The 251,687-nt window shown below is 44.7% G+C and overlaps 1 protein-coding gene across 2 annotated transcripts; it reads right to left on the bottom strand.

Moving 5' to 3' along the window:
- Window positions 1-54,532: 54,532 nt before the first annotated feature.
- On the bottom strand, window positions 54,533-231,626 carry cdh7a (cadherin 7a). 2 transcript variants are annotated; one of them, XM_052022763.1, is made up of 12 exons: window positions 231,478-231,626; window positions 202,113-202,511; window positions 171,069-171,363; window positions 164,981-165,100; window positions 152,339-152,506; window positions 128,565-128,752; window positions 109,039-109,292; window positions 104,028-104,164; window positions 92,529-92,650; window positions 83,928-84,045; window positions 79,492-79,743; window positions 72,933-74,167 (listed from the first exon to the last, which is right to left on the bottom strand). In XM_052022763.1, exons 2-12 carry the CDS (start codon window positions 202,329-202,331, stop codon window positions 73,674-73,676), a joined length of 2,367 nt encoding a protein of 788 aa, XP_051878723.1. In that variant the 5' UTR covers window positions 202,332-202,511; window positions 231,478-231,626; the 3' UTR covers window positions 72,933-73,673. The 2 variants fall into 2 exon arrangements, with proteins under 2 accessions (XP_051878725.1, XP_051878723.1); XM_052022765.1 differs by lacking the exons at window positions 72,933-74,167; window positions 79,492-79,743 and adding an exon at window positions 54,533-54,659.
- Window positions 231,627-251,687: the final 20,061 nt, after the last annotated feature.

Genomic DNA, 251,687 nt, shown 5'->3' on the forward strand with positions numbered 1-251,687 from the left:
TCAATATTAGTAAAGTTAAAATCCCACTCTACCTGTCTCTCACTCACTCAGTCGATCTCACGTGTTTCTTGCTCAATTCATTCATTTAACAAAGAATAGACCATTTAACAAGTGCCAGATGGTCATTAGCATCCAGTGATATATTTAAAACAAAAAAAAATGCTCGAGAGTTAATGACCAAATTACAGAGTCCAGTCACAGCAGAAGCCATTTTCACTAATGGGTGCAAAGTGGAATTATGACCCATGGTGTTTACAGCTGTCTCAAAACCCTGCTCCAGATGTTTAGAGTTGTGTGACCAATTCTCGCTTGCTTGTTTAACAATTTAAGTTTTTCATTATACGAGTAATGCTTGAAATAAACATTCTTCTAAATGGAATGTAGTACTTTGATTACAAACTGTTAAGGAAATGGTGCGTGTATCTTCTCAAACAGGAATATATTTATCTTTATAAGATTGTAGCGTCACAATGTGGATCACTTCAGAAGCTTCATTGTTGATCACTAGGAACTGCTGAAAAACCAAAGGGTGTCCTTCCACAGGCTGTGGAGGTCGGTGGAGCCAAATCATCTCAGTGGGGCAATGGCATCTGGTTATGTTGCTGGACTCAAGGCCAGGACTATTGAACAGGCAATCCACTTCCTTAAGAAAGCAGGCAACATAATGAAAGACCTCTCATTCTCTTTTATCGATGCACCATAGAAAGCATCCGATCCGGATGCATCACGGCTTGGTATGGTAACTGCTCTGTCCAAGATTGCAATAAATTGCAGAGAGTTGTGAACACAGTCCAGTCTATCATGAAAACGAGCCTCCCCTCCATGCACTTTGTCTACACTTCCCATTGCCTCAGGAGAGCTGCCGACTTAATCTAAGACCTTTCCCGCCTCCGTCATTGTCTCTTCTCGCCCGTCCCATTGGCAAGAAGATAGAAAAGCCTGAAAGCACGTACCACCAGGCTCAAGGACAGCTTCTATCCCACCGTTATAAGACACTTGAACAGACCTCTTGCATGATAAAGATGAGCGTTTGATCTCTCAGACAATCTCAGCAGGGCTCTTGCACCTTGTTGTCTGCCTGCACTGCACTTTCTCTGTAACTGTAACACTGCATTTTGCATTCTGTTATTGTTTTTCCTTTTGTACTACCTCGATGTACTTGTGTATGGAAAGGTCTGTCTGGATGGCACGCACACAAAGCTTTCACTGCATCCCGGTACACGTGACAATAATAAACCACCAGTTCCATGTGGTCAGTGTGTCAGTGTGAGTGTGTGTGTGTGTGTGTGTGTGTGTGTTTCAGTGTGATTGTGTGTGTCAGTGTTAGTGTGTGTTGGTGAGTGTGTGTGTATGTGTGTGTGTGTTTCAGTGTGATTGTGTGTGTGTGTCAGTGTCAGTGTGTGTGTCTGTGTTGGTGAGTGTGTGTGTCAGTGTCAGTGTGTGTGTGTGTTGGTGAGTGTGTGTGTCAGTGTTCATGTGTGTTGGTGAGTCTGTGTGTGTCTGAGTGTGTGTGTCAGTGTGATTATGTGTGTCAGTGTTTGTGTGTGTGTCAGTGAGTGTGTGTGTGCGTTTCAGTGTGTGTCTGTGAGTGTGTGTGTGTTAGTGTGAGTGTGTATGTCAGTGTGAAAGTGTGTGTGTGTATGTTTGTGTGTGTGTGTGTTTGTGTCAGTGTGTGTGTGTGTGTGTGTGTGTGTGTGTGTGTGTGTGTGTGTTTGTGTGTGTGTGTGTGGTTATTATGCATGATTCCAGCCTATTTTGAATTACACCACAGCAACTGGGGAATGAAGATCTAATTGATTCAGTAAGTCTGAAATGTAAAACCACCAACAGGGACCATGAAATTTGTGGATTTCTATAAAAACTCCTCAGGCTCCTCAGTGTCCTTCAGAGAGGAATTCAGCTGTGTTTCCCAAGCTGGACCAGACATGTCCCCACCCCAGCAATGTGATTGGCACAACTGAAATGACATGGAGTTAACCAAATTTGAGAGCAATTTGCGATGAGCAGTAAATGCTGGTCTAGCTTATGACGAAATGTCTGAATAAATAACTGCAAAAAGAGGGTGGTTGGAATCTGGAACACACCGCCTTGAAGTGGCAGAGGAGACAGAGACCCTCACAACCTTTAAGTATCTAACCAAGCACTTGAATCACCAGGCAGAAAAGGCTATGGACTACGTCCTGGTGAATGGAATCAGTATGGATGGGTAATTGATGGTCAGTATACACACGGTGAGGTGAAGGGGCTGTTTCTGCGCTCTACGACTTTATAACATGACGATGTGTGATGTGAAATGTCTCTTTTGCTCCCTCTGGAAATGTCTGACATATATACAATGTATAGAGCAATGACTCTCCCTCACAGCCATCAATGGGGATTATCGAGGCGGAAATGAGGACAAGGGCGAAATGCTAAATCCGTAAATGGACTGGACATATTTCCACAGGCAAGGGTAGTGAGAAGCAGTACGTTTGGCCGTGTTACATCCATCAGTAATGATGGTACAATTCCTTTTAATATCAGGCAACCACATTTAATCCTTGCGTAATTTCTTGCGCTATAAAACTTTATTGTGCTATAATTATGTGCCTGTGGAAGACATGAACCCCCTTAGTCAGGCTGGGCGTCATTGCTCATTCCTATGCAGACCATGAGTTAGTCTTATGGGCCAAAAAGAATTAGTCAGTGGACATTCATGCATGCTTAAATCAACAACAACAGTAACCCTAGACAGCCTGTCATTTCTGTCTCCTTGGCGGTGGGGACTTCCTGAAGAATTATATCACAAACGACACTGTAGTGGCGAGTTCTGCTGCAGTATGTAAAAGGGTTGTAGCTGTCAGTCAGTCTGCAGTGTGTCACCTGTGACCTGAGTGGTCACACTCTCTCCCCAGCTCCGTCTTCAAATTCCCTCATTCATAATCCCACGCAGAGTTAATGCACTCAGTGGAGTATGGAGGGAGGGCTAGCTTCTATGAGGTCAGATTCAGATTAGTTTGTTGTCACGGTAGTGTAGCAGTGAGCATAACGCTATTACAGAGTCAGCGACCCGGGTTCAATTCCCGCTGCTGTCTGTAAGGAGTTTGTACTTTCTCCCTGTGTCTGCGTGGGTTTCCTCAGGGTGCTCCCGTTTCCTCCCACATTCCACAGACGTACGGGTTAGGAAGTTGTGGGCATGCTATGTTGGCGCCGGAAGCGTGGCGACACTTGTGGGCTGCCCCCAGAACACTCTACGCAAAAGATGCATTTCACTGTGTGTTTCGATGTACATGTGACTAATAAAGAAATCTTATCATATACACCAGGGTGCAATAAAATTCCTTGCTCGTGTGAAGCTCACAGAGCAAACTGTATATATTGGGTACGCGGAACGCACTGCCAGCAGGGGTGGTGGAGGCAGATACATTTGGGACATTTAAGAGACAGGCACGTGAATGACAGAAAAATGGAGGGCTATGTGGGAGAGAAGGGTAAGATAGATCTGAGAGCAGGGTGAAGTGTCGCCACAACATCGTGGGCCAAAGAGCCTGCACTGCTGCAATGTTCTATGTTCTCTGGTAATAATAAATATAACAATAAATACAGCGATGAGCACAAAAAACAAAATCGTGCAAAATTATGGAGCTTCCGGCAACCCCCGTCCCCTCTGTCTTCCCCTTAGCCCCACCCCTCCCCCGGCTTTTGTCTTCCCTTATTCCTGTGGCCCCCTCACCCCTTCTCTTTCCCCTCCCCCACCCTCACTGTTATGGATTAGGTTACTGTTGGTGAATGTCCCTTTAAGACATAGTACAGTAGTGTGTGCGTGTGTGTGTGTGTGTGTGTGTGTGTGTGTGTGTGTGTGTGTGTGTGTGTGTGTGTGTGTGTGTGGGGCGTGATGACGACAACAACAGGAGATAAGGACGTAATGACGTTTTTGGAGGGGAAAGAGAGAGAAAGAGAGAGAGAGAGAGAGAGAGAAGCCTGCTGGTCTCTGTATTGATGGATGAAAAACAGTAACCGTGTCTGTCACTACAATCCACGTATGGAGTTTTGGAATAATCCAGTGGACTCCACTTTGCTGTTAACCTGTAGAAGGAAACAGGTATTTGTGTGGATGGCCACGTCTCGGATGCCTTTCAGGGTGGCATATACTTCAGAACAAAGGAACGGAGATCATCAGTGATTGAGGTGTCGTATGGGTTCCATCGTGGAACATTTGGATTTTGTAAATACTCTCTATTTTCTTTCTACATTTCTCCTTCAGTCAACGGTGGTCTTGCAGAAGCCTTTGCTCACGTTTCACCTTACGGCTTGCTGACCTGAACTTTGAGAACTATTCCTGGAGTTTGGGAATTTGCCACACACACACTTCGAGTTTAGTTTTGGGGTTAATGTTTAAGATCTAACATTCTTACTTCTAACATTCTAACATTTTTACTTTTATTTTTCTTATTATCGTAAGTAGTTATTAATAAAATAGTTTTTAACACTTATACATGACTCGGTGTGTTTCTTTTGTTGCTGGTACATCACGACCCGTCCATCACCTCCTTCTCATTCCCCACCTCCTTCCCTTTATTCCACGGTTCACTGCCCTCTCCAACCGGATTCCTCCTTCTTCAGCCCTTTGCCTCTTCCACCTATCACTTTCCAGCTTCTCACATCACTCCCTTTCACCCCCACCCCACCCACCTACCTTCCCCCTCTCACCTGGACTCACCTATCACCTGGCAGCTCATGCTCCTCCTCCTCACCCCCCCCAGCTTTTTATTCTGCCCTCTTCCTTTCAAGTCCTGATGAAGGGTCTCAGCCCGAAATGTCGATTGTTTATTTCCCTCCATAGATGCTGCCTGACCTGCTGAGTTCCTCCAGCATCTCAGTGCACTCAGTGTATGGAGCATAGGAGAGAGAGCGACCTGATTGGTGCAGAGACCTACCTTCCCTATATAAGAGAGGCAGAGTCTAGCGAAGCGGTCGTCGTCAGAGTGGTAAGACTTTGGCTCAACAGGCTTTGGCGAGAACAGGTAAGAGGCAAGATTTATAGAGCAGGGGTAAGTTACTAGTTTATTTATTGCTAGTGTATTTATTTTAGTAGCATTGGACAGTGCCATAACAGTATGCATCTGGGATTGGTGTTATGTTTGGAGTGCCAGATGTGGGGACCCTGGGAGACTACCAGCCTCCCCGAGGACTGCATCTGCGCAAAGTGCATTGAGATGTGACTCCTCAGGGATCGTGTTAGGGACCTGGAGCTGCAGCTCGATGACCCTCGGCTGATTAGGGAGAGTGAGGAGGAGATAGACAGAAGCTATAAAGAATTTGTAGAGAATACCTCTGTGGCGGTCCCTCTCAAGAATCAGTATCTCATTTTAGATTCTGCGGGAGAGGATGACCTGACAGAGGAAGACCATGGCAAATGGGACTTTGGCACCGGGCCTGGTGCTGTGGTCCAGCGGGTAAGGAGAAATGCAGTGGTCATTGGGGATTCTGTAGTGAGGGGAACAGATAAGAGATTCTGCAAACCCAACAATAATACCCGGATGGTGTGTTGCCTCCCTGGTGCCAGGGTACGGAATGTCTTGGACCGGGAGAGGGTGATCAGCCAGAAGTCTTGGTACATGTAGGTACCAATGACATAGGTAGAACAAGAGAGGAGGTCCTGAAGGAAGATTACAAGGAGCTAGGAAGAAGGTTGAGAAGCAGGACCTCCAGAGTAGTAATCTCACGATTACTACCTGTGCCATGTGCTAATGGAGGTAAGAATAAGCAAGATCAGGCAGATGAATGCGTGGCTGAGTGACTGATGCAGGGGGCAGGGCTTCAAATTCTTGGATCATTGGGATCTTTTTTGGGAGAGATATGACCTATTCACAAAGGATGGGTTACACCTGAACTCCAAGGGGTCCAATATCCTGGCGGGAATGTTTAATATAGCTGTTGGGGGGGGGGGGTGGTTAAACTAATTTGGCAGGGAGAAGGAAACCAGGATGTTAGGATAGAGGAAGAGGTATATAGAAACAAGTCCAAGACAGTGTGCAGTGAAGATGGTAAGAAGGACAGGCAGGTGAAAAGACAGGATAATTTGCTGAACAATAGAAATACAGCAAAATCGGCAGCAGATACTGGTCTAAATGTACTATATTTAAACGCAAGTAGCATTCAAAATAAAGTAGATGACCTAGTGGCACAGCTACAGATTAATAAATATGACATTGTGGCAATCACTGAGTCATGGCTTTATGACTGATGTGATTGGGAACTGAATGTCCAGGGGGTACACAGTATATAGGAAGGATAGGCAGGTAGGCAGAGGGGGTGGTGTGGCCCTGATGATTAGTACTGATATAAAATCAATAGAAAGAAGGGACATAGGGTCAGAAGCAGTGGAATCCTTATGGGTGGAGCTAAGAAATGGCAAGGGTAAAAGGACAATAAGAGCAGTTATATATAGGCCCCCTAACAGCAGCCGGGATGTGGACTATAAGTTACAGCTAGAAATAGAAAAAGCGTGTCAGAGAGACAACGTCAAGATAATTATAGGGGATTTTAACATGAAAGTGGATTGGGAAAGCCAGGAAGTCAGTGGATCTCAGGTGAGCGAGTTTGTGGAAGGTCTACGGGATGGATTTTTGGAGCAACTTGTTGATGAGCCCACCAGGGGATCGGCTGTTTTGGATTGGGTGCTGTGTAACAAACCGGAGGTGATTAGGGAACTAAAGGTAAAGGAACCATGAGGAACTAGCGATTACAATATGATTGAGTTCAGTTTCAAATTTGAAAAGGAGAAGCTGATATCAGATGTGTCGATATTTCAGTGGAACAAGGGAAATTACAGTGGCATGAAAGAGGAACTGGACCAAATTGATTGGAAAAGTAAGCTAGTTGGAAGGACGGCAGAGCAGAAATGGATGGAATTCGTACAAGAAATAAGGAAAAGCAGGAGAGATATATTCCGAGAAAAAAGGTTATGAATGGAAAAATGGCACAAATGTGGATAATGAGAGAGGTGAAGGCTAAAATAGAAGCAAAAGGGAGGACATACAAGGTAGCAAAAATTAGTGGGAAAACAGAAGACTGGGAAACTTTTAAAAACTTACAGAAAGAAACTGAGAAGGTCATTAGGAAAGAAAAGATGAATTATGAAAGGAGGTTGACATTCAAAAGGATACTAAGAGTTTTTTAAAATAGATGAAGAGTAAAAGAGAGACACGGGTTGATATAGGACGAATTGAAAACGGTGTGGGAGAGATTATAATGGATAACAGAGAGATAGCAGAGGAACTAAATGAGTATTTTGCATTGGTCTTCACTGTGGAGGACATCAGCAATATACCAGATCATCAGGGGTCTCAGGGGATAGAACTGAGTTCAGTCAAGATTACTAGAGAGAAGGTGCTCAGGAAGCTAAATGGACTAAAGACTAATAAGTCTCCCGGACTGGATGAAGTGCACCCTTGGGTTCTGAAGAGGGTGGCTTTAGAGATTGAGGAGGCATTGGTGATAATTTTCCAGGTATCAATAGACTTCGGCATGGTTCCGGAGGACTGGAGAGTCGCAAATGTAGTTCCACTGTATAAGAAAGGTGGGAGGCAGCATAAAGGAAATTATAGACCTATTAGTCTGACGTCGGTGGTTGGAAAGTTATTGGAATCGATCCTCAAGGATAAGGTTATGGAATACCTGGAGGTGCATGACAAGATAGGCCCAAGCCAGCATGGTTTCATGAAGGGAATATCCTGCCTGACCAACCTATTGGAGTTTTTTGAGGAAATCTCAGGTCGGGTGGATAATGGAGAGGCTGTGGATGTTGTGCATTTAGACTTTCAAAAGGCCTTCGACAAGGTGCCGCACAAGAGGCTGATTAATAAGATGAGAGCTCATGGAATTACAAGTAGGTTATTAGAATGGGTGGAGCATTGGCTGGTTGGCAGAAAGCAAAAGGTGGGAATAAAGGGATCCTGTTCTGTTTGGCTACCGGTTACCAGTGGTGTTCCGCAGGGGTTGGTGTTGGGGCTGCTTCTTTTTACATTGTGCATCAATGATTTGGATTATGGAGTTAATGGTTTTGTGGCTAAGTTTGCAGACGACACCAAGATAGGTGGAGGAGTAGGGAGTATTGAAGAAGAAGGAAGGTTGCGGAGAGACTTAGATAGTTTAGGAGAATGGGTAAAGAAATGGCAGATGAGATTCCATGTTGAGAAATATGCCGTTGTACACTTTGGAAACAGAAATAAACAGGTAGATTATTATCTAGATGAGGAGAAAATTCAAAGTACAGAGGGACTTGGGGGTCCTCATGCAGGATACCCTAAAGGTTAACCACTAGGTCGGATCGGCGGTAAAAAAAAGCGAATGCTATGTTGGCATTCATTTCAAGAGGTATAACGTACAAAAGTAAGGAAGTGTTGATGAGGCTCTATGGGGCACTGGTGAGGCCTCATTTGGAGAACTGTGTGCAGTTTTGGGCCCCTTATCTTAGGAAGGATGTGCTGATGTTGGAGAGGGTTCAGAAAAGATTTACGAGGATGATTCCTGGAATGAAAGGGCCTACATATTATGAATGTTTGTCAGCAATTGGACTGTACTCACTGGAGTACAGAAGAATGAGAGGGAACCTCATAGAAACATTTAGAATGTTGAAAAAACTGGACAGAGTAGATGTGGCTAAGCTATTTTCTTTGGTGGGTGAGTCCAGGACTAGAGGGCACAGTCTTAGAATTAAAAGGTACCGGTTTAAAACAGAAATGAGGAGAAATTTCTTTAGCCAGAGGGTAGTGAATTTATGGAATTCTTTGCCACGTACAGCTGTGGAGGCCCAGTCATTGGGGGTGTTTAAGGAGGAGATTGATAGGTATCTAATTAGTCAAGGTATAAAGGGATATGGGGATAAGGCCAGAAATTGGGGCTAGATAGGAATAGTTTTAGTTTAGCTCATGGAGTGGGCTCGATGGGCCAAATGGCCTGCTTCTGACCCTTTGTCTTGTGATCTTGTGATCTTGTATGTCGGACAATCTGAGGTAGTACAAAACAAAATGCCAAAGTGACAATAACCAAGAGAGGTTGAGTTAAGAGTCCAAGGATGAGGCAGCACCACCAGGAAGGGGATGTGAAAGAGGTGATTGGTTCAGAGGTCTGATATCAATGGGGAAGAAGTTGTTCTTGAGTCTTGTCATCCAGGCCTTCTAAGTCCTGTATCTTCTCCCAGAAGGTTGAAGAGAGAAAAGGGAATGGCCCAGGGTGTCTGGCATCCTTGATGATACTATTAGCCTTCCTGAAGCAACGCACGGTGAAGATGGACTGAATGGACAGAGTTGATAAGCCTGTGATGGACTGGGCTGTGTTTACCGCTCGCTGCAGGTTCCATTGGCCTGGAGTAGAACAGCTGCCATACCAGGCTGAGATGCAACCCAATGGGATACTTTCTACAGTGCATCTATAGAAGTTTGAGAAAATCCTCGTGGACAAGCCGAATCTTCTCAGACGCTTGAGAAAGTACAAACGCTGATGCGTTTCCTTGATCACTGGATCAGTTCTGGAGGGACCAGGTGAGGTTGTTGGAGATATGGAGGCCGAGGAACTGAAGCTTTCAACCCTTTCAGACACATCATTAAACCCAGAGCCTCATTTGCTCTCTCAGGTAGATAATGTGAGCCCTTGCAACAGACACTGTTTTCCCCGATGTCTTACCAACATTAATCCCCCTAAACTACAGCTATTTTCTTGATCATCATAATGTTGCTTGCCTAATTGAGTGCAGCTTCAACAATATTCATGAAGATCGACACCATCTGGGATAAAGCATCCACTACCCACCACCTCAAACATCCATTCCCTCCACCGTGTAGCATCCTCAATATGTACTGTAGTTACTCGCCCAGGATGTTCCAGCATCACCTCCTGAACTGGTGACCTCCACCACCCAGAAGGACAAAGGCAGCAGGGAAAGGGGAACACCACCACCTGAAGGTCCCATGACTTGGAAAAGCTTCACCCTTCCTTCGTTATCGCTGGGTCCATATCCTCAATCAGTGAGGATTGGTAACAACATCTCCTCCTCACTGACCATCAACACAGGTGCACCTCAAGGCTGCGTGCTTAGCCACCACCCCCCCCCCCCCCCCCCACCGTTCTACTCTCTATGCACACATGACTGTGTGGCTAAGCACAGTTCCAATGCCATATACAAATTCACTGACGACACCACTGTTGACTGGACAATCACAGGTGGTGGTGAGTCAGCTTACCGGAGTGAGATAGGACACCTGGTTGAGTGACGCTGCAACAACAACCTTTCATTCAATGTCAGTAGAAAGAAAGAGCTGATTGTTGGCTTCAGGAAGGGGAAGGAGGGTGAACCTGCTCCAGTCTACATTGGGGGATAGGCGACGGAGAGAGTCAGCAGCTTTAAATTCCTGGGCGTCCTGGGCCCAGCACTTAGATGCAATCACAGGGAAGGTTCATCGGTGTCTTTACTTTCTTAGTAGGTTAAGGAAGTTCAGCTTGTCACCGAACACTCTAGCAAACTTCTACAGATATGCTGTTGAAAGTATCCTTATTGGCTGCGTCATGGTCTGATATGGCAATTCGAAAGCAAAGGAACGTAAGAAGCTGCAGAGAGTAGTGGATTCAGCCCAACACATCACGGACACATCCCTTCCACCCATCGGTAGTATCTACAGGAGGTGCTGCCTCGAGAAGGCAACATCCATCATCAAAGATCCCCACCATCCGGGCCATGCCATCTTCTCACAGCTACCATCGGGCAGGAGGTACAGAAACCTGAAGTCCCAAACCACCAGGTTCAAGAACAGCTACTTCCCTTCAACCATTCGGTTCTTGAACCAACCAGCACAACCCTAATCACTGTAGTTTCGCAACACTATGACCACTTTGATCACTTTGCACTAAAATGGACTTTGTTTCTTTTGTTCTAATTGTGTTCTTTCTTGTAAAAATTGTGTATAATTTATGTTTAATTTATGTTCTTCTTGTGAATGCTCATTACATGATGCTATGTGCCTGTGATGCTGCTGCAAGTAAGATTTTCAGTGCACCTGTGCATACATGTACTTGTGCATATGACAATATACACAACTTTGATTGATTGATTGACATATCTGAGAACGCCTTCCCCAACAGCAGGGTTGGAGAACATTAAGCACACAGAATGTAGAGGCTGCTGAAGTCACCTCACCACACCAGGGCTGAAATGGAGGGCAGTACAACCAGATGAGCCATCGTGCTTCACAAGCGATGACCATGGACTCCTGCAAACAACTGTGGAGAAGCAGTTTTGCCCTTTATTGCTTGACTGCTTAGTCTTTCAAGGTTTAAGTTAATGAAACTGAGATTGTAAAAACTCCATCTATCTGAATCAACTTAATTATTTGAGCTCTTTCTCATATTACCTTTTGTTGCAGGGAAATTATTGAGCTTTGCACAAAATCTGTGTTCGATAACTGTGGAAGTGTCTTTTCTTTTTGAATCTTTTTATTAGTTTTCAAATTAATACAGATTAATATATAACATCAATGTTTGTCTATGCAACACAAAGAGATCAGGAGAACAATCATGGCATAGATAATCATAAAGAACAAGAAGATATAAAAAAACTGTAGATCCAACAATCTCTTAGTAAATGAATATAATGTAAAGGAAAGGAAAGAAAAAGATTTAATATATAAATTGAAAAAAAGAATAGAGAAAAAAAAACAAATCAATAAGAAAAATTATAAACAATATAGACTAAACTAAACAGAAAATTTTCCAAAAAAAACAAACAAAAAAAAAGAAAACAAAAGACTGGACTAAAATTTCTCAGTAGAAACAGAGCAATATTATGTCGTCACCATGGAAATGTCTGAGAGTGGCTTTGGAAAAAGCTTATAAACAGATGAGCTGATACCCAATGATTTTCCACTTATACAAAGTACTTGACAGGAGGCCAGTTCTGAGACTATATCCTTTGGCCGCACTTCCCAACTATGCTCGCTGAGCAGATGACAATGGAATAGTTTGATCAACCACACCACTGACGCTGAGGGTAACCCCGGTCAATCATTCTCTATTCATATATAGAAAATGTGGGTGCTGCAGCTAGTAGACCTGCTACCTCAAAGCTCCGGTGACCCAAGTTCAAATCCTGACCTCGGGCGCTGTCTGTGTGGAGTTTGCACGTTCTCCCCGTGATTGCGTGGGTTTCCTCCAGGTGCTCCAGTTTCCTCCCACATCCCAGTGTGGTTAGCATCAATAATGGTAGGTGGAGTGGCCACTGTAAATTCCCTAGTGTGTCGGTGAGTGGTAGAATCTGGGGTGAGTTGATGGGAATGTGGGAAAATAAAAGAAAGGGATTAATGCTGGATTAGTGTCAGTGGGTGGTCGATTGACAGCGCAGACTCAGTGGACTCTGTCTCTATGCTGTATGACTTTTTAACTCAATGATGCTAAAAAGTTAAGCAGTCAGTTGTTGTCCACATGCATGGTGTGACCATTTGTCTCCTTGCTAGGCAGAAGAAACTGCAGATGCTGGAATAGAACATAGAACATAGAACATAGAACATTACAGCACAGTACAGGCCCTTCGGCCCACAATGTTGTGCTGACATTTTATCCTGCTCCAATACTGATCTAACCCTTTCCTCCCACATAGCCCCCCATTTCTCTATCATTCATGTGTCTATCTAAGAGTCTCTTAAATGTCCCTATTGTATCTGCCTCCACGACCTCTGCCGGCAGTGCGTTCCACACACCCACCACTCTCTGTGTAAAAAAACTTACCTCGGACATCCACCTCATACCTTCCTCCAATCACCTTAAAGTTATGTCCCCTCGTGTTAGCCATTGTCGCACTGGGAAAAAGTCTCTGACTGTCCACTCGATCTGTGCCTCTCGACACCTTGGATGACAAGATGCTGTTTGACCTGCTGAGTTCCTCCAGCAGCTTCTTTATTTTGGTCGATCGTCAGCACAAACTCAATGGGCCGAAAGGCCTGATTCCATGCTGCGTGGTTCTATGGTTCTATGGTTCTATGGAATCCATGGCAAATTACAAAGGAAAATTTGCAGTAAATGGGATACACTAAGAGAAGAAGGTTTCCAAGCTGTTCTCCCAATCCCCTGTGGACTTTTAGCAGCAGCCAGGCCACAGTTGAAAGAATGGAAAAACAAGATATAAGATATAGAACCAGCAATGAAGAAGACTGGGGCTTCATTCCTCAGAGTGTAGAAGACTGAGAGGTGACCTTATAGAGGTGTAAGAAATCAAGAGGGGCATCGATAGGGGGAATGGACACAGGCTTTTTCCCAGGGAAGGGGAACTGCAAAACTAGAGGGCATAGGTTTAAGGTGAGAGGGGAAAGATTTAAGAGGGACCTGAGGGGAAACTTCTTCACACAGAGGGTGGTGCGTAAATGGAATGAGCTGCCAGAGGAAGTGGTTGAGGCAGGTACAATAACGACATTTAAAAGACATTTGGGCAGATACATGGGTAGGAAAGGTTTCGAGGGATATGGGCCAAACCCAGAGAAATAGGGCTAGCTTAGATGGGCATCTTGGTCGTCATGGATGAGTTGGGCCGAAAGGCCTGTTTCTGTGCTCTATTACTCTATGACTCTATGACACATGAACAGGCCCTTCTTACAATATGACCAGACAGTAAGAAATTTCCCTTTATCCCCGCTGAAAAAGTTTGACACTACAGCCCAAAGTATGCTTATTTGTCAGGGTAATTCTATTGTGTTTAAGGCCCAAGTCTTTAGGCTAGACCTTAAAAACAACAAGATGCTGGAGGAACTCAGCAGTTCAGGCAGCATCCGTGGAGAAAGACAGATGGAAACTGACCTAAACTCCCTGCTGACTTCCTCCAGCATCTTGTTGTTTTTTCATCTGGATCCCAGCATCTGCTGTACTTTATTTCTCTTTCTTCAGGCTAGACCTTGCCTGATTAAAACACTCAATGGGCTTTGTGTTTTTGACATGGGGTAGAGAGGAGTGGAGATTTATATTCATCATTGAGTGTTGTGTGAAATAGGTGATAATGCCTGAGTTGTCCAAACTTGCTGCAACCCCCACGCTCTCTCTGGCCCATAGAAGGGTCTGTTGGGGAGGTATAAAAGAGGCGACTGATCTGGTACCTCAGATAATCAGTTTAATCTCCTGGATCTCTGTGTCAGATCTTCCTTTTGTTTTCCACTCATTTTCTCGCACGTCTTTAGATATTTCACAGCTCTATCACCCGACAGTGAGCAGCAGTTTAATTTGAATGCATTTTAATGAGGGAAATTTAGCCATTGCCTTTCCACTTCTGACAGACACTTATCTGTTTCAAGAATCTGATTTGTTTTCACATAATATTGCACCAGGGCTGTCAATGGTCCAACATGCACATATGTGACATTCATTGTAATTAGGATTGCGGATAGCTATTCCCGCAATGGGTGGCAATGCGGGTGGTGAGACTATTTTAACCTTATGCACCCAAGTGAAAGGGTGCTTGGAGACAATTGTGAATGGATACATGTGCCAGTGTGTGGAGGACTAATTTACAAGGCTATCGGGAAATCCTAGGCTGTGGAACTAAACTCGTCTCTTTCAAAGAGTTGGCACAGATGCAATGGATCAAGGGGGCTCAGATTCGGAATCAGAATCAGATTTATTATCACTGATATAGATTACATGAAATTTGTTGTTATTGAAGCAGCAGTACAGTGCAAAGACATAAAATTTGCTATAAATTACAAAAATAAATAAATAATGAGGTAGTGTTTATGGGTTCATGGACCGTTCAGAAATCTGATGGCAGAGGGGAAGAAGCTGTTCCTGAAACGTTGAGTGTGGGTCTTCCGGCTCCTGTACCTCCTCTCCGATGGTAGTAACGAGAAGAGGGCATGTCCCGGATGGTGAGGGTCCTTAGTGATGGATGCCACCTTCTTGAGGCACCGCCTCTTGAAGACGGTGGGGAGGGTTGTGCCCGTGATGGAGCTGGCTGAATCTACAATCCTCTGCAGCCTCTTGCGATCCTGTGCATTGGAGCCTCCACACCAGGCGGTGATGCAACCAGTCAGAATGCTCTCCACCGTACATCTATAGAAATCTGTAAGACCCTTTGCTGACATACCAAATCTCCTCAAACTCCTAACAAAGTAGAGCCACTGGCTTACCTTCTTCGTGATCGCATCAATATCTTCCTATATCACAAGATTCTATGTTCTGGGCACAATAATATAAGATGTGGAACCTACTCTGAGGCAAATGTATCCCAAAGTGTTCCTTGAAGTATCATCAAAATTGATGCTTAAGGAGATTTTAGGTCAGATGAGCAAAGAGTTGGGAGTTTCTTAAAGATAAATACTAAAACAATGGAAAGGTTTGAAGAAGGAATTCCAGAGCTCTGAGCTCTGGCAGTTAAAAATATGACTGCCATTGATGATTAAGTTCACGATCGGAGCTGGAGGAAAGAAGAAACCTTAGTGTGTTGGGGATGGAGAAGATTGCAGTGATAGAGAGGGAGCACTTTACCACAACTTCATTATCCAAAAGTATGCAAGACTCTGGGACCTGATCGCTGAGCTGCAATGGGTTCTGTAGAGTGGGAGCTCACCAAGACTAAGCTTCTTATTGGGCTGGGTTTGGGGCTCAAGCCCTCTGATACCGGTTGCCAATCTCTCCCTTTTGTTCTGAGCTTGCTGCAATCCTGTTGTCTCAGAAAAGCAGCCAACATAATCAGAGACCTCTCTCCTCCCATCTCCCATCAGGCAGAAGATACAAAAGCTTGAAAAATCGTACCACCAGGCTCAAGGACAGCTTCAATCCCACTGTTATAAGACCCTTGAATGGACCTCTTTTACAATAAAGATGAATTCCTGATCTCACAACCGTGTGTGCGTGGGTTTCCTCCAGGTGCTCCGGTTTCCTCCCACATTCCAAAGACATACGGGTTAGGAAGTTGTGGGCATGCTATGTTGGCACCAGAAGCGTGGTGACACTTGCCGGCTGCCCCCAGAACGCTGCACAAAAAGACGCATTTCACTATGTGTTTCGATGTACATGTGACTAATAAAGACGTCTTAAGTCTTACCTCATCATAGCCCTTGCACTTTATCTGTCTGCCTGCACTGCACTTTCTCTGTAACTGTAACCATAACACTATGTTCACTATGTTATTCATTCTGTTATTGTTTTGCTTTTTGTGCTACCTTGATGTACTGATGTTTGGAATGATCTGTCTGGATGCCACAGAAACTTTTCGCTGTATCTTGGTACATGTGACAATAATAAACCAATTACCAATTAAAAAGAGATTTGGTGAAGGAGAGAAAGAGATTACTCGCCACTGTATCTCTAGAGACTAAGGAAACCAAAGGATGTTAAGAGAGAAACAAAGGACGGCAGATGCTGGAATCTGGATGAAAAACATGATGATGCTGGAGGAACTCAGCAGGCCAGGCAGCATCCACGGAGAAAGGCAGGCGGTCAATGTTTTGGGTCAGGACCCTTCTTTAGAACTGAAGATAGGAAAAGGGGAAGCCCAATATATAGGAGGGAATATTAAAGGAAGTGCAGGTGAATCTCTGTCTCACCAGAAAGGACTGTTTGGGTCCCTGGACGGAGGTGATGGAGGTGGTGTAGGGGCAGGTGTTGCACCTATGGCGGGGGCAGTGGGAAGTTCCCAGGGTGGGAATGGGATGGGTTCGGGGGGAGGAGTGAATTAGGGAGTCGTGGAGAGTGCAGTCCCTGTGAAAGGCAGAAAAAGGTTGGTGGGATGAAATGTGAGGACAAGGAGGCCCCTATCCCTCATCTATATTGGGCTTCCCCTTTCCTATCTTCAGTCTTGAAGAAGGGTCCTGACCCGAAATGTTGACCGCCTGCTTTTCTCCACGGATGCTGCCTGGCCTGCTGAGTTCCTCGAGCATCATTATGTTTTTTATCAAAGGATGTTAAGGTTTAACAAGTCTTAGCTTAATGATTACCCTACTTCTGCAAACTGTGCTATGCAATAACATTAGGAAACTGAGGACGCTGAAGACGTTAGAAGAGTATAAGGTAGAGTTTTCTTTTAATTTAATTGTTTTTCCAGAAATGTGCATCACCACCAAGGCCAGCATTTATTGCCCATTCCTAATTGTCCTTAGAAGCTGGTGGTGAGCTGCCTTCTCAAACTGCTGCAGTCTTTCTGGTAAAGGTGTTCCGACAGGGCTGGTGAGTAGGGATTTTGAGGAATTAGATCCAGTGATGATGAAGGATGGGTGATTGATTTCCAAGTCAGGATGGTGTGCGACTTGGAGGGGAACCCGCAGGTGGTGGTGTTGCCACGTACCTGCTGTCTCAGTTCTTGGTGGTAGAGGTGGCAGGTTTGGAAGCTGCTGTCAGAGTAGCCTAAACCAGTACCTGCAATGCACTTAATAGAGGGAAGAGAGAAAAACACAGAGAAAAAGAGAAAGAAGGAGACAGAAAAGAAAGCAAGTGAGATAGAATGAGAGAAAGAAAAAGAAGAAAGATCCCATAAATGGCACTGAGGTTCTAGCTGGATTAACTGTTGCTCAATTTATTGTGTAGGACACTCCAGATATAGGTGAGGTGTTGCACTTTGAAGGTTCAAATGTAAGGGGAAAGTACACAGTAAATGGCAGGATTCTTAACAGAACTGATGTCCAGAGGGATCTTGGGGTACAAGTCCATAGCTCCCTGAAAGTGGAAACACCGGTAGATAGGGTGGTAAAGAAGGCATACAGCATGCTTGCCTTCATCGGTCAGGGTGTTGAGTATAAAAGTAGGGAAGTCACATTACAGTTGTATGAAACTTTGGTTAGGTCGCACTTGGAGTATTATGAGCAGTTCTGGTCGTCCCATTACAGGAAAGATGTGGAAGCTTTGGAGAGGAGGCAGAAGAGGTTCACCAGGATGTTGCCTGGATTAGAAGGTATTAGCTATAAGGAGAGGTTGGACAAACTTGGTTTGTTTTCTCTTGAGTGTCAGAGGCTGAGAAGTATATAAAATTATGAGAGGCAGAGATAGGGTAAATAGAGTCTTTTTCCCAGGGTAAAAATGTCATATGTCACTGGATGACATAACTTTAAGGTGAGAGGGAGATTATTTCAAGAAAATTTATGAGGCAAGTTTTTTCACACAGAGAGTGTTAGGTGCCTAGGCACTGCCAAGGGGACATGGTGGAAGCAGATACGATAGCAACATTTAAGAGGCATTTAGACAGGCATGTGGACAACTAGGGAATGGAGGAATATAAACCATGTGCAGGCAGATGGGATTAGTTTGGATTGGTAACATGTTCAGTACAGACATGGTGGGCCGAAGGGCCTGTTCCTGTGCTGTATTGTCCTGTGTTCTACAGCTTCAGCCACTAGTTTCCAGGTGCGCTGCAGCGGTTAGTACCATCCGATTTTTACCTCGGATCTCTGGGCACCCAGGAGAGTCGGGGCCTCTGTACCTTTGTGGTGCTGACGGCTGGAAAACGGTAGAGTCCAAGGACGAGAAACATTTTTTTAAACTGATTCAATCGTGGGCCTTGGACGTGCTGGCCCCTTCCTAATTACCGTTAAAACGCTGGTGGTGAAAAGCCTCACTGAAGCACAGAACTGCTGGGCTGGGACTTCCAGGATTTACAGCCAGCAGCTCCCATCTGAATGTCAGATGGAGCCTGAATTTTTTCTTGTCTTTCACCAGTCACAAAGTGTTTTACAGCTAATAAAGTACTTTGGAAGTGCAGTCATTGTTGTAACGTAGCAGCCAGCAGCCAAAAACACACCAACAAAAAGCAACATGATAATCCGCAGATAATTAATTAAATGTTTCTCCTTCCATACTTCTAGCTTCATCCATTGCAGATTTGCAGCTGCTACACAATAAACAGTCAACTGGAAAAGAGCTACTACATTGGTGGCACGGTTCCGCAGCTAAGAGAGCCACTGCCTCACAGCTCCAATGACCCAGGTTCAATCCTGACCTCTTGTGTTGCCTGTGTGGATTTTGCACCTTCTCCCTGTGACCACATGGGTTTCCTCCGGGTGCTCTGGTTTCCTCCCATATCCCAAAGACATGCGGGTTGGCAGGTTAATTGGCCATTGTGAATTATACTTAGTCATAGAGTCATACAGCATGGAAACAGGCCCTTTGGCCCAACTGGTCCATACCGACCAAGAGTCCCATCTAAGCTAGTCCCATGTGTCCATGTTTAACCAATATCCCTCTAAACCTTCCCAAGTGTCTTTTAAATGTTGTTAACGTACACGCCTCAACCACTCTGGCAGCTCATTCTATACACTGACCAGCCTCTGTGTGATAAAGTTGCCCCTTAGGTTCCTATTACAACATTTCCCTCTCACCTTAAACCTATACCCTCTAGTTCTTGATTTCTACGACCCTGGGAAAAAGACTGTGCACATTCACTCTATCTATGCTTCTCATGATTTTATACACCTCTACAATATCACCTCTCATTTCTCCTAAGCTCCAATAAATAAAGTACCAGCCTGCTCAACCTCTCTCCATAACTCAGTCCCTCGAGTCCTGGCAACATCCTTGTAAATCTTTTCTGCACCCTTTCTAGTTTAATGGCATTTTCCTATAGCAGGGTGACCAAAACTGAGCACAATTTTGCAAATGCAGCCTCATCAATGTTTTGTACAACTGAAACATACCCTCCCAAATTCTTTACTCATTGCCCTGACTGATGAAGGTCAGCGTGCCAAATGCCTTCTTCACCACCCTGTCTACTTGTGACTCCACTTTCAGGAAACCATGTACTTGTACTCCTCGATCCCTCTGTTCTACACTGCCCAGGACCCTACTGTTCACTGTGAATGTCCTACCCTCATTTGTCTTCCCAAAATGAAACACCTCGAATTCAACTCCATTTGCCATTCCTCAGCCCATTTACCAAGATCCATCTGCAATTCCTGATAGCCACCTTCACAATCTATGACACCCCCTATTTTAGTGTCACCTACAATCTAGGTGATAGAATCTGGGGAGAATTGATGAGAATGTGGGGAGAGTAAGTTATGGAGAAAATTATCAGGGCATGGGATAGTTCTTATTGGACTGAAATGGCCTTCTTCTGTGTCATACGTCAAGAAACAGCAAGTCAAAGTAAAACTTAGTACTTAATCCTTCAACTGTTAAAAATTTGCATCAGTTGTGATTGGTCACTGCAGATCTTTATCCATGTATCAGAAAAGAAATTCCGAGAGGGATTGTCAGCATGGAGGCGGTTTCCTAAGGTCGGGCTATCCAGAGCTCAAGGCCCACTCAGGATAAGGGGACATAGATAAATGAATGAGTGAAGCAGAGAATTCTTCACTCAGAGAACTGTAAGTCCTTGGAATTCTCCACAATAGAGGGTAGTTCCTGAGCAGAAAACAAGATTGATTTTAGAATACTAAAGGATTCCCAGGATTTGGGCATTGTGCAGGAAAGACAATCAGATACGGGACTGAACAACAGAGCAGGTTGATGGGCCGAATGGCCTGTCCCAGCTAATATTTCTTAGGATTGCATGTTTTGGAAATGTATCACTGAGTTTGTTTGACGGCCATGAACATGGGAACAAACTTGTTTTCTCACACCAGCTTTTCACATCACTCCAATCTGCCCAACAATCTTTCCAAACAGTATTATTCTGAGTGGAGACGATGCAAAACTGAACACAGGGGAAGTTCTGATAGAGAAACAGAGGAACAGGCAATAAAATAGTTGGTCAGGCAATTTATTTTGGGACAGTAGCAAACTAGAATAGCATTCAAAATGTCCCATAATGTTGTTCTTCTTCCCAGGCAGTCCCTCAGTTCTGAGGATGACTGGTTTCCACTCCAGTGCTGAGGAACAGGAGGTGCCTGTGCATGAATTCTTCTAACACAGGATGACCATCACAGACCAGCTCCAAGGGGTGTTAAAAGGAATGCTCAATGGGTGTTGGAAAAGATGGCAAGACGATTGGAAACCAAACTCTGCTGCTGTACAGACTTAGGACACACATGCAGACAAACAAACACACACACACACACACACACACACACACACACACACACACACACACACACACACAAACACACAGACAGACACACACACACATGCATAATGACCACACACACTCATACAGACATACTGACCACACATAATTGGTATTGGTTTATTATTGTCACATGTACTAAGATACAGTGAAAAGCTTCTGTCTGCATCCCCCCCAGACAGGTCAATCCCTACATGAGTACATTGAGGTAGTACAAAAGAAAAAAAAAGCAAAATGCAGAATATAGTGTTACAGTTATAGAGAAAGTGCAGTGCAGGCAAACAAATAAAGTGCAAGGGCCATGATGAGGTAGATTGAGAAATCAGGAGTTCTCAATCGTACAAGAGGTCCATTCAAGAGTCATATAACAGCAGGATAGAAGCTGTCCTTGAGCTTGGTGGTATGTGTTCTCAAGCTTTTGTATCTTTTACCCAATGGGAGGGGGGAGAAGAGAGAATGTTGGGTTGGAGGGATCCTTAGTTATGTCGGCTGCTTTCCTGAGGCAGTAGGAAGTGTAGACGGAGTCGATGGAAGGGAGGCTGGTTTGTGTGATGTACTGGGCTGTGTCCACAACTCTCTGCAATTACTTGCAGTCTTGGACAGAGCAGTTGCTGTACCAAGCCATGATGCATCTGGATAGGATGCTTTCCAAGGGGCATCTGTAAAAATTGGTGACTGTCATCAGGGACATGTCGAATCTACACACAAACACACTCACTCACATACATACACACACGTGCACACACATGCTCGTGTGCATGCACACATACATTCTAACAAATACACAGTATGCGCACATGCACACACACACACACACACACACACACACACACACACACACACACACACACACACACATTGTCTCACACACATGCACACACACCCACATGGATCAGGTTGACTCCCTCCACCCAATCCCTTTCCTCCTTCATTCCCCAGTCCCTCAGTCTCCCTCCCTCTCACCTCCCTTCCCCTTCATTCACCTCCTTCCCTCGAAGCTCCTTCCCTCCATATCCCTCTAAGTTCCCCTCCCCCCCGCCCCCACCCTTCTACTCTCCAGCCGCTGGCCACTCGCCCTCTTCAAGGCCACTCCCTGATTACTGATCGCCCTCCTGTAACCCCGGTCCCAGCAGCTGCCCAGAGCTCACGGATCACCGACATCTCCCAGGCAACCCCAGCAGAACCTTTGGTCCATCCGGGAGATAGAACAGAGGACATACAGCACAGGAACAGGCTCTTCGGCCCATGATGTTTCTGTCGACTACGATGTCAATTTAAATTTATCCCATCTTCCTGCATATGGTCTATATCCATCTATTCCCTGCCTGTGAATGTGTCTGTCTAAGTGCCTCTCAAATATTGCTGTTGCATCTGTTCCCACCACCTCCCCTGGTAGCATGTTCCAGGCACCAAACACTCCCTGTGTAAAAAGACTTCCCTCATAATCTCCCTTAACTTTCCCCCTCTCACCTTAAAGCTATGCCTTCCAGTGACTATCTACCCTACCTATGCCTCTCATGAGTTTATAAACTTCTATCAGGTTGCCTCTCAGCCTCCGACCCTCCAGAGAAAACAACCCAAGGTTGTACAACCTCTCCTTATAGCTAATACTCTCTAATGCAGGTAACATCCTGGTGAACCTCTTCTGCACCCTCTCCAAAGCCTCCACATCCTTCCTGTAATGTGGTGACCAGAACTGCTCACAATACTCCAACCAAAGTGTTATATAGCTGCAACATGAGTTGCCAACATTTACACACTATATTCTGCATTCTGTTTTCTATCTTGATGTACTTATGTATGACATAATCTGCCTGGATGCATGCAAACAAAAGGATAATCAAAGACCCCACCCACCCGGGTCATTCTCTCTTCTCCCCTCTCTCATCAGGCAGAAGATACAGGAGCCTGAGGGCACGTACCACCAGGCTCAAGAACAGCTTCTATCCCACTGTGATAAGACTATTGAATGGTTCCCTTATACGATGAGATGGACTTTTGACCTCACAATCTACCTAATTGTGACCTTGCACCTTATTGTCTACCTGCACTGCTCTTCCCTGTAGCTGTGACACTTTACTCTGTTATTGTTTTTTACCTGTACTACCTCAATGCACTGTGTAATGAATTGATCTGTATGAACGGAATGCAAGACAAGTTTTTCACTGTATCTCAGTACAAGTGACAATAATAAACCAGTACCAATACCAGTACCTCGGTACATGTAACAATAAACTAATTTATCAATTTAATTTACTCGAGAGATGTCAGGAGGTTGCAGTCTCCTGGCACAATTTATCATCCAGTGGAAGGAGGATTCACCCACCTCAATGCATCTGTAAAACCCCACCTTACATTTTTCAATTTGATCATGTGGTCAAGATCAGGAATTGAATTTGAATTAATGGCCTTCTAACTCCACAGTGAGGAGCTGACCAATTCAGCACAGCTAACTCCAATGGACGAATTTTCTGATTAATTTCTACCTTTGTAATATGTGTCAGGAGTGCATCTGAGCATTGATTTCCCAAGGGGCAGATCTGCAAAAGAATGATGCTAATATAAAGCTTTTGGAGAACTTGTGGTTCTGCCATTATGTTTTTTTCTATCGAGTAAAGTAGGTTCTCCAGAGTTTCCAACAGGATTCATTCCCAGTGTCTGGTTCTGTCACATGTGGAAGCATCTTCTCACCATCCACTGGTTCAACATTGTTTGAAGTCTGGAGGACATCCGACAGGTCAGCTCTCAGTCCTTGATCTTCAGGAGAGAGGAATCCTTTGTTCCTGATGGTGCCTGGGCATCTCTGCTCTCTGCTCTGCTTCTCCCTGGGAGTTTCTGCTGGCAATCAGCTCATCCAGAAACTCTCAGCATGCTTCACAACTTTTCAGCCCCTACATTGTGGGGAATGGAAAGCGGTAAGCGACATTCCATTACTGTGTGGAAAATAAATGTCAACAAAATCCACATCGCACAAACAAATAAATAATCTTTTTTTAAAGTCAAATATGATCCATGACGTTCACATTTAGGAGTGTACTTTTAGAGCAATCAATACTTGGGGAAAGTTTTTTATACTGAAACACAGTGTAAATCCCTCCCTAAATCTATATGCATCGTTATCTCTCTTTCCTGCTTTAAGACAAACACATTTTCAATGAAGTTCAAATAAGTCTCTTTTATTATTTCACCTCTCCTGCCCTCACTCTTTCTCAGTCCTTCTCTTCAGATCCTTCCTCCCCTTGCATTACTTCCTCTGTGTTTGGACCGTTGATCTCTAATGAAGTGTCATTGACCTGAAGCTATCAGTAGTAGAGGACCTTCTATAGTCCTCTTTTGTAAATAATTCCAGAAGTTCGTTGTTGTAATTGTAATTGGTTATTATTGTCACATGTACCAAGATACATTGAAAAGCTTTTGCTTGCGTGCCATGCCATCCAGAGAGATCATTCCATGCATAAGTAGACCAAGGCAGTATAACTCTCAGGGTGAAGACATTTCATCTTATCATTGTCATGAATGGCCAATCCCTTATCTTGAAGCTGTGACTTCTGGAGAAGCATCAGCTAAAAATCTACCCCATCAACCGCACAAGAACTCTGTACATTTCAGAGAAGTCACATTCTTCTAAACCAAAAAAGTGTAGGGTCAGGATACTTAATCTCTCCTCATGCAACAAACTCACAACCACATCTGAAGCTATGACCTGCTTAGATTATCTCAGATTTCCAAGATTTGCAAAATTTTATTCTTGGCACAATAAAAACAATTTTTTTTCTCAGAATCAGAATCAGATTTATTATCGCTGATATGCCATGAAATTTGTTGGTTTGCAGCAGCAGTAAAGTGAAAGACATAAAAATTACTAAGTGACCAAAAAATAATAAATAAAATAGTGCAAAAGAGGAATAACAAGGTAGTGTTCACGGGTTCATGAGCTGTTCGGAAATCTGATGGTGGAGGGGAAGAAACTGTTCCCGAAATGTTGAGTGTGAGTCTACAGGCTCCTGTACTTCCTCCCTGATGGTAGTAACGTGAGGAGGGCATGTCTTGGGCAGTAAGTGTCCTTAATGATGGATGCCGCCTTCTTGAGGCACCACCTCTTGAAGATGTCCTCGATGGTCTTTGTCTAAATCCAATGTTTTATTCTTTGTGTTATCTTTAATCAATGTACTGATCCACTCTTTGTATAGTTCTGGACCTAGGTCTGCATTGTTGTTCGGAACCCTACTGTTTATTATATGTTGAAGGCAACTTATCACTCTTAGTGGTAGTGATCCAGAGTCCTGAGTAGGGAGACATTTTCCTGTAGTCGGTGTTTCTAAGACGCTGACAGGACCATCAGCTGAAGACGTTACTCACTTCTCGCACAGCTAGTCCTGTTGAAATCAAACTGAATGACAGGGTGTTTGTAATTTAGCCACACACACCGACACACACATGCACACTCACGCACACACGTACATGTGCTCAAACATACACACACATGCGCGTGCACACACACACGCACACACACGTGCGCGTGCGCACACACTCACTCACACACACACACACACACACACACACACACACACACACACAGAGAATACTGAGCTCTACAAGCAACCACTAAAAGTTCACTCTAAAGCAGTTTAGTCTTGCTTTCTTCAGTCACTTGTGTCTCCCTCTGAACCTTTCCTATCCGTGTACCTGTCTAAGTGTCTTTTAAATGTTGCAATTGTAGCTGCCACTTCCCCTGCCAGCTCGTTCCATATTGGAATTGGTTTAGTATTATCACATGTACCGAGGTACAGTGAAAAACTTGTCTTGCATACCGTTCATACAGATCAATTCATTACACAGGGCATTGAGGTAGTACAAGGTAAAAGAATACAGAATGCAGAATAAAGCCTAACAGCTACAGAGAAAGTGCAGTGCAGGTAGACAATAAGGTGCAAGGTCATAACGAGGTTAATTGTGAGGTCAAGAGTCCATCTGGTCATACTAGGGAACTGTTCAATAGTCTTACAACCACCACCCTCCATGTGAAAGAAGGTGCCCCTTATGTCCCCATTAAATCTTTCCTCTCTATTTATCTACCTCCTCTTTAAATTCTCCGAATGATCTATCCATGATTTATCTGATCTTGCACTCCTTCAGTTTATATTGCCTGTCCTGATGCTGAATTTCAACCTGAAACATCAACAATTCCTTTCCTCCTACAGATGCTACTCAACTCACTGAGTTCTTCCAGCAGATTGTTTGTTGCTCCAGATTCCAGCATCTTGTGTCTGCAGTTTAGACTGCCTGTCCCCATCCTTCTGAACACTTTGCATTTTTCTGCAATAAATTTCATCTGCCATTCCACTGGCCTGTCAATATCCTCTTGAAGTCTATAACGAGCATCCTCATAGTTCAAGTTCATAGCTGTCATAGGCATACAAACACAGGGTATAAATGCCATGAAGATTAGCTCTTTGCAGCAGCAGCACAGTGCATTGCAAGATGAGGACAGCCATAAATTAATGTAAACTTAAATTAGCATAAATTAACTTACACATGTGCAAAATAAATGACAAAATACACAGAACGAAGCTGGTGCAAGACTGAAAGACAGATAGAGAAAATATAGCCTGAGGTAATGTTATGGTTTTTCAGGTCGGTTCAAGAACCTGATGGCAGTGGGGAAGAAGCTGTCGTTGAACCTTGAGGTGTGAGTTTTCAGGCTCCAGTACCTCCTGCCTGATGGTAGCATCAAGAAGAGGGCGTGGCCCAGATGGTGGGGGTCCTTAATGATGGATGCTGCTCCCCTGTTCGTTCTGCTTCCAAATTTTATGTCCTATGCCAGACTATTTGCCAGGGACTTTTGCCTCCGAGAATGAATAGTAATCATTTAAATCATCTTCACAGCCAAGGCATTTGTGGCAGAGTGGATTACCCTGTAGAACCAGACTGAATTCCATCCCACTGAAATTATTCAATTGAAATTAGTCCCTGTGCCTAAGGCTTGTGAGTGCAAATTAGGTTTGAAACAAAAGTTGAAATATTGCTAATTGGAAGTAAATGTTCTGTGAAATGATGCCTCTTGTAGTTTTAGATTTCAACAGCGCCTCTGCACACAAATATGCAAAAGTTTGATGGATCAGTTTTCCTTTAATGATGCAGACTGTGTGCCCTGTACAAGAACACCACAGTTCTTTACGAAGTACAGCTGTGCGTGTTGTTCAATAAATCTACAGGCTTTGACTCTCTCTATCAATATATCCTTCTATTCCTTTCTGTGCTCCTCCCTCACAGATTGCTGCCATCATTGGCAAGACCAGGCTTCATTGCCCACCTCTAATGGCCCCTTGACTTGTAAGGTTGCTTCAGAGGCAATCATTTTGCCAGAGTTCTGGACTCATGTAAACAGCCGACTAGGTCGGGAGGTTGATTTCCTTCCATAAAGTTTTGGCCATTTGATGTTTCATTGTCAATGTACTGACAATAGTTCGTAATTCACAAAATTTAAATTCTGCGGATGGTGTGTTGAGGTGTGAATTACTGAGGTGATGGAGGTGATGACTAGTTTAGACAAAGAGGAGTACCCCTGATGGTACCAGGAGGGGACTCTGTCTATACCTATCACTGCCTCAGTGAAGCAGCCAGCATACTCAAAGACCCCACCCACCCAGCTCATTCTGTCTTCTCCTTTCTCCCATCAGGCAGAAGATACAGGAGCCTGAGGGCACGTACCATCAGGCTCAAGGACAGCTTCTATCCTGCTGCTGTAAGATTATTGAATGGTTCCCTTAAATGATGAGATGGACTCTTGACCTCACAATCTACTTTGTTTGACCTTGCACCTTATTGTCTACCTGCACTGCACTTCCTCTGTAGCTGTGACACTTTACTCTGTATTCTGTTATTGTTTTTACCCTGTACTACCTCAATGCACTGTGTAATGAATTGATCTGTACAAACAGAATGCAGGACAAGTTTTTCACTGTACCTCAGTACAATTGACAATGATAAACCAATTCCAATTCCTTAAGTGTCAATCCAATTTCCCCTTAAAAGCACTGATTGCCTCCATTTCCACCCCTTTGTTGGTGACTATTACTTTTCTTCCTCACGTCCTTCTTATCTTATCGTTCTAGGAGACCATTCAATAGTCTTACAACAGCGGGGTAGAAGCTGTCCTTGAGCCTGGTAGTATGTGCTTTCAGGCTTTTGTATCTTTTGCCCGATGGGAGAGGGGAGAAGAGAGAATATCTGGGGTGGGTGGGGTCTTTGATTATGCTGGCTGATTTACCGAGGCAGCAAGAGGTATAGACAGAGTCCATGGAGGGGAGGCTGGTTAAGGAAAATAAACTTGTAGGGCTAGCAGGATATAGGGGCAGAAATGGCCTGTGGATTCCTCTGCAGAGAGCGAGCATGGACTGAATGGGCTGACTAGCATCCTTCTGTGCCATTGGTTCACTCTTGGGCAGCACAGTGGTGCAGCTAGTAGATCCACTGCCTCACAGCTCCAGAGACCCACGAGGTACCCTATAGAACTAGGGACTCCAGTGACCTTGATTTCTAGTACTCTCTGTGTGGAGTTTACACACCCTCCCTGTGACCAAGTGAGTTTCCCTGGGTGCTCCACTTTCCTCCCACATCCCAAAGACATGCGGGTCAGTGAATCGACTGGCCACTGCAAATTGCCCCAGTGTGCAGGTGAGCGGTAGAACTTGGAGGGAGCAGATGGAAATGTGGGAAGGCTGCGACTAGTAAGTGGGTGCTTGAGGTGGGCACAGACTCAGTGGGCTGAAGGGCCTTTTTCCAAGCTGCATGAATATGAGATCACTGATCGTGGCTTCTGGTTTACTAGCCCAGTAACAAAACCACAGTACTACCATATATCCCAGTTACTCATGTGACACAAGTTCTCACCAGGCTCTGGGTTTTCTCCTGAATTCCTCTTGGAGTTGTTGGTGATTATCTTGGAGTCATAGAGCCACAGAGTGAAACAGCAGGGAAGCAGGTCCTTCAGCCCAACCTGCCCATGCTGACCAAGTCACATACCTGAACCAGTCCTATTTGCCTCCATTTGGCCCATCGCCCTCCAAACCTTTCCTATTTGTACCTGCAAATGTCTTTTAAACATTGCAATTGTTTTATTTTAATGACTTCCAGTTTTGGACATTCCATTCTATTAAACTATTCCATATGGGCAGGCACAGTAGTGTAGCGGTTAGTGTAATGTTATTACAATGCCAGCGACCCTGGTTCAATTCCGGCTGCTGCCTATAAGGGGTTTGTGTGTGGGTTTCCTCTGGGTGCTCCGGTTTCCTCCCACATTCCAAAGATTTGCAGGTTAGGAAGTTGTGGGCATGCTATGTTGGTGCCGGAAGTGTGGCGATACTTGTGGGCCGCCCCCAGAAAATTCTACACAGAAGATGCATTTCACTGTGTGTTTCAACTTATGCATGACTAATAAAGATATATTATCTTAATTGTTGAGGGCTCTGTCACATTACCCTATACCCTTCTCTTTCCTTGAGGAAGGAGCTCTAACTAGTTTAGTCCTTCCCAATAGTCTTAAGCTCCTATTTCTGATATTATCCTGTGAAACTAGAGAAACAAAGGGCTGCAGATGCTGCTTTTCTCCAGGGATGCTGCCTGGCCTGCTGAGTTCCTCCAGCATCATTCTGTTTTTCATCATTATCCTGTGAAAACTTGTTGAATTTTTTTCCACAGTTTCCCCATAAGTGTGGTCTAGCTAGACTTTCACGTTTCCTTACAATGCAGATGGAGACTATTTCATCCCATCAGGCCTATTCCAGCTCCTACAGCAATCCCATTCTCCTACTGCTTTCTTCTGTAACCTATTCCCCCAATGTTTCCATCAGTTCTCCACAGATTCTGCCACTCACCTACGCACTTACAGTGGTCAATCAATCTACCAACCAGCACGTCATTGGGATATGGGAGGAAACCGGAGCACCCGGGGAAGCCCACACAGTCACAGTCACTGTGTAGGCAAGCTCCACACAGACAGCATCGGAAGTCAGGATTGAACCTGGATCACAGGAGCTGTGAGGCACCGGCTCTACGAACTGCACCAATGTGCAATCCGCACAGACGTAATATAACTTTGCTAGTTTTTAGGTCTTTGGTGACATTCCACATGTCAGGATAAGCAAGTAGGAGCAGGTTTAAGATAAGATAAGATATCTTTATTAGTCACATGTACATTGAAATGCATCTTTTGAGCAGAGTGTTCTGGGGGCAGCCTGCAAGTGTCACCACGCTTCCGGCGCCAACATAGCATGCCCACAACTTCCTAACCTGTACATCTTTTTGGAATGTGGGAGGAAACGGAGCTCCCAGAGGAAACCCACGCAGACACGGGGAAAACGTACAAACTCCTTACAGACAGTGGCCGGAATTGAACCCAGGTCGCTGGTGCTGTAATAGCGTCACGCTAACTGCTACACTACCGTGCCTGCCATGAGGGGCACAGATAAGGTGGATTGTCTCAGCCTTTTACCCAGGGTAGTGGATCTAAAAGTAGAGGGCACAGAGTTAAGGTGAGAGAGGAACAATTTAAAGGAGATCTAGTCTTTCACACAGAAGGTGGTGGGTGTATGGAACTAGCTGCCAGAGGAAGTGATAGAGGTGAGTACAAGTACAGCATTTAGAAGGCATTTGGACAGTTACATGGATAGGAAACTTTTGGAGGGATATGGGTCAAATGGGATTAGCCTAGAAAGACACTTTGGCTGGCATGGATGAGTTGGGCTGAAGGGCCTGTTGAACTGGGCTACGACTCTCTGAGTACTGGAAGAAAACTGACCCCTTTCCCAAGGGGAAGATGAGGAGATTTGTGAGGACGTTGCTCAATGTTGAGACTGTCCAGGTTGGAGTTTCTTCCTGCGGAAAAAGTGAGGCAGAAGTGAGAGTTACTTAGGGTGACTGAAGTTATGAGAAGCTTAACAGGGAGAACGGGAATGAACGGTTTCCCTCAGCTGAGAGAAAAACAATTAGGGAAGTAGATTTAAGTTAGTCTGGTAGAAAGATAAAGCAGAGCTGAAGAAGATTGTTTTCACTGTGGCATGGGGCTTGAAACTCATTGGAGACACAAGAGACTGCAGCTGCTGGAATCTGTAGCAACAAACAATCTGCTGGAGGAACTCAGCGAGTTGAGAAGCATCTGTGGGGGGAAAGGGATTGTCAATGTTTTGGGTCGAAACCCCATATCAGGACTCATGGAGGGCTTTGACCCGAAGCGTCAACAATTCCTTTCCACCCACAGATGCTTCTCAACCCGCTGAGTTCCTCCAGCAGATTGTTTGTTGCATGAAACTCTCTGCCTGAAATGGTGGTGAATCAAAATCCCTCATCACCTTCCAAATGTACCTGGTTGATCACCTGAAGGACCATCATCTTCGCAAGAAGAGAAAATGGGAGCAGGAGTAGGCAGCTTGTCCCCTCAAACCTGTCACACCATGCCAGATGATCATGGCTGTCTACCCCCACAGGCCTCAACTTCTCTTCTAAGCCAGTTTGCATTGCCCTCGTTTCCTCAATCTTTCAAAAATGTTTCTATTCCCTCTTTAAATACTACCTTAACCTGGCTTCCACAACCCTCCAGTCCAGAGAATTCCAGAGATTTGCAACCCACTTCAAGAAGATGCAGGGTAAAATACTGAGAAGAGGATTAACGTTTTTGTCCAACGCAGATAAAATGGACTGAATGGCCTCCAGGTATGCCATAGGTACCTGTGACTCTATGACCCTGGGCAGGACTGTCAAATATTTCTGAAATATACATGGTGGCATGAAGAGGGAAGGATAGTTAGAAATGCAGTAGCAAGAAGAGGTATAAATAGGACAGATGGAATTTACCCCAGATGTTTGGGCTATGAAGTCTTTTTGGGTTAGTTCAATCTACCTAAGTGGCTGACTTTGTTGTCCTTGTCTCTCCCACTAGCATAAAACTCTTCTCTATCAGTCCCATTCAAAATCCTAAAAACAATTATATCATCTCTCAACCTAATAAATTCTGTGGAATAGCAGCCCAGTGTATGTAATCTCTCCTCATAATCTAATCCAATATTCTCCTTCAACCTTGGTTGATAAATGTTCACTGCTCAATCCAATATCTTGCCTCATCTGTTTAAACCAATCCTTTACAAACAACTGCAAAACAATGTTAGGCAATGATTAGGTACTTTCCAACATTATTATCATTATTTAGTGCCTGCAGTTTAAGATATTTCGATTTAAGGATCATTTTATCACATTTGGCAGCAAAAGGTTAAAATTTATACTTGTATAAAACAAAGCTTGGCTATGTTAAGCTTATAGATTTGTTCATTAATCAAAGCAACCACAAGTTTCCTGCTGCAGTCTTGATTAACTCTTTCTAGACCAGTCTATTATGTTCTTCATTATCCATGTTAGAGAGCACGCATGCATTTATCATGGGATCAAACATACAGCACAGAAATGGGCCCTTATGGCCCAGCTCTCCATGCCCTCCGTGATGCCTATCTATGCTAATCCTATTTGCCCACATTAGGCCCATACCTCTCCATGCTTTTCCTTTTGAAATACCTGTCCAAGTGTCTTTTAAACTTGCAATTATATCTATTTGTGCCACCTTCTCTGGCAGCTCATACCAGAAGACCACCGCCTTCTGTGTGAAAAACGTACTTCTTAGATCTTTAAATTTCTCCCCTCTCACCTTAAACCTGTGCCCTCTAATTCTACACTCCCTTGACCTGGGGAAAATACTCCATCTATCATTACGCTCCTTATAATTTTATAAACCTCTATGATGTCATCCCTCAGCATCCTGTGAGAATAAACCCATCCTCTCCGACCTCTCCTTATCACTACAGCCTCCTATTCCAGGCAACATCCTGGTGAATCTCTTCTGCGCACTTTCTAGTACTACCACATCCTTTCTGCAGTGCGGCAACAAGAACTGTAAGAAACTTACCAAAATGCAATTTAACCAATAGGCCTTTTTGATGCTGTATAGGAACCTGGACTTGTTGCAGGAGCGTTATCAAACAACATTTAACGAGAGAGCTGAGTAAAATCTCCATTAGAAATCCTAATGGAGGAGAGAGAGGAAGAGAAGGAAATCCAGGATTTAAGGTCTTGAGAGCTGAAGGCGCAGCTTCCAATGGCAGACACAACAAAATGAGGAAAGATCGAGAGAGCTGAATTGCAGGAGGCTGAGCGATAGGATGAGGAGGAGACAAGGGAGGGGTTAATAAGCAGGATGTGCATTAGAAAATCAGGGTGTTCCAGATGGATGCATTGAGTAGAGATTACAAAGGTGAGAGGTGATGTCATTGAACCATAAAAAAAGTCTTATGGGGCTTGACAGGTGTCCTTGGTGAGGTCCAGAGAACGAGAAGGTCACAGTCTCAAAGTAATGGATCGACTAGTCAGCATTGAGATAAGAAGAAATTTCATGGGATGGTGAATCTTTGCAACTATCCAAGAGGGCTCTGGATGTTCAGTCACCTGAGTATATACATGACAGGGACCATTAGATACGAAGAGATTCATAGGATGTAGGTTGGTCCAAAAAATGGTGTTGCTGAGGTAAAAGATGAGTCATGACCAAATTGAAAAGCAGTGCAGCAAGAGGGGCTAAATGGCCAACTCGATCACCCATTTCTTATAGTCTTATATTTACCACTAATTATTTTCAGTTTTATTTCATTGCAGGATTTACAAAGGGATCTTTATCAGCTGGGTAAGTGGGCTGAGGATTGGCAAATGGAGTTTAATTCAGATGTAGTGTAGAGGGAGTAGAGTAGAGTAGAGTAGAGTAGAGGGCTGAGGACGCAGCCTTGTGGGGCACCGGTGTTGAGAATAATCGTGCCGGAGGTATTGCTGCCTATCCTCACTGATTACGGTCTGTTTGTTAGAAAATCAAGGATCCAGTTACAGAGGAAGGTGTTGAGTCCTAGGTCTCGGAGTTTTGTGATTCATATTTAACAGTAGATTCCTGGGGAGTGCTGCAGAATGGAGGGACCTAGAGTACAAGTACATAGTTCCCTAAAAGTGAAGCTGTAGGTCGGCAGAGTGGTGAAGAAGGCTTTTGGCATGCTGGCCTTCATCAGTCAGGGCACTGAGTACAGAAATTGGGATGTTATGTTGCAGTTGTACAAGACATTGGTGAGGACACATTTGGAATAATGTGTTCAGTTTTGGTCACCATGTTTTAGGAAAGATGCCATTAAGCTGGAAAGGGTACAGAGGAGATTTACAATGATGTTGCCGGGACTCGAGGGACTAAGTTATGGAGAGAGATTGAGCAGGTTGGGACTTTTTTCATTAGAGTGTAGGAGACTGAGGGTTGATCTTATAGAGGTGTATAAAATTATGAGGGGCATAGACAGGGTCAATGTGCACAGTCTTTTTCCCAGGGTTGGGGAATCGAGAACTAGAAGGCATAGGTTTAAAGTGAGAGGGGAGAAATTTAGTGGGAACCTGAGGGGAAACATTTTCACCCAGAGGGTGGTCAGTATATGGAAAGAGCTGCCAGAGGAAGTGGTTAAGGCAGGTACATTAACAATATTTACTTGGACAGGTACATGGATAGGAAAGGTTTAGAGGGATATGGGCAAAATGTTAGCAAATGGGACTAACTTAGATGGGAGTCTTGGTTGGCATTGACCAGTTGGGCCAAAGGGCCTGTTCCATCCTGTATGACCCCGGGGAGAAATCAAAGTCAAATATTCTATAGAAAGTAGAGTAATGCAGATGATGGAAATCTGAAATAAAACTGGAAATATCAAATACATACAAGAGCCATGTTTTCCTGAGGGGCACCTACAACACACAGCTCACATTCCCAATTTCTTTGAGCCTCTGGAAAGCTGATCTCACTGGCCAGGTTCTCTGGGATGAAAATAGTGATCTCGAAACATGCATTGAAGGTAAGACGGGGTAGGTTCAGACCAGACATGAGGGGTACATTTTTTTACTCAGAGAATGGTGGATGACTGGAATGCCTGATAGGGTGGTGGAGCCAAATTCATTGGGGGCTTTTAAGAGGGGCTTGGGTGGGCACATGAATGAGAGGAAAATAGGATATGGGCATTCTGTAGGTAGGAGGGAATAGCTATGTTGGCACAACATTGTGGGCCGAAGGGCCTGTTCTGTGCTGTACTGTTCTATGTTCTATTTTCTATGTAAGTGGCTGCTGGCTAGCCTCAGGTAATTGTCCAGCTGGATGCCACCTTCCCAGAGCCTGGGCAGTGAGCAGCTGGGGCGGGGTTGGAGGTCAGTGGGTGCATGGCAGTGTCCTGGCCCCATTCCTGGACTCTCTCTGGCCCCCACTTCCAACCCACGGCTTCCTCCACTCCCTGCTCCCCTCCTGCCCTCAGTCCCATTCCCTCTCCTACCCCAATTCCCTGCCCCTGTTCTGAGACCCATCCCTGCTTCTCCTCCCATTCCCACTCCTGACCCTGCAGGCACTTTCTTAAACAAAAAGAAACAAGCTGCTGGAGGAACTCAATGGGTCAGGAAGCATCTGTAGAGGGAAGTCGACGTTTCAGGTCGAGACCCTTCATCGTTTTGCTCCAGATTACAGCACCTGCAGTCTCAAGTGTCTGCACTTCCTTAAAGCTGTATGACTGCCTCCAGTAGATCACATTACATGCCCTTGGATTGTGATAGAGGAGACTGTCTTGTACGCTGGGTGTGTTTCCGTTAATACCATTACGTAGCATCAAAACACACATGAACAGGCAGGGACTGGAGGGATGCGGACCATGTGCAGGTGGATGCAGGTAACTAGGTAGTGTAGCGGTTAGCGTAAAGCTATTACAGTGCCAGCGACCCAGGTTCAATTCTGGCCACTGTAGTAAAGAGTTTGTACGTTCCCCCCGTGTTTACGTGGGTTTCCTCCGGGTGCTCTGGTTTCCTCCCACATTCCAAAGACGTATGGCTTAGGAAGTTGTGGGCATGCTATGTTAGCACCCGGAGCGTGGCTAAAACAAGCTCCTAGTATTTTAGCCATGGCTAAAACACTTTCCTAGTATTGACACTCTCCAAACCCATCATAATCTTGTACGCATCAGACCCCCTCTCAACTTTCTGTGCTCAGAGGAGAATAAATTCTCCAGTCTAACATTGGATTTGAAATCCCTCATTCCTGAAAGCATCCAGGAATCTTTCCCACACCATCTCTGGGATCTTTCCATCCTTTCTAGGTGTACCAGTTGGAGATACAGGGAGATAAGGAGGAATTCAGACTGTACATAATCCAGAACATCATTTCCAAGGAGCTTCTCTTGCTCCTTGTCGATATGGTGCTGTAGAATCTTACATTAACCATGAGGGTTTGGAAGGGTTTAAGCAAGTCTTCTGAGGCATTAGAACAATGTGTGCTAGATTCAAGCTTTTAATTGGTCCCTCACATGCACTTTTTAACCAGGTGCAAACCAGCCTCAGAAATGTTAGTGATGGTTTGCTCATTAAATTGGCTTGGCTCTGGGTGGAATTTCAGCAACAAGGGAAAACTATGTAATTACTGTTAATGCTAAAACTCCAAATGAGTCATCCACACATAGAGGGCGGAAATCATACTTTAGCATCTATTTCATGAGATTGGCCTGGATCCTGAATTCAGTCTCTCAGAATATAGTTGGCCAAACAAAATCCAGTGCCTTAACCATGACTAATAAGAGACTTTGATTTTAGTGAGTTTTACCAGCAGATCCGTGCTGAGTACAGAGGAGATTCACAAGGACGTAGGGTATAGAACTTCGAACAGAACAGCACAGGAACAGGCCCTTCGGCCCACAATGTTGTGCCAAACCAATTACATTATTAATAAAATGCCCAACTGAACTAATCCCTTCTGCCTGCACAATGTCCATATACTACCATTTCTCTCACATTCATGTGCCTATCTAAGAGCTTCTTGAATGTCCCTATTGTATCTGCCTCCACCACCACCACAGGCAGCACATTCCTGGCACCCACCACTCTCTGTGTAAAAAACTTGCCCTGCACATCTCCTTTGAACTTTCCCCCTCTGCATGCCCTTTGGTATTAGACACTTCAACCCTGGGGAAAAGACACTGGCTGTCTACTCTATCTATGCCTCTCATAATCTTATAAACCTCTATCACATCTCCCCTCAGCCTCCACTGCTCCAGAGAAAACAACCCAAGTGTGCCCAACCTCTCCTCATAGAACATGCCCTCTAATCCAGGCAGCATCTTGGTGAATCTCTTCTGCACCCTGTCCAAAACCTCGACATCCTTCCTATAATGGGGTGACCAGAACTGAATACAATATTCCAGATGCGGTCTAACTAAAGCTTTATAAAGCTGCAGCATAACTTCCTGGCTCTTGAACTCAGTGTCTCGACTAATGAAGGCAAGCATGCCATATGCTTTCTTTACCAACCTATCAACCTGTGTAGCCACTTTCAGGGAGCTGTGAACTTGGACCCCAAGATCCATGATGGAACATTGCAGTTATGAGGAGAGACAGGATAAGCTGGCTTTGTTTTCCTTGGGGTGGAGGAGGTGGAGGGGGACCTAACTATGCGTGAATGCGTCTGTGTGTGCATGTGTGTGTGTGCGTGTGTGTGTGTGTGTGTGTGTGTGTGTGTGTGTGTGTGTATCTGAGTATATATGTGTGAAGTCCGGTACACAAAGTTATGAGGGGCATAGATAAAACATAGAACATAAAACAGTACAGCACAGAACAGGCCCTTCGGCCCACAATGCAGAACAGGCCCTTCGGCCCACAATGTTGTGCCAACATAGCTAATCCCTCCTACCTACAGGATGCCCATATCCCTCTATTTTCCTCTCATTCATGTACCCATCCATGCCCTTCTTGAAAGCCCCCAGTGAACTTGCCTCCACCACCCTATCAGGCAAGGCATTCCAGGCATCCACCACTCTCTCAGTAAAAAGCGTCCCCCTCATGTCTGTTCTGAATCTACCCGCTCTCACCTTAAATGCATGCCCTCTGGTATTGGATGGCTCAATAATGGGAAAAAGATATTGCTTGTCCACCTTATCTATGCCCCTCATAATTTTATACACTTCCAACAGATCACCTCTCAGCCTCCACCACTCCAGATAGGGTGGATAGTGAGAAACTTCGCCAACAGAGGTGGCTGAAGCTGGAGGGCTTAGGTTTAGGGACTTGGAGAGGACACGAGGAGGAATTTTTTCAACCTGAAGGTGGTTGGAATCTGGAGTGCGTTATCTGAGTGGATGTTCTATGGTTCTACATACATGGATGGGAGAGGTCTGGAGGGTTATGGACTGGGTGCAGGTAAATGGGACTAGCAGAATAAAGTTTCGGCACAGACTAGAAGGGCCGAATGGCCTGTTTTCTGTGCTGTAGTGTTCTATGGTTCTATGGATGGTGGAGGGAGGTACTCTCGCAACAGTTCAGAAGTATCAAAATGACCAGGTGAATCACCAAGGCATAGAAGGCTACAGACCAAGTGCTGGTGAATGGGATTAGTATAATTTGTACTTGATAGTCAGCACGGACAGGATGGGCTGAAGGGCCTGTTTCTGCACTGTGTGACTCTGTGACTCTATAATTAGCAATGAATTTTTGGACCACTGCATTTTATTGTCTTCAAAAAGGCATCAAGGCACAATATAGATACGATATCTTTATTAGTCACATGTACATCGAAACACACAGTGAAATACATTTGCGTAGAGTGTTCTGGGGGCAGCCTGCAAGTGTCGCCACGCTTCTGGCACAACATAGCATGCCCACAACTTCCTAACCTGTACGTCTTTTTGAATGTGGGAGGAAACCGGAGCACCCGGAGGAAACCCACGTAAACATGAGGGGAACGTACAGACTCCTTACAACAGCGGCCAGAATTGAACCCGGGTCACTGACGCTGTAAAGCGTTATGCTAACTGCTACACTACCATGATATACATATATAACTTCAAAAAAGAAGTGGTTTATTTGCAAAACGACACATAATCTATTTACACGTTGAGACTTGAAGACTGATTATTCCAGAATGTCGGTGACAGTTATACACAACTGCAAAACAAGACACCAGGTGACTCTCCAGTCTGGGTCACATCTGAAACACACACATAGGCACAGAGAAGGCAGGAGGTGTGTCCGTAAAGATACACAACATCTGAAGTTGTTGGATGAGCTCTGTACTGTACCTCACTGGACCTGTGCACATGACAATACACTCAACTTGATTTACCAATACTCTCTTCCACTGGACTTCACCTGGAGTCTGGTGGTGGGCGAGGAGTTTGTTGCAATTCCCATGCATTCATGCAAGGTTAGAACCAGTGCAAGGTACATGATATTGAACTAGTGGGTTACAGGACTCTGGGGAAGGAAGTTGCATGTTTAATTATTTGCATTTAATTTAATGGTTTTAATTATTTAAGTTATTGGAGTCAGAGATTCATAAGAAGGTAAAGCTTGGAAACAGGCCCTCCCACACCAACCATCAACCACCCATTTCCACTTACCATGCATTAACTCCATTTTATTCTCCTCACATTCCCATTGACTCCCCCCAGATTCTACCACTCACCTACATAAGCAGGAACAATTTACAGTGGCCAATTAATCGACCAACCTGCATGTCTTTGGGATGTGCGAGGAAACCTGGAGGAAACCCACACATTCACAGAGGGAACGTGGAAACTCCACACAGAGAGCACTCAAAGTCAAGATTGAACCCAGGTCTCTGGAGCTGTGAAGCAGCATCTCTACTTGCAGCACCAGTGTTTGCAGCTGATTGTTTTAATTTGACCATTTTTAATTGTTTAATTATTTTTAATAACTTTTTGAGTAATTCTGAATGTCAGGATCATTTAGGAGCATTAACAGCTTTGACAGCTTTCACAGGTGGCAAAACTAGTTGTGGGTCTTTGTTGGGTGTCAAACTTTTCCAGAGGAGTTCTGTGGGCGGAGCTTGTTCTGGCCCACTCTCGTCCCACAGACATGCTCACATATACACACAGTCACTCACTCACATGCTCACACACGCACACACACACACGCACACACGTACACACACACACACACGCGCACGCACACACATGCACACACACATGCACACACACGCATGCACACGCACACACACATGCACACGCGCGCACGCACACACACACACACACCTGCACACATAGGCAAGTTCACTGGATGCCCTGATGTTTTTCATGCTGGTAAAAGCATTGAAAGTAACAGTGGCGCAGTAAGTACTTGGGGTTGGGAGCTTCAGTACCCGTCACTCAGGGAGATGGTGGCCCAGTCTGAGTCAGGAAGTTAGCAAAACCCAAATTTTGGAAGCTAGTGCAAGTGTCATCACACTTATATTGTGCGTTTTGTGCGACTGAATGGGACCCATTTTTGGGCTTTATTTAGGACATAGAACAGTACAGCACGGGAACAGGCTCTTCGGCCCACGATGTTGTGCCAAACTAATTAAACTAGTAATTAGACGCCTAACTAAACTAATTCCTTCTGCCTACACAATGTCCATATCCCTCCATTTTCTGCATATTCATGTGCCTAAGAACCTCTTAAAAACCTCTATCATATTTGCCTCAACTACCACTCCTGGCAGCACATTCCAAGCACCCACCACTGTCTGTGTAAAAAACTTGTCCCGCACATCTCCTTTGAACTTATCCCCCCTCACCTTAAATTCATCCCGTATAGTATAAGACATATTGACCCTGGGAAAAAGATACCAGCTGTCTACTCAATCTATGTCTCTTATTATCCTATAAGCTTCCATCAGGTCTCCCCTCAGCCTTTGACGCTCCAGAAAAAACAAACCAAGTTTGTCTAACCTCTCCTTATCGTACATGCCCTCTAATCCAGGCAGCATCCTGATAAACCTCTTCTGCACCCTCTCCAAAGCCTCCACATCCTTCCTGTAATGGGGCGACTAGAATTGAATTCAATACTCCAGAGTTTTAGAAAACTGCAACATAACTTCCTGACTCTTGAACTCAGTGCCCCAGCTGATAAAGGACACCATGTCAAATGCCTTCTGTACCAACCTGCGCAGCCACCTTCAGGGAGCTATGGACTTGGACCCCAAGATCTCTCTGTACATCAACACTGTTAAGAGTCCAGCCAATAACTGTGTGCTGTTCCTTTGCATTTGACCTCCCAAAGTGCAACACGTCACACTTGGCCGGTTTACTTTCATTTGATCACGGACTTGCCACATGTTGACCATTTCTCAGGCCTGCTGTTGTCTGGGTTGAATGTTTACCTAAGGCATGTACACCGATCTCAGGTACTGCCCACTGGATGGTGAATCACACTTGTCTCCTTTGTTGTGCTGTAACACAGCTGAAACACCAGAAGTTTCACCTGGCATTTTGTTCGTGATCTCCTGCTGGAAACCATGAACACTGTGTTGACGTAGGGTGGCATGTCTGTGTCCTATCTCACCCTGGGTCAACCGGAAGCCTTCTCCTTTTGTGAGTTCATTTTGTCCTCAGCACAGGTTTGTCACCGAACACCCTTCTCCTTCCCCGTTCTTTATCATTTCCTCACCTCATCACACCTTCCCACACAGGTGTGGCATCCACCTTTGGGGAATGACATGGATCAACAGGTAATTGAAAATCCAAGGCATAGACGATTATGAACCTAATGCAAGCAAATGAGCTTAGTGTAGGCAATGGTCCTGGGTTGAGAGGCCTGTTTCTGCGCTGTATGACTCTATGACTTACAGCTAACCTCTACGATACTCAGCAACACGATTCCTGGCCCATTTTGCCCTGCCTTAGTCTTCTTATTGCAATATTCAATTCACCCTCCATGAGAATGCTTGCCCAAACAGAAGGAGCCAACAGTCTCAGGCAGCCTGGCATTAAATATCCAGCCCATTTTCACTGGTCCCATCATGAGCATAGTTCCAGTCCCAAGCAAGGACGCCTGCGCCTCAGTTGTGCCTTGCCATCTGGTGGCATAGGCACGGAGACAGCAGATGCTCGTAAGGGCTTTAATGTGGCATCTGCATGCTGTTTTAGATCTCCCATTGAGAAGTGTTGACACAGAAGCTGCCTTGTAAACGCTGAATTGGGTCTGGCTCTCAGTTAAAGTTTATTGCCTGTGCGCCTCATCAAACAGCCCAGCGTTAAGGCTGCCTCCCTCACTGTTCTCAGCTGCATATACTTGGTGGTGATGTTGAGTGGGTGTTAGCAGGAATTCCTCTTCGTTTATTATCAGCTGTGTGTTTTGGCTTTAATCCCTGGCTGCAGAGGTAAAGTGACTGGGGGTCGAACTCATCCTGTGTTGCACGTGCTAAGCGCACAATATTATAAAGGTCTGCTTACACAACTCCGTCTCCGGGTTCCATAAGCTTCAGTGCATATACGTCACTGCACTGTGTACTTAGCACACACAACAGGGGGCGATTTCTAAATCCTGATCACCTCACTTGTGTTCACATCCAACAACGAGTAGACTTGCAAATAATGTCTTCTTTAATTCAGCAGAGCTTTTTCTGGTAATAAGAACATTAGGATTAAGAATGGGATAAGAAATAGATAATTAGGAGTAGGGCTTTCAGCACTTAGGACGTGTTTGAACATTCAATAGGATTCCCTGTCTCAATACCATAGTCCCACTCTTTCCCTATACCCCTTGATCCCCTTCATGTCCATCTGCTCCATGGGTATATTTAGTGACTTGGCCTCGGCAGCCTTCTGTGGTAATGAACACCTCACATTCATCGGCCTCTGAGGGAAAAAAAATTCCCTTCATCTCACTGCTAAATCTCTTACCCTGAAACCTGATTCTGTGCCGCTTTGTTCTTGACCATCCAGCCAAGGAAAACATCCTCCTCCATCTAATCTATCTCGTCTGTCAGAATATTTCTGTTGGATCCTCCCTCATGCCTCTAAGCTCCAAAGAGTACAAACTTGGTGACATAATTCCTCCCCATACAGCAGTCCCACTAGTCTTTGAATAACTCTGGTTAACTTATGCTGCACACCCTTATGGCAAGTATATCTTTTCTTGGCAAGGAGACCAAAACTGCTCACCATAAACCAGATGTGGTCTCACCAAGGCCCTGTATACCGGTATCAAGATATTTTCACTGCTATACTCAAAACATTTTGCTACGAAGATCAGCATACCATTTGCCTTCTTAACTTATTGCTTGCTTTCGTGGATTGATGTATAAGAAAACCCAAGTCTCTTTATACAGCAACACTTCCCAATCTATGATATAAATAATATGCCAACTTTCTGTTTCCCTACTAAAGAGAATAACCTCACCTTTATTTACGTTAAGCTGCATCGCACGCAGTCTCTCCTTACTTAACTGATAGCCTTTGTGTTCCTACTTATCACCCTCCTAGCTGTCTCCATCTTCACCCCTCCACACTTCGCTCCGTCTATTTTCTCCCTGCATCCATCATCTACCAGCCTCAGTCTCGCGACTCCATCCCTTCCCCTCTCCCTCCCCTACTTGGCTCCATGTTTCACTCCTCCTCAATCCGCCAATCACCTTCTGGCCCCTGTCTCACCACCGCCCCCCCCCCTTGCTTATACTGGCGATCTCCCCTCTCCACTCCCAGTCCTGATACAGGGTTTCCACCCAGAATGTCGACAATTCCTTTCCCCCCCACAGATGTTGCTCAACCTGCTGAGTTCCTCCAGCAGGTTGTTTGTCGTTCAATCTCTCTGTGTCACCTTGAAGTTTCCTTTCATCTTCAACACCATTCATAATCCAACCCAGTATGGTCTCATCACCATGATTGATATAAATTATAAACGGCTGATGTCCAAGCACTGACGCAAGTAGTACCCCACTAGTCACTGCCTGCCATCTCCAAAGACCCTTTTATCCTGTCTGCCAACCAATTTTCAATTCATGCTAATACATTACCTCCTGTGCTTTAATTTTACACACTGACCTTTTATGTGGGACTTGATCTGATAATATGATTAAGCTAAGGTGCAGAAAGTTCCACAAGGGTGTTGGAAGGCTTGAGTTAAATGGAGAGACTGGATAGGCTGGGATTATTTTCACTGGAGTGTAGGAGGCTGAGGGGTGACCTGATAGAGGTTTATAAAATCATGAGGGGGCAGAGATAGGGTAGGGGAGTGTAAACCTGGAAGGCACAGGTGTAAGATGAGAGGGAAAGATTTAATGGGGACCTGAGGGGCAAGTTTTTCTCATAGACAGTGGTGGGTCTGTGGAACGAGCTGTCAGAGGAGGTGGTAGAGACAGGTATGATTACAATGCTTAAAAGGCTTTTGTACATTTTTATGGCTAGGAAAGATTTACATAGAACATAGAACATTACAGCATAGTCCAGGCCCTTCAGCCCATGATGTTGTGCTGACATTTTATCCTGCTCTAATATCTATCTAACCCTTCCCCCCCCAACATACCCCTCCATTTTTCTATCATTCATGTGGCTATCTAGGAGTCTCTTAAATGTCCCTAATGTATCCACCCCCACAACCTCTGCTGGCAGTGCGTTCCACACACCCACCACACTCTGTGTAAAAAATTTGCCTCTGACATCCCCCTTATACCTTCTTCCAATCACCTTAAAATTCTGTCCCCTCGTGTTAGCCATTGTCGTCCTGGGAAAAAGTCTCTGACTGTCCACTTGATCTGTGCCTCTTATCATCTTGTACACCTCTATCAAGTCACCTCTCATCCTCCTCCTCTCCAAAGAGAAAAGCCCTAGCTCACTCAACCTGTCCTCATAAGACATGCTCTCCAATCCAGGCAGGTGGACAAAAGAGGGGAGGCGGGGTGAGCACAAGTTGGTGACAGGTGGATGCCGGTAAGAGATAGTGATAGGCAGGTGTGGGGAAGGAGGGGAGAGCAGATCCACCGGGGGATGGGTCGAAGGTAAGGAGAGAAAGGAAAAAAAAGGTAGAAGAAAAGTTTTCTTAAAAGGGAAGAAGAGAAGCATGGTGGGGGGGGGGGGGGAAGGGGTAGTTGTGGGGAAGCGGGGTGGGGATTACCTGAAGTGGGAGAATTCAATGTTCATGCTGTTAGGCTGCAAGGTTCCAAGGTTCCTCGGCCTCCTCCTCTGCCAGGAGAATTCCAAGCTCAAACTGGAGGAACAGCGCCTCATTTTCCATCTTGGAACCTTGCAGCCTAACAGCATGAACATTGAATTCTCCCACTTTAAGTAATCCCCACCCCCCTTCCCCACAACCCTGCGCCCCCCCCCCCCCCCACCCCACCATGTTTCTTCTCTTCTTCCCTTTCCTGGCTTCTTTTTTTCTACCTTTTTTTTCCTTTCTCTCCTTACCTTCGACCCATCCCCCAGTGGATCTGCTCTCCCCTCCTCCCCCGCACCTGCCTATCACTATCTCTTACCCGCATCTACCTATCACCCCCCTGTACCCACCCCGCCTCCCCTCTTTTGTCCACCTATCACTGCTCTGCTTTTCCCCCTCTATCGATTGGGCTTCCCCTTTTCCTATCTTCAGTCCTGAAGAAGGGTCCTGACCCGAAACGTTGACCGCCTGCTTTTCTCCATGGATGCTGCCTGGCCTGCTGAGTTCCTCCAGCATCATCATGTTTTCAAACCTATGTCCTCTGGTTTTAGGCTCCTCTACCCTGGGAAAAAGCCTTCGACCATCCCACCTTATCTATGCCCCTCATGATTTTATAATCCTCCATAACGTCACCCCTTAGCCATCTCTGCTCCCTGTATCTTCCTCACAATTTCCTTCCCCACTGTGCTCACCAGCATCAGCAATCCTGATTCAAGGAAACTGGAGCAGAAGGTGGTCACCAGACCCCTCAAGATTTTTGAACAAGGTCACCCCTCCAAGGAACACAGGACCAAGTTTCCTTAAATATACACTTTCTGTTATGTCTTGGTATAGAATACAATCAGCTGAGACCCATGCATCGATCCCCACAGTACCTCACTCAGTACTGTCTGCCTCCCATAACCGTACTGCTTATCCTTGCTCTCTGTCTTGTGTCCTTTATCCAATCCTCCATCCATGCACATACATCTGCCACAAACCAGTGAGTCCTAAAGTTAATCCGCCAGGTGTAACCTCAAAAAACTTCAATAGATGAACTCATGATCTCTCATTCTACCTCATCATGGCCCTTGCAGTTTATCTGTCCACCTGCACTGCACTTTCTCTGTAATTGCAACACTACATTCTGCATTCTGTTCAGCTTTTTACAATGTCAGTGTAATTACGTATGGCATGATCGGTCTGGATGGTACCTAAAACAAAAGCTTTACACTGTAGAAACACAAGAACTCATGATCTCTCAGTCTACCTCATCATGGCCCTAACACTGTCTATCTCTACATGCACTGCACTTTCTCTGTAGCTGTAACATGATATTCTGCATTCTGTTTTTTCTTTCCTGTCGTACTACCTCGATGTACTTATGTATGGAATGATCTGCCTGGATGGCACGTGAGCAAAAGCTTTCCATTGTATCTCAGTATGTGTGACAATAATAAACCAATTACTAATCGGATTTGTGTAACACAATCTCATTTCATGTTGACTCTGCCTCGTATCACAATTTTCTGCATTCTCTGTTACAATAACTCTCATAACAAATTCTATCATTTTCTCCACTAATGTCAAGCTCTTCTTCTTTCCCACAAATGTTACCTTCCAGTCTGTGGAGGCTATTCTCAGTCCCAGGGAATTCAGTAGAATAGAATCAATGCATCAACCAACTTCAGTCATTGCCTCTTTTAAAACTCTGAGATGTAGGCCATCAGGTCCAGGGGAGTTGTCATCTTTTTGTCCCATTAATCTCTCCAGTTCTACTTTCTTACTATTAATATTTTACGTTCCTCCTTTTCACGAGACCCCTAATTCCCTGTATAACATGCAGAGAGATTTTTTTTAAAAAAAGATGTCTTTACTTATTTTTCCTGGGATTTGCACTAGGGCAGGTATCTAGTTCCATCCTTTGAACAAGAGGCTTCTTACTTCTTTTCAGAGGGCAGTGAGCAGTCACCACATGTTCTCTGACACTTCCTGACTCTCCATCACATTCCTGCACAAGGGACACACCTTCACGTATCTATAGAAGCATTAATAATCCATCTTTTTGCCCCTTGCTGGTTTCCATATTCCTTCTATCAATTTCTTGCTCCACCTATGCTGAATTCTAAAACAAATCCTCAAGCTTGCTATTCTTTTTGGCAACATTACAAGCTTCTTTTTTGATCCAATACAAACTTTAACTTCTTTTTGCCACAATTAAATTGTTTTACCTGTGGAGTTTTTTTATTCCAAAAGCGAATATGTGTGAGATGCAAGACCTGAATTATTTCTTCAAGTATTTGCCATTGATTCCCAATCATAGACAGTCATAGAGTCATACAGCATGGAATCAGGCCCTTCAGCCCAACTTATCCATGCCGACCAAGATGCCCATCTCAGTTAGTCCAGTTTGCCCACGATTGGCCGATATCCCTCTAAACCTTTCCTATCCATGTACTTATCCAAATATCTTTAAAATGTTGTTAATGTACCTGCCTCAACTACTTCCTCTGGAAGCTTATTCCGTATACATAGAACATAGAACATTACAACACAGTACAGGCCCTTCAGCCCAAGATGTTGTGCCGACATTTTATCCTGTTCTAATATCTATCTAACCCTTCCCCCCCGACATACCCCTCCATTTTTCTATCATTCATGTGGCTATCTAGGAGTCTCTTAAATGTCCCTAATGTATCTGCTCCCACAACCTCTGCCGGCAGTGCGTTCCACACACCCACCACTCTCTGTGTAAAAAACTTACCTCGGACATCCACCTCATACCTTCCTCCAATCACCTTAAAATTATGTCCCCTCATGTTAGCCATTTTCGCCCTGGGAAAAAGTCTCTGACTGTCCACTTGACCTATGTCTCTTTATCATCTTGTACACCTCTATCAAGTCACCTCTTATCCTCCTTCTCTCCAAAGAGAAAAGCCCTAGCTCACTCAACCTATCCTCAATAAGACATGCTCTCCAATCCAGGCAGCATCCTGGTAAATCTCCTCTGCACCCTCTCTAAAGCTTCCACATCCTTCCTATAATGAAGTGAGCAGAACTGAACACAATACTCCAAGTGTGGTCTAACCAGAGTTCTATGGAGCTGCAACATTACCTCATGGCTCTTGAACTCAATACCCCAAATAATGAAGGCCAACACTCCATATGCCTTCTTAACAACCCTGTCGACCTGCGTGACAACCTTGAGGGATCTATGGACGTGGACCCCAAGATCCCTCTGTTCCTCCACACTGTTAAGGGTCCTGACATTAACCTTGTATTCTTCCTTCAAATTTGATCTTCCAAAATGTATCACTTCAAACTTTTCTGGGTTGAACTCCATCTGCCACTTCTCAGCCCAGCTCTGCATCCTATCAATGTCCTGTTGTAATCAACATCAATCTTTTGCATTATACACAACCCCACCAACCTTTGTGTCATCAGCAAACTTACTAACCCACCCTTCCACATCCTAATCCAAGTCATTTATAAAAATCTCAAAAAGCAGGGGTCCCAGAACAGATCCCTATGGAACACCACTGGTCACCGACCTCCAATCAGAATATGCTCCATCTACCACCACCCTCTGTCTTCTATGGGCGAGCCAATTCTGAATTCACACAGCCAGGTTTCCCTGGATCCCATGCCTCCTGACTTTCTGAATGAGCCTTGCATGAGGAACCTTTTCAAATGCCTTACTAAAATCCAAGTACACAACATCCACTGCTCTACCTTCACCTATGTGCTATGTCACTTCCTTAAAGAATTCAAACACGCTCATGAGGCATGACCTGCCCCTCACAAATCCATACTGACTATCCCTAGTCAGCCTATGCTTCTCTAAATGCCCATAAATCCTGTCTCTAAGAATCTTCACCAGTAATTTGCCCACCACTGAAGTAAGACTCACTGGACTGTAATTCCCAGGGTTATCCCTACTCCCTTTCTTGAACAAAGGAACAACATTTGCCAGCCTCCAATCATCTGGCACTACTCCTCTGTGTGAAAATATTGCCCCTCAAGTTCCTATTAAATCTTTCCCCTCTCACCTTCAACCTATGCCTTTAATTCTTGATTCCCCAGTCTTGGAAAAAAGACTGCATGCAGTCACCCTATCTATGTCCTTCATGATTTTATACACCTCTATAAGCTCATCTCTCAATCTCCTACACTCCAAGGAGTAAAGTTCTAGCCTGCCCAATCTCTCCCTATAATTCAGTCCCTCATATTTAATGGGTGAAAGTTTATCTGCTTGTATGTCTTTTCAAATGGTTTTATTCAGTTCAGGTCAAACCAGAACAACTTCTTCATCACAAAGAGTTAATTTCCAGTGATGAAAGTAGCTGGACAATAAAGATAGAATCAGACGCTATTGGGTTAATCAGCATTTTCTCAAGACTTGTGAATCACTTTGCTAAATTTTGTTCGGGAGAACATACCTTGGCCAGGAACTAATACATTTCCTGTTAATGTGGCAAAAAAAAGATCGATCTCCAAGTTGGATCAGTTTGGCTTTCAGGAAGAATGTGGGCATAGAAATTGGATTGCTCCCAATAGAGTGAGATTAATTTCATGATCTGCCAACTACTATTGCACCAGTTTTCAGCAAGAGCAGTCACCTCTAGGTCTGAACATGTGAGAACAAGATGCATCAGTTGATTCTAAGAGAACCACTCATCCTGTCCACTGTGGCTGCAGTGTGTCTCATCTGCAATTACTCACCTACTTACACCTACTAACAGCAACCCCCCAAACCCACAACCATTGCCACCAAGTGGGTCAAGGGCAGCAAACACAAGAGACTACCAGCACTTGCAGGTTCCCCACCAAGTCTCATACCATACTGACTTGAACTATATCCAACCCTTCATCATCACTGGATCTAAATTGTGGTATTCTCTCCACAGTGAGACTGAGAAGTACCTTCAACAAAAAGACTGCAGTGGTTCAAGAAGGTAGCTCATCACCACCTTCTCAAGGGCAACTAGGAATGACCAATAAAATCTGGTCCTGCTAGCAATACCCTCTTCACACCAATGGAGTCATAGAGTTATACAGCACAGAAACAAGCCCAACTGGTCCATGCCAACTAAGATACAGGCATCTTAGACCTATACTCTACAGAATAAAGTCCTAGCCTGTCCAACCTTTCCCTATAACTCAGTCCCTCAAATCCTGTTGAAATATTGATTGTAAATCTTGCCTGCACTCTTTTCAGTTTAATAACTTCTTTCCTATAGCAGGATGACCAAAACTGAACACAATACTCCAAGTGGGCCACACAGAGACACAAGAGATTCTGCAGATGCTGGAATCTGGAGGAACACACACAAATTACTGGAGGAACTCAGCAGGTCAGGCAGAATCTATGGAGGGAAATAAACAGTCGACATTTCGGGTTGAGACCCTTCATCAGGACTAGAAAGGAAGAGGGAAGAAGCCAGGGTAAGAAGGTTGGGAGAGGGGCACATGCTGGCAAGTGATAGGTGAGTCCAGGTGAGAGGGGGGAGGTAAGAGAGGCCCACCAGCATCCTGTACAACCCCACCACGACACCCCAACTTTTATACTCAGTGCCCTGACTGATGAAGGCCAGCGTGCCAAAGGCCTTTTTCACCACCCTGTCTACCTGTGACTCTGACAATATGTTGGATGGTTTCCACCACAGAATTAGCAACCGGTAGATCAGAGTGATTCCTTTTAAATAGATGCTGTACGCAGAGCTCACATGCTTTGCTTGCTGTGGAAATGCACCTGTTACATCATTTCCACCCTGCTCCAAGCTCATTGGTTGAAATGTTGTTTACAATAGCCACCCTGAACTTTCTTGTGCAATGAACAGGTGGTCTTGAAGTTCTAGCTCATTGGTAGTTTTTCTCTACAGTCCAACCTGTTGATTTTGGTACAACCAACAAATTAGATCGCAGAATTTCAACAGAAATTGCATTCAGTACATATCAAACTTCCATGATCTATGGTGTTGCTTATTGCCTCATGCAGCTGACCCGGCCCACAAAACAGACCACTCTACTTCCTCAGGAGGCTAAAGGAATTCAGCATGTCCCCATTCACCCTCACCAATTTTTATAGATGTATCCTATCCAGATGCCTCATGGCTTGGTGTGGCAACTGCTCTGCCCAAGACCACAAGAAACTGCAGAGAGTTTCAGACACAGCCCAGCACATCACGGAAACCAGCCTCCCCTCCACGGACTCTGTCTATACTTCTCGCTGCCTCAGTAAAGCAGCCAGCATAATCAAAGACCCCACCCACCCCGGACATTCTCTCTTCTCCCCCCTCCATCGGGCAGAAGATACAAACGCCTGAAAGCACGTACCACCAGGCTCAAGGACAGCTTCTGTCCTGTTGTTATAAGACTACTGAACAGTCCCCAAGAACAATAAGATGGACTCTTGACCTCACAATCTACCTTGTCATTGCCTTGCACCTTATTGTCTACCTGCACCGCACTTTCTCTGTAACTGTAACACTTTATTCTGCATTATATTATTGCTTTTCCCTTGTACTACCTCGGCATACTGAAGCGATGAAATGATCTGTATGGATGGCATGCAAAACAAAACCTTTTCACTGTACCTCGGTACATGTGACAATAATAAACCAATTTACTAATTTGTTTTAAATTGAGCCTCTGAGGAAGCTATAACAATTAGGTTAAACCTTCTGTCTCAAGAGGCCTTTGAATGAAATTTGTTTTATTAACTATGGAACTGATGATGGTGTTTACTTACACATGACATTGTGGGATGCTATTCAACCCATGGCAGTTCCCAACCATTCCATTTCCTCAGTTTCTCCATGGTCCTCACATGTCCAACAATTCCCCTTCGATTATATTACCACTTCCCCACGCAAGGGATGCATTACAGTAACCAATTACACAGACGAGGTGACCGTTTCGCAGAGCACCTGCGCTCTGTCCGTAACCGCGATCTACATCTCCCCGTTGCCAGTCACTTCAACTCCCCCTCCCACACTATCACTGATATGACAGTCCTCGGCCTCCTCCACTGCCAGGAGAATTCCAAGCACAAACTGGAGGAACAGCAGCTCATTTTCCATCTTGGAACCTTGCAGCCTAACGGCATGAGCATTGAATTCTCCACTTTAAGTAATCCCCACACCCCCCCCCTCCCCACTCCCACCCCCAACCACGCCTCTTCTCTTCCCATTCCTAGCCTATCTCTCTTTTTTCTATGTTTTCTCCCTTTCTCTCCTTACCTTTGACCCATCCCCCAGGGGATCTGCTCTCCCCTCCTCCCCCGCACCTGTCTATCACTATCTCTTACCTGCATCTACCTATCACCACCCTGTGCCCACCCCGCCTCCCCTCTTTTGTCCACCTATCACTGCTCTGCTTTTCCCTCCTATATATTGGGCTTGCCCTTTTCCTATCTTCAGTCCTGAAGAAGGGTCCTGACCCAAAACGTTGACCACCTGCTTTTCTCCACAGATGCTGCCTGGCCTGCTGAGTTCCTCCAGCATCATCGTGTTTTTCATCTAGATTCCAGCATCTGCAGTCCTTTGCTTCTCTAAACAATTACCCTCCCCACCTGTAGGTCTTTTGGATATGGAGAAAAACCAAAGCATCCGGGGAAATTTTACATGGTCACAGAGTCATTGAGTCATACAGCACGGAAACAGATCCTTCAGCCCAACTAGTCCATGCCAACCAAGATTCCCATCTAAGCTAGTCCCATTTGCCTGCATTTGGCCCATATCCCTCCAAACCTTTCCTATCCATGTACCTGTCCAATACCTTTTGAATGTTGTTAATGTACCTGCCTCAACCTCTGGCAGCTCATTCCTTATATTGACCTCTCTCTGGGTGAAAAAGTTGCTCCTCAGGTTCCTATTAAATCTCTCCTTTCTCACTTTAAATGTAGCGTAGCGGTTAACGTAATGCTATTGCAGCGCCAGTGACCCGGGTTCAATTCCCGCTGCTGTCTGTAAGGAGTTTGTACGTTCTCCCCGTGTCTGCGTGGGTTTCCTCCGGGTGCTCCGGTTTCCTCCCACATTCCAAAGGCTTACGAGTTAGGAAGTTGTGGGCATGTTATGTAGGCGCCGGAAGCGTGACGACATTTGTGGGCTGCCCCCAGAACACTCTATGCAAAAGGTGCATTTAACTGTGTGTTTCGATGTACATGTGACTAATAAAGATATCTCATCTAAACTTATGCCCTCTCGTTTTTGATTCCCCAACCCTGGGAAAAAGACTGTGTGCATTCACCCTATGCCCCTCATGACCTTATACACATCTATAAGATCACCTCTCAGTCTGCTACGCTCCAGTGAAAAAAGTCCCAGCCTGCTCAACCTCTCTCTATAACTCAGTCCCTTGAGTCCTGGTAACATAAATCTCCCCTGAAATCTCCTCGTAAATCACCTTGTAAATCTCCTCTGCACTCTTTCCAACTTAATGACATATTTCCTATCGCAGGGTGACCGAAACTGAACACAATATTCCAAATGTGGCCTCACCAACATCTTGTACAAGGGAAAATATTCAAACTCTACTCAGAAAGTACCAGAGGTCAGGATTGAACCCACATCCCTGGAACTGAGGCAGCAGCGATGGCTGTTGCACCATCATGCCACCCTGTTAGCCAGGCTAACTGGGAAATAACTCAATTTAAAATGGAGAAGTTATTATAAAATTGGGTTATTCATGGATGGTGGGTTGTCCCTTTGATTTAGAATGCTCATTTCTTTGTAATAAGTCTTTGCATTAATCAAACTATGCCATTCTTAACCACATCAAGAAATATTTTTAAAGCAATATTTTTTTCCTGTTTAGTGAGATTCTGCTTTGAAACACTGCTGAATCTCACTGATTTTGCCCAACTTCAGCAAGAGCTTGTGCACGTCATGGCTAATTTGGCGGTGCATTTTTTTGCCAAAATTGACAAGAGGGAGAAAGAAGTAGGAGCAGAAGTAGGCCACTCAGCCCCTCAAGTCTGTTCCATCCTTCATTAAGATCAGGATTGATCCTGTATCAAGTTTACTTTCCTGCCCAATGTAAATGGGGCCAATCATCTCAATGTTACCAGATCATCAGGTAATAGGAGCTTTGTTGTATGCTAAAAGATGAACTGTCTCAATCTATCTCTCTGTGGCCATTGCAGTTTATTTGTCTACCTGCACTGCACTTTCTTTGTAACTGCAACACTATATTCTGCATTTTGTTTATCTTTTTACAATCTCGGTGTAGTTAGGTATGGCATGATCGGTCTGGATGGTACATAAAACAAAAGCTTTACACTGTAGAAACACAAAAAACTGCAGATGCTGGAAAACTGGAATTGGTTTATTGGTATTGGTTTGTTCTTGTCACTTATACCGAGGTACAGTGAAAAACTTGTCTTGCATACTGATTGTACAGGTCAATTCATTACACAATGCAGTTACATTGAGTTAGTACAGAGTGCATTGAAGTAGTACAGGGTAAAAACAATAACAGTACAGAGTAAAGTGTCACAGCTACAGAGGAAGTGCAGTGCAATAAGGTGCAAGGTCACAACAAGGTAGATTGTGAGGTCAGAGTCCATCTCATCGTATAAGGGAACCATTCAATAGTTTTATCACAGTGGGATACAAACTGTTCTTGAGCCTGATGGTACGTGCCCTCAGGCTCCTGTATCTTCTACCTGATGGGAGAGGAGAGAAGAGAGAATGACCCGGGTGAGTGGGGTCTTTGATTATGCTGGCTGCTTCACCTAGACAGCAAGAGATAAAGACAGAGTCCAAGGAGGGGAAGCTGGTGTCCGTGACGCGCTGGGCTGTGTCCACAACTCTCTGCAGTTTCTTGCAGTCCTGGGCAGAGCAGTTGCTGTACCAAGCCGTGCTGCATCCAGATAGGATGCTTTCTATGGTGCATTGATAAAAATTGGTGAGTGTCAAAGGGGACATACCAAAGCTGGAGGAACTCAGCAGATCAGGCAGTATTTATGGAGGGAAATGGACAGTCGACGTTTCGGGTTGAGACCCTTCATTTGGACTGGATAGAAAGAGAGGTGATAGCCAGCATAAAAGGATGGAGGGAAGAGGTGGAGCAAGAGATGGCAGGTGATAGGGGGATCCAGGTGAGGGGGGCTGATGGGCAGGTGAGGGAGGGGGGACAGTGGGAATGATGTCAGAAGCTGGGAGGTGATAGGCGGAGGTGACAACGGCCTGAAGAAGATGGAATGTGATGGGAGAGGGCAGTGGAGCACGGAATAAAGGGAGGGAGGTGGGGAGGGGCGGATGGAGAGGGTAAAGAGATAGGGTGATGGGGGCCAGTTGGATCGCGAGGAGAGAGAAAAGAAAAAAAAAAGGGTGGAAAAAGGGACAAGGGGAGCGGTTACCGGAAGTTTGAGAATTCGATGTTGATGCCGACAGATTGTAGACTATCCAGGCGGAATATGAGGTGCTGTTCCTCTAATTTGCCTTTAGCCTGTGGAGGAGGCCATGGACGGGCATGTTGGTGTGGGAATAGGAAGTAGAATTAAAATGGCTGACCACCAGGAGATTCCAATTGGCAGTATATGTTGGTACGTGGTATTGGTATTGGTTTATTATTGTCACTTGTACCAAGGTACAGCGAAAAACTTGTCTTGCGTACCATTCATACCAATCAATTCATTACACAGTGCTTTGAAGTAGTACAGGGTGAAAACCTGTGATAATAATAAACCAATCCAACCCACTTGTCGAGGAGCTGTTTCCCTGTTTTCAGTGCGTTTCAGCGGGCTATACTTTGTAGCTTTGCAGGTTCTACCTCTATGTTGGCGCACCCTGGGTAGCTGGACATAGTTGGGCGAGAACAGCGAATGTCCGCTGTTAAGGGAAATGGTTGCAGGAGGTCTCTTTGGAGAGATACCCCATCCCAGGTGGGAGAGAGAATGCCTGTAATAAGGTGAAATTCCCTTCCCACATATGCTGCCTGATCTGTGGAGTAATCCAAGCATTTTCTGTTTCTTTTTAGATTCATGCATTTATTCTTTACTTATTTTAATCTTTTTTTATTTCTCTTCTGCTGTTAATGTTTATAAAAAATAGCCAAACATTTAATTTTGTGATTAAACAAGAACAATTGCAAACACTTGCTTCATGCATCCCATTGCAAGTACATAGTTCCCTGAAAGTGGAGTCACAGATTGATAGGGTTTTGAAGACGGTGCTTAGCATGCTGACCTTCATCAGTCAGGGCATTGAGCACAGGAGCTGGGAAGTTACGTTGCAGTTGTACAAGATGTCGGTGAGGTTGCACTTGGAGTATTGTGTTCAGTTTTAGTCACTTTGTTATAGGACAGATGTCATTGAACTGGAAAGCGTGCAAAGAAGGTTTACGAGAATGTTACCAGGACTCGAGGGCTTGAGTTATAGGGAGAGGTTGGGCAGGCTAGGGCTTTATTCCTTGGAGCGTAGGAGACTGAGAGGAGATGTTATAGAGGTGTATAAAATTGTGATTGACATAGATTAGGTGAATGCACACAGTCCTTTTCCAAGGGAAAGAGAACCAAAAACTAGCGGGCATAGGTTGAAGTTGAGAGGGGAAAGATTTAAAAGGGACCTGAGGGGCAACTTCTTCACGCAGAGGGTGGTGCGTGTGTGGAACGAGCTGCCAGAGAAAGTAGTTGAGGCAGGTACAATAATGACATTTAAAAGACACTTGGATAAGGACATAATGGGAAAGGTTTAGAGGGATATGGATCAAACGCAGGCAAAAGGGACTAGCTTGGATGGCATGGATGAGTTGGGCCGAAGGGCTTGTCTCCGTGCTGTATGACTCTAGGACTCCAATCAATGGTTTGTAAATGCTTTTGAATGATTTGCAAACTCCATTTCTATCCTTGCTTCTTCCAAACACTGCCTGGGTCAGATTCTCAGTGGTAGACTACCTGAAGCCGCTGATGCCACACTGCGCCTCACAGTGTGAGGGTAGGCGGTGAGGAGCAGCCCAGCTCAATCCAGACCACCGTCCCCATTTCAGCTTGTTAACTTTTCCTCATAATGAGTGAAAGGGTTCCCCGGAAGGCAAGATTGACATACGATGAAAGATTGAGTCAATTAGGTTTAAACTCAGTAGAGTTTAGAAGAATAAGAGGGGATCTCATAGAAACCTCCAAAATTCCAACAGGACTGAACAGATTAGTTGTGGGAAAAAAGGTGGGGTAATTGCTAATTGGTTTATTATTATCGCATATATACAGTGAAAAGCTTTTGTTTGCTTTCCATCCAGACAGGTCATCCCATATGTAAGTACAAAGAAAAAACTCAAAAACAGAATGCAGAATATAGTGTTACATTTACAGAGCAAGTGCAGTGCAGGTAGACAAATAAAATGCAAGGGCCATGACAAGGTAGATTGAGAGATCAAGAGTTCATCTTTATCATAGAGGAGAACCATTCAAGAGTCTTACAACAGTGGGATAAGAGCTGTCCTTGAGCCTGGTGGTACGTGTTCTCAAGCTTTTGTATCTTCTGCCCAACAGGAGGGGGGAGTAGAGAAAACGAACCAGGGTGGGAGGGATCCTTGATTATGTTGGCTGCTTTCCCAAGGCAGCAGGAAGTGTTGACGGAGTCAGTAGAGGGGAGGTTGGTTTGCGCGATGGACTGGGCTGCGTTCACAACTCTCTGCAATTTCTTGTGGTCTTGGGCAGAGCAGTTGCTGTACCAAGTTGTGATGCATCCACATCGAATACTTTCTATGGTACATCTGTAAAAATTGGTGAGGCTCACTGGGGGCATGCTGAATTTCCTTAGCCATCTGAGGAAATAGAGGGACTAGTGTGCTTTCTTGACCATAGCTGAGCCAGGACAAATAGGGGGATTCTGGGACCAAAAGTCACTGTCTAAGAATAAAGGGTAAGCCATTTAAGACCGTGATGGAGACAAATTTCTTCTGTCAGAGACTGGTGAACCTGTGGAATTCTGTCCCACAGAAAACAGTTGAAGGTAAGTCATTAAAGACATTCATGAAGGAGTTAGATATTATTCTTAAGGCTGGAGGGGTCAAGGAATATAGGGAGAAAGCTGGAAAAGGATACTGAATCTTGATGATCATTGAACAGCAGAACAGGCTTGAAGGGTCAAATGGCCTACTCATCCTCCTATTTCCTATGTTTTCGATGTCATCAAACTGAAACCTTAATCCTGTCTTTCCCCTTTCACAGCTGCTGACTGACCAGCTTCCAGTCCTGATCAGATATAATATCTCCATCTCATGAACCATTTCACAGGCAATTCTTGACGTGTGTGGCCGTTTCCACATCAAGTATTGGACCGTCACTTTAAACAGTCGCTTGCATCTCCTGGAAGATTGTGGTATTGTTATTGGTTTATTATCGTCACTTGTACCGAGGTACAGTGAAAAACTTGTCTTGCATACCGATCGTACAGGTCAATTCATTACGCAGTGCAGTTACATTGGGTTAGCACAGAGTGCATTGTTGTAGTACAAGTAAAAATAGTAACAGCACAGAGTAAAACGTCACAGCTACAGAGAAAGTACAGTGCAATAAGGTGCAAGGTCACAACAAGGTAGATCATGAGGTCAGAGTCCATCTCATCCTATAAGGGAACCGTTCAACAGTCTTATCACAGTGGGATAGAAGCTGTCCTTAAGTCTGGTGGTTCATGCCTTCAGGACCCTGTAACTTCTACCAGATGGAAGAGGAGAGAAGAGAGAATGACCCGGATGGGTGGGATCTTTGATTATGCTGGCTGCTTCACCAAGACAGCGAGAGGTAAAGACAGAGTCCAAGGAGGGGAGGCTGGTGTCCGTGATGCGCTGGGCTGTGTCCACAACTCTCTGCAGTTTCTTGCAGTTCTGGGCAGAGCAGTTGCCGTAACAAGCCGTGATGCATCCAGATAGGATGCTTTCTATGGTGCATCAATAGAAGTTGGTGACAGTCAAAGAGGACATACCGAATTTCTTTAGCCTCCTGAGGAAGTAGAGGCGCTGGTGAGCTTTCTTGGCCGTGGCATCTACGTGATTTGACCAGGACAGGCTGTTGGTGATGTTCACTCCCAGGAACTTGAAGCTGTCAACCCTCAGCACCATTGATGTAGACAGGTGCATGTACACCGCCCCTTTCCTGAAGTCAATGACCAGCTCTTTTGTTTTGTTGACATTGAGGGAAAGGTTGTTGTCACGACACCATGCCACTAAGCTCTCTATCTCCTTCCTGTACTCCAACTCACCGCTGTTTGAGATACGGCCTACAACGGTGGTATCATCCGCAAACTTGTAGATGGAGTTAGAGCAGAATCTGGCCACACCGTCATGGGTGTATAGGGAGTAGAGTAGAGGGCTGAGGACGCAGCCTTGTGGGGCACCAGTGTTGAGGATAATCATGCCGGAGGTATTGCTGCCTATCCTCACTGATTGTGGTCTGTTTGTTAGAAAGTCAAGGATCCAGTTACAGAGGGAGGTGTTGAGTCTTAGGTCTCGGAGTTTGGTGACAAGTTTGCTTGGGATTATTGTATTGAAGGCAAAGCTGGAGTCAATAAACAATCGTCTAATGTAGGTGTCTTTACTGGTGTGGAGGTTTACTCTCCCTGAGTGTCTTGTGGACATACTGTCAGTGTCTTCTATTATTTAAAACCTTCTTTCCCATCCCTCTTGTTGTCTCCTTCTCATTCCTTCAAGCAAAGGAATTTTGTTTTAAATTATGAAACACAATGACCGGCCAGACCTGCTTTATTGGTCTGGTCTTCGATCTTGTACTTGTTTCTAGAGCTCAGCTGCTCAAACAGCTGGATGCGTTGTCCTGCTGAGTCAGAGCTGCCTTAGCTTTCTTTACGACGTAGAATGAGACCATTCAGCCCATTGGGTTCATGCCAGCTCTCAGAGCAATCCCATTTCTCCACTTATTTCCTTCTCTCACATCCTGACTTGTTGCACCATGATCTGGTACTGCAATTCGAACATGCAGGAACGTAAGAAGCTGCGGAGAGTGGTGGACTCTGCCCAACACATCACGGGCACATCCCTCCCCACCATCGGTCGTATCTACAGGAGGTGCTGCCTCAAGAAAGCAACATCCATCATCAAAGATCCCCACCATCCAGGCCATGCCATCTTCTCACAGCTACCATCGGGCAGGAGGTACAGAAGCCTGAAGTCCCACACCACCAGGTTCAAGAACAGCTACTTCCCTTCAACCATTCGGTTCTTGAACCAACCGGCACAACCCTAATCACTGTAGCTTAGTAACACTATGAAATTTGAAGACTTTTCTAATCGTGTTCTTTCTTGTAAAATTTTGTAAAATTTATTTTTAACTTATGAATGTTGCGTCTCTGCCTCTAAAATCATTCAAAGCAGAAGTCCTATTCTGTAATCTGGTACTGATGTGATTTCACATTGACGTAGAAAGCTTGTGCAATTGTATTTGTCTTTGTGTGATAACCATAAGTTATAACTGTGAATGTGTTCACTAATGAAACATTAGTTCCTTTGTACATGGTGAAAGGAGACTGCAGAATTCACAAAGTATCCCAGTTTAACAATTTAGTAAAGTGGGAAAACAAAACATACATTTTTATATCGAGCTTTTTTCTCCATTTAATAGGTGGAGAAGAATTTAATAAAGAGTTATTGCTGCTAGAACTCATTATAACATCAATGTAACTGTATTTTTCTCATTATTTCATCTACTTCAGGTACTCCCCTCCTGGTCTTGTCCCCTCTCCCACTCAGTGAAGCCTTCTAATCAGACTGAACACACAAACTATTTACACTCACGCACATAAAGGAGAAGGCAAAAGGCGCACACCTGTGAAAGAATGGACAATGTTATTTAACATTATCATGGGGTATGCTACCAACAACCACAAAAATAAGGATAGGTATCTTTGTCTTTTAAATATCTTTTTGAATGTAACAGTGGTTTTACAACTGGGATTGAATTTGGCCAGATTTTGGTTTTGCTTGTTCTCTCAATTCTGACTGTGGCTCCATTGTTTCATTCTCTCATCTCTGCCTATTGTTTGACCTCCCTCTAACGTGTACTGTGGTTATATCGCAGACTGCAGTGTGGAGCCTTCTGCAGCAAAGTGTCACGTAAGGGAAAGATCAGAAGCAACCTCACGTTGATGGGCAAGAGTAGCTCTTCATCTGCCAATAGCTCCTGGGAGCTCGAGGCTCTCTTGGCCAGTCATGTTTCTCACTTTCAGTTCATGCAATCATCAACCCGTTTCTATCATTGAATCAGAACCTCATGGAGCCATGGGGTTTGGCATGCACAACTTGTTCATGCCAACCAAGATGCTCATCAAAGCTAGTCCCATTTGCCTGCATTTGGCCCATAGACCTCTAAATCTTTCCCATCCAGGTACCTGATGCAATGCCTCTTAAATGTTGAACATCAAGTGAAATACAGAAGGAACTCAAGTGGGTCAAGCAGCATCTGCAGAGGGTTGAGACTAGTCCAGATAAACGTTGACTGTCCATTTCCCTCCACAGATGCTGCTCAAGCCCCTGAGTTCCTCCAGCATTTTGTTTGTTGCTCCAGATTCCAACAGCTGCAGTCTCTTGTGTCACAAGTCTATTCAATGTTATTGTATCTGGCTGAACCACTTTCTCTGGCAGCTCATGTGACACAGGTGGAGGCTGTTCAACCCCTCGTACCCCTGCTGCTTCTTTGGAAGAGCAACTCAAGTAGTCCTCTCTTTCCCTGTAGCCTGACAAATTCCTTCCTTCAACTAATTCCAGTTCCCTGTAAATTTTGACTATTTATCCAATTTACCTTTGGGGTAACATACTGACATGGATTCAGAATTAGTTAACAGAAAGCAGTGTGTGAATAAATGGGTCTTCTTCAGCTTGACTGAAGGGGGTTTAAGGGGGTAGACGTTGAGATGTTTTCACCAGTGGGACAGTCATGAACAAGGGGACATAGTTACAAGATAAGTTGTCAGTCATTTACAACTGAGGTGCGCAGAAGTTTCTTCTCTCAGAATCACTGAAATTCTCTGTCCCCAAGGTATTGGTATTGGTTTATTGGTGTTGGTATTGGTTTACTATTGTCACTGGTACCAAGGTACAGTAAAAAACTTGTCTTGCATACCGATCGTAAAGGTCAATTCATTACACAGTGCAGTTACATTGAGTTAGTACAAAGTGTATTGACGTAGTACAGGTAAGAACAATAACAGTACAGAGTAAAGTGTCACAGAGTAAAGTGTCACAGCTACAGAAAAGGATGATGGATACTAGACCTTTAGATATATTTAAGTTGGAGATACATAAATATTTGAAAGATTGAGAAATTGAGGGTCGTGGGGAACTGGCACAGAAGAGGAATTGAGGTCAGTATAGATCAGCCATGATCATATTGAATGGAGGGGCAGGTTTGAAGGATCTGCTGACCTACCCCTGCTCCCATTTTCTTGTGTTCTTGTGACTAGTGGAGTTCCATAGGGATTGGGACGTTGGGCCCTAGTTATTCACAATGTTTGTCGATAATTTGACAAGGGGACCAAATATCATATTTCTAAACTTTCCTATGATACAAGGTTACACATGGTAGGCTTCTTCAGAGGGTCAGAGGGCATGGGATCCAGGGAAGCTTGGCCATGTGGATTCAGAATTGACTTGCATGTAGAAAGCAGAGGGTTGTGGTAGAGGGAGTGCATTCAGATTGGAGGGCTGTGACTAGCGGCGTCCCACAAGGATCGGTTCCGGGACCTCCGCTTTTCATAATTTTTATTAATGACTTGGATGAGGGGGTAGAAGAGTGGGTTGGCAAGTTTGCAGACGACACAAAGGTTGGTGGTGTTGTGGATAGTGTAGAGGATTGTCAAAGATTGCAGAGGGATATTGATAGGATGCAGAGCTGGGCTGAGAAGTGGCAGATAGAGTTCAATCTGGAGAAGTGTGAGGTGGTACACTTTGGAAGGACAAACTCCAAGGCAGAGTACAAAGTTAATGGCAGGATTCTTGGTAGTGTGGAGGAGCAGAGGGATCTGGGGACCCATATCCACAGATCCCTGAAAGTTGCCTCACAGGTGGATAGGGTAGTTAATAAAGCTTATGGGATGTTAGCTTTCATAAGTCGAGGGATCAAGTTTAAGAGCCGCGAGGTAATGATGCAACTCTATAAAACTCTGGTTAGACCACACACAGCACTGTGTCCAGTTCTGGTGACCTCATTATAGGAAGGATGTGGAAGTATTGGAAAGGGTGCAGAGGAGATTTACCAGGATGCTGCCTGGTTTAGAGAGTATGCATTATGAAGAGAGACTAAGGGAGCTAGGGTTTTACTCTTTGGAGAGAAGGAGGATGAGAGGAGACATGATAGAGATGTACAAAATACTAAGAGGAATTAATAGAGTGGACAGCCAGCGCCTCCTTCCCAAGGCACCGACGCTCAATACAAGAGGGCATGGCTTTAAAGTAATGGGTGGGAAGTTCAAGGGAGATATCAGAGGAAGGTTTTTAACCCAGAGAGTGGTTGGGGCATGGAATGCGCTGCCTGGGGTGGTGGTGGAGGCAGGTACATTGGTCAAATTCAAGAGATTATTAGATAAGCATATGGAGGAATTTAAAAATAGGGATATGTGGGAGGAAGGGGCTAGATAGTCTTAGGCGAGGTTTAAAGGTCAGCACAACATTGTGGGCTGAAGGGTCTGTATTCTGCTGTATTGTTCTATGTTCTATGTTCTGTGTTCTATGTTCTATTAACTTTTAAAAGACAGCTAGACAGGTACATGGATAGGAAAGTTTTAGAAGGTTATGGGCCAAATGCGAGCAAATGGGACTAGCTTGGCACCTTGGTCGGCATGGGCCAGTTGGGCTGACGAGCCTGTTTCTGTGCTGCCTGACTCTATGGCTATGGCTCTATAAAACTAAATGGGTTTGAGAGTAGGGAGAAAAATACAGAGAGGTCTCAAGGGGAATCGGTTTCTCAGTGGGTGGAAAAATATGAGGTCATCCACTTTGGTGCATAAAGCAGAGAAGCAGAGTGTTTTATTTTAATTAGTGACAGATCGGGAAATATTAACGTTCAAAGAGATCTCGGTGTCCTTGTATACAAGTGGTAATTGTAAAAATTCTGTAAGCACTCAACAGGAAGGATAATTCCCTTGGCTGAGGAAGCTGAAACCAAGGTTCACAGTCTCAGAACAAACGGGAGGCTATTTAGGACTGAGTTGAAGTGAAATTTCTTCACACACAGAGCGGTGAATCTTTGGAATTCAGGGAGTGTGGAGGCTCAGTCCTGGTGTTTACTCACAATAGAGATTGATAGATTACTGGATGTCAAGGGAGTTAAGGGATTTCAGGATCGGGAAGGAAAATGGGACAGAGATAAAAGAAGAGCCATAACCTTGATGAATGGCAGAGCAGGTTCGAAGGGTCAAGAGGACTTCTGTCAAAGTCAAGTTTATTGTCATATGCATAAGTACATGTATGCACAGGTGTAATGAAAAACTAACTTGCAGCAGCATCACAGGCACATAGCATCAGATAAGCAGCATTCATGAGAAAAACATAAACATCTGATAGGAAAACAGAAAATGCTGGAAATGCTCAGAAGGTCAGGCAGCATCTGTGAAAAGGGAAACAGTGTTAGTGTTTCAGGTCAGAGACCCTTCGTCAGAACATTCATCCTCGACCAGAAATGTTAACTCCATTTCTTTGACCACAGATGCTGCCTGACCTGATGAGTAATTCCAGCATTTTCTGTTTTTAAATTGGTGAATTGGTGAATTTGTTTATTATTATCACTGAGGTACAGTGAAAAATTAGTGGGTTACAATGGCATCTACGTGGTTGGACCAGGACAGGCTGTTGACGATGTTCACTCCTGGGAACTTGAAGCTCTCAACCCTCTCAACCTCAGGACTGTTGATGTAAACAGGAGCATGTGCACCACCCCCCTTCCTGAAGTCAATGACCAGCTCTTTTCTTTAACTGACATTGAGGGAAAGGTTGTTGCCATGACAGCATGTCACTAAGCTCTCTATCTCCTTCCTGTACTTTGACGCATTGTTATTTGAAATATAGCCCACTATGGTGGTGTCATCTGCAAATGTCTAAATGGAGTTAGAGCAAAATCTGGCCACACAGTCGTGAGTGTGTAGGGAGTAGAGTAGAGGGCTGAGGACGCAGCCTTGTGGGGCACCACTGTTGAGGATAATCATGCTGGAGGTATTGCTGCCTATCCTCACTGATTGTGGTCTGTTGGTCAGAAAGTCAAGGATCCAGTTGCAGAGGGAGGTGTTGAGTCCTAGGTCTTGGAGTTTGGTGACAAGTTTGCTTGGGATTATTGTATTGAAGGCAGAGCTGTAGTCAATAAACAATAGTCTAACGTACCGTCTTTACTTCATTTTATTTCAGATTTCCAACACCTGCTGTTTTGTTTTTATTGGATCTACTTCCCCCAGGTTTAGATAATAGAGTAGAGTTTAGAGTGGTGTCCCAACAACAACTCGCACTTAACGACAGCAAAACCAAGGAACTGATTGTGGACTTCAGGAAGGGGAAGTCGGGAGAACACACACCAGGCTTCATTGAGGGGTCAGCGGTGGAAAGGGTGAGCAGCTTCAAGTTCCTGGGTGTCAACATCTCAGAGGATCTATCTTGGGCCCAACACATTGATACAATCACAAAGCTAGCAGCTCTACTTCATTAGGAGTTTGAAGAGATTTGGTATGTCACCAAAGACTCTTGCAAATTTCTACAGATGTATGGTGGAGGGCATTCTGACTGGTTGTATCATCACCCGGTATGAAGGCTCCAATGTGCAGGATCGAAAGAGGTTGCAGGTTGTAGACTCAGCCACCTCCATCACAGGAACCCTCTCCACCGTCGAGGACATCTTCAAGAGGATGTGCCTCAAGAAGGCAGCATCCATCATTAAGGACCCTCACAACCCAGGACATACCCTCTTCTTGTTACTACCATCAGGGAGGAGGCACAGGAGCCTGAAGACCCACACTCAATGTGTCAGAAACAGCTTCCTCCCCTCCGCCATCAGATTTCTGAATGGTCCATGAACCCATGAACATGACCTGGTTATTTATTTTTGTAACTTATAGTAATTTTTTACGTCTTTATTTCTCGCATTGTACTGCTGCCGCAAAACAACAAATTTCACGACATATGTCAGTGATAATAAACCTGATTCTGATTCTGATTCTGGATTCAAGATAGTAACAGCCGCCTGCATTAAAAGTCTTTCTCCATTTACTCTTATCAAACCTTTCATGACCTTCGACAATGTTATCAGATCTCACCCTATCCTTCTTTCTTCACAAAGAACAATCCCATCTTTAAGTCTCGTTTCTCTGCCCCCATTCTGGCACCACCAGTACTTCATACTTCTCAAGTTATACAAATGCCAAGAGCACATCTTTTAATTCTGTAATGTAAGCTCTGTATCACCAAGTAAACATCCCTTTCCCAGTTCTGATACATTGACCTGAAACATTAACTCTGTTTTTCTTTCCAAAGATGCTGCCTGACTGGCTCAGTGTTTCCAGCATTTTCTGCTTTCATGCTAAATTAAAGCTTACAGATTTATATTATTTTCTGTCCACATAACAGCCTTAGCTTCCCATCCACCTTCACCCTCCTCTCCCCCCACATCGCTCCATCTGCCTCTTCTTTTTTTCTTTTTTTTTCTTTTACTTACAGCGTGGTAACAGGCCCTTCCGGCCCAACGAGTCCGCGCCGCCCATTTTAAACCCAAATTAACCTACCCGTACGTCTTTGCAATGTGGGAGGAAACCGGAGCACCCGGAGGAAACCCACTCAGACACGGGGAGAACGTACAAACTCCTTACAGACAACGACGGGAATCGAACCCGGGTCGTTGTCTGCCTCCACCTACCATCTACCCCTCCGCCTCCCCCACTTGGTTCCATCTGCCCGTCATCCTTCACTCCTTCCGGGTCCACCAATCACCTTTGGGCCCTGCTTCACCCCTCCCCCTCTCCTCTTTACACCGGCCATCTCCCGTCTCCACTCTCAGTCCTGATGCAGGGTCTCGACCTGAAACGCCAATAATTCCTTTCCTCCGACAGATGTTGTTTGTTGCAGCCCTACCTTCCCGAATATTCCTCCTCTTCCTCTTCCCTTTACCTCATTTTATAATCATTAAATCACGGAATCAAAGGCCCTCTCGTCCCACCTCATCCATGCCAACTGTGATGCCATCTGTGCTAACCCATTTGCCCACATTAGACTCATATCTCTCTTCGCTTTTCCTATCCATTTCATTTTAACTTTCTTCATTTAATTCCTGTAGATCTGTTCTTCATTGGGGTGAAGCTCATTATTGCAAATATTATTACATTGTAAGCACAATTTAAGGCTTGGTTTTGCAATAATTAATATACCAAGCTGCTACCAGTTGACGTCTTTTCTCAGTGCACGGGTCAGGTTGGAAAAAGCTTTGCATTATTAATACACCGCTATTTTGAACACATTTTTGTTTGATAAAGTGGCCATCATTGTTTTGAATAGGTTATAGGTAGAAGATAAATGTTCGCAGAGAGTTTGGCTGGGGACCGCAAAATTTACTGGTGCAGACACTCTTTAAGGACCTCAGCATGCCGACATAAGCTTGACTTCTGGCAGACTCATTTGTTCAAAGTAGCACAGAGAAATGTGAGCTGCATTGCTACTTCTGACCTGAGGGATGGGAGACTCTGGGACAGTCGATTACCGGTGAATGCTGGTGCTTTCTCAATGGATCACAGAGTGAGCCAATGTTGATGCCCACATAGCTTATAATAACAATGCTTATGTCAGATGTGGCTTAGTTGGCAGTGCTCTCTTCTTTGTAGCCCAAGTCTTGAGCACAAGGAGTAAGTAGGCAGAGGTGCTGCCTTTGCATCACACATTAAACCACAGCTCCCTTTGGCGCAGAAGGTGGCATGGTACCATTCTGCAAAAGGTTAGGTGTGATATTGGTTGGCCACGCCATCTTCTCGCAGCTGCCATCGGGCAGGAGGTACAGAAGCCTGAAGTCCCACACCACCAGGTTCAAGAAGAGCTATTTCCCATTTGGTTCTTGAACCAACCGGCACAAACCTAATCGCTATCTCAGTATAGCAACACTATGACCACTTTGACCATTTTGCATGACAATGGACTTCCATTTTTTTGTCCTAATTGTGTTCTTTCTTGTAAAAATTGTGTATATTTAATGTTTAATTTATGTTTTTCTTGTGAATGTTGCTTATTTGATGCTATGTGCCTGCGATGCTGCTGCAAGTAAGTTTTTCATTGCATCTGTGCGCACATGTACTCGTGCACATGACAATAAACTCGACTTTGACTTTGACTCTGACTCAGCCTGCACCTAAAATCAGCTTGTATCTGCAGCTTGTTTGCCAGCCTCTTTTCATTGCAACTGTAAACTGCACTTTGCAACTGTCTGTAAAGTGCTTTGGAGTAAAAAGTACCACATAAAGCAAGCTTTATATTCCATTCTTGTAGATTTGAGGACTGGAGCGAGAGGGAGGGTCTTGAACGAGGGGACATGGTTGTAAGATCAGGGGGCGGTCATTTAAAGCTGAGGTATGTAGGGATTACTTCTTGCAGAGGGTGGTGAATCTCTGGAATTCTCTGCCTTGGAAAGTTGTGGAGGCTCAATCACTATATGTATTTAAATTTGCAAAAGATCAAAGAATTGATTGTTAGCTGGAACTGCCACGGAAGAGGCCAGAGGTAGATCAGCCACTATTGAATGGTAGGGCAAGTTTGAGGGGCCGAGTGGCCTACTTCTGCTGCTATTTTTTTGTGTGCTTGAAGCAGGTTGAAGACTGACTTCATCCTTACATTTGCAGAATCCACTAATTGGGGGAAGTCTCACCAGGGTAACAACACAGAGACAGGGAAGAATCCTTGTCTCCATTCATTCAGGGTTGCTGCAGTGCAGTGGATGTGTCACTGGCTGAACAAACCAGACTACCTCGATTTTCCCAGATGCAAAGGTTCAAATCCCATCACAGTAGCTGGAGAATTATTTATGGAAAATGGTAATTACTTAGAACAAAAGCAACTGCTATAGTGACCAAGGAATTATGAGGATGTATTAAACCTCAGTCAACATTACCTTATAACCTCACCTAGTCAGGCCTTTGTGCATCTCCAGACACATAGCAACTCCTGCCTGCTTTCTGAAGTGTCTCAACAAGTTTCACAGCTCAAGGGCAATTAGTCATAGAGTTGTACAGCATAGAAACAGGCCCTTCAGCCCATCATGTCTATGTCGACCCACATGCCCATCTATACTAATCCCGCTTGCCTGCATTAATTCCATATCCCTCTGTGCCCTGCTCATTCAAGTACTCGTCCAGATGCCTCTTAAATGTCATTACTGTTCCTGCCTCCACCACCCCCACTGGCAGCTCATTCCCAATGCCAACTCCTTTTTGTGCGAACGACTTATCCCTCAGGTCTCCTTTAAATCTCCTCCCTCTCACCTTAAACCTATGCCCTCCAGTTTTAGACACCCCTACCATGGGAAACAGACTCTGGCTATCTATCCTATCTATGCCTCTCATAATTTTATATACCTCTATCATAGAACACAGAACAATTATAGCACAGTTCAAGCCCTTTGGCCCACAAAGCTGTGCCGAACATGTCCCTACCCTAGAAATTACTAGGCTTACCCATAGCCCTCTATTTTACTCAGCTCCATGTACCTATCTAACAGTCTCTTAAAAGACCCTATCGTATCCGCCTCCACCACCGTTTCCGGCAGCCCATTCCACGCACTCACCACTCTCTGAGTAAAAAACTTACCCCTGACATCTACTCCCCAGCACCTTAAACCTATGCCCTCTTGTGACCACCAATTCAGTCCTGGGGAAAAGCCTCTGACTATCTACCCGATCAATACCCCTCATCATCTTATACAGCTCTATCAGGTACCCCCTCATCCTCTGTCTCTCCAAGGAGAAAAAGCCAAGTTCCCTCAACCTGCTTTCATAAGGCATGCTCCGCATTCCAGGCAGCATCCTTGTAAATCTCCTCTGCACCCTCTCTATGGTTTCCACATCTTTCCTGCAGTGAGGCGACCAGAACTGAGCACAATACTCCAAGTAGGGTCTGACCAGGGACCTAGATAGCTGCAACAATACCTCACGGCTCCTAAATTCAAATCCCCGATTGATGAAGGACAATACACCACATGCCTTCTTAACCACAGAGTCAACCGGCGCAGCTGAGAGGCATATTACCTCTCAGCATCGTTTGTTCCAGGGAAGGTAGATCTAGCATATCCACTCTCTCCTGAAAGCTCAAGCCCTCCAATCATGGCAACATCCTTGTGAACCTTTTTTGCACCGTCTCTTGCTTAAACACCTCCTTCCTGTAGTGTGGAGACCAGAACTGCACACAATACTCCAAGTGTGGCCGAACCAATGTTTTGTGCAACTGTAACATGACTTTCCAAATCTTATACTCAATGCCTCAGCCAGTGAAGGCAAACATGCCATACACCATTCGCACCACCTTTTCTGTTCGTGCTCCCATTTTCATAGCACTATCCACTTCTACTCCAAGTTCCCTCTGTTCAACAACACTCAAGGGACTGAGTTATAGAGAGATGTTGAGCAGGCTAGGAGAATGAGGGTCGATCCTATAGAAATGTATAAAATCATGAGGGGCATAGATCAGATAAATGCACACAGTCTTTTTCCCAGGGTTGGGGGATCAAGAACTAGAGGGCATAGATTTAAGGTGAGAGGTGAGAGATATAAAAAGAACCTGAGGGGCCAACTTTTTCACCCATGGACCAGTTGGACCGAAGAGCCTGTTTCTGTGCTGTATGACTCCATGACTGGAAGATTCAAGCAATAATATCTGGCCTTGCCAACAAACTCCAAGTCCTTCAAATGAATCAATGAACAAGAACATTTAATTCTTCCTCATATAAAGCCGCATCCATTGAGTGCTGCACATTGAAGTGCTGTGGTAATTTTCTGAATGACAGTTTCTTGCCTTTTTGAGGGGTCCATGCTGACCAAAATGCCCATCTAAGCTAGTCCCACTTTCCTGCGTTTGGCCCTTATCCCTCTGAACCTTTCCTATCCATGTATCTGTCCAAGTGCCTTAACATTGTTAATGTACCTGCCTCAGCCACTTCCTCTGGCAGCTCATTCCATATATGGACAACCCTCTGGGTGAAAAAGTTGCCCCCTCAGGTTCTTTTTATATCTCTCACCTCTCACCTTAAATCTATGCCCTCTAGTTCTTGATCCCCCAACCCTGGGAAAAAGACTGTGTGCATTTATCTGATCTATGCCCCTCATGATTTTATACATTTCTGTAGGATCAACCCTCATTCTCCTAGCCTGCTCAACATCTCTCTATAACTCAGTCCCTTGAGTGTTGTTGAACAGAGGGAACTTGGGGTAGAAGTAGATAGTGCTATGAAAATTGGAGCACGAACAGAAAAGATGGTGCGAATGATGTATGGCATGCTTGCTTTCACTGGCTGAGGCACTGGGTATAAGACTTGGAAAGTCATGTTACACTTGTACAACAGCCAAGGAATTGTCATGTCGAATGCAATCCCAGGAGGTAGGTTATCTGCCAGCATGGGAAGTATGAACTCTGTTACACCTAATTTCTGGAAATATCTGAACAGAAAGGTGTGGAAATGTTCCGCGGAAAAACACTTTGTTGATCTTCTCACCCGTTTGTAGCCTGTGGACCTGTCGTCCATCCCTTATACCCCCCTGAACCAAGGTGGCAGTAAAAAGCCATCACATTTGGACAATTGAAGCCGTATATGAGCCAGGCCAGGCAAAGGTGGTCACTTCCTTCACTGAAGGACATCTGTGCCCCAGAGAGGTTTTTATAACAATCCATTGATTTCACACTCCATGTCACTGAGGTTTTTTTCCCCTTGAAGTTGAAGAATTATTTAGTTGTTTGAATTTAAGTTCCCCATCTATCAGGGTGGGACTTAAATTCAAGTGTTGAATCAATAACCGAAACCTTTGGTTACTCATCCAGTAATTTAATCGCTATGCTATCACACCCCATTAATGGTGCATTGGCCACTGAGTCTTTCCTGGGGGCATCAGGAACAGGAGCAGGAATAGGTCATTCCAGTGGTCGAGAATGCTCCATCGCTCCCAAAGATCGTGGTTGATTTGTGTCTCAATACTGCTTTCCTGACTGATCCCAATAACTCCTCGTGTTGAAGTGCAAACCAGACAAAAGTCCCGTACACTAAGTCGCAGCTTGATTGAGGTGGAGATTAGAGATGGGCTAACAACTCACCAAGTTACCACTCAGGTGCCAAGCATTCAACCTCAACAACTGCTGAACATGTTCAGAGACGGCAGGACAAAATAGTTGGCCAAGAGGTGCTTTTATAAGCTGCTTGGTGGAAACTCAACAGTTATTTGAAAGGTGGGGGTGGGGGAAGGAGTGGGGGAAAGAGCTGGCATGGGCAAGATGGATCAAATGGCCTCATTCTGTGTAAAGAAGGTTCTATGGAGACACAAGAGACCGCAGAAGCTGGAATCTGGAGAAAAAAAAACAAACTGCTAGAGGAACTCAGCACCTGTGGAGGCAAAGGGATGGTCGACATTTCGGGTCGAGACCTTTCATCGAGACAGGGTTGAAGGTTCTGCCCAGTTCTACCGAGAAGGTTCTATCCTAATGCAGACGCTTAAGGATAACCTCATTCCAGTTGATACACCATTCCTTCCAGAAGGAAAATCTGGCTGTGTGGAACTATTAAAGTAAAAGACAAGGAAAAAAGTTTGGTGAAAAGTATAAATTGAAATGAAGGAGCGCTGATGTTACATAACTAGGTGCATAAACTATATTCATTTCCATTCTTTTATTGAAAACTATACAGGTATGACCAAACGTAATGACACTTTTTAATATCCTATTACAAAACCCATTTTTTTTATTATTCATATATATACAAATGGAAGCAAGTCTACTGAACCATGAAGTAATGATTGTCTACAAAACTGCACCGGAATTTTTTTTCCCACAGATTATGACATACGATGAGGTTTCCAACTCTGACATTTAGAAACAATTTGTGTTATTCTTCTCTTTGTTGGCCAAACAGTCCACCAAGCATAACAGCCCAGTAAAAAACAATTCCTTGTAACTCTTAAGTGTCTAATGGAGATGAAAAATGTTCCGTTAATTTACTATAATTAGATTCCTTCATGCTTTATTTCATCCATACATTCCGGAGTTGAGGAAAAAAAATCAGCATTTATTCCCATAGAATCATAGAAACTTATGGCACAGAAGGAGGCCATTTGTCCCCTCATGCCTCTTCTAGCCAAGAAAAGAGTTATCCGACCTAATCCCATGCCTACAGTGAACCAGTGCCAAGACTGGAATATGTAAGGGGAGGGTTCGGATCGTTAATATAAATATATCAACGCCTAACAAATCAAAAAAGATAAACTCTCCTGTACAAATCAGAAGAGATAATGTTTGCAACCCAGCACTGTGGCTACTCTACACTTTCATATCAAGAAATGTCGAACATTGCTCACGATCTGGTTGCTTTAAATGTTTTCCATGGGAATTCAGATGATACCACCTAAAAAAGAGGCAAAGCAAAACTTTTAAAAAAAATGGTTCCCTGTTACTTTTTCTTGTTTCTCCGACACTGTCCTGCAACTGACACGAAAGCAAACTCAGTGCATTTGTTTGAGCAGCGTGATTAAGAGTTTACATTGTGCTTCGGACTGCCGTACATGTCAGCCAGCTTTTTGAACCGCGGTCCCCAGTCGCTGAGGTAATCATAGTTCTGGTCTGACGCTGAACTAATGGACTCTAAGGAGCTCAGTGACTCTGCCACCGAGCCATTCCCCTCGAAAGCGTACGTCTGTAGCGAGTCGTACGGAGGGGCGCTGGGGTCGGTGTCTGCGTTTTTCATCCTCTCCCAGATAAACTCCCCGAAGATGATGTTCTCAGGGGACATCTTGTGGGATGTTTTCGAAAAAAGCTGGATTTCCGGCGTCACGTCCCGTCGGGTCTTCACCTCCTGGATGAAGTTGAGGTTCCTCAGAGCGGCCATGTCGAAAGCCTCCGTGTCCTCCTCACCCCCACCTTCGTCGTCGTAGCGGACGATATTCTCCCTGATGTCTTTCTCCTCATCGAATACCAATGACTCCTTCTTACGCCGGCGCAGAGTCACAATAAGCAGAACAAGAACTGCAGGACAAAAGTAAGAACAGTCAAGGTCTGCTTCACTAGGAGGTCATTGTGTAGGCAGAAGGAATTAGCTTAGAAAGCAGGCACGATAGTGTAGCAGTTAGCATGATGCTATTACAGCATCAGCGATCCGAGTTCAATTCCGGCTGCTCTCTGTGAGGAGTTTCTACGTTCTCCCCATGGGTTTCCTCCGGGAGCTCCAGTTTCCTCCCACATTCCAAAGATGTACGGGTTAGGAAGTTGTGGGCATGCTATGTTGGCGCCGGGAGTGTGGCGACACTTGCGGGCTGCCCCCAGAACACTACGTAAAAGATGCATTTCACTGTGTGTTTCGAAGTACATGTGACTCATAAAGAAATCTTATCTTATCTTATCTTATTTCATAGCCTGTGCTGTCACTCAACTGGAGATGAAGTCTCTTAGATCCATTGAGATTCATAGAGTTATACAACACAGGAACAGTCCCTTCAACCCAATGCATCTGTGCTAAGCAAGATGCCTATTGATGTTAGTCCCATTTGCCTGCATTTGGCCCATATCCCACTGAAACTTTCCAATCCATATCCCTGTCCAAATGTCTTTTAAATATTCTAATTGTACCCAGCCCTACCACTTCCTCTGACAACTAATTCCATGTTAACACCATCCTCGGTGTGAAAAATTTCCCCATCAGATCCAGGCATAGTAGTGTAGCGGTTAGTGTAATGCTATTACAGCGCCAGCGACCCGGGTTCAATTCCGGCCACTGTCTGTAAGGAGTTTGTACGTTCTCCCCGTGTCTGCGTGGGTTTCCTCCAGGTGCTCTGGTTTCCTCCCACATTCCAAAATATGTATGGGTTAGGAGCTGTGGGCATGCTATGTTGGTGCCGCAAGCGTGGCAACACTTGCAGGCTGCCCACAGAACACTCTACGCTAAAGATGTATTTTACTGTGTGTTTCGATGTACATGCGACTAATAAAGATGTCTTATCTTTAAATCTTCCCCCTTTCACCTAAAACCCACGTCTTCTAGTTTTAGACTCCCCAACCGTGGGAAAAAGACCATGACTATCTACCCTGTCTATGCCCCTCATGATTTTATATACCTCTAAAGCCTCTCTCGCTTCAGGGAAAATAATCCCAGTCTACCCGACCTCCCCTAATAACTCCAGTTCCAGCAACATCCACATGGATCTTTTCTGCACCCTCTCTATAGAATATAGAACATACGGCACAGAACACAGAACAGTACAGGTGACATAATTTTAAGCTGATTGGAGGAAGGTATAAGGGGGATATCGGAGGTAAGGTTTTTACACAGAGTGGTGGATGCGTGGAACTCACTGCCGTCAGAGGTTGTGGGGGCAGATACATCAGGGACATTTAAGAGACTCTTAGGTAGCCACATGAATGATAGGAAAATGGAGGGCTATGTGGGAGGGACGGGTTAGATCGATCTTAGAGCAGGAGAAAACGTCGGCACAACATTGTGGGCCGAAGGGCCTGTACTGTGCTGTAATGTTCTATGTTCTATGTACAGCATAGGAACAGGCCCTTCGGCCCATGATGTTGTGATGAACTAATTAAACTAGTAATTAAATGCTGAACTAAACTAATCCTTTCTGCCTACACAATGTCCATATCTCTCCATTCTCTGCACATCCATGTGCCTACCTAAGAGCTATCGTATCTGCCTTCACCACCCCCATTCCAGGCACCCACCACTCTTTGTGTAAAAAACTCCCCGCACATCTCCTTTGAACTTACTCCCTCTCACTTTAAGTGCATCTCACCTTACCTTAATCATATTTTTTTCTCTGGTGTGGTCACAAGAACTGCACACAATACTCCAAGTCAAAGTTTTGTACAACTGTAATGTGATGTCTGATTGTACTTTTGTCGAGAAATTAATTATAATGGACGTGCCTTGAGTTAAAGTTACGAAATGTTTTTCATTAATCTGCCAGTTAATAAGATCATAGCTTATGTGATCTTTGTCTTCACTTTCATGCCTGATCCCCATAACCCTTGGTTCTCCCAATTCATAAGAATCTACCTCAACCTTGACTATACTCAATGACTCATCGTCAGGGTTACAGGATTCAGATCTGGTTCCAAATCCCTTTCCTTAACCAAAATGAACCAATCTCAGTTCTGAAATGTTAAATTAGCTCCCTGCTCCCACTGCAAACCCCTCCCCGCTACCACACCTGCTCTCCACAGATTTTTAGGAGAGACAGTACCAAGTTTCAACCACCCTTTCTGTGATAAAGTTTTCCCTGATGTCGGGCTTGAAGTGTGAAGCTGAGCACACGAAAAACCTAATGAATGCAGTTCAGTGTGAAAATGAAACAATTAGTGCAGTGTCGTTTATCAAACGCTCCCCTTGACTGGAGAGAGGTAGAGGGAAATCAGATGGCTTTTCCAACTGGAATCACTATTCAGTGGTTCCAAATGGAAAGTGGATGCATTTGGACATTGAATAATTCTCCATGAAAAGCACAACTGTAATTACCTTTCCACAACAAGTCTTTACTCCTTGCTGTGTAATGTGGTGGCATATAATTCATGCACTTAGCATTCACAGGGCAGCACTGAGGTAATCACATCTCGCCTCAGTAATTCATGGCTAGAAATCTGCCTCGTGGTGCAATAGAAATGGGAAAGGGATGCAAAGCGCAGGAGCATTAATCCATTCTCACTGAACCCTTGCTGAGAAATTGATCATTACGAATGAGCTTTATGTAAAAGTCATCGTAAGTCGCCCACAGCCCATTGTTTAAACACTGCCTTCTTCAGCATTCAATAAATCCATGGCTGGTCTGATCTTTGACATCAACTCTGGTATCCTGTCAGATGCCCACAATCTTTGCTGCTCCCCATGTCCATCCAGACAGAATTCAATGTACTTTGTTTTCTTAATGGCTCCACGCCCACAGTTCTCTGGGATAGAGAATCCCAAATATTCACAACCCTCTGAGAGGAGAAATTCCTTTTCACATGAGGTAAGATAAGATTTCTTTATTAGTCACATGTACATCGAAGCACACAATGAAATGCATCTTTTGCGCGGAGTTTTCTAGGAGCAGCCCGCAAGTGTCGCCACGCTTCCGGCGCCAACATAGCAAGCCCACAACTTCCTAACCCGTACGTCTTTGGAATATGGGAGGAAACCGGAGCACCCGGAGGAAACCCACGCAGACACGGGGAGAACGTACAAACTCCTTACAGGCAGCGGCCGGAATTGAACCCGGGTCGCTGGCGCTGTAAAGCGTTACGCTAACCGCCGCACACCCTCATCCTGAAACTGACTCCACCCCACCCCCCCCCCACCCCCCAACCAGTTCTAAATTCCCTTCTCTTTGGGTCAGGCCTGTGGAGGGAAACGGACGGTCGGCGTTTCAGGTCGAGACCCTTCATCTGGACTGAAAGACTAGGGAGGAGACAGCCAGTATAAAGAGGTGAGGGGAAGGGGGGGGGGGGGGGGGCAAGAGCTGGCAGGATGGATCTAGGTGAGGAGGGGTGGCAGGAATGGGGGGGGGGGGGGGAGTGGAAGTAGCGACAGAGGCTGGGAGGTGATAGGCGGAGGCGACAAATGGCTGCGGAGGGCTGCAAGGGAACCAGACTCCACCAGCTGCAACCGTTTGTTGAGTCCACCGATAACCTCCCTGCTTCTGTCTCCATTTCCACTCTTCCCTCCCCGACCACCTCTATCTGTTCATCACCCCCACACTCCTCCCATTGGGTCCCCTCCCCTCACTGCTCCCATCTGCGCTCCCCACCTCCTCTATTTGGTTCCATGCTCCACCTTCCTCTCCTATCCAATTCCATCATCTACAGCCCTTTGCCACCTCCACCTATCACCTCCCAGCCTCTTGTCGCTATCTCCACCCTTCCCTCCCCCACTTGTCTCCATCCGCCAATCATGCCCTCCTCGCCTGGATCCACCTATCACCAGCTCTTGCTCCCCACCACCCCTTTATACTGGTTATCTCCCCTCTGTTCAGTCAGTCGAGATGAAGAATCTCGACCCGAACTGCCCATTTCCCTCCACAGATGCTGCCTGACCCAAAGAATTCCCCCGGCAGTTTGTTTTTTGCTCCAGATTCCAGCATCTGCAATCTCATGTGTCTCCCTTACCTTTGTGTCAGCATCTATCCTGTAATCCCTTCGTTACTGGACACCTCATGCTATTGATGAGAATGTGGTGAGGGGAATAAATGGAATTAACATAGGATCAGAGTAAATGGGTGATTGACGGTTGTCACAGACTCTCTGGGGGCTGATGGACCTGTGTCTGTGCTGTATCTCTCTACGACTCTTGATGACCTCTTTCAAACTCCAGAGAGCCTAGGCCCAACTATTCCTCGTAAGGAACCACTTCATCCAAGGAATTAATCAAGGGAACCTTCTCTGTGCTTCTCTGAAGCAAGCTTGCCCTTCAAGGATGTTCCTAGCAACCTGCCTTTCTGAACAGTGGAGCGGCAGAAATCATTGAGAACTCGGTGCCAATTAACAATTGCTGGCTGCGTTTTGCCCACTTCAAGTTTCTGGATGTCTACTAATAATGATAAATGCCATTAAAGTCAGCATTAATTATCCAGCAAGTGTTGCCAGTTCTGAGTGAGCTGGGACTTGATCTAACTTAACAGGGATTTCAATCTCCCCTCAGACTAAAGTTCTCACTCCAGATGTTTGCAACAACTTGCAGGACAAGGACACACCAAATGATATATTTGTCTACCTGTATAATTTATGTTTTTCCTCTGAACGTTGTCTCTCTAATGCTATGTGCCTGTGATGCTGCTGCAAGGAAGATTTTCATTACACCTCTGCATACACATACTTGTGCAGGTGACAATAAACTCAACTTGTCTTGCGATCTGCACTGCACTTTCTCTGTAGCTGCAGTACTATATTCTGCATTCTGTTTTTCTTTTTACTACCTCGATGTTCTTATGCAAGGCATGATCTGTGGCAGTTAGCGTAACGCTTTACAGTGCCAGCGACCCGGGTTCAATTCCAGCTGCTGTCTGTAAGGAGTTTGTACGTTCTCCCCGTGTCTGCGTGGGTTTCCTCCGGGTGCTCCGGTTTCCTCCCACATTCAAAAGACGTACAGGTTAGGAAGTTGTGGGCATGCTATGTTAGCACCGGAAGTGTGGCGACACTTGCGGGCTGCCCCCAGAACACCCTACACAAAAGACGCATTTCACTGTGTGTTTCGATGTACATGTGACTAATAAAGAAATCTTATCTGACTGGATGGCATGCAAACAAAGCTTTTAATTGTATCTCTGTACATGTGACAATAATAAACCAATACCAATACCAATATCTCCGCTTACCCAGTAGAGTCAGCACACAGGCCAGTATAGCAATGAGAGCTCCAGTGCTGAGCCCAGCAGGAAGGGCAAAGGCTTCAGCATTGCATGAATGGGCCACGCCTTCGTCATCGCAACTGCAGACTCGCACGGTGAGGGTGTTGGTGCTGCTCAGAGCTGGAGCTCCATTGTCCACAATCACGATGGGCAGGAAGTAGACAGCCTGCTCATGCCGGCTGAAACCATCTCTCCTCGTCAGGATCACAGCGGTGTTATCTACAGGTTATTTTCAGTGAAGAACAATTGTTATTGCTGCATAGAGTTGCACAGAGCAGAGAAAAAAAAAACATGCAGAGCATTTGGTAATATTCAGAGATGGTTTGACCAGATAGGATATCCCTCTACAACCAATGAGGTGCTTCAGAAGTGTAGTCAACCCCTAAGCACAGGTCCAAGAACTTCAGAAGCTCAGAGCAGGAGTAGGCCACTCGGCCCCTCAAGCCTACCTTATCATTCAATACGATCATGGTTAATCTACCCCAGGCCTCACCTCCACTTCTAAGTCAGTTCCCTAAAGCTCTCAACCCCCGATCTTTCAAACAATGTATCTACTTTCTCTTTAAATGAACCTAATGAGCTAGCCTCCACAACTCTCTCAGGTGGAGAATTCCAGGGGTTCACCACTCTCTGCAAGAATAAATCTTGACATACCTTGGTTTTAAATGACCGGCCACTTACCTTGAATCTATGACCCCTCGTTTAAGACTGTCCAACTAGTGAAAGCATCTCGATATCAACCCTGTCATGCCCCTTTGGATTTTGTCTGTTCAATAAGATCACTGCTTGTTCTTCTAAACTCCAAAGAATGAAGACTCAACCTGTTTAGGCTCTCTTGATCTGTTGGATCTATATTCTTCATTTGGAAGAATGAGGGGTCATCTTATTGACATTGCATTTATGCTCCACATGAATTTCCTCCCACTCAACTTTACAGCACGGAAAGAGGCCATTCAGCCCATTCAGCCTCACCCTATCAGCTTTCTCATGAAGCCAGCTTCCTAAACGTATCTCAGGCCATCACCTCAACCTCTACCTGTGGCAGCAAGCTCCGCCTTCCCACCAGACTCTGGGGAAGGAAGTTGTGGCTGATTTCTCTGTTGGATTTTTCAGTGTATGTCCTGATGGAGTTTTAGTCAATAAGAAATACCTGAGGTTTCTTTTGTTCTGCACTTCAAAACCACTTTAATGTCTATAAGGGTCTTAAGGTGGCTTATCTGTCGTTAACCACCCAAGAAGAGCTTAGTGTTCCATTTTTTGTCCAGATTCAAGCATCTGCAGTATCTTTTATCTTAGGCAGGAAACAAATATTTGGCTGAAGATCCACCCCTTGCCCTGTTGGGTCTTTGGGTGCTAGTACATAGATATTGGACCTTGTTGGATTGGGTTGGCGACATGGAACAAATAGGCCATCACGGATTCACCAAACGGCCTGAAGAGAGAAGTGTGCCTAATCTTGTGAAGTCACTGACTCTATATCCACTTTAAAATCACTGAGTATTTCTCTTTTAAGAACACAGCATGAAGGTGAGTATGCAGCAGAAGACTGCAAATCAGTGAAGAGGCAGCACGGTAGGCTCCAATTGGTGGAGTGATGTGTGCATCACACTAGTGTAGCGGTTAGTGTAAAGGTATCCCAGCGCCAGCGACCCGGGTTCAATTCCAGCCACTATCTGTAAGGAGTTTGTACGTTCTCCCTGTGACTGCATGGGTTTCCTCCGGGTGCTCCAGTTTCCTCCCACATTCCAAAGACCTGCAGGTTAGGAAGTTGTGGGCATGCTATGTTGGTGCCGGAAGCGTGGCGACACTTGCGGGCTGCCCCCAGAACATTCTACACAAAGATGCATTTCACAGTGTGTTTCGATGTACATGTGACTAATAAAGAGATCTTATCTTCTAAATCACTGATACAAGTCAGAGTGGTTAAAGAAACACACTGTGAACTCCAGCCCTGAACATATATATCAAGGTGGGATTGAAACAATCCATTTAACCGGCCTGGATGTCACCAACTGCCCAAAGAACCTCAACACCTGGCTTTAACACGCAATGTATACAAAAGAAGGGATGTGAAAAGTGCTACATAAGTGCAAGTCTTTCTTGCTTTCTAATGGATACCTATTATATGTCAGTGTCTGTCAGTAAGGTGACACTTTGCTTCATACTCTAACTCGTATCTCAGTGTCACAATACAATGAGCTGCTATATGTGACATATTCAAATGAAAGTCAGCATCCATTAAGTACTTCTTTTTTCAATTCGGTTGATTTTAAATTGGCACCATAAAATTCGTCTTTGCTCTCCTGTTCTCAATCCTGCCTTCTTCAGTAGCTCAGCGCGCCCTTGAGTGCATCACTGCTTAATTATGAGGAGCACCCGTCACCATCCATCATTCAGTGACACAAGGACGTGTTGTTCAGTGACACAGGTCTCCAGCGTCTTCACTCTTTGATTGATCAGCTCCACAGTGAACAACATGTTTGCACTGAAAAGCCATTAACAAAGCAAAAAAACATTTTTGTCCTGCTGTCATATCACAATGTAAAATGCATGACATTAAAAAGAGGTCACTCTCTTTTCCGAGTCTATTCAACCTGATTTAGAGAATCGTTTGCAAAGTAGCCAAGAAATAAAATATCTTTCCATTCTCCCACTCGGTCTAATTTTTTGCTTTAGTTCAGAAGGGTCACCTTCAGTCAATTTATTATCACACCATAACTTTGCAACCATGTTGCTGAAGACCACAGGAATTGCAAAAAAGAATTGTGTCTATGGCATTGCATCTTCCCCAGACTATGAGAGATAAAGGAAGACTTGCATTTCTATGGCACCTCACGCTTCCCTTTGTGGTCATTCCAGAGAGCGAAGTGTTTTTGAAGTGAGTTCCTTGCAGTGAAAGGGGAAATGAGTCTACCAATTTGTTCACAACAAGGTCCCGGAGACTGCAATGCAATAAGAATATCGGTCTTTAGATATCATATAGATATCTAAAGCCTGATATCATAGATATCTTTAGAGTCATACAGATATACAGCATGGAAACAGGCCCTTTGGCCCAACTCATCCACGCCAACCAAGATGCCCATCTAAGCTAGTTCCATTTGTCCATGTTTGGCCCATATCCCTCTAAACTTTTCTTATCCATGTACCTGTCCAAGTTGACATTGATTGGCTGGGCCTATTTTCTTTGAAGAGAATGCTGAAAGGAGATCTAACAGAATTATATACAAAGAGGGCTGAACACAGTGGATAGTGGGAGGTTATTCCCTTTGGTGGAGGGGTCGAGGAATAGAGGCCATAGATAGAAAATAGAGGCGGAGAGCCTTAAGAGTGACACAAGGAAAAGCTTTTTTTATGCAGTGTGTGGTTGGAATCTGGAATGCACTACCTGCAGCTGTGCTGGAAGCAGGTTCCACTGTGGCCTTCGAGAGGAAATTGATAAATATATGGTGCTCAATCCTACCTTAGCTACGGACCACATCTTGAACTACCCTGAACTTGTCTCTGATTGTATCTTTTTTGCACTGATGGCTTGATTTGCACAGTTTTTTTTTCACTGTCTGGTGTAATTTGTGTTCCGTGTTGTCTGAGTCAATGTGCCTGTGGTGCTGCTGCAAGCAAGTTTTTTTTATTGTACCTGTACCTCACCAAATGTGTGGACATGACAATAAACTCGATTTGACTTGACTCGACCTGACACCTGAACATAATCACTCCACTGTTATAATTGCTGCCTGGGCCTCAAGCTCTGGAATTCCTTTCGCAACCTCTCCTCCATTTCTCATTAAGATGCACCTTAAAGCCTACCTCTTTTGCCCAGCTTTCGGCCAACTGCCCTAATATCTCCTGAGGAGAGAAAAAAGGGCTTGGGGGTGGGTGCAACGAGCGATTCGTTCTGCTAAAGAACCATCACGGACAAAATGGGCCGAATGGCTTCCTTCTGTGCTGTAACCATTCTGGTTATGATTGAGCAATAAATAAGTGGTGGTTCCTTGCTCTGAGAAATAGAGCCATAGGATCTTTGTCAATCACCCAGCAAGATTACTGGAACAAAAGTCAGCACCTCTGATAGTGCAGCACTCCCTCAGTGCTCACCCTGATCATTTCTGCTCAGGTCCCGGGCTTCTGACTCAGAGGCAGGAGTACTACCTACTAAACTTGCTGAAGCAGGAACTGTGGAAAGAGACCACTTTTGTTTTCTCGGTGTTTGCAATAATTTAGACAGCAACATTTCTGGCCCGACAGCTAATCCATACATAAATTACGATGGAGACCAATTACTCTGTCATTAATATCCAGCAGACAGGGTGGTTTTTAACCAGGAATCACTGGTAAGCATGTTAGAGGAAGGTCATAAACCATGAAATACACAGGCATTAATCCAGCAGTATATAAATAAATACCTCTGTTATCTTGCACCGTGAAGTTAAGGTTATTACCAGCCCCAGGAGCAAGGGAGAAGTAAAAGTGGTGTCCACTGGGTGGTTTATCCCTGTCCACAGCACTGATCTTCTGTATTATCTGTAATTGCAGCAAAAGATCGGAATTGATTTTGGGCTTGAAGCCTGGCTGCAGTTGCTCGACATTCCAGGTCAAATTCAAAAGGTCAAGATATCCTCGTTAGACAAATGTACACTTCCAAAAACTTGTGAAGAGCCATGAATAACATAAGATAAAGGCGCTGGCAAGCTTAGAATGAGGAAACAGTCATTCAACTTTTCCTTCCACAGTACCTGCTGAGTCTTGCAATTTATTCAATGCATTTCAATGACTGAGAAATATTTTTGGGACGTTTCTGACCATCTCCCGTCCAATCTTCACTCTGTCAAAGGGTCCCGGTGCTAGTCACTGCTTTCCTTGTCACAGTGATATAAATTATAATCATACAGTGGGCTCATTATTGACAATACGTTACTTTCATCTGATAAAGAGTATGGAATTGATGGCGTGGTGTCCATTCATGGAAAACTCAAGGACAGCTTCCATCCCACTGTTATAAGGCCATTGAATCGTCCTCTTGTATGATAAGATGGCCTCTTTGACCTCACAATCTACCTCGTTATGCCTTGCATCTTATTGTCTGCCTGCACTGCACTTTCTCTGTAACTGTAACACTTTATTCTGCATTCTGTTATTGTTTTCCCTTGTACTACCTCAATGCACTGTTGTAATGAAATGATCTGTATAGATGGCATGCAAAACAAAGTTTTTCACTGTACCTCGGTACATGTGACAATAATAAACCAACTTACCATGAACCAACATATTGTCAATCCTTACAAGCTTCTTACAGTTTTGCAGTTTCAGATTCTTTGCCAACAACTGCAGGTTACATTTACATAGCACCTCTAATCTAGTGAAATGGCCAAAGGGGTTACACAGGGACAGAAGTGAGATCAAGTCACAAAAGGAGTTGGCCAAGTAAAAGCTTGAACAAAGGTAGAAGACAGTTGTAGTTTATGGGAGGTATTCCCAGGACCTTGAAGGACTATCGACTCACAGAGACGGGATTAAGTGATAGACTCAGAGAGTCACAGCACGGAACCAGTCCCTTGGCCCCACTGAGGCTACACTGACCATCAAGCACCCTTTTCCTACTCTAACCAAATTAATTCTCTCCAAACTCCCATCAAGTCCCCCCCCCCAAGACTCTACCCCTCACTTACACAGTAGGGGCAATTTACAGTTGCTAATTAATCTACCACCGACATGTTTTTAGGATGTGGGAGGGAACGAGGGCATGCTGAGAAAACCCACGTGGTCACAGAGAGAACGTGCAGACTCCACACAGGCAGCAACAGAGGCTGGGATGGAAGGTGGGTCGCTGAAGCTGTGAGGGAGCATCTCTAGCAGCTGTGTCACTGTGGCAGAGCTGGTAAAACTGCATGGTTGTTGGGATCACAGTGGGAATAGAAATAAGTGTGAGTGAAGAAATGGTCAGAGTTAAGGAAGAGCTTGTATTTATGGAATATGCACAGCTGAAGATAAATATAAATACCTAATAAAAATCACCAATGCATTCACTCTGTTCTGCACTATCCTTCCCAATCCTTTTCAACTTCCTTGCCAAAGTCATAGAGTCATACAGCATGGAAACAGGCCCTTCAGCCCAACTCATCCATACTGACCAAATGGCCATCTAAGTTAGCCTCACTTGCCTGTGTTCAGTTCATATCCCTCTAAACCTTTCCTATCCATGTATCCAAATGTCTTTTAAATGTTGTTAATGTTCCTGCCCCCACCACTTCCTCTGGCAGCTCATTCCATATACCCACCAGCCTCTGTGTGAAGAAGTTGCCTCTCAAGAGTCCGACCTAATTTTCCCCCCTCACTCTAGTTTTTGATTCCCTTTCCCTGGGGAAAAGACTGTGTGCATTCACCCTATCTTTGCCCCTCATGTTTCGTACACCTCTATAAGGTCACCCCTCAGTCCTTGTCTGCCCAACCTCTCCCTATAACTCAGGCCCTCAAGTCCTGGCAGCGTTCTTGTAAATCTTCTTTGCATTCTTTCCGACTTAACGGCATCTTTTCTAGAGCAGGGCAACCAAAACTGTACACAATACTCCAGGTGCGGCCTCACCAATGTTTTGTACAACTGCAACATAATGTCATAACTCCTATACTCAATGCACTGACTGATGAAGGCCAACGTGCCAAGCATCTTCTTTACTACCCTGTTTCCCTGTGACTCCACTTTCAGGGAATCTTTGACATAGCTTCTTTCTATTTGTTCACATCACCAGCACTTATTGCCTGTCCTTCATGGACCCCTGAACTGGGTGGCTTACTTGGCATTTCAGAAGGCATTGAAGAGTAAGCCACAGTGGTAGGTCTGGAGTCGAACACTGGCCAGACCAGGCTAAGGTGACAGATTTTATTCCCCAAAGAACCTTTTCACCCAGAGGGTGGTAGGAATCTGGAACGCATTGAGTGGTGGAGGCAGGTACTCACACAGCACTTAAGAAGTATCTGGAAAAGCACGTAAGTCACCAACACAAAGAAGACAACAGACAAAGTGTGATTAATAGAGATAGGCACTTGATGGTCAGCATAGACATGGTGGGCTGAAGGGCCTGTTTCTGTGCTGTATGATCCTAACACTCTAAGGGCTTTAGTGAGTCAGTTTTGTTTTATTTCTTTAAAGGCACTGCCAGGGGTGGTGGTGAAAGCAGATACGATAGTGATGTTTAAGAGGCTGTTGCATAGACACATGAATATGCAGGAAATGGAGGGATATGGATCATGTGCAGGCAGAAGGGATTTAGTTTAATTCGACATCATGTTCGGCACAGATGTAAGAACATAAGAAATAGGAGCAGGAGTCGGCCATCTGGCCCGTCGAGCCTGCTCCGCCATTCAATAAGATCATGGCTGATCTGGCCGTGGACTCAGATCCACCTATCTGCCTTTTCCCCAGAACCCTTAATTCTCCTATGATGCAAAACTCCATTTAACTGTGTCTTAAATGTCTTAAGTGTCTTTAAATAGAGAAATGGGGAGGTATGTGGGAGGGAAGGGTTAGGTAGATCTTAGAGCAGGATAAAATGTCGGCACAACATTGTGGGCTGAAGGGCCTGTACTGTGCTGTAGTGTTCTATGTTCTATGTAGTTTAATGGTTAACATAGAGTCATAGAGTTATACAGCTTGAAAGCAAGTCCTTCAGCCCAACTCGTCCATGCCAACCAGGATATCTACACGAGTTAGTCTTACTTTCTTGCTTTTTGGTCCTTCTAAACCCTTTCTTATCCATGTAACTGTCCAAGTTCCTTTTAAATGTTGTTATTGTACCTGCCTCAACCACTTCCTCTGGCAGCTCATTCCATATACTGACCACCCTCTGGGTGAAAAAGTTGCTCCTCAGGTTCCTATTAAATCTCTCCCCTCTCACCTTTAAACGTCACCTCACAGTAGGCTGACTACTATCTCCGGTCACATTCCTATCCTGTGTCGTAGTCAGAAGATTTTATGAACTCCCGCAGGAAAGCACATGGGTTGACGTCGAAATGTTTGCGTTCCAGTGCCAGTTCAACTCCAGCGAGTTTATAAATCTGACGTTCCTCTCATTTAGATTAGTTGGAAGTGGTTTGGAACTAATTAAAATTTATTCACAGAGATGGAAGTGGGTAAGAGTGACCCATAGCTGAGTGATTTTATGAAATGTTACTGCTTGGCCGAATGAACTGTTCCTACGGACAACCATATTGACTGATGTGAGAGCACCGTGCATGAGCTAATTTATTTATCCAGAAACTTTCACAGCTCTACATTTGTTAGCCAAAATTATTATTTGGTTTAAGCTGAAAATCTTAGTCTTCCTGCCGACATCAATTAGATTTCCACCATTCTGCAGATGACACATTGCACTTTTAGCGCAGTGTTTTATATGCAGAAGTCACATTGGCCTCCATGGGCCCATCAATTAAAGTGAGTAATTCTTGAAAAAAAAACTAAACCACTTGGAAAACTTATTAGTATGAACTCTGCAATTGCAAAAGTCTTTGTTCCAACCAGCATCCCACCAAACCCATGATTAGGATTCGTTAACCATGTGGAGAGTACCTGGATTTTGAGGAGCAGGTTATGTACAGGAACTGGGGTTGAAATCCTTGGAATTTGGAAGGTGAAAGGGAGATTCCATTCACATAGATCAGTGGGGCAGATGGAGGGAACTATTTTTGCCGGCTGGTTTCAAAAATAGAGCCAAGCTGCTCAGGGAGTCAGAGGGTGGTAAAAAATGAAATTCTCTTCTCCAAGCACCCATTAGTTCTTTTCGAGTTGTTAATTTTAAATTTGTAAATTGGTAAATTGGTTTATTATTGTCACGTGTACAGTGAAAAGCTTTGTTTTGCATGCCATCCATACAGATTAATTCAGTACATTGAGGTAGTGCAAGGAAAACAATAACAGAATGCAGAATAAAGTGTTACAGCTACAGAGAAAGTGCAGTGCAGGCAGACAATAAGGTGCAAGGTCAAAATGAGGTAGATTGTGAGGTCAAGAGTCCATCTTATCATACTTGGGGACTGTTCAATACTCTTATAACAGTGGGATAGAAGTCATCCTTGACCCTGGTGGTACGTGCTTTCAGGCTTTTGTATCTTCTGCCTGACAGGAGGGGGGGAGCAGAGAGAATATCCCGGGTGGGTGGAATCTTTGATTATGTTGACTGCCTTACCGAGGCAGCGAGAAGGGTAGTAACCTTGAGATTCAAAGATATGAATAATCAAAGCTTTCAAGGAAATGGGGAAAAGGTTACTTGAAGGAGTTCGGTCACAGATCAGCCATAGAATGGTGGAACAGGCTTGGTGGGTTAGGTAGTCTGTCTCTGTTCCTATCCTTCTATGGGTTGTGGTAAGCATGTTTTTGATCTATTTTTCATAGTTCATATGATTTGCATTGGAACTTTCAGAAATTCTTTCATTTTAGGGCGGCTGTGCTAACACTTCATAAAATCCCAGTTCAGGACCATTTGGAAATTGTGCTCACTGCTCTTCAGGAGGCCTGTCGAGGCCTCAGAGAACAGTCAGAAGAGATGTACACGAGCAAATGCAGGGATGAGGAGATTTGAATTGTTGGAAATACGGGGGAAAGCTGAGCCTCTGCTTAAAGCAGAGGAACTTAAAGCCATGAAGGAACCATGAAGAATTTTGGTAGAATAAATAAAAAGAAACCGTTCCCTGTGGTGGGAGGGTCAATAACCAGAGGACACAGATTTAACTGAAAGAACTTCCATGTTTCCTACATTATAACAATGTCTACACGTCCAACATACTTAATTTGACTGTGAAATGCCTTGGAAGGTCTAGAGGTCACAAAAGGCCTGATATTAATGCAAGTCCTACTTTCATAGCATAGGGAATATTAAATTAAGCTTATAATATTTATCTTCATTCCGACGTGTGGAGAATTGCTGTATAATGGATTTGCTGGGTGTATAATGGAACTGTTACGATAACTAATTTTGAATGGTCTTTCATGGTCTATATTCTAGATCCCTTTTATTCTAATTGCAAATCACGGCAAATAAATGCTCCCTGTTTTCTTTTTTAAACTGCAAGTCCATCTTTCACTTGGCAAGTTAATTTTTAATTTGCTGCTAACCAATATTTCTTAATTTAAATTGCTATCATTGTATCCACAGAGCCCTGTGATTTAATCTAATTATACCTCTTTGTGATCTTGTGAAGCCGTAAAGGATCCGGCAGTCATTCAGTGAAAAGGATTGAAAGCTGCAGAGTGTTTTCCCAACACTCTGCATGTCATCTGCAGGCACACGTGCAAGTTATAAGAACCTTTGTGCCTAATTTTTGGAGGATTTCATGAGTTCGGTGCACGCATTTCTAATTCAGCTTCTGCTAATCCCACCACTGAGATGCTCTTGTTGAGAAAGGGCCATTGATTTGGATTAGTGAAGAAAAGATTCACAAGGATGTTGCCGGGACTGGAGGGCTTGAATTATAAGGAGAGACTGGACGGGCTGGGACTGTTTTCCCTGGAGGGAAGGAGGCTGAGGGGTGACCTTATAGATGTTAATAAAATCATGAGAGGCATAGATAAAATAGATTGTCACAGTGTTTTTTTCTCAGGGTAAGGGAGTCTAAAACTAGAGGGCATATGTTTTAGGCGAGAGGGGAAAGATTTAAAGGGGACCTGAGGGGCAAGTTTCTCACACAGAAGGTGGTGGGTATATGGAACGAGCTGCCAGAGGAAGTAGCAGAGGCGGGTACAATTATAACATTTAAAAGGTATTTGGACAGGTACATGGATAGGAAAGGTTTTGAGGGATATGGGCCAAATGCAGGCAAATGGGACCGGCTCAGGTAGGCAACTTGTTTGGCATAGATCAGTTGGGCCGAAGGGTCTGTTTCCGTGCTGTATAGCCTTCTGACTCTATTTATCATGAAATATATTGAAAAGATTTGTCACAATTGCAAAGTAATTAATTATGAAACTGATTAGGAAGGAGGCTGATTTGGGCTGTAGACTGACTGGCGATGTCGGAAAATATTAAAGGGTAGAATTGTGAGGAGAGTTTGTTTCTGAGAAGACAGAACATTAAAAGGTGATATAGTGGAGATATGTAAGATGATTGGTTGGTAGCCTTGTCAACAATGCCCCCAACCTGCAAAATGAATAGAAGGGGTCAGAGGGCAGTGACGCTCAATAGATTTTTGGTCTCTGACAGAAATGGAAGCATAAAGGGCCGAATGGCCTACTCTTGCCCCTTGTTTTTAACATTATTGTCGGGTAGATCCAGAGCCCTACAGCAGGCACGGTAGTGTAGTGGTTAACGTGACACTATTACAGCGCCAGTGACCCGGGTTCAATTCCGGCCACTGTCTGTAATTTGCATGTTCCCCTCATGTCTGCGTGGGTTTCCTCTGGGTGCTCTGGTTTCCTCCTACATTCCAAAGACGTACGGGTTAGGAAGTTGTGGGCATGCTATGTTGGCGCCAGAAGCGTGGCGACACTTGCGGCTGCCCCCAGAACACTCTACACAAGAAAAAGATGCATTTCACTGTGTGTTTCGATGTGCATGTGACTAATAAAGATATCTCTTATCTTAAATTATTTCTTCTGGTGGGAGGGGATTGAAACAAGGGGATAGAATCTAAAATTAGAGGCAGGCTGATTAAGGGTGATGGCAGGAGGCAGGGGAGTGGGAATCTAGAACCATCTCCCCAGAAAGGTTTGTGCTCAGGTGGCAGCAGAGGACGTAAACCAACAACGGACTGTTTCAGAAATGAAAGTTCAGCAATAAAGGACAAGATGACACCAGTTTCAATGTATCGAACCACAGCCTGTGAAAACTGTAAACACATTACATAAAATGAGTGAATTGGATCAGGCAGGTGATGTTGAATCAGTCCCATGAGCTACGATGCCCAGTCTTGTTGTGGTTCCTCAGCACTGCTCAGGGGTTATCACCTCTCAGATCCTGCATGTAGCTGTACATGTTGCACAGGATCCAAGATCCCACTATGTTCATAGAGTCTTAGAGTCATAAAGCACAGAAGCAGGCCCTTCAGCCCAACTGGTCCAGGCCGACCAAGATTCCCATCAAAGCATTTGGCCCATATCCCTCTAAACCTTTCCTATCCATATACCTGTCCAAGCACCTTTTAAATGTTGTTAATGTACCTGCCTCAACCACTTCCTCTGGCAGCTCGTTCCATATATGGACTACCTTCTGTGTGAAAATGTTGCCCCTCAGATTCCTATTAAATCTCCCCCCTCTCAACATAAACCTATGCCCTCTGGTTCTTGATTCCCCAACCCCGGGGAAAAGACTATGTGCATTCACCCTATCTATATACCTTATGATTTTATACACCTCTCTAAGATCACCCCTCATTCTCCTACGTTCCAATGAATGAAGTCCCAACCTGCTCAACCTCTCTCCATAACTCAGTCATTCGAGTCCCAGCAACATCCTTGTAAATCTCCTCTGCACTCTTTCCAGCTTAATGGCATCCTTCCTACAGCAGAGTGACCAAAACTGAACACAATATTCCAAATATTCAATGAGGATTGTAGAGCATTGGATGAGGAGGGAAAGAGAAACAAAAGGTACTTCATTATTAATTACAATGACTTATTTATTGTATCTAATTATTTGTGCTTTTGTTATTGTTTTAGAGTTTCATTAATTTTTAAAAATTAAAAATTAAAAATTAAAAAGTAATTAAAAATTACTTCTATGTTAATAGTTTTTAAATGTTTCTAAATGTTCTTATAGAACTATTATACGAGAAAACCCTCACAGCTTTTATGAATTAATATTGGGGGCGGGGCTTAGTCAGCTTACAAAGATCTCTGAGGTGTTTGTGGGTGGGGCTTCCAGCTGTCACTCAAGCCATGCTGCTGGGGTCTCGAGTGGTGAGCGCCAATGAGGTTGGTCCACATCTGGACCGGGGAGTATGAGGAGGAGAGACCAGAGATGGGGAAACCAGACCAGCTTCTTCTGCCAAAGAATATTATGTGGTTGGGGGGATTTCCTTACCTTGCCATGGTTGGTATTTTCACAAACAAATGTTTCGTATTCCATTGGAAATTCAGGGACGTTGTCATTGACATCCACCAAGCTAATGAGAACAGATCCCCTTCCAACGTGTGCAGGATTCTCTGTACAAAGGACAAAACACAACCAAGGAAAGATTAATATCCAGATGCATCACAGCTCGGCATGGTAACTACTCTGCCCAAAACTGCAAGAAATTGCAGAGGGTTGTGGACACAGCCCAGTCCATTATGAAATCAAGTCTTCCCTCCATTGATTCTGTCTACACTTCCCGCTGCCTTGGGAGAGCAGCCAACATAATCAGGGACCCCTCCCACGCCAGCCACTCTCTCTTTTCCCCCCTCCCACCAGGCAGAAGACACAAAAGTTTGAAAACTCGTACCACCAGGCTCAAGGACAGCTTCTATGCCACTGTTTTAAGAGTTTTGAATGGACCTCTTGTACGATGAAGATGAATTCTGGATCTTACAATCTACCTCGATGTGGCCCTTGCACCTTATTGTCTACTAGCACTGCACATTCTCTGTAACTGTAACACTACATTCTGAATTCTGTTAGTGTGTTTCCCTTGTACTACCTCAATGTACTTATGTTTTGAAATGATCTGTATGGATGGCAAGCAAAACAAAGTCTTTCACCGTATCTCAATACATGTGACAATAGTAAACCAATTACCAACTACATTACATTTTTTTCGTCAAAAGGAAAGAGTTGCATTTTTATAGCCACTTGCAGGATGTCTTCATACACGGGCCAGCTACTGAAATCCAGTCACTGTTGTGTTGCTGGAAATACTCCAGGCAATTTACATACAGCGACCTCCCACAACGTGCGATTTGATAACACCAGGATAATTTGTTTATATGTTCTTAACTGAGGGACAGATTTGGCAGGGATATCGAGGAGAACTTCCTCAAAGTAATGCTGTGGGACCGCTTGCATCCAGCTGAGAGATCAAAAGGGGTGATGGCTTAACATCTCATCCAAAAGACCTCTGACAGTGCTTAGCTCCCTCAGTACTGCATGAGTAGTGTTATCCTGAATCTATTGTGATCAAGTATCTGGAGTGGGAATCGAACTCAGGACTATCTGACTCAGAGATGAAAGGCCAAGACCAAGGAATTGATTGTGGAATTCAGGAAGGGGAATGTTGGGGTCAGCAGTGGAAGAGGTGAGCAGCTTCAAGTTCCTGGGCGTAAACATCTCAGAGGATCTATCCTGGGTCCAACGCATTGATGCAATCATGAAGAAGGCATGCCAGCGGCTCTACTTCATTAGGAGTTTGAAGAGATTTGGTATGTCACCAAAGACTCTTGCAAATTTTTATAGATGTACGGTGGAGAGCATTCTGACTGGTTGCATCACCGCTTGGTATGGAGGCTCCAATGTGCAGGATCGAAAGAGGCTGCAGAGGGTTGGAGACTCAACCAGCTCCATCACAGGAACCCTCCCCACCATCGAGGACATCTTCAAGAGGCGGTACCTCAAGAAAACAGTATCCATCATTAAGGACCCTCACCACTCGGGACCTGCCCTCTTCTCATTACTACCATCGGGGAGGAGGTACAGGAGCCTGAAGACCCACACTCAGCGATTCAGGAACAGCTTCTTCCCCTCCGCCATCAGATTTCTGAACAGTCCATGAACCCATGGACACTACCTCGTTATTCATTTTTTGTTGCACTATTTATTCATTTTGTAATTTATAATAATTTTATGCCTTGCACTGTGCTGCTGCCACAAGAATACAAATTTCACAACACTTGTCAGTGATAAGAAACCTGACTCTGATTCTGATTCTTAACCTCTTACAACTGTAAACACCAAAGCTTATTATATGTGTTCAAAAAGAAACAGAGAAGTCTAAAATAATACAATAAATTAGAGAGAATCTTTCAAAAAGTGAGAACACAAGCACAGAGTTATGGACAACACTGACTTCAAAGAACTTCAGCGTGAGAATAATCAAACACAACTTATGATATCACACGTTCTGTGTTGTCCTTTGAACTGATTCAAGTTTGTTCCTCAAGTTTGTGCAATGACAAGGAGTTTACAGAGATCCTTCGCACCCAGATTGTGCAATCTGAACAGAATTTACAAAACTTTATTCAGCATTGCCGCTAGTAGAGCCACTGCCTCATAAACCCAGCAACCCCGGTTCAATCCCAACCTCTGGTGCTCCCAATGTGGAGTTTGTACCTTCTCCCTGTGACCATGTGTATTTTCTCCTTCCCACATCCCAAGGACATGGAGGTCGGTAGATTAATTGGCCATTGTACATTGCCCCTTATGTGTAGTTGAGTGAGTGCTAGAATCTAGGGGAATGTGGGGAGAATAATAAAGGGGATTAGTGTAAATAGGTTGTCTGGGTCGCACTGTGACACCTTGTTTTACCTGGTCATGGCCCTTGCACCTTATTGTCTACCTGCACGGCACTTTCTCTGTAACTGTAAATGTAACACTATATCCTGCATTCAGTTATTCCTTTTCCCTTGTACTACCTCGATGTACTTATGTTGTGAAATAATCTGTATGGGTGGCATGCAAAACAAAGTTTTTCACTGTCTTGGTACATGTGACAATAATAAGCCAATCACCGTATTTGGCAGCACTAAAAGTGAAAGTCTAGACTGTAACCCTTTTAAACAGGGGTTCCTGAAATCATTATTTATTTATTGGGCATTTAAGCATCTGGACATCACTGGCAAGGACAGCATTTATTGCCTGTTCCTAATTGCCCTTGAGAGGGTGGGGAGCTGGTTTTATGAACTGCTTCAGTCCTTCTGATGAAGATATAAAGGTCATGTTGAGGAGAGAGTTCCAGAATTTAGACCCAGCCTCAATGAAGGACCGGTAATATCTTTCCAAGTCAGGGTGGTGCATGACCTGGAGGGGAATCCACATGCAGTGGTGTTCCCATGCACCTCTGCCCTATCCATTTCAGTGGGAGAGGTCATAGGTAAGTTCTCAAAGTAGGCTAGGCCAGTAACTGCAATGGATTTACACCCGGGTCATTCTCTCTTCTCTCCTCTCCCATCAGGCAGAAGATACAGGAGCCTGAGGGCATGTACAACCAGGCTCAAGGGCAGCTACTATCCCACTGCGATAAGAACGGTTCTCTTATATGATGAGATGGACACTTGACCTCACAATCTACCTTGTTATGACCTTGCACCTGCACTGCACTTCCTCTGTGGCTGTGATACTTTACTCTGTATTCTGTTATTGTGTTTACCCTGTACTACCTCAATGCACTGTATAATGAATTGATCTGTACGATCGCTATGCAAGACAAGATTTTCGCTGCACCTTGGTACAAGTGACAATAATAAACCAATACCAATACATTAATGTCAATCTTCTCAAAGCAAACCCTGCTCACAAGCCAGAGCACTCATCCAGTTTAGCATGGTAAAGTTCCTTCAATTCTCCTGCCATGGTATGCACCCAGAACGATAGGTATATAGGCACCCAAGGGCACATTAACCCACTTTCAATGTCTGCAGCTACATCACCCACTGCCAGCTGAAGCCTTATTCAAGTGTCATTCCTTTAACATGGCTACAATTAGTTGAAGTTACTTTAAATTCCAGTTAAGTGACTTCAAATTCAGTCCGTTGTGCTACCCTTGGTAGATACACCCTGGGGCCACACTCAAATGAAATTGCAGGCCAGCCAATTCTTCCAGCAGGAGCAATTACTTGAACATATTTTTAGTTCAAAGTTGGTTTAACTCAGTTATTCCAGGGACCCATCACAGTGTTTCTGTCAATAATTGATTATGATCAGTGATCCCTTCTATTTTGCAGGTTCAGGGGATGTTTTACACCCAGGGGTACAGAAAGGAGTTTGGGTGCAACATCTTTGTGTCTTCCCCCATTTCCAATGCATTTGGTGTACCCCCGTTGTGAATCCTCCCACATCGGATGTGCCAGATCTTTGTTCCTCTTTCTGCATCAGGCACTCGAGTGTTATGGGGTTCATGGTGCTGAGGTCAAAGGTTAGCCATGATCTTACTGAATAGCAAAGCAGGCATGAGGGGCTGAATGGCCTACTCCTAATACCCATCATTTTCCTATCACCTTGTAGCTTCCCTCTGCTTTACTACAGATGGTAATCCAACCTTACTTTGGCCCACTTTACCAATCAATTTTGACCTCCATAAGAACATCGAACATAGGACAGTACAGCACAGGAACAGGCCCTTTCAGCCCACAATGTCTGTGCCGAACACAATGCCAAAGGACAGGCACGGTAGTGTAGCAGTTAGCATAACACCAATACAGCGCCAGTGACCCGGGTTCAAGTCCAGCCGCTATCTGCAAGGAGTTTGTACATTCTCCCCATGTCTGTGAGGGTTTCCTCCAGGTGCTCCAGTTTCCTCCCACATTCCAAAGATGTACAGGTTAGGAAGTTGTGGGCATGCTACATTGGTGCCGGAAGCGTGGCGACACTTGCAGGCTGCCCCCAGAACACTCTACGCAAAGGTGGATTTCACTGTGTGTTTTGATGTACACGTGACTAATAAAGAAATCTTAAATTAAACTAATCCCTACTGTCTGTACATGATTCATATCCCTCCATTCCCTGCAAGTCCATGTGCTGATCTAAAAGCCTCTCGGATGCCACTATCGCATCCGCTTCCACTACTACAGCCCAGTCCAGGCACTTACCACTCTCCAAAATTGCCCCACATATCACCCTTAAACTTTTTCCACACAAAGTGCATTCACTTTGCTTCACATTATGTTTATGACCTCTTCAAAATACTTCCTCAGTGGGGACCAAGTGAAGGTTTACAGCCTATACATATAATACGTATCTTCTTCCTTCATGGTCAGCGTACATAGTCATCCACCCTGCACACACATTGCTAGATCCCTTGCCAAACTTTAACCATTGCTGATTGGAATAATTTATGTGATGGTTACTTTCTATACAAGTACGACCTCCTGCAGGTGTTAATTGCCAAGTAGTGTTGACTGTTAATTAACATTGTTCTGAGTTCAAGTGAGGGACAGATTCAATTTAGTGAAGGTTATTGCTGCAGCCAACTTGGGACATACAGTAAATCTTGAGATGAGAGCAGGGTATATTGTTCATCATCTACTGCTCTATTAAGGAGAACTTTATAAGATTATAGAACAGATTGACCGATGAGTACAAGCATATGGTTTCCTGAAGTTGGTGCCACAGGTAGATAGGGTGGTGAAGAAAGCATTTGGCACACTAGCCTTCATCAGTCAGGGCACTGAGTATCGAAGTTGGGATGATATGTTGCAGTTTAGAAGATGTTGGTGAGGCTGCATTTGGAATATTGTGTTCAGTTTTGGTCACCCTGCCATAGAAAAAATGCCATTAAACTAGAAAGAGTGCAGAGGAGATTTACGAGGATGTTGCCGGGACTTGGGGGACCAAGTTATGGAGAGACGTTGAGCAGGTTGGGACTTTATTCGTTGGAATGTTGGAGACTGAGGGCTGATCTTGTAGAGGTGTATAAAATCATGAAGGGCATAGGTACACAGTATTTTTCCCAGGGTTGGGGAATCAAGAACTAGAGGACATAGGTTTAAGGTGAGAGGGAAGTCATTTAATAGAAACCTAAGGGACAATTTTTTCACCCAGAGGGTGGTCCATATATGGAACGAGCTGCCAGAGGAAAAGTGGTTGAGGCAGGTACATTAACAATATTCAAACTCACTTGGACAGGTACATGGATAGGAAAGGTTGAAAGGGAAATGGGTTAAATGCAGCAAGTGGGACTAGCTTAGATGTGAATTTTGGACAGCATGGACCAGTTGGGCCAAAGGGCCTATTTCCGTGCTGTATGACTCTATGACTCTATCTGCATAACCAAGCAATCTTATTGACTTAGATACCACTACTACATGTATTACCTGATCACTCTGTACCACTTTCACCAATACACTATGCCATGATTAGCTCTTCTACCTGAGTTTCAATGCAGAGGGTATGCCTCGGGTTTATAGTAGGTTGGCTTATATGTTTGTAAGCTTAAGGCCCTTGATGCCCTTGTAAGAATCCTGAAACATCTCTTCATATTGTTTCAAAAGCTAGCTGAAGCAGTCATGAAGTATTCTCACTGAATATATTTTTCCAATCCGTTCTCAACTCTTTTAAGTAGTCTCTTCCCAGAAGAGCTGATCTATTCACACATTCATCCACTGTAATCGGCAGTGGTGTTTTTGCCCATTATAGAGAAAGCAGCACTGAATTTATCCGAATGTTCTCAAGCCTCACCGCGGTACATTCTCAATTTTAATGTGCTTCTTGTTAATGGCACCTACCCTTCCCATGATGAAACAGTGCCTGGCTGTGTCAATGTTCATAGTGATGTCTTGGGGATTATTAATCTTTAATTCTGAAATTGCTGTGTATATTTATCACCACCAGTGGGGTATACGATGTTTCAAAATTGTTCAGCATTGTGTATGAAGGACCAGAAACAGCTTCTTACTTGCAAGGGCATGTGCTGATGCAATGAAATTTTCAGCAAATAAAGTAGTGGGTGTCTTCATGCAGCAAGACACAGGTGGCATTCAGACATGGACTGATAAGTGGCAAATGACATTCACACCAGAAAAGTGCCAAGCACTGACCATCTCCATTAAGAGAGAGACCAAGCACCAATCCTTGTCACTCAATGGCACTACCACTGCTGAATCCCCCATGGTCAACATCCTGGGGGGTCACCATTGACCAGAAACTCAACTAAGTCAGTCCCATAGATAACAGGTAAAAGAACAGTTGTGAGGCAGGGTGTCCTGCAGCAAGTAACTCACCTCCTGCCACCTGACTTTCCACAGTCTGTAATGCAAAAGTCAGGAGTGTGATGGAACACTCTCCATCAGCCCAGATGAGTACAGCTCCAACTCTCAAGAAACTCAGTGCCATCCAGGCCAAAGCAACCCACTGAATTGGCACCTCATACACAACCTAAACATTCATTCCCTCCACACAATGGCTGCAGTGTGAACCATCGGCAAAATGTACTGCAGTTACTCACCCGGCACCTCCCAAACCCACTCCCAGACCCACCAGGAAGGGAAAGAGCAGCAGGCACATGGGAACACCACCACATCTCCAAGATGCACACCATCCTGACTTGGTCATTCCTCCACCATCACTGAGTCTAGCTCCTGGAACTCCCTACTCAACAGTACTGTGGGAGCACCTTCACCAGAAGGACTGCAGCAATTCATTGTCAAGTTTATTGTCATGTGCACAAGTACATGTGTGCACAGGTGCAATGAAAAACTTACTTGCAGCAGCATCACAGGCACAGAGCATCAGATAAGCAGCAATAAGGTGGCTCATTGGGGTTTGAATAAACTGAAACACATATATGATCTGAAACTAACAGTCCTTCTTCAAACTTTTTCATCCAGATATTCCTGTGCATGATGTACCACTGTGCATATCTCACTCCTGTTGCTCTGCAAATCCTTAGTTTAAGGGCTTCACATTACATCAAATGGAGATAATCTGTTTCAACAAATTGTAATCAGATATGAACTTCCATTAAATCTTGGCTCAGAAGCCGTGGCAGATTGCATCATCAGATTATTTTCTTTACTGATTTGCTTACAACATATTACTGATATTTCAAGTTGCATCATCGCCAGGTTGAGGAACACTCAAACACAGGCTGCCTCTGCCCGGCTTGTTCTCGGCTCCCCCACTTGTCCCCACCTCCTGACTGATGGTCTTCCCCCTATAAACAGCAAGTCCCAGCCCCAGAGTTCCTTTGACAGCCGGTTAAGCCCCAACCCCGGGGACACTGACTGACAAACCAGTCAAAATAATCAGCGAAAGCCCTTGACATTCACAAATATTCAAAAATAATATAAAGCTATTAAAAATTAATCACACTATTAAAAATTTAAACGTGATTAAAATTTAAAAAAATAAATATTTAAAAATAATTAAAACGCTTCAAAACATTTAAAAACAATTAACTATATTTAAGTACTTTTAAGTTAACAATTTAATTCATATCAATTAATTTAAAAAGATGTCAGTTAGCTGAAATTTGCATATTCCCTTAGAGCCATTCCTCGTAATTGAACTGAATAGTTACTGAATCTGTAACTGGTCCAGATGCCATGGGTTCAGTGAGAACATTTCCCACATCACCCACACACTCCTTCCACTAGTTCGACTCCACCACTGGGTCCCATCTGCCCTCCCCACCTCCTTTATTTGGTTCCAGGCTCCACCTTCCTCTCCTATCAGACTCCATCATCTGCAACCCTTTGTCGCCTCCACCTGTCACCTCCCAGCCTCTGTCGCAATTTCCACTCTCCTGTCTTCCATCCCCCCTCCTCACCCGGATCCACCCATCGCCTGCCAGCTCTTGCTCCATCCCCTCAGCTTTTTATAGTGGCTATCTCCGCTTTATCTCTCAGTCCAGATGAAGGGCAGGCATGGTAGTGCAGCGGTTAGCGTAACGCTATTACAACGCCAACAACCCGGGTTCAATTCTGGCAGCTGTCTGTAAGGGGTTTGTACGTTCTCCCCATGTTTGCGTGGGTTTCCTCCGGGTGCTCCGGTTTCCTCCCACATTCCAAAGACGTACGGGTTAGGAAGTTGTGGGCATGCTATGTTGGCGCCAGAAGCGTGGCAACACTTGCGGGCTTCCCCCAGAAAACTCTACGCAAAAGATGCATTTCACTGTGTGTTTCGATGTACATGTGACTAATAAAGATATCTTAAAGGGTGTCATCAACCTGAAACATCGACTGTCCATTTCCCTCCACAAATGCTGCTCGAACCCCTGAGTTATGAAGTCATAGAGTTATACAGCACGGAAACAGGCCCTTCAGCCCAACTGGACCATGCCGACCATGATGCCTCATCCAAGCTAGTCCCATTTGCCAGCGTTTGGACCATAACCTTCTAAACCTTTCCAATCCACGTACCTGTCCAACTGTCTTTTAGAAGTTGTTATTGTAGCTGCCTCAACCACTTCCTCTGGCAGCTCATTCCACATAGATATCACCCTTGTGTAAAAAAAAGTTGCCCCTCAAGTTCCTATTAATTCTTCCCCTCTCACCTTAAACCTGTGCCCTCTAGTTCTTGATTCCCCAACCCTGGGAAAAAGACTGTGTGCATTCACCCTATCTATGCCCCTCATGTTCATCAGGTATCTTATTTGTTGCTCCAGATTCCAGCATCTCCAGTCTCTTGTATCTCCAGAATATTCCCCAGTCTGACTGTTGGAAAACTGCAGGAAGTTGGGACATCGATGCTGGTCTTCATTTGGAGTGCAAAGTGGGAATCCAGTCACAATGACAGCAGAAGGTTGTGTTCACACAAGCAGCCCTCAGATTGTCCAGCCCCTACCCTGGGAAAAAGAGGGTGAGCCATTGCGTCAAGCCTTAGGTTTGTCTTGGAGACACAAGAGACTGCAGATGCTGGAACCTGGAGCAACAAACAATCTGCTGGAGGGGCTCAGAGGCTCGAGCAGCATCTGTGGGGGGAAAGGAATTGTCGACGTTTCAGATTGAAACCCTACATCAGGACTTAAGTTTGTCTTCATTATTCGTTACAGAAAGCCCTTTCCATTCATAGACCATCAAACTGTCGGAGGCTCCGGGCTGTAGGGTGGCGCACTGACCCAGCCAGCAAAGCTGCTGCCTCCTGCATCCAGCAACCCAGGTTCGATCCCGACATCCGGTGCTGTCTGTGTGGAGTTTGCAAGTTCTCCCTATGACCGCGTGGGTTTCCCCCGGGTACTCCAGTTCTCTCCCACATCCCAGAGACATGCAGGTCAACTACTATCAGTTGCACCTTATGTGTAGGTGAGTGATAGAATCAGAGTGGGGGGGATGTGGGGGGGGGGGGAGTTAATGGGAATGTGGGGAGAAAAAAATAGGAATAGTGTGGGATTAGTGTAACTGAGTGGTTGATGACGGGACTGACTCAGTGGGCCAAAGGAACTGTCTTCTTTCTGTACGATTCAACGACTTATGGACGGAGAGAAAAGGTTCAAAGTCAAAGTCAAGTTTATTGTCATATGCACATAGGGCAGTCACGGTAGCATAGTGGTTAGCATAATGTTTTACAGTGCCAGCGACCCAGGTTCAAATCCGGCCACTGTGTGTAAGGAGTTTGTACGTTCTCCCCGTGTCTGCGTGGGTTTCCTCCGGGTGCTCCGGTTTCCTCCCACATTCCAAAGACGTAGAGGTTAGGAAGTTATGGGCACTATGGTTAGGAAGTTATGCTATGTTGGTTAGGAAGTTAGGACATACAGGTTAGGAAGTTATGCTCTGTTGGTTAGGAAGTTAGGTTAGGAAGTTAGGACGTACAGGTTAGGAAGTTGTGGGCATGCTATGTTGGCACCGGAAGCGTGGTGACACTTGTGGGCTGCCCCCCAAAATCACTAAGCAAAAGGTGTATTTCACTGTGTGTTTCGAGGTACATGTGACTAATAAAGATCTTATCTTATCTTAAGTACATGTGTGCACAGATGCAATGAAAAACTTACTTGGAGCAGCATCACAGGTACATAGCATCAGATGCATAACATTCACAAGGTTTAGAGGGATATGGGCCAAATGCGGACAAGTGGGACTAGCCCAGGTAGACATCTCGGTCGGCATGGGTGAGATGGGCTGACGATCCTGTTTCTGCACTGTGTGACTCTGACTCTATGACTCCCTGAATGACTCAGTCTCCGAGGATTTGAGCACAGGTTTGTTGAGGGACTTGCATGAAGCAGTAAATCAAAGCCCCATTTCTCCCTTCTCGGGGAGACCAGAAAGATCCCATGGATAAGCAGCCATTCTCTCCCTAAGAACATGAAGCAGGATGCCATTCTGCCCTTCATACTTGCCCCACATTTCAACAAGATTATAGTTGAGCTTCTACCTCAGCTCCACATTCCTGCACTTACATCTCACCTCTTGATTCATTTAATATCTAAACTGCTTTCAAACTCTGTCTTGAACATGCACAGGAACCGAGCCTCCCTTTTAGGTGAAGAATTCCAAAGATTAACCATCCCCTGGGTGAAAACAAAATCTGCTCATCTCTTGTCCTAAATGTCCAACCCCTTATTTTGAGAGTGTGACCCCTAGTCTGGATACTCTAGCCAAAAGAAACATCAACTTTGCACTTATCCTGTCAGGCCCTGGATGGAGTTTACATGTTTCAATGAGATCACCTCTTATTCTTCTAAACTCAGGAGCGTAAAAGCCTCGTCAACTTAATCTCTGCTATATGACAAACCTGCCATCCCAAAAATCAGTATGGAATTCCCCTGATATAATTAATCCCTCAATCCTAAATCCCCCTGTCTTACTTTTTCTCTTACACACTTCATCTATGTTTTTAAGATCCCCCTTAAAATCTATTTAATTGGCTGCAAAGCTCTTTGAGACATCCTGCGATTATTAAAGCTTCTGTACAATGACAAGGCCGTCTCTCCTTAAGGAATTTCATAAAATCACTTACGACTCTCCATTGCCAACACTGTAATGTTGTGTTCCTCATTGGTCTCTCTGTCCAGTGATTTAGCAATTGTAATGACTCCTGTGTTAGCATCGATGTTAAAATATCGTTCCAAGTCCGTGTTGCGATCTATGGAATACCTGGATGAAAAAATTTAGAGAAAGGACTGTTAGTTTTGGATGATATACATGTTTCATTATATTCAAAGTCCTTTGGCTTCCTTTGTTGTCTACGTAAACAGCACGCTGATCTTCCATCCATATCTAGAGAGAGGTGTCCAAGATTGGGTTTTGCGTGTAGACTGGGTTGCCAACTCTGGTTGGGTGTGCCATCACATGATCTTTACATCAGAGTAACCCAGCCACGTACAGTTACCCCATGGGTCCATAGCCCAAGCAATGAACCTTGATGAAAGGGATCAGTTCTGTAGAGGGGAATGTGCTGGATTTGAATCTGAAGGTGATGTTATAAAATCCCACTAAAGTCACTTCTGGAGTAGAGGGAGAAAGAGTAACTATTTAAATAAATTTGCACATTAGTGGTGTAACGCTATTATTACAGCGCCAGCGACCTGGGTTCTATTCCCGCCGCTGTCTGTAAGGAGTTTGTACGTTCTCCCCATGACTGCGTGGGTTTCCTCCGGGTGCTCCGGTTTCCTCCCACATTCCAAAGACGTACGGGTTAGGAAGTTGTGGGCATGCTATGTTGGCGCCAGAAGCGTGGCGACACTTGCGGGCTGCCCCCAGAACACTCTACGCAAAAAGATGCATTTCACTGTGTGTTTCGATGTACATGTCACTAATAAAGATCTTATTTATCTTATCTTATCTAAAAATGTTAATTCAGTTAATCATGGCCTTGAAACTACTGATTGTTGCATTAATTTAACGCAGAGAACATAGAACAGTACAGCACAGTAATAGGTCCTTCGGCCCACGATGTCTGTGCCAAACCAAATTAAACTAATCCCTTCTGCCTGCACATGATCCCTCCAATCCCTGCATATTCATGCACCTATTTAAAAGCCTCTTGAACACCACTATTATATCTACATCCATCACCACCCCCGGCAGCACATTCCAGGCACCCACCACTCTCTGTGTAAAAAAACTTGCCCCACACATCCACTTTAAACATTCACCCTCTCACCTTAAGGCTATGCCCTCGAGCTTTTGACATTCCTACCTTAGGAAAAATAATTCTGGCCGTCTACCCTATCCATGCCTCTCCTAATTTTATAAATTTCTATCAGTTCTCCCCTCACACCTCTCCAAGAGAAAGCAATCCAAGTCTGTCCAACCCTCTAATCCAGGCAGCATCCTGGTAAACCTTTTCTGTATGTCTGTACCCTTTCCAAAGCCTCTCATAATTTTATAAACTTCTTTCATTTGCAAACATCCTTCAGAGAAATAATAATGTTATTAGATCCTTTCCTTTTTAAGATCATTGTATGTATTTTCCTCTTTAGTCCCAAGCACACTGTTCTTTTGACCATGGAAGTAAGAAAAGCAGCTATTTGTTCAACATGGTGCAGCCATGATTCTGTGCAATTAATCATACCATCACACACAAACAGGGAGTGCAGTTGCTGTTATTATGAACATTTTGCTTCAGTGCCTGCCAACGTAAAATGATTTTTTCCTATTGCTTCCTGCAGTGTGGTTTGCAGTTAGCTTCACTCTGAAATGGCCCAGTAAGCCATCCAGTTCAAGGGCCTGATTAGGAAAGGGCAGTAAATTTCCACCCAGACAATGATGTCCAAATCTAATAAAAATAAAACCCTCAGTTACAAAATTAGATTAGTATTGGCCGCAGCTCAATCTCTCCTTCTTCCTCTGCCCCATCAGTTTTATAACTTATGGGTATAGTTGTTAATTTTTTTTATGTTTCCCCATTGATTTTTCTCTTGGAGTAGTACACTGGAAGTAGAACTATTGAATCATATAGCATTGAAACAGCCCACCAAGTCCATGCTAACCTTTAACCATCCTCTCACACTAATCCCACTTTCTCTCTCCTCGTTCTCATCAACTCCCCCCCACAGATTCTACCGCTCAACTACAAGAAGGGTAATTTACAATGGTCGATTAAGCTCCCCAACGCGCACGTCTTTGGGACGTGGGAGGAAGCTGGAGCACCCGGAAGAAACCCGCATCATCACGGAGGGGACACATTGGTGAGGCCACACCTGGAGGACCGTGGGCAGTTCTGGGCACCACACTCTGGGAAGGGCATGGTTGGGCTGGAGAGGGTGCAGAGGAGGTTCACCAGAATGTTGCCTGGATTGGAGCATATCTGAAGTGGGATGGGCTGGGTTTGTTGTCCTTGGAGCGGAGGAGGCTGAGGGGGGTGGAGACCTGATAGAGGTGTACAAAATTATGAGGGGAATAGATAAAGTAGATCGCAAGAATCTTTTTCCCTTGGAGGGTGGTCAGTATGTGGAACGAGCTGCCAGAGGAAGTGGTTAAGGCAGGTACAATAACAACATTTAAAATACAGTCAGACAGGTACATGGATAGGAAAGGTTCAGAGGGATATGGGCCAAGGCAGGCAAATGGGACTAGCTGAGATGGGCATGTTGGTCGGCATGGACAAGATGGGCCGAAGGGCCTGTCTCTGTGCTGTATGACTCTATGACTCTTGGTGGAAGTGTCTGAAACAAGAGGGCATTGGTATAAGGTGAGAAGTTGTAGGTTTATAACATAGAACATATAACACTACAGCACAGTACAGGCCCTTCGGCCCACAATGTTTTACCGACATTTTATCCTGCTGTAAGATCTATGTAACCCTTCCCTCCCACATAGGTTATTTTCAGACCAACAGTAGTTACAATCTGGAATGCGTTGTCTGAAGAGGAGGCAGAGGCAGATACTCTCACAGCAGTGAAGAAGTATCTGGACAAGTACTCAAATTGCCAAAGCATAGAAGGTGACAGACCAAATGCAAGTAAATAGGACTGGTCCAGGTAAGTACAATGAATGACGTGGATGCGATGGGCCAGTTGGCCTCTTTCTGTGCTGTACGACTGTATGGCTCTATGGAAGTCTCCGCACAGATCGCACCCAAGGTCAGGGCCGAACATAGGTCCCTGAAGCTATGGGGCAGCAGCACTAACCACTGCGGATCAGATACTGAGCGAGACCTGACCTGTACGGTTAAAGAAAACATGTACCCAACCTGAACCTGGCGCATGTGGTCAAGCAGTCATTCTTGGGTCAGGCAGTCAGTCTACCCACAGCCTGCTGAGTCACAGCAGCACGGGTTGTCCAGTGAATCATAGAACATAGAACATAGAACATTACAGCACAGTACAGGCTCTTCGGCCCACAATGTTGTGCCAACATTTTATCCTGCTCTAAGATCTATCTAACCCTTCCCTCCCACATAGCCCCCCATTTCTCTATCATTCATGTGTCTAACTAAGGGTCTCTTAAATGTCCCTAACATATCTACTCCCACAACCTCTGCAGGCAGTGTGTTTCAAGCACCCACCACTCTCTGTGTAAAAAACTTTCCCCTTAAATCTTCCTCCAGTCACCTGAAAATTATGTCCCCTCATGTTAGCCATTGTCATCCTGGGATAAAGTCTCTGACTGTCCACTTGATCTATGCCTCTTATCATCTTGTACACCTCTATCAAGTCATCTTTCATTCTCCTTCTCTCCAAAGAGAAAAGCCCGAGCTCACTCAACCTATCCTCATAAGACATGCTCTCCAATCCAGGCAGCATCCTGGTAAATCTCCTCTGCAACCTCTCTGAAGCTTCCACATCCTTCCTATAATGAAGCGACCAGAACTGAACACAATACTCTTTGTGGTCTAACCAGAGTTCTATAGAGCTGCAACATCATCTCGTGGCTCTTGAACTCAATACCCCGACTAATGCAGGCCAACACACCATACACCTTCTTAACAACCCTATCGACCTGCGTGGCAACCTTGAGGGATCTATGGACTTGAACCCCAAAATCCCTCTGTACCTCCACATTGCTAAGAGTCCTGCCATTAACCTTGTATTCTACCTTCAAATTTGAGCTCCTGAAGTGTATCACTTCACATTTTCCTGGGTTGAACTCCATCTGCCACTTCTCAGCCCAGTGGATCGAGGTGGTATCTTAGCGATGGTTTAACTGGCTAGTGTAAACTAGCCTTAGGACAGGTCAATAGTAAAAAGGGAAGGCACATGTGTGAGAAAAAGTTGCAGGGGCTCAGAGAAGAAGGGAGATGGGGACAGTGGGATTGCTCCCCTGAGAGCTAGCATTGACTGAATGGGCCAAATGACCTCCTACATCAAGTTCAGTACAAAGCTTGGAAAAAACTGTGTGTCAGGTTCAGGTTGGTTCACATTAGCCAGGGATGGATGAGGTTGGGTTCTAATCTTATTCCCAAGCAGATCACTGAAGGTCTCAGATCTCCATGAAGCTGGGCCTGCATTCTCAATTAGCATTCAAGTGGAGCATTTAGGGAGTACGGCATTGTCAGCAGAGCTTTTGTCTTCAGTGGAACCCTGTTTCAGAAGCAGAGTACCAAGCACTGTCACTGCTAATAGCAAGAACACAGGAACTTAAGAGCAGGAGTGGGCCACTCGGCCCCAAACCCTGCCCCGCCATTCAATGTGATCATGGCTGATCTATGCTGGCCTCAACCCCTCTTCTGTGCCAGTTCCCCAGAGCCCTCAAATCCCCAAGCAGCTGAAGATGTTTCTATTTGTTAAACTGATGTCCCCTTTCCCCGCACAGGTGAGTGTGAAAGAGCCCATGTCCTGTTTGGAAGAGTAGGGGTGTCCTTCCTCGGCATCCTGGCATGTGTCCTTCAGTCAATGTCACTGGAGCAGTGAGCAACCATTGGTGTGTCCTGGGATCTTGCTGTGCATGCACAAGATAGGCTACTCCAGTGGGAAACCATTGGTGTGTTCTGGGAGCTTGTTGTGCATGAACTGGAGGGGATAGTCCAATGGGCAACCATCGAGAGCGAGGGGCCGGATCCTCGCCAGCAGGCAGTGGGGACGTACCTGACGGGATTGTTTGCCATGTCCGGATCATGGGCTGAGACAGTGCCAATGGCCGTGCCCACCCTTGCTGCCTCGGACACCGACATCTTATAAAGTGGCGAATTGAACACGGGAGCCTCATCCACATCCTCCACCACGAGTTTCACCGTCGCTGTATCGGTAAAGGGTCCCAGCGCCTCGAACTGCGAGTCGACATTTGTATTGGTGACCTCAATCTTCAGGCTGTAGCTGGACTTTTTTTCAAAATCCAGTTCCTGTGAAATGATTAAAAGTTGTACATATGTTTATTTATTAACTCTGCATAATGTGGGTTCATTAAGAGAATGGCAACTAACCAGGGAACAAGACACATCCATCAGGTGCTGATGTGTAATATCCCATCACATAATTAAATGGCAGAAGCACTTGCAACGTGTGTGCAGTGTGCCTCTCTCTGCATTTATCTCTGTTACGCTGGCTTTTTATGCTGATCTGACAACTCAACAAATGGATAAAGTTCCAAATGAATTATTTATTTGTGGGATTCCAGCGCACCAACGGTTATTTATTTATTTTCATCTTTCCTGAAACGAGGCCATTTGGCCCATTGTCTATCCCAGCTCTCAGAGAAATTCCATCAATCCCATTCCCCCCACTTATTTCCCAGCAACATTTTCTCTCTCCCCCTCTTCCTCCGTCCTCTCTCTCTCCCTCTCCCTCTCCACCCTCCCCCTTCTTTCTCTCTCCCTCTCTCTCTCCCCCCCACTCTTTCCCTCTCCCCCATCTCTCCTACACCTCTCTCTACTTTTCTCCCTCTCTGCCTCTCTCCCCTACTCCTCTCTTTCCCTCTTTCTCCCTCTCCTCTCTCTCCTACTCTCTCCCTCCCTCTCTGACTCCTCCCCCTCTCTTTCCCTCTCCTCCTCTCTCTCCCACTCCCTCCCTCCCTCCCTCTCTCTCTCCCTCCTCCCCCTCTCTCCCTCTCTCTCCCTCTCCTCCTCTCTCTCCCACTCTCTCCCTCCCTCCCTCTCTCTCTCCCTCCTCCCCCTCTCTCCCTCTCTCTCCCTCTCCTCCTCTCCCCACTCTCTCCCTCCCTCCCTCTCTCTCTCCCTCCTCCCCCTCTCTCTCCCTCTCCTCTCTCTCCCACTCTCTCCCTCCCTCCCTCTCTCTCTCCCTCCTCCCCCCTCTCTCTCTCTCTCTCCCTCTCCTCCTCTCTCTCCCTCTCTCTCCCTCCTCCCCCTCTCTCTCCCTCTCTCTCCCTCTCCTCCTCTCTCTCCCACTCTCTCCCTCCCTCCCTCTCTCTCTCCCTCCTCCCCCTCTCTCCCTCTCTCTCCCTCTCTCTCCCTCTCCTCCTCTCTCTCTCCCCAACTCCACCTTGATTCTCTTCCCACCCACCAGCACTGAAAGGGCAATCAACACTCGCCAATTAAGCTACTGACTCACAGAAGTACCTCTAGGGTTTGTGAATCTTTGAATTCCTCTACCAAGAGACCTGTGAAGGCTCAGGCACTGAATGTATTCAAGGCAAAAATAGGTAGAATTTTGGTCAAGAGTTTGGGGAATGAAGGAGGGTAATGCAACTGAGGCCAAGATCAGGGCAATTGTGATCTTATTGAAAGGCAGATCAGGCTAAATGGCCTCCTCATTCTTCTACTCCTTATGCTCACATCTGGGAGCTCTCAGCCCCACCTGCCACATTTACCTATCTGTTTGAGCCCAGGGGGAAGAGGGAGAGAGGCAAAGTGATTGGAAGATACTGAGAGAAACATAGACAAACAGAGAAAGAAAGAAAGGTAGATAGATGGATAGAGTGCAAAAACCAGTGAGAGAGAGATAGTTGAAGGAAATCCACAAATAAAGAGAGAGATCAAGGAGATAGATAAGAAGATGCAGAGATAAATAGAGATCAAGAAATAACTAGAAGGTGAGGAGTACAGATAGAATAAACAGAAATAAAAGAGTCTTAGAACCATAGATCCATAGAACAATACAGCACAATACAGGCCCTTCGGCCCACCATGTTGTGCCGACCTTCAAACCACGCCTAAGACTATCTAACCCCTTCCTCCCACATATCCCTCTATTTTAAATTCCTCCATATGCTTATCTAACAATCTCTTGAACTTGACCAACGTATCAGCCTCCACCACCGCCCCAGGCAGCGCATTCCGTGCACCAACCACTCTCTGGGTGAAAAACCTCCCTCTGACGTCTCCCTTGAACTTTCCACCCATTACCTTAAAGCCATGCCCTCTTGTATTGAGCATTGGTGCCCTGGGAAAGAGGCGCTGGCTGTCCACTCTATCTATTCCTCTTAATATTTTGTACACCTCTATCATGTCTCCCCTCATCCTCCTTCTCGCCAAACTTGAAACATTAATTGGAGACACAAGGAACTACAGATGCTGGAATCTGGAGCAACAAACAATCTGCTGGAGGAACTCAGCGGGTTGAGCAGCATCTATGGAGGGAGACGGAAAGAAAGGGGTGGGGCAAGGGCTGGCAGGTGATAGGTGGATCCAGGTGAGGGGGGGTGATAGGTAGATGGGGGAGGGGGGAGAGTGGGAATGATGTCAGAAGCTGGGAGGTGATAGGTGGGAGTGACAAAGGCCTGAAGTTGATGGAATCTGATAGGAGAGGAAGGTGGGGCGTGAAATAGAGGTGGGGAGGGGAACCAGTGGGAGGAGTGTGTGGGTGATGGGGGCCAGTTGGATCAGGAGGAGCGAGAAAAAGAGAAAAGGAACAGAGGGGGAGCGGTTAGTGTGACGTTATTACAGCGCCAGCGACCCGGGTTCAATTCCGGCCACTGTCTGCAAGGAGTTTGTACGTTCTCCCCGTGTCTGCGTGGGTTTCCTCCCACATTCCAAAGAAGTACGGGTTAGGAAGTTGTGGGCATGCTGTGGTGGCGCCGGAAGCGTGGCGACACTTGCAGGCTGCCCCCAGAACACTTTACGCAAAAGATGCATTTCACTGTGTGTTTCGATGTACATGTGACTAATAAAGAAATCTTATCTTATATTATCTTATCTTGGAGAATTCAACGTTCATGCCACCAGGTTGGAGACCAGGCAGAATATGAGGTGCTGTTCCTCTAATTTGAGTTTAGCCTTGACTAGGCCGTGGAGGAGGCTGTGGGCAGGCATGTCAGTGGAGGACATACATGAAATGCTAACTGTTTCTCTTTCCACAGCTGCTGCCTGACCCGCTGAGTGTTTCCAACACTTGCTGCTCTTATTTCAGATTTCCGACATCTGCAGGTTGTTGTTTGATTTTCATTTATTGCAGAATAAACTAGTTGTGCCAATTCCATCATTCTCCATAAAATATTCTTCATAACCATTCCCAGTCACGTAATCCCATAATTTTGTTAGCTACTTACACCTTTTCATCTGCTGGGACTAATAAAAAGTTTATTATTTTTAATTTTCCATCCACACCCCCACTGAGGCATCTACCAAAGTTGCCCAGGTGGCAATTCCCCGATGACTTTGGCCTCTTGTTGAAAATGTTTCCAAATTGATTGCACATCATGATTGTACACAAGTATCTGTACTTCCTTACACACATCCCATAAAGCCATGTACAGCACAGAAACAGGCCATTCAGCCCACTGTGTCTATGCTTATCGGTATTAATCCCACTTGCCTGCATTAAATCCATATCCCCCTGTGCCCTGCTAATTCAAATACCTGTCCAGATGCCTCTTAAATGTTGTTACTGTTCCTGCCTCCACCACCCCCTCTGGCAGCTCATGTCGGATACCAACTACATCTTGTGTTAAAAATTTACCCCGCAGATCCCCTTTAAACCTCCTTCCTCTCACCTTAAACCAATGCCCTCTAGTTTTAGACACACCTCCCGTGGGAAACAAGATTTTGGCTATCTGCCCTATCTATTCCTCTCATAATTTTAGTCTCCTCTCAACTTCCTTTGCTCTGGGGAAAACAGTCCCAGCCTATCAAATCTCTGCTGATAACTCAAGCTCTCCAATCAAGGCAACATCCTTGTGAATCTTCTCTGCACCCTCATTCCTCTTCTGTAGTGTGGCAACCAGAACTGCACACAATCCTCCAAGTAAGACCTAACCAATGTTTCATACAGCTGTAACATGACGTCCCAACTCCTGTACTCAGTGTCTTGACCGATGAAGGCAAGCGCGCCAAATGTCATTTTCGCCACCCTGTCGCCACACTTAGGGAACTATGTACTTGTACCCCTAGGTCTCTCTGTTCATCAACACACTCCAGAGCTCTGCCATTCACTGTGTATGTCCTGCTCTGGTTTAACTTCCCTCTGCCATTTAAATTCTACCTGCCATTCTTTTGCCCACTTTCTCAGTTGATCTAGGTCCTGTTGTACCTTCTTCACTGTCCACCACACCGCCAGTTCTGGTGTCACCTGCAAACTTACTAACCATGCCACCTACAATCTCATCCAAATCATTAATATACAAGACAAACAACAGAGGACCCAACACCGATCCCTGCGGCACACCACTGGTCACAGGTCTCCAATCTGAAAAACACCCCTCCACTACCACCCTCTGCCTCCTACCACCAAGCCGATTTTGTATCCAGTAGGCTAGCTCGCCCTGGAACCCGTGTGTTCCAACCATCCAGACCAGCCTACCATGCAGGACTTTGTCAAAAGCCTTGCTAAAGTCCATGTAGACAACATCTACTGCCCTGCCCTCATCAATCCTCTTGGTCACCTCTGCAAAAAAGTCAATCAAATTCGTGAGACATGATTTCCCATCCACAAAGCCATGCTGACTATCCCTAAACAGTTCTTGCCCTTCCAAATGCAAATAATTCCTGTCTTTCAGAATTCCTTCCATTAACTTTCCCACCACTGATGTAAAGGCTCACTGGCTTGTAGTTCCATGGCTTATTGCTGCTGCCCTTAAATAAGAGCACAACATTAGCTATGATGAATAAATAAATGCTCTGGCTTATCTTCCAGTCCATGAAACTTGGATTATCCTCGGACAGAATGAGTTTCCTCTTAAGCCTTTGCATCCTAGAGGTTAGTGTAACGCTATTACAGCGCCAGCGACCTGAGTTCAATTCTGTCGCTGTCTGTAAGGAGCTTGTACGTTCTTCCTGTGTCTTTCCTCCGGGTGCTCCGGTTTCCTCCCACATGTTAGGAGCTGTGGGCATGCTCTGTTGGCTCCGGAAGAGTGGCGACACTTGTGGGCTGCCCCCAGCACATTCTCAGTAATGCAAAAAGACACATTTCACTGTGTGTTTTGAAGTACATAGAACATAGAACAGTACAGCACAGAAAAGGTCCTTCGGCCCACAATGTTGCGCCAACATAGCTAACCCCTACTCTACCTACAGAATGCCCATATCCCTCTATTTTCCTCTCATTCATGTGCACAGCCAAGCCCCTCTTAAAAGCCCCCAATGAACTTGCCTCCACCACCCTATCAGGCAACACATTCCAGGCATCCACCACTCTCTGAGTAAAAAACATACCCCTCACATCTGTTCTGAACCTACACCCCTCTCACCTTAAGTGCATGCCCTACATGTGACTAATAAATAAATATCTCATCTTAAAAAATGCAAAATTATTGGAAAACTAAATTAATTGCTTTAGTATTTATTTCTCCTCAGTTGTCTAAAGTAACATGACCACGACAGATGTTTTCTCTTCGAACTTCTGAAGTTGCACATTCCACCTTCTATAACCAGGAACATGATGGTGACAGGTAATCTGTTTTTAGGTGATGTTGGGGAAGATTCCCAATGTACGCATGGTTTTAAAATAATCTTGCACAGTTGGACTGGCAATTAGCTCATCTCCCTCCACCAACATCCCACTGTAACCCTTGTATCCACTGCAGCTACAAGTATTGCTGACTGCATGTCAGTCAACACAGGGTCCAGCTTCACACAGTCTGGCCATCTGGTCAACATCTTTTCCCCAGCAAAGAGTCCATCTGCTTCCCACAGTATTCTAATGCTGTTGGATGATTTAAAAACCCCAGCTTCCTTTCCCCCAGCAGTCTGGATATACTACAGCACCGAGCAATCTTCACCAACTTCTTATGGGTCAGCCGCTCTCAAAGTCAAACCTGCACTCGAGACACAGGAGTCTTGTCGATCAATTGGCAATCTTCCCTCCCTCATCTCCACCTTTTCCTAGCCAAACTCCTCCTCCGAAGGTCCGGGATTTAAGCCAAGGGCTAAAAGCCTTAAGTGGTGGAAACTCTCTAGAAGGTCACCGATCGGCCAATCTCTATGTGCGACCCTTGACGCTGATGGAAATTCAGTAAAGGGGCAGTGCAGCTAAATCTGATCCTGCCTTCAGACTGGAAAATGACCCTTAACTCATTCTAACCTGTCGCACACAAACATGTTGCAACTTAAAAGGGAGGAGACAGATTCAGGGAGACAATCACAAAGCTCTATCATTCTCCAATATCTCTACACTGTTCTGGTCAGTGCGCACACAGCCTGGTCCATCATGGGCAAGCCCTTCCCACCAGTGACAGCATCTACAGGAGTCGTTGCTTCAAGAAGGCGGAATCTGTCATCAAGAATCCCCACCATCTGGGCCATGCCATCTTCTCACTGCTACCATTAGGCAGGAGGTACAGAAGCCTGAAGTCCTACACCACCATGTTCAGGAACAGCTACTTTCCAACAACCATCAGGTTCTTGAACCGATCTGCACAACCCTAACCTTACCTCAGCAACGCAACACTACGGACCACCTCTTGCACTACTGTGGACTTGTCTCTGATTGCGTCTTTTTTTTGCACTAAGATCTTGTTTTTGCACAGTCTTTTGTTTTGCTCTCTCTCCCTTCACTATCTTGTATAATTTATGTATAACTTACATTTTGTGTGTTGTCTGGACCTTCGTACCTGTGATGCTGCCGCAAGTGAGTGTTTCATAGTACCTGTACCTCACTGTACTTGTGCACATGACAATAAACTCGACTTGACTTGACCTGACACCTGAACATAATGACTCCTTGTCTGGACCTTCGTACCTGTGATGCTGCCGCAAGTGAGTGTTTCATAGTACCTGTACCTCACTGTACTTGTGCACATGACAATAAACTCGACTTGACTTGACCTGACACCTGAACATAATGACTCCACTGTTATATTTTCTGCCTGGGCCTCAAGCTCTGGAATTCCCTGCACAACCTCTCCTCCATTTTTCATTAAGATGCAGCTTAAAGCCTATCCCTTTGGCCCAGGTTTCGGCCAACTGCCCTAATATCTCCTTATGTAGCTTGATGTCAAGTTTTATGTGATAACCCTCCTGTGAAGCCACATAAAGAGTGAGAGTTGCTGTCGTCATTTCTGCATGAGAGGTCCGCAGGACAGAAGAGTGGCTCCTCACTCAAGGTGACGTTGAACAGTGCGACTAAACTGCAGGAGCAAACTATGACTCAGACCCAAAGCATCTGCTGCTCAAGCCAACAAACCAAATACAATAGAAGCCTCACTTGCCAAAAGTTTTCAGCACCCATTCCAACTATACCTGCTTCTTAATGTGGTCTGTGCTTACATCAGGATGGGTTAGACATTAATCCTGCATTCTGGAGGCCTTAAAAAGCTGCTTTTGTGACTAACGGTTTCAGAATTCATCTTTTATTCTCTAACTTGGCAGCGTTTAAGATTTGGCAAAATAAAAATCAATCAAGTGGATCAGCTTCAATTCTTCTGTCATCCAGCTTGACGCAAATAATACTTAATTTGACAGGACGTCCTTGTAAGGAACTTTTATTTACCATTAATCTGTGAGCCCAGTGCCTTCAGATGGATGTGCCCATCCAACTCACAACAACCCATTATTCCTGTACACAAACTCTGTCTTGGTGGCAAACTGCAAATGAAAGTTGATGCTGCAAAATGCAGTTCCCCTGGTACCTCACAGCAGTGGGATTTGCATTTCAACGCATTTTTTATTAGTGCATTCTTTCACAGGATATGGATGTCGCTGAAAAGGCCAGCAGTTTGCTCAGCTGCAACTCTGAACTGAAATAAAAAGAGGTAACGCTACAAAACTTAGCAGTTCAGCAGCATCTGTGGAAAGAGAAACAGTTAATGTTACAGGCCTAGAGTACAAGTGCATGGTTCCCTGAACGTGGCGTTGCAGGTAGACAGGGCGGTGAAGAAGAATTTTGGCACGCTGGCCTTCATCAGTCAGGGCATTGAGTAAAGAAGTTGGGATGTTTTCCTGCAGTTGTACAAGATGTCGGTGAATTTGGAATATTGTGTTCAGTTTTGGTCACCCTGCTGTAGGAAAGATGCCATTAAGCTGGAAAGAATGCAGAGGAGATTTACGAGGATGTTGCCGGGACTCGAGGAACTGAGTTATGAAGAGAAGTTAAGCAGGTTGGGACTTTTTTCATTGGAGCGTAGGATAATGAGGGGTGATCTTATAAAGGTGTATAAAATCATCAGGGGCATAGATAGGGTGAATGTGCACAGTCTTTTCCCCAGGGTTATGGAATCAAGAACTAGAGGGCATAAGTTTAAGGTGAGAGGGGAGAGATTTAATAGGAACCTGAGGGGCAACTCTTTTCACCCAGAGGGTGGTCAGTATATGAAACGAGCTGACAGAGAAGGTAGTTGAGGCAGGTACATTAACAACATTTAAAAGGTACTCGAACAGGTACATGGATAGGAAAGGTTTAGAGGGATATGGGCCAATCATGGACGAATGAGATTGGCTTAGATGGGAATGGTCAGCATGGGTTGGGCCGAATGGCCTGTTTCCGTGCTGTATGACTCTATGATTCTATAACTGAGTCTCGGTGGCAATTGGTAATTGGCTTATTATCGTTGCATAGAACATAAAACATAAAACAGTACAGCACAGGAATAGGCCCTTCAGCTCACAATATTCTGCTGAACTAATCAAGCTAATGACACCGAATCCCTTCTGCCTGCACATGGTCCGTATCCCTCCATTCTCTGCACATTCATGTGCCTATCTAAGAGCCTCTTAAACACCTGTATCATATCTGCCTCCACCACCACCCCAGGCAGCACTTTCCAGCACCCACCACTCTCTAGGTAAAAATCCTGCCCCACACATCTCCTTGTTGCCGGGACTCAAGGGACTGAGTTATGGACAGAAGTTAAGCAGGTTGGGACTTTTTTCATTGGAGCGTAGGATAATGAGGGGTGATCTTATAAAGGTGTATAAAGTCATGAGAGGCATAGATAGGGTGAATGTGCACAGTCTTTTCCCCAGGGTTAGAGAATCAAGAATGAGAGGGCATAAGCTTAAGATGAGAGGGGAGAGATTTAATAGGAACCTGAGGGGCAACTCTTTTCATCCAGAGGGTGGTCAGTATATGAAACAAGCCTCCTCTCTCACCTTAAATGCATGCCCTAGATTATTAGACATTTTGACCATGGGTAATAGATACCAGCTGTCTACTCTAGCTATGCCTCTCATAATTTTTTAGACTTCTATCAGGTCTCCCTGCAGCCTCTGATGCTCCACAGAGAAAAAAAACCTGCTGTAATGCACCGAGATACAGTGAAAAGTTTTGTCTGCATGCCATCCAAACAGATCATTCCATACATAGGTACATCAAGATAGTATTAATGGAAACATCCTCTCCATGTCCACTCTACCCGGGCCTTTAAGAAGATAAGATACAATAAGATAAGATATCCTCGGTAGGCAATAAGGAAAAGATAATAAATAGCAATGACACACGCATCCTATGAATGAATGACAATAAATCTGAGGAGCTGTGTTGGAATTGAACATTGGCCAACCAGCAGTTCTGACCTAACGACAGAGAAAAAGTCACACATGAAATACCCAGGACCCAGCCCTGAGGAACAGCTGCAGTAGTGTCCTGAGGCTGGGATGATTGACCTTCAACAAGCAAAATGGCTTGCTATCAGGAGCTCCAGTTGGCCGTGGAGACAGAGACCAGGTGTTCGGTGAAACAGTCACCTAGCCTGCGTGTGGTCTCATCGACGTAGAGGAGGGCACACTGAGAGCATCGAAACACATAGAGAGGGTTGGAGGAGGTGCATGCGGGTATCCACTTCACATAGAACACAGAGCAGTACAGCACAGGAGCAGGCCCTTCGGCCCACAACGTCTGTGCTGAAAACAATGCCAAATTAAACCAAATCTCCGCTGCATGAACATGATCCATGTCCCTCTATTCCCCGCATATGCACGTGTCTATCTAACAGCCTCTTAAACAGCACTATCACCACAACTCCTGACAGCCCATTCCAGATACCCACCACTCTCTGTGCAAAAAAGCTTGTCCTGCACATCCCCTTAAACTTTCCCCCTCTCACCTTAAATGCATGTCCTCTAGTACCTGACATTTCTATCCTGGGAAAAAAAATTCTGACTGTCTACCCTATCTATGCCTTTCATAATTTCATCACCTGGAAAAGCTGTTTAGGTCCCTCGGTGTGTAGGGACCTCCTACGGTTGCAGGGGGAAGTGTCCAGATGAAGGGTGTCAACAGCTCGGCACATCACAGTATCCATGGATTCCATCTACACTTCTCGCTGCCTCGGTAAAGCAGCCAGCATAATCAAAGACCCCACCCACCCTGGACATTCTCTCTTCTCCCCTTCCCATCTCCACAATCTACCTCATTATGACCTTGCACCTTATTGTCTGTCTGCACTGCACTTTCTCTGTAGCTGTTGCACTTTATTCTGCATTCTGTTATTGTTTTACCCTGTACTACCTCCATGCCCTGTGTAATGAATTGATCTGTACGATCGGTATGCAAGACAAATTTTTCACTGTGCCTCGTACAAGTGACAATAATAAACCAATACCAATACCAATTATTGCTGACATTTTTCTCAATCCCATTCTCCTGCCTTCTCCCGGTAACCCTTAAACCCCTTACAAATCTAGAACCTATCAATCTCTGCCTTAAATACATCCAATGACTTGGCCTCGACAACCCTCTGTGGCAACAGATTCCAAAGATTCACCACCCTCTAGCTGAAGAAATTCCTCCTCATCTCTGCTCGGAAGGGACGTCCCTTTATTCTGAGGCTGTGCCCTCGGATCCTAGACTCTCCTACTGATGGAAACATCCTCTCCACGTCCACTCTATCTAGGCCTTTCCAGGATATCCTCAAGCAGAATCAGTAATGCCGTCAAATGTCATCAACACACAAATTAGGATCACAAGTCAGCTGGAGTCCACGCGACCATTTAATAAGGTCATCATAACCTTAACTCTGTACATATATCTACTCACACCCCATTGGTTATCACGAATCTACCTACCTCTGCCTTGAAAATGTTCACAAGATCTGCTTCCACTGCCCTTTGAGGAACAGAGTTCCAAAGACTCATGACCTTCTGAGAGAAAAAATTCACCTCATCTCTGTCTTAAATGGCTGACCCATTTTTTTTTACTATGAGCCCTAGTTCTAGATTCTCCCACAGGAGGGAACGTCCTTTCCAAGTCCCACCCTGTCAGGACCCCGTGGGATTCAAGGTTCCCTCAATTCTGATGTGCCTGGAAGAAAAGTAAAATAAAATATTTCCCCTTGTCCTGACTGTTGTATGCACAGCACCATAGGAGAAAACATAAGTGAGTCTATTAGTTTAGGAACAAAATTAGATCAACATGGCCAAAAATCTCATTAAATATTCACAGGTCAATCCACTTTTCTGACATCACCATATGCCTATAAAGACCTTTCTCCAGAATCACTTCTTCAGTTATCTGCTCCAATAATTTCCTTGGTAATTTATTCTACTTTGGCCTACCAAGTCGTATCAACCACCAAGCATCCATCCACACTAATCAACACACATCCCGTTATATTTTCCCACATTCCCATCCACTCCCCCTGAATTCTGCCGCTAACCCATACACTGGGGCAAGTTCACAGTGGCCAACTAACCTACCACTCCGCATCCTGTTGGGATGTGGGAGGGAGCCGGAGAATCCAGGGAAACCCATGCAGTCACAAGGAGAACATGCAAACTGCACCCAAGGTCAGGGTCGAAAGCAGGTCCCTGGAGCTGTGAGGCAGTGATGCTAAGTGCTGCACCGTTGCATGAGTCCAACCTGGTGTACAGCTGAGGGAAGGGTGTGAAATGCATTGGTGAGGTTCATGAGGCTGTGGACTGTTAAATACAATGACATCTGACCTTAGGCCCCTGTTTTCAATGGGCACACGGAGAAGTCATGGAATCATATAGCACGGAACCAGGCCATTTACCCAACTGGTCCATGCTGACCAAGATACCCATCTAAGCTAGTCCTATTTGCCTGCATTTTGTCCATATGCCTCCAAGCCTTTCCTATCCATGTACCTGTCCAAGTGCCTTTTGAAGATCTTCGAAAAGATGAACTCTTGAATTCTTTATCTCCCAATCTACCTTGTCATGGCCCTTGCACTTTATTTGTCTACCTGCACTGCACTTTCCCTGTAACTGCAACACTATATTCTGCATTCTGTTGTTCTTCTTCCTTTTGTACTACCTTCATGTACTTATGCATGGAATGATTTGTCTGGATGACACACCTTTCACTGTAACTTGGTACCTGTAACAATAATAAATCAGTACCAATGCCAACCAATACTTTGCATGATTGACCGTGGGTTAGCTAGATGCTCTCTTTTGCATCAATTTCAACCACAGTCAAGCTCATCATATTGCAAGATGCCCAGACAAGAATGGTATATCTCCTCTCTGGAAGACATTATTGAACCAGATGGAGTTTTAAAACAATCCAGTCATTTGATATCATCATTACCAATGATGTCCAGTTTATTTTTTATAAATCCATATTAATAACTAAATTCCTTGGCTGCCGTGATGAGGTTGTTAGTCCAGGCCTAGAGTCATAGAGTCATGCAACACAGGAACAGGCCCTTTCGCCCATCATATCCATGCTGACCCATAAGTACTTGTCTACACTGATCCCATTTACCAGCCCTTGGTCCACAGCCAACCATAAGAACATAAGAAATAGGAGCAGGAGCAGGAGGAGGCCATCTGGCCCGTCGAGCCTGCTCCGCCAATCAATAAGATCATGGCTGATCTGGTCATGGACTCTAGGCCTGGACTAACAACCCCATCATGGCAGCCAAAGAATTTAGTTATGCCTTTTCCCCATAACCCTTTAATGAGGTAGCTTCTACTGTTTCCCTGGGCAGAGAATTCCACAAATTCACTACTCTCTGGGAAAAGTAGTTCCTCCTCATCTCCATCCTAAATCTACTCCCGAATCTTGAGGCTATGTCCCCGAGTTCTAGTCTCACCTACCAGTGGAAACAACCTTCCTGCCTCTATCTTATCTGTCCCTTTCATAATTTTATATCTTTCTATAAGATCCCCTCTCATTCTTCTGAATTCCAGCAAGTATAATCCCAGGCAGTTCAATTTCTCCTCATGGGCTGACCCCCTCATCTCCGGAATCAACCTGGTGAACCTCCTCTGCATTGCCTCCAAAGCCAGTATATCTTTCCTCAAGTAAGGAGACCAGAACTGCACGCAGTACTCCCTGCTCTTAAATTCAATCCCTCTAGCAGTGAAGGCTAATGTTCCATTTGCCTTCTTGATAACCTGTTGCACCTGCAAACCAACCTTTTGCTTATTCAATTGCTTATTTTGCTCATTTGATTTAGATGCTTCTTAAGTGTGTGAGGGTACCTGCCTTCACCACCCGCTCAGGCAGTGTGTCCCAGATTACAATCACACTCTGGGTGATAAAATTCTTCCTCAGATCCCACCCCCCCCCCCCAAATCTCTTACTCCTCACCTTAATCCTATGCCCTCTGGTCTTAGACACCTCTGCCGGGGGATAGATTTGTACCATCAACCTTCTCTATGCCTCTCATAATTTTGTACACTGCCATTATGTCTCCCTTCAGCCTCCTCTGCTCCAAGGAAAACAAGCAACTTATCCAGCCTCGCCTCATAGATGAAACACTCCATCCCAGGCAGCATCCTGGTGAATCTCCTCTGCGCCTTCTGGAGTATCAATCTACTATCCTAACCACTTCACGGCGGAGTAAGTCTCCCTCTTAACTGAACTTCAAAATAAAATCAATACTATTGTATGTGGATTATAATTCATGCAGAAATTTCAGAGAATAAAGGGTTTTATATCTTTAAGAAGTCCTTTTCGTGATATTTCAGCCTCTACCACAATCACATGGGCATGTTCCAAACTTTACAGGGCACTCTGTATAAGGTTTAAAAAGCTAATTAAAATATTGTAAAGCAACGTGTTGAAGATGCTGGCAATCTGAAATTTAAAACAAAACAGAAAATATTGGAGATATTCAGCAGGTCAGGCTACAGCTGTGAAGTGTTTAGATGGATGGCCTTTGATCTTCCAAAATCAAAATATTACAAATGCCAGAAGTCTGAAATAAAGATAGAAAATCTCTTGAAAAATCATTAGCCTCAAACATTTACCCTGTTTCTCTCTTTACAAATGCTGCTTGACCTGCTGACTAATTCCAGCATTTTCTTTTTTAATTAAAAATAGTGTTTTTTTTTCCTCTTGGTTTGATGCCTTTGAGAATTCTTCAATGTGATGGCTCAGATAGATGACATCACAGCTGTTATACGCCAGCGATTCCTTTGAACTAATTCATGACAGCAACATCCATCAGGAGATGGGAAATTCTTGCCACATGATCACTAGATCTAAATGTGCAGCCTTTTTCAAAATCAGTCCAAGATCCATTGATTTGCTGTTGATCGTGAATTCTGCATAACGTCAATGCAGATGTATGGCAAAGTTATCAGTCCTTGACTAGTTTCCTTGATGCCTTTAGCCTTTGAGGTGCTTCAGACTTCATGATAAAGGTTTAAGGTTATAATTGGAAGATTTGATACAGTGGCTGGATGTGGGATTATTGTTGGAAAGGCAGGGTCAGACTGCCATCGGCAATAGAAGTTATATATAGATTTATAGACAAACTGGAAATCAGCCAAAATGCTGTGTTGTAACTGATAAACCAGTGGGCAACAATGGAGATAGTAACTACATGTGACAGTGCTGAAAATTAATTTGTAATCTGTCATCTGAAAACGTGTTATAGACTTCATTGGTACAGTTAGAAGAATATAGTATTCCAAAAGCAAAACAGATGGTAGAGCACCAACATCTGTGTTCTTGACCGTGACAATGTCAAGCATCAAGTCCTCTGGACTGGGCACTGTGCATGCCCAACTTACAGCTCCCCAAACAAGCTTAGCCATAGCCACGGATTGCTTGACGGTCAAAGGAAAAGGTAGTGAGGAATATAGAGTTGCAAGGAAGGAACTTAAGAAGGAGCTGAGGAGAGCAAGAAAGGGACATGAAAAGGCCTTGGCGGGTAGGGTTAAGGAGAATCCCAAGGCTTTTTTCTCGTACATGAAGAGCAGAAGGATGGCTAGAGTAAAGGTATGTCCGATTAAAGACAAAGGTGGGAAGGTGTGCCTGGAAGCTGTGGAAGTGGGTGAGGTTCTCAATGAATACTTCTCTTCAATATTCACCAAGGAGAGGGGTCTTGATGAAGCTGAGGACAGTGTTGGTAAGTGTAATGTTCTAGAGTATGTAGATATCAAGAGAGAGGATGTGTTGGAGCTGGTAGAAAATATTAGGACAGATAAGTCCCTGGGGCCTGATGGAATATTCCCCAGGCTGCTTCGTGAGGTGAGCGAGGAGATTGCTGAACCATTGGCTAGGATCTTTGAGTCCTCATTGTCCACGGGAATGGTACTGGGGGATTGGAGGGTGGCGAATGTTTTCCCCTTATTCAAAAAAGGTAGTAGGGATAGTCCAGGGAATTATAGACCGGTGAGCCTTACATCTGCGGTGGGTAAGCTGTTAGAAAGGATTCTAAGAGATAGGATCTATGAGCATTTAGAGAATCATGGACTGATTGGGGACAGTCAGCATGGCTTTGTGAGGGGAAGATCTTGCCTCACAAGCCTGATAGGGTTCTTTGAGGAGGTGACCAGGAAGATTGATGAGGGTAGTGCAGTAGATGTGGTTACATGGATTTTAGTAAGGCATTTGACAAGGTTCCACATGGTAGGCTTCTTCAGAAGGTCAGAGGCCAAGGGATCCAGGGAGGCTTGACCATGTGGATTCAGAATTGGCTTGCCTGTAGAAAGCAGAGGGTTGTGGTGGAGGGAGTACATTTGGATTGAAGGGCTGTGACTAGTGGTGTCCCACAGGGATCGGTTCTGGGACATCTACTTTTTGTGATATTTATTAATGACTTGGATGAGGGGGTGGAAGGGTGGGTTAGCAAGTTTGCAGATGACACAAAGATCGGTGGTGTTGCGGATAGTGTGGAGGGCTATCGAAGCTTACAGAGGGATATTGATAGGATGCAGAGCTGCGCTGACAAGTGGCAGATGGATTTCAATCCGGAGAAGTGTGAGGTGGTACACTTTGGAAGAACAAACTACAAGGCGGAGTACAAGGATTCTGGGCAGTGTGCAGGAGCAGAGGTATCTGGGGGTTCATATCCACAGAGCCCTGAAAGTTGCCTCACAGGTAGATAGGGTAGTTAAGAAAGCTTATGGGATGTTAGCTTTCATAAATCATGGGATTGAGTTTAAGAGCCACGAAGTAATGATGCAGCTTTACAAAACTCTGGTTAGACCACACTTAGAGTACTGTGTCCAATTCTGGTCGCCTCATTATAGGAAGGATGTGGAGGTGTTGGAGAGAGTGCAGAGGAGATTTACCAGGATGTTGCCTTGATTAGATAGTAGTGGTATTAATCATTGGAGAGAAGGAGGATGAGGGAAGACATGATAGAGGTATACAAAATATTAAGAGGAATAGATAGAGTGGACAGCCAGCGCCTCTTTCCCATGGCACCAATGCTCAATACAAGAGGCCATGGCTTTAAGGTAATGGGTGGGAAGTTCAAGGGAGATGTCAGAGAGAGATTTTTCACCCAGAGAGTGGTTGGTGCATGGAATGTGCTGCCTGGGGTGGTGGTGGAGGCTGATAAGTTGGTCAAGTTCAAGACATTGTTAGATAAGCATATGGAGGAATTTAAAATAGAGGGATATGTGGGAGGAAGGGGTTAGATAGTCTTAGGTGTGGTTTGAAGGTCGGCACAACATGGTGGGCCGAAGGGACTGTATTGTGCTGTATTGTTCTATGGTTCTGCCCAATACATGAGGAACAAAGGACTGCAGATACTGGAATCTAGATGAAAAACAAGATGATGCTGGAGGAACTCAGCAGGCCTCCTCCACATTGGTGAGACCAAACACAGACGTGGTGACCATTTCGCAGAACACCTGCGCTCTGTCCATAACCGCGATCTGCAATTCCCCATTGCCAGTCACTTCAACTCCCCCTCCCACACTGTCACTGATACGTCAGTCCTTGGCCTCCTCCACTGCCAGGAGAATTCCAAGCGCAAAGTGGAGGAACAGCACCTCATTTTCTGTCTTGGGGCCTTGCAGCCTAACGGCATGAACATTGAATTCTCCCACTTTAGGTAATCCCCACCCCTTCCCCACAAACCCCCCCACCCCCCCCACAATGCTTCTTCTCTTCTTCCTTCCCTCGCCTATCTCTATTTTTCTACATCTTTTTTTTCCCTTTCTTTCCACACCTTTGACTCATCCCCCCATGGATCTGCTCAGCCCTCCTCCCCCGTACCTGCCGATCACTGTCTCTTACCCGAATCTACTTATCACCACCTTGTGCCCACCCCGCCTCCCCTCTTTTGTCCACCTATCACTGTTCTACTTTTCCCTCCTATACTTTGGGTTTCCCCTTTACCTATCTTCACTCCTGAAGAAGGGTCCTGACGTGAAACGTTGACGGCCTTCATTTCTCCACAAATGTTGCCTGGCCTACTGAGTTCCTCCAGCATCATCGTGTTTTTCATCTGCCCAATATATCATGGGCACATCCCTCCCCACCATCAGTAGTATCTATAGGAGGCACTGTCTCAAGAAGGCAACATCTATCGTCAAAGATCCCCACCATCTGGGCCATGCCATCTTCTCGCAGCTACCACCAGGCAGGAGGTATGGAAGCCTGAAGTCCCACACCACCAGGTTCATGAACAGCTACTTCCCTTCAACCTTTCAGTTCTTGAACCAACCGGCACAACCCTAATCACTGTAGTTTAGTAACACTATGACTATTTGATCACTTTGCACTAAAATGGACTTTATTTTGTTCTAATTGTGTTCTTTCTTGTAAAAGTTGTGTAAATTTATGCTTCATTTATGTTATTCTTGTGAATGCTGCTTATCTGATGCTATGTGCCTGTGATGTTGCTGCAAGTAAGATTTTTACTGTGCATACGTGTACTTGTGCATTTGACAATAAACTCAACTTTGACTTTGACTGATCAAGACACGTTGAAAATATGCGTCAAGAATACAGATTTAGATATGAGCTGAGGTGAGCAAATCACCAACTAATCTCGACAGTGCCACGACCTCAGTTCATCAGGACCTCCTTCGAGGAGTTTCACTTTGCCCCTCGAAGAATAAAATATTGTGTGAGAAGGAGAGGGAAAGAATCCTCGGTGCCCACAAGGAAGCATCTGCAATTCCTGCCTTTAGATCAGGCCTCAATGATCAGATTATTGAGTCACCTTGGGATCAAATGATGGACCATGATGTAGAACATCTACATCTCGATTTCATGCTGCCAACTTTTATTGATGCACCATAGAATGCATCCTATCTGGATGCATCACGGCTTAGTACGGCAACTGCTCTGCTCAGGACCACAAGAAACTGCAGAGAGTTGTGGACACAGCCCAGCATCCCCTCCATGGACTCTGTCTATACCTCTCACTGCCTTGGTGAAGCAACCAGCATAATCAAAGACCTCACCCACCTGGGTCATCCTCTCTTCCCTCCTCTCCCATCAGGCAGAAGATACAGGAGCCTGAGGGCACATACCACCAGGCTCAAGGACAGCTTCTATCCCATGGTGATAAGACTATTGAACGGTTCCCTTATACGATGAGATGGACTCATGACTTCACAATCTACCTTGTTTGACCTTGCACCTTATTGTCTACCTGCAATGCACTTCCCTGTAGCTGTGACACTTTACTCTGTGTTCTGTTATTGTTTTTACCCTGTACTACCTCAATGTACTGTGTAAGGAACTGATCTGTACGAACGGAATGCAAGACAAGTTTTTCATTGTACCTCGGTACAAGTGACAATAATAAACCAATACCAATACCAAACCAATACCAATTCCAGGAGCTGCATTACCATCAGGGAGGAGATACAGGAGCCTGAAGACCCACATGAAACAATTCAGAAACAGCTTCTTCCCCTCCACTATCAGATTTCTGAATGGTCCATGAACCCATAAACACTACCTTGTTCTTCCTTTTTTTGCACTATTTATTTTTGTAACTTAAGAGTAATTTTATGTCTTTGCACTACACTGCTTCTGCAAAACAACAAATTTCACATCATATGTGTCAGTGATAATAAATCTGATTCTGATTCTCTTTCTCTGTTCACTCTCAAAAGGCATTCAATTTAATCAACAAAACTTTTATTCTCGCTCTTCAGTGCAGCATTGTCCATTCTTACCTTCTGAAGAGTAATGATCCCCTCCTGAGTCTCCTTGTCGGTGGAGATCTGAAGGACGGAGAGACCATCGCCATCAATGATTCGATATTCCATCTCAGCGTTTGGGCCAATGTCATCATCGAGAGCTTTTATTTTAGCAACAGTGGAAGCCACAGGTAAAGACTCAGGCACGTTGTATTGATAAAATCCTGGGGGAAGAAAGTTACAATGATCATCCACCTTAAACCCTGCAGTACACCCTTGAACACCCACAGGTACTTACTCATCTTTTAGACAATCTCTAAGATGCCCTTTAATCTTTCCTGCTATCCAATAGCTGATCTGTGTCCAAACTCTCTATTTCCCTCACACCACGGATCACAGAGCTGTTACAGCAGAGAACGAGGCCACTGATTTGTTCGGAGATCCATAGGGGGCAAGTTTTGGAAAGCTAGGATCTGTCTGCTCCCACCACCTTTTCTTCATACTGTTGAAGCACAACATGCCTTTATCTGTACACCCTGGAGTCATTTAGCAACACACAAAGGAGCTGGAGGAACTCAACGTGTCAGGCAGCATCTAAGGAGGGAAGTGAACACTTGGCGTTTTGTCAGGACTGGGAGTCATTTAGTTCGTGTTCCTCATTGCCCCTCTGCTCCTTGTACTAATTATTTTAAATCTCTGCTCCTTGGTTTTGACAACTCTTCTGAAGGAATTTGGTCCTTCCTATTTACCTGAAGGAGACTCCTCATAACCTTACACACCCAGCTTCCTTCATTCCAAAGACAACCAGTCTATGCAATCTTTCCTCAAAGCTAATATTTTCTAGACCTGGCAGCTTCCTCTCAAATCTTCGTTGTACCCCCTCCAGTGCAATCACATCTTTCCTATCATGTGGTGACCAGAATTTTACACTGTGACCTGATTAGTGTTGTCTTCAGCTTCCCCACAACCCCGACAACTTTTCCTGTGAGAATTTATCCAATTCAGTTTTCAAAGTTACTTTAGAATCCATTTCCACTTGTTTTTTTTTAAGCAAGACTTTTGGAATAGCAACTCACGGTGTGAAAAAAAATCATCACCTTCAGTTTGATTTTTTTGTCAATTACTTTAACTCTGTATGTGTGGTTACGTACATTCTTGTCAGTGGAAATAGTTTCTCCTTATTTATTCTATTAAACCCCCCCGCGATTCTTAAACCTTCTCTGCTCATAAATCTCCACAAGTCTTTGATGTCCTTCCAAAGGTACTCAGAAATGGACACAATTTTCCTGTTGTGGTCTAACGAGTTCTTCTATATGCAGGTCGAAGATAACTTGCCTGCTTTTGTATCCTGTGCCTCTATTTATAAACCCTAAGATCCCATATGGTTCGCTCTCTCAATATGTGCTGCCATTTTAAAGATTTATGCACCGAAATCCCTCTGTTCTTGCGCACCCTTCAAACAATGTCATTAAGTCTACTTCGCCTTCTTTCTCCTGCCGAAATGTGTTAGTTAATATTTTCTTATTAAACTTCATCTGCCATTTGACTGCACATTAGAAAGATGTTTCCACTTTACACACACCCTTTATATCTACTGTTGCAGCCATTACTATCAGATGTGCTGCAGCTTATGACTTGTGACTCCTTTTCCATTCTTTCTGGACTAATCCTTTTCATTTAATCCCCATCCTTTGGGTTAAACCACATTGTTGGTATTGGCAGTGTATTATCAAGTGCACCACTCACCCTCAACAGGAATAAACGTCTTTATTACTGGAGGATTTGAGTACAGGAATAAAGATGTCTTACTGCTATTATACAGGGGCTTGGTGAGACCACATTTGCAGAAATCTGGCCTCCATCTTGCTAGGTACCAGAGTAAAAGAAGAAGGTGAAAGAAAATAAAAGGACAGATCGTTAGATATATTTAAGGCATAGAGAGATAAATATTTGAAAGATTGAGGAGTTGAGGTTGATGCAAAACAGAAGAGGAGTTGACAAACAATCTGCTGGAGGAAGTCAGCAGGTCGAGCAGTATCCGTGGGGGGAAAGGAATTGTTGACATTTTGGGTCAAAACCCTGTATTAGGACCTGAAGCAGGATTTCAACCTCAACCACCGACAGTTCCTTTCTGCCCACAGATGCTGCTCGACCCGCTGAGTTCCTCCAGTGGGTTGTTTGCTGCTCCACATTCCAGCATCTGCAGACTCTTGTGTCTCCAGAAGAAGAGTTGAGGCCAGTATAGATCAGCCATGATCATATTAAATGGTGGTCCAGGCTTGAGGGGCCAAGTGGCCTACTCCTGCTCCTATTTTCTTATGTTCTTGTGCATGGTTTTGGTCTCCTTACTAAAGAATGGATAAACATGCATAGATCGCAAACAGTTGGCAAGCAAGTGCAGCCAGTAATAAAGAAGACAATGGCATATTTATTGAAAAGGGTTTTGGTGAAACTATCGCATTCTGAACCCAAGTGGGGTGTAGGAGGCTCAGTCATTGAGTTTATTCAAACAGAGATCAATAGCTTTCTGGATATTAAGGGAATTAAATGATACGGGGAAAGTGCAGGAAAATGCAGCTGAGGTAGAAGATCAAGGTGGTGATTGGCAGAGCAGTCTAAAAGGGCCAGATGACTCACATCTGCTCCTACTTCTTGTGTTCGTCTCAGGAGATGTGTACGATGGTATCACCCATTAACTCTATCACCAGATAATAAAATTACCCAGCCCCTTCGCCATGGAGACCACCTGCGCTGGATCTGGTCACCACCAGGAACACAAAAGCGCTGCACACTGTGCCTGAATCTCCACCTATGGATCAGTTCACCCCATCTCCCATTCCCTGGACACACCCAATGTTACCACTTGTTTCCCCCTACCTCCCAAACAGAATCACCCACAAATATAACCTCCTGCAACTGCTAGAGCTGTACAGCATAGAAACAGGCCCTTTGGCCCACCCTGTCTATGCCGACCATTGTGTCTATCTACACTAATCCCCTTTGACACTCACCAACTTTTATCGATGCACCATAGAAAGCATCCTATCTGGATGCATCATGGCTTGGTATGGCAACTGCTCTGCCCAGGACCACAAGAAACTGCAGAGAGTTGTGGACACAGCCCAACGCATCATGGACACCAGCCTCCCCTCCTTGAACTCTCGTTGCCTTGGTGAAGCAGCCAGCATAATCAAAGACCCCACCCACCCTGGTCATTCTCTCTTCTCCCCTCTCCCATCGGGCAGAAGATACAGAAGCCTGAGGGCACATACCACCAGGCTCAAGGACAGCTTCTATCCCACTGTGATAAGACAATTGAACAGTTCCTTTATACGATAAGATGGACTCATGACCTCACAATCTGCCTTGTTGTGACCTTGCACTTTATTTTCTACCTGCAATGCACTTCCCTGTAGTTGTGACACTTTACTCTGTATTCTGTTATTATTTTTACCCTGTACTACCTCAATGCACTGTGCAATGAATTGATCTGTATGAACGGTATGTAAGACAAGTTTTTCACTGTACCTCGGTACAAGTGACAATAATAAACCAATACCAATACTAATCCCATGTACCTGCATTAATTCCATAACCCTTTACACCCTGCTTATTCAAGGACCTGTCCAGATGCCTCTTAAATGTTGTTACTGTTCCTGCCTCCACCACCTCCTCTGGCAAGCAAGGAATTTTGTTGCACCCTGGTGTATATGACAATAAACTAATCTATATCTGGCAGCTCATTCCAGATACCAACGATTCTTTGTCTGAAAAAATTTACCCTTCAGATCCCCTTTAAACCTTCTCCCCCTCACTTTAAACCTATGCCTTCTAGTTTTGGGAAACCAACACTCATGATCTACCCTAGCTATGCCCCTCATAATTTTATATACCTCTATGATGTCACGTCTCAGCCTCCTTCGCTCCAGGAATCCCTGAGACTGGTGACTGGACATGAGGAGGAAGTAGAGATTTATCCACCTCAACTAACTCATGGAATTAATGGTTATGGAATTAATGCAGGTAGGTGGGATTAGTATTGGTATTGGTATTGGTTTATTATTGTCACTTGTACCGAGGTACAGTGAAAAACTTGTCTTGCATACCGATCGTACAGATCAATTCATTACACAGTGCATTGAGGTAGGACAGGGTAAAAATAATAGCAGAATACAGAGTAAAGTGTCACAGCTACAGGGAAGTGCAGTGCAGGTAGAAAATAAGGTGCAAGGTCACAACAAGGCAGATTGTGAGGTCATGAGTCCACCTCAACCTTCTCTTTTCTAAAGAAAACGATCCCATCCTGGATAGCCTCTCTCCATAACTATGATTCCCCAGCCCTTGTAAATGTCCTTTGCACGCCATCCAATACTATCATGTTCTTTCTATATGCAGTATGCTCTAACTCATGATAAAAATAAAAGTTTACTGTGTGAGCAAATTTAGAAGAGAAATTTGCTTTGTAGAATCACTGCATGAAAAAAAATCCAATTTTATTCACTTTTAAACCTTTAACTCAAATTGCCTTTTACCCATAAAGCTTGACACGCAACGTGCAGTTTCATCTTTGTAAATCAAAGTGCTTTCATTTTGATCTTGAGTCTGTTTATTTTCCTTTTCTTTCTTTTACACCTTTATCCTTTCAATCAATATTCCCAACAGCATCTAAAATCCACCAACATGCCAATCAGAGAGGGATTGTTTTGTCAGCTCTGCTCCCACACATTGGAACCAGGCTGTGGCAGAAGGTCTGTTTTCATCTGGCTGTGACTCCCAGCCAAGCTTCAGGGATTGTTGGAATTATTTTAAATAATGGAATGCGATGGAGGGGGCAGAACTTTAAGGACCTGTAGTGGGCCAAATATCCCACCTCCTGAGAGCCAATGAAATGTGAGAACAGCGCTCTCCAGTTCCAAGTGTAGCCTACATGAAGACCTTCCAGACCTCGGTAGGTTGATGTCCCTGCTCTGAATCCAACAGCAGCTGCTGCCTTTGTGACCCACCGCTGTTTACTTTGGTTTCTTCTCAGGGTCTCAGTTGGCCAACAGCCCAGGGAATTCGCTTGGCCACATCTGCCCAGATTTCTCCAATCAATCCAGGACCTCCCTAACTACAGCCCTAAAACTTCCAGTGGAAGGAGACAGGGGGAGTGTGAGTGGGACAGAGATTCCATGCATCCACATTCCTCCATCACAGTGCCCTGTCCTACCCACTGTTTGCGAGCTGTATGTTGCAATGGTGCTGAGAATAAATCAATTGCTCCTCCCTCCATCCACCACATGACCTCTGAATGAAGCAACAATGAAGACCATTCTGCCCACCACACCACTGCCAGCCCTTTGGAATTGCTCGAGCATACTCTTTGCCCAAAGCCGTTAGCAGTTTATCCAAACCCTTTCTGAAAACTGTTCTGTCAGCATGGAATTAGAAACATAGAAACATAGAAAATCTACAGCACAATTCAGGCCCTTCAGCCCACAAAGCCGTGCCGAACATGTCCCTACCCTAGAAATTACTAGGCTTACCCATAGCCCTCTATTTTTCTCAGCTCCATGTACCTATCCAACAGTCTCTTAAAAGACCCTATCGTATCCGCCTCCACCACCGCTGCCGGCAGCCCATTCCACGCATTCACCACTCTCTGAGTAAAAGATTTACCCCTGACATCTCCTCTATACCTCCTCCCCAGCACCTTAAACCTATGTCCTCTTGTGGCCACCATTTCAGCCCTGGGGAAAACCCTCTGACTATCTACCCGATCAATACCTCTCATCATCTTATATACCCCTATCAGGTCCCTCCTCATCCTCCAATGCTCCAAGGAGATTACAAAGAATATTACAAAGAATATACAGCACAGAAACAAAACATTTGGCCAACCCAGTCCACAATGGTAAACAGAAATCAATATAAAACTGCAGATGCTGAAAATCTGAAATAAAAACAGAAAATGTTGGAAATACTCAGCAGTCAGGCAGCAGAGATTCAGAGTTAATGTTTCAGGTACAAGATCCTTCGTCAGAACCAGGAACTTATTTTCTTTCTTCCTCAATTCTCGGATCTAGAACATTAACTTTGTTTCTATCTCCACAGATGCCGCCTGACCTACTGAGTGTTTCCAGCATTTTTTTTAATTTCAATCCACCACAGGACTAAAGCTTCACTTCAGCCTCCTCCCATCTTCCACATCTAAACTCCATCTATAAAGCTGAGCTGGAATTATGATCATACCCTTGAATAGCAGGCCCTATAGCCAAGAACTCAATGATACAAATTCCTCTCTGTCATTGTTCTGGAGCGACCAGCCTACAAGAATAAGAGACTCAGGAGCAAATTATACGGTCCCTCAAGCCTGCTCCACCATTCAATGTTCAGGATTGATACTTTGCCACAGGCTAACATAATCAACAACCCCTCCCATCCCCGTGATCCTCCCTTCTTCCCCTTCCATCAGGCAGAAGATACAAAAGTTTGAGGACATGCACCACCAGGCTCAAGGACAGCTTCTATGCCGCTGTTATAAGACTTTTAGGCGGCCCTCTCATACACTAAAGATGAACTCTTGATCTCCCAATCTACCTCAACATGGCATTTCCACTTTATTTGTCTACCTGCACTGCACTTTAACGCTATATTCTGTTATTATTTTTCCCTTTTGTACTACCTCAACGTACTTATGTATGGAAAGACCTGTCTGGATGACACGCAAAACAAAGTTTTTCCCTGTATCTCCGTACATGTGACAATAGCAAACCAATTACTGAATTTACCACCTAAAATTGATCCATTTTAGCCTTGAGCATTCCCAATGACAGCAGCCCTCTGAGATGGATGATTCCAAACATTCACAGCACAGCAGAAAGAAATCTCTCCTCATCTTTACCCTAAGTTTCTGACCCTTACCCTGAGACTATTCCTCCCCCACCCCCCAATACAGAAAGCAGCATCTACCTTGTCAATGCTTCTCAGAATCTTAATGCCCCAATCTCCTGCTCTTCTAATACCTCATGAACATTATTCAATCTTCCTCAATCTCTCCTCTGAGGACAATCCTCTATCCCACTTGTGGCCTTCTAACATTCAGTTGCTTGAAGCCAATGGAAATAATGGATTGTATACAATGGACAGCCAATAAGAAATCATACGGAGCTGAATTTCCACCTCCAGATTCTTCTACCACATTATCTTTGCTACTTTTTTTTCCTTTAACAAATTTTAACATGCGTTTCTGGGACAACACAAAAGTTGTTAACAGATGCTATTTTAGACTTCCAAGGATCCAAGACTGAGGCCAAGTGACTGTGATTAGAACCAAATTTTACACTGGAGTTACAGTGTAAAATTTACCTCACATTTACTACCTGCCAGGGAGATTTTCCCTCATTTCTAGAGGTAAGGAAGGTTACTCGTGCTGGTAAAATAAATGATTAAACCCAAGCGCAGATCAGTCTTTGTTTGTTCCATTAACTTAAAGCTCACTGGACATGACCATAAGAATAATTTTGTGAATGACAAGGAATTTTGGCTCTAATCTCCATACCTTCCTGCTACTCACCTCCTGACGCCCCAAAGTCATTCCATCATCTGCAGTGAAAAGTCTGGAGTGTGATGGCATGAGATCCACTTGCCTGGATGAGTGCACTGTTAATAACTCTCAAGTAGTTGGACACCATCCAGGGCAACAATCAATCTGCTGGAGGAACTTAGCGGATTGAGCAGCATCTGTGGGAAGAAATGGATTGTTGACATTCCAGGGCGAAACCCTGAATTCTGAGTCCTGATCCAGGATTTTGAACCGAAATGTCGATAATTCATTTCCTTCCACAGATGCTTCTCGACCCGCTGAGTTCCTCCAGCAGATTGTTTGTTACTCCAGATTCCAGTCTCTTGTGCTACCATCCATGGCAAAGCATCCTGCACAATCAGTGCACAATAGCTGCAGTGTGCACCATCTGCAAACTGCCCTGCAGTTATCCACCCAATCCTCTCCAACAGCACCTTCCAAAGTCCTGATCTCTACCATCTGGGCAGTAAGGACATGGGAAATCCAAACCCTTCAGACCCCTCCCCCTGCCCCCAAGTCACATGCCATCCTAGTGGAAATATATGTTGGTTCTTCATCCTCACACGCTCCTGTTTGCATTAACAGTGCTGAGGTCTAGAGGGTTGAGAGCCTGAAGTTCCTAGTGTGCATCACCAATAACCTGTCCTGGTCCAACCACATAGACGCCACAGCCAAGAAAGCTCCCAAGAGCCTCTACTTCGTCAGGAGGCAAAAGAAATTTGGCATGACCGTCACCAATGTTTAGCGATGCACCATATGAAGCATCCTATCCAGATGCATCACGGCTTGGTATGGCAACTGCTCCATCCAGGACCACAAGAAACTGCAGAGAGCTGTGGACACAGCTCAGCACATCACGGAATCCAGCCTCGCCTCTGTGGACTCTGTCTACACTTCTCCCTGCCTCTGTAAAGGAGCCAGCATAATCAAAGACCCCACCCACCCTGGACATTCTCTCTTCACCCTCCTCCCATCAGGCAGAAGATACAAAAGCCTGAAAGCTCGTACCATCAGGCTCAAGGACAGCTTCTATCCCACTAAGACTCTTGAATGGTCCCATAGTACAATAAGATGGACTCTTGACCTCGTTACAGCCTTGCACCTGATTGTCTACCTGCACTGCACTTTCTCTGTAACTGTAACACTTTATTCTGCACTCTGTTATTGTTTTACCTTGTACTACCTCAATGCACTGTGTAATGAAATGGTCTGTGTGGACAGTTTGCAAGACAAGTTTTTCACTGTACCTCAGTACATGTGACAACAATAAACTGATTTACAAATTAAATCATGCTTGGCACAGACATTGTAGGAAGAAGGGCCTGTTCCTGTGCTCTACTGTTCTAAAGCCTGGGGCACTTTTGGAAGTATCTTCACTTAAAGGACTGCAGTGTGTCAAGAAGGCAGCTCACCACCACTTTCTCAATAAATGGACAATAAATGCTGGTCTTGCCAGCGATACCCAGGTCGCCAAAATAAAAATTGAGAAAAGATGCCAAAATTAAAGATGGAAATTACTTTATGCCTTCTAACAGGTTGAGGTGTATGAAGCTGTATCACTTAGTCTCAGCAACGCCTTTGATGTGAAATAACAAATTTGGAACAATACCATGTAGATGGCAGCTCATAATTACCATCCTAACAAAGACAGCAGGAAGTCATCAGACTAGTCGAGCACCAAAGTTTCTCCTTTGCATCTTTGAGGAAACTGTGCCATTCATTTCTTTGGGACTGAATCAATGGCACTCTTGAAGTTGTTTATAAGCAAAGATATCGAACTTATGGAGTCATAGAGCAATACAGCACAGATACAGGCCCTTCGGCCCAACCAGTCCATGCCGACCACTGTGCGCACATAACAAGTCCCAGTTTCCTGCATTTGGCCCATATCCCTCCAAGCCCCATCTCTCTATTTCCCTATCCAAGTGCTTCTTAAATGATACCATTGTACTTGCTTCAACCATTTCCTCTGGCAGTTCATTCCATGTACTCACCACCTGAAAGCTGGTCATTGACCTCAGGAAGGGGGGGACAGTACACATGCTTCTGTTTACATCAATGGCGCTGAGGTCTAGAGGGTTGAGAGTTTCAAGTTCCTCGGAATGAACATCACCAATAACCTGTCCAATCACGTAGACGCCACAGCCAAGAAAGCTCACCAGCACCTTTACTTCCCCAGTAGGCTAAAGAAATTTGGCATGTCCCCTTTGACCCTCACTAATTTTTATCGATGCACCATAGAAAGTATACTATCCAGATGTATCACTGCTTGGTATGGCAACTGCTCTGCCCGTGACCACAAGAAACTGCAGAGAGTTATTGGCACAGCTCAGTACATCACAGAAACCAGCCTCGCCTCCATGGACTCTGTCTACACTTCTCGCTGCCTCAGTAAAACAGCCAACATAATCAAATACCTCCCGCTCCACCCCCCCCCCCACCTCGGACATTCTCTCTTCTTCCCACTCCCGCCAAGCAGAAGATACAAAAGCCTGAAAGCACATACCACCAGGCTCAAGGACAGCTTCTATCCCACTGCTATAAGACTATTGAACGGTTCCTTGGTATGTTAAAATGGACCCTTGACCTCTCAGTCTACCTCGTTATGACCTTGCACCTTATTGTCTGCCTGCACTGCATTTTCTCTGAAACTGTAACACTTTATTCTGCATTCTATTATTGTTTTACCTAGTACTATCTCAATGCACTGTGTAATTGATCTGTGTGAATGGTATTCAAGACAAGTTTTTCACTGCATCTCGGTACATGTGACAATAATAAACCAATTTACTGATTTACCAATTTACCCTCTGCATGAAATGTTGCCCCTCAGGTCTCTTTTAAATCTTTCCCTTCTCACTCTAAACCTATGCCCAGTAGTTTGGACTCCCCTACCCTGGAGAAAAGACTATTACCGTCCACCACTCAGTTTAAACATGTCTTTTCTGTACTAAGGTGACCAAAACTGTACATGGTACTCCAAGGTTATGCAAGGTTTCTAGGGTAGTATTGCAGTTAAGTTACCAAACAGCAATTCAGAAACCTGCCATGGAAAGGAAGCTTAAGTTCCATTAACAATCACGAAACAACTGGGTTATTATAAAAGCCAACTGAAGCCCTTGGAAGGAAATCTGGTGTCGTTATCTGTTCTGCCGTATACGTGACTGCACTTCAGAGCAAAGCAGTTGAATGAACCCTCCTGTAAAGTGGTTTTTAAACCCATACGCTTTGAGAAAAATTAAGGAACAAGAAGTGTTGGATTTGCCAGTGAGGAATGAATTTCAACAAAATGGTTGCTTGTAATCGCTGAGAGGAATTGCCTGAACAATCTTTGAGAAGATGCCATAATTCATTTACTTTTTCTGCACCTCTGCTAATTCTGGATGTACCAGCAGAACTTGATAATGGGCAAAAGCCAGAACTCATTTTGGTTCCAACTTATGTCATATATTGTATCCGTATGCGATGGAGAGCAAGCCAAGTTTCTACTACCATGAATGGCATGCAGCCTCCAATGCACAGGATTGCAAGAGGCTGCAGAGGGTTATAGACTCAGCCAGCTCCATCAAGGGCACAAACCTCCCCCGCCATCAAGGACATCTTCAAGAGGTGGTGCCTCAAGAAGGAGCCATCCATCATTAAGGACCCTCACCATCTGGGACGTGCCCTCTTCACGTTACTACCATCGGGGAGGAGGTACAGGAGCCTGAAGACCCACACTCAACATTTCAGGAACAGTTTCTTCCCCCCCACCATCAGATTTCTGAATGGTCCATGAACCTATGAACGATAGCTTATTAATCCTTTTTTTGCACTATTTATTTATTTTTGTAATTTATAGATTTTTAAGTCTTTGCACTATACTGCTGCCACGAAAAACAGAAATTTTATGACATATGTCGGTGATAATAACTTCTGATTCTGACCTTGAACTCTGCAGCTGCTTGTATATGTATATAATGCAGAGGTCAAGTGTGTGAGGATCATAACAAGTTGATCTGTTATTTCACTAGGAGCAGACCCTTTGATTGGTGAAACCCCTTCCAATCCATCCAAACGAAGATTGGATTATGGGTCTTCGAATGCCACAAGCATTCATTTTTTCAGAATTCATGTGACCCCACATCTCTGTGTTTTTGAGGTTCCGTTCCTAAGTCACTTCTGTGGACTCCGTGCTAAGTTTATTGAGTAGATTATAAATTTTAAGAGATTCAGGGCTTTTCATAGGGATTCATAGAATTATATAGCATGGTAAAAGGCCCTTCGGCCCAACTCCTCCATACTGATCAAGGTGCCTAGTTATCGGGCAAGTTTTTTACACAGGGAGTGGTGGGTTCCTGCAACTCCCTGCCAGGGGTAGCGGTGGAAGCAGATACAATGGTAGTGTTTCAGACCCCTCTCCCCTCCCATCATCTGCCAATCACCCCTCCTCACCTGGATCCACCTATCACCTGCCAGCTCTTGCTCCTCCCCTTTCGAAGCCTTTTTATACCGGCTATCTCCCCTCTATCTTTCAATCCAGATCAAGGGTCTCGACCCGAAATGTCGACTGTCCATTTCCCTACATAGATGCTGCCTGACCCGCTGAGTTCCTCCAGCTCTCTCATTGAAGTCAGTGGTGCTCCCAAGAGCTGAGAATTATGAAAATGTAAGTGGGTGGTTTAAGGGCATGAGGAGGTTACCATAACATACAGGGAGGAGGCAGGAACACAGGGATTTGGAAACAAGGAGCAAGTATGTTGAAATCAAGGCTTTTAGAAACAAGGAAACAGTGTGGGCCACTGAGCACAGGGGTGCTGGGTGTACAGGACTCAGTGTGGGACAGGATCCAGGCTTTCATGTACAGCCTAAGCTCTGGACTTGTCTTTGCAAACATCTCAGCCTCTCTTCCCCCAACTCCACCTTTAAGATCTTCCCCTCAAGCATTTGGTCAGTTCCTTGATCTCGTTATGTCTGATTTCATCTGCAAACAAGTACCTGACAGAAGTTTATAAAATTACGAGAGGCATCGATAGAGTAGACAGCCGGTATCTTTTTTCCCAGGGTTGAAATGTCTAATACCAGAGGGCATGCATTTAAGGTGAGGGGGGTAAGTTCAAAGGAGATGTGTGGGATAAGTTTTTTTACACAGAGTGGTGGGTGTCTGGAATGTGCTGCCAGGGGTGGTGGTGGAGGCAGATACAATAGAGGCATTTAAGAGGCTCTTAGATAGGCACCTGAATATACAGAGAATGGAGGGATATGGACATTGTGTAGGCAAGAGGGATAGTTTAGTTAGGGCATTTAATTACAGTTTAATTAGTTTGACACAACATCGTGGGCTGAAGGGCCTGTTCCTGTGCTGCACTGTTCTATGTTGTTCTAAAATGCGTTGGCACATTTTACAGTGATAAAGATCGCATACAAGTGAAAGTTATGGTTGGGTTTTTTTATTGTGGTTTGGAATGCTGTTCCCTTAGAGAAAGGTTATAAATCCCCGAGAATGTCATTCTGTTTCAATATTCATAGTACGTGCTTTCTTTCAGAGCAAGTACAGCCATTGTGAGTTTTATAAGGTTCCTCATTAAGCAGCCAAATCAACAAGAGATTTCAGGACAGCCCTGTTCTCATTCAAGGCAAAAACTGAAGCCATTTTTTAAATAAGCAACCATCCTGACTTGCCTCTCCCCAGTCATTGAACCAGACTGCTCGTGGATTTGGAGTAGTCTATGGCTCTCAGCCAAGCTGCTAATTCCATGGTCTGTTCATTGCAGGCATGACTGGTTCAATGCACACATCCCCAAATCCCCTCACACTCAGCCAACTTGACGGCTATTGTCCAGTTTGCTTTCTCCAGACAGCAAGCTGCTGGAGGAACTCAGTGGGTCAAGCAGCATCTGTTGGGGGGAAAGGAACAGTTGTCGTTTAGGGTCAAAAATGGGTGATGCGTCCCCCTTCCCCTTTTCGTTCCGTCCACCTACAACCCACCCACTGTATCCCCTCTTCCATCTGGTTCCATCTGCCTCACATACCGATGCGGTGATCAAGAAAGTGCATCATAGGCATCTGCGAAGAGTTGGTTTGTCGAACTTCTACATATGTGCTACAGAAAGTATTCTGAAGGGCTGCATCTCAGCCTAGTATGGCAACTGCTCTGCTCTGGACCGACGGAACCTGCAGAGAGTGGTAAACACTGCCCAGTCCATCACAGGCTCGTCACTTCCATCTGTCCAGTCCACCTTCACAGTGCATTGCTTCAGGAGGGCTGATAGTATCATCAAGGATGCCTGCCACCCTGGCCATTCCCCTTCCTCTCTTCTACCTTCTGGAGGAATATACAGGAGCTTGGAAGCCCAGATGTCCAGTCTCAACGACAGCTTCTTCCCCACTGCTGTCAGACTCTTGAACCAATCCCCTCTTTCACATCCCCTTCCCGGTGGCGCTGCCACGTTCTTGGACTCTTAATTCAGAGACTTTTTCCCAGGGCGACAATGGCTAACACGAGGGGGCATAATTTGAAGGTGACTGGAGGAAGGTATAAGGGGGATGTCAGAGGTAAGTCTTTTTCACAGAGAGTGGTGGGTGTGTGGAACGCACTGCCTGCAGAGGTTGTGGGGGCAGATACATTAGAGACATTTAACAGACTTTTAGATAGACACGTGAATGATAGAAAAATAGGAAGCTATGTGGGAGGGAAGGGTTAGATAGATCTTAGAGCAGGTTTAAGTGTCGGCGCAACATTGTGGGCCAAAGGGCCTGTACTGTGCTGGAATGTTCTATGTTCTATGTACCTCTTCCATTATTGTCATTTTATCATTTCTTTTTGCACTGCTACAGCCCTTGATGTTTTCCACTCATCGCTGTATTTATTGTTGTATTTACTATGACCATGTATATTATTTACTCTGTGAGCTTCATGCAAGCAAGGAATTTCATTGCATCCTGGTGCATATGTCACAAAACTAATCTGAAATGTCTCCCATAATCGTTCCCATTATCACCTTTCTTACTCATCAGATTCCAGCACTTGTAGATGTTGTGTCCCTGCTTATCACCTCCCAGCCTCTGTCTCCACATTCACCCTCCCCTCCTCCTATCTCCATCTGCCCATCATCCATCACCCCTCCCTGGTCCACCTATCACCTACCGGCCCCCGCCTCACCACTCCCCCTCTCCTCTTTATACTGGCTATCTTCCCTCTCCATTCTCGGTCCTGCCCTGACCTGAAACGTCGACAATTCCTTTCCCCCCCGCAGATGCTGCTCGACCCGCTGAGTTCCTTCGGCAGATTGTTGCTCCGGATTCCAGCATCTGCAGTCTCTTGTGTCTCTGCTTTTCCCAGACTCTGCTGCCGGTACCCAGAGCAACTCACACATCACCTCGGCAGCTGCTTTTACTGCTTCCCACCCCAACCTCTCACCCATCCTACAAGACAGAACCCCTATCCCCACCTCCCACACCAAATTCCACACCCTCCACCCACCCTTACTGGCACACCTTCCCCTCTCCCACCCTCCATCTTCACACCCGCACATCCTCCCAACCTCATTGCCCCACTCACCATCTTCATTTACCACTGGTACCTACTCCCCAGTTCCCCACCATCACACCATCTCCCACCTCCTGCTCACCATCATGCCTCAGCAATACCTGAGCAACCTTTATTCCAAAAATTCTCTGATAGACTTCACATCCTCCACTTACAGGAGCATCCTGCAGAAGGGGAGTATGGAGTGATACAGCACAGCAACAGGCCCTTCAGCACACGCTCCTGTCTACATCAATGGCGCTGAAGTCGAGAGGGTTGAGAGTTTTAAGTTCCTAGGAGTGAACATCACCGATAGCCTGTCCTGGTCCAACTATGTAGACGCCACGGCCAAGAAAGCTCACCAGCGCCTCTACTTCCTCAGGAGGCTAAAGAAATTTGGCATGTCCCCTTTGACACTCACCAACTTTTATCGATGCACCATAGAAAGCATCCTGTCCGGATGCATCACAGCTTGGTATGGCAACTGCTCTGCCAAGGACCACAAGAAACTGCAGAGAGTTGTGGACACAGCTCAGCATATCACGGAAACCAGCCTCCCTTCCATGGACTCTGTCTATAATTCTTGCTGCCTCCGTAAAGCAGCCGGCATAATCAAAGACCCCACCCACCCGGATATTCTCTCTTCTCCCCCCTCCCATCGGGCAGAAAATACAAAAGCCTGAAAGCACGTACCACCAGGCTCAAGGACAGCTTCTATCCCACTGTTATAAGACTATTGAACGGTTCCCTAGTACAATGAGGTGGACTCTTGACCTCACAATCTACCTCGATATGACCTTGCACCTTATTGTCTGCCTGCACTGCACTGCACTTTCTCTGTAACTGTAACACTTTATTCTGCATTCTGTTATTGTTTTCCCTTGTACTACATCAATGCACTGTGCAATGAATTGATCTGAATGTACAATATGCAAGACAAATTTTTCACTGTACCTCAGTACAAGTGACAATAATAAACCTGAGTATAAATCTGCTGAGTATTTCCAACCATCTTGTTTTTTCATTATCACAAACTTTTTTCACTACTGAAGGCTATGAGTACAATATCACATCACTTCTTTTCACCAGACTTTCTTCAGCCACTTAATTAATATTCTGCTGGAATAATTCAAAATGCATTGAAAATCACGATCATTAGAATATAAGAAATTGGAGCAGGAGTGGGCTCTTCTGCCCCTGAAGTCCACTCGGTGATTCAATAGGCCGTGGCTGATTCTATACCTCGTCCCCTTTCCTGTCTGATTGTTAAGTTGGTTTGTTACTGTCACATTGTCACATAGATACAGTGAAATGCATGCCATCCATTCAAATCATTTCATCACATCAGTACATCGAGGTAGTACAAGGGAAAAGCAATAACAGAATGCAGAATAAAGTGTTACAGTTACAGAGAAAGTGCAGTGCAGGCAGACAATAAGGTGCAAGGGCATAATGAGGTAGATTGTGAGGTCAAGAGTCCACCTTATCAAACCAGGGAACTGTTCAATAGTCTTATAACAGCGGGATAGAAGCTCTCTTTGAGCCTGGTGGTACATGCTTTCAGGCTTCTACCTGATGGGAGAGAGGACGAGAGAATATCCGGGGCAGAAGGGGTCTTTGATTATGTTGGCTGCTTTCCCGAGGCAGCGGGAAGTGTAAACAGAGTCCACGGAGATGAGGCTGGTCCCCTGATTCCCTGAGTCTCCAAGACTTCATCAATTTCAGCCTTGAATACACTCAGTGATTGAGTATTCGCAGTCCTCTGGGGCAAAGAATTCCAACCCATTACACAGTGGTGCAGCCGTTACTACTGCTACCTCACAGCGTCAGTGATCCGGGTTCGAGCCTGACCTCAGGTGCTCAGTGTCCGGAGCTTGCACGTTCTCCCTGTGCCCATGCGGGCTCCCTAGGGTGCTCTGATTTCCTCCCACGTCCCCTAAACTTGCTGGTAGGTTAATTAGCCATTGTAAATTGGTTCTAATGTAGATGGGAGTTTGGAGAAGCAAGGGGGTAGCGATGGTCATGTGACTGAGAATAGGTTTCAGGGAAATAAGTGGAGGAATGGGAACGTGGGGAATGTCTAAAGAGCCAGCATAGATTAGATGGGATAAATGGCCTCCTTCTACTACATATCTAAAAAGGAGTTAAGCTATTAGGAGTTTAACATCTATAAGGAGAGGTTGGACAAACTTGGGATGCTTTCTCTGGAACATCAGAGGCTGAGGGGGAAAGGTGATAGAAGTTGATAAAATTATGGGAGTCAGGATCTTTTCCCAGGGTAGAAATGTCAAGGACTGGAGGACACGCATTTAAGGTAAGAGGGGGTGAAAAGGAGATGTGTGGGGCAAGTTTTTTACACAGAGAGTGGTGGGTGCCTGGAAAGGGCTGCCCGGGGTGTTGGTGGAGGCAGATATGATAGAGGCGTTTAAGAGGCTTTTAGATAGGCAGGGAATGGAAGGACATGGATCATGTACAGGCAGAAGAGATTTAGCTTAATTTAGCATCATGTTTGGAACAGACATCATTGGCTAAAGGGCCCACAATGTTGTGCCGAACTAACTAAACACCAAACTAAACTGACCCCTTCTTCCAACACAATGTCCATATCCCTCCATTCTCTGCATATTCATGTGCCTATCTAAGAGTTTCTTAAATGCCTCTATTGTATCTGCCTCCACCACCACCCCTGGCAGTGCATTCTGTGCTGCACTGTTCCTGTGCTGTAGTGTTCGATGCTCTCTGTTCTATTTCTCCTCATCTCAGACCTAAATGTCCAGCCCCTATCCTGGAACTGGTCTCCCTTCTTCTGGACTAGCCTGTCAATCCCTCTCGGAATTCTCAATGCTTCAATGACGATATCTCTCTTTCTTTTAAACTCCAGTAAGCAAAGTCCAGTCTAGTCAATTGCTCTTCAGAGGGTAATCCCTCAGAAATAGTGGATGGACTTGCCTGATGGCAAATCAAGGCTTGGAGGTTCATAATCAGTTCTTTGAAATCAGCATTTTCCATCATTACCAGTGTGGAAATGTTTGATGTGGAGTTCCCACTGAACGTTTTTCTTCACTTGACAAATTGAGTTTGAAGATAGTTAATGCTTCATTAGTTTGAGAGCTTGGGAGTGACTAACCTTTGAACTCTCTGAGGCACACTGAACAGGAGAAGTTGCTTTGGGTTGCATGATTAATAGAGATGGGTGGATGACGGTCAGCAAAGACATGATGGGCCAAAGGGCCTGTTTCTGTGCTGTATGACTCTATGATTGGGCATGACTAGCAAGATGGCGCCGGAGCGTGGCGACTCGTTGCAAGCTGCTCTCTGTGGACCTACTCATTACTTTTACTATAATCGTTCCACACTTTTAAGTTTAAATTCTATGTCACTAAGTATTACTAATAATGTTCTTTTAAATCTTCTTACAGGGCTGGCGACCTACAATGCACTTCACTGTAGCTGTGACACTTTACTCTGTATTCTGTTATTGTTTTTACCCTGTACTACCTCAATGCACTGTGTAATGAATTGATCTGTACGATTGTTATGCAAGACAAGTTTTTCACTGTACCTCGGTACAAGTGACAATAATAAACCAATACCAATACCAATAACAATGCTGCTGTTTTGCTTTACTTATTTGTTTACAGGGTTAGGACGTCACTGGAAATGGCAGCACCTGCCGTCCATCCCCAATGACCCCTGACTGAGGAGACAGAGTCAAACACTTCAGTGAAGATGGAGTCAGACACAGGTCAGACCTGGTAAGGACACAGATTTCCTTCCCTGAAGGACATTAACCAGCTGGTAGTTTTACAGCTTCTGTTATCAACTTCTGTTTTTAGAAATTCCAAATTCGGAGTCATAGAGTTATTCAGCACGGAAACAGGCCCTTCGGCCCAACCTGTCCATGCTGACCAAGTTGCCTACCTGAGGTAGTCCCATTTGCCTGCATTTGGCCCATATCCCTTGCAAGCTTTCCTATCCATGTACCTGTCTAAATTCCTTTCCATTGCAATTGTTCCCACCTCTACTACTTCCTCTGGCAGCTCGTTCCATGTACCCACCACCCTCTGTGTGAAAAACCTGCCCCTGAGGTCCCCTTTAAATCTTTCCCCTCTCACCTTAAACCTATAGTATGTCCTCTAATTTTAGACTCCCTTTCACTGGGGAAAAGACTGTGACATTCATCCTATCTATGCCCCTCATGATTTTATATACCTCTGTAAGGTCACCCCTCAGCCTCCTATGCTCCAGGGAAAGTAGATCCAGTCTATCCAGTCTCTCCTTATAACTCAAGCCCTCCAGTCCCGGCAACATCCTTGTGAATCTTTTGTGCACCTTTTCCAGCTCAATGACGTCCTTCCTATAGCTGGGCGACCAGAACTGCACGTAATACTCCAAGTGTGGTCTCACCAGCATCCTGTACATTTGTGACATGATATCCCAACTCTTGTACTCAATGCCCGACCAATGAAGGCAAGCGTGCTTTTTATTTAATTATATACATTTAATGCCATGTATTTAATTATTTACATTTAAACTTTCCAGCTGCCATAAGGGATTTGAACTCAAGTATCTGGATTCATCTTCCAGAACTCTGGCTTTTTGCCCAGTAACAACCACTGGGCACTTGTGCCTGTTACCTCAGCAGTTCCCCACTAGTCATAGACCAGAACTTATGTGGATGAAGCTTCACCAGGTGTAACCTTCCTGAGTGAGATCTGCCCAAGAACGCAAGACCTTTCAGAGAGTTGTGAACGCAGCCCAGTCCATCATATAAACCAGCCTGGCATTTATTGACTCCGCCTACACTGCCTTGGGAAAGCAGCCAACATAATCAAGGATCCTTCCCGCCCCGATCATTCTCTCTTCTCCCCCTTCCCATCGGGCAGAAGGTACAAAAGCTTGAAAGCACGTACTACCAGGCTCAAAGACAGCTTCTCCACCACTGCTATCAGACTCTTGAACGGACCTCTCATATGCTAAAGATGAACTCTTGATCTCCCAATCTACCTCATCGTGGCCCTTGCACCTTACTTGTTTACCTGCACTGTACTTTCTCTGTAACTGTAACATTGTATTCTGCATTCTGTTTTCTTTTTACTACCTTGATGTACTTATTTACAGCATAATCTGCCTGGATGGCACGCAAGCAAAACAAGTTTTTTACTGCATCTCAGTACATGTGACAATAATAGACCAATACATATCCTCCCAAATCTGGGTCAGTGATGAAAAGGTTGGCTTAAAGCAGGCCCTGAAAGCTTCCTTCAGGTCGCCCTTCTTTAGCTCACTGAAGAAGATTACCTTCAGCACACACTCATCCACAGTCCCAGAGCTGCCCTTCTCAGGAGAGCTCTGTGGGTGGTTGGAACACCTGCCGATGAAATCAGAACAAGTACGGGCAACAGAATCTCAAACAAATGCGTGGGTGCTGATAGCTGGAGTCAGCCACACACCAAACCTGAATAGCTCTGCCTGTAAAAAAAACTGAGCTCAATAATTTTCAATTATTACTTATTTATTCATGAATATTCAAGACCTATTTAAAGTGTTATCACATGTACCAAAGCAACGTTACATTCCATAGTGAGTTGCTCCTTCTCTAGACATAAAAATGAGTAGGTGGAGACAAAACAACCTTCAACCTGCCCCATCATTACTTAGAATGTAGGAGAATGAGGGGCAACCTTATAGAAGTGTTTAAAATTATGAGAGGCATAGAGGGTGCTAACAGTCTTTTCCCCTGGATCGGAGTACAAATGTAGGAGAGTCTAAAACTAAAGGGCATAGGGGGCATAGGTTTAGGGGAGAGGGGAAAGATTTAAAAGGGACCTTAGAGGCAACTGCTTGTTGGTGAGTATATAGAAGGAGCTGCCAAAGGAAGTGGTTGAGGCAAGTACGACAGTATCATTGAAGAAGCACTAGGTACATGGAGGGGCAGGGCTTAGAGGGAGATGGGCCAAATGCAGGAAATTGGGACTAGCTGGGTGAGCACTGTTGTCGGTATGGACTGGTTGGGCCGAAGGGCCTGTATCTGTGCTCTATGACCATTGGCTCACTGATCTTAGCGAGCCAATGGCGGGCAGATTGAAGGTTGTATCGTCTCCACTTTCCTGCTTGTTTCCCATAAACCCTTGACTCCCCTATGGATAAAAAATCTGTCTGTCTCAGCCTTGACACCATTCACTCTCCATCATTCTCCGTTCTGAAGATTCACAACCCTCTTTGGTCAGAAATTACTTGTCTTCTGTCTTAAATAATTGATACTGTATTCTGAAATTGTGATTTCCCCCCACTTTTACCTCTGTGTTTACATTAAACACAGAATCAATAGTCATTGACCTGAAACTTTCACTCTGTTTTCTCTCTCCACAGATGCTACCTGACCAGCTGAGTATTTCCAATGTTTTCTTCTTTAGTTCAGTTAGAACACAGGAACAGAACCTTTGGCCCACCACACCTCTGCCGACCAGAATGTCAAATTAAACTAAACCTATCTTCCTGCACGTGCTCTATATCCCTCCACTCCCTGCATGTGCCTGTCTAAATGCCTCTTAAACACCACTATCATGCCTGGTTCCACTACCATGCCTGGCACTGCATTCCAGGCACCCACCACTCTGTCTATAAAACTTAGACCGCACATCTCCTTTAAACTAGCAGGCACACGGTAGTGTAGCAGTCAATGTAACACTATTACAGCGCCAGCAACCTGGGTTCAATTCCGGCCGCTGTCTGTAAGGAGTTTGTACGTTCTCCCCGTGTCTCCGTGGGTTTCCTCCGGGTGCTCTGGTTTCCTCCCACATTCCAAAGACGTATGGGTTAGGAAGTTGTGGGCATGCTATGTTGGCGCCGGAAGCGTGGTGACACTTGCGGGCTGCCCCCAGAACACTGTACGCAAAAGATGCATTTCACTGTGTGTTTCGATGTACATGTGACTAATAAAGATACCCTATCTTAGCTAAACTTTCCCCCTTTCACCCTAAAGTTACATCCTGTAGTATTTGATATTTCTACCCTGAAAAAGGTTCTGACTGTCTACCCTATCTATGTCTCTCATAATTCTCTAAACTTCTATCAGGTCTTCCCTCAGCCTCCAATGCTCCGGAGTAAACAAGTTTGTCCAACCTCTCCTTAAAGCTAAGGAGAGTTCTCCATAACTTCCCACCTCCACCTCTTCCTCTAACACCGCCCTGAAGCATTTTCGATTTTTAAGGACAGATTTGCATCATCCGTACATTTTTGTTCTCAGACCACATTCTGTGTATTTCGATCAGATTTTTGGAGCAAGTCAAGGGGTTCATCATCAGCTGTTAAAAAACAAATTAACACCCTTATGACCCTAAAGTTAGCATAAGGCATATCAAGGAGAAATACAAACAGATAACTTATAAAGAATGCCTCTAAGTTATTTTATGTTATGCAATTCCCCATATCTGCAGAGCAACCTCCGATATTACTTCTGGTCACTGACTGTGAAGAATTCCTGCTACTGGTGTCATGCTATGTTGTGGGCATGCTATGTTGGCACCAGAAGCATGGCGACACTTGCGGGCTGCCCCCAGAACACTGTACACAAAAGATGCATTTTACTGTGTGTTTCGATGTACATGTGACTAATAAAGATATCTTATCCAATTGGTAACATTCTGAGTTTGAATGTTGGTTTAAAGACCCACGCTGAAGATCAAAGCACAAAGATCTAGGCTGACACTCCAGCCCAGGGGTAGGGGAGTGCTGCACTGTTAGTGGTGTTATGAGTCATGTAGAAATATTCACAACAAAGTGAGCTGGGCTCCCAGACTATCAACTTCACTGAAGTCCAAATATACAGGAGGTGAGAATATGCGAGAGGTGATTGTCTTTCGTATGGTATAACAGGATCTCACGCACACAGGAATAGACTAATTGTTGAACTTAACTGAGTAGTGAACGTGAATAACTCATCAAAATTGAGCTCGATAATTCCCAGTGGCTACTTATTAATCTACAAATGCAAAAAATCAACTGAACACGTGTACCAAATATGCCCTCTGTAACCATATACCCCTTCTCCAGATAAAAGAATGAGGAGCAGGAGTTGGCTGTACAGCCCCTCAAGCCTGCTCCGCTGTAAAGTGGATCAACAAGCTTCTGTGGGAGGAAAGGAATTGCTGACATTTTGGGTCGAAACAATGCATCAGGACTGAGCATGGAGAGGGGAGATGGCCGGTATAAAGAGGAGAGGGGAAGTGGTGAGAAAGGTGTCCAAAGAAGGAGTCCAGTAGCTGTCTCCAACCTTCACACTCCATTTCCCCCACTTTGCTCCATCTACCTCTCCATTCTCCCCCTCCCAGTCCCGGTGAAGGGTCTCGACCCCAAACGTCGACTGTCCATTTCCCTCCATAGATGCTGCCTGATCCGCAGAGTTTCTCCAGCTCCTTTGTGCGTTGGAGCAGAAGTCAATCAGTTCCTGTGGTGACCAACACTCTCACACAAGTTTTGTGCCCAGGATGAATACTCCCTGGTACAAAAGCTCGATCCAAACTTCACTAATAGTTCTTAAACTGATTTTGCCAATTTCAGTTGAATTACACTTAAGAAAAGTCCACCTGAACATAACCTCCAATGAAACAGATTCATGGCTTGTGGCTGAAATATGAAAGAAGTCAAATGTTTCACCAATCAACCAACTAAGGAAAATCTCACAGCAAGGTTCTGGGTGAGTAGTCTGCTGTAAAGAAGGATTAGATGTTTTCTTACGGCGAGAGAAGCGCGGTGGATTGTCATTGACATCACTGAGAGTAACAGTGATTGATGTTGTTCCAGATAAGCCTCCCATCTGTCCAACCATATCTTTAGCCTGGATAACCAACAGGTAGCGGTCCTTAGCCTCTCTGTCCATGTTCGGGAGAGCTGTTTTGATGATTCCTGAAAGACATAGTCAGAAAGATCAATGGTAGTTCTCCATATGTCGAACAAGCCTGGCATTCATTCAGAATGTGATAGTTCTCTCTGGGGGACACTCTACACAATCACATTCAAAGTAACCCAAATCTTACTGATTGCTTGAGTGGTCAATCATGGTTATGTAATAGAACCATAGAACAATACAGCACAATACAGACCCTTCAGCCCACCATGTTGTGCCGACCTTCAAACCACTCCTAAGACTCTCTAACCCCTTCCTCCCATATAGCCCTCTATCTTAAATTCCTCTAAACATTTTATAGAATCTATTCAGCCCTTGTGCCTGTGCTAGGGGAAGGGCTATTCAATTAGTTCCCCTGTGCTTTCTCCATGCTTCCTGTAAATATTCTCTGTAACGCTGTTACAGTGCCAGCGACCTGGGTTCAATTCCCGCTGCTGTCTGTAAGGAGTTTGTACGTTCTCCCTGTGTCTGCGTGGGTTTCCTCCAGGTGCTCCGGTTTCCTCCCACATTCCAAAGATGTACAAATTAGGAAGTTGTGGGAGTTATATGTTGGTGCCGGAAGCGTGGTGACACTTGCGGGCTGCCCCCAGAACATTCTCAGTAACGCAAAAAGATGCATTTCACTGTGTGTTTCAATGTACATGTGACTGATAAATAATCTTAAAAGTAATCTTAAAAAAATATTCCCACTAAACCTCCTTCCAGATCACAACTTGCTGTCTTAAAAGGGATTTTTATCTTGCCTGCTTCCAGTTATCTTAATCTTGTCATAAGATAGAAAATGTTTGAAACACACAGTAGAATCTGAGGACAGAGTTAATCTCGATGACCACTTCACATCTTCTGATTTTATTTCAGATGTTCATCATTTGCGGTATTTTGGATTGTGTAGACAGACTGTTGCCGGGTAACAAACAGGTTCCATTTTAACAGATGTCAAAAAGTCGATTTTGTCTCTAACTATTAAGGGTTTTATTCTCCATTTTCCTCCTCCCCCAGTACCAATATTTTTTTTCTTGTAGCCACAGCTAGAATATAGCTGGTTCTAGGTAATTGTGATTCGACCAGCTTTAACTGTAGTAAGGATCAATACAATTCTATACAGGCCATCTCTGGGTGACAAACAGCTTCCGATTTTACAGACGTCCACAAGTCGATTTAATCCGTAGGTCGGAAAATACACAAAAATCACTCGATACGGTGACCACACCTCCACAGTGTTGTAATGAATGGCATCAAAAGCACATAAGACTAATGGGAGAGAACAATTAGGAAAAGCGGAGAGAGGAAACTAGTTCTGCCGTTCGTAGGAAGGAGCATATGTCTGTATATTGAACTTTTGAATCTAATAATATTATGGAAGTTTATTCATATGTACGGGTGTCCATAAATTGGGCATTGGTAACCTGGGGACCGGCTGTATCTCAAACCAATGTTGGGTTACTGAACCTCTTACTTCACTTGAGCACTCGATTTAACCTTTTCCATACTTAGAAGAACACCACCTTCTCCAGTCACACCAGGAAGTCTCCAATGCACTGTCCCAAAGTCACCCATCCCAAAGTGTGAAGCTCACAACTGGCCAATAAATCCAGCTGATTTATAAAGCACAACTTCCTCACCTTTGTTGTTAATGCCTCCACATAACAAGTCAAGGCTCCCATAAGTTTTATTTAACTTAATCTCAGTGTAATTTAAAATAAGAATATGTAATCTCTGTAGCAATATCAATCTTGGAACAAATGACTCCTGAAATTACTCTATTTGATATTACCATATAGAGACCCACTTCACTCTGATTCATTCAGCCCTGGTTTTATAGAGACTTAGCCCATTTAAAAAGCACCTCTGTGTAAATTGGCAGTGGGAAGAGTTGGAAACAAACACAAATTAAGAAGCTGTGCCATTATATCACTCAGCTGAACTTCTAGGCTATAAATATCAATGTTAACAGCCAAAGTCAAATCAAAGACTGTGTAAAATATTGTTGTGAGAGTGGCAGGCTTCGTTTTATTGAGATGAATAATCTCAGTCAATTTAATGATGTGCTGAGCTTGACGATTCTGCGGTCAAAATAATTAGAAAGAGAATTAGTTATCCTACAGTTTTGTTCATTGACAAACTTAGTTAACATGTAGCATTTAATGATGATCACGGAATACTATGACTTAATTTTAAGATTAAATGATAAAAAGAAATACCGTCAGGGACACAATTTTTTTTCATTCAGTCACATTGCAATGTTCTGAATCTTATGCAACTTAACACTGCAAAATCTTTAATAATCTCCAGTAACGAAAATGTGCTTATCTCTTGTTCCCTGATGCAGATGGGGTGTAGAGAGATGAGAAAGCTTAGAGCTGGCACCAGTTCTCTCCATTAGATTTTGGTTTCTGGTTCATTTTTAACATGAGTTGGTATCTCAGAGAGAAGCTTGTTCAGTAGCAGCAGTAGGGGCTGCCTACAATGTGGTCTCCTCTGTACTTGGAGATCAAACACTGTCTCCTTCAGCACAGTGTCGCCTTCAGTGTGTTTGAACGACCTTGAATTTTGGGTCACCTGTCACTTTAATTCTCCATCCCAGTCCCACTCTTCCCTCTCCAACAAAGCCCAATGTTAGCTGAGGAATGACACCTCATCTTCCAAAGAGTCCTTCCAACGTAATACTGAATTCAACCATTTCAGATATCGACTTAGAGATACAAGAGACTGCAGGAACTGGAATCTCGAGCAAATAATAAACTGTTGGAGAATCTCAACAGTTCAGGCCTCGTCTGGAGAGAGAAATGGACAGTCGACATTTCGGATTGAGACCCTTCATCTGGACTGAAAGATAGAGGGGAGATAGCCAGTGCGAAGAAGTGAGGGAGAGGGGGTGGGGCAAAGAGCTGGCAGGTAGTAGGTGGATCCAGGTGAGGAGGGGTGAGTGGCAGATGGAGGAGAGAAGAGGGGAAGTAGCGACAGAGGCTGGGAAATGAGAGGTGGAGGCAACGAAAGGCTGCAGATGACAGAATCTGATAGGAAAGGAAGATGGAGCATGGAACCAAATAGGGGAGGTGGGGAGGGCAGATGGGGACAGTGGCGGGGAAGGGGATCCACTGGGAGGATTGTGTGGGTGATGGATAAGGGAAAGACACAGGGTGAGGGAGAGATGGGGTGGAGGTTGTTGGGTGGGTGTGGGAGGAACTGGGTAGATCAGGAGGAGAGAGGAAGAGACAGATTTGTTGCTTCAATTACACTTCTTCCAGCTCCGGATTTTATTTGTCCAACTAGTCCCACCCTCCTTCACCAAGCCCCCTCACCCCATTTATCACTTAATCTCTCCTGCCTTCTACCTAATCACAGGCCTCTGTGTTCTCTCCGACCCACCTTCCTTTCTCTGTTGTCGCAGTTTCAGTTTTTATGTAAAATACTAATCTAAATCTGTGTGCTCTTCACTTATTCTGAGATCCCAAGACAGTTTATGGTCATGACCTGATCAACATGTACAATGCATGTTTAATATGGAGATTCCAGTCCCTGACTTAAATATTATTGTGCAGCAGATTTTCAAATAAATTTTTCATCCATTGGATGTTCCATCATCTACTAATGAGAGATGGGAGCCAACCTTTACAGAAGGATTGCGGTTAGAGACAAGTTTCAGATCAGTAATATTCCTCTTCAATTTAATCATTAGCAGACAACTGCTTTTCTGAGATCTTGTAATTATAAAAACTTTCCCAATTTTGACATATTGTCTTTCAATCATTGTCAAGCCATACTCCAGCACCAATGGGCTTCTAATGATCTCACCAAAGAAATAATGAACACTTGCAGTCAGTGGTAAAAAGTTTTACGTTAAAATTTAGACATTGTGTCGATAAGATGATTAAAAATTAATTAGTCCATGAGGTCCAATAGTGTGCAGTCAGCAGAAGCAGCTAGCAAGCTCCACTCCACCTTCAACACAGACTAAACGCAAATTATAATTTCTCAGCATCAGCAGAGCATCCGATTCAACAGTCTCCATGATTCAGTAGTGAACTTTATCTCTGGTTCTACTCTGTCTTGTTGAAGCTTCCCACTAGAACCATGAGGTATGAGGTTCAATAATTGCACAGTTCAGTTATAAAGCAAGGTGTGGGCACTAGGGGCAGGCACGGTAGTGTAGGGGCAGGCGCAGTAGGGTAGCAGTTAGTGCAACGCTATTACAGAGCCAGTGACCCAGGTTCAATTCTGGCCACTGTTTGTAAGGAGTTTGTATGTTCTCCCCGTGTCTGCGTGGGTTTCCTCCAGGTGCTCCGGTTTCCTCCCACATTCCAAAGACGTACGGGTTAGGAAGTTGTGGGCATGCTATGTTGGCGCCAGAAGCGTGGCAACACTTGCAGGCTACCCCCGGAACACTCTATGCAAAAGATGCATTTCACTGTGTATTTTGATGTACATGTGACTAATAAAGATATCTAATCTTATCACATCCCCTTCCTGGTGGTGCTGCCACGATCTCAGACTCTTAATTCTACTTCTCTCAGTTATTCTGTTATTGTCACGTTCGCATTTCTTTTTGCACCTCTTCAGACTGCACTACGATCTTTGCACCATTCTTTTGCTTTGCACTTGTTGCTGTATTTATTATTACTGTGTACACTGTTTACTCTGTGAGCTTCATGTGAGCAAGGAATTTCATTGCACCCTAGTGTATATTTCAATCTAATCTGCATCTGTAACTTGGTGGTAAAGGGACTGTTAATGATTGGATTAACAGCTGAAGGATTATTACTAAAACATGCCAGCAACTGGTGGATGTTCTGAGGAAAATACCAAAGCCTTGTGTTTATAAAATGCCTTGAAGTTAGCAAAGGAGTGACCTGCACACAACTCAAAGACAGAACTTTTAAGGAGTACCTCAAAAGACGGGAAGAGAGAAGAGGCATTGGAGAGGCAGTGGTAGAGTTGGATACAATTACAATGTTCCATTCCAGGTCATACAGGTCTGACCCTAAACAATAACTTACCTAGTGACTCCACTTCAAGAACGAAGAGTCGCCACCGCGTATCTCGGAAACATGGAAAGAGGGCTGGGCTGCAGACGAGGCTGAAATAGTGTGGTTACAAGCCCCCCTCTCCAGCATACTACTAGCTAACATCCAGTCCATTGAGAACAAAGTTGATGAACTAAGGTCAAGACTGACCTACCAAAGAGAGCTGAGGGACTGTTGTGTACTATGCCTCACTGAAACGTGGCTCACACCTGCCTCACCTGACTCTGCTATTCAACCTGACGGCTTCTCAATTCATCGAATGGACCGTACAGAGTCTTCAGGCAAAGTTAAAGGCGGAGGGGTCTGCTTCTTAATCAATAACTTGTGGTGCTCGGACGTGATGGTCCTGGCGAGCTCCTGCTCACCCAGCCTGGAATACCTAACGGTGAAGTGTCGACCATTCTATCTACCAAGGGAGTTCGCTTCAGCTATCCTAATGGCAGTCTACATCCCACCACAGACGGACATGAAGCCTACACTCAATGAGCTATACTCCATGGTCAACAACATTGAGACAGGATACCCTGAGGCCCTCTTCATCATTGCAGGGGACTTCAATCAGGCCAACCTCAAGAGTGTGTTCCCAAAATACTATCAGCACATCTCCTGCTCCACCAGGGGCGCCAACACCCTTGACCACTGCTATACAACCATCAAAGATGCCTTCCGAGCTACCCCTCGTCCTCACTTTGGGAAATCATACCACCAGGCTCTGCTCCTTCTCCCTGCATACAAACAGAAACTGAAACGGGAGGATCCGGTACGGAGAGTCGTGCCGTGCTAGTCTGAGGAAGCAGATGAGCTCCTATGTGACTGCTTTGAGACAGTGGACTGGTCCATGTTCAAAGACTCAGCTGCCAGCCTTGATGAGTATGTCTCCACCATCATGGACTTTATCAGCAAGTGTGTGGAGGACTGTGTACTAAAGAAGACGATATGGGTGTTCCCAAACAGGAAACCATGGACGAACTAGGAGATCTACTCCCTACTGAAGGAGAGGACTGCTGCACACAAATCTGGTGATCCTGATCTGTACAAGAAATCGAGGTATGACCTTCGAAAAGCTATCAGGGATGCCAAGAGGCAATACCAACTCAAAATAGAGTCGCTGACCAGCCGCCAGTTATGGCAGGGCTTACATGCCATAACAGGCTACAAGACGAAGTCGGGCAGCACAGCTAACAACAGTGCACCCCTTCCTGATGAACTTAACACATTCTATGTGTGTTTTGAACAAAAGGGAAGTGGATTGTCACCATCCATCCTGACAGCCACCAATGCAGCTGAACCTGTGATCACAGTGGAGGACGTAAGATCATTCTTCCGGAGAGTGAACACGAGGAAGGCACCTGGCCCAGACAGTGTCCCGGGCCGCGTGCTTAGATCTTCACAAGATCACAAGATCACAAGATAAGGGAGCAGAAGCAGGCCATTCAGCCCATCGAGTCTGCTCCAAGGAAAAGGGAAAAAGAAATGGGGTGGGAAAAAAGAGAGAGAAGCTGGCAAAAGTATTTGCGGACATATTCAACCTCTCCCTGCTTCAATCTCAGGTTCCCTCCTGTTTTAAGAAGTCCACTATCATCCCGGTACCAAAGAAAAGCAAGGTAACATGCCTCAATGACTACCGACCAGTGGCTCTGACATCCACCATCATGAAGTGCTTTGAGAGGTTGTCATGGCACACATCAACTCCAGCCTCCCAGACAACCTGGACCCATTGCAATCTGCCTGTCGGTGAAACAGGTCTAGAGTGGATGCCATCTCCCTGGCCCTACACTCAGCTCTGGAGCATCTGGACAGTAAAGACACATACGTTAGGCTATTGTTTATTGACTACAGCTCTGCCTTCAATACAATAATTCCAAGCAAGCTTGTCACCAAACTCCGAGACCTAGGACTCAACACCTCCCTCTGTAACTGGATCCTTAACTTTCTAACAAACAGACCAAAATCAGTGAGGATAGGCAGCAATACCTCCGGCACGATTATTCTCAACACTGGTGCCCCACAAGGCTGCGTCCTCAGCCCTCTACTCAACTCCCTATATACTCATGACTGTGTGGCCAGATTCTGCTCTAACTCCATCTATAAGTTTGCAGATGATACCACCATTGTAGACCATATCTCAAACAGCGATGAGTCAGAGTACAGGAAGGAGATAGAGAGCTTAGTGGAATGGTGTCATGACAACAACCTTTCCCTCAATGTCAACAAAACTAAAGAGCTGGTCATTGACTTCAGGAAAGTGGGCGGTGTACATGTACCTGTCTACACCAATGGTGCTGAGGTCGAGAGGGTTGACAGCTTCAAGTTCCTGGGAGTGAACATCACCAACAGCCTGTCCTGGTCAAATCACGTAGATGCCGTGGCCAAGAGAGCTCACCAGCGCCTCTACTTCCTCAGGAGGCTTGGTTTTGAAATTTGGTTTGTCCCCTTTGATTCTCACCAACTTTTACCGATGCACCATAGAAAGCATCCTATCTGGATGTATCATGGCTTGGTACGGCAACTGCTCTGCCCAGGACCGCAAGAAGCTGCAGAGAGTTGTGGACACAGCTCAGCACATCACAGACACCAGCCTCCCCTCCTTGGACTCTGTCTTTACCTCTCATTGTCTTGGTGTAGCAGCCAGCATAATCAAAGACCCCACCCACCCGGGTCATTCTCTCTTCTCTCCTCTTCCATCAGGTAGAAGATACAGGAGCCTGAGGGCACGTACCACCAGACTTAAGGACAGCTTCTACCCCACTGTGATAAGACTATTGAACGGTTCCCTTATACAATGAGATAGACTATGACCTCAAGATCTACTTTGTTGTGACCTTGCACCTTATTGCACTGCACTTTCTCTGTAGCTGCGACACTTTACTCTGTACTGTTGCTGTTTTTACCTGTACATCAATGCACTTTGTACTAACTCAATGTAACTGCACTGTGTAATGAATTGACCTGCACGATAGGTTTGTAAGACAAGCTTTTCACTGTACCTCGGTACAAGTGACAATAATAAACCAATACCAATAAAAGGCATTCAGACAGCTACATGGATAGGAAATGTTTCGAGGGGTATGAGCCAAAACGCAGGCAAGTGGGACGAGCTCAGGTAGGCAACTCGGTTGGATCAAAAGGCTGCTTCTGTGCTGTATAACTCTATGACTCTATGACTCTGGTTTTAGGGAAGGAATTCCAAAGCTCATGGCCCAAGCTGCTTCCACTTACCTGGACATTTTGGGGTAATGGGCCAGAATTCCAGGCCATTTAACCAGGAGAAGGAATTTATTCACTCTGAGAGTTTTGAGTCTTTGGAATTCCTTTCTCTAGTGAAGCTGTGGATGCTCAGTCATTGAATCTCATTCCCAGGGCTGAGGTTTTTGAATGTTAAGGGGGAGAGAAAAGACACATTTGTATAGCGATTTTCACAGTGTCCCAGCATGCTTTACAGTCAATAAGTGCCTCACAAACTCCCAGATGCAAAAGTGATTGGATCACCTATTAGGCAGGCACAGTAGTGTAGCTGTAAGCGTAACGCTATTACAGTGCCAGCGATCCGGGTTCAATTCCAGCCACTGTCTGTAAGGAGTTTGTACGTTCTCCCCGTGACTGCGTGGGTTTCCTTCGGGTGCTCCGGTTTCCTCCCATATTTCAAAGGCGTACAGGTTAGGAAGACGTGGGCATGTAATGTTGGCACCAGAAGCGTGGAGACACTTGCGGTCTGCCCCCAGGACATTCTACACAAAAGATCTATTGTGTTTTGATGTACATGTGACTAATAAAGATATCTTATCTTATAAATATTGTCCTGAACACATCCTTGCAAAGCAGTTCAGTGGGATCAGCCTGAGAGAGTGGATGGGGCTTAAGTTCACAATCTCATCAAAAAGAGAGTACAATAGTCCCTCCATGAAAGGTCCGCCTAAAGTGATGTTTCAGAGTCATACAGCACAACAACAGCCCATCCTGTCCATTTGATGTCCATCTTCAATACATAATATTTTTTACAGAGGGAGAACAGTGCAACACACTGAGCAAAGAACATGACCTATTCAACACAACGGACATGAGGTAAGTCAAAAGATATGGGATGGGCCAGAGAAATGGAGATTATCCTGGAATCTGCTCAACCTGAGCCCAATGGGTTGGATATATACTCAGCTGGCATATTAGGGCTGTGCCAGCTTGTGCTCTGCTTGGGGCTCGATCTGGGTCAGTTTTTATTTATTCATTCAAGGGATGTGGTCTTTGCAGGCCAAGCCAGCATTTATTGCCCATCGCTAATTGCCCTTGAGAAGATGGTGGTGAGCTGCCTCCTTCAACCGCTGCAGTCCTTGAGGTGTGGGTACACACATGCAGTGCTGTAAGAGAGAGAGTTCGAGGATTTTGACCCAGCGACAGTGAAGGAACAGAGATATATTTCTAAGTCAGGATGGTGTGTGGCTTGGAGGGCAACTTCCAACTTGTTCTTCTAGTTGGCAGAGGTGGTGGGTTTGGAAGGTGTTGTCTAAGGAGTCCTGGTGAGTTGCTGCAGTGCATCCTGTAGATGGTACAAACTGCTGCTACTGTGCGTCGGTGGTGGAGCGAGTGAGTGGTTGTCGGTGGGCTGGCTATCGTTCGGGCTGCTATGTCCCAGATGGTGTCGAGCTTCTTCAGTGTTGTAGGAGCTGCACTCATTCAGGTTGTGAGTGCACTCACTCTGCACGCGCACAGCCAGGGTGTGGACGAGGAACTACCCGAGATGGGTGGCTGTTCTTCAGGAGCCGATTTCAAGTCTGACCATGGCTCAGTGCTGGGGAGAGGTAATTGGCAAGGGAATGTATGGGAATGTTGTCAGGGCTTGGGAATATTTCTCAGAGAGTCATAGAGAGGTAGAGCAATGGATCTTTGGCCCACCGACTCTGTGCCAACCATCACAACTAATGCTACATTCATCCATTTTTATTCTCCCCATGACTATGGATGGAATGGCCTCTTTCTGTGCTGTGAGAGTTTAGGATTCTTTGACACTGTGCTCCAGGCTGACGAACAAATATCTTGCGTAAAACCCCCTCCGGCTGTAATATAATCCCCATCAGCAGCCACAGATTCTACCACTCACCTACAAATTTGGGACCATTTACAGTGGCCAATGATAAAACTGGCCACTGGAGGCAGTTTGAAGTTTACCCCAGTAGGGTAGCTGAACGAACACAGCCTTCAAGCTGAATTATTGATTGTCAGGGGAAGAGGACACCAATCATGAAATAATTGGAAGTCTCAGACAGCATCTGTAACAGAGTATGAAATTTGACAGGTGAAGTACGACAGTGGATGAAATGTGACTCCTGTCACACTGGTGACCTTGGGTAGTGAAAAGATTAGGGTTTTTACACGAGATATTTTTTTCCACAGCATGGAAACAGGCCATTCCGTCCATTGTGCCTGTACTGGCTCTTCGAAAGAACAATCCAATTCCTCCTTTCCTTTCCCCGCACTCCCTTCTCATTGACGCACAGAATCCTCACAGGTGGATGTTAGCTATAAGGAGAAGTGGGACAAACTTCAAGGGTTTAGATGGCGGAAATGAGGAGAATCCATTTGCTGAAGACGAATAACCAGAAGAGAGGTCGGAAAAAACTTGGATTGTTTTCTCTGGAGCGACGGAGGCTGAGGGGAGACCTGACAGAAGTTTATAAAATTATGAGAGGCATAGATAGGGTAGACAGTCAGAATCTTTTACCCAGGATGGAAATGACAAATACTAAAGGGCATAGCTTTAAGGTAAGAGGAGGAAAGTTTAAGGGAGATGTGCGGGGCAAGTTAATTACACAGAGAGTGGTGGGTGCCTGGAATGCACTGCCAGTGTATTTGTGGAAACAGATATTATAGTAGCATTTAAAAGGCTTTTAAATAGGCACATGAAATGCAGGGAATGAAAGGATATGAAACGTGTGCAGGCAGAAGGGATTAGTTTGATTTGGCATCGTTTTTGGCACAGAGGGCCTGTTCCTGTGCTGTACTGTTCCATGTTCCACGTTCTGTGTTTTTATCCCTGGCTGGGAGCCTAGAACCTCTAGTCACAGTTTCAAAACAAGGGTTAGGTTATTTAGGACTGAGATGTGGAGAAATTTCTTCACCCAGAGGGCAGTATATCTCTGGGATTCTCTTCCCTGGCGGGTTGTGGAACCTCAGTCATTGAGTCCATTTGAAACAGACAGCCATAGAGACACAACGGACTGAACACGCTGGAATCAGGAGCAAAAAATGATCAGGTGGAGGAACTCAGTGGGTCAGGCAACAACTGTGGAGCGAAACGGGCAGTCGGTGTTTCAGGTTGAGACCCTTCATCCAGATAGCAATAGAGTTGTGAATATCATGAGGGAGTTGAGGGAGGGAAGCTATGCTGAACCTCCATAAGGCAATGGTCTCGCTCCTGTGGGATATTTGTGTTTAGTTCTAGTTGCCACATTTCAGGAAGGAGATAGGGGAATGAGAGACGGTCCAGAAAAGACTTGGTTCCTGACACAAGGGATTACAGTCACAAGGATAGATCAGAGATCCATAGGAGATGTAAAGGATGAGGGGAGATTAGACAGAAGTATATAAAACAATGAGGGGTCTGGGCAGAGAGAATGGTGGGAGGCTGGTGGAGGGGTCAAGGACTGGAGGTCACAGTTTAAAATAAAGAAGAGAATTAAGAGTGATAATAGAGTCACGGTGTTTCATACAGCATGGAAACAGGCCCTCCAGCCCAACTGGTCCATGCTGACCAAGATTCCCATCTAAACTAGCCCCATTTGCCTGCGTTTGGTCCATATCCCTCTAAATCTTTCCCATCTATGTCCCTTGTGTGCAGTCTCTTGTGAATAGCATTCCATCCAGCAAGTTCCACATTCTCCCCCTTCTCTGAGTATAGAAGAGTTATTTTAATTCTTGACTGGATTTACCAATATACGTTAGCAGTAAATAACTGGACTCGAAGTCAGTGCAGTGGGCAGGCACGGTAGTGTAGTGGTTAGTACAATGCTATCACAGCGCCAGCGACCCGGTTTCAATTCCAGCCACTGTCTGTAAGGAGTTTGTACATTCTCCCCGTGTCTGTGTGGGTTTCCTCCGGGTGCTCCGGTTTCCTCCGGGTGCTCCAGTTTCCTCCCACATTCCAGAGACATACGGGTTAGGAAGTTGTGGGCATGCTATGTTGGCGCCGGAAGCGTGGCGACACTTGCGGGCTGCCCCCAGAACACTCTACTCAAAAGATGTATTTCACTGTGTGTTTCGATGTACATGTGACTAATAAAGATATCTTATCTTATCTGAAAACATCTGAAACCAGTATTGACACCACAAAACAGAGTGTGGCAAAACAAAGCAGGACAAAGCAAGCCACTCTAGGTGTGACAACATGTTACAACTGAAGTTGCAAAATACCCAAATTCCACCGACAGATGCAGAATCAATATTGTGAGTGATTGTCACCTGTCTTTGGCTCCACAGAGAAGTATGGCTGTCCCTGGAGGATGCTGTAGACCACCCTGGCACTGCTTCCATAGGTTGGATCATCGGCATCGGTGGCTGTCACTTGGATCACTGAAGTTCCTGTTCAGGAATGGAGTGGACCACTTGTTAGTGGATTAAATACATAAAGTTCTATTGTCAAAGTTTTCCCTGCAACAGTTACAGTAACATCCTGCTGGTTGTAGTTTGCAAGAGGATTTGGAAGGTTATAATTGGCAGACACATCACAGATGGAATTTAATACAGAAAAGTAAAGAATGATGCCCTTTGACAGAAAGAATAAGAACATAGAACATCGGACGTAGGACAGCTTCTACCCCACTGTGATAAGACTATTGAATGGTTCCCTTATACAATGAGATGGACTATGGCCTCACGATCTACCTTGTTGTGACCTTGCACCTTATTGCACTGCACTTTCACTGTAGCTGTGACACTTTACTCTGTACTGTTATTGTTTTAACCTGTACTACTTCAATGCACTCTGTACTAACTCAATGTAACTGCACTGTGTAATGAATTGACCTGTACGACCAGTTTGTAAGACAAGTTTTTCACTGTACCTCGGTACAAGTGACAATAATAAACCAATACCAATACCGATACCAGTACAGCACAGGGACAGGCCCTTCAACCCATGATGTCTAGCACGATGCCAATTTAAACTGAATCCCTTCTGCCTGCACATGATCCTTATCTGTCCATTTCCTACATGTTCATGTGTCTATCTAAGAGCCCCTTGAATGCCATAACCCTAATAACTACAGTATAGCAACACCACGGCCACTTTGACCACTTTGCACTAATGTGGACTTTGTTTTTTTTGTTCTAATTGTGTTCTTTCTTGTAAAAATTGTGTATAATTTTGGTTTAATTTATTTTTTTTCTTGTGAATGCTGTTCATCTGAAGCTATGTGCCCGTGATGCTGCTGCAAGTAAGTTTTTCATTGCACCTGTGCGCACATGGACTTGTACAGATGACGATAAACCTGACTTTGACTTTGCTTCCACTACTACCCCAGCAACACGTTTCAGGCATCTACAATTCTCCGTGTAAAAGAAAACTTGCCCCAGACATCTCCTTTAAGCTTTTCCCCTCTCACAATACTATTCCCTCCAGCATTCAACATTTCTGCCCTGGGAAAAAGATACTGGCTGTCTACCCTATCTATGCCTCACAAATCTATAGCTTCAGGTCTCCCCTCAGCCTCCAACACTTCAGAGAAAACAACCCAAGTTCTCTCTACAGCTAATACCCTCTAATCCAGGCAATATACTGGATGGTAAACCTCTTCTGAACCTTCTCCAAAGCCTCCACATCCTTCCCGTAATGGGGTGACCAAAACTGCACTCCAAGTGTGGCCTAACCAAAGTTCGATACAACCGCAACATGACTTCCTGACTCTTATACTCACTGCCCCGACCAATGAAGGTAAGCATGCCGTACGCCTTCTTTACCACCCTATCTACTTGCATTGCCACTTTCAGGGAGGTATTGTCTTGGACCCCAAGATCCCACTGTACATCAATGGTGTTAAGGGTCCTGCCGTTAACGGTATACTTTCCCCTTATATTTGACCTCCTAAAGACCAACACCTCACACTTGCCCGGACTTAACTCCATCTGCCATTTCTCCGCCCATAACTGCAACTGATCTGTATCCTGCTGTATCCTTTGACAACTTTCTTCACTGCCCACAACTCAACCAATCTTTGTGCAGTCTGCAAATTTACCAACCAACTCATCTACATTTTTGTCCAAGTCATTTATAAGCCAGTAGAGCCGCTGGCTCACGGCTCCAGAGACACGGGTTCAATTCTGACCTCGGATGCTGTCTGTGCAGAGTTTGCACATTATCCCAGGGTCCACATGGGTTTCCTCTGGGTTTTCCGGTTCCTTTCCAAGTTCCAAAGGCATCAGAATAAGAATCAGGTTTATTATCACTGACATATGATATGAAATTTGTTGTTTTGCAGCAGCAGTACAGTGCAAGACATAAAAATTACTATAAGTTACAACAAGAAATAAATAGTGCAAAAGAGGAATAACAAGGTTATGTTCGTGGGTTCATGGACTGTTCAGAAATCTGATGGTGGAGGGGAAGAAGCTGTTCCTAAAATGTTGACTATAGATCTTCTGGCTCCTGTACCTCCTCCCCAATGGTAGGTTGATAAGTTAATTGGCCACCGTAACTTGTTCCTCATAAGTGGTGGGGTAGAATAATTAATGGAGATTTGTGGAGATTACAAAATGGGATCTGTGTGAATGGGTGCTTGATGGTTGGCACGGACTTGGTGGGCTGAAGGGCCTGTTTCCATACAGTGACTGTGGGCTAATAGAACAGTACGTGAGGGACCTGGGTATTCATGTGCATATATCTTGGAAAAGTGCCATGCATGCTCCAAGGATAGTTAGTAAAGCACGTGGAAAACTAGCCTTCATATATATTGTACTCTAGTTAGTTATGATTGGTAAATTGGTTTATTATTGTCACATGTACCGAGGTACAGTGAAAATCTTTGTCTTGCATGCCATCCATACAGATCATTTCATCACATCAGTGCATTGAGGTAATAACAGAATGCAGAATAAAGTGTTACAGTTACAGAGAAAGTGCAATGCAGGCAGACAATAAGGTGCAAGGCCATGACAAGGTCAGTGAACCTGTATAAAACACTGGTTAGACAACGACTGGAGTATTGCCTCCTGTCACTTTAGGAAGGATGTAATGATCCCAGAAGGGTTACAGGAAGGATTTACTCAAATAGTTCCAGTGGTAGGTGGATTTCAGCTCCAAGATTCAGGAAACTGAGGTTGTTCTTCTGGGAGCAAAGACGGTTGGAAGGCAACTTGATGGAAATGGACAGAATCTTGAAGGGATTAGACAGATTAAACAGAGAGAAGTCATTTTAAACTTTGGCTAGGTCACGCTTGGAGTATGATGTGCAGTTCTGGTTGCCTCATTACAGGAAGGATGTGGAGGCTTTGGAGAGGATGCAGAAGAGGTTCACCAGGATGCTGCCTGGATTTAAGGTTATGAGCTATAAGAAGTTGGACAAACTTGGATTGTCTTCTTTGGAGCATCGAAGGCTGAGGGGAAACCTGATAGAAGTTTATAAGATTATTGGAGGCATAGATAGGGTAGACAGCTGGTATCTTTTTCCCAGGGTAGAAATGTCAAATACCAGAGGACATGCATTTAAGGTGAGGGGGGAAAGTTCAAAGGAATTGTGCAGGGCAGGTTTTTTACACGGAGAGTGGCTGCCGGGGTGGTGGTGGAGGCAGATACAACAGTGGCATTTAAGACGCTGTTAGATAGGTACATGAATATGCAGGGAATGGAGGGATATGGATCAGTACAGGCAGAAGAGATTTAGTTTAATTCGGCATTAAGTTCAGCACAGACCTGGTGGCAAAGGGCCTGTTCCTGTGCTGTACTGTTCTATAAATAGACTGGAATTTAACACCTATCATCCATAGTGCTGTATTCCCCCAGAACTACAGTGCTCGGGTGAGTGGGGAGATAAGTGAGAGCTGCTTTGAGCCATAGCCACCACCTCAGGGTATATCTGATGCAGGAAAAAACAGAAAATAAAAGATAAAACATTGAGGCATGTTATAGGTTAATAAATTAATAACTAATCCCAGCAGTTTAACATCATTGTATTAGGATTATCAATTATTTATACCAAAGATATTACAGCATGATTCAGTGACCATCAATCCTGCTCCATCATGATGGAAACAAGGTTTAATATTCATGTATCACAGAAGAAATATAAGTAGATATTTTATCAATTGTAATTTAGAATGAATAATCACAATATCAAAAATGCTCTTCATCAATGTTACTGTTGGAATGGGTGCCTCTACTTCTTACTCTCCTGGATTTTTCACGATGTTGAATGACTTTGCTGCAATGCTTTGAATTCTATGAATAAATAGCAGCACAATTTAATGCAGACGGAGGATTTAATGTGAATCCTGCAAACTTTGACTCTTTCATTGTCTCAGAAGATGAGTTGCTGGCTGGACGGACAGATGAAGGGCAGTCAAGTGAAGGCAGTAGATTATTAATTGTCACCTGTACATGCTATTAATCCCGTCCCATCAGTTAAAACCACTGAAAAATTCTGTTCACCACTCGGCTGTAAAGTAGCTCTTGGAGTCTTGGAGTACTGTGTGTCGTTACTTGGGGTATTGTGTGTCGTTACTTGGGGTATTGTATGTCGTTACTTGGGGTATCATGTGCCGTTACTTGGGGTATTGTATGTCATTACTTGGGGTATTGTGTGACGTTACTTGGGGTATTGTGTGTCATTGCTTGGGGTATTGTGTGTCGTTGCTTGGGGTATTGTGTGTCGTTACTTGGGGTACTGTGTGTCGTTGCTTGGGGTATTGTGTGTCATTACTTGGGGAATTGTGTGTCGTTACTTGGGGTATTTTGTGCAGTTCTGGTTGCCCAGCTATGGGAAGGATGTCATCAAGTTGGAAAGGCTGCAGAAAAAATTCACAAGAATGTTGGTGGGAGTGGAGGGCTTGAGTTATAAGGAGAGACTGGATAGGCTGGAACTGCTTTCCCTGGAGTGCAGGAGGCTGAGGGATGACCTTACAGAGGTATATAAAATCATGAGGGGCATAGATAAAGTGAATAGTCACAGTTATTTTCCCAGGGTGGGGGAGTTTAAACTAGAGGCATTCAGTTTAAAGTGAGAGGGGAAAGATTTAAAGGGGACCTGAGGGGCAGGTTTTCACACAGAGGGTGGTGGGTGTGTGGAACGGGCTGCCAGAGGAAGTGGTAGAGGTGGGTACAATTACAAAAGGCATTTGGACAGGTACATGGATAGGAAAGGTTTAGAAGGATATGGGCCAAACACAGGCAACTGAGCCTAGCTTAGGCAGGCACCTTGGTCGGCATGGACGAGTTGGGCCGAAGGGCCTGCTTCCCTGCTGTATAACGCTGTTACTCTAAAATGGATGCATGTCATATTAAACCACTACAAAGTCCCAGTCAGAACACAATGGAATCATTGGGAGCATTTCTAGACACCACACTTTGTGAGGATATGTTAACACTGGATGGATTGAGACAACACAAGCCGAAAATTTAGAAATTTAAAGTGGCATACAACAGGGACATTTAAGACTCTTAGATAGGTACATGGATGTAAGAAAAATGGAGGTTTATGGGCTGTGTAGGAGGGAAGGGTTAGATTGAGTAGGTTGATATAATCGGCACATTTTGGGCCAAACTGTTCTATTTTCTATGTTCAAAAGGTGCTTTGATCTGTTTGAAGTTATTAACGTAATTGATAAATTAAGGTAGATGGAGAGAAGCTTCTTTGATCAGTGATGGAGCCGAGCACCAAGGAACAAGGTCTCTCAGGAGCGGGGTGAGGAAGCACTTTTTCACATAGAGGCTGCCAGAAACTTGGAATGCCTTTCCACAAGCAGCAATCGATGCCAGGTCAATTGGGAAAGTTGATGCAAACGTAATTTTGTTGACCAAAGCTAAAAGGGGACGTAGATCAATGGCATGCATGTGAATCTGGGTCATGCATCTCATTGACTGACGGAACAGGCTCGAAGGACTGAATGGCCATTCCCTATTCCCAATGTTTCTCCATTGTTAGGTAATGTTGTCCATCAGGTTTGATAAGGAGGCTGAAATCAGGGATCATAAAGCACTAGTGTGGGCTAACCCTGACCTCGGGTGCCGTCTGTGTGTCCGGCGGTCTGTTCTACCTGTAACTATGTGGCCTTCCCCCAGGTGCTCCTGCTTCCTCCCTCATTGCAAAGAGGTGTGGGTTAAATTGTTCCTAGTGGTAGAATCTGGGGGCAGTTGATGGGAATGAGGAGAGAATAAAATGGGATTGATGCAAGTTTAGTCTAAATGGGTGGTTGTTGGCTAGCATGGACTTGATGGGCCAAAGGGCCTGCTTCCATGATGTTTATCTCTATGTCTCTCTCTGTCACTGTTATAAAGACACTAGAAACGAGTAGAGGCAAAAAGGACTGTATAATGATATCTTCTTCTCCTTGAACCTACCCACAGGAGACATTTCAGGGATGCTAGTCAAATATGGTCCATCCAGAAACCGTGGCTCATTGTCATTGATGTCTTGAATCTTGACGATAAACTCTGACAAGGGTTCGACGGGTTTATTAGTCAGGCGGTCGACAGCTTGTGCCCGCAGTGCGTAGTAGGCTTGTTCCTCACGATCCAGTCGTTTGGTGGCGTGGATATCCCCGGTGCTCTCATCAATGATGAAGATGGAACCTGCTCCTTCTCCTGAAAGCACATACTTGATGGAACCATCTCCCCGGTCAACATCAGAGTGAAGCTGGTGGTAAACAAGTGCAACGTTAGGGTTTTTCAGTCCCCAAGAATATTATCGCCATTATGCAACAGTATTCTCCTGTCAATGGACAATGTGTCCAAAATTCCAGGACATTAACATATCGGATGACCTGTCCTGGGCCCAGCACATAGATGCAATCACAAGGAAGGTGCACCAGTGTCTTTACCTTCTCAGGTGGTTAAGGAGGTTTGGCTTGTCACCAAACACTCTAACAAACTTCTACAGATGTACTGTTGAAAGTATCCTGACTGGTTGCACCATGGTCTGGTACGGCAATCCAAATGCACAGGAGTGTAAGAAACTGCAGAGCGTAGTAGACTCAGCCCAATACATCATGGACACATCCCTCCCCACCATCGGGAGTATCTACAGGAGGTGCTGCCTCAAGAAGGCAACATCCATCATCAAAGATCCCCACCATCTGGGCCATGCCATCTTCTCGCAGCTACCATTGGGCAGGAGGTAAAGAAGCCTGAAGTCCCACACCACCAGGTTCAAGAATAGCTACTTCCCTTCAACCATTGAGTTCTTGAACCAACCTGCACAACCCTCATCACTACCTCAGTACAGCAACACTATGGCCATGTTGATCACTTTGCACTAAAATGAACCATGTTTTATTTTGTTCTAATTGTATTCTTTCTTGTAAAAAGTATGTATAATTCAGGTTTTTCTTGTGAATGTTGTGTCTCTGATGCTATGTGCCGGTGATGCTACTGCAAGTAAGTTTTTCATTGCACCTGTGCACACATGTACTTGTGGAGATGACAATAAACTCAACTATGACTTTGACAATACCATGTAAGACATCTTATAGTTGGACATGCTTATGGCTTTCAATGAAAAGAACAGATTATGAACTGGATCAAAGTAAAACTTGAAAGTCTTACACTTACATTGAAACTCCATGAATCCAACAATCTTGGGGATTTGACTGGCATAATTTCTGGATTATCAGATGTTACATCATAGAACACCTTTAATTCATTTTTTTTTTGGAAGTTACACAGTGTATTGTGGAGGGCCGTAGCTATCATGTGACAGCACTGCCCATTACCTGGTCGAAAGGCATACCACTGTCAATCAAGGTTTGGCTCCACATCACCCATCAGTGCACACCTGACCATTGGTCCCTTTAAACGCCTTTGTACTTGGCCTCGGGCCATTGGCCTTATTGAACTACCTGGGCTGGACCCTCCAGCCCTCCAGCATTATAAAGAGTGCCCAATGTGCCTGGTTTGCGCTCTTTGATTACTCAGAGGAACCGTGGAACGACACTGGAGAGACCGTTGGTAAGGTGTGCACTTCAACAGGGTTAGGAGCGTCCTAAGTTAGTATTCCCGGTAGCGTAGAGCTGTGCCTGCAGTGAGTCAAGGGGTGGCAGGTATCGTATTGCTTTTCCTTGATTTTATGTACCCAGTTCATTGTGTGTGTGTGTGTGTGTGTGTGTGTGTGCATTTTACCCACGTTGCAATTTTCCCACGCTCGCTATAAACTGTACGTGTGTGCGTGTATGTGTGTGTGTGTGTGTGTGTGTGTGTGTGTGTGTGTGTGTGTGTGTGTGTGTGTGTGTGTTATTCCTGTTACCATTTTCCCTGGTTTGTCTTTGTAAAGAATTCTTCCTTGCCAGACTGTGTTCAGAGTCCTTTACTTTCAAGATCCTTCAAATCTGTTCCCTTCACTCATAACACACAGTAGTGTAATAAATCTTCCTGTGAACCCACTAAGTTTAAAGAGAGTGTGGGAAACGGGGGCCTGGTAAATCTAAAGGGTGCACGGGAAACAGGACCCAGTGAGGTGAAAGGGAACGTGGGAAAGGGGAGCCCAGTGAAGTTAACGGGTGAGCAGGAGATGTAACCCAGTGAGTTTAAAGGGAAGGTAGGAACCAGAACCCCAGTGCATTTGAAAGGAACAGCATGCGATGAGCTCGATATGGAACCATCGGAATTTCTATATAATCAGATAGTGGAATTTCGGAGTCTTATTGCATATGGTGGTTTGCATGATCAGAAGATCCCAATGCATTTCGCAGGCAATTAAGGACTTCCAAAATGCAACGTAGAAAATGTAGCAGCCAATTCATGCACAGCAAGATCCCACAAAGAGCAGCACTCCCACTTTTCCTGTGATTTTGGTGGAGGTTTCGGCACTGGTTGGGACACAGAGAGAGCTCGCCGCCCTTGCAGGATCTTTTGCTTCTTCCCGAGAGGGCAGGTAGCACCTTGTGTAAGACACACCACCAGCAATTGTGCAGCAGTCCCTCAGTACTGCTCCAGGAATTCACAATATTCTGACTCAGGCAGGAGTGCTAACTGTCCAGGCAGAGCTGATGAGGTTAAGTGGGAATTGCTCTTCACAGATGGGAGTGGGGCCGGATTGGAGAGTGCCTCGCAAAGCTATCGGCTAGATTACTGTGGGGCAAGTTTAATGAATCAGAATCAGGCTTATTATCACTGACATATGTCGCGAAATTTGTTTTACAGCAGCAGTACAGTGCAAGGCATAAAGACATAAAAATTACTATGTTACAAAAATAAATAGTGCAAAAGAGGAATAACGAGGTAGTGTTCATGGGTTCATGGACCGTTCAGGAATCTGATGGTGGAGGGGAAGAAGCTGTTCCTGAATCATTGAGTGTGGGTCTTCGGGCTCCTGTACCTCCCCCCCCGATGGTAGTAACGTGAAGAGGGCATGTCCCGGGTGGTGAGGGCTGATTTTACCCTGTGTTTTGAGTTTATACTTATACATAACTATCAGTAACTTCAAGGATTATCCAGAGGGTTAGCATTGTCTGGGATATCGAGCATCTCTTTGGTCTCCTCTTCCTTTTCATTGATGTTCCATTACTCAATAGTATCGTAGTGACAGTTTCCACGCATATATTGACAACGTACAACTTTAATTCACCAACCGTTCTCTTACCCCTCCATTACTGTCTACCTGCACTGCACTTCCCCTGTAATGTGACACCATATTCTGCATTCTGTTTATTTTTTCCCTTTGTACTACCTCGATGTACTTGTGTATGGAATGATCTGTCTGGATGGCACGCAAGCAAAAGCTTTTCACTGGATCTCAATGCACGTGACAATAATAAACCAATTACCAATTACCAATCATCACTAACCTGTCAGACTTAATATCAGACTTCCAGCTCTAGATCAGCAGTAATTTCCAAAAACTAAATGTTGTTGAGACTTATGTCATGGATTGGCAGCACAGTGGTGCAGATGGTAGTGATGGTCGTGCTGCTGCCTCACAGGTCTCATGAGCCGGGTTCAATCCTGACCTCTGGTATTGTCTGTGTGGAGTTTGCACATTCTCCCTGTGACCACGTGGGTTCTCACCACATCCGAAAGGCAGGTTAATTCGCTGCTGTAATTTGCCCCCAGTGTGTAGGTAGAATCTGGGGGAAGTGGCTGGGAATGTGGTGAGAATAAAATGCGTTAGGGTAGGATTAGTGTAAATGGGTGCTTGATGGTCAGCATGGACTCGGTGGGCTGAAGGGCCTGTTTCCATGCTGTGTGGCTTCATAATTCTATATCTATATGCATGGACAGACAATGAGTCCTCATTATTCACAAGGGATGGGGCACTGACTTCTCACAGGTAACAAAAGGCTGCTGGCAGTGATCCCTCCACAGATATACCAACTTCTGTGTCGAAACCGGTGGAAACATCCAAACGCTCCAGTCCTCACACCCAGTCCTCACCCTTGACCTCACACCTTCCCTCACCCCTGACCTCACTCCGGTGACACACTTGTCCCTCACCTCTGACCTCAATGTGGTGACACACCTGGTCCTCACCCCTGACCTCACACCTTCCCTCATCCCTGACCTCACTCCAGTGACACACCTGGTCGAACCTCACTCATACAGGTATGCATTCCACTTCTTTTGTGCCTTTGGAACAAGTGTGAAGTGGAGGCTGAGGCTGACTTGTGAATACACGGGACTATGGACAGTAAGTCAGCGGATAATGAGCACGTAGTGTGCTAGTCTAGAAATTGAATTTCACTGCCTTTAGGTACGCTCTTAGTAGGTGCTACATTCCTCTCAGATCCCCTGAAAATGTCTGAATAGAGTACATTCAAAGCTGAAGCATTTGAGACACAGAAGCTGTGCTAAGATGGAACCTGTGTGGTTCCCATCCACCACTGAATGTGGAGGTTACAGCTGTCGTGGCGTTGTTTGCTGCTCACTCCAGGTGCAGCAAGCAATTAGGAATTAAAGCAGTACATTGGCCTTTATTACAAGAAAGTTTGAGTCCGAAGACCAAAGACATCTTGCTGCAATTACATGAACCCCTGTGTGACCACAGCTGGAATATTGTGTACAGATCAGACCGCCACGTTAGTGTAGCGGTTAGCGTAACGTTATTACAGCGCCAGCAACCTGGGTTCAATTCCGGCTGCTGTCTGTAAGGAATTTGTACGTTCTCCCTGTGTCTGTGTGGGTTTCCTCCGGGTGCTCCGGTTTCCCCCCACCATTCCAAAGACGTACAGGTTAGGAGCTGTGGGCATGCAATGTTGGCGCCGGAACACTTGCGGGCTACCCCCAGCACATTCTCAGTAATGCAAAAAGATGCAAACACTGTTTCGATGTATATGTGACAAATAATGTACATCCAAGGAAGGATACACTTGCAGTGTTATTGAGTCATAGAATAATACAGCATGGAAATGACCCCAACTCGTCTATGCTGACCAAGATGCCCATCTAAGCTAGTCTCATTTGCCCACATATGGCCCATATCCCTACAAACCTTTCCTATCCATGTACCTGATCAACTGTCTTTTAAGTGTTGTTATTGTACCTGCCTCAACCACTTCCTCTGGCAGCTCGTTCCATATACACGCTGCTCCCTGCTTGAAGAAATTGCCCCTCAGGTCCCTTTTAAATCATCCCCCTCTTGTCTTAAACCTATGCCCTCTAGTTTTTGGTTCCCCAACCCTGGGAAAAAGACTGTGTACATCCACCCTATCTATGCCCCTCATGATTTTATACACCTCTGTAAGGTCACCCCTCTGTCTCCTACATGCCAAGGAATAAAGTCCTAGCCTGTCCAAGCTCTCTCCATAACTCAGTCCCTGAAGTCCTGGGAACATCCTCGTAAATCTTTTCTGCACTCTTTCCAGTTTCATAACATCTTTCCTATAGCAGGCTGACCAAAACTGAATACAGTACTCCAAGTTCTGCTTCATCAACGTCTTGTACAACCATACCATGAACTCCCAGCTCCTAGACTCAATGCCCTGACTGATGAAGGCCAGCGTGCCATACGCCTTCTTTCACCACCCTGTGGAGAGAGTGCAGTGAAGGTTCGCCAGATTATTCCTGAGACAGAGAGGTCATCTCATGAGAAGAAAACTGATCTTATGCTCTCCCAAGTTCAGAAGAATGAAAGGTGATCTCATTAAAATGTACTAAATTCTTAAGAGAGTTGACAGGGAGGATGGGGAAATGATGTTTCCTTTGACTGGACTGTTTAGAACCAGGGATTACAGTCTCAGAATTAGGGACTCTGTTCAAGGCAGAGATGAAAAATTTCTTCTCTTTTCTGCATAATCATAGAGGCTTGGAGTCATACAGCATGGAAACAGGCCATTCGGCCCAACTGGTCCATACGGACCAAGATTCTCATCTAAGCTAGTCCCATTTGCTTATGTTTGGCCTATATCCCTCTAAACTTTTCCTATACATGTACCTGTCCAAGTAAATATTAAATGTTGTTAATGTACCTGCCTCAACCACTTCCTCTGGCAGATCATTCCATATACTGACCACTCTCTGGGTGCAAAAGTTGCCCCTCAGGTTCCTATTAAATCTCTCCCCTCTCACTTTAAACTTATGCCCTCTAGTTCTTGATTCCCCAACCCTGAGCAAAAGACTGTGCACATGCACCCTATCTATGCCCCTCATAATTTTATGTACCTCTCATTCCTCATTCTCCCTCATTCTCCCACACTCCAGTGAATAAAGTCCCAACCTGCTCAACCTCTCTCCATAACTTAGTTCGCCAAGTCCTGGCAACATCTTCGTAAATCTCCTCTGCACTCGTTCCAGCTTAATGACATATTTCCTATAGCAGGGTGACCAAAACTGAACACAGTATTCCAAATGTGGCCTCACCAACATCTTGTACAGAGAAAAGATATCTTTATTAGTCACATGTATATCAAAACACACAGTGAAGTGCATCTTTTGCGTAGAGTGTTCTAACGGGGAGCCCTCAAGTGTTGCCACGTTTCTGGCGCCAAAATAGCATGCCCACAACTTCCTAACCCCGTACATCTTTGGAATGTGGGAGGAAAGTGGAGCACCTGGAGGAAACCCATGCAGATGCAGGGAGAACGTACAAACTCCCTACAGACAGCAGCCGGAATTGAACCCGGGTCACTGATGCTGTGAAGCATTATGCTAACCGCTACACTACCGTGCCTGTGGTGAGTCTTTGGAATTCTCTCCCCAGAGGACTGTGGAGACTCAGACACTGAATATATTCAAAGCAAAGACCAAAATCTTGTTGGATATGAAGGAAATCAAGGGACCTGAGAGTGCAGGAAAGTTGAAAGATCAGCCATGACGTTAGAATCATAGGGTCATACTGCACAGAAGTAGGTCCTTTGGCCCAACGGGTCCATGCCAGCCAAGATGTCCATCCAAGCTCATCCCATTTGCCAGCATTGGCCCATATCCTTCTAAACTTACCTGTCCATGTACACGTCCAACTGTCTTTTGGGATCTTATTGAATGGTGGAGCAGGTTTGAGGGGCTGAATGGCCTACATTAGCTTCTACTTGTTCTTATATGAAGCTGCAGAAAGCATTCTATCTGGATGTATCATGGCTTGGTACGGCAACTGCCCTGCCCGGGACCACAAAAAACTGCAGAGAGTTGTGGACACAGCCCAGCGCATCATGGACACCAGCCTCCCCTCCTTGGACTCTGTCTTTACCTCTTGGTGTCTTGGTGAAGCAGCCAGCATAATCAAAGACCTCACCCACCCGGGTCATTCTCTCTTCTCTCCTCTTCCATTGGGTAGAAGATACAGGAGCCTGAGGGCATGTACCACCAGACTTAAGGACAGCTTCTACCCCACTGTGATAAGACTACTGAACAGTTCCCTTATGCAATGAGATGGACTATGACCTCGCAATCTACCTTGTTATGACCTCGCACCTTATTGCACTGCACTTTCTCTGTAGCTGTGACACTTTGTACTGTTATTGTTTTTACCTGTACTACCTCAATGGACTCTGTACTGACTCAATGTAACTGCACTGTGTAATGAATTGACCTGTATGATCGGTTTGTAAGACAAGCTTTTCATTGTACCTTGGTACAAGTGACAATAATAAACCAATACCAATACCAATACCACGGAGGTAAGGGAAAATACAGTAAGAGGTAAGCAGCAATCTCCAGTGTGCCTGACCACTCCTGATTGAGACCTGTGCTGTAATTGCCCCACACCATTATAAATACAGGCTTGTCAAGCAGGTGAATATTACAGTATTTTGCAATCAGGGAAATAACATAGAAACACTGCAACACAGTGTGATGTTTCTGCGTATATACAGTACTGAGCAGTAAGAGCCTGGTAGAGGCTACGGGTGAAAGATTAGTGTCACCTACAGGACCCTGTAATTCATGTCTCTTTGCTATGGAGTCTGTTCCTTATTATGACTGATAAACAATGGTTATAGGTTGCACCTACATGTGCCAATTTACTTCCATAATCACAGATGTGGCTGCTGCTCAGATGATGATCTAACTTGGAGGAAAAAAACACTTTGCTGTGCAATCTGAGCGTAGAAAGGGTCTCATTTCTAAACTGCTGTTCTCTGTGTATCAACATAAACAGGACGGCAGAGTCCTGTTGTGTGCCTTCTTCATAATGATGTAATGTTGACTGGAACACTCACTCTGCAGCAGAATCTTGAGGTCGCAACATGTATACAGGTTAAACATTCCCTCTCACAGATAAACCCACTGCTTTCTTGCTGTAGGTATCCTGGGCCTTCATGCTTTGATGAGTACAACCACAACCCTCCTCTTCAATCCCTATCACAATCTCTGTTCCCTCGCCTCCACTGACCTGAGCAAGCCAGCCTGTTCGCAAAGTTGGTGTTGTCTTTGACCTTAAGGTGAGCTTCAAGCTGCACCATTGCTCAGACCACCTTTTCTGACTGCCATAACATCAGCCAAACACTGTCCCCATAAATTGGTAAATTGGTTTATTACTGTCACATGTACCGAGCTACAGTGAAAAACTTTGTTTTGCATGCCATCCATACAGATCTTTTCATCACATCAGTACATTGAGGTCGTACAAGGGAAAAGCAATAACTGAATGCAGAATAAAGTGTTACAGTTACAGAGAAAGTGCAGTGCAGGCAGACTATAAGGTGCAAGGTCATGACGAGGTAGATTGTAAGGTCAAGAGTCCATCTTATCTTACAAGAGAACTGTTCAATAGTCTTATAACAGCGGGATAGAAGCTGTCCTTGAGCCTGGTGGTACGTGTTTTCAGGCTTTTGTACCTTCTGCCCGATGAGAGAGGGGAGAAGAGAGAATGTCCGGGGTGGGTGGGGTCTTTGATTATGCTGGCTGCTTTTTGGTAATCTCACTCTCAGTACCTGTGCAATGGTGTGCTACTTTCTTACACTGCAGGTTAGACATTTCCCCAAAGCGATATCAGCTTGGGAGGGGACCAGGAAATTAAACAAAAATCAAAAAAAAGGACTGCAGATGGCGGAATCTGAAATTAAAGCAGCGAATGCTGGAAACACTCAGCAAGTCAAGCAGCATCTGTAGAGAGAGAAACAGCTCCCTTTTTGGGTATGCCACCCTTCATCAGAACTGGGAAAGAGAAATACTGAAAACACATGTGGATCTCTCTCTTTCCCAGTCCTGACTGAAGGCCACAGACCTGAGATTTTAACTCTGTTTCCACCTCCATGGATGCTGCCTGACCTGATGAGTGTTTCTGGCATTTGCTGCTTTTATACTGTGAAACTAAACACTGGTTCAGTCTTTCACCCACGTGCGGGAATAACATCTCAGAAACAGAGAAAGGAGAAACCTAATGCTTGGAGCAAAAAACTGCTGAGAGAACTCAGCGGGTCAGGCATCCTCTGTAGATGCAGAGGGATAGATGACGCTTAGGTCAATACCCAGCATCAGGATTGAGAGTGGAAAGGGGAAATAGCCAGTATAAAGTGGGGAGGGGGATGGCACTTGCAGGTAATAGATGGAACCGTAGCCCTAATGACTATTTTCCCTTCAATGCCAACCTTATTTCAAGGTCCTGAATGAACCGCCCCTTCTTTGAGACGATGATCCTTGGTTCTAGATAAAGTCAGCAGGAAAAAACATCAACTCCACATCCACCCAGCCAAGCCCTGTAAGAAATTTACCTAAGATCACCTCTTATTCTTCTACTCAGGACCATATGGTCTCAGCCTACTTAATCCCATCAACTCTCTCTGATACATCATCAAAAAAGCTTTACGAAGTTCGTTGAACATGGTATACCTTTAGTAAATCCAGGCTACCTTTTTCTAATCAATCCACGCTGCCCGTTCTAACCATGATTATTGTTCCTAGAATTTCCTCTAGTACTGGGGTTAAACCAACTGTGCTGCAATTACTAGGTTATGCTTGCAACATTTTTTGAACAAAGGTCAGACACCACTCCTTAAACTCTGGACATTAGGAAGATAATGGCCAAGTCCTCTGCAATTTCCTCCCTTCTTTCCCTCCATAACCTGGGATGCAACCAACCTGGACCTGGTGGTTTATCCATATGAAGTGCAGCCAGTCTCTGTAGACCCCTCCTCTTTACCAACTCTTATCCAAATACAGAATCTCAATTACATCTTCCTTTGCTATGGCTCTAGCAGTTTCTTCTTCGCTGGTGAAGATTGATGTGAAGGACCTCTGCCTCCCTCAGAAGATTTCTTTGCTGGTCTCGGATTGGCCTCACCTCTCCACTTACAACTCCCTTCCTGTTCATACCCCTGAAGAATAATTTTGGATTCTACATAGAACACAGAATAGTACAGCACAGAACACGCCCTTCAGCCCACAGTGCTATTCATAGCTATTCCCTCTACCTACAGAATGCCCATATCCCTCTATTTTCCTCTCATTCATGTGCCCATCAAGCCCCTCTTAAAAGCCCCCAATGAATTTGCCTCCACCACCCTATCAGGCAACACATTCCAGGCATCCAGCACTCTCTCAGTAAAAAACTTACCCCTCACATCTGTTCTGAACCTACCCCCTCTCACCTTAAATGCATGCCCTCTGGTAGTGGATCATTCAATAATGAGAAAAAGATATTGCTTGTCCACCCTATCTATGCCCTTCATAATTTTATACACTTCCAACAGATCACCCCTCAGCCTCCACCGCTCCAGAGAAAAGAGCCAAGAGTCTATCCTCTCCTGACAGCACATGCCCTCTAATCCAGGCAGCATCCTAGTAAACCTCCTCTGCACCCCCTCTAAAGCCCGACATCCTTCCTATAGTGAGGTGACCAAAACTGCACGCAATACTCTGAATGTGGCCTAACCAGAGTTCTATAGAGATGCATCATAACTTCTTGACTCCTATACTCAATACCCCGATTAATAAATGCAAGCATTCCATAAGCCTTCTTAACCACCCTGTCAACCTGTGTAGCCACTTTCAATGAGTCATGGACTTGCACCCCAAGGTCTCTCTGCTCTCCAACACTGTTAAGGGTCTTGCCCTTAAGAGTGTACTGCCTCTTGACATTGGTCCTACCAAGGTGCAACACCTCACATTTATCCAGGTTAAACTCCATCTGCTATTTCTCTGCCCACATCTGCAGCTGATCTATATCACACCGTATCCGTCGCCAGTCTTCTACACTATTCACAACTCCACCAGTCTTGGTATTGTCTGCAAACTTACTAACCCACCCATCAACATACTCATCCAGGTCATTTATGATTCTCTTTAATGTTTGATGCCAGCCATCTCTTGTGTTCTCTTTTTATTCCCCTTATTTCTTTTTTAACTTTCCCTCTAACTTCTACAACCAGTCTGGTTCTCACTTTTTTTTTACCTTTTTTTCAAGGGAGGCTTATTCAGTGATTACTGCATCACATGATTACAATACGACACTTTTCCACTATTCACACTATTTACAGTCAAAAGCTTCAAATTACAACACATTCATCTCCATCCAGAACACACTCGGGCCCCTGTGGTGCCCACCGGTCCCAGAAGGCCCCCAATGTACCTGTGGATATAGACATCGCATCCTCCTTCTCCAGGGACACATGGGCACGGACGTAACTTCAGAAGAGGGGCAGGCAATCAGCTCGGGCAGAACCTTCGACTGCCCACCACCACTCTGGTTCTCACTGGTGTTAACTACCTGGCACCTTTCATATGCCCTTATCGCTTACGCTATTTTACTTTCTGTCTTTAGGGACACAGAGTCATACGTCATAGAAACAGTACTTTTGGCCCGTCGAGTTCCACACCAACTAACAAGCACGCACCGACAATGATCCTACACTAATCCCAGATTACTCTCTCCACATTCCCAGCTGCTCTCACTTCCACAGCAGAGGTAATTTACAGTGTCCAATTAACCTACCAACCCCCACATTTTAGGAATGTGGGAGAAAGCTCGGGTGCTCCACACAGCACCCGAGGTCAGGATTGAACCTGGGTCTCCGGAGCTGTGAGGCAGCAATTCTACTAGCTTTGCCACTGTGCTGCCCACTGGTCATCTGTTTTATATTTCCCAACCCTCTAACTCATGGGAACTGTACCTGAAAACCCATTCACTTTAAATTAAATTAAATTTTTAATTAAATTTTATTTACAGTGTGGTAACAGGCCCTTCCAGCCCAACGAGTCCACACCACCCAATTTTTAAACCCATGTTAACCTACCCGTACGTCTTTGAAATGTGGGAGGAAACCTGAGCACCCGGAGGAAACCCACGCAGACACAGGAGAACGTACAAACTCCTTACAGACAGCGACGGGAATCGAACTCCGATCGCTGGCGCTCTAATAGCGTTGCGCTAACCGATAGCGACGAGAAGGCGTACAGGAGTGAGATAGATTGGCTGGTTGAGTGGTGTCACAACTACAACCTGGCACTCAACGTCAGCAAGACCAAGGAACTGATTGTGGACTTCAGGAAGGGGAAGTCAGGAGAACACACACCAGTCTTCATTGAGGGGTCAGCAGTGGAAAGGGTGAGCAGCTTCAAGTTCCTGAGTGTCAACATCTTGGAGAATCTATCCTGCACCCAACACGTTGATGCAATCACAAAGAAGGCACACCAGCGGCTCTACTTTGTTAGAAGTTTGAGGAGATTCGGTATGTCACCAAAGGCTCCTACAAATTTCTACAGATGTATGGTGGAGAACATTCTGACTGGTTGCATCACCGCCTGGTATGGAGGCTCCAATGTGCAAGGTCACAAGAGGCTGCAGAGGGTTGTAGACTCAGCCAGCTCCATCACGGACGCAACCCTCCCCACCATCGAGGATTTCTTCAAGAGGCGGTGCCTCAAGAAGGTCACATCCATCATTAAGGACCCTTACCATCTAGGACATGCTCTCTTCTCATTACTACCATCGGGGAGGAGATACAGGAGCCTGAAGATCCACACTCAGTGATTCAGGAACAGCTCCTTCCCCTCCGCCATCAGATGAACACTACCTCATTATTTCTTTATATTTTGCACTATTTATTTATTTTTGTAATTTATAGATTTTTATGTCTTTGCACTGTACTGCTGCTGCAAAACAACAAATTTCACGTCATATGTTAGTGATAATAAGTCTGATTCTGATTCAGATCTGTTTTTATCCTATCAAACTGGCTATTCATTTTATTTCACCTTGGGAGTCAATGTATCTGAGCACAAGAAGCTTATTAAAAAGGGTGCATCAGAGAGTGAGTCACACTGTATTCCAAAGAGTTATAAAACCATAGAATTATGGCTTGAGGAACTCGAACTCTTGACTTTCATTGACTTAAGCAACATTGACATCACCAAGTCCATGCATGAGGTTAAGATTTTCATGGATAACATGTCTCGGGGGAGGTCACCCTACAGCTAAAGAAAGTGCCATCAGAAAGGTACCAAGTGACTGCCAGACAAAGGTAGTTCGAAGGATCCCTGAGAGCCACTTACTCTCTAACCAGTAGTTCTGAGTACTGACAGGGCAGAGTGTTTCCCTGGGCAGCAACATACAAGAAGCTGGGTCTCTAATTCTTTGACCACATTGAAGAAGAACAATGCTTTCCCCTCTACGTTGCCAATTTTCCTCCCTCCACTGATATTAGTGCGTACAGTAGCAGTCGCATTGCAGTTTGTTGTGGAGAGAAAATATGCTGGAATCTGGAGCAAAAAACAAACTACTGGAGGAACTCAGTGGGTCAGGCAGCATCTATGGAGGGAAATGGACAGTTGACGTTTCGGGTCAAGACCCTTCCTCTGGACATGTCTATTTCCCTCCACAGATGCCACCTGACCCACTGAGATCTTTCAGCTTTTTGCTTGTTGCTTCAGATTTCAGTACCTGCAGTCTCTTGTGTTCCCCTGGGGAGTGTAGCCAGAGCTAAAACCACAGAACCAATGGGTGGCTCAACTTTACAGGGGAAAGAAAAGGTTCAAGAGTGCAATAGGTACCGGGGAGTGGACAGATACTTATATGGCTGTAGAATGGTATGTTGCCTCCTTGGTGCAAGGATGTCAATGAATGGTTGCAGGGCAAGGAAGGGGCTGAAGAACCAAAAGCTATAGTCCACATCAATGCCAATGACAGGGTAGACTTCACAGGAAGCAGTCTCAGGATAAGTCCCAAGTGACAAGTGCAGGAATAGGAGGACGGAGCAAATGAATGTGTGGCTGGAAAGATTTCTGGGGCATTGGGACAGTTTCTGGGGCAGGTGGGACCTGCACAAGATGATTTCTTTATTAGTCACATGTACATAGAAACACACAGTGAAAAGCATCTTTTGCGTAGAGTGTTCTGGGGGCAGCCCGCAAGTGTGGCCACGCTTCTGGCGCCAACATAGCATGCCCACAACTTCCCAACCCGTACGTCTTTGGAATGTGGGAGGAAACCGGAGCACCCGGAGGAAACCCACGCAGACACGGGGAGAACATACAAACTCCTTACAGACAGCGGCTGGAATTGAACCCAGGTCACTGGTGCTGTAATAGTGTTATGTTAACCGCTACACTACCATGCCTGCCCAGATGGATTCCATCTTGAGCAGGACTAGGACCCCATGCTGTGGAGGTTGTTCGGGCTATAGTAGAGGGTTTAATGGAGACACAAGAGACTGCAGATGCTGCAATCTGGAGCAACACACAAAAAGCTGGAGGAACTCAGCAGGTCAGGCAGCATCCGTGGAGAGAAATGGACAACTGACATCTCAGGTCGAGACTTCTTCGTGTGGAGGGCCCCCACTCTGAGATCCGACCCTCTGCTGCTGTGCTGTGAGTGGATCTTGACCCAAAACATTGGCTGTCCACTTCCCTCCATGGATGCTGCCTGACCCGCTGAGTTCCTCCCTTGTTTTTCTGTGTTGCTGTAGAGGGTTTAAACTCACCTGGCAGAGAGATGAGCACCTCAAAGGGAATTCTTCAAGGAGAGAAACAAAGAAGAGATTGGAAGTTGGAGATGTAGCAAAATCAATGGGCCTGGAGAAACCACAGCAAACAGCAAATGGGGCCAAAGTACAAGTGGACTTTAAAATGGCAAAATTAATGCTGCCACATAGAAATGTTGATGAATTATTTGCATATAAAGAAGGAAATAGACGTAGTCTATCTGCTGTTATGGAAACAAGGCTCCAGTGTGGAGCTACCTTGCAATCCACAGCAAGTGATCCAGAATCTGTAGCCCTTCGGACAATGGCAGCATGAACATCCTCTGTCTGTACAGGAGACACGAGACTACAGATGCTGGAATCTGGAGCAACAAACAATCTGCTGGAGGAACTCAGCGGGTCAAGCAGCGTCTGTGGGAGGGGGGGAAGGAATTGTCGACGTTTCGGGTCGAAACCCTGCATCAGATTTCACCCCCCACTCCCACCCCCTCACGATCCTGCTCGTCCCACTGAGTTCCTCTAGCAGATGGTTTGTCACTCCTCCTTCAAAACTCTGGGAGGTGGCTCTTCAGATGCTTGAATTTTCAAGCTCATTAACTTCTCCAGGTTTTTTTTCAACTAATTTCCTTAATATTCCCAGTTACACTGACCCTTGGTGATCCAGAGGTTTCTTGTATCTCCTTCGGTGTAGGCAGACATTTGTTTAATTCCTCTCCCTTTTCCTTGTTCCCTGTTACAAGATTCCCCATGTATATAGGGGACCCCCATTTACCATCACTAATCTCTTCCATTTTCCTTACACATAGAAGCTTAAAGTCTGGGTTTTTGCTCCTTTCAAGTTTTCTCTCACATTCTATTTTCCATTTCCATATCAGTTTCTTGCTCATCCTTTGCTGAATTCAAAAAAACATTTCAAATCCTCAAGCTTACTGTTTTTTTTTCTTCTGGCAACTCTATAAGCCTTTCCTTAGATTTATCGTTATCTTTGATTGCTCCTGCAATCCATGCTTGGACCACTTTCCCCTATTGTGCTTTTGTGCCTTAAAGGAATATGTATTTGCAGCAAGTCATGTTTGATTTCTTTAAGTGCTAGCCAGTCCCCTGTCATGCTATTTAATGTTGTTTCCCAGCCGACACGCCGCCCTCTAGTTCCCTGGAGACACAAGAGACTGCAGATGCTGGAACCTGAAGCAAAAGAAAAACCCACTGTGAGCATTCAGCAGGTCAAGCAGGTGACCTGAAATGTCGATCACCTCTTTGCCTCCACAGATGCTGCTTAACCAGCCGAATTCTTCCAGCAGTTTGTGTTTTGCTCTGTACATCCCCTTGTTTAGATTGGGTACCCTGGTTTCAAGATTGAACTGCATCATTTTTGCACTTAATGTAAAATTCTATTATGTTATGATCCTTGGGGCCTCTGTACAACTTGATTATTAATTAACCCCTTGGTACTGGATCTAAAATAGCCTGTCCCTAGTCAGTTCCAAAACATACTGAATGGAAATCCATCTCCTATACATTCCAAGAATTCACGCTGTATGTTGTTGGTGCTATCTTGATTTGTCCCATCCATAAATAGATTAAACTCCTTGTGATAGGGATTTTTCATATTTTCCATATTACAGGCAGCCTTGATTTCTTTATTTATGCACGCCCTACATCACAGCTACTATTAGGAGGTTGATAAACAACCCCAACCAATATTCCCTGCTCCCTGCTATACCCAAACTGATTTGAAGTCTACACCATGATCTGCCAAGCCAAGATACTTTTTTAACCACTGAAGTGATGTCACCCCTTATCAGCTGCACTTCTGGGCCTCCTTTCTCTTTTGTTTTTCCTTCCTAAATGTCGCTGAGCACTCTAACAAACTTCTGCAGATTTACTGTTGAAAGTATCCTGACTGGTTGCATCATGGTCTGGTACAGCAATTCGAAAGCGCAAGGGAGCGGTGGACTCAGCCCAATACATCACAGGCACATCGCTCCCCACCATCGGTAGTATCTACAGGAGGCATTGCCTCAAGAAGGCAATATCTGTCATCAAAGATCCCCACCATCCGGGCCATGCCATCTTCTCACAGCTACCATCGGGCAGGAGGTACAGAAGCCTGAAGTCCCACACCACCAGGTTCAAGAACAGCTACTTCCCTTCAACCATTCAGTTCCTGAACCAACCGGCACAACCCTAATCGCTACAGTTTAGCAGCACGATGACCACTTTGATCACTTTGCACTAAAACAGACTTTGTTCTTTTTTTTGTTCTATTTATGTTCTTTCTTGTAAAAATTGTGTATAATTTATGCTAAATTTATGCTTTTTCTTGTGAACACTGCATATCCGATGCTATGTACCTGTGATGCTGCTGCAAGTAAGTTTTTCATTGCACCTGTGCGCACATGTACTTGTGCAGATGACAATAAACTTGACTTTGACTTTGGTCACACTACAGTTGAATTTCTATAATGGCAATTAAATCACATTCATTTATGACTATCTGTGCCATTGATTTATCCACCTTGTTGCAAATGCATTGAGTATTTTGGTAAGATGCTTTAAATTTGGCCTTTTAATAACTTCCTTTCGATGCTGACCTTTGTTTCCACTGGGTGGCTAAAAAAACGCTTCTCCACCCATTCCTGTTCAACATTTAAGCAAAATTTTGAATCTATGTCCTCTAGTCTTTGAACCTTCCTCTAAGAGGAACAGCTTCCTTCTATTTTTCCTGCCTAAACCCACTGGAATTCCTTCAAATCTCCTCCCAATCTTCTTTGCTTAAAGGGGAACAACTGTTGCTTCTCCAGTCTAACCTTTCATCTCCTGGTGGCCACCCACTTCAATTTCACATCCCACTCCCAAACTGACATGTCCATCCATGGCCTCCTTGACTGCCTCGTTGAGGCCAGGCGCAGGTTGGAGGAACAACACCTCATATTCCGCCTTGGGAGTCTCCAACCTGATGGCCTCATCTTCGATTTCTCTAACTTCTCGTAACCCCACTCCTTCTTTTTCTTACCCCCTCCCACTCCTTTGTCTTCCCTTATTCCTGTGGCTCCCTTCCCCTGCCTTGATGACCTGCCCATCTCCTCTCCTCCCTTCCTCTATCCTTTATTCTATGGTCCACTGCCCTCTCCTACCCTTTGCCTCTTCTACCTATCACCTCTCAGTTTATTACATCTTCTCACCCTCCCCCACCCACCTACCTTCCCCCCTCACCTGAACTCACCTATCCCCTGCCTGCGTGTGCTCCTCCCCCTCCCCCCATCTTCTTACTCTGGCTTCTGCCCTCTTCCTTTCCAGTCTTGATGAAGGGTCTTGACCTGAAACGGCGATTGTTTATTTCCCTCCATAGATGTTGCCTGAACTGCTGAGTTCCTCCAGCACTTATTGTCTATTGCTCCAGATTCCAGCATCTGCAGAATTTCTTGAGTCTCCAAAATTCCCCTTCCCTGGAACCATTCTTAAAATCTTCCCTGCCCCCTCTTAAAGAGCAACTCAAAACAATAGAGAGTGACAATAATTATCTTCTTCTCTTTCCCAAACCGCTTCTGAGCTGAAACTACTCCTTGTGGCCTGAGCAACACTTAAAGAGCTGATGAAGCCTACAGTTCACCATCTATTGCTGTCACCATTTGTTCCTCAATGTCTCACATCGCCAGGCAGGGTCTATTTGTCTATAAAAAGCCTCTTGAATAATCATTAATGTACCACCACAATTTCCACACCGTGGAATATTTTCACTTTTAATTGTCAGGTTCAGCATGTTGAGTAATACCCTTTATCTCGCAAAATAATTGCAATGAGTTGAAGGGCCCTGACAGCCACAAGAAAGGAAAATTCCCACAGTTGAGGTGTTTTAACATCTTGAAGAATATTTGTTGTGCTTTAACAGTTCACTTATCTCAAGAAAGAAAATAATGCAAGGCTTCAAATGAGCAGAGGGGTGGGTTCTAAGTGTTCCATCTGCACAACAGCACTTTCACTCGATAACTTTTCTCCCCAGCATCAACCACGAGACTTTACTTAGCGACATGCTTGCCTGACGGCTGTCATAGGACTAACTGAGGCCCTATTTGCAGATCTGAATCAATATTTAATTACAGAGTGCAATGATCTCAGAATGGAGTCAATTTAGTCTGATGGGAGGGGAATGCCGGACCCCACAGGCTGTGAGATTCACTCCAGACCGACATCCGAACCAATTCACAGCACAGCCAGGGGCTTGGATCTCAGAGTGAGGGTCCTCCAGGTGAAGGGTATCAACCTGAAACGTCCACTGTCCATTTCCCTCTGCAGGTGCTGATCGACCTGCAGAGTTCTGCCATCATCTTGTTTGTTGCTCCAGATTCCAGTATCTGTGGTCTCTTGTGCCTCCGCACCACACTGCCTGACACATGTGGGAGTGATAGCACAGTGAACTAACAGCCAGAATTCTGGACCACTGGTATAGACCTGGTTCAAGTCCCACCAGGGCAGTTGGGAAATCATGGACTCATACAGCACAGAAGCCAGTCCTTCAGCCCAAAATGTCCATGCCAACCTTTTGCCCTCCTACACTAATCCCATTCAACCACATTAGGCCCCAATCTTTGTACACCTTGCCTATTTAAGTGCCTGTCTAAATATCTCTTAAAGTGATAGTATCTGATTCCACCGTCTCCCCTGGTAGTGTATCCCAGATATTAACACTCTCTGTGTGAGAAACCTACCCCTCAAATCCCCTTTAAACCCCTTCCTCTCACCTTAAACCTATGCCCTCTTTTGATACCCCTACCATGGGCAAAAGATCTACCCATCTATGCCTCTCGTAATCTTATATACCTCTATCAGGTGACCTCTCAGCCTCCTTCACTCCAGGGAAAACAAGACCAGCCAATTCAATCTCTCACCATAACTAAAGCCCTCCAATCCAGACAACATCCTGGTGAATCTCCTCTGCACTTTCTCCAGTGCAACCATATCCTTCCTATAGTGTGGTGACCAGAACTGCACACACTACTCCAAGTGCAGTCTGACCAATGTTTTGTAAAGTTGCAATGTAACATCCCCATTTTTATATTCTATAACCTGACCTATGAAGGCAAATATGCTATATGCCTTCTTCACCACACCTGTGTTACCACTTTCAGCGAACTATGGACTTGACTCTCAAGGTCCCTCTGTTCATCAACATACCTTATCATTTACTATACGTCTTGACCCAAAGTGCATTGGACTTGTTGGGATTAAATTCCGTCTGCAACGGTCCACCCAATTTTCCATCTGATCTATATCCTACTGTAGTCTTAGGCAACCTTCCTCACTATGCACAAAACCACCAACTTATGTGTCGTCTACAGACTTACTAAACATTCCTCCTACATTCGCGTCTGAGTTGATAATATATATCACAAATAACAATGGTCCCAACGCCAATTCCCGCCCTACATCACTAGTCACAGAGTTCCAATCAGAAAAGGAACCTTTCACCACCACCCTCTGTCTCCTAGCACCAAGCCAGTTTTGGATCCAATTAGCCAGCTTGCCTTGGATCCCATGTGCCTTAACCTTCTGGACCAGCCTACCATGGGGGACCTTGTCAAAAGCCATTCTAAAGACAATGCCTACCATCCAGCCTTCATCCATCTTCTTAGCTACTTTCACAAAAAACTCAGTCAAATTAGTGAAACAGGATCTCCCCTGCACAAAGCCATGCTATCTGTGATCAGTCCCTTCCTTTCCAAGTGTCCTTTTGCATTTTCTCCAATAATTTCCCTACCACTAACATATGGCTCATTGGCCTAAAGTTGCCTAGTTTATCCCTGCTGACCTTTTTAAACAAAGGAACAACATTAGCTAACCTCCAGTCTTCTGATACCTTCCTTGTGGCTGATAAAGATGCAAAAATCTCCATCAGGGTCCCTGGTATCTCCTCCCTTGTTTCCTATTGCATCCTAGGATAGATCTCATCTGGCCCAAGGGATTTATCAACCATTTATCCATGACATCTGACACCACTCTGTTAATACTTACATGCTCCAGACGATCAAAGTACCCCTCCCTGAACTCGCTATCTTCCACATGCTTTTCCTTAGTGAATTTCATGGACCCTCTTTACTCTCTTAATTTCTTTCTTAAGTTCTCTCCTATACCCTCTATATTCCTCAAGAGACTCACCTTATCTCAGGTGTTTCCTTTATTGTTCCTTCTCTTTTCAAACCTTCAATCTTTTTTCATCCAAGGTCCCCTAATCTTGCTATGTTTCCTTACTGGAGCATGCTGGCCCTGAACTCTTTCCACTATATCTAACAAGTGGGACTCTCTTTTAAAAGACTCTACCAATGAACTATGTACTTACGTCCCCAGATCTTTCTATTCTTGGATCCCTTGCAGCATTGTGTCAACTTGCTAATTTGCCTCTCCTCATTCTTCATACAAGGGTAACACCACCTGCCTTGGTTGGGCCAGGCAGATTGAGAAAGTGGTTAAAATAGATTATGGGATCCCAGGCTTTCAAAACAGAGGCACAGAATACAATAGCAAGGAAGTCGTGAAGAACCTTTTATTAAACACTGCCATATAAAATCTTTATAAAGCCCAGCCACAGTTGCATTTGGAAAGATGTCAAGGCTTTAGAAAGGGTGGGGATGAGAGTTACCAAAATAATTCCAAGGATGAAGGACCTTAGTCCTGTGGACAGACTGGAGAAGTGGGGGTTGTTCTCCTCGGAACAGAGGAGGTTGTGAGGGGATCCAATAGAGAGGTTTCAAATCATGAATGGTCTAGACAAGAGTATATAAGGAGGAACTGTTCCCATTCCAGGGGAGGGTGAAAGAACAAAAGTAACGTGCAGAAAAGGTTTTTTAACAAGTGGTTGGGATCCACTGAACACATTTCATGGCACTTTACCTCAGGGAGGATATGTTAACTTTGGAGGGATTTACCAGAAAAGAAAACTCTGGATTCCAAGGGTTATAGAGTCATGCAACGTGGAAACAGGCCCTTCAGCCCAACTAGCCCATGCCGAGTGTGTTGCCCAGTGAGCCAGTCCCATCTGGCCACAGTCGGCCCATAGCCCTCTAAAACTTTCCTATCCGTGTACTTATCTCGATGGCTTTTAAATGTTGCTAATGTGCCTGCCTCAACCACTAGTTCTGGCAGCTCATTCCAAATACGCACATCCTTTGCGTAAAGAAGCTGCCCCTGATGTCCCTTTTAAATCTCTTGCCTTTGATCTTAAACCTATGCCCTCTTGTTTTAAGCACCCTCTCCCTGGGAAAAAGACTGCATGCTTTCACCCTGTTTATGCCCCTCATGATCTTACACACCTCTATCAGGTTACCCCTCAACCTCCTACATTCCAGGGAACACAGTCCTAGCCTACGCAACCTCTCCTTGTAACTCAGGCCCCCAAGTCCAGGCAACATCCTGCTAAATCTCTTCTGAACTCTTTCTAGTTTAATAACATCTTTCCTATAACAGGGTGACCAAAACCGTACACAATATTCCAAGTGCGGACTCACCAATGTCTTGTATAACTGCAACCTAACTTCCCAACTCCTACATTGAATGCGCTGACTGATGAAGGCCAGTGTGCCAAACGCCTTCTTCACCACCCTGTCTACCTGTGACACCGCTTTCAATGAACTATGTACTTGCACTCCTAGGTCCCACTGTTCCGTAACACTGCCCAGGGCCCTACCATTTACTGTCCCATTAAATTAAGAGCAATTACACAAAAATGGGATTGTATGCCTTAGAATTTTGGGAACTGGGAAATGAAGAGAATTTTCAAGCAATTGGAGGAAGGTGATAGTTTCTCTCCATCTGCCCTATCTCCACTGACCGGGGAGTCATGGACTTGGGGCAAACACTAAAACTTAGATTCAGGTCTTTCAGAGACAAAGTTTGAAAACACTTCGGCATAAAGGGTGCCGGAACTTTGGAGCTCTCTTATGCAGGTCACAGTTGATGTCAGAACAATTGCTGGCTTTAAGTCTGAGACTGTGTCTTTTTTAGCCCAGAATACTGGAGGTTATGGATTTAGATCACCAGTCATTCACAATCTCGTTATACATTTAACAGGGAGAATGGACTCAGCTTCCACCCATGTTGCTGGAATTTATTCAGTAAGTTTGATGCGCTTAACTACAAACCAATTTTTAGTTAGAAACACTCAATTCACAGAAAATAAAGCCAAAATAGAGTAGATTTAATCATGGCTTTCTTTAATTAAAGTTCATTTTGAGTTGTCTATCGAATTTAGTCAAGACATCAACACTTGTAAGGCTAGACGTGATTGTCAGCCATTGTAATTGTGTGAATGATTAACATGCTCACCTGAAATTTCTATCTCTTCTCGTTTCCTGGATGCCATAATCCATTTGGAATATGCTGGTTAACTTCTACATTAACATAATGAGTTGAGCCAATGTGATAAGATTCGTACAATGACATTGCCAGGTATAATTTCCTGGTATTTGTTACCGCTTTTGTCCTTTACTTATTCTTGTTCTCCAGTCCTCCAGATGTAAAGGCTCACTATCTATTAGCTTTTTGATTATTTCCTGCACCTGTCCACATTTTAACAATTTATGTAAAAAGACCTGTCTCCTTGGACTTGCACCGTTTCTACATTTTCATCATTTGGAAAGCAATCTGTTCCAACTAAGAATCAGACAATTGTTAGGGTAAAGGAGGAAGCCATTTGGCTCATTGAGTCTGTGGTGGTTCCATGTACAGTGATCGCAACAGCCCCATTCACATGCTCCTTCCCCATAGCCCTGCATGTTATTTTCCCTTGTGCCTGTCCAACCCCGTTTAGAAAGTCCCGATCTAATTCTGTTTCCAAAAACTCAAAGGCTGCGAATTCCTGATTGTGACTACTCTCTCAGTAAAATAATCTTTCCTCAATCCTTTTGCCCTACTCTTTAAGTCTGTCCCCTCCACCCCCCACCCCCAGTCCTTGAACTATTGATAAGAATAGCTTCCCTCTACTTACACTGTCAAAGCATATCGTGATCTTGTACATCAAACTTCCTCCCAATCTTTTTTTGCTCAAGGAAAAACCCGGCTTCTCCAGTCTAACCTTGTAACGGACAACCTTTGCCCCTGGAACTATTCTGGTAAAACTTTTCTGCACCCACTCTGGGATCTTCCCATTCTCCCACTGTGGCCTAACTAGATGAAGTCTAAACTAGTTCACCCCACATTTGTCCACATTGAAATCCACTTGCCACAGTTTTGCCCAGTTGTACAAAGCAATGATATCTATTTGTAATTTAATGTTAACATCTGCTCTGTGTCTGCCTACTTCTGTGTTATCAGCACATTTGATTGTGTGACTGTCTGCCCCGTAATCTCAGTTACACGATTGGTCACATCCCTCCAATCCAAGCACCTGCCCTTTATCCCTGCGCTTTGCCTCTTATATGTGAAACATCTGTGTAATATGCTCCAGCTATCTCCCTATCCCTGTCTATTAAGTAACTTTAAGATCTCCAATACCTTTTCAGAGCCAGGTTAGAGTGGAAGACAAGCTGAAGAAGGAATTCAGGAGATCAGGAGGCAAAGGGATAGCCAACATTTCAGGTCGAGACCCTGAATTGAGACCCTGCCTCAATAGGTCCTATGCCATTCGTTTGATGATTTCTTCTGGCAACAGGTTCTACATTGAATGGGGCATATGTCGTGAACTGTTGGCACATCACACAGATGCCAGCATGGTTTAAAGAGCAAAGAGCTTCTTATCCTCTTCCCAAAGCTTTCTTCATCCTCTGTGCTTTCCTTTCACTACAAATACCAGCTGATGCAGGGATGGCCTACCCAGTAAGTTCAATTCCAAAGCTTCCTGCCTTCCTGTTCACTTGTAGGTTTGCAATTAGCCATCTCTGCCTTCTCTAGATTCACTCAGATTCTCTCCTTCACCTTGCTGCCTCTCTGATTACGAATTACTCAGGAAAACTGACCCATTTGTTGACGTTCCCTATCCAAACTCCGAGACCTGGGACTCGACACCTCCCTCTGCAACTGGATCCTTGACTTCCTGACCAACAGACTGCAATCAGTGAGGATAGGCAGCAATACTTCCGGCACAATTATTCTCAACACTGGTGCCCCACAAGGCTGCATCCTCAGCCCTCTACTCCACTCTCTATACACTCATGACCGCGTGGCCAGATTCTGCTCCAACTCCATCTACAAGTTTGCAGATGATACCACCATTGTGGGCCGTATCTCAAATAACAATGAGTCAGAGTACAGGAAGGAGATAGAGAGCTTAGTGACATAGTGTCATGACAACAACCTTTCCCTCAATGTCAGAAAAACAAAGCCGGTCATTGACTTCAGTAAAGGGGCGATGTACATGCAACTGTCTACATCAACGGTTCTGAGGTGGAGAGAGTTGAGACCTTCAAGTTCCTGGGAGTGAACATCACCAATAGCCTGTCCTGGTCCAACCACGTAGATGCCACAGCCAAGAAAGCTCACCAGCACCTCTACTTCCTCAGGAGGCTAAAGAAATTTATCATGTCCCCCTTGACACTCACCAACTTTTATCGATGCACCATAGAAAGCATCCTATCTGGATGCATCATGGCTTGGTATGGCAACTGCTCTGCCCCGGACCACAAGAAACTTCAGAGAGTTGTGGACACAGCTCAGCACATCACGGAAACCAGCCTCCCCTACCTCTCGCTGCCTCGGTAAAGCAGCCAGCATAATCAAAGACCCCACCCACCCCGGACATTCTCTCTTCTCTCCTCTCCCATCAGGCAGAAGATATGAAAGCCTGAAAGCACGTACCACCAGGCTCAAGGGCAGATTCTATCCCACTGTTATCAGGCTATTGAATGGTCTGCTAGTACGATGAGATGAACTCTTGACTTCACAATCTACCTCTCTATGACCTTCCATCTTATTGTCTACCTGCACTGCACTTTCTCTGTTACTCTGCATCCTGTATTGTTTTACCTTGTACTACCTCAATGCACTGTGTAATGAACTAATCTGTATGAACGGTATGCGAGACAAGTTTTTCACTGTACCTTGGTACATATGACAATAATAAACCAATTCCAATTCCAATTAGCTGTCCCTAGACCTATTTTATTGAGAGAAAGGTGCTTTTGTCAAAATTCATCTTTGGTAACTCCCACTTTTTTTGGCAGTTTGGGATCGATCTCCTGTTCTTCGCCCACCTCACTCCCACTCCTAATATTCCATTCCATTGAACTGAATATCGCTTACAACAGGAGACTGATACTGTGTTGCATGCAAGCATTCCTTTTTCAGTGCCCCCAAGGGCAACAGAGTGAAATAAGGCCACCTCTAACAACAGTTTATTTACATCAGTACCCAGACCAAACCACACAGCCCTCTGGGTGCATTGCAATGAAAGAGATTCTACATTTCTATTTGACAAGACTCTCATGTCTAGAATGGGCTTTTTGGCTCGACTCCTTCAGTTTCTGGAGACACAAGAGACTGCAGGTGTTGGAATCTGGAGCAAAAAATAAACTCCTGGAAGAACTCAGCACTTCTCTCCATAGATCCTGCTTGACCCGTTGAGTTCTTCCCAGAGTTTATTGTTTCACTCCTTAAGTCTTTGACTTAATCAGAGTTGGAGCAGCTACATAGAACACAGAACATAGAACACTACAGCACAGTACAGGCCCTTCGGCCCACAATGTTGTGCCGACATTTTATCCTGCTCTAAGATCTATCTAACCCTTCCCTCCCCCATAGCCCCCTATTTTTCTATCATTCGTGTACTCAATGCACTTATGTTTTGAAATGATCTGCATGGGTGACATGCTAAACAAAGTTATTTTACTGTGTCTTGGTACATGTGACAATAATAAGCCAATTCCAATTCCAATAAAGGAGTGCATTTTTATAAATCACCTGTATTTGCAAATTAAGCAAGTATGCAGAAAGGGGGCAGAACCAACGTTGAATCCTGAGTGCTGGTTGAATGGAATAAATTATACAGCCAGTCCCCAGGTTACGTAAGGTTTCTGTTCCTGAACATTTCCATTAGCTGACTTCTCTGTAAGTCAGTAACATCCATTTTCTACAGTTCCCCATATCGTAACACTCCACTTACACCTGCTCTTTCATTTTGTTGAATATTCACCCTAATTGTACCCTTAATTAAACTAATGGAATATATACTGCGTCCAGTCATGAACGAATACCGTGAAACATTTTATTATTGTTATTACTATCTTGACAAATGCTTTGAAAATGTAAGGAAGACTTTGCGTAAAGTCAGATTCCTACGAGTCAGGTCATCCCCAACCCGGGGAGCCGCTGTATTCATACGGCCTCTGTGAAATATGAGCCCACTCTCGATTGTCTGACAGGATAATTCATGAGTAAAGTCATCAGGGAGGCACAGGGCCAATCCCAGAATTGGCAGCACAAATCACGTGGAAGCACTCAGCTCTCCACAAACCACACTCTCAGATGACAGGGGGTGGGATGGGGGGATTCAAGTGGGGGCGTCAAACGAGGACATCACTCTGGCATTCTGAGGAGGGATGTTGATGTCTGGAATAGGGTGCAGTGGAGATCAAATGAGAACATAGGAGCAGGCCCCTCAATCCCGCCCCGCCATTAAATATGATCATGGCTGATCTGCCTCAGGCCTTTGTACCAGTTCCCTGTAGGCCTCAGTTCCCTGACTTTTCAAAAGTTTAAGTACTTCCTCTTTATATATCCCCAATGATAATGCTTCTACTTCCAGCGGGGGCAGAGAATAGTAAAGATCTCTGCGAGAAGTTCCTACACACCTCAGTTTTAAATGACATGGACAGGAAAGGTTAAGAAGGATGTGGGCCAAACAGGGGCAAATCGGACTAGCTTAGATGGGCATCTTGGTCAGCATGGATGAGTTGGGCCAAAGGGCCGGTTTCCATGCTGTGTTACTCTATGAGCATCCCCTAATCTTGTAATTATGTCTGCTCAGTCAAGTGTCTCCCACCAGGAGAAACATCACAACATCTACCCTGTTATGCCCCCAAGGATCGTATATGTTTGAATAAGGTCACCCTTCATTCCTCTTAACTCCAAAGAAATGGTGTTGGACTTGGGGGATTTCAGTTGTAACCAGGAACCGGAGGCTGAGGTTGTTCTCTCAAGTGCAGGAAAGGTGAAGGGAAAATTCCACAGAGGTGCTCAAAACCTTCAAGGGTTTTGGTGGAGGAAATGAGAAGAATCCATTTGTAGTAGTTGGAGGTTTGTCACCAGAAGAGGGGTTGGTAAAAACGTGGATTGTTTTCTCTGGAGCATCAGAGGCTGAGGGGAGACCTGATAGAAGTTTAAGAGGCAGTTACACAGGCACATGAACAAGCAGGGATTGGAGGGATATAGACCGTGTGCAGGGAGATAGAATTAGTTAAAACTGGCATGGTTAGCACAGATATTGTGGGCTGAAGGGCCTGTTCCTGTGATGTACTGTACAATGTTCTATATAAGACATGGATTTAAGGTGATTGGTAAAAGTATCATAGAACCATGGAATTCTTACAGCACAGAGGAGGCCCTTTGGCCCATTGAATCCATGTTATCTCTTCATACAGCAGTCCCGCTCCCCCACTCTTTCCCTATAGCACTGCAAATTATTTTCCTTCAAGCGCCTGTTCAATTCTCTTTGGAAGGGATTGATTAGCAGAAATTCAGCATGTCCGCGTTGACCCTCACCGACTTTTATCGATGCACCATAGAAAGCATCCTATCCAGATGCATCACAGCTTGGTATGGCAACTGCTCTGACCGCAAGAAACTGCAGAGAGTTGTGGACACAGCTCAGCACATCACGGAAACCAGCCTCCCCTCCATGGACTCGGTCTACATTTCTCGCTGCCTCGGTAAAGCAGCCAGCATAATCAAAGACCCCACCCACCCTGGACGTTCTCTCTTCTCCCCCCTCCCATCAGGCAGAAGATACAAAAGCCTGAAAGCACTGTTACGATTCAGGTTGCAATTTGGTGAACGTCCCTTTAAGGCACCTGGACAATAGAGTGGTAGAGTGTGTGGTGTGATCAAGACAGCAAGGAGATAACAACGTGCTGGCTGTTTTGCTCAGTGAGTCAGAGTGAGTCGAGAAGAGAAAGAGAGAGAGAGAGACACTGACTGCTGGTCTCCGTAACAATGGATGAAGAACAATAGCTGTGTCTGTCACTGCAATCCATGTACGGATTTTTGGAACAAACAAGTGGAGTCCACTTTGTCGTTAACCTGTAGTGGGAAACAGGTATCTCTGTAGGTGGCCATGTATTGAATGCCTTTGGGGTGGCAGATACTTCGGAACAAAGCAAAGGAGATCATCAGTGATTGAGGTGTCATATGGGTTCCATCGTGGGACATGCAGATTTCGTAAATTCTCTCTACATTTTCTCTTCAGTCAACGGTGGTTTTGCAAAAGTCTTTTGCTCACGTTTCACCTTATGACCAGCTGAACTGAACTTTGAGAACTATTCCTAGACTCGGAGTTTGGGAATTTGCCACACATACTCTGAGTTTAGTTTTGGGGATTATGTTCGATATCTAATGTTTTTAATTTTCTTATTATCACAAGTATTTATTAATAAAATAGTTTCTAACACTTATACATGACTCGGTATGTTTCTGTTGTTGCTGGTACATAACAGCATGTACCACCAGGCTCAAAGACAACTCCTATCCCACTGTTATAAAGCTATTGAACAGTCCCCAGTACAATAAGATGGACTCTTGACCTCACAATCTGCCTCACCATGGCCTTGCACTTTATTGTCTGCCTGCACTGCACTTTCTCTGTAACTGTAACACTTTATTCTGCATTCTCTTATTGTTAGCGTAACGCTATTACAGCGCCAGTGACCCGGGTTCAATTTGCGCTGCTGTCTGTAAGGAGTTGGTATGTTCTCCCCATATCTGTGTGGGTTTCCTCTGGGTGCCCGGGTTTCCTCCCACATTCCAAAGACGTACAGGTTAGGAAGTTGTGGGCATGCTATGTTGGCGCCGGAAGTGTGGCGACACTTGCGGGCTGCCCCCAGAACACTCTACGCAAAAGGTGCATTTCACTGTGTGTTTCAATGTACATGTGACTAATAAATAATTTAAATTTTAAATTTAAATTTTTTTTAAATTTTATCTACAGCGTGGTAACAGGCCCTTCTGGCCCAACGAGTCCGCGCTGCCCATTTTAAACCCAAATTAACCTACCCGTACGTCTTTGCAATGTGGGAGGAAACCGGAGCACCCGGAGGAAACCCACGCAGAGACGGGAAGAACGTACAAACTCCTTACAGACAGCGACGGGAATCGAACCCCGATCGCTGGCACTGTAATAGCATCGTGCTAACCACTACGCTACCGTGCCGCCCCATATAAGAAATATAAGATAAGAAATCTTACCTTATCTACTTCTCTTGTACTACCGCAACACACTGATAAAGAATTTCTACTGAGGTTCAAAGGCAGTTTTCAACAGGGAACTGGATAAATTTTATCTGGCTATAAAGAGAATAGGGAGTGGAGCTAATTGGATGACTCTTACAAAGAACTAGCACAAGCACGATGGGCCAAGTGGCCTCTCTCTGTGCTGGAACCACACTTCAGTTGGAAAGGATTGAAGCAGAAACCGTCTCAGCCCATGATGTGGTAGTGTGTTGCCATGGGCATCAAATGTGTAGGTAACAGGATCTGAAATCATTCCCCTTCCAGAGCACCGTGTCCGAAAATCCCCTCCCAATTACTTTAGTAGAACTCATTTAGCTTGGAAGAAGTGATACCTCCTGTTATGTTTGTTCTTCATTAAGAGACAAACTCCGCGTGGGTTTCATATCTGAACATTTTTATTAACCAACACCAGAGTGGTTTACTTTCCCTCTCTTTTTGCAGCCACTTCCTGTCCCCCATGTGACCCCTTGCATTGCCTACTGGGAACTGTAGTTCCTAATTATAACTACATAATAACACACCTCCTTTAAACAAATAACAACTGAAGTCTTAGCCAAGTTCATGAGTGATTTTAGGCCCATACCGCCCAAGCATCCTTTCAAAACCAAACGTTCCAGTTAGGAGATCGATTGTGAACAGGGATAGAAGGTGAAGATCAGTAAATGTCGTTTACCTTCCCCACGTATAACGGGTCGGTGCCTGTATACTCCTCCAGCACAAAGAACTGATTCCACACCCAGCCCCTCTTCACCCTCCTGTGAACCTCCTGTCCCTTTGGTAGGCGGGGCCTGGGCAACGAGGGCGAAGAATCTGATTGACTTGCCGTGCCAAGTCCCAGAAAGAGTGTCACAATCGCGAGGGCACGGCAGAATCGGCTGTCTCTCGGCTTCATTCTTTCACTCCGGTGGGAACCTCGTCGGGAGCACAGCCACAGTTCCAATTGGCACGGCAGCAAAAGCCCCGGGCACTGTTGTCAGTCTGCAGTCCAGAGATAATAAATATGTTGCTGGCTGCTGCAGGGAAGCTTGTTCTTGCAGAATAAACTTTACTGAAGAAGTGGTGTAATGGACACCTGGTACAGATAGAGACAAGAGTGTCTGTCAGTTAACTGCTTTGCCAGCCTATGTCACTTTGTACAACATCTTGAGAGACAAGATCCAAATAAGTAAGACAAATAATAAGACCGACTTTCAGTCAAGGACGAGACTCAAGGTACAAATATATCGCCTTAGATTCACCGAAACAGACACACATTATGTAGTGAGGTTGTTATGCTGAATAAAAGAACAATTGGTTTTGCCTTACTGGATATCAAGTTTATCTTTGGTGTCCAAAGCAAATTAGAACAATTTTGAACTATTTCTGCTTGGCTTTCAAGTACATTGAATGCAATTACAATTGGGATTTTCTTGAATTGGAGTCAATGATCTCAGAGTTGGATATTTTTTCAGCTGGCTCCAAGCTCTTGAAAGTTTACTCACATATTTTCTTCCTTATTATTATTTATATTTCATTTTTTCCCCATATTTACCCAAACGTTGGCTCAGTACACGACAGAATTGTAACTTTTTCTTTGTACTCAAGATTGAGTGAATATAAAGAATCAGAGCTTCAGGGGGCCTTGGTAGTGTAGAGGTCAGCATAACACTATTACAGCGCCAGCGACACGGGTTCAATTCCCACCACTGGCTGTAAGGAGTTTGTACGTTCTCCCCATATCTGTGTGGGTTTCCTCCGGGTGCTCCGGTTCCCTCCAAATTCCAAAGACGTACGGGTTAGGAAGTTGCGGGCGTGCTATGTTGGCACCGGAAGAGTGGCGACACTTGCAGGCTGCCCCCAGAACACTCTACGCAAAAGATGCATTTCACTGTGTGTTTCGATATACATGTGACTAATAAATAAATATATATCTTAGATTGTTAGAACAGGTGAATATTCTTCATATGAAAATCAAAAAAACTGCAATTACTGGAAATCTAAAACAAGAGCAGAAAATGTTAGAAGTACCCAGCAGGTCAGGCAGCACCTGTGGAGAGAGAAACAGATAAACATTTCAGGTCAGAGATTCTTCATCAAACATTAACTCCATTTCTCTTTTTATTGTTACTGCCTGTCCTGCTGACCAATTTTAACATTTTCTGTTTTTCTTCTTCCTATGGATTTTCTCCGATTGCTGTTGTGAACGTTTATATTTTTGGCTTACATTTATCATATCACTGGTGGGTTGTGAACATTCAAGGCAATTAAGACATACATGAGTTTTAACATACCAGAGGGGAAACAAAGCTGTGGGTGTATCATTAAAGAATAAAAAAAACGAGTACCAGAAACTTTGCAACAGTGACAGAAAACACAAGGCTCTTAATTTATGAGTCAAGTCTTTATCATCATTAGAAAGAATTCTCCTAATTGCACTTTCACAGAATCTGAAAGAAAATTACACCATTCCTTAGAAAGTCAGCTCTGTTCACTACACTAGCATGGTCCAATTGGTTTAGATCTTAGTGATGCTGTTGAGCTCACAATGTCAATCAATTCCTTAATTAGGTTCGAAACACGGGATCCAGGAAGGAAATGTGCGGAGGAAATCGATGGAGCTCAGAAGGATGAGGGGGGAATCTCACTGAAACCTACCGGATACTGAAAGGCCTGGATAGAGTGGACGTGGAGAGGATGTTCCCATCAGTAGGAGAGTCTAGGATCCGAGGGCACAGCCTTAGAACTGAGAATGAGGAGGAATTTCTTCAGCCATAGGGTGGTGAATCGGTGGAATTAGATGCGACGGAGGACAATGGAGGGCAAGGCACTGGGTGTACTTAAGGCAGAGGTTCTTGATTGGTAAGGGGGTTAAGGGTTGCAGGGAGAATCGGGTTGAGAAAAAAATCAGCCATGATTGAATGGCAGAGAAAACTCAATGAGCAGAATGGTTTAATTCTACTGCTATTTCTTATTGTCTCATAGATATCAGACAGTGTGTGACCAGGGGGGATATCGAGGGACATCAGACAGTGTGTGACCAGGGGGGATATCGAGGGACATCAGACAGTGTGTGACCAGGGGGGATATCGAGGGACATCAGACAGTGTGTGACCAGGGGGGATATTGAGGGACATCACACAGTGTGTGACCGGGGGGATATCGAGGGACATCAGACAGTGTGTGACCAGGGGGGATATCAAGGGGCATCAGACTGTGACCAGGGGGGATATCGAGGGTCATCAGACAGTGTGTGACCAGGGGGGATATCGAGGGACATCATACAGTGTGTGACCAGGGGGGATATCGAGGGGCATCAGACTGTGGCCAGGAGGGATATCGAGGGTCATCAGACAGTGTGTGACCGGGGGGATATCGAGAGACACCAGACAGTGTGTGACCAGGGGGGATATCGAGGGGCATCAGACAGTGTGTGACCAGGGGGGATATCGAGGATCATCAGACAGTGTGTGACTGGGAGGTGGTATCGAGGGACCTCAGACAGTGTGTGATCAGGGTGCTCCAGTTTCCTCCCACATTCCAAAGACATACGGGTTAGGAGCTCTGGGCATGCTATGTTGGCACTGGAAGCTTGGTGACACTGCCCGCAGAACACTCTAGGCAAAGATGCAGTTCACTGTGTGTTTCGTCGTACATGTGACTCATAAAGATATCTTATAAATTACCAATTATTTGATTAGAAGCAGTTCAGAGAGGGTTTACTCGACAGATGCCTGGAATGGGGTAGGTTCGGACAGGCTAAGCTTGTATCCACTGGAGTTTAGAGGGATGAGAACGGACAATTGAATGGTCTTGACAGGATGGATGTGGAAAGGATGCTTCTTCTTGTGGGAGAATCCAGAACTGGAGATTAATGTTTAAAGACAGAGTTGAGGCAAAACGTTTTCTCTTGGAGGCTTGAGAGTCTTTAGAACTCTATTCCTCAAAGGACGGCGGAAGCAGTCTTCGAATATGTGTAAAGCAGAGGTGGATAGATGAGCAAAGGGATGAAAGGAGTTGAGGTTACAATCAGATGAGATGCATGACGGTAAAGTGGTCTCCTCCCTCTCCTAATTCCTACAATGATTCAACTCAGTCATAGATTTATTGACACAAGTGGATGTAGGCCAGCTTCAGTTCCAGGTAGATTCATTAAATCTCACAGCACAGAAGGAGGCCATTTCATCCCTTGTGCCTGTACCAGCTCTTTCAAGGAACCTCATGATGATTCCAACTCCCCTTTCACCACAGCTCTGCCTTTTCTCTTTCTCAACACTTAATCAATTCCCCTTTGAAATGTAAAGCTAATCCTATTTCCGCCCTTTCCAACAATGCATTCCAGATCACAATATCTTCTGCCTGAAGTGAGTTCCCCGCAACTTGCAGATGCCCCTTTTACCAATTATTTTAAATCCGAAACCTCTGTTTGTCGCCACTGCAAACCACTTCTCATATTTATCAACATTTTTCATGATTTTTTTAAACACTTCTATCAAGCCTCCTCTCTACCTTTTTCTGCTCTGAAGAGAACAGCCCCAGCTTTTGTAGTGGTGCATAGGAAAGAATGCCAGTGATGGACAGGGACATATCCCATGTAGAAGGGGGCCAATCATCCCTTTGTTCTTCTGCCAGCTCTTTGAAAGAACCATGCAATTAGTCCCATCCCTTTGCTCTTTCAGGTAGCTCTGCGATATATGTCTCCCTTTCAGGCATTTTATACACCACTCTCTCTGCACGAGTCTGATCAATTAATTGAGCTACTAACATGGCTATTAAATGTCAGTACATTTAAGGAATTTTGGGATTATCCATTCCTCCCAGTTGCACGTTGGGAATATTTTATTTCCCAAATTCCCGTAAATTCCCTGAAACAGGAATATGGAACCGAGCATTCATCGTGCTGTTGGAAATTGTTAGCAGAGCTCAGTCTGTTGAAAATGTCTCTCTATTACCATGAAATCCACCTAGAGCCTTAAACATACATAAGGATCACACAGCGTTGAATGTCATTCTCCCTTGTGTCAATGTGTTTGTCAAAGCATTAGTGGCATACGCTACCAGCTAGTTAGCCACTCCAAGACAAGAATTTAGATTTTTTTTGCAAAAATTCTTTTAAGTTATGACATACTTGACAGAGACATGGGCAAACACATCACAGCCATTAAAATGACTTATTCCCAGACTCAACCCATTAACTGTTACAAGTGTATGGGTAGAAAAATCTACAGATATGCTCATTAAAAATAACTTGAAAGATATCAATGGATAAGGAAGTTTCAACGTATTGAAGTATGCATCACAGAATCACAGAAGATGATGGCATAGAAGGAGCCCATCACATTAGTGTAGCAGTTAGCATAATGCTTTACAGCGCCAGCGACCCGGGTTCAATTCCGGCAGCTGTCTGTAAGGAGTTTGTACGTTCTCCCCGTGTCTCCGTGGGTTTCCTCCGGGTGCTCCGGTTTCCTCCCACATTCCAAAGACGTACGGGTTAGGAAGTTGTGGGCATGCTATGTTGGCGCCGGAAGCGTGGTGACACTTGCGGGCTGCCCCCAGAACATTCTACACAAAAGATGTATTTCTCTGTGTGTTTCGATGTACATGTGACTAATAAAAGATATCTTATGTGACAACACTTCGAAGGAGCAGAAATCCTTTGTCTCACACCCTGGAATTTTATCAACAGTCCTGTAAGTTCCTTACTGTCCAGTATCATCCCATATTTACTCACAATGTAGGAGGCTGTTTGGCCATTGAGTTTCTGCTAGCTCTCAGTCCCAACCCTCAACATATTTCCCTTTACCCTATTCTCTCACACATGCCCACTAACTGCAGTCCAAGCCCAATTCTCCTGTCACTCAGCTGCACTAGGGGTAATTAACCAATCAATCCACATGTCATTGGGATGTGAGAGGAAACTGGAGTATCCGTGGTCACAGGAAGAACATGCAAACTCCACACAGACAGCACTGGAGGTCAGGATCGAACCTGGGTCGCTGGAGCTGGGTCGCTAACTTCTGCTTTACTTTGTTGCTCCAATTCCCTTTCAATATTCCTTTTGGAAGCGCTTTCCAGAACCCTCCACACCTGCGCTCTGTCCGTAACCGTGACCTGCATCTCCCCATTGCCAGTCACTTCAACTCCCCCTCCCACACTATCACAGATGTGTCAGTCCTCGGCCTCCTCCACTGCCAGGAGAATTCCAAGCACAAACTGGAGGAACAGCCCCTCATTTTCCATCTTGGAACCTTGCAGCCTAACGGCATGAACATTGGATTCTCTCACTTTAGGTAATCCCCACCCTCCCCTCTTCCCCACAACCCTGCGCCCCCCCCACCCACACCACTCTTCTTCTCTTCTTCCATTTCCTAGCCCTTTTTTTTTCCTTTCTCTCCTTACCTTTGACCCATCTCCCGGGGGATCTGCTCTCCCCTCCTCCCCCGCACCTGCCTATCACTATGTCTTACCTGCCTCTACCTATCACCTCCCTGTGCCCACCCCGCCTCCCCTCTTTTGTCCACCTATCACTGCTCTGCTTTTCCCTCCTATATATTGGGCTTCCCCTTTTCCTATCTTCAGTCCCGAAGAAGGGTCCTGACCCGAAACGTTGACCGCCGGCTTTTCTCCACAGATGCTGCCTGGCCGGCTGAGTTCCTCCAGCATCATCATGTTTTTCATTCCTTGTAAATCTCCTCTGCACCCTTTCTAGTTTAATGCCATCTTTCCCATAGCAGAATGACCAAAACTGAACACAATATTCCAAATGCAGCCTCACCAACGTCTTGTTCAACTGCAACATAACATCCCAACTTCTATACTCAGTGCCCTGACTGATGAAGGCCAGAAAAGCCTTCTTCACCACCCTGTCGACTTGTGACTCCACTTTCAGGTAAATTCATTTGAACTTTCAAACTCATTTGAATGGAGTCTCATGTCCTGCGAAGATCTGTCACCACTGTTCTGCAATATCGGTTTGAACAGGTGTAAGTTATTTATCAAGATTCCCTTTTGTCTCGACGCATTTATCTTTTGGAGAATCAGCTCCAGAATGTGTTCACTTCAAACAGTGATCCAACATTTTCCACCCCAGTTAAATCACTGGAAGGTTCCAGGTTCTGGAATGGCGAACAGTCTTCCACTTGCGTTATTTTGGAATGACATCAAACATTCACAGGACATCACTTTCAATTCTACCTTTGGCAACTTCTACTCAATCTTTTACTGTTTGGATAAAAGCATACAATTACTATTGTTAAATCAAATGCCCCTTGGCAAAAGAAAGAGTTTGGATTTCTGCAATTGCTTCCCCAAAGTGCTTCACACTCAATGAAGTACAATTGCAGCAACCAATTTGAGCACAGCCAGCTCCCACAAGTTTCAAGGGTAATCATGTCATCTGTCTTGGTGTCTACCTCTTGTGGAGTAAATATTGGCCAGAAGACTGGGGAGAAGTCCTCTACTTTTCCTCACAATAGTCCTCTGGTATCAGTTAGATCTTCCTGAGAGGAAGACAGGGCCAATGGTTAATATATCATATGAACATGCAAACATACAAATTCGGATTACTAGGCATCGCAAACAATTTAATACGTTTGTGACTGATCTAATTGTAAACTCAATCCCAAAGACAAACAATCAACTAAGAGAAAAAAATTTGCCTCGACTTTATCTTAAGTGAGTAACCCCTTATTTTTACACCTAACTCTAGTTCTAGGTTCTGACATGAGAGGAAATATCCTCTCCCTATCAAGACACTACGAACCTTTGTCTAATTTAATTTTTCCCGCTCACTTCTAAACTCCTGCAATTAAAGGACTAAGCTTTCCACATAGGACAACCTGCCTATTCCAAGTATTAGCCGAATAAGCCATTTCCGAAATGCTTCTAACGCTTTTTCCCAGGGTAAAAATGGCTAACATGAGGGGGATAATTTTAAGGTGATTGGAGGAAGGTATAAGGGGGATGTCAGGGGTAAGTTTTTTACACAGAGAGTGGTGGGTGCGTGGAATGTACTGCCAGCAGAGGTTGTGGGGGCAGATACATTAGGGACATGTAAGAGACTCTTAGATAGCCACATGAATGATGGGGAAATGGGAGAGAAGGGTTAACATTTGGGAAGGAAGGGTTAGATAGATCTTAGAGCAGGATAAATTGTCAGCACAACATTGTGGGCTGAAAGGCCTGTACTGCACTGTAGTGTTCCATGTTCTATCGGTTGAGTGAATGATAGGGTGAATGCACGGATTCTTTTTCCCAGGGAAAGGGAACCTAAAACTAGAAGGCATAGGTTTAAGGTGAGAGGGGACAGATTTAAAAGATACCTGAGGGGCAACCTCTTCACGCAGAGTGTGGTGCATATGTGGAATGAGCTGCCAAAGGAAATGGTTGAGGCAAGTACATTAACAACACTTAAGAGACACTTGGACAGGTACATGGATAGGAAAGGTTCAGAGGGATATGGGCCAATCTCGGGCAAGTGGGACTAGCTTAGGTGGACATCTTGGCCAGCACGGATGAGTTGGGTCAAAAGGCCTGTTTCCATGCTGCATTCCTCTATGACCCCAGGAGACCAATGCCGGACACTGACCCTGACTTAAAAGTAAGGGCAGGTAAGCAGTTGAGATGTTTTGATTTCTTTCACTTAGAACATAGAACATAGAACACTACAGCACAGTACAGGTCCTTCGGCCCACAAAGTTGTACCAACATTTTATCCTGCTCTAAGATCTCTCTAACCCTTCCCTCCCACAGAGCTCCCCATTTCTCTATCATTCATGTATCCATCTAAGACTCTCAAAAATGTCCCTAATGTATCTGCCCCCACAACCTCTTGCCGGCAGTGCGTTCCACACACCCACCACACTCTGTGTAAAAAACTTACCCCTGACATCCCCCTTATACCTTCCTCCAATGACCTTAAAATCATGTCCCCTCGAGTTAGCCATTGTCACCCTGGGAAAAAGTCTCTGACTGTCCACTCGATCTATGCCTCTTATCATCTTGTATACCTCTATCAAGTCACATTTCATCCTCCTGTGCTCCAAAGAGAAAAGCCCCAGCTCACTCAACCTATCATCATAAGACATGCTCTCCAATGCAGGCAACAACTTAATCTTAACATTTCAGGAAGTTCATATGTTTCTTATTAAAATTATTATTTTTCATTTCTTTTGAATTGCCTAAGACCGTTTGAGCTGATTTAAGCTGATTTATCTGTGACAGCAACAAGCCGTCAAAAGACTAGGGGGGCATCCAGAAGAAGGGACCTCAGGATCCACCACCGGAGGCTAAATGACTGCTCAGTACCCACTCACTATGCGACACAACCCTTGGGGATACAGAATCAGCTCAGCAGACCCTCTTGTAGAGTCACAGAATTGTACAACACTGATTAGTATTGGTATTGGTTTACTATTGTTACATGTACTAAGGTACAGTGAAAAACTTTGTTTGACAAGCTATCCACATCGATCATTTCAAAACAAAAGTACTTTGAGGTAATACAAGGGAAAAGCAATAATAGAATGCAGAATGTAGTGTTACAGTTACAGAGAAAGTGTAGTGCAGGCAGAAAATAAGGTGTAAGGGCTACAACAAGGTAGATTGTGAGGTCAAGAGCTCACGTTTAACATACAACAGGTCTGTTCAAGGGTCTTACAACAGTGGGATAGAAGCTGTCCTTGAGCCTGGTGGTGCGTGTTCTCAAACTTTTGCATCTACTGCCCAATGGAAGAGAGAATGTCTGGGGTGGGTCGAGTCTTTGATTATGTTGGCTGCTCTCCCAAGGCAGTGGGAAGTGTAGACAGAGTCCATGGAGAGGAGGCTGACTTTCGTGATAGACTGGGCTGCATCCACAACTCTCTGCAATTTCTTGCAGTCCCGGGCAGAGCAGTTGCCATACCAAGCCGTGATGCATCCAGATAGGATGCTTTCTATGGTGCATCTATAAAAATTGGTGACGGTCAACAGGGACAAGCTGAGTCTCCGAGAAAACGGCCCTTCAGCCCACCATGTCTATGCCGACCTTTTTGCCAAACTACACTACTCCCATTTTTCCATATTAGGATCATATCATTCTCTGCAAGCCAACAAGTCAAGTCCAGTTTATCATCATGTGCACAACTATGGTGAGGTACAGGTACAATGAAAAACTCACCAGCAACAACATCACAGGCACGAAGGTAGAGACAACACACAGAATAGAAATTATCCATAAAATGATATCATAACAGTGAAAAGTGACTGTCCAAAAGCAAGACCTTCGTGCAAAAAAAAACAAAGACACAATGGAAGACAAGTTCATGGTAATGCAAAGTCAAAGTCTAGTTTATTATCATATGCACAGGTCCATGTACACACAGGAGCAATGAAAAACTTACTTGCAGCAGCATCACAGGCACACAGCATCAGATACACAACATTCACAAGAAAAAGATGAATTAAACATAAATTCTGAAAAATTATACGAGAGAATACAATTAGAACAAAAAAGAGTCCACTGTACTGCAAAATGGTAAAGTAGTCATAATGTTGCTCTATTGAGGTAGTGATCAGGGTTGTGCAGATTGGTTCAACAACTGAATGGTTGAAGGGAAGAGTCTGAAAGCAAGAGGTGGTCCGTAGGCACTCCATTACTGAGGTAGGGTTAAGGTTGTGCCTTGTCTCTTTAAGCATCTGTCTAAATGCCTCTGAAGCATAGTAATTGCAACTGTTTCCGGATCAGAGTATTGTGGGTGGGCAGACAATGAGTTTGGGCAACAGGCTGAGCTGATCCAGTGGAATTTGACCCAATGTGTTGAATCTGGAGAAATGAATCCCTCATGTCTAATCTACTCTCTTGTCAAGTTCTTGCTCACTTCCTCTGGCTCATTACAGTTCTGAGAATGCCTGGCACCCTCCCTGTCTATCACCACATTTCAGCAGAGGTTTGGGGAAAATCCCATTGAGTTGGTTCAAGCAAACAATTTTAGCCTTTGCTTCTCTGGGACACTGCTCTACCACAAGGGAACCTTCAAAGAAATTCCAGGCACATTTCTTCAGATGCATAGTGACCAGCACCAGGCACTGTGGTTGTTAATCACAGGTTCATCGAGGGAACAAGAGATTAGATGACGAGAGATACCTGGCTTTGGGAAAAATAGCAGACAAGCTTCTCCAGAATCTGACTTGCAATCTTAGCTCTGCTGAGGATGAATTTTCAAGGAATCTATCATTCTTGCAGCCACCTTCTTGACTCTCCAGCTTAATTTCAATTGAATTTGGTATGTTAAACATTTCTAATTAAGTCTTTAAAGGTTTTTTGGAATAAATGAAGTACGTTATTAGAAACTTGGCACGGGGTTGAATCTTCTGGAGAAATAGTGGTATGTTAATGATGCCAAGTACTATTAACTCTCAAATCAGATGGCAAATTCAGGGGATTAAGAGATAGCCATGAGCTGTAAATCTCCACAATTTGTGCTCGATTTACATCACTCTGCTTCTTGCTTTTGCTTTTACTCTTTAACCAATCTCCCCAAAGCCCCCACCTGAAATTTGGAAAAACTTGCTGGATTTGTACATCAATTGTCCATAAAATTCACCTGGAATCTAATGCCATCTCATGTGATAATTGTTAATGCGATGAGACTAAATCTTTCTGGCCCAGAAAATGAACAATTTAAACAGTTCATTCTCACCCCTGCATGTCGTAACTTGTTGTTTGAGATTTTTTTTTTCAAATTGTACATTTTAGTTCATATTTTTCTTTCCGCCTCTCTTTTGAACCCACAATTCCTTCCCTCCTTGTATTTAAAACAATTTGGCTTTCAATAATTTCCCACCATCCCAGCTCTCCATTCTCACTGGTTAAGGCCTCAGCTCACTGATCCTGTCATTCACTGGGTGGGCCCTTCCTGACACTATCACCTCTCACTTCCTGACACAAAGGTAAATTCGAAACAGAAAAGATGCAGAAATAAAAGTTTAATTAACGGGGCATGCTGTGAAATGCCACATTCAAGCGAGATCTGGCCAGTTAACGTTATTTTGATGTTTTTTTTCTCCAGGCATAAAACTGTCTTGCCTTTGATGTTTCTGTGTACAGTGCCAGTGGAAGAATGCCATGTATTTTTTGATTTAGTTAGCTACCCCTGTCTTGCTTGGGAATATTCATTTACTCCTTCACAAAGCTACAGTGAACATTCCCCATCCTTCCAAAGGTTGCCTTCTTTACCCTTGGTACGGTTGCTTTCTCGTAATGGTGTTCCTCAATCTGTTTAGCCGCAGTACTTCTTTAACACTATTTAGCAGTGTTTTTATGCGCACAATCAAAAATAGTTGAAGGAGCATGTCACCTCACAACCTCCCCTCCTCCTGCCCCCTGACTGAAAGAGTCTGTGGTTCCCACTTTAACCTCAGCAGCCACCTCAGAACCCACAACAATAAAGCAGATGGAAGTCATCGCCAATCCCAAAGGTCTACCTGGGAAGAAGAACTACATGTTGTCGTTTTTCTTTAGATGACTTTAAAAATGCAACAAAACATTTGGATTTATTTTTTAGAGCAATGAAATTGAAAAGCAGAGAAGTTACGTTCAACTAATAATTTAAGATATCTTTATTAGTCATATGTACATCAAAACACACAGTGAAATGCATCTTTTGCATAGAGTGTTCTGGGGGCAGCCCGCAAGTGTCACCACACTTCCGGCGCCAACATAGCACGCCCACAACTTCCTAATCCGTACGCCTTTTGGAATGTGGGAGGAAACCGGAGCATCTGGAGGAAACCCACAAAGACACAGGGAGAACGTACAAACTCCTTACAGACAGTGGCTGGAGTTGAACCCAGGTCGCTGGCGCTGTAAAGCGTTACGCTAACCGCTACACCACCATGACAGCCTATATAGAACATAGGTCAGACTACACTTGGAAGTTCTGGCCGACATGTTACTAGAAGGATATGGAGACACTGACAAAGGTGATAAGAAGGTGATAAATTGGTAAAGTGGTAAATTGGTTTATTATTGTCACATGTACTGAGGTACAGTGAAAAGCTTTGTTTTGCATGTCATCCATAAAGATCACCTCATTACAACAGTGCATTGAGGTAGTACAAAGGGAAAACAATAACAGAATGCAGAATTAAGTGTTACAGATGATACCAAAACTATAGCACCTTCCTCTAGATTCAGTCATACAGCATAGAAACAGGCTCTTCAGCCCAACTCGTCGATGCTAGAAGACTGCAAGATGAAGGACGACTTTACAAATGTCTTGAACTTCACAACACAGATCTTCAATCAGGAGAACTAAATAGGTGCAGCTGGTGAAGATAATCCCTTTGTTACCTCTTGAACTGTGCACTTTGCTGCATCATTTCAGAGAGCAGTTAAGAGTGGTGGGCCTGGAGTTATGTAGAGTCTAGACTGGGTAAGGACGGCAGATGTCCTTCCCTGGACAACATCAGTGAACAAGATGGAATCCTCTGGTCAAAGGGAGAAGACAATGTTTACAATTGTCTGATGGACTAGTCCAAGGGCCACAAGTACACAGTAGTCATTGATAAATCCAACAGGAAATTCATGACCTTCCACTTAAGAATGTTGGCACAAAAACAGGCCATTCAGCCCATTTTGCTGATGCAGATTGTGCGCTCACATGAGCCTCGTCCCCACCCTGTTTATTCCTTTATTTAACACTACCTTAACATAATGTTGGAGTATGTGATTGGTAACAGCATAAGGAGGTAGCTCCAGTAGCTGTCTCCAACCTTCACCCTCGCCCCCCTCCCCCCCACCCACCTCGCTCCATCTGCTTCTCTCATCCACCTGCCACTGCCTCCTAATTCCACCTTCCCTCTCCTCTCCCCGACCTAGCACAACCTGCCCATCACCTTACACCCCTCTTCAGTCCACCAGTCACCTCGGACTCCTGTCTCACCCCTCTCCCTCCTCCTCTTTATACCGGCCGTCTCCCCCTCTCCACTCTCAGTCCTGATACAGGGTTTTGACCCGAAACGTCGACACTGCCTTTCCTCCCACAGATGCTGCTCAGCCCACTGAGTTCCTCCAGCAGATTGATTGTCACTCTAGCATTAGGAAGTATACCTTTTACTTCTTGAATTTCCAGAAAGTAATGGAAATATGGAGCTCAATATCACAAGTTGTGGTTGAAGTAAAAATGTAGATGTGCCTAAGGAAAACCTAGTCAGAGCACAAGGGAGACAGGGTGAAATAAAAAGGCAGGGAGGAAGCCCATGTGGTTACACAACCGATCCTAGATAAGATGGACCAAATGGCCTACATTTTATGTATGCCTTAAATTATTGATATTATAGGCAAGCTCCACTTCCTGGAAGAGTGCAGTAAAAATGTCATTATCCCAATCACCAATCACTAAAGTAGTCATCAGAGTTCTGTGAATGTGATGGACGGAGATAGGAAGAGAAAATTCTTTTAACCCTAAACATGCCAAAGAAATACCTGGTTTTAATGTAACGTTAGAATGTGATCGGTAACAGTATTAAGAAGTGTATCCTTTCAAATCCCCCCTGAGCAGAGTATGACTTAGACATTTTATCTTTAAATCAAAAATTAATGTTGATGTATGCAATAGCTTATGTATAAAGCCTTAATTATCTTTTATTTAAAATGTCATCCTTCCCCTTGGAAATTATTCACACAACTATAAAGGTTAATCGTGTAGATTTTTAAAAAGTGAAATAAAAATCCCAAGGTCACTGAATGCAAATCTGATAAGGAAGGTGACTAGATAATATTCATCTGTTTCTGTTATGATAAGCAGACATTACTTTACTGCAGTCTCATTAGAGGTTAGCCTGTGACAGTGCCTCAGGAAATAACACTCAGGGACCACCTATTGTGACAAGGCACCACTGTGTTTGAAGGAAGGTAGATTGAAGATTCCTCTTGCATTAGAGTTTTTTTCCTCAGTGCAGTTTTCTCTTTGTACCTTCAAACCTTGGTAGATGTTAACTCATTAAACACTAGAACTCCTCTACCACCCCTTCAAGGTTTGTTGAACAGGGATCAGAACCAAAACTACAAATGCCGGGAATCTATAAAACAGGATAACTCTGGAAATACAAAGCCACCGTCTAAAAGGGACAAACCCAGGCGAAATCTTGTTTTGTTTTCAGACCCTGTACTTTTGCAGTATTTTATGTTCCTCTCTGCGCTGACTGTGCAAAGAGCCAACGAGACCTCGATGGGTCAAATGGCCTTTTTCCGTGCTGCATGATATTCCCCCACCTCTGAGTCAGAGGATTTCAGATTGAGGTTCCAGTCGACAGTGGGAAAAAAAATTCCTCAAACTGGTTCCTGGGATGGCAGATCTGTCGCATGAGAAAAGATTGACGAGGGTGGATTTCTAGAATTGAGTTGAATTGAATTGGTTTATTATTGTCGCATGTATCAAGGTACAGTGAAAAACTTGTTTTGCATGCCATCCAGACAGATCATTTCATTACAACAGTGCATTGAGGTAGTACAAGGGAAAACAATAACAGAAGGCAGAATAAAGTGTTACAGTTACAGAGAAAGTGCAGTGCAGGCAGACAATAAGGTGCAAGGCCACAACGAGGTAGGTCAAGAGTCCATCTTATCATACAAGGATAAGATAAGATGGACTTATCCTACTCTTGTATGGTAAGTCTATAACAGTAGGATAGAAGCTGTCCTTGAGCCTGGTGGTACGTGCTTTCAGGCTTTTGTATCTTCTGCCCGATGGGAGGGGGGAGAAGGGTGAATGTCCAGGGTGGTAGAAGTGTGGACAGAGTTCATGGAGGAGAGGTTGTTTGTCATGATGTGCTGAGTTGGGTCCACACCTCTGCAGTTTCTTGTGGTCTCGGGCAGAGCAGTTGCCACGCCAAACCTGACCATTGCCAGAAATACTATTGTCTAGAGGATCCTACCCTGGGCACCCAACGCAGCAGAGGAAAACAGCTGCTAAGACATGGTACATGCATTTCAACGTTCCAAAGGTGTACAGGTTAGGAAGTTATTGGCATGTAATGTTGGCGCCGGAAACGTGGCGACACTTGCGGGCTGCCCCCCAGAACACTACGCAAAAAGATGCATTTCACGGTGTGTTTCAATGTACATGTGACTAATAAAGATCTTAATTTATCTTATCTACATATTGAGTCAAACCCAACCCTAGTACTTACAATACTTCTTACACTCAAACCAACCAATGCAAACCAGACAGTCTTGGTTGGGTCTCATTGAGCTCAACTCAAGAAACTTGGTTCTAATGCTGTTCTGATACTAATGTTCTAATTCGAATGTTGTTTCATGGATGAGGCATTGAGTCCCTTCTGCTTTCTGGAGCAGGTGTTTGGAGAGGCTGGGTCTGTTTTCCCTGGAGAGTTAAGAGGGAACATGATTGAGGTATGTAAAATAATGAGATATATGAACTTTTCCCAGTATCAGATAAAACCAGAGGACACAGATTTAAGGTGAGGGGGAAGAGGGGATCTGAGGGGAACCTTTTTCACCCAGTGAGTGGTGAGTACCTGGGATGCGCTGCCAGAGAGTGTGGTGAAAGCAGAGTTACCGACAGCATTTAAGAAGTGTCCAGATAGGCTCTCTGAATTGTCCAGGCATAGAAGACTATGGGCTAAGAGCTGGGAAATGGGATTAATATGGATGGGTGCCCATAGATCAGCATGGACATGTTGGACCAAATGGCCTGCTTTTCCTGCTGTAGAATTCAAAAATAAGAAAGGTGCAATCACTCTGATGGGATTATACTAGAGATTCCCCAATAGCCACCAGGACATTGAGGAACAGATATGCAGGCAGATCAGGGAAAGGTATAAAACTAATAGGGTTGCCGTCATGGGGGACTTCAATTTCCCTAATATAAACTGGGGTCTCCTTAGCATAAGAGGTTTAAATGGGGCAAAATTTGTTAGGTCCATCCAGGAGGGGTTCTTAAATCAATATGTAGATAGTTCAATGAGAAGAGGGGCCATACTGGACCTGGTGTTGGGGAACGAGCCTGGCCAGGTGACCGACCTTTCAGTGGGAGAACGGTGAGGGAACAGTGACCACAACTCCTTAAGTTTTAAGATAGCTATAGATAAGGATAAGTATGGACCTTACGGGAGAGTGTTAAATTGGAGCAGGGCAAATTATGGGACCATTAGGCAGGAACCAAGGAGAATTAATTGGGAACAGCTGTTTTTGGGCAAGTCCACATCTGACATGTGGAGGGTGTTTGAAGGCCAACTGCACAGAGTACAGGACAGGTATGTTCCAGTAAGAAGGAAGGACAAGGATGGCAAGGTAAAAGAACCTTGGATGTCAAGAGAGGTGGTGAACTTAGTCAAGAAGAAAAAGGAAAAGTAGGTAAAGCTTAGGAAGCTCGGATCAAACAGAGCACTTGAGGATTATAAAGAAGCCAGAAAAGAACTCAAGAAGGGAATTAGGAAAGCCAGGAGGGGCCATGAAAAGTCCTTGGCAAATACGATTAAAGAGGATCCCAAGGTATTCTATATATACATCGAGAGCAAGAGGATAACTCGGGAGAGGGTCGGACCACTCAAGGATGAAGGAGGGAACATGCGCTTGGAAGCGGAGGATGTGGGTGAGGTCCTTAATGAGTACTTTGCATCAGTATTTACCAAGGAGGATAGGGAGATCAGTGCGGAGCATGCTGATATGCTAATATGCATTTTGAGATAAAGGAGGAGGTAGTGTTGGGTCTCTTAAAGAGCTTTAAGGTGGATGTCCCCAGGGCCTGATGGGATATACCCCAGGTTATTGAGAGAGGCAAGAGGTGAAATTGCTGGGGCCTTGACCAAGATCTTCGTGTCCTCTCTAGCCACAGGCGAGGTCCCGGAGGACTGGGGAATAATGTTGTTCCATTATTCAAGAAAGGAAACGGATAATCCTGGTCACTCACATCAGTGGTAGGGAAATTACTGGAGAGGATCCTTAGGGACAGGATTTATGAGCATTTGGAAAACCATAGCCTAATTAGGGACAGTCAGCATGGCTTTGTGCAGGACAAGTCAGGCCTTGCTAACTTGATTGAGTTTTTTGACGAGGTGACGAGGGTGATTGATGAAGGTAAAGCTGTGGATGTGTTGTCTACATGGATTTTAGTAAGGTGTTTGACAAGGTCCCTCATTGGAGGCTCACCCAGAAAATTAAGATGCATGGGATCCAGAGTGAATTGGACATTTGGATTCAGAACTGGCTTGCCCGTAGAAGACAGAGGGTAGTGGTCGATGGGACTTATTCTAGCCGGAGGTCTGTGACTAGTGGTGTTCCTTGGGGATCTGTAGTGGGACCCCTGCTGCTTGTGATGTACATAAATGATCTGGATGAAAATGTAGATGGGTGGGTTAGTAAGTTTGCAGATGATACGAAGATTGGTGGTGTTGTGGATAGTGTAGAAGACTGGCAGAGGATACAACAGGATAAAGATCAGTTGCAGATATGGGCGGAGAAATGGCAGATGGAGTTTAACCCAGCCAAGTGTGAAATGTTGCACCTTGGGAGATCAAATGTAAAGAGACAGTACACTGTTAATGGCAAGACCTTTAAGTGTTGATGAGCAGGGGGATCTTGGGGTCCAAGTTCACAGCTCCCTGAAAGTGGCTACACAGGTTGATAGGGGGGTAAAGAAGGAGTATGGCATGCTTGCCTTCATTAGCCAAGGCATTGAGTTCAAGAGTCAGGAAGTTAAGCTGCAGCTTTATAAAACTTTAGTTAAGCCACATCAGGAGTATTGCATTCAGTTCTCGTCATCCCATTATAGGAAGGATGTCAAGGCTTTGGAGAGGGTGCAGAAGAGATCTACCGGTATGCTGCCTGCATTAGAGGGCATGCGTTATGAGGAGAGGTTGGACAAACTTGGGTTGTTCTCTCTGGAGCGGCGGAGGCTGAGGGAAGATCTGATCAAGGCTTATAAGATTATGAGAGGCATAAATAGAGCAGACAGCCAGTATCTTTTCCCCAGGGTTGAAATATCTAATACCAGAGGGCATGCATTTAAGGTGATGGGGGTAAGTTCAAAGGAGATGTACAAGGCAAGTTTTTTTACACAAAGAGTGGTGGGTGCCTGGAATGTGCTGCCTGGGGTGGTGCTGGAGGCAAATATGATAGGGGTCTTCAAGAAGCTCTTAGACAGGCACATGAATGCGAGGGAAATGGTAGGATATGGACATTGTGTAGGCAGAAGGGATTCATTTAGTTGGGCATTTTATTACTAATATAATTGGATCGGCACAACATTGTGGGCCGAAGGGCCTGTTCTTGTGCTGTACTGTTCTATGTTCTATGTTCTATTTCAGCTGGGAATTCTCCCTAGAATTTTGACTAATATTTAAAACAAAGCCAACTTCCTGGGATAAAATGATTACTGAAGTCTCCTTATTGGTTAATTAGAGAAAACAAAGAGTAAAATATCCAGCTGCAGAAAGCATCATCCATATTTATATTTAGATTGTTCTTGAAACCCTTTGATTATTTCTCGGTTCTGCATTATCTCTTGCTGTTTCTGGGAGCTTGCTGTGCCAAAGTTGTCTAATATATTTCCTACATTTCCCACATCCAACACCGACTAGCTTCATAACGTACTTCTTCAGCTGGGAACCATTTGGGATGTACTGAAAGGTAGTTCAGGAATTTAAGCCTTTTCCTTTCGGTCAGAGAGAGAGTCATACGATTAGCGGACTGCCGTCCTCTTACACTACAGATTATGACAAGATATGAATGGGTTTCAGAAGGCAAAAGGCTAACAAAGATCTCTGTTTGATGAATTACAAAGCTGAGTAGTTGAACCTTCAGTGTGAAAGGATTCATCACTTTCCCTGAAGAATACACTACAGTAGACAGAAGCTAAACCCAGATACATCTGACAATTAAAATACCAACTTAAGAAACGTGCTTAAATTGAATTTATTTTCCATGAACAAAGAATTGAGGAATGGAATAAAAGCTAAGTCTATCATTGAGGGAATGTCAAAAATTGTTGAACTGCCACAAAATGGGAAGACAGTTCTAAGTGTCTATTAAACCCACAATGTCATCAAAAAATAATTATCCCAGGGGGAATACCAATCTGAAAAAATTATTTGCATTCTCTTTTACATGTGATTATGTGGTATATTATAACAATATTTTCAATTTATTCTTGGCATTTGGAATATACTGTGGCTGCCAATAACTGCATGTCACAGTGCTCACAGTACACTCAGTAGAGAGAGGGGGAGCCCTGAACATGCTTCAGCCTTGTTACTGTAAGAAACTCAGTTGCCTTCACTTGAGTGAAAGCACTTGTGTTTATTTGCCTGACTTAGCGCTGGGTTTAAAAGACTAGAATTCGGTTGTCTTGCTGTGCCTGGTCACATTTCACTCCCCACACTGGCAACTGCTGCGGCTAGGTCAGGACAGAAGGCATCAGCAGAGTACAGCCACACTGGCTCGAGTCAGTGTGATCAAACACAATTAACTCCCCCTGCCAGATGACACAGCAGCAGTCGGGCTGCAGACTCCAGCCACTAACTGCCCTGAGTATTTGCTTGAGAGCATTTTAAATGGACAAAACATACTGGAGTGAGCTTCTGAGGTTCACAGACACAGACACACACAGACACAGACACACACACACACACACGCGCGCACGCGCGCGCACATACACACACACACACGGAAACTCACACACACTCACACACGCAAACACACACTCACACACACATGCAAACACACATACACACGCAAGCACACACACACAAACATACACACACAGAAACTCACACACACGCAAACACACACACTCACACACGCACACACATATTCACACACTCTCTCAAACACACACACGAACAAAACACACACACAAACGCACGCACTCACACACACGCAAACACACACACAGACGCAAACACACACACACAGATGCAAACGCACATGCAAACACACACTCGCGCACACACACATATTCACACACACTCTCTCAAACAAACACACACACACACATACACACACACACACATACACACATGAAATAAAAGGGTAAAATAGTCCCAGACATAAGGCTATGTAAACGGAACAAGATTACATTAGCTCTGATCGCCCCAGAAAAATAGGCTCAGAAAGATAAATTGGTATCACATCAGAGCCAGGTGCAGATTAATACCAACACACTCAGTGAAGCAACTGCTACATCACTGCTGGATATAGTGTGACATTGTTATTTAATTTTATAAGTTTCTAGTTAAGTTTGTTTTTAGCTAAGGTATCTATGGAGAGGAGGCTTTTGTTTAGTTAGATGCAACAATATGAAGTCACCTTATTGGGTAATTAGAGAAGACAAAGTACTTCCAAGAAGTGCACAATATCTGGCTGCGGAAAATATCATCCATATTTATATTCAGATTGTTTTTGAAACCCTTTTATTGTTTCTCTGCTCTGCATTAGCAACAACATGCAGTTCCAGTCACCACATTACAGGAAGGGTGTGTTTGCACTGAAGAGGGTGCAGAGGAGATGTTGCCAGGAGCAGAGAATGTTAGCTGTCAGGAAACCCCAGACAGGCTGAGGTTGTGTTCTTTGGAACGATGGGGGGGGTTGTGGGGGGAGCTGAGCGGGGACTTAAATGAGGCGTATAAACTGATGAGGGATCTGAACAAAGGCTACTTCCCTCAGCTTGGTAAGAAAGCAGAGGGCAAAGATTTAAAAGGATTAGAGAGGAGATGAGGGAAAATATTTTCAACCAGAGGAAGTATTTGGGTCCGGATCCCACTGCCTGAGAGGAGGAAGACGCAGAAACCCTTACCACACTTCAGGAGTATTTGGATGTGTACTTGAAGTACTGCGACCTGCAGAGCAATGGACCCATTATTGGAAGATGGGATTAGGCTCAGCTGCACCTTTCCACCCATGACAAGAACAATGGGCTGAATGGCCTCCTTCTGTGTCATAATTTTTCTACGCTTCCAAGCTAAGAATCCCTGTCACTACTGTTCTGGTCAGTCAGCCAGTGGCAGCAGCAAAATGCTGATTCCTCCACTGATCCCGGCCTCCAGCCCCCAGTCATTGATTGCCCCGCCATTACACCAGCTTCAAAGATGAGAACAAACCACTTCTTCCAGAGCACAGCTGTCCTCGCATCCAAAATGAATGAGCCTTGGGGGAGCGCTGGTGAAGAAGGTGTTTGGCACGCCGGCCTTCATCATCAGGGCATTGAGTGTAGGAGTTGGGACGTTAGGTTGCAGTTAACAAGACGTTGGTGAGGCCGTACTTGGAGCTTTGTGTGAAGATTTGGTCACCCTGTTATGGGAAGGGTGGCATTAAGCTGGAACGAGTGCAAAAAAGATCTACAAGAATGTTGCCAGGACTCCAGGGCCTGAATTACAGAACCATAGAACACTACAGCACAGAAAACAGGCCACTCGGCCCTTCTAGTTTGTGCTGAAATGTTATTCCACTAGTCCCATTTACCTGCACCCAGTCCATAACCTTCCAGACCTCTCCCGTCCATGTATCTATCCAGTAGGGAGAGGTTGGGCAGGAGAGGACTTCATTCCTTGGAGTGCAGGAGATTGAGGGGTGACCTTATAGAGGTGTATAAAATCATGAGGGGCATAGATAGGGTGAATGCACACAGTCCTTTTTCCCAGGGAAAGGGAATAAAAAAACTAAAGGGCATAGGTTTAAGATGAGAGGGGAAAGATTTAAAATGGACCTGAGGGGCAACTTCTTCACACAGAGGGTGGTGGGTATATGGAACAAACTTCCAGAGGAAGTGGTTGAGGCAGGTACATTAACAACATTTAAAAGATATTTGGACAGGTACATGGATAGAAAAGGTTTAGAGGAATATGGGCCAAACACAGGCAATGGGACTAGCTTAGATGGACAGCTTGGTTGGCATGGACGAGTTGGGCTGAAGGGTCTGTTTCCATACTGTTTTACTCTATGACTCCAGCATTCATAGGGGAACAGCTTGAGCTGGTGTTTAGACTCAGCTCTCAGGGATCTGATAACACGGCAACTCATGAAGCAAGTTTCCGTTATAAAACATGAGAACATTTTACACCCAAGGCTGCAGACCTTTATTACATGACGGAACAGCAGAGTACCAAAATGAGGCCATTTGGCCCCATCATACCATTTCCAGCTTTTTGAGAGGTAACCCAATCAGATCCGTTCCTTCTCACTTTCCCCACAGTCCTGTAACCCCTTCTTTTCCAAGCTTTGTGCATCCACTTTCCACCCTATTCAAGCATACACAACCGTCAAAGGGATTCCTGCCAATATACCACCTTGAATTTTCTACCAAGTCCGTTTAAAGGATGATCCAGTGAGGTAGTAGATAGAGCAGCTGCCTCACAGACTCTGTTTCAATTCTGGCCTCAGGTACTGTCTGTACAGAGTTTGCACATTCCCCCTGTGACCTTCTCGGTTTTATGCAGGTTTTCTTCTCACCTGCCAAAGACATGCAGGTACATTAACTGCCTGCTCCAAATTGCTCCTAAATTAAGGGGGTTTGGGGGGGTGGGATGGCAAGATATTTAGAAGGGAATTGATGAGCATCTGAGAAGGAGTAGGTTATAGGGAAATAAGTGGGGGAATGGAATTAATGGCAATCCTCTGATAGCCAGCGTAGGTTCAATGGGCTGAATCTCCTCAACCTATCTCATAAGCAACAATGTGAAAAATCTATGGTTACCAACCTTCTGCCTATAGAAACAGTTTCTCAGCATTTATTCTGTCAAAAATTCTTGACAATTTTGAATACCCTGATCCAGAAACCTTTAACTTTCTCTTCTACAAGGATAATAATCCCATTTATTCACAATGGAGACCAATTATAACACTAACACCAACTGTAACACTATATTCTGCATTCTGTTATGCTTTTCCCTTGTACTACCTCGATGCACTGATGTGATGAAATGATCTGTATGGGTGGCAGGCAGAACAAAGATTTTCACTGTACCTCTGTACATGTGACAATAACAAACCAATTTACCAATTCATTGCATCTGCCTCAACCACTTACTCTGGCAGCTCATTCCACATCTGTATACATGTGGCAATAATGAACCAATTACCAACTATTTCATCTTCCCAGCACCTATTCTAGCATTAGTCTTTGAATCTTCTGCCTACACTTCTCGCTGCCTCGGTAAAGCAGCCAACATAATCAAAGACCCCACCCACCCCAAACATTCTCCCTTCTCCCCCCTCCCATCGGGCAGAAGATGCAAAAGTCTGAAAGCACGTACCACCAGGGCTCAAGGACAGCTTCTGTCCTGCTGTGAGACTATTGAACAGACCTCTTGTATGATAAGATGGACTCTTGATCTCACAATCTGCATCGCCATGGCCTTGTACCTTATTGTCTGCCTGCACTGCACTTTCCCTGTAACTGTAACACTTTATTCTGCATTCTGTTATTGCTTTATCTTGAACTACCTCAATGCACTGTTGTAATGAATTGACGGTATGCAGGGCAAGTTTTTCACTGTACCTCAGTACATGTGACAATAATAAACCAATTTACCAAGTTACCATTGACCAGATCTAGATCAGGACTTTTCCCACTAATTTATCCCACAATTTATGGGAACGTAGTACATGCGATTTCCACTTCACAGGCCAGTGACAGTAGAGACCCACAGGCTTCCACCTGACTAAGGTTCCACATCAGTGGAATGGTAGACCGGAAACATCTACTCCTTTAAACCACCCCTTTCCCATGAGTAGAAGTTGCACCTTCCCTTGTTGCTTATCGCCATTCTCTCTCAAGCAGCTTGTTGTTAACTAGACACTGTGGGACTCAGCCTGAGGTTCCACTTTTGTCGCATTGAACACAATGAAATAAATTGCACAGTACAAAATATAATATTCCTCCTATGATTAGACTGCCAGAACTGCAGATGGGGTCTGTCCGACATACTGGGAAACAAAAGTAAGATTTGTACTCTCTCACTCAACTGTCACTTGTTTCCATTGCTGCAGCTACACACTGTCTTATTTTAATAATGATTTATCCAGTTCAACCCAAGTCCTCCAGCCTGATCGTTGTACTGTGATTTCTTTCAATGCACACTTTCTCCTTTAACTGCTCACTGCTAACTGATTTACCCTTTGTACATCTAATTGTATTAACAACCTGTTGGCTCTGGTTATCCAAACAACATTCCTCCTCGTTTGCTACCAACTCTTGGTAGAATCTGCAAAGTTGATTTTACCTCCTGCACTTTCGTCCAAGTGTATTTTATACGATTAAAAGCCGCTAAATTCCCAGGACTTGGGTAATCAAGTAATCCTTTCACACATTGCCTATCCGTTTCACAGCTCCATGTGATGCCTCTTTACATTTGCTATAAAACATTGGAGTGGGACCATGTTGAGATCCTACTGCAATTCCAAGACAGCATAATGGTGCAGCCAATAGAGCTGCTGCCTCACACCCCCAGTGATCTGGTTCCAATCCTGACCTCCGGTGCTGTCTGCGTGGAGTTTGCACATTCTCCCCGTGACTGCATGGATTTCGTCCGGGTGCTCCAGTTTCCTTGCACATCCCAAAAATTGTAGAAGGAAATTGCCCCCGTTATGTAGATGAGTGATAGAATCTGAGGACAGATAATGGGAATATGGGGAGAGTAAAATACGATTACTATAATCGGGAATTTGATGGTCGGCACAGACTGAGTGGGCTGAAGGGCCTGTTTCCGCACTGTATGACTTCTTGACTTCTCCATAATATTCTGCTCCAAACTGATAAAATCTAATTTCAAAGTGGGCTCATTCTTGTGAATCCGTGATGTCAGTCCTTACAGAAGATATAACTTTCCAAGTCTTCACCCATAATACAAGAGAAACACTTGGGAGATATCTTCCTGTTCAGTAATGTCCATCTGAACTCCACTCATCCCAAAGAAAATGTGCCCATTGAAGTACTTCGAGCTGCAATCATTCTTGTAGCAAAGGAGCCCCAGGAGCCAAAACCTTGCTCAGTAAGCTCCCATGAATGGCAATGTTGCAATGATTTGGAGATGGTTTTTTTGCTGACGTTGATTGAGGGGTGAACGTTGGCCAGAGATAAAAGTTCTTCCCCTCCTTTGTGACAGTAGTTTAGGAGGATTCATCGAAGAGGGGAGATGGGCTGCAGTTTAGCACCTTGTGTGCACCACATCAGAATCAGCCTAGATTTCCATAATTGTACTCTGGAATGGGACTTGAACACGTAACGTTCAAGAGTGTTACCCACTTTTTCTTCTTCTAAGGCAGTCCCTGGGATCAAGGATGACCTGCTTCCTCTCTGGTTTTGTGGTGGTTAATGAAGTTATTCTCTGGTGGGCGGTGATGGAACAGGAGTCAGAGGATTTTGAGCCTCTTCTCCCCTCTCCACTGGTCACCTCCTCCCCTGACAGAGTTCAGGATAGAGCGCCTGACTCAGGAGTCCGGTATTGGGCATGGGAGCCTCCCCAGTTAACTGAATATAACTAGGGCTCTCATGCTTGGGATGTTGATATAGGAGATTACACTGGCACCCACTCACCCACTGCTGAGATTCATGGCTCAAGCCACAAGGATATCCCATAGCCACAGATTCTAGTGAGCATATTCCTTTATAGAAAACACACAAGATCCTGGGGTTTATTAACTGAGGCACAAAGGACAATATGGATAAACCTTCATTAGAGTCACACAGCACAGAAACAGGCCCTTCAGCCCACCAAGTCCATGCTGACCATCAACAACTATTGAAACTACATTAGTCCCACTTTACTCCTTTCCACATTCTCCCCGGATTCTACCACTCATCTACACACAAGGGGCAACTTACAGCGGCCAATTAACCTACCAACCTGCACATCTTTGGGATGTGGGAGGAAACCAGAGCACCCGGAGGAAACCCACATGGTCACCGGGAGAACATGCAAACTCCACAGAGGCAGGATTGAACCCGGGTCACTGGAGCTGTGAGGCTGTGGCTCTGTTAGTTGGACCACTGTGCCACTCTTTAATTACCAGTTAGGTTTCAGCTGGATTCTTGACCTCGTTATGGCCTTGCACCTTATTGTCTGCCTGCACTGCACTGCACTTTCTCTGTAACTGTAACACTTTATTCAGCATTCTGTTATTGTTTTCCCTTGTACTACCTCAATGCACTGTTGTAATGGAATGATCTGTACAGATGGCATGCAAAACAAAGTTTTTCACTGTACCTTGGTACATGGAACGTAGAACATTATGGCATAGTACAGGCCCTTCAGCCCACGATGTTGTGCTGACATTTTATCCTGCTCTAATATCTATCTAACCCTTCCCTCCCACACAACCCTCCATTTCTCTATCATTCATGTGTCTATCTAATAGTCTCTTAAATGTCCCTAACGTATCTGCCCCCACAACCTCTGCCGGCAGTGCGTTCCACGCACCCACCACTCTCTGTGTAAAAAACCTACCTCTGACATCCCCCTTATACCTTCCTCCAATCACCTTAAAATTATGTCCCCTCATGTTAGCCATTTTTGCCCTCAAGTGACGATAATAAATCAACTTACCAGCTAAAGTATTTTGTCCAATTCTAGGCACCACAAGGATAAATACTAAGGAGAAGGCGCAGAAGAGACTTTATTGAAAGGATGAGGAGCCTCAGTTAAGTGGAAAGAGTGGTGAAGCTTGGACTGTTCTCTTTATCACAGAGCAGGTTAAAAGGAAATTTAAATGAAATGTCCAATGTCATTAAGGGCTCTGATGGAAAAAAACTAGGGGGAAATTATTTTCACTGGTTGGAGGGATGGTAACCAGGTTAATCAACCGAAAAAATAGAGTGGGAAATGTTCATTTGTTTTTGTGCACTCAACGTGTTTTAGCGGTCTGGAAGCACAGCTTAAAGAGGTGAGGGAGGCGTTAGGGAGTGGATGCACTCGGCTCATTCAAGCAATCAGCATAGGCAGGGTGATCAAACAGTCGTCTTCTGTACGACTCCATACATCTCCTTTCCACAAACAGCACTCCACTTATACTAATACACTGCACAGGACTGTGTAGAATATACAGCACAGAAACAGGCCATTCAGCCCAAGCAGTCCATGCTGGTGTTTATGTTCCACATGAGGCTCCTCCCATCTTTCCTCTGTCATTCTGTCAGCCCATCCCTCTGTTCCCTTCTCCCTTGTATGCATGCCCAGCTTCCCCTTTACAGCATTGCGCACGACTTGCTCCCCTTTCAGACGTAGTAGCAGCTTCCAAACTCCCCGTGGATTTCTCAATAACTGTCTTATATCAACAGCCTCTGTTTATGTTCTTCCCCACAAGTGAAGAGATTCTCTGCATCCTCTTCCATCAGGAATTCTTCATTATTTTAAAGACCCTCATTACATCACCCCCCTCAAGTCTTCCTTCCTCAAAGGAGAGACCCTTTGCTGACATGTACATCCTCATACTCAGCTGGTTGCAATACCAGAGAGTTAGCTGTGCACACCAGGCAGAAGCTAACACTTCTCGTAAACATCCTTCTCTGGAGAATGGAAAATATGCCCACTGCCTGATACATCAGACAGTACATTCCACTTGCAATAACTGATGTTAGTTTGTGTCCCGTGGAGGCTGATTTTCACCATCCATACTTTCAACAACAGGCTGCGCCCAAGCAACATGAGGTCCATCATCCATTGTGTGAGGAATCTACCCTAAAAATAACTATCACAGGGGCACCATGCAGACCGTGCCCAGATGACCTGCTCTATAGTCTATGCAGCATGCAACTACACTGATATCCTTCCCCGCACATCGCAAACATGGAATCAGATCAACACAGAACAACACAAGTGGCTACTCTGTAAACCAGCCGAACTGCATCTGACTAACTATCATACACCATATGAATTACCACCTCGGCCGTGAAATAGTTTGTGTACATGATGTGCCTGTACAGTAATTAGTTATGACCTTAAACCCAATGCCTGTATGAATCAGAATCAATCTGGGATCTCAAAGGGGAATTTGATAGGCACTGGAGGGGAAATAATCCACCGGGTTGCAGGGAATGGAATTAATGAGATTGCTGGCCCAAGAGCTAGAATGCAATGAATGGCCTCCTTCTGTGCTCTAACATTGTTATAAGCCAGGATCTTTTGCAGATCTCACACACTCATGTAGGTACCTGAGTCGAGTTTTCTTGAGGTATTACAAGCAGAGCAACCTGTACCTTTGCGGTTTGTAAAAAATATACATTTGCAATTAGAGGGTGCAAGAGGTGTTCCTATAGCCCAGTCCGGGGCTTTCTTTTAATGCCCCGATATCATTAGACTCTGCAAAGCACAGGCGGGCTCCAAACTCTCTGGGAGTAATAATGAATCGAATTATGTTGGTTAAAAGAAAAATCAGAAAATGATCGCAGCATGAAGCTGCGTGTGGTTACTGAGTTATTTCTCGCAGGCTGCGGAGTGGATGAACCCTTTCCAACGCATGATCCAAAGCAGTCACACACACACACACACACACCGAGCCACATCTAAAACGAGTTCCCTGCCACATCTTTATCCAACTCGGACACTCAGAGGTGCAACTACATTCGATGTATTGCTCCCAGACTTATCTCAACACTCAACCACGGGGCATGATATTGAAGGACATCTGTCCCTTAAGACCAAGAGTTGGCAAGTGAGGGGGGGGGGGGGGGTGAGAGGGGACTCTTAATAAATCCAACCCTTGTTTAACAGGGGTTCTCTCCCGGTAATTGAACGGCTAGGTAGGGGGAACTCACTGATGTTTACACAAAAATAATCAGCAGTACGGCTGGACTGACTTAACTTCCCCAAGCACTCACCTGTCTTGGATCAATAAGATGATGCCCGCGGATCCAAGTCGGGTAACGGCTGGTTCCCGAGGAAGGCAGAGGATCCAGCGGAATTCTAAACCAACGGAGGGTCTTTCAGTCAATGTACGGGGCGCGCACACACACACACACACACACACACTGCAGAAAGCAGAATGCTAATGCAAGGGATTGGGAGGTTTATGCATGCAAGCCGTCAGTCAAACGGATGGTGAAAGTGGTTTAAAATCAGCTTCGCCTTACCCTGTCTCCTCCACCTCTCTCCAAGTCTCAGCAGCGGCGATGGCTTTGGACGCCCGGCTCCCACTCTCTCTGCTTCGTCTGCCCGCTAAAGTGTGGACGAGAGGCTGCGCTTGGTGGCTGCAACTTGGCACCGGGTGGACTGAGTCCCCGTGTTTGCCGTATAACGCGGCAGGCTGGACCGCTGTGTGTGTGTGTGTGTGTGTGTGTGTGTGTGTGTGGGAGCGGGCGACGGCTTTAACCAGCTCCGTCAAGCAAGCCGGATTTCATCAGGGAGGGAGGGGGGTGGTGTTGGGGTGGAGATTCTGAGAGAGGTCCCGAGAAGCCCCCTTCCCTTCACTCTGCCTCCTTGACTCAATGAAAAGAAAGCGACACTCGGAGAAAGTCCATCAGCTCAAAGACAGATGGATTCCTATAGACGCATCAGCAATGGTTTGAGCAGGGGATTGAAAGAGAGGGAGGGAGATTGGGGGGTGGGGGGGGCTATTTGCATTTGAATGCGTCTAACCACTGCAAAGACCATAAGTTTTATTTTTAAATAAAAACTTGTCAGGGAGCAAGTGATGAATTGAACTCCAGAGGGATGCAAGTCAAAGTCACATAACTAATCAGGATTTACAGGTTGTCCGCTCCCAGAACTTCATTCTCTTTCGTTTCTATTCTTCTGGAGACATAGGAGGGGTGCTCCTGGGGTTGTAAAGGCCGCCTGCTTCTTCCTAGGTGCACTGGTTTACAAACTTGAATGCGCCTGCCTTTTGTCTACAGCATGACCCTGCTCCTTTTGCTTCATGTTACCTTCCCACAGCCAGGAGCGAAAAAAAATATTAAGTCTGCCACATCAAAGAGAAGCTAATATCAGCTCCTCCTTGCATGGTGGAGCCGGCTGCTGCCGGAGCAGTATGTTCGGCAAATATAATGCAGGGAAATATTTCAAGAGGTTTTGCAGGAAAGCCATCCAGAACAATTCAGGACGGGCAGTGGTTAACGGGGAAATTTCATGGAGTCATACAGCAGGGAAACAGGCCTTTCAGTCCAACTGGTCCATGCTGAGCAAGATGCCCATCTAAGCTGGTCCCATTTGCCCACAATTGGCTCACATCCCTCTAAACCGTTCCTATCCATGGACTTATCCAAACGTCTTTGAAATGTTGTTGTGGTCCTTGCCTCAATCATTTTCTCTGGCAGCTCGTTCCAAAATGTGCAAAGTATTGAAACATGCCTCACAGTGCTGGAGACCTGGGTTCAATCCTGACCTCAGGTGGTGTGTTTCTTGTAAGAATTGTGTATAATTTATGTTTAATTTATGTTTTGCTTGCAAATGCTGCTTATCTGATGCTATGTGCCTGTGATGCTGCTGCAAGTAAGTTTTTCATTGCACTTGTGCGTACATGCACTTGTGCATGTGACAATAAACTCGACTTTGACTTTTGTCTGTGTGGAGTTTGCACGTTCTCCCTGCGACCGTGTGGGTTTCCTCCGGGTGCTCTGGCTTCCTCCCACTTCCCAAAGATGTGCAGGTCGGTAGTTTAATTGACCGCTGCAAATTGCCCCCAGTGTGTAGATGAGTGGTGGAAGCTGGGAAGGTGGGGAGAATAAAATGGGATCAGTGTAGGATGAGTGTAAATAGGTGGTCAGCACAGACTCGATGGGCCAAAGGGCTTCTTTCTGTGCTGTGCATCTTCATGCCTCTATGACTAAGATTTGGAAAAGGATAAGGCATAAGAAAGTAGGCCACTCGGCCCTTGAAACCTACCCCACCATTCAGTATGATCATGGCTGATCTGCCTCAGGTCTCACCTCCTCCTCTGTGCCAGTTCGCCGTCGCCCTCAATTCCCTGATCTTGCAGAAGATTATCTATTTAAATAACCCCAATGATGTAGCCTCCACAGCCCCCTGAGGTAGACAATTCTGGAGATTCACCACCCTCTATGAAAAGAAGTTCCTACCGACTTCAGTCCTCAATGAGGCTTGAGTGACAAAGGGCCTTGACGGGAAAGATTTTGAGGAGCTGCTTCCCCTTGTGGGGGATTCTAAAACAAGGAGACCTAATTAAAATGGAGATGAGCCGGAATTTCTTCTCTCAAAGGAATCCTCAATGCCAAAGAGCAGAGGAACTGAGTCATAAGTATATTCAAGGTAGATTTGTGGACTGTAGCAAAGTCAAGGGTCGTGGGGAACAGGGTGGAGGTGAGGACAAGATAAGATCAGCCATGACTACATTGAATGGGTGAGTACCTCAAGGGTCCTGCTCCTACTTCTCCTGTTTTTGGAGGTGGAGCATAGAACACAGAACAGAGAACAGTATATTACAGAAATAGGCCCTTCAGCCCACAATGTCTGTGCTGAACACAGTGTCAAATTAAATTAAATCTCTTCTGCCTGTACATGATCCATATCCCTCATTCCCTGAATATTCGTGTGTCTATCTAAACGTGTCTTAAAAGCCACTATCGTATCTGCTTCCACCACTACCCTGGCAGCCTGTTCCAGGAACCTACAGCTCTCTGTGTAAAATATTACCCCACAAATCTCCTTTAAACTTTCCCGTTCCTACCTTAAATGCATGTCCCTTAGTACTTTACATTTCTACCCTGGGGAAAAGATTCTGACTGGCTACCTTATCTATGCCTCTCAAAATTTTAGAAACTTCTATCAGGTCTCCCCTCACCCTCCGACACTCCAGAGAAAACAACCCTAGCTTGTCCAACCTCTCCTTACGGCTCATACCCTCTAATTCAGGCAGCATCCTGGTAAACCTGAGACACAAAAAATTCTGCAGATGCTGGAATCTGAAGCAATGCACAAAAAGTGCTGGGGGAGCCCTTGTCGGCGGGGGGAGGGGGTGAGGGCAGACCTGCAGGAAGGGGAGGAGATACGGGTAAGGGCAGCATTGATGGTGATGGAAGGGAAAACCCGATTACTGAAAAAGGAGGACATCTCTGACGTCCTAGAGTGGAAAGGCTTATCATGGGAACAGATGCAGCGGAGGCAGAGGAACTGGGAGAAGGGGGTGGCGTCCTTACAAGTGACAGGGTGGGAAGAGGTGTAGTCAAGGTAACTGTGAGAGTCAGTGGGTTTGTAGAAGGTGTCTGTTGTTAATCTGTCTTTTGTAGAAGATGTACCTCTGAGCTCCTCCAGCACTTATTGTGTATTGATCCTGGTAAACCTCTTCTGTACCCTTTCCAAAGTCTCCACAATTGCACACAATAAAGAGAGGGGTGGAGGGAGGTGTGACTGAGTGAAGAAATTCCAGAGTTTGACCATTGAGAGATGGAGGGGTTATAGGAGGTGCTGGGATAGAGTTGGTGTCGTCAACATCCATGTGAGAGATAACACCGAGCTTTCAGATGATACTGCTGAGGGACAGGAAGTAGATGAAAGGATTTTCTACAGATCCTTGGGGCACCAGAGGAGAAGAGTGCAGTGCGAGGAGGATAGGCCATTGTGGGGATGGTTACAACCGGATGGAGAGGAATGGAAGCTGACCAGCGCTGGCTCAGCCATCTGAGCGAGGGTGAAGGAGGGGAATGGCAAGGTTGAGGACCGTGCAGAGGGTAAGATTAGCTTTGTCACAGTCAATTACCTTTTCAGAAGTGACTTTGGTACAAGCTCTTTCAGTACCCACCAGAGACTGGAGCCTGACTGGAGGTATTCAAGAGTTCTCAAAATAATGACACAGCTTGCGGAGCTGTTAGGATGTTTAAGGAGCTGCCAGCGAGCAAGAGGATGGAAGTGGTGCAATATCTTGCAAGGAAAGAAGAATCCAGGGTTTTATTTTGGGAGGGGTAATTTAATGACGGCATTTTTTCAAATACATTCATATCCATGCAATAAATTACACGTCCTGCACAGGCCATAGGCTTCCTCACGAAGATGCTTCTAAAACCTTCCTTTCACCATGTTCTTGGTCAACTGACATGTTTTCTGAAACTCAGAGTCACCATGCAGTCTGACTACATTTCGTGGAATCATCTTGGAGCACTTCCCCTGTAACACAGGCTTTCCAAATTATAGTTGCCTACCTCAAAATTACCTCTCCCTATCTCTGTAATCTCCTCCAGCCTATAATCCTCCAAGATCTCTGCACTCCTCCTGTTCTGGCATCTTGCTCATCCCCAGTTTTCATGTTCTTTTTAATTGCCTCTCGAACTACCTGCATTTCTCTCCTTCTACTTGCATCCTGGAGGCAGATTACCTGTGAGTAACCAGACAGTGCTGAAAGCATTATGTCACCTGGACAACCTTGTTCTCCAGCCTATCACAGACATTCTCTCCACCTCTCCCTTTTCTGGAACATAAGACATGTCCAGTTTCTCACTTTCCCCATTCCAATCAAAGCCCCTTGACCTGAATTAGAACATAGAACATAGAGCAGTACAACACAGAACAGGCCCTTCAGCCCACAATGTTGTGCTGACCTATATAAACCTACTCTCTAGTCAATCTAACCCTTCCCTCCTACACAGCCCATAACCCTCAATTTTTCTTACATCCATGTGCCTATCTAAGAGTCTTTCAAATGTCCCAATTGTATCAGCCTCGACCACCACCCCCGGCAGTGCGTTCCAGACACCCACCACTCCTTGTGTAAAAAAAACAACCTCTGACATCTCCCCTAAACTTTCCTGCACTCACCTTAAACAGATGTCCTCTGGTATTGGCCATTACCGCTCTGGGGAAAAGATGCTGGCTGTCCACTCTATCTATGCCCATCATAATCTTATACACCTCTATCAAGTCACCTCTCATCCTATGTCGCCCTAAAGAGAAAAGCCCTCACTCGTTCAACCTTTCCTCATAAGACATGTTCTCTAATGCAGGCAGCATCCTGGTAAATCTCCTCTGCACCCTCTCTAAAGCTTCCACATCCTTCCTATAATGAGGCAACCAGAACTGAACACAATACTCTAAGTGTGGTCTAACCAGAGTGTTATAGAGCTGCAACATTACCTCATAGCTCTTGAACTTAATCCCCCTACTAATGAAGGCCAGCACACCACATGCTTTATTAACTACCCTATCAACTTGTGCGGCAACTTTGAGGGATGTATGGATTTGGACCCCAAGATCTCTCTGTTCCTCCACACTGCTAAGAATCCTACCATAAACCTTGTACTCTGCCTTCAAGTTTGATCTTCCAAAACGTATCACTTCACACTTTTCCAGATTGAACTCCATCTGCCACTTCTCCGTCCAACTCTGCATCCCATCTATATCCATAACCATAGAACCATAGAACCATACAGCACAAAACAGGCCCTTTAGCCCACCATGTTGTGCTGTCCATCAAACCACCCTCACACTATCTAACCCTTTCCTCCCACATATCCCTCTATCTCACGTTCCTCCATATGCCTATCCAACAAACTCTTGAACCTGGCCAATGTCTCTGCCTCCACCACCACCCCATTGACAACCTTCTACACTATCCACAACACCTCCAACCTCTGTGTCATCTGCAGACTTACTAACCCATCCCTCCACTTCCTCATCCCAAGTTATTTATAAAAATCACAAAGAGCAGGGGTTCCAGAACAGATCCCTGTGGAACACCACTGGTCACTGACCTCCAGCAGAATACTCTCCATCTACAACCACCCTCTGCCTTCTTTGGGCAAGCTAATTCCGAATCCACGCATCCAAGTCTCCAGGAAACCCATGCCTCATGACTTTCTGGATGAGTCTACCATGGGGAACCTTATCAAACACTTTACTAAAGTCCACATACACCATATCCACTGCTCTACCTTCATCGATTTGTTCATGAGGCATGACCTGCCCTTCACAGAGTAATGTAATAAGACAATGCTCCTCCAAATGCTTGTAAGTCCTGACTCTAAGAATCTTCTCCAATAGCTTGCCCACCACTGATGTAAGACTCACTGGTCTATAATTCCCAGGATTATCCCTTTTACCTTTCCTGAACAACAGAATAATATTTGCCATTCTCCAGTCCTCTGGTACTGCTCCTGTGGCCAGGGAGGATGCAAAGATTATCGTCAATGTCCCAGCAGTCTCTTCCCTTGCCTCCCGTAGTAACTTGGGGTATATCTCGTCTGGTCCTAGGGACTTATCTATCCTAATGTTTTTCAGAAGCTCCACCTCTTTCTTAACCTCAACATGTTCCAGCACATTAGCCTGTTCTACTCTGACCTCACATTCATCGAAGTACCTCTCCCTAGTGAACACTGAAGCAAAGTATTTATCGCCTCCAGGCACATGTTTCCTCTTTATCCCTGAGCAGTCCTACCTTCATTCTAGTCATCCTGTTCTTCACATGCGTGTAGAATGCCTTGGGGTTTTCATTAATCCTATTCACCAAGGCCTTCTCATGTCCCCTTCTAGCTCTCTTAAGTCCCTTCTTAAGCTCCTTGCTGGCTACCTTATAATTCTCAAGAGCACTATCTGACTTTTGCTTCCTAAACCTCAGATATGCTTCCTTCTTCCTCTTGTCTAAATGTTCTGTCTCTCTTGTCAGCCATGGTTTCTTCACCCTACCATCCCTTCCCTGTCTCAGTGGAACAAACCTATCTAGAACCCCCTGCAAGTGGTTCCTAAACAACTTCCACATTTCTGCTGTGCATTTTCCTGAGAACATCTGTTCCCAGTTTACGCTCCCAAGTTCCTGCCTAATACCGTCGTAATTAGCCCTCCCCTAATTAAATACTTTCCCATATCGTCTGCTCCTATCCTTGTCCATGGCTATGCTAAAGGTCAGAGAGTTGTGGTCACTATCACCGAAATGCTCACCCACTGACAGGTCTGTCACCTGTCCAGGTTCATTGCCTAGTACAACATCCAATATGGCCTCTCCTTCAGGTGGCCTGTTCACATACTGTGTCAGGAATCCTTCCTGGACACACCTAACAAATTCTACCCCATCTAAACCTTTTGCACTCAGGAGGTGCCAATCAATATTAGGGAAATTGAATTGTTAACTCTGATTCCTTCTTCACAGATGCTGCTGGGACTCATTGATTATCTCCAGCATTTTCTGTTTTTATTTCAGATTTCCATCATCTGCAGTTTTTGGTTGCTTGTTTTTTTGGAATGAGTTTGGAATTGGTTTATTATTACTGTCATGTGTACCGAGATACAGTGAAAAACTTCTGTTTTGCATCCCATCCGAGCAGATCATGCCATACATAAATACATCAGGATAGTAAAAAGAAAACAAAATGCGGAATAATGTGTACAGAGAAAGTACTGGTATTGGTTGGTATTGGTTTATTACTGTCACTTGTACCGAGGTACAGTGAAAAACTTGTCTTGCATACCGATGGTACAGGTCAATTCATTACACAGTACAGTTACATTGAGTTAGTAGTGCAGTGCAGATGAACAAATAACATGCAAGAGCCACAACGAGGAAAACTGGGAGAATAAGAATTTATCTTTAGCGGATGAGAGGTCCGTTCAAGAGTGTAATAACAGCAGGATAGAAGCTGTCCTTGAGTCTGCTTCCCAATTCTTATTGCTTCACAGCCTGGGCCCATATATCCGAACCTCTCTCCTTAAGATCCACCTCTCTGACCTAGTTTTGATGATCTCCTAATGTAGCTTGACAATTTTTTTGTCTGATATCACTCCAGTCAAGTCCTCTAGGACATTACATTCCCTTAAAGACTCCATCTAAATGTAAATTCATGCTGTTGCAATAAAATTATTGCTCAATTAACAGGGGAAAACTTAATGAAGAATGAGCAGTAAAGAATCTGGCAACAGGTTTACTGTGTCTGGTGTGTCATATGTCCAGCAGCAAATTTAGAGTGATTTCTTTTGGTCATTACCTTCAGAGAAATCCAAAGCACATTTCGAATCATCATGCATTAGAAAGCCTCAAGTTTACTCACAGTGTTGCTACACATGGCACATTGCCACCTCTTCCTGCTACAAGAAGAAACCATCAGTGATTGAACCTCTGACCACAAAGCGTCAAATTGTTTACATGTAATCTTGCCGAGTGCTTAAAATACAAAGCTTTCTAGGAGATTTCATTCCATTTCAGTTGTGGCAAAGAATCTCAAATTGACCAATCTTTACAGTAATGTTCACAGTGTATTTCAGTACCGTTCCATAGGTTGGTAGAGTCAAGGATACAAAGCATTGTGTGGAATAAAAAGGCTTAGAAACATATTCAAGAATGCATTGATTTTAGACCCCGCTAACCTTACAATAACTGTGCTCGATACTACTTCCTCCATTTCACTGACTGCCAATCAGCAAGTGAAAAGTCTCCAATTACCTCAAAATGCTTAATATTCAAAATTAAATGTTGAATTTAATGCAGCCTGGTTGCATCACTGCCTGGTATGGAGACTCCAATGCACAGGATCGCAAGAGACTGCAGAGGGTTGTAGACTCAGCCAGCTCCAACACAGGCACAACCCTCCCCACCATTAAGGACGTCTTCAAGAGGTGGTGCCTCAAGAAGGCAGCATCCATCATTAAGGACCCTCACCATCCGGGACATGCCCTCTTCTCATTACTTCCATTAGGGAGGAGGTACAGGAGCCTGAAGACCCACACTCAATGATTTAGGAACAGCTTCTTCCCCTCCGCCATCAGATTTCTGAACGGTCCATGAACACATGAACACTACCTCATTATTCCTTTTATTTTGCACAATTTATTTGTTTTGTAATTTATAATAATTTTTTATGTCTTTGCACTGTACTGTTGCCACAAAACAACAAATTTAATGTCATATAAGTCAGTGATAATAAATCTGATTCTGATTCTGAAACTGATCCATAGCCACCACAATCATCAGGCCCCACAGACCTGGGTGGGGTAGCCCCGGATTCTAGCTCAGTGACCATTGATGGGTTCCTGTTCCAGTGAAACCTCAGTTCTGAAATTTTCATTCTGGTTTCAAATCCCCTGCCCCCTCACCATCACCTCACATTGCCCCAAAGTTCTGGTCTCTTGACCATTCCCAGGGTAATCTCTCCACCAATGGAGTGAGCCTTCAGCTGCCCAGGACCTAAGCTCTGGAATTCCTTCCTCAAACTTCCCCACCTCCCTTAAAGGGTATTCTGTAAAAATTATCTCTTCAAACTAAGCTTTTTTGGTCACCTGTTGCAATAAATCTTGGTTTTAGCTTGGACTGTAATGGAACGCCTCGGGATATAAGATAAGATACCTTTATTAGTCACATGTACATCGAAACACACAGTGAAATGCATCTTTTTGCATAGAGTGTTCTGGGGGCAGTCCACAAGTGTCACCACGCTTCCAGCGCCAACATAGCACGCCCACAACTTCCTAACCCGTACGTCTTTGGAATGTGGGAGGAAACCGGAGCACCCTGAGGAAACCCACGCAGACACGGGGAGAACGTACAAACTCCTTACAGACAGCGATGGGAATTGTACCCGGGTCACTGGCGCTGTAATAGTGTTATGCTAACCGCTTCACTATATTGTTGGTAGTCTGCAATAAGGCGGTGCTTGTGTGGGAGAATATATCATTGGCATTCAGGATCCCTGGATAACTGATCAACCCGTGAACGTTTCAGCAAAGCTGGAGGTACAGAAGCCATTGGTATCTATTTCAAAATAGCTCTGAATCCCACCTTTAGCCAAGCTCAGCACCCCTTCCAAACTGCCCAAATAAGGTCACCTTCAAATCTCTATTCAAATAGTCTACTTTGTGGCTTTTTTCCTGCATTGAATGATAAATCCATTACTGTTTTGTCTCTTCCACCAACAAGCCAACATTTAGGAGGTCAAATGTAAGGGGAAAGTATACAGTAAATCAAAGTCAAAGTTGAGTTTATTGTCATGTGCGCAAGTACATGTGTGCACAGGTGCAAGGAAAAACTTACATGCAGCAGCAACACAGGCACATAGCATCAGATAAGCAGCAGAAAAGCAGTACCCCTAATAGAATTGATGTACAGTGGGATCTTGGGGTCCAAGTCCATAGCTCCCTGAAAGTGGCAACACAAGTAGATAGGGTGGTAAAGAAGGCGTACGGCACGCTTACCTTCATACGTCAGGCCATTGAATATCACAAGATCACAAGATAAGGGAGCAGAAGCAGGCCATTCGGCCCATCGAGTCTGCTCCAAGGAAAAGGGAAAAAGAAATGGGGTGGGAAAAAAGAGAGAGAGAAAAAAAAACTATTCTAATCCCATTTGCCAGCCTTATCCCCATATCCCTTGATACCCTGACTATTTAGATATCTGTCTATCTCCTCCTTGAATACCCCCACTGATCTGGCCTCCACTGTCAGGAAGTCACGTTGCGGCTGAACAAAGCTTTGGTTAAGCCACGTTTGGAGTATTGTGTGCAGTTCTGGTCGCCCCATTACAGGAAGGATGTGGAGGCTTTGGAGAGGGTGCAGTAGAGGTTCACAAGAACGCTGCCTAGCTTGCAGAGTATTAGCTGTAATGAGAGGTTGGACAAACTCAGATTGCTTTCCCTGGAGTATCGGAGACTGAGGGGTAACCGGATGGAGGTTTATAAAAGTATGAGAGACATAGATAGAGCAGGCAGTCAGAGTCCTTTTCCCAAGGTGGAAATGTCAATTACTAGAGGTCATAACTTTAAGGTGAGAGGGGAAAGTTTAAAGGAGGTGCGCGGATTTAAAGGAGAGCTTTTCACACGGAAAGTGGTGGGTGCCTGGAGCGAGCTGCCAGGGGAGGTGATGGAAGCAGACACAATCGTGGAATTTAAAAGGCATTTAAACAGACACGTGAACGTATAGGAAATGGAGGGATACGGACCATGTGCAGGCGGAGGGGACGTGTTAGATTGGCATCATGGTAGGCACAGACATGGTGGGCCGAAGGGCCTGTTTCCATGCTGTGTCTCTCGAGGACTCTTTGCTGTGGGTTTAAATCCCACTCATGTAACATTGAGCATTAAACCTATGTTGACGCTGTGGGGATGCTCTCCCTTCAGAAAACAATAACATCGACCTTTTGTTTGGACTTAAAAGATTCCAACCGGCGAGATTTCCTTTGACAAATAGATATCTCCTAACCAACCCATTGGACTTACTACTTTCCCTTTATATGCCGTCCATATGCAAATTAGCTGTCATGTTGAAATCGCGACTGCACTTCTCATTGGCTGTAAAGATCTTTGGGATAACAAACAATCTGCTGGGAGATCTCAACAGCTCGTGAAGCATCTATGGGAGGAAAGGAATTGTTGACGTTCCAGGTCAAAACCCTGCATCAGGAGGTGAATTGCTTGTTGCTCCAGACTCCAGCATCTGCAGTCTCTTTCATCAGATCTTTGGGATGTTCTGGGAGGCGCCACATCAATGCAAACCTTTCTCTCTGCAACCAGACTACAGGAATCAGAATCAGATTTATTATCACTGACTTATATGATGTGAAATTTGTTTTTTTTTGCAGTAGCAGTACAGTGCAAAGACATGAAAGTTACTATAAATTACAAAAATAAATATATGGAGCAAGAGAGGAATGAAGAGGTCGTGTTCATAGGTTCATGGACCGTTCAGAAATCTGACGGCGGAGGGGAAGAAGCTGTTCCTGAAACGTTGAGTGTGGGTCTTCAGGCTCTCGACTAATCCGACCAACTGTTTCAGTGATTGCAGGTAACTGCTGTGACTATTATATCGGTCACTTTACCAGCATTTCCATGGATCTCAATGACTGTCAAATTATAGGCTATGGTAGAAGAATTCAGTAGAGAAAGCAGTGTGTTCAGCCAGTTATGGAAGGATTTATGAACAACCCATTCATAGAGCACCTTTTATTTTAAGAAAATGACCCAAGGTGTTTCAAGGGATGCTGGCAAACAGAGCTAACACTGAGCCACGTTGATAATCTACAGAAGATGACAAGGCAGCTTGGGAATGGATGTAGTTTTTAAGGAACACCATAAGGTAAGGAAGTGAGGTGGAGAGTGGAGAGTGGAGAGTGAGAGCCTTAGCTTGCAGTGTCAGCACACAGAGTAAGACATTTAGGACTAAGATGAGAAATGTCATCACCCAGATGGTGGTGAGCCTCTGGGATTCTCTGTCACAGGTGGTGGTGGAGGACAAGTCATTGAATGTGTCTATGGAGTATTGCAAGATTTGCATTTAATTAGGGTCTCTCAGAACATGCCAAAGAGGTGAAGGCAGGTACATTAACAATATCTAAAAAGCACTTGGACAGGTACATGGATAGGAAAGGTTTAGAGAGATACGGACAAACATGAGCAAATGAGACTAGCTTAGATGGGCATCTTGGTCAGCATGGACTGGTTGGGCCGAAGGGTCTGTTTCCGTGCTGCATGACTCTAAGTGCAAGATTGTAAAAAATGTTGGTGGGCAGCATACTCAACGATTCAGGAGCACCTCCATCATCAGATTTCTGAATGGTCCATGAACCCATGAACACTACCCCATTTTTCCTTTTTTTTTTGCACTATTTAGTTATTTTGTATAGTTTTTTTATGTCTTTGCACTGTACTGCTGATGCAAAACAACAAATTTCACATCATATAAGACAGTGTTAATAAACCTGATTCTGATTCTCATTGAGGAGGGGGTTCCACATTTCTTCCCAGATGATGAAGTCAAAGGCCATGTATAGCAGCTGGTGCTGCTCCCTGCAGTTCTTTTGGAGTTGTTTTGCCCTGGACATCAAGTCCACTCCACCACTGGATGGATAGAATCCACACCGTGACTCGGGGAGCAGCTGTCAGGTCACTGGCAGTTGAGGAGGACTCTGGCAATGACTTTACCTTTGGCAAACAGTGGAGAGATCCCGCTGTTGTAAGACTATTGAACGACTCCCTAGTATGATAAAATGGACTCTTGACCTTATAATCTACCTCGTTATAACCTTGCACCTTATTGTCTACCTGCACTGCAGTTTCTCTTTAGCTGTGACACTTTACTCTGCATTCTTGTGCTGCCTCAATGCACTGTGCGATGAAATGGTCTGTGTGGACGGTATGCAGGACAAGTTCTTCACTGTACTTTATGTTCACTGACAATAATAAACCAATTCCAACCAATTCCAATTCCAGGCTTGAGATCACATCCCACCAGGCTCAAGGACAGCTTGTACCCCGCTGATATCACACTCCTGAACGGACCTTTCATATGCTAAAAGGTGAACTCTTGATTTCCCAGACTACTTCATCGTGGTCCTTGCACTTTATTTGTATACTTGCACTGCACTTTCTCTGTAACTGTACCACTGTATTCTGCATTCTGTTTTAACTACCTCAGTGTACTTACGTATGGAATGATCTGTCTGGATGGCACACAAGCAAAAGCTTTGCAGTGTACTTCGGTACATGTGACAATAATAAGCCAATTACAATGATGGAGACCTCTCTCTAGTTACCACAGATGGACATCTTCATTCTTGAAGATGTTCACGATTACAGCAAGTGACAGTGAGATTGACAGAGTTGTGGAGAGAGTAGACTCTACGACTCTCAATGAGGTAAGTGGAGCCCTCAACACGAAAAGTATTGAGAGGTATGGGGAGAGACCAAGGATCCAGTAATGGGATCAGTGATCAGCCATGAGTATAAGAGTTGGGACGTCATGTTACAGTTGTACAAAACATTGGTTAGGCTGCACTTGGAGTATTGTGTATTGTTCTGGTCACCACACTACAGGAAGGATGTGACTAAGCTAGAGAGGGTGCTGCAAAGATTCACAAGAACAATACCTGGATCGGAGGGCTTGTATTATCAGGAGAGTTTGGTTAGGATAGGTCTGCTTTTCCTGGAGCAAAGGAGACTGAGAGGTGACATGATAGAGGTATTTAAAATTATGAGGGGCATAGATGGGGTAGATAGCCAGCACCTGTTTCCCGCGGTAGGGGTGTCTAAAACTAGAGGGCACAGATTTAAGATGAGAGGAAGGAGTAAGTGAGATCTGAGGGGGAAATTTTTCACACATGAAGTAGTTGGTATCTGTAATGAGCTGCCAGAGGAGGTGGTGGAGGCAGGAAGAGTAACAACACTTAAGAGGCATCTGGACAGGTCCTTGAATGAGCAGGGCACAGAGGAATATGGAATTAATGCAGGCAGGTGGGAATGGTATAGATAGGCATGAAGGGCCTGTTTCTGTTCTGTACAACCCTATGATTGTGTTGAGTGGTGGAGCAGGTTCAAAGGGTTGGATAGCCTACTCCTGCTCTGAGATTTTATGTTTCCAGGATTGGAAATTGAAGGATTGAAGGTAAAGTCAATAGTAATTGAATTTGGGATTGTTCAGGAGGCAGAGGTAGAGGAGGTGGTTTGCAGGGCTGAGGAAGATATCAGAGAAAAAAGAAGGCCAGGCCCCAGAAGGATTTGAAGACATGAACACTTTATAATTGTTGTTGAAATGTTGTGGAGAGAGCACAGGGGTGATGGGTAAATGGGGCCTGCCGCGGGGTGGGCATGGGGAATAGAGAATGGCCTCAAGTCTATGAAGAGAAGGACAAGGAAAACCACCTCAAAGTGCTGAGGCCGAGAGGGTTAATGCCAAGGCCATGTATTTATTGATCTGACACCTACAGGAACACATACACAGACACAATTTGCATGTTCTTTTCACAGTTCACAATGCCACTTGCAACGTTCTTACAAGAAGCATTTCACTTATTAAATGTTTTTACTGTTGCTTTTTCCCACCTGTAGAAAGCTGGTGGTAGTTCAGGAAACCATCTGAGTCTGTGGGTTTGAGGTTCAAATCTCACGTGAGATTCAGGAAGTCTTAAGTGATGTCCCATCTGCTCAGGATGGATGAATCACACAAGGCAAGTATGCAGGTCCAGAAAGTAATTAGGAAAGTTAATGTTGTTGTGTATTGATTGGGGAATTGAATACAAAAGAGGGAAATTATGGTTCAGTTATACAAGACATTGTCAGGCACGGTAGTGTAACGGTTAGTGTAACGTTATTACAGCGCCAGTGACCCGGGTTCAATTCTGGCCGCTGTCTGTAAGGAGTTTGTACATTCTCCCCGTATCTGCGTGGGTTTCCTCCAGGTGCTCCGGTTTCCTCCCACATTTCAAAGACGTACGGGTTAGGAATTTGTGGGCATGTTATGTTGGCGCCGGAAGCATGGCGACACTTGCGGGCTGCCCCCAGAACACTCTATGCAAAAAGATGTATTTCACTTTGCGTTTCAATGTACATGTGACTAACAAAGATATCTTATCTTAATGGTTAACGGTAAGACAACAAGTCCAAGAAACCCTGAATGTCAACCATATTGGGGGTTGGGTAAAGATAAAATAGTATATGACAAGTCTCAAGAACAGTAAATGTTCGAGTCCTAACAAAAATGTTGAAAGTGTCAGGGGTTTCTTAAAAAAGAAATTATGAGGTTAAAGAGGGGGCACATACAATTAATGAAAATCTCAAAGCATTAACAAATATATTAAGGGCAAGAGGATAACCTGGGTAAGGGTAGAGCTCGTTAGGAGCCAAAGGGATAATCTGTGTGTGGAATAAGAGGAGGTAGGTGAGCTTTCAAAAGAAAACCTCATTTGTATTTACTATCAAGGAGGACATTGTGGTTGGAGAATTGAGGGAAAGGGACGGTGAAATTTCAGAACGTGTTTTCCTTAAAAGGAAGGTGGTATTAGCTGTCTTAGTGGGCCCAGGCTGTCATGGGAGGCAAAGGAGGACTCTGACAGAGAGGTTTAAATCTTCTCTGGCTGCAGGTGAATCTGTCTCTGTGCTTTATAATTCTATGACTCTACAATCTTAGTCAGTTAGTTTAGTTTATTGACATATGCACCAAGATGCAATGAAATTCCTTGCTTGTGTGAAGCTCACGGAGTAAACAGTGTACATGGTGATAGTAAATACAATAATAAATACAGCAATGAATGCAAAACAACAGAATGGTGCAAAGTACAGTAGTGCAAACTGAGGTAGTGCAAAAAGAAATGTTGAACGGACAATAACTGAAGAGGTGGAGTTAAGGGTTCGAGAACATGGCAGCACCACCAGGAAGGGGATGTGAAAGAAGTGATGGGTTCAGAAGTCTGAGAGCAGTGGGGAAGAAGCTGTTCTTAAATCTGGTCATCTGGGCTTTCCTGCTCTTGTATCTTCTGGGAGAAGGTAGAAGAGAGAAAAGGGAATGGCCCAGGGTGGCAGGTATCCCTGAGGATACTGTCAGCCTTCCTGAAGCAACGCACCGTGAGGATGGTCTGGATGGAAGGAAGTGACGAGCCTGTGACGGACTGGGCAGTGTTCACCACTCTCTGCAGGTTCCGTCAGTGAAGAGGAGAGCAGTTGCCGTACCAGGGTGAGATGCAACCCATCAGGATACTTTCTGTAATGCAAATGCAGAAGTTTGAGAGAATCCTCATTGACATGCCAGATCTCCTCAGGCGCCGAAGAAGGATGAGTGTTTCAAGGTAGCAGCTAACCACCATCTTCTCAAGGGCAATTAGGAATGGGCAATAAATGCTGATCTTGTCAGCAATAAACAGATCCCAAAAGTAAATAAAAATATGAGGTGTAGACACTGCCAGAATTTATGTGGCATGTATCATCAATCCCTGCTTGAGGAATTGAGGAGGACGTTAAGAGTCAACTCCATTACCAGGACTGGAATCACATACAGACCAAACTGGGTAAGGATGGCAGATTCCCCTCCCTGAAGGACATTAATGAACCAGATGGGGTTTTTATGACAATGCAGTGCTTTCATGGTCACAGTTATTCAGACTTTTTTTTTGCATGTGAGATTTATTTAATTACTTGAATTTAAATTCACTTGGTGCCACAGTGGAATTCAAACACACAGCTCTGAATCAGCAGTCCCAATCTCTGGCTGTTAGTCCATTAACTTAAACACAACTCCCCCATTCCCGAGTTAAAACTCTGTCTAACTTAGGAAATGAGAAGGCATTGTATGGATGGAGCTGAAAGCTAACACCCAATGATAAGGATCCAATGCCTGAAATGAAACGACTGGTGAGTAACAAATGTTCCAGCAGATCTGCAGAAGATTTCATACTTTGAATAGCCATCTTTCACAAGGACACAAAAAAAAGGAGCAGGAGTAGGCCACTCGGCCCCTCAAGCCTACCCCTTTATTCAATACGATCATGGCCAATCTATGCTGGCCTGTCTCGTTCTGGCAAAGAGTAGGCTAACTCTCAAGGGTGGGAGCTAAGATGTGCTTCCATCAACCAGAGCCCAAAATTCTGCACTGATGCTCCGTTACCTCACTGCCAGAGGTGCAACCTTTCAGATGAAAGGTTAAACCAAAGTACCAACTGCTTTTCAAGTCAATATAGAAAATGTAAGAGCTATATTTTCAAATATATTTTTCTGGTTTCCTGGAAACAATCACCATTTGTAAAACAGATTATTTGGTTAATTTTGTTTTTGTTTATTTGTTCACAATATGGATGTCACTGTCAATGCCAGCATTTGTAGACCATCCCTAGTTGTCAATGCCAGCATTTGTAGATCATCCCAATCATCAATGCCAGTATTTGTAGACCATCCCCAATCGTTAATGCCAGCATTTGTAGATCATCCCTAATTGTCAATGCCAGCATTTGTAGACCATCCCTAATTGTCAATGCCAGCATTTGTAGATCATCCCAATCGTTAATGCCAGCATTTGTAGATCATCCCAATTGTCAATGCCAGCATTTGTAGCCCAACCCCAATTGCCCCTGATCCAAGTGGCTTGCTGGGACATTTCAGGGGACAGCTAAAAGTCTTTCACCCAGCACTACCTGTACCATTTAATCTCTCTGTCATAGCATCATAGAGTCATAGAATAATACAGCAAAACTGTACACAATACTTCAAGTGTCTCTCCACCTTATTCCTTTCATTCACTTCACCATCCCCACTCACAGTACCACTTAAGATGTCTAACTTTTCCACTTGCGGATGAAAGTTTGTTGAGCTAACATATTAACCCCGCCCTTTCTCTCCAGAGGCGCTGCCTGAACTGCTGAGCATCTCCAGTATTTTCTGTTTTTATTTCAGAGTTCCAGCATCTGCAGTTTTCTGCTTTAAGAGACAATCCCCATGCTCTAGTCTTCCCTGAAGGACATTAGTGAACCCGACAGATTTTTAACAACCATCCAGTAGCTTGATGATCACCATTACTGTTTCAAGCTTTTTAAATTCCAGATTTACTTAATGACTTGTGTTTAATTTCCCCAGCTGCTGCAGTGGATTTTGAACTTGTGCCTCTCGAGCAATAGTTTAAGCCTTCAGATACTAGCTGAGCAACTTAACCATTAGGCTTCTCATATGACATGGAAAGCGTCCATTCATCCCATTGCCTCTATGCAGACTCATTGTTCCCAATCTCCCACTTATCTCCCTGTAACCTATTCTCTCTCACATATCCACCATCTCTCCCCAGACCCTTATGCCAGCCAGCTACACCAGGGGCAATTTGCAGTGACCAATTGTTCATGAGTTGGTAAGGTGAGTGGAGTAATGGCAGGTGGATTTAATTTGGTGTACAAGTCCAAGGATCCCTGAAGGTGGTAGCACAAGGGATACTTGCCTTCATTAGCCAGGGCTCGGATATAGAACATAGAACATAGAACATTACAGCACAGTACAGGCCCTTCAGCCCACAATGTTGTGCTGACATTTTATCCTGCCCTAAGATCTATCTAACCCTTCCCTCCCACATAGCTCTCCATTTCTCTGTCATTCATGTGTCTATATCTTAAATATCCCAAATGTATCTGCCCCCACAACCTCTGCCAGCAGTGCGTTCCACACACCCACCACTCACTGTGTAAAAAACTTACCCCTGACTTCCCCCTTATATCTTCCTCCAGTCACCTTAAAATTATGCTCCCTCGTGTTAGCCATTGTCGCCCTGGGAAAAAGTTTCTGACTGTCCACTCGATCTGTACCTCTTATCGTCTTGTAAACCTCTATTAAGTCACCTCTCATTCTCCTTCTCTCCAAAGAGAAAAGCCCTAGCTCAACCTATCCTCATAAGTCATGCACTCTGATCCAGGCAGCATCCTGGTAAATCTCCTCTGCCCCCTGTCTAAAGCTTCCACATCCTTCCTATAATGAGGTGACCAGAACTGACACAATATGAGCGCAGGGTGGTTCTAGTACGATTTTGGATGGTTATGATAACGCCAAAGTAAATTCCACCTTTCATTGTTCCACCATTCTTACTAACTCATCACTATCAGCTACCTGAGACTACTTTCTATACTACAAATAAGCACTGCTAATTTTCATGTCATCTACAAACTTCCTAACCATATCTCTTACATTCATATCAAAATCTTCCATGAAAACAACAAACAGTTGTTTTCATGGAAGATCTGCCTCTGATTACCAAGTCAATTTTGATCCAGTTTGCCAGCATGTCCTGGATTCTACGTGCTCTAACCTATTGGACCTTGTCACATGCCTTACTGAAGTCCGTGTAGACTCCGAAACCACACTGCCCTCATCTTACGTCTTCAGAAAATTCAAACATGTTCATCAAACAAGGTCTCCTCAGACAAAGTCATACTGACAGTCCTTGATTAATCACTGTCTTTCCAAGTGTAGATTAATCCTGTTCCTCAGATTGTTTCCCAATTACTTCCCTACTACTGACTTTGGACACACAGATCTATAAATCCCTGGCTTACCCCTTCTTGAATAAAGGTACCACATTGGTTGTCCACCAGTCACCTGTGACTACGGTCTCGCCTACACTTGTCCTTTGACACCCAAGGTCTCTTGAACTTATTGTCCTTACTCTTTACCCTTACAAGAACATGTTGTGGCCAAACTCACAAAAGAATATAATGTATAGTCATATCACGTTACTGCCTGTGGGAACTTGCCAATGGGGAACTGCCCACCACAATTCCCACAGCACAGCAGCGATAATGCTCCACAATTCCTTCAACAATGTGTGCTTTGGAACCTCACATGGTCAGAACTGGCACTATATAAATGCAAGTCTCTTTTATGTCTTTATCAGATCTTATATATGAGGTATAACTGAAATCACAAAGTAAAGTTAAAGCTTGAGACACAAGAGACCGCAGACGCTGGAATCTGGAGCTACAAACAATCTGCTGGAGGAACTCAACGGGTCGAGCAGCATCTGTGGGAGGAAAGGAATTGTCAACATTTCAGGTCAAAACCCTGCTGAGCTGAAACGTCGACAATTCCTTCCCCCCACCCCCACAGATACAGTTTGAACCGCTGAGTTCCTCCAGCAGATTGTTTGTTGCTGATGATAAAGTTTTACCCCAACGTATCTTGATTACATC

Source organism: Pristis pectinata, chromosome 9, assembly GCF_009764475.1.
Source record: "Pristis pectinata isolate sPriPec2 chromosome 9, sPriPec2.1.pri, whole genome shotgun sequence".
NCBI lineage: Eukaryota > Metazoa > Chordata > Chondrichthyes > Rhinopristiformes > Pristidae > Pristis > Pristis pectinata.

Bases quoted from the DNA above. Each gene is read 5' to 3' on its own strand.
- cdh7a (XM_052022763.1), bottom strand. From the start codon at position 202,331: ATGAAGCCGAGAGACAGCCGATTCTGCCGTGCCCTCGCGATTGTGACA. The intron at 152,507-164,980 runs GTGACAATCACT...TATGTCTTTCAG, and splicing joins CTCTGTGGAGCCAAAGACAG to GAATCATCAAAACAGCTCTC. The intron at 84,046-92,528 runs GTAAGGAAATCC...CTGCAATTACAG, and splicing joins AAAATACCAACCATGGCAAG to ATAATACAGAAGATCAGTGC.